We start from the raw sequence: 288358 nt of genomic DNA on the forward strand, positions 1-288358 counted from the left end.
TTGGGGTTGGAAAGTTCCTTCACGATGCAGAAGATTTCTTTGCAGTTGTGAGCGTTGTTATTGAGGCGTTCTGTGAAGTGGGAGCACTTGGCGAGTCGGATCAGTTGGTGGTGTCTGCGGTAGGCTTCCTTGAGGGTGGCAAGGTTGTCGGGTGTACGCTCGGGGATCCATTTTTTCTTGAGTTTCTGGCAGGTGCGTTTGGAGGTGGTCAATTCGTCTGTGAACCAGGCTGGTTTTGTCTTATCTTGGTTGGCGGTGGGTCTCTTGAGTGGAGCTAGGATGTTGGAGCAGTTGAGGATCCATTGATGGAGGTTGATGGCGGCGGAGTCCGGGTCGGTGGGGTCGGGTGGTGGGTTTTTGGCGAGGGTGCTGGCTAGTTGTTCTTCGATGACTTTTCCCCAGCGGCGGTGAGGCGGTAGAGGGGTGCGGTGGTGTTCGGTGTTTTTCTTGAAGGTGAAGTGTACGCAGTGATGGTCAGTCCAATGGAGTTCGGAGGTGTGGCTGAAAGAGATGTGGTTGCTTGAAGTGAAGAGTGGGTCAAGGGTGTGTCCTGCAATGTGGGTGGGGGTGTTGACCAGTTGACGGAGTCCGAGGTTGGAGAGGTTGGTGGTCAATGATGCGGTGTTGCAGTACAGGGGTCCCCCTGCCCAGCATCCTTAAAGTGTGTTTGTCTGCTGTGCAGATAGTACACATTTGAAGGGTACTGGTGCACTCTGCATGCAGCAGCATTGCTGCCAGCTCAACCTTGGTTTCTGCTGGTCAGCCCAGTGTGAAAGTTATAATAGGGCCGGTGGGGAGACCATCAGTAAGTGTCAGTCTCCACGTATGGAGACTAATGAATCTCAAATTCCTTAAATCCACAGGTATATACACAGCAGACAAAGGGAGTGATCCTGCCAACTCAAAATCTATGTGAAAAGTGACCAGGAGACAGACAAAGCACTGGTAGAAGCCTGCTGGACAGCAACAGGAGGTTGGAGTCTTGGGGCACTTCCTTCCTTTTGGAAAAAAAAAGTTTGAAAAAAAGGCTTCTTGCATTAAAAACAACTTAAACAGTCCTTTGGAGATGAAAATCCACTTAAAAACCTCTTTAGAGTAGATTTAGCTGCTTCTCAAGTAGAAAATATCCTCAAGGTTTATTCGCAAGAAGCACTGTATTGGTGTTATTGTAGCTGGAAGCTACGTGAGTGGGCTCGAAGTCTAGAGCGCACTCACTAGCGGCCTGAGAATATCAAGCAAGCGAGTGCCAAAAACAAATTCGGCCCATGCAAATAGAAAAAAAGCCTAATGTTGTAGCTGCATAGTGCAAAGTGCCCGAATTCTGAAAACTGAGCAAATGGAGCAGAGTTTTCCACCCAGGTCTACCAGGGAGCTGTGAGCAGAATTGCACCAGAAAGTCTGCTCTTGTGCACTGTTTTAAGACTGATTGCTAGAGTAAGATAGAATCCATGCTAACCGTATTGAGTAGGTGGCTAGGTATTATAAGGATCTGATGGTTCAGAAGCTACCAAGGTCTTCAGAACAAGACCCTGTTTTATTGTTTGTATGAGCGAAAATCAAGAACAACAATATCTATTGACCTGGATATTGTGTCAAAAATAGTATCCACAACAATGCTGTATTTTTGTAAATAAAAAAATATTGTCTTAAAATATCTTGGAAGAGAATATAGCCATAAAAATGTATTTTAAATATTTCATTAGAAATATTTATATAATTTAAAATAGTTTTTAAAAATAATATATTAAAATGTATGTATATATATCTATGTATATATATATATATATATATGTAAATATATATATGTAAATATATAAATGTATATATTCATTACAAAATAATTAAACAATTTTCAAATAAATGCAATTTTAAAATATGTAGTTTAATTTAAATGTAAAACAATAACATTAGTGTTATTTAATACTTTAAACAAGATATACATATAATACATATTTACATTTTCACATATTTGAAATTAAAAAAAATAATTAAAGAATGAAAACTACAGAATAATATTAACATTAGTAAAAAATAAATGACTACATGTATAACATTTAATTAAAATATTAAGACTATAAACATTTATTTCAAATAAAAAAAAAAAAATCTAAAAATGATTGAATGTGTAAGCATTTGATATCAACAAAACAGTAAGGCCAATATTTATACTTTTTTAGCGCCACATTTGTGTCATTTTTTGATGCAAAAGCAGCACAAGCTTTCAAAATACAGTTTTTTGTAAGTTTGCGCCAATTTTGTGTCAGAAAATGACGGAAAAGCAGCACTAAAGAAGTATAAATAATGGCCTAAGTAAGTAAAACACAGCACACAATAAAAATCCACCACAAAATAGGAAATAATGTTATCTTTAAAATGACACCAAAATAAAAACAATCCAATATAGGAACTGGAGATATGATTTTTTTTTAATTAAGGGCCTCATTATGACTTTGTCAGTCTATTCAATAGACTGCTCCTGTGGGGGCCACCAAAAGACCGCCATGTTGGCGGTAATCAGACTGCAGTATTAAGAGTCAAACACTGGAGACCACCACTAAACAGCCACAAATCCGACACCGTCAGCACCTACAGCCCGACAACTTTCGACCCACCAGATTACGAGCCACAAATCACCTCAGCGGTTCTACCTTGGCAGAAAACCATTGGCGGTGTGAACAGCCAAACACAAAAACTCACCACATTGGCCAGTTCGAAAACCCCACACATAACACACATAAACACAGTAGACATACCTACTCACTTCACTATAGAAAGCCCCAACACAACCCCCAATCCTTTGCAACTCAAACGACAATTGCATAAACCGAGAGCTGGCAAAAATTGGCAGATACCACCTTTACACTATAGGCACACCTACACATCTCACTCAGCATACACTATACAACTGTACGAACAGCACAATACACTCACAACACAACCAACCACCACATACAAATAAACACCCCCACCCCACCAAGCACCCAACACTGTATCGTTGCACACACAACACCCACCCCCACCCACAACACAGCCACCACCAAGTCCCGACAAAAGCACACAGGCTTCACAGAAGATGAGTTGTGGGTGATGGTCGATGAAATTGTAAGGGAAGAGCCACAACTGTTTGGAGCACAGGTCTAGCAAAAATCCATTGGCAGGAAAATGGCGTTATGGCAGAGAATTGTCATTAGGGTCAACTCAGTAGGCAACCATCCACGTACAATGGAGGACATCAAGAAGAGGTGGAACGACCTATGGTGGAAAGTGTGTTCCATGAGATCACACCACCAGATTGCTGTTCAGAAGACTGGCGGTGGGCCCGCACCTTCTCCTCCAGAGTTCACATCATGGGAGGAGAAGGTCTTGGACATCCTGTAACCAGAAGGCCTGACTGAAATACCCGGAGGACTGGACTCTGGCAAGTAACTACCACTCCCCTGGCATACATGTGTCCTGTCCAGCATTTTTCCACACCACCCAAACACTCTGCAATTCCCTCAATCTCCCACTACACCTCCCACATATTCAACTAGTGCCTCTCTCCTGCATACCACACTACTACCCAGTTCCAATGCCTACACAGTCCCTGGCAAGTGCACAGATAGCAGTGCCAATAACAATCACAACGACTCCCACAATGCACTAGCCTATCTACATTAAAACCTGCAATGCCCACTTCACAACACGTCTTGCATTTATGACTATAGCACTAGCAACACCAACTGGATGTTGTGAATGAGGACCACTACATGTCAATGATAGCAATGCAATGGCACAACACAATGGAAAACAAGGCCAAACACAGCCACACTACTGTCACCAAACATATTGGCCACGTATCTAGATCAACAACCCTGAAATGGACTGATCATGGGCTTGAAAGTAGGAAGGTAAACCCGATACACTAAATGCACGGACAGGGCAAGCTACCATGCATACACACATACTCTCCTCCCACTTGGACACCATTTTGCAATGTACAGCCATCCCCACGTCATATCTAGCAAGCTTGCTTCGCCATGAGCAAACAGGGCACACCTGTCCTGTGGACCCACCCACCCATCAAAAGTTACCTAGCCTGATTGACACCTCCCTCAATGGAGCATGGTACACATGTCACAATCTACTATCCACAAACAATGTTTGTAGTGCTGCATCTGTCATTGTCATTGTTAGGAATAATGTCAAGCCACTCTATGCATCATACGAAGAGACAGCCAATCACACGTCCACCATTTAACTCTCTCTCACTCCATCCACGGGTACCCCTGCCACTGCCACCATGGAGAGGATTCCAGAGACAGACAGCCCTCCTCAGGATGAAGGCCCCAGTGAGGACAACGCCTCTGGATGTCTGGACATTGATGACTTACTTGGCCCATCTGGGACACCTGGTCAGTCCACCACTCCCTGCCTCAACCTGCCCACATCACCCCCCTGTGGCATCTACATAACAGCCAACCCTTCATCCCCAAACATGTGTCTCAAGGACAGTTCAATCAATAGTGTGCCCCACACTACAGGGACCTGACACCCTCACGCCCAAGACAATGAAGGTCCTGGTGACACTGGGAGTGGGCACACCGTGCCAGGTGCACAGGCACAAGGGTGCAGGGGGCATGGTAGGGAACCTGTGGGCCAGATGACAGGGCACCTGGGGGAGTCAACTGACCAGCAAACCATCTCCCAAGTCCTGGGAGCATAGCAACAATCCTAGGACAGGATGGGCTGGATCATTACCATGTTGGAGGAAAACCAAAGGCTGCAGAGAGAATACCACCAGGAGGGCATGCAGCAGTGACATGCCCACAATGCCACCATAGCCTCCATTGCAGGGGTGCTCAGGGACATCAATACCACCCTGTGTGCTTCCTCCACCAGCAGGCCTCTTCCACTAGCCACATCACATCTGAGCCTTCCACATCTGCTGCAGGTAGTGGAATGGAGACCCTGAAAGGGGAACCACAGGCATCTGGCACCCTCCCTCTTTAGCTGATGAAAACCTCGCAAACGTAGACGTCCTTCCAAACATCTGGCTGGAGCATATGTCAAGGCCAAACCCATTTCCAAGAGCTGAAACTCTCCTAATTTCTTTCCCTTGTGTGCCACTGAGACACCCTGTTGACTGTTTAATGACATTACTCCATTTTCCCATGGCCATTGGACACTGGATCTGTGCTACCTACAGCTTTGCCACCTACTCTGATGATACCAACTACCATGACCCCACTCATCACCTGTTTGTCACTGTATGCACCACATGTTGTATTTCATATTTCCCCTGAATGCCCAATAAACACTATTGATCACAGCAACAACATATGTGTATTTATTTGAACATGTACAAATTTTGTCTGCAACATGTTATGTGGGTACGGCCCCCTAAACTATTAGGCAGTGTAATGGATAGCAGAGGGAGGCATTATCTGCAGGAGACACAGTACAACAGATATGTCCCAGGTCAGATGTAAAGTATTCACTATTCCAGGCACACATTAAAGTATGTTCTCTCATCCAACCTGCAAAAAAGACCATGACAGAGGGTTACATCAGGATAGAAGGCATGGTGCCACACAAAGCACTTATGCAGTACATAGTTGTGCAGCCCAGTGTAGATTGCCACCTTTGCAGGGCACTACAGATAACATTTCTACATCCCCAGTCACAGAAAATACATGATAGTCCATGATGGTCTGACGATTCAGACGATAGGTCTGGATGATGTACCTGGCCTCAAGGATTGCAAGGTCACCTAGTGGTCTGTACAGAGGTGCATGTCTCAATCTCCTCATGGCAGGGTATCTAGGATAGAGAGCAGAAAATGTACTAAGAGATAAGTATTTCACACATGTAAGCAGAATATGTCATCATCGCATACACTTAACACTGTAGACATGCTGACACATAGCATTATAGGCATGCTGAAGCTTCACTGTGACATGCATGTCACATGCATTAGCTAAAATATGATGGCACAATAAAGACCTTCTCCGCAGTTTGGACATTAATATGCATGACACACTTATTTAGGGACTGCAAGGCATAATATGTTTATAAAATGCTGCACAGGACAGTTGGAACTGACATAAGTCCCCCGGCATCTGTCGTCAAGGAGGTAGGTGGTCGCAGCCGCTGTGCAACTTTTCATTGGTTAACATTGCTGCCTATCTGGGAGTGAGGCCAATGGCGTCCACTGTTAGAAACTGAGTCCCTAGGTAACAGAGGTATGAACCCTTGTCCTAGTAGGGACTTCAAACCTAGGCAGGGTAAGTCACAACACAATGTAAATTATCCTGTGCTCACCCTCTGTTAGCCTGGCACAGAGCAGGCAGGCTTCACTTAGAAGGCAATGTATAAAGTATTTGTGCAATACCTCATACTGTAATACAGTAAAAAAAAACACACAAAGGGGGTCATTACAACCCTGGCGGACGGTGTTAAAGCAGCGGTAAGACCGCAAACAGGCCGGCGAAAAAAAAAGGGAATTATGACAGTGGCGGAATCCGCCAACAAAGACAGCCACTTTAACAGTCCGACGGCCACGGTGGTACAGACAAGCAGCGCGGCGGTCACCGCCAACAGACAGGCGGGAGACAAAGTACCACCCACAGTATCACAACCTACCAATCCGCCACCTTTTCCGGGGCGGATTCACTGTGGATAAATACACGTCGGAAACAGCCATTTCAAATGGAAAACGCTCACCTCTACACACTCCACGAGGAAGGAGGGCACCATGGAGCCGTAACTCCAAATACTCCCTGTGATAGTCTTCCTGCTCCTGTACGATCATCATCAACGCCGCCGCCGAAGACAACGGTGAGTACTGCACCTACGACATAGGGGAGGGGGGAGGCAAAAGTCAGGGACACACACACTCAACACCCCCACTCCCACCCCGACCCTCACCCACTACAATACACACACCAATGCATATCCAAACATCACAGTAACAACTCCCCCGGAAGAATGCAAAGACAAAAGGAAATGAGTGCAACCATTGTAATGTATCAAAATACAGTAAGCTAATATATACAGATGTATATACACATTCAACAAAATGTACATCACGATTAGAAGTGCAGGTATGCACCATTCAATGTCCGTGGACCACTGGGCCCAAAATGCATGGGCGAGGCCCACACACGATACCTGAGCAAAACGGAGAGAACACTGCAGGGGCATCAGATCGAAATACAACAGGCACCTCAGGGGGAAGGGAAGGTGGGGGGCACCTCAGCTGGATGACAGCACCATGCCAGATCCACGAGGGGCCTCCATGCCCACTGTACCATCCTAGGGAGTGCAAAGCCACAGTCTCACAAGTCTTTTCAGTGGGTGGTTTGCCCCCTGTACCATCCTGGGGAGTGCAAAGCCACAGTCTCTCAAGTCTCTACAGTGGGTGGTTTGCCCACTGTACCATCCTGGGGAGTGCAAAGCCACAGTCTCACAAGTCTTTTCAGTGGGTGGTTTGCCCACTGTACCATCCTGGGGAGTGCAATCCACAGTCTCACAAGTCTTTTCAGTGGGTGGTTTGCCCACTGTACCATCCTGGGGAGTGCAAAGCCACAGTCTCACAAGTCTTTTCAGTGAGTGGTTTACCCACTGCTTTATCCTGGGGAGTGCAAAGCCACAGTCTCACAAGTCTTTTCAGTGGGTGGTTTGCCTACTGCTTTATCCTGGGGAGTGCAAAGCCACAGTCTCACAAGTCTTTTCAGTGGGTGGTTTGCCCACTGTACCATTCTGGGGCGTTCAAAGCCACAGTCTCACAAGTCTTTCCAGTGGGCGGGTTGCCCACTGCTTTATCCTGGGGAGTGCAAAGCCACAGTCTCACAAGTCTTTTCAGTGAGTGGTTTGCCCACAGCTTTATCCTGGGGAGTGCAAAGCCACAGTCTCTCAAGTGGATGACAGTCTCCACTGGTTCTGGAGGGGGACTGGTACCCAGAGTGCTTCATCCTGTTAAGGACTGAGGTAGTGGATGCTGTTCTCCACTGGTTCTGGAGGGGGACTGGTGCCCAGAGTGCTTCATCCTGTTAAGGACTGAGGTAGTGGATGCTGTTCTCCATTGGTTCTGGAGGGGGACTGGTGCCCAGAGTGCTTCATCCTGTTAAGGACTGAGGTAGTGGATGTAGTTCTCCACTGGTTCTGGAGGGGGACTGGTGCCCAGAGTGCATCACTCTCCCCGTGACGGTCCCAGTTCCGTCACTGCCCCTGCCGCACATGGGCTACCGGTGCTTGAGTTGGCGGTGCTTGCCATGGCGGTCTTTGCCCTGTTCAGCGGTGCTTGACTTTGCAGTTTCTGACCTGTTCAGCGGTGCTTGCCATGGCGATCTTTGCCCTGTTCAGCGGTGCTTGACTTTGCAGTTTCTGACCTGTTCAGCGGTGCTTGCCATGGCGGTCCCTCATTGCCCAGCGGGGCTGTGGCTGCCGGGGCCCTCCTGGGCACTGACTCTGGCGGTGGTCTCCTGACCAGTGACGATGGGACTGCCCTTCTCGGCACTGACTCTGGCGGTGGCATCCTGGCCAGTGACGATCGGGCTGGCGGTGGCCTCCTGGGCAGCGGGGATGATGGCTGCCTTCTCCGCCGTGCTGCTCCTCCCAGACTTTGGCGCTTTCTTCTGCCCCTTCCCCACCTTGGGAGGCGTCACAGCTGAGTCAACACCCCCCCCGGGACCCTTGTGAGTGGCTTTGCCGGCTGGAGTCTTCCCCCTATCCCGTCGGGCACTGTCCAACTTCTGGTGCTTCACAGGGGGGGGACTGGCTGTGCTTTGGCTCTGTGTCACACTGGCTGCCCTGGTGGCCGGTCCACTCCACATACCTCTAACAGGCACCACTGGTACCAGAGACTTTTTGGCTGAGGTGCTAGTACGGGACCTATGAATTGGAGGAGGGGTGGGAAAGAGGTCAACGTTTCTCAGGAAAAGTTTCTGACAAACACTAGGACAGGTAGCTGGAGGGGGTCAGGGAGTTGAGGAAGAGGAGGTGGTTGTAGGAGGTGTAACTTTTGATGATTTGGGTGCAGGTGCAGGTGCATGTTCTGGAGGCTGTCGTGAGGTGGATGGATGTTGGGTGTGTGTGTGCCCACTGTGTACTTTGGGAGGGGGTGTCACAGACACCCTGGGAGAGGACACATGGGACGTGTAAATGGTAGTGGGGGTGGTGAGTGCAGGTGACCGGGGTGTGGTGGTGGGTGTGCTGGTGCGAGTCCTAGTGGCTGTAGTGGTAGTGCATGCAGGTGAGAGTGTAGATGACACTGGGAGGGAGGAGGGAGACAACGAGGAGGTGGACATAGTGGAGGCAGTGGATGTTGCTGTGTCTGTATGTGGGTGATGCTTGTGTGAGTGCCTGTGGGATGTGTGGTGCCTATGTTTGCCTGAGATTCCCTTGTGTGTTGACGTGTAGGCTGGTCTGATGGTGTGCTTGGGATAGGCAGAGGTACAGGGGATTGGGTCTGGGTGGAGGAAGTTGGAGGGGGAGACTAGAGACAGGGACAATGGCTGCCATCAGTGCTGAGGCCAGAGATTGCAGGGTTCGATGATGGGCAGCCTGACCAGAATGAATGCCCTCCAGGAATGCATTAGTGTGTTGCAACTCCCTTTCTACACCCTGGAATGCATTCACAATGGTAGACTGCCCAACAGTGAGTGACCTGAGGTAGTCAATGGCCTCCTCACTGGGGGCAGCAGAGGTGACAGGGGCAGGGGCTGAGGTGCCTGGGGTGAAGGTGATGCCCACCCTCCTGGGTGAGCGGGCACGGGGTGAAGGCTGAGGGGCTGCTGGGAGGGGGGTCTTGGTAGGGGGGGTGGTGGCTGTACCTGTAGAAGTGGGGGGCACAGATGTTGCCGCCACCACAAGGGAGCTCCCATCGGAGGATGAGTCCATGTCGCAGGTTGCTGATCCGGTGACCGCCGTGAAGCTCCCCTCGCCCTCCGTCCCACTGGTGTATTCTGAGTCCGTGGTGTGGCCCTCCATGGCCATGTGGGATGCAGCCCCCTCATGCTCCGGTGCCACTGTACCTCCGCCTGATGATGCTGATGCACAAAAGAACAGGGAGAGCACAAAAAGGGGGGGGGAACAGAAGAAAGACAGGTTGAGTGCATGGCTTACCGCTACCATTGGCGGACAATACAGACACAGCAGCCCCCTGCACTATGCCGCGCTGTTGGGCTCTACAGATGCAGTTCCTGGGATCTGTCATACATGGCTATGGTGGACATCTGCACACATAGATGACACAGGGGCATGTATACCTGTACTTGGCACTCTACAGAGGTGGGGTGGAGTGGCACATGGCCTGCATTATGGAGGGGCCTACCCTACGGAACTCGCCCTGGCCTAGGGAAACCAACAGCCCTCCTATGTGAAAAGAATGCCACTGAGGTGTGTTCATGGGACACAAAACCCTCACAAATCTATCCTCCTGCATGGACATATATGGAACATTGTTAAATGGCTGCGTAGTTATATCTGTTTCCGTATGTAGACACACATCTGAAGGTCATTTAAGTCTATCAATGATCATGCAATACAAACGCATTTTCTGTAGTGGTAATTTGACTTTTGTGCAGACTCCAATACACAATACCAGGCCTGTGCCATTGAAGTGGTACATGTGCTAAGAAATCAGACTTATGTGCGCAAGGAACAAACAAGGTACATACAATCGGCCACAACATGTTTGTTATGACTGTCACATACAATGGCATATAACTGTGTAGCAGGTTTGCAGTCAGGCAATGACAGCACCCTAGTTATCACTGCTACTGTGAGATTTTGTGTGCCCACACAGACCCATGGCTGTATGTTGTAACGCAGGTTGACAGTGCTCCACTCAGCTCAGTCCACTATGCACATGCATCAGGTCCCTCACTGTGTCAAGGATCAATGTAGCCTCTACATGGGAGTTAGGGGGTGTTGGGCGGGGATCTACCTTCATCATGATAGCTCTTCAGCCCAGCAATGAGCCATCCCCTATAGAAAGACACCTACACAAATGTGATCACATGGCCCAGGATTTTCTATTTCCTTTGGGGTACTTGATGTCAGACTTCCCTGTCATGTACAGGGGACTGGCTGCTTATGTTTTTCGACACAGGAGACAGATGATGTCATATGTCACTGCCTTCTGTCAGAATAGTATGCAATGGGCAACTACAACTTTGTTGTTGTACAAACATGAATGGATTATGTACTGACCTAGACATCCTCTGTGAACATATGTTGGGTGAGCACATGGTAACACGTGTTGCACAGTCTGAAATGGTCTATGTTGGTCATTACAACCCTGGTGGTCGGTGTAAAAGCGGCGGTAAGGCCGCCCACAGGCCGGCGGTAAAAATTTAGCAATTACGACCGTGGCGGAAACCGCCAACAAAGACAGCCACTTTAACACTCCGACCGCCACGGTGGTACAAACAAACAGCGCAGCGGTCACCGCCAACAGACAGGCGGAGGACAAAGTACCACCCACAGTATCACAACAGGCCAATCCGCCACCTTTTCCGGGGAGGATTCACCGCGGATAAAAACGCGGCGGAAACAGGATTCCGAAGGGAAAACGCTCACCTCTACACACCCCACGAGGAACTAGGACACCATGGACCCGGAACTCCGAATTCTCCCTGCAATAGTCTTCCTGCTCCTCTACCAGGAGCACGAACGCCGGCGGCGAAGACCACGGTGAGTACTGCACCTACGACACAGTGGAGGGGGGAGGGAAAAAACAGGGACACACACACGCAACACACCCACCCCCACCCTCACCCACCACAACACACACACTAATACATATTGAGACATCACAGTTACACCCCCCAACACGCCCCCGGAAGAATGCAATGACAATAGAAAATGAGTGTAACCATTGTGATATATTAAAATCAAGTAGGCAAAAATATATATATACACCATTTATAAAATATACACCAAGCATAGTAGTCCAGGTAGTGCTCCAATTAAGTCTGTGGAACACTGGGCCCACACAGTATGGGCGAGGCCCACACAAGATCCCTGACCATGACGGAGAGAACACTGCAGGGGCATCAGAGAGCAAGAAAACAGGGACCTCAGAGGGAGGGAAAGGGGAGGCACCTCAGCCGGTTGAGTGCACAACGCCAAATCAACGAGAGGGCCACATGTCCACTGTTCAATCCTGGGGAGTGCAAAGCCACAGTCTCTCAAGTCTCTACAGTGGTTGGGTTGCCCACTGCCATATCCTGGGGAGTGCAAAGCCACAGTCTCTCAAGCCTCTACAGTGGGTGGGTTGCCCACTGCCATATCCTGGGGAGTGCAAAGCCACAGTCTCTCAAGTCTCTACAGTGGGTGGGTTGCCCACTGCCATATCCTGGGGAGTGCAAAGCCACAGTCTCTCAAGTCTCTACAGTGGGTGGGTTGCCCACTACCATATCCTGTGCTGTATCCTGGGGAGTGCAAAGCCACAGTCTCACAAATCTCTCCAGTGGGTGGGTTGCCCACTGCCATATCCTGGAGAGTGCAAATCCACAGTCTCTCAAGTGGATAATAGTCTCCACTGGTTCTGGAGGGGGCATTGTGCCAATAGTGCTTCTTCCTGCTAAGGACAGAGGTAGTGGATGGATCTCTCCACTGGTTCTGGAGGGTGCATTGTGCCCAGAGTGCTTCATCCTGCTCAGGACTGAGGAAGTGGATGGATCTCTCCACTGGTTTTGGAGGGGGCATGGTGCCCAGATTGCTTCATTCTGCCCGTGACAGACTCAGTAGCGTCAGTCAAGCGGTGCTTGAGACGGCGGTGCCCTGTTCAGCGGTGCTTCAGATGGCAGTGCCCTGTTCAGCAGTGCTTGAGACGGCGGTGCCCTGTTCAGCATTGCTTGAGATGGCGGTGCCCTGTTCAGCAGGTGGGCTCCTTTGCAGTGACTCAGCTGCTGGCAGTCCTTCATGGCCAAGCGGGGCTTGTGCTGGTGGTCCTTCATGGCCCAGCGGGGCTTGTGCTGGCGGTCCTCTCTAGCCCAGCGGGGCTTTTGCTGGTGTCCTTCATGGCCCAGCGGGGCTTGTGCTGGCAGTCCTTCATGGCCCAGCAGGGCTTGTGCTGGCGGTCCTTCATGGCCCAGCGGAGCTTGTGCTGGCGGTCCTTCATGGCCCAGCGGGGCTTGTGCTGGCGGTCCTTCATGGCCCAGCGGGGCTTGTGCTGGCGGTACTCTCTGTCCCAGCGGGGATGACGGCTGTGGCCTCCTGGGCAGCAGAGCTTGTGGCGGTGGCCTCCTAGCCAGCTGGGCTGGTGCTGGTGGTGGCCTCCTGGGCAGCTGGGCTTGTGGCGGTGGCCTCCTGGGCAGCTGGGTTGGTGCTGGCGGTGGCCTCCTGGGCAGCGGGGATGATGGTGTTCTTCTCCGCCGTGCTGCTCTTCCCAGACTTGCTGAGTTTCTTGTGCCCCTTCCCCACCTTGGAAGGTGTTGCAGCTGACTCCACACTCCCAACGGGACCCCTGGGAGTGGCTTTGGTGGCTTGAGTCTTCCCCCTCTCCCGCTGGGCACTGGCCAACCTCTGATGCTTCACAGGTGGGGGACTGTCTGTGCTGTGGCTCTGTGCCACACTGGCTGCCCTGGTGGCCGGTGCACTCCAGATTCCAGTGACTACAGGCACCACTGGTCCCGGAGATGTTGTGGCTGAGGTGCTAGTTCGGGACCTAGGAGACGGACGGGGTGGGGGAGTTGTGGGAAAGAGGTCAAGGTTGGACAGGAAAAGTTTTTGGGAGACACTGGGACGGGTAGCTGGAGGGGGTTTGGGAGTGGAGGAAGAGGTTGTGGTTGTAGGAGGTATTCGTTTGCTGACTTTGGGTGAAGGTGCATGTCGTGAGGTGGATGGCTGTTGGGTGGGTGGGTGTGTGTCTGCATTTGTGTATCTTGGGAGGGGTCGTCACAGACACACTGGGAGAGGACACAGGGGACGTGTGAATGGTAGTGGGGTGGTGACTGCACGTGAGCGGGTTTGGTGGTGGGTGTGCTGGTGATGGTAGTAGTGGTTGTAGAGGTAATGCATGCAGGTGTGAGTGTAGACGAGACTGGGAGGGAGGAGGGAGACGAGGAAGAGGGAGACACAGTGGAGGAAATGGATGTTGGTTTGTCTGCATGTGTGTGATGCTTGGGTGAGTGCCTGTGGGATGTGTGGTGCTTATGTTTGCCTGAGCTTCCCTTGTGTGTTGACATGTGTGCATGCTGGTCTGAAGGTGTGCTTGGGAGAGGCTGGGGTACAGGGGATTGGGTCTGGGTGGAGAAAGTTGGAGGGGGGAGGATAGACACAGGGACAATTGCTGCCATCAGTGCTGAGACAAGAGTCTGAAAAGCTCGCTGAAGGGCCGCCTGACCAGAATGAATGCCCTCCAGGAATGCATTTGTTTGTTGCAACTGCCTTTCTACACCGTGGATGGCATCCAAAATGGTAGACTGCCCAACAGTGAGGGACCTGAGGAGGTCAATTGGCTCCTCACTGAGGGTGGCAGGGGTGACTGGGGCAGAAGGTGATGCCCACCCTCCCGGGTGAGCGGGCACAGGGCAAAGGCTAAGGGGCTGCTGGGAGGGCGGTGCTGGAAGGGGGGGTTGTGGCTGTACCTGTAGATGGGGGGGCACAGATGTTGCTGCCACCACAAGGGAGCTACCATCAGAGGACGAGTCCATGTCACTGGTCTCAGCTCCTGTCCCTGCCGTGGAGCTCCCCTCGCCCTCCGTCCCACTGGTGAACTCCGATTCCATAGTGTGGCCCTCCATGGCCATGTGGGATGCAGCCCCCTCGTGCTCCGGTGCCACTGCTCCTCCGCCTGATGATGCTAATGCACACAAGAACAGGGAGACCACAAAAAGGGGAGGGATGACAGAAGAAGGACATGTTGAGTGCATGCATTACGGCTACCATTGGCGGACACGACAGACACACAAGCCCCCTGCACTACGCCGCGCTCTTGGGCTCCACTGTTCAATTCCTGGGAAATGGCCTACTAGGCTATGGACGACATCTGCACACATGGATGACACAGGGGCATGACTAGGTGTAGTTGTCACTCTACAGAGGTGCTGTGGGGTGCCACATGGCCTGTCTTATGGAGGGACATTGCCTACAGAACTCGCCTTGGCCTAGGGACACCCACAGCCCACCTCCCCCACCCAGACCCCTCCACTGCACGCAAAATCAGCGGAATGAGAGTGTACTCACCCCCTTGTGGCTGCTGTGATGCCCTCAACCGCCCATCCAACTTCGGGTACGCCACCGCCAGGACCCAGAACATCAGGGCGGTCATGGTGCGACGGGCACCCCTCTCACGTTGAGCCTCCGCCGTCTTCTTGCTCCAGCGGCAAATGTCCTCCCATCTTTTCCGGCAGTGGGTGCTCCGTCTATGGTAGACCCCCAGGGTCCGGACATCCTTGGCGATGGCATGCCAAATGTATTTTTTCTGGTGGGTGCTGACCTACATGATTTGTACAGGGGGAAGAGAAACTTATTACCAACTGCACTGTCAAAGTGATTGGCCCTCATCCCTACCCTTGGCATGTGGCACATGCACTCACCGTCAATTCATGCACGCCGCACTCTCCCCCCTTCCTTCTTACATCCACCCCTCTCCACACAGGCATAGCCCATACAGCATGCTCCCAGTGTACTTACCTGTTGGTCTGGAGGACCGTAGAGTAGCGTGTACTGGGGGAGGACCCCATCCACGAGTTTCTCCAACTCCTCCGATGTGAAGGCAGGGGCAATTTCCGAGGACACAGCAGCACTTGCAGTGTAGGTCCTCTCCTGTCGAAGATCAGGTATCGAGTGATTGAAGTGATAGAAAATGGCAGTCACGTCCGCGGCGGTGCGTAATTCGTCATTGGCTCCTGGGACCCATAGGGTCCAATATTAACCAATGCAGCATTGCGTCGCCTACTGAAACGGTGTACAACGCCAGCGCAGTTACCTCACATCCCATTGTCCCACTTTAGAGGTCAGGCAGCCGCCATTTCATGGACTCAACACACATACAGGCCATTTCTTTGATTATGCTTGGTGTTCTGTGTAAGCTGTGGGTACGTACCTCAGAGTTGTTTGACTCTGTGCTCGCTGTTGTCCTTCATAGGCACCGTCCGCAGGGACATGTGAGGAGATGGCGGCATCCTCTGGTGTACTGATCGTTGGTGGACCTGTCGGCAATGGAGAAAAGACATGTGATAATCACATACAGGCTTGACCGTGCCACAATCCAGGAACTGTGTACCCAGTTGGAGCCAGACCTGATGTCAGCTATCCGCCATCCCACAGGAATCCCCCCTCAAGTGCAGGTGCTGTCAGTGCTCCAATTCCTTGCAAGAGGGTCATTTCAAACAACTGTGGCCATTGCATCTGGGATGTCCCAGCCCATGTTTTCCAACGTGTTGTCCAGAGTGTTGTCTGCCCTGCTGAAACACATGCGGAGCTACATTGTTTTCCCTCAGGTGGAGGATTTGCCTACAGTGAAAGGTGATTTATATGCCCTGGGACATATCCCCAACATGATAGGTGCCATTGATGGGACCCATGTGGCTTTGCCCCCCCCCCCCCCCACAGGAGTGAACAGGTGTATAGAAACTGGAAGAGTTATCATTCCATGAATGTGCAGATGGTGTGTTTGGCCGACCAGTACATCTCCCATGTGAATGCCAAGTTCCCTGGCTCAGTGCATGATGCCTACATCCTGCGGAATAGCAGCATCCCTTATGTGATGGGTCAACTCCAGAGGCACTGTGTGTGGCTATTAGGTGAGCACCTGGAAGCAAGACAGTGGGAATGGTTGTCGGGGTCTGGGGATATCCCTACAGGTTAGTGTGTGTGTGTGAGAAAACAGGGCTGATTGCAGAGGACCCCTAACTTTTTGCCCCCATTTTCCACTTTTTGCTGGTGTTTTCCTGACTCTGATGGTGCCCTGGGTACTCCTAACCAGTCCCAGGGCCTGTGCTCTGTGTAAAATGGATCTGCAAATTAGGCTAATTATAATTGGCTAAGTTAACCTACCTATAAGTCCCTAGTATATGGTAGGGCATGTAGCTTTAGGGACCACAGCATAGGTAGTGCACCTATAGGTGTACTGCTGAGGTGCCCAGTGTCATTTTAAAGGCAGGCCTGCCTTGCTGGCTGCTTTTAAATTAAAGTTATATGCAAATTCGACTTTGGAATTAAAAGTAGTTCCAAAGTTTCAAACTGCCTTATTTTTACTTATAGGTCACCCCTAAGATGTGCCCTATGTGCCCCTAGGGCTGGGTGCCATGTAACTATAAGCAGGGACTTTATAAAAATAGTTTTATAAGCCCTGGTGAGGTAAAAACAGCCAAATTTGTTTTTCCCTCATTGTAGTAAATGGCCTTCATAGGCTAGAATGGGGAGACTTCATTTTAATTTTTAAAGTCTCCTTAAATGATGCATACCAAGAATTTGGTATCAAATTAATTGTTGTAATAAATCCCACAACTTCCAGTTGTGGGATTTAATATAACTTGTTCAGGTAAAGAGTTTTAAACATTACCTGAAAAGTTGCCTATTTCAGCCCTGCCTTGTTTTTGCTGCTGTGCTCTGATTGGCCAGCCTCTAGTAGCTTGGCCAAGCTGCCTTGATGAGGTGTGAAGTGGCCTGGCTTCACACAAAGGAATGTGCCTGTGGGAGGGAATCTCCCCTCAGCAGATGGTGAGGCAAGAAGGGGGAGGGCTGGCAAACGGGTCTTCAAAGGCAGAGAAGGACATTTGGAGCAACCAGCAACACCCCCACATCCTGCAACCCCAGACAACTAGGTGCCCCCTTGATTAGATTAGGAGAGGGCAGGAGAGGGGTGTGTTTATGATTTTTAGCCACACCAGTGGGTGGGCTCAGCCAGATGTAGCCTCCAAAAATCAGATTCAGCTATGATGGATTTTTAGAGAATGTTGCCTCCTGGGATTGATTTTTGCCACACTTCCCAGGAAGTGGTCATCACAGGGGGAAGGACCCTGCACCTGACTGGATAACCAGGACCCCCCTGCTTTTCACCCAGGAGCAAGGATAAGACTGGAAGACCTGCACCCACACCTCAGTTCCCTACCATATCCAACAAGTAAGAACAACAGAAGAAGAAGGACTGCCCTGCTGGACCCCTGGCCTGCACCTGGAACCTGCACTCAGAAGGACTGCACCAGCTGCACACTTGAGCTTCACCACAAGAAGGACTTTGCCTGGCTTCAACTAGTTCAAGGAGGGACTCCCTGTTTGCTACAGGTGAAAAATTGCTATCCAGAGTCCCCTGCACCAACTACTGAAGAAAGCGACCAGCTGACCACTTTCCAGTGGCCAAAAAGGAGTTTGCGCCAGGTGCATTCTGAGAGTTGTAGTCCGCACCTCCCAAGGACCATCTCAGAACTTCTGGACCCTTGGGGTGAGCTGTGGACCCCAAAAGAACCTTAAAAGGACATCTGGTAGAAGCCCCAGAAGTTTGGAGAAGTTTGGACAACTTTTGTAAAAAAGCTCCATAGAGGGACTGGCAACTCTAGCCGGCTTGCCTCAACCGCGACACGGCCAGCTGGTTCGTCCCGGTAAAGAAAATCTCTGAAAAAGAGACTAAGTCCGAAGGTAAAAAGTTGACCGGGACCTCCCAGCCAGCTTATCCGAGGAGGGCTCCATGGACGTCGGATCAAGATCCAGGTTTACCCCGGTCGAAGGATTTTCACCTCGAAAAAATGACTAAGTCCGAAGGTAAAAATCTCCACCGAGGATTCCAGCATCGCGTATCCGGAGAAGGGCTCCAGGAGGTCGGATTGGACTGGCAGGTTCGTCCCGCTGAAGAAAATCTTCGAAAAAAAGACAAAGTGTGAAGGTAAACATTTAACCGAGGCCTCCCGCGGCCTGTAGCTGAGCAGGGCTCCATCGCAGTCGGCCTTAAACTTTGACTTTGCCCCGGTCGAGGTGCAACCAGATGACCCGATTGGGCGCTTTTTGTTTCTAGGCGCTAAAAAATAATAATTCTTTAAAAATTCATATCTCCGGTTCCCCTTATCCGATTTTATTTGTTTTGGTGTCCTTTTAAAGATAAAAATATAATCTATTTTTATAAATTGGTTTTGGATTTTTAAACTGTTTCCTGTGTTTTATTTAAATACTGTTTTGTGATATTTGAATGCTTTACACTCTGTCTCCTAAGTTAAGCCTTGACGCTCGTTGCCAAGCTACCAAGGGTTGAGCTGGGTTTAATTTACTGAGACCTAACTGGACCTTAGTGGAGGTTAGTGGCCTATTGCTAAGTGTAGGTACCTACCTGCCTTACCAATAACTCATTTTCCAACAGTGTTTTTTTACAGTTGTCCCTCGCCACTTGCAGGTGACTCTGGTTACCCCAACCTGTCATGTCTACTGACCCCAGTGAGGAATCCCAGGACAAGGGCAGAGGGATGCTACAATGAGGCCCATGGGTGAACTAGGAGGGTGATCGAGCAGACCTTCGGCCTCCTGAAAGCCAGGTTAAGTTGCCTCCATATGACAGGTTGATCCCTATTCTACTCACCAAAGAAGGTGTGCCAGATCATCGTGGCCTGCTGTATGCTTCACAACTTGGCTTTGCAACGACAGGTGCCTTTTCTGCAGGAGGATGGTCCAGATGGCGGTGTTGTTGCAACTGTGGAGCCTGTGGACAGTGAAGACTAGGAAGCAGAAGAAGAAGACTTGGACAATAGGGACTCAGTGATCGAGCAATATTTCCAGTGAAACACAGGTAAGAATACAAACCTGCCTACTACATGTACTTTAACACTACTACCTCTCTACTGTCTGTCGTTTTCACCCAGTGTATGGTCACTGAGTTGTCACTTTCCCTTACGATTTTACAGATCTGGGTCCCACAGTGTGACATCTGCTTTGATTCCTAATGGACTAAAGCTGTGTGAAATAGGTATGTTGACATTACAAATGAAAGAGCTTTTTGCCATAATAATTGCTAATACAGTATTCCAAAATCACAGGCTGACTACAGATTGTTTTGTGCTTTAAGGGTGTTTTTTTTTAGTGCTCAAAATTGGAGGGGGTAGCAAAATGGTGAGGGTTGATGGTGGAGGAATGTCCATGGCAGAGTCCAGTCTATTAGTCTCACAGGGGCATTGCCTAAATGGGCATAAGAAGTGGAGCTGGGGCAGTTTAAGGATGGACAAGGTGACAAAGTAGGACAGTAGGATGACAATCAGGGTGGTCTCATTTCTTGGTGGGGGTCTTGGCATCGTTCTCTGTCTTTGTCCTGGAACTCAGGGACCGTTTGCGAGGTGATTCTCCCTCTGCAGGGGGTGGGGTGCTGGTGTGGTGGTCCTGTGGCAGTGCCTCCTGTCCACTAGCACCGGCGGAGGTGGTGGGCAGTTCATCGTCCATGCTAGTGTCAGGGGCCCCTTGTAGTGCCACAGTGTCCCTCCTGGTGTTGAGTACTTCCTTCAGCACCCCTACGATGGTGCCCAGGGTGGAAATGATGGTTCTGATTTCCTCCCTGAAGCCCATATACTGTTCCTCCTGCAGGCGCTGGGACTCCTGAAACTTGGCCAGTACGGTTGCCATCGTCTCCTGGGAGTGGTGGTAGGCTCCCATGATGGAGGAGAGGGCCTCGTGGAGAGTGGGTACCCTGGGCCTGGGCCTGTCCGCCCCCTGTTGCACAGCAGCCCTCCCACTTCCCCTGTGTTCCTGGGCCTCCGTCCCCTGGACCGTGTGCCCACTACCACTGCCCCCAGGTCCCTGTTGTTGGGGTGGTGGGTTAGCCTGGGTTCCCTGTAGTGGTGGACACACTGCTGATTGACGTGTCCTGGGGACGTAGGTATGGGCCCGCTGGGTGGGTGCTGTGCTGGTGTTTCCAGAGGGGGGAAGCTCTGTGGTGGCCTGTGACTGGGTGTGGGGAACCGACTGTCTCGAGGTCCCTAATGGGCCGGGCTGGTCATCTAGATCCAGTTGAACAAAGGTGCTGTCATCACTGTGGGCCTCTTCTGTTGGTGGTGTGGACATGTTGGGTAGGGGTCCTGCAGGGGTATAAAAGGGTGTTTATTACATCTGTGTGTGCCATGGTGTGCAATGGGTGGATGACCGTGTACCCCAGTGCTTGCATTCCTGTGTGGGACCTTGTGTGATGATGGTTTAGGGGGGTGTATGGGTATGTGCAGTGGGCATGCTTTAGTGATGTGTGTCAATGCTTTGTTGTTGCATGCAGGGCTTGGGGTTAGGATGTGTGGTTTGTGATGTTAGGACATTTGTAAGGAGTTAGAGTGATGGGGGTGAGGGTGAGGGTGGGGGTTTGTGCTGGCATGCAGGTAGGGTGGGGGATGTAATAGTTAAGATTTGACTTACCAGAGTCCATTCCTCCACCTATTCCTGCGAGGCCCTCAGGATGCAGAATCGCCAAGACCTGCTCCTCCCAAGTTGTTAGTTGTGGGGGAGGAGGTGGGGGACCGCTGCCAGTCCGCTGACCCGCCAGGTGGTGTCTGGAGACCACAGAACGTACCTTCCCCCGTAGGTCGTTCCACCTCTTCCTGATGTCCTCCCGATTTCTTGGGTGCTGTCCCACTGCATTTACCCTGTCCACTATTCTTCGCCATAGCTCCATCTTCCTTGCAATTGAGGTTTGCTGCACCTGTGATCCGAATAGCTGTGGCTCTACCCGGACGATTTCCTCCACCATGACCCTGAGCTCCTCCTCCGAGAACCTGGGGTGTCTTTGCCGTGCCATGGGGTGGTGTTGGTGATGTGTGGGGTGGTGTGTGGGGTGATAAGTGTGCTGATATGTAGAGGTGTGTAGTGTGAGGTGCGTGGATGTTCTGTGGGTGATGGTGTTGTGTGCCTTTGGATGCTAGTATTGTTGATGGTGGTGTCTCTCTCTGGCCTTCGTTCATGATTTTTGGTTGTAGGTTTTTTTGGGTGATTTGGGTGTGTGTTTTATATTATATTGGGTGTGTGGGAGTGGTGTGTGTATGTGTATCAGGTGTGTGTATTTCGAATTGTCCAATGTGGTGGTGTTTTGTAGATGTGTGTGTATTTTGAGCGTGGCGGTGTGTAGCACCAATGGAATACCGCGGTTCAAAGACCGCCTCGTGGATTCGTGTGTCATGATAGTGTGGGCGTATTTCTGTTGGTGTGACGGTGGAGGATTTGTTTTCGCCAGTTTATCACTGACCTTTGGTGTGGCGGACTTGTGAGGTTTTCTGACTTTTGGCGGATTCCGTGCTGTGGGTCATAATAGCTGTGGCGGTTTTCCACGGCCGCGGCGGTGTGTTGACAGTCTTCTGCACGGCAGTAAGCGGCTTTTACCGCCAATGTTGTAATGACTGCCTATGTGTCTACCTTCTCAAACATTAACGACATATCTTGTTTGGAATAGATTTGGTCCTACATTTCTGGCATTATTTAGGCTGCTCACACTTTGTACACATCTTATACTGCAACATTGTGTAGTCATACATAGACATAATGCTACTTGTAACTTGTGTAATTTGAAGATGTACACATCTTCTACTGAGGGCAACTTGATAGTTTCCCTTCCATTTCCAGGCTTTGGGAGATTACATGTCTTCCACACACATGACAGTACACAAGCCACGTTACTTGTATAGTCTCCAAGTAACCCCTCCATGTTGTATCTCCAAGTGTCTGTGGGAGTCTCTCAGCTGTTCATCCACATCCTTTGGTGTCCATGAGGAAGCACTCTGTATTCCACAACCTATGTCTTTGTCACCATGAGTGTATCTTATTAGTGTGTACAATCATCTCAGCTCTGCATTTTTGATTTGCCACATGCAGCATATCTGTCTTCTTCTTCACGTATACAATTTAAGATTGGTCTGTGATTTATTTGGACATTGCTAGACTTACATACACATCCCAAACCATATTGGCATGTTGGAAACCTAGACATTTTGGGGATTTAGTCCCAGTAGGTGACATTCTCTCGGTCAGGCATGTGAGTGTCAATGGGAGGTATGTTTTCATATGTGGTGTGTGATGATATCATACAGACTATACTGGGTTACCTTGCTGACACATATCAACCATTGTAGGTAATTGCAAACCCTTTCCTACCTAGGCCATACACCAGCAAATCAGTCTTCACATGTATATCCAGATTAGCTGCAGACATGTGTCGAAAGCAGAATTAAAAGACATGTGTGTTAGAATGTACATAGGAAGTGCAACAGACTCTGCCTAGATTACAGACACATATTCATGTGGTGGTGCATTCTCCCAATTTATTGATAATTCCTGGCTATGGAGCATTTGTGTGAAGAGTGGATCAGTGCACATTGCTACATCAATTGTCTAGCAACCCTTAGCGCACTCCACATCCAATATGCGGGTGCTCTATTTTAGGTGCATCACATCATGTGGCAGGGTTGGGGCTAATAGCAGTGACGGTTTATAACATCATTGATAAACAGGGCAGGGTTAGGCACAAACTTTTGTTTCCAACCCTGAACAGTCCATGATGGTGCATTGATACCAATGGCGTTCTTCCTTGTCACAGATGCTCAGTGCTGATGTTACAGCTAACCACCTAAGATGTGACACAGTTTAGTCACTTATTTTCATTTACACCATTTGGAAACAGTCCCTACCGTATGTACGCCCCACTTGCATATCTCTTGCCTGGCATGGGCATAATGTGGGCATAGAGGTAAAACTCTGCACTATGTCTACTTAACGCCACTTAGTATTTTTTGGTGCATTGATCTAGGCCTTCAAGAGCAACATGAGCACGAGTTATGTGATGCAGATGTGTGGCATGGAGGCGCTAGACCCTCTTACATCACAAACTATGCTACAATTATATTTGGAACTGTTGTGTTTCTTTCCTGCTCTCTGATGTATGAGCAACATTCCAATGGTATATGTAGTGGAGAATGGGTATTCTGGTGCAAAGTGATTTATTGGCGATATTTAGAAGGTGATATTAGTTGTTCAGAGTCCAGGTGTGGAAGTTCTGTACAATTTGTTGTCTCCTGCGAACTCCAGCTGCAGTGTTTTGTTGTCCCCCTCCACCTGTGCTGCACCATTGTCAACCTCTTTTTCATTAGGGACATCTAACAGTTCATTACAGGGGTCATTAGTCAAAAAACATGTGTTATGCACAATTGCACATACAAGGATCATCTTGCATACCAGGGGTGGTGCATACAAAAGGCTTCTTCCTATCTGGCCAGGTACCTAAACCTTGACTTCACAAGCCCAAATGTCTTCGCCACCAAATTTTCATGTCCATAGTTACCCTTCACTGTATGCCAGATCTTCCACTGTTGTCGAGTTGCCAAAAGGAGTCACCACCCATGGATGGATGGCAAAACCTTGGTCAGCCACAAAGGAATGAGAGAACATGTGTCGGTCATGCATATTTGTGGTTTTGTATGTGCCATGGCAAATGTTAATTTTAGGTGGAGTAGTGACACAGACTTCCTTGAGGTATTGTGTGTGTGCCTGTTTTGTGGAATGGTTGCATTGGCGTGTGGTGATGGACATTACTATCATGGGTTGTGGCTCAGGGACTGGCAATTGTCAAATTAATTCTAGACTGACTGTTCAACCATGCCAAATTTGTGTTGTGTTGTCCATATTTGAGGCTGTGCCCTAATGTTAGTGGAACCTACCACCTCTTTGCACCACAATAGTGTAATTTGTATTGACACCATGGTAGCCCTACAAGGCCAAACTCAGGCCTCCATGTTACCATGCGGCACTAAGCATGCAGTGCAACACTTAGTGACACTTTGTGGCAGATTATGGGGGTCATTCTGACCTTGGCGGTCCATGACCGCCATGGCGGAGTGCGGCGGAAGCACCACCAACAGGCTGGTGGTGCTTCCTGGGCGATTCTGACCGCGGCGGTAAAGCCGCGGTCGGAAAAGGGGAGCCGGCGGTTTCCCGCTGGCCCAGGGAACCCACCACCTGCATGGGCAGTGCAGGGGCCCCCTAACAGGGCCCCACAAAGATTTTCACTGTCTGCTTAGCAGACAGTGAAAATCGCGACGGGTGCCACTGCACCCGTTGCACCCCTTCAACTCCGCCGGCTCCATTCCGAGCCGGCTTCATTGTTGACGGGGCTGTCCCGCTGAGCCGGCCGGCGGTCTTCTGGCGGTCGCCCACCGGCCCAGCGGGAAAGCCGGAATGACCGCCGCGGTCTTTTGACCGCTGTGAGGTCTTTCGGCGGGAACTGCTTGGCCTGCAGCGACCGCCGACCGCTGCGGTCAGAATGACCGCCTATGCCTGTGACAGCCATTGTGTGTACAAGGGTGAAACTCACACAATTTGTGGAGTTGCAAAATTAGTGCAGAGGAATCTCCAAGGATCCTTTAAATGATTTATCACAGACACTTTCAACACCTGCACTGAGCAGGTGTCTAAGAGGAGGCACACCATAGCTTAGAATGTGTCACTTTGTACTGTGCACGAACAATCAGGTTTGTTCTCAATACTCCTACAGAGTCCTACTATGGCATCCATTATCTTGACAGTATTGCACCTACTCTGCACCACGTTGTGCCGTTTCTTGTATCCGGTGCACACATGGTAGCTTTAGAGGAGCACTAGGGGATGCAAGTAAAGTGGTGCTGGTCTAAGTGCTGCTCCACTTTTCATTAATCTGCTCCATGGTCTTTCCTGGATGGTAATGTTGTATTCCTATGTCTGCAGCACAATGCACCATAAAGGTGACGGTGCACACAACAGGTACGTCTGGTATGATTAGGTGATATGTAGTTGGTAATGGCAACACTTGGATGGCATTTCATATTGGTGCCGCCAGAGGCTTTGACACCATGACACATGTGGGGCTGTACCTACGTGTGACTTTCTTTACATAGACATGGGCAATGCCATACACATAGCTGAGCTAATCGTTGTTAGATGTTATGTGTGTGGGATCTGTATTTTGTTGTCAGCCAGTGGACACTTGTAGTGGTTTGGGTCCAGCTTCTGTATGTTCCACCTGCCCTTTACATTGTGTGGCAGTTAGGTTGTGACTGTATAATGTACATATGGGTGTATGTGTGTGTGATGTGCAATGAATGCTGTGTAGTATGGCATGTGGCAAATGTGTTGTTATCTGTACATCTGTGTTACCCTTTCCATGTTGTTGAGGGCCACATGTACAAAGTTCCGGTTTTGCGACTCGCAAACTGCGAGTCTTAGGGACTCGCAATTTGCGAGTGCAAAACCGAATGTACAACAGTGTCAATGACACTGTCTGCGATTTGCAAGGGGTTTGCAAATGACCTACGTCATGAATATTCATGAGGTAGGTTGTAATTTGCGACCCCATTGGGAATGTCCACCCTCACAGGGATGGTGGCCTGCTGGAGACAGCAGACTACCATGTCTATGACTGCTTTTAAATAAAGCAGGTTTTTTTTGTAATGCAGTCCGTTTTCCTTAAAGGAAAACAAGATCCATTTAAAAATAAAAATGAAAAGATTTCTTTTCATTTTTTCAGAGCAGGCATTGGTCCGTGGGACCAATGCCTGCTCTGAAAAAATATTTTTGCTGCCATTCACAAAGGGGAAGGGGTCCTAGAGGGACCCCCTTTCCATTTGTGAATGAGTTAGCATCAGTTCGAAACTGGTGCTAACTGCGATTGTTTTCTGACCGCATTCACGGTCACAAAACAATGCTACATTGCGCTGCGACTTGGAATTAGGAAGGGAACACCCCTTCCTAACTGCAACTTCCAAACCTATTTTGCAATTTTGTAGATAGATTACCGAATCGCACAAGAGGGTATGTGCCCCTTAGTGTGATATATGTATTGTTTGTCCTACAAAATTGGTGTGTTTTCTTTGTACTGATTGGGATGGTGACTCACCTATGAGTAGCCCATTGCCATATTTTCCCGCCTGGAACCGCTCATTGATGGTGGAATGCCAGAACATGTAGCAATCATGGATGCTGCCGGGATATTTGGCTAGGATGTTTGTGAATAGCCCACGGTGGACCACAATGGCCTGCATACTTATTGAATGGATGTGTTTGCAGTTCCTGTAGAGGTGTTCCATTGCACCAGGTAGCACAAGGTGGACATGGGTGCAGTCCTTCGTACCCAGCACATGCATGAACCCAGCAATTTGGTCGAAAACTTGCTTGGTCTCCTGCTGCTGTTGCAGGGTTGTGGGGAAGCAGATATGGTGGGGTGTGAGATGGATGATTGCTGCCCATTCTCTATAAAACAATCATGTTCCTAAGGAATGGTCAGAGGTTTAACCCCACTAGGAAATTGCCAATGCAGCTGGTATGACCCAGTCTATTAAAAGTAACCCTGTACTCCTTATCAAAGAGTATCCTTCCATGCGCTGCTCTTAGATCATAGGTAGGAGTTAGTGCTAGTATATTTATATATAAAGAAGCTTTTCTTGTTTTGCTAATAACTTTGGCATCAGTTAATGCTGTGGTGCAGGCAGGGAAACAGATGAAAAATGTGCTCCTATATGCAGGGATCAGCATTTGTGACTGCTCCCTGTGTGCAGGAGCAATGCCGGCTCCTGCTGGAGGCGGGGAGCCAGCTGAGGCATTTGGGTACCCACCATCTAGTGGCAAGGCCCTGAGGAATGGGATCCTGGGTGCCAGTACTGGCCTGGGAGGGGGGCTGCAGGCCTCCTTCCCCTTAAATATGTTGCAAAGGCCCTGGGGGATGGAGGTCACAAGAGCCAATGTCCCAGGGAGGGCTGTTGCATGCCCCTTCCCCCTGTAGCCTGTGGCCAGGCCGCAGGGTAATGTGTTCCCTAGGGCCAATATTGGCCTGAGGATGTGGACTGTGTGCCCCTCCCCCTTTATTAACTGTCCAGTTCCCAGGGGACGGGTCCACCAGCCCACAATTAACCTGGTGAAAGAGGCTGCATGCTTCCTTCCCCTTTAGTTACTGGGTGGGCCCCGTGGGATAGGTACCCCAAGGCCAATTTTGTCCGAGGGAGGGAAACTGCATGCCCCCTCACTTTATAAAAAGGCCAAGGAGATGGGATCACAGGTCTGAAATTGGCCTGAGAGGGGGCTGCTTGCTCCTCGCCTGCATACTTTAAGGGATGGGCCCAGGGGTATTGTTTCCCAGGGCCAAATATGGTCTGGGTATGGGGGTCACATACTCCCTAATAAAAGATGGCAGGCCATCGTGGATGGGGTCCCTGGGGTCAATATCGGCCCGGGGAGGGGGACAAAGTGCTCCCCACCCATGGGGTTGTCTGCATGTTGTGAGTTGGCCGCAGAACAAGTGCGGTAGAGGTTGAATTAAAGTATGGTAATTAAATATTACTTTAAGTTGAATAAAAGAACATAGATATTCACTGAAAAGAGCAAAGGTTACAAGGGTGTTATAGCTAGGAAATAAAATTTTAAAAATCCTAGATATTTACCAAAATTCCAGAGGTTACAGGGATGTTGAAGTTAGTATCACATTTTGAATTCACAAAACAATAGAAATTCAGCAGTTATAGTTTTACTTATGAAACTATAACTTGTGCTGAGAGTCACTTAGAAAGTATGCCAGGCATTCATCCCATGTTCATATTTTATGGATATGTAAAGGTATGTCACATCCATAGTAGCAATGATATATGTTGGCTTCCATTGAATGTTATGGATCTTGCAGAGTAAATTATCACTGTCCTTTATTTAGGATGGCAAATTTACCACATATTCAAATAGAAGGAGAGCAAGGTATCTTGAAATGTTCCCCAATACAGATCCAATTGTACTGACAATGGGCCTACCAGGGGGATTTGTTCTATTCTTGTGACTCTTTAATACAAAGTAAATAATGGGACTACGTAGCTGATTCTCTTTAAGATACATGTATTCTTCATATTTCAAGAGCCCAGAGTAATGTGGTTCTTTAACATTTCATGATATTCTCTTTGATATTCAAAGGAAGGCCTGATTTTCAAATTCATATAATGGTCTTTCTTATTCAATTTTCTGAATGCTTCTATAACATATTTGTCAGTTCATTAATTTTCACTATCCTTTGGATGACAAATTGCCCCTACGGTGGTGTTTCGGTCTCTTCCTCAAATTCTGAATGTCATCTGCAACCAGTTCATAAAAAAAATCAATCATATTACCAATAGCCGGTTGAAGATAGAACTTACTAAGTGGTTTGCAGTCAATATTGATGCATGAGTCAATGGAGAATTTGATTATTTCTAGAGGGTCAATTTCTGGCTCACAGTTATCCATTACAGATAATTTATTATATATTTAGCTATACTGCTTAGCAATGACATTTATATGCATTTCTTGCATGATATTCTTCTAGAATTATGTAGTACGAGTTGTTTCTTTAGTTAGCCTTTGCACAACATGTAATCAGCACTTTCAGTTCAAGGCTAGGAACACTGTACATGACATCCTAATTCTTATGTGGCCTGTTCTGGAGACAGTTTCGAACATCTAGACACAGCATCGCATTAGAGCTGTGCTTCCAATACAGTATGGCTTTTTTATATAAATGGTGCACTGGCGTAGAAGGGACAGAGGGCATTCCAGCCATGACTGTCATGGGACGTGTGAGAAAACAGGGCTGATTGCAGAGGCCCCATAACTTTTTGCCCCCATTTTCCTCTTTTTGCTGGTGTTTTCCTGACTTTGATGGTGCCCTGGGTACTGCTAACCAGTCCCAGGGCCTGTGCTCTGTGTAAAATGGATATGCAAATTAGGCTAATTATAATTGGCTAAGTTAACCTACCTATAAGTCCCTAGTATATGGTAGGGCATGTAGGTTTAGGGACCACAGCATAGGTGGTGCACACCTAGGTGCACTGCTGAGGTGCCCAGTGTCATTTTAAAGGCAGGCCTGCTTTGCTAGCTGCTTTTAAATTAAAGTTATATGCAAATTCGACTTTGGAATTAAAGGTACTTCCAAAGTCTTAAACTACCTTATTTTTACATATAAGTCACCCCTAAGGTGTGCCCTATGTGCCCCTAGGGCTGGGTGCCATGTAACTATAAGCAGGGACTTTATAAAAATAGATTTATAAGCCCTGGTGAGGTAAAAACAGCCAAATTCGTTTTTCCCTCATTGAAGTAAATGGCCTTCATAGGCTAGAATGGGCAGACTTTATTTTAAATTTTAAAGTCTCCTTAAATGTTACATACCAAGAATTTGGTATCAAATTGATTGTTGTAATAAATCCCACAACTTCCAGTTGTTGGATTTAATATAACTTGTCCAGGTAAAAAGTTTAGACTTTACCTAAAAAGTTGCCAATTTCAGCTCTGCATTGTTTTTGCTGCTGTGCTCTGATTGGCCAGCCTGCAGCAGCTTTTGCCAGGCTGCCTTGATGAGGTGTGTAGTGGCCTAGCTTCACACAAAGGAATGTGCTTGGGGGAGAGAATCTCCCCTCAGCAGATGGTGAGGCAGGAAGGGGGAGGGCTGCCAAACTGGTCTTCAAAGGCAGAGAAGGACATTTGGAACACCCAGCAACACCCCCACATCCTGCAACCCCAGACAATTAGGTGCCCCCTTGATTAGATTAGGAGAGGGCAGGAGAGGGGTGTGTTTATGATTTTTAGCCACACCAGTGGGTGGGCTCATCCAGATGTAACCTCCAAAAATCAGATTCATCCATGTTGGATTTTTAGAGACTGTTGCCTTCTGGGATGGATTTTTGCCACACTTCCCAGGAAGTGGTCATCACAGGGGGACGACCCTGTCCCTGATTGGAGAACCAGGGCCCCCCTGCTTTTCACCCAGGAGCAAGGATAAAACTGGCAGACCTGCACCCACACCTCAGATCCCCACCAAATTTCAAGAAGAAAGAACTTAAGGAGAAGAAGGACTGCCCTGCTGGACCCCTGGCCTGCACCTGGAACCTGCACTCAGAAGGACTGCACCAGCTGCACACTTGGGCTTCACCACAAGAAGGACTTTGCCTGGCTTCAACTGGTTCAAGGAGGGACTCCCTGTTTGCTACAGGTGAAAAATTGCTAACCAGAGTCCCCTGCACCAACTCCTGAAGAAAGCGACCATCTGACCACTGTCCAGTGGCCAAAAAGGAGTTTGCGCCAGGTGCATTCTGGGAGTTGAAGTCCGCACCCCCCAAGGACCATCACAGAACTTCTGGACCCTTGGGGTGAGCTGTGGACCCCAAAAGAACCTTAAAAGAACATCTGGGTGAAGCCCCAGAAGTTTGGAAAAGATTTGAGAATTTTTGGAAAAAAGCTCCAGAGAGGGACCGACCCGCTGCGGAAATTCTAGCCGGCTTCCCTCAACCGCGACCCGGCCTGACTTCGTGGTTCGTACCGGTTAAGAAAAACATCCAAAAAAGAGACTAAGTCCGAACGTAAAAAGTTGACCGGGACCTCCCAGCCATCGTATCCGAGAAGGGCTCCATGGACGTCGGATCAAGATCCAGGTTTACCCCGGTCGAAGGATTTTCATCTCGAAAAAACGACTAAGTCCGAAGGTAAAAGTCTCCACCGAGGAAACCCACATCGCGTATCCGGACAAGGGCTCCAGGAGGTCGGATTCAACTGGCAGGTTCGTCCCGGTGAAGAAAAACTTCAAAATAAAGACTAAGTTAGAAGGTAACTTTTTAACCGAGGCCTCCCGCGACCTGTAGCCGAGCAGGGCTCCATTGCGGTCGGTCTGAAAGTTTGACTTTGCCCCGGTCGAGGTGCAACCAGATGACCCGATTGGCGCTTTTTGTTTCTAAGCTCTAGAAAAGTAATAATTCTTTAAAAATTCATATCTCTGGTTCCCCTGAACCGATTTTAATCGTTTTTGTGTCATTTTAAAGATAAAAATATAAACTATTTTTATAAATTGGTTTTGGATTTTTAAACTGTTTCCTGTGTTTTATTTAATTACTGTTGTGTGATATTTGAATGCTTTACACTTTGTCTCCTAAGTTAAGCCTTGACGCTCGTTGCCAAGCTACCAAGGGTTGAGCTGGGATTAATTTACTGAGACCTAACTGTACCTATGTGGAGGTTAGTGGCTTGTTGCTAGGTGTAGGTACCTACCTGCCCTACCAATAACCCATTTTCCAACATAATTGGAAGCAGCGACGGGATCCTGTACTTGTGTTCAATATCACGTTACAGTTTTGGGTAAAACAAATTAAAAATCCTTTAAATTGTCCTAGTGCAAAAATTGTTTTTAATTTTTAATTTAGATTAATTTCAATTATTGAATTTTTGTAATTTTTCTAAATTCTTGTTTCCAATTTTTGCAAAAAGTTTTTGTTGACACAAAACTAGGGAACCATGGAGCTTGATCTGGCTAGCCTACCCACACTGACAGTAGTCCAGCTTAGGGGGTTGTGTATTGAAAGAGGGTTGCCTGCAACCACTGATCTCAGGAAGCAAATCCTGATCACATCCCTGACAGCATGGGCTGAGGCCCAAGAGGTAGAGTCAGAAGAAGCTCCAGAGGAGGGAGAAAGAAGGGAGGATGCAAGCTCTAACCACTCAGGGGAGGGAAGGCATCTGAGCCTAAGTGAGGATGAGGAAGAACGGTCCTCAGTAAATACAGTCACTAGGGGCAGACCCAAAGCTAGTGGTGGGAAGGGGGTCCTTTCAGGAGGAGAGAACCCATCCATCAGAGAAAGAGAGCTGGAGGCCCAGCTAGCATACATAGCTTTGGAAGCAGAGATGCTGGCCCTAGAAAAGAAAAAGTGGGCATACAAAGAAAAAAGAGATGGAAGCAGCGATAAAGAAGCTGAGGTGTCCATGGGTGGGGGAGTCTGCCCCAGATTACCCAAGGGGGTAGTTCCTGCTTATGTAGAGGGGGATGACATAGATAAGTGGCTGGGGGCCTTTGAGAGGGCACTCCAAATGAGAAGGGTTAGGCCTCAATACTGGGGTTCCCTTTTGTGGGAGTTGGTCCCCAACTCAGGGAGGGATAGGCTTCTCACCTTAAGGGGGGAGGAGGCAGATTCATACCCTAGTATGAAGAGGTGCTTAGCCAAGAAGTTTGGTCTGACCCCAGAGCAATATAGAATGAAGTTCAGGGACACCCAGAAGGTCAGTACCCAGTCTTGGGTTGACTTTGTGGACATTTCACTAAAGGCACTAGAGGGCTGGATTATTGGTAACAAAGTAGATACTTATGAGGGGTTATACAATCTGATCATGAGAGAGCACATCTTGACCAATTGTATCCAAGAAAGGTTACGCCAGCATCTAGTGGACTCTAAGCAGACCAACCCTAGAGAGCTAGGGGAGGCAGCTGATGAGTGGTTGAGAACCAGGGTGGTTGTCAAATCCCAGGGGGGAGACTCCAAGAAGGGGGGGACAGGTCCCCAAAAACCTAAGGAGGGAGGTGGTAAGCCCACCACAGAGACTCCCTCTGTACCCCAGAACCCTAAGAAGGAGGAGAGTAAATCCCACTCTGACCAGCAGAGACAGTTAGACCCAGGGTTAAAAAAGCTCTTGGACAGTAGGGCTTGCTTTGACTGTCAGCAGACAGGTCACTTCAGAGGAGATGCAGCCTGTCCAAAGAAGGTGGTTAGCACTGGGCTGTCCAGTGTAGCCATAGAGGAGGATTCCTCAGATGATGAAGTCCTCCTAGCATTTAGCTGGGAGACAGGACCAGATGGTAAGCCGGTGATCCCTGAGGGTGGGAGTAGGCACTTCCACCACATTCAAGTGAATGGGATCCCTACCACTGGCCTGAGAGACACCTGTGCCAGTCACACTATAGTGAGTGACCGGTTAGTGACCCCAGACATGTATGTCCCAGGAAAGACAAAGAAAGTCAGGATAGCCACAGGGGAGGTCACCTCCAAACCTGTAGCCATAGTGCCCCTAGAGAGGGAGGGTATCCTTGACTGGATTAGGGTGGTAGTCAGTGCTGACCTTCCCCTAGATTGTATCCTGGGCAATGACCTCCCAGAGGTGGGTCTGGTCACAGATGGGGTGGTCGCCCAGGGCGCCCCCCCAACCCAAAGTCCTGGGGAGTCAGTCCCTACAGTTAGGAGACAGGGGTCCCCAAGAAAAGGAAAGAAGAAAAGGAAGGGTAGGCCACTCTTAAAGAGAGTTCCAGGGAGCCAAGGGCCCTCTGCCCCAGTAAGGGGGGAGCCCAGAGTTGGCACTGGTGAGGCCTCACCTGACCCCAAGGAAGTCCTGAGTAGTCAGGCAGCTGTCCAGATGCAAGGTGTTGCCCCTGCACTGACAGAAGGGAGAGTGGAAGGAGGGTGTCTGCCACAGGAGGTGGTAGCCCCCCACTCTAGACAGCAAGAGGGGTGCCAGGACCCCAAAGATGCCCCTAAAGCAGCTCAGCCACCTGTCAGTGGAGAGCTTAGGGTGTGGTTCTGGGTACTGACAGCTGTCAGTAGCCTCTGCTGGGTGCTAGCCTTCCTGGCAGCACTGTACTTGGCCTGGGAGGCAGACCCCAGGGCCAATAGCAAAGTAGGCCCCCTGACCCTATTGGTCATGGTGGGGTTGCTCAAGTGTTGGGTGACCTCTTTGGGTAAGCTAGGTGTTGCCCTAGCAAAGTTTGGAGTAGGGGAGATGGGCACCTCACTACACAAGTTGGCAGAGAGAAAGGAGGAAGAGCCCCCTAGAGGAAAGTTTCAGTTTGAGTTGGGTCCTTTTACTGTTGGGATGGCTTCACTACCCATAGGGAGTGACCCTGACAGGAAGATATAAGGCAGAGTAGGCCCTGCAAAGGGACAGCCAGTTTTCTTCACTGTCTTCCTCGCCTAACAAGCCAGGAAGACTCTCCCAGGGTTGGGCTGAGTCTCCTGGGCGTGTGGGCTGGGGGGGGGGGTTGTGTGAGAATACAGGGCTGATTGCAGAGGCCCCATAACTTTTTGCCCCCATTTTCCTCTTTTTGCTGGTGTTTTCCTGACTTTGATGGTGCCCTGGGTACTGCTAACCAGTCCCAGGGCCTGTGCTCTGTGTAAAATGGATATGCAAATTAGGCTAATTATAATTGGCTAAGTTAACCTACCTATAAGTCCCTAGTATATGGTAGGGCATGTAGGTTTAGGGACCACAGCATAGGTGCTGCACACCTAGGTGCACTGCTGAGGTGCCCAGTGTCATTTTAAAGGCAGGCCTGCTTTGCTGACTGCTTTTAAATTAAAGTTATATGCAAATTCGACTTTGGAATTAAAGGTACTTCCAAAGTCTTAAACTACCTTATTTTTACATATAAGTCACCCCTAAGGTGTGCCCTATGTGCCCCTAGGGCTGGGTGCCATGTAACTATAAGCAGGGACTTTATAAAAATAGATTTATAAGCCCTGGTGAGGTAGAAACAGCCAAATTCGTTTTTCCCTCATTGAAGTAAATGGCCTTCATAGGCTAGAATGGGCAGACTTTATTTTAAATTTTAAAGTCTCCTTAAATGTTACATACCAAGAATTTGGTATCAAATTGATTGTTGTAATAAATCCCACAACTTCCAGTTGTTGGATTTAATATAACTTGTCCAGGTAAAAAGTTTAGACTTTACCTAAAAAGTTGCCAATTTCAGCTCTGCATTGTTTTTGCTGCTGTGCTCTGATTGGCCAGCCTGCAGCAGCTTCTGCCAGGCTGCCTTGATGAGGTGTGAAGTGGCCTAGCTTCACACAAAGGAATGTGCTTGGGGGAGAGAATCTCCCCTCAGCAGATGGTGAGGCAGGAAGGGGGAGGGCTGCCAAACTGGTCTTCAAAGGCAGAGAAGGACATTTGGAACACCCAGCAACACCCCCACATCCTGCAACCCCAGACAATTAGGTGCCCCCTTGATCAGATTAGGAGAGGGCAGGAGAGGGGTGTGTTTATGATTTTTAGCCACACCAGTGGGTGGGCTCAGCCAGATGTAACCTCCAAAAATCAGATTCATCCATGTTGGATTTTTAGAGACTGTTGCCTTCTGGGATGGATTTTTGCCACACTTCCCAGGAAGTGGTCATCACAGGGGGACGACCCTGTCCCTGATTGGAGAACCAGGGCCCCCCTGCTTTTCACCCAGGAGCAAGGATAAAACTGGCAGACCTGCACCCACACCTCAGATCCCCACCAAATTTCAAGAAGAAAGAACTTAAGGAGAAGAAGAACTGCCCTGCTGGACCCCTGGCCTGCACCTGGAACCTGCACTCAGAAGGACTGCACCAGCTGCACACTTGGGCTTCACCACAAGAAGGACTTTGCCTGGCTTCAACTGGTTCAAGGAGGGACTCCCTGTTTGCTACAGGTGAAAAATTGCTAACCAGAGTCCCCTGCACCAACTCCTGAAGAAAGCGACCAGCTGACCACTGTCCAGTGGCCAAAAAGGAGTTTGCGCCAGGTGCATTCTGGGAGTTGAAGTCCGCACCCCCCAAGGACCATCACAGAACTTCTGGACCCTTGGGGTGAGCTGTGGACCCCAAAAGAACCTTAAAAGAACATCTGGGTGAAGCCCCAGAAGTTTGGAAAAGATTTGAGAATTTTTGGAAAAAAGCTCCAGAGAGGGACCGACCCGCCGCGGAAATTCTAGCCGGCTTGCCTCAACCGCCACCCGGCCTGACTTCGTGGTTCGTCTCGGTAAAGAAAAACATCCAAAAAAGAGACTAAGTCCGAACGAAAAAAGTTGACTGGGACCTCCCAGCCATCGTATCCGAGAAGGGCTCCATGGACGTCGGATCAAGATCCAGGTTTACCCCGGTCGAAGGATTTTCATCTCGAAAAAACGACTAAGTCCGAAGGTAAAAGTCTCCACCGAGGAAACCCACATCGCGTATCCGGACAAGGGCTCCAGGAGGTCGGATTCAACTGGCAGGTTCGTCCCGGTGAAGAAAAACTTCAAAATAAAGACTAAGTCAGAAGGTAACTTTTTAACCGAGGCCTCCCGCGACCTGTAGCCGAGCAGGGCTCCATCGCGGTCGGCCTGAAAGTTTGACTTTGCCCCGGTCGAGGTGCAACCAGATGACCCGATTGGCGCTTTTTGTTTCTAAGCGCTAGAAAAGTAATAATTCTTTAAAAATTCATATCTCCGGTTCCCCTGAACCGATTTTAATCGTTTTCGTGTCATTTTAAAGATAAAAATATAAACTATTTTTATAAATTGGTTTTGGATTTTTAAACTGTTTCCTGTGTTTTATTTAATTACTGTTTTGTGATATTTGAATGCTCTACACTTTGTCTCCTAAGTTAAGCCTTGACGCTCGTTGCCAAGCTACCAAGGGTTGAGCTGGGATTAATTTACTGAGACCTAACTGTACCTACGTGGAGGTTAGTGGCTTGTTGCTAGGTGTAGGTACCTACCTGCCCTACCAATAACCCATTTTCCAACAGGACGATTGCTATGTTCTACATGCTGCTCTGCTGGTGCTTATCTACCAGCTTTCTGAGAGGATTGCTGTCTATACCACAGGCCAACTCTTGACACTGTCTCCAGGTATTTGGCTAGGGCTGATCCCTTAGATCTAGCCAGACAGAAGGGTACACCCGTTATGCTCTTACTGTCATATTAGGGTTAGGTAGGAACCTCTAGGACATGGGTACTCAAAATATTTTCCTAGGGCACAAAATGTTTGGTCTGTGACGCGCCTGGGGGCCGCATTGATGCCAGGGCTGTGGCAGTGAAGTGGGGTGGCTGGGGGGGATTGGTGGCAAGGTAGGTGTAGGAGAAGCAAATGATATACATCTAGTGTCTGAAATAAACAATGGAAAACCAGAAAACCTGGAATGAACCCAGGCTTACCCACTTTTCCAAATTGTGTGACCCTTGGCAATTGTTTAGTCTCACTTCACTCCCTTTTCTGCATTATCACATATAAGATGACCTCGAAATACATGATTCATGGTGTGCACTGCACAAAACCTGCCTCTATGTTTCATTTAATAAACTATAATCTTGTTAATGTATGATAGAAACTCAGGCCACCCATGAAGTGCACATACCAAGTGACTGGCCTCTTCAATTTACTATTGGTTGTGTTCTCAAGATAAGAGAAATAATTAATGTTTCCAAGTTTATGTTTCCAAATGTATGTTTGAAAACTATCACTTTTCAAGGAATACATCTCAGTGCACTAAGGCAAAAAGGACCAGCACTTGCTCCGGTTCGTATTCACTGCGCTAGGTGCAATTTGTGCATTTACAAATGTTGACACACGCCGTGGTGTTCAGCCATTTCCTTTTGCTGAATTTCATACGCGCTGCTTAATTTTTTATTCGAGCACTACTGATCCCATTGACGGGTGGTTTAACATGTGGCAACCTTGGCGGTAATACTTTCTTTATCGTCCATTGCTTTTTAGCACTAAACTAGACTTGATATTTACATTCTTGGATCATCCTATGTATTGGCCATTTTTTTGTTTTGACGCCCGTTCTGACACACAGGCTTGCGATGTAATTTTGGTTTTATTACCTAGTTTATTCACTTCGTATATATCTGCCATCGATGTTTCCTTATGGCCAGCTTTACTATTCAAATGACAGTTTTGTATTCATGCCAATTCTACGAGGTCCGATTTTGCTTACCACTGTCTGCACAGCCTTACTTTGGCCCCACACGGTCATCTTTGTACTTTACCTTACTGGCCTGTTTAGACTATGGCCCGTTTGGAATTCCCCACCTTACCATTAGTACAATTGTTATATCCATTTATGCCTTAGTGGACGCTGTTCTTGTAAAAACTTTGGGCTGCATTTTTCTGCTATTTTTACTGTCTTTTCTTGTTTATTCTTCCCTTTCAGGCTTACCATGGCCTGCCATTGCCTTGATTTTTCTAGATTTCTTTGATCCTTTTGGAGACTGTAATTCAGGCACACTTTTCATGGAACTCCCGTTCTTTACACCTACATTTTTACATCTGCGCATTTCTGAAGGTATATGGGCCCATATTTATACTTTTTGACGCTAAACTGCGCTAACGCAGTTTAGCGTCAACAAATTTTGCGCCGTCTAACGCCATTCTGAAGCGCCATGCGGGCGCCGTATTTATGGAATGGCGTTAGACGGCGCAATCAGACCGGCGCTGCCTGGTGTGCGTGGAAAAAAACCACGTAGACCAGGCAGCGCCGGCGTTGGGAAAAAATGACGTTAGGGCGTCTTAAAATGGCGCAAGTCAGGTTGACGCTAAAAAATCGTCTTAACCCGATTTGCGCCATTTTTTCGACGCCCAGACGCCATTTCATGACTCCTGTCTTAGTAAAGACAGGAGTCATGCCCCCTTGCCCAATGGCCATGCCCAGGGGACTTGTGTCCCCTGGGCATGGTCATTGGGCATAGTGGCATGTAGGGGGGCACAAATAAGGCCCCCCTAAGCCACAAAAAAAATAAAAAAAATAAAAAATTATACTTACCTGAACTTACCTGTACTTCACTGGGATGGGTCCCTCCATCCTTGGGTGTCCTCCTGGGGTGGGCAGGGGTGGCAGGGGATGTCCCTGGGGGCAGGGGAGGGCACCTCTGGGCTCATTCTGAGCCCACAGATCCCTTAACGCCTACCCTGACCCAGGCGTTAAATTCAGGCGCAAATGCGGGTTTTTTTGACCCGCCACCTCCCGGGCGTGATTTTTGCCCGGGAGTATAAATACGACGCATTTGCGTCGCCGTCATTTTTTTAGACGGGAACGCCTTCCTTGCATCTCATTAACGCAAGGAAGGCGTTCACGCAAAAAAATGACGCTCTTTCTTCATACTTTGGCGCTAGACGCGTCTAACGCCAAAGTATAAATATGCGTTAGTTTTGCGCCGAATTTGCGTCGAAAAAAACGACGCAAATTCGGCGCAAACGGAGTATAAATACGGGCCATGATCTCTTGTTTATCTGGTTTTCTGTTATTCTTTACATTTGATGGCCTCCTGTGCTTTACTATCGCACACACATTTTTTGGTGTTTCCTACATGCATGGACTGCTTCCGGAATTGGTCACTTGCATGTTTACATATTAGTGCGTTCGTATTGCACGATATTAGGTTTTTGGCACTTTAATAATATTTGACTTTCTCCTGTTCTTGAACGCTGTACTTTTTCTTTTATGCCTTGATGAACACGCACAGTGCGCATCCCGTCACTTTTGCTCTACTTTACCAGTAGTAACACATGTTATACTAACATCACTTTCTCATGCCAGTTGTATAGTCACACTGGGTTACTTGGTTTAGTTTTTAATTTCAACAAACTGTGTGTAGCTATGGAAGAAGTGTCTGTTCCATGTTACCAATATATATATATTGTATATTTATCCCACAGCCTTGACAAAGTCTAGGAGACGAAAGACGTGTCGGCTGTTGGCTGTCGTTTGGATTATTTGTATCACATGTGGTCTTTGACCTGAATATTGACCACACCGGTTCATTCGCCAATAAATGTCCAGTTTCACTTATTCCTTGGACTTCGACTCTAATTGATTGACCACTTGGATCAACCACACAGAATTGTTTTTGGTGTGCCCTGGCCTGCTGTTCACATATTTGATGTAATTACTGACCATCCTCTAGTCAGTGATCTTGGACACCTGGGGTGGTAAGTGCCCGGCTGGTTTGGCACCCACCGGATTTCAATTTCTGTATGTGCTTTAAGACTGATACAAGGACGCTGCTCTGAAACCTGTGTTGATGTGCGAGCGCTGTGGCATCCTCCACCTTCTTCCTGTTTATAAGGCAAAAAGGTTCTGCATGTTAACTAAATACACTTTTTTTTAATTTTAAAGAGACTGTCTTAGTTTTACACTTGTGCTGCAAGATGTCTTTAAAAATGAAGGCGTTTCTAAAGTTAAGTGCAGGAGTCCCTAGTTACTTCCTCTCTTTGTCACCAATTAAGGTTGAAATAAATGATTGTTTGTGTATTTAATATTTTTATTGTTAGTGCAGAGTCGAGCAAACAGCTGCCAGTGCTCCTGTTGCCTAAGGAGCCGCATGTAAAGGTCAGAGGGGCCGCATGAGGCCCGCGGGCTGTACTATAAGTATCCATGCTCTAGAACCATTAGAACTACATTCATCATTGTTTGATTGTTTATATTCTTTACCATGTTTAAAATCCTGATTACTTTACAATGACACTCAGCTGCTATTCACCTATGGGAGGGAGGGGAGAGGAGATAGTGGTAGGTGCCCGGCCGGTTTGGCACCCACCGGATTTCGATTTCTGTATGTGCTTTAAGACTGATACAAGGATACTGCTCTGAAACCTGTGTTGATGTGCGAGCGCTGTGGCATCCTCCACCTTCTTCCTGTTTACTTGACTTGTGTAATGCCTGCTCTGCACTCACGTCTTGATTGAACTGTTTTGATTATTTGATATTACATTGTTACTGAGGTTTCTTTGTTTGATATTCACAATTCTTCTATGAATATGAATACATTTGATGATAATAGGGATGCACTATTAGAGGAAATATTCCAAGCTAGTACGAGCTTAACAGCCACACATTCACTGCCCTCCAAACAAGAAGGTCTAAGAATGAAATTTGTGAAACTAGAACGATTGGAAAAACAAGAATTATCTTGATGGTGGGATTACATCATTTTACAAAAATATATAGACAACAAACAAATCCCCAGGGGCCTACGTATCATTCTATTTCCCTCATTTGAAGACCTGAATCCTGAACTTCTTAAGGAGTGGGAACACCTTCTAATCACCTCCTCTTTTGGTATGATGGACATTTTAATGTGTTATGCACGGGCCAAAAGAGATAAACATTTAGAGGGCATCCTTACACTAGAAAAGGAAATCAAAGAAATCAATCTTCCAGAAGCCAAAGAAAAAAACTATAAGATACTTAAAGAAGTGTTACACAAACACCAGGAATATATTAAGGACAAAATAATATGTAAACTCAGAAGAGACGACAGTGATTATAAAAATGGGAGGGTCTTTTCCTATGCATGAAAATTTGACAATATGAAATTGGACAAACATGAGGTAGTTACACACATGCCAACTGGGGGTGCCACCTCCATTGCCTCTACGAGTGAGACAGATTTCTCGAGCTCATCGAGTATAAGTGATAGTGATACCAGTAACATTTCACACCAGTCCAATTACTCTACCAGTCACAAATCTCCTTTTTTATTGGAACTAGAAAGGTACAGGAAGGGACGAATATTGAATTGCAAAAGGGAAGAGGCTTACACAAACCCACCAGGAGAGGCAAGAGAAAAACGTACAGATACAACAAGAGAACAAGAAGGTATGGTTACGAGATCGACTGCCCGCAACCAGAACTAACTCATACTGATCAGGATACGAACGATGACATTGCAATTGTTAACCTAACAGATATCAAACTCAGTGAACAACAGATAAAAATCTTGAGCAGGGGTTTGGGTTTTGTGCCTGCATCATTACCCAATTTCACTGAATTACGCGTCAACCTGTTTAAATTTATTCGCAAATGCAAACTTTGTAAAAAAAATTAGGGCAAAAGGGTTCTGACTGATTCTCACACACCGTCTCAATGCCCAGTCAGTAACTTGGCCATCAGGGACGTAAAAGATATTCAGACTTTACTTTCTTTGGAGCACAAGTCTGGTTTCTCTCCGTCCCTAATGGAGATCTTATCTGACCTTGACATTGACCCGTATTCTAACATTGATATTGGTCTCAAAACCTCTTCCAAATTTACACCCAGTCTAGCAAGTGATGATGTGATTGATATTTTCTACAAACGTGTCACATCTGACCTATACAGGTTAGAAGATCAATATTGTGCGGATCGCAAAGACATCATACACAACATTACTGGTCCCAAAACAGAAGCCCTCCACGCCCTTACCAGCATGAAAAGCATAATCATTAAGGAAGCCGATAAGGGGGGCAATATTGTCCTTATAAACAAATTGGATTACATTGGTGAAATAGACCGTCAACTCAATGACGCCAATGCATACTTGACCTCATCACACAACCCACTGAGGGATGTCAATTTACGTATACAACAAAGACTAACCCTTTGGAGGGATAGATGTCTCATTACAGATTTGGAATTCAAATATTTGTTTAATCCCACTCCGACTGCCCCTTGCATCTATATCTTACCCAAAATACACAAATCAGGTCCTTTTCCTTCCGGCAGACCCATTATTTCAGGTATAGGCACACCTATGGAGAGAATTTCTGAGTACATTGACCTATTCCTACAACCCTTTGTTATCAACCTTCCGTCACATATAAGGGACACCGAAGACCTTCTCAGCAAATTCAGTGACTTTGAGTGGACTGAGGGTACATTATTTTGTTACTCTGGATGTCACCTCACTTTACACATGCATACCGAGAGACATTGGCCTGGTTGCCACTCAACATTTCTAAGATACTTGTGATGCTTCTTTTTTGGAACACTCTAACAGGCTCATTGACCTAATTAAATTGGTTTTGGACAATAATATTTTTGTCCATAACGGAACATGGTTCAGACAAATCCAAGGGGTTGCAATGGGGGCGAAATGTTCCCCATCATTTGGCAACCTATACATGGGCTTTTACGAATTGTCACACATTTGGAGGGAGTGCTCACCAGATTTGACCCAACACATTCTATATTGGGGTAGATATAGTGATGACTTCCTTTTGTTCTGGTCGGGGAGCCTTGACTTACTTGGGCGCTTTTTACTTCATCTTAACACAAATACTTTCAACATAACTCTTTCCGGGGAACACAGTATGTCTCAAGTTAACTTCCTAGATCTCACCTTATACATCAAGGGGGACAAAATCTGCTCCAAGTTATATAGGAAACCAACAGCATGCAACTCCATCCTACATGCCAAGAGTTCGCATCCCATCGCACAAATCAATGCAAAACCCTATGGGGAACTAACTAGGATTAGGAGGAACTGCAGTGAGGACACTGTTTTTCTGGAAGAATTGAAACAAATGAATGCACGTTTTACACATTGGGGCTACCCCCACAATATTCTGCTCCAAGCTAACAATAGAATCAACTGTGTCAAAAGATCTGATCTTTTGGTTCCATCCACCAAGAAAAAGTCATACAGACCCCTCTCCCTTATCACTCCTTACAATGAACTGAGCGCACACATATACAATATTCTCCAGAGACACTGGCCTTTCTTGCTAGCAGATGGGTATCTTAAGAAGAGTCTTCCTTTTAAACCTAGCATCACTTACAGTAGGGGACCTTCCCTACGCAAGTGCCTTTGTCACAGTTTTCTTCCACCGCACCCGAAAGACACCTGGTTACCCACACCACCGCGGGGCTCATGCAAATGTGGACATTGCAACATGTGCTGTTACATTAAAGATAAAATGGTGAATTTTCAGTACAACACACCAGTCATTTACAGGATAGACAGGTTTATTAACTGTAATACTAAATTTGTCGTTTACTGTTTGATTTGTATCTGCAAGTGCATTTATGTGGGAAGCACCATTTGACCACTTAAGGAGAGATCACAGGAACACATCAGAGCCATCTGCAACAATAATGTCAACTACCCCTTTGAGGTACATTAAAATTCCAACCATGGACAGCGGGAAGTCTTAGGCATTAACACACATGGTATTGATGTGGTAAATCCACTACCCAGAGGTGGCAACAGGACTCTCATGCTAAGATGTTTGGAAAGCAGTTGGATTATTAGACTTAGAGCAGTTGAGGAGGGCATTAACATTGACAAGGACCTGCACACGTTTCTATAATACACCCATCCCACTCTCTACACATATGATTTATATGGTGGCATAATCTACATTTGTATGTCTTTTCCTTGCGCTGTGACATGGAAAGTCCATTGTGCTCACAACATATGAAAAGTGTGCAATTTGTTGATAATTTAATTTTATTGTATGACTTAGCTTGAGATTTACATATTTGTATTTACTTATAAGACTTACAATGTGTAGTTGTGGTGTTTTTCTTTTTCTTCTGGGTGATAAGCTCTATCTCTATATCCTTTCCGCTTATGGTCTATACATGCTACCTGTTTACTTTCCTAAACATTTTGCGTGGTTATGGTTCTCCGGTGCACACTCATGCCTTTTCTTTTCTTTTTTAAAATTGCCCCCATGTTTATCTCCGTTTCTTCTTCTGTTTGCTAGACTGTTTTTTATTTCCATCCTCATGCACCTATTTTTAGTAAGCCTCAACGAGTGAGTGGTGTTCATTTGGCTTACCAACGCCTCAGACACGGCTTTGGGCTTCAATTTCAGGTAAGAACACATCCGTTTGCCTAACGACCAGCACTTGCTCCGGTTCGTATACACTGTGCTAGGTAAAATTTGGGCATTTACAAATGTTGACACACGCCGTGGTGTTTAGCAATTTCCTTTTGCTGAATTTCATACGTGCTGCTTAATTTTTTATTCGAGCACTACTGATCCCATTGACGGGTGGTTTAACATGTGGCAAACTTGGCGGTAATACTATCTTTATTGTCCAATGTTTTTTAGCACTAAACTAGACCTGATATTTACATTCTTAGGTCATCCTATTTATTGGCCATTTCTTTGTTTTGACCCCCGTCCTGACACACAGGCTTTCGCCGTAATTTTGTTTTTTATTACCTAGTTTATTCGTTTTGTATATATCTGCCATCGATGTTTCCTTATGGCCAGCTTTACTATTCAAATTACAGTTTTGTAGTCATGCCAATTCTACGTGGTCCGATTTTGCTTACCACTGTCTGCACTTCCTTAGTTTGGCCCCACACGGTAATCTTTGTACTTTACCTTACTGGCCCGTTTAGACTATGGCCCATTTGGAATTCCCCAACTTACCATTAGTACAATTGTTTTATCCATTTATGCCTTAGTGGACTCTGTTCTTGTAAAACTTTTAGGCTGCATTTTTCTGCTATTTTTACTGTCTTTTCTTGTTTATTCTTCCCTTTCAGGCTTATTATGGCCTGCCATTGCCTTCATTTTTCTAGATTTCATTAATCCTTTTGGAGACTGTAATTCAGGCACACTTTTCATGGAACTCCCGTTCTTTACACCTCCATTTTTACATCCTCGCATTTCTGAAGATATATGATCTCTTGTTTATCTGGTTTTCTGTTATTCTTTACATTTGATGGCCTCCTGTGTTTTACTGTCGCACACACATTTTTTGGTGTTTCCTACATGCATGGACTGCTTGCGGAATTGGTCACTTGCATGTTTACCTATTAGTGCGTTCGTATTGCACGATATTAGGTTTTTTGGCACTTTAATAATATTTGACTTTCTCCTGTTCTTGAAGGCTGCACTTTTTCTTTTATGCCTTGATGAACAAGCACGGTGCGCATCCCGTCACTTTTGCTCTACTTTACCAGTAGTAACACATGTTATACTAACATCACTTTCTCATGTCAGTTGTATAGTCACACTGGGTTACTTGGTTTAGTTTTTTCAACAAACAGTGTGTGTAGATATGGAAGAGTGTATGTTCCATGTTACCAATATGTATATATTGTATATTTATCCCACAGCCTTGACAAGGTATAGGAGACGAAATAAGTGTCGGTTGTTGGCTGTCGTTTGGATTATTTGTATCACATGTGGTCTTTGACCTGAATATTGACCACACTGGTTCATTCACCAATAAATGTCCAGTTTCACTTATTCCTTGGACTTCGACTCCAATTGATTGACCACTTGGATCAACCACACAGAATTTCTTTTGGTGTACCCTGGCCTGCTGTTCACATATTTGATGTAATTACTGACCATCCTCTAGTCAGTGATCTTGGACACCTGGGGTGGTAAGTGCCCGGCCGGTTTGGCACCCACCGGATTTCAATTTCTGTATGTGCTTTAAGACTGATACAAGGACACTGCTCTGAAACCTGTGTTGATGTGCGAGCGCTGTGGCATCCTCCACCTTCTTCCTGTTTATAAGGCAAAAAGGTTCTGCATGTTAACTAAATACACTTTTTTTTAATTTTAAAGAGACTGTCTTAGTTTTACACTTGTGCTGCAAGATGTCTTTAAAAATGAAGGCGTTTCTAAAGTTAAGTGCAGGAGTCCCTAGTTACTTCCTCTCTTTAACACCAATTAAGGTTGAAATAAATGATTGTTTGTGTATTTAATATTTTTATTGTTAGTGCAGAGTCGAGCAAACAGCTGCCAGTGCTCCTGTTGCCCAAGGAGCCGCATGTAAAGGTCAGAGGGGCCGCATGAGGCCCGCAGGCTGTACTATAAGTATCCATGCTCTAGAACCATTAGAACTACATTCATCATTGTTTGATTGTTTATATTCTTTACCATGTTTAAAATCCTGATTACTTTACAATGACACTCAGCTGCTATTCACCTATGGGAGGGAGGGGAGAGGAGATAGTGGGAGAGTTCATTAAAACATGCTTTCATCAGTCTTTTACTGGATGCCCACCCATCAGCTAAAATGTAACACAGACAATTCTGAAATACTACTCTTCGGTTCCAATGACCCAGAAACATGGCAGACCTCATGACCTAAATATACCCTACTCTCAGGCCCTCAGGAATGTAATACATCTCTCTCTATTCAATGACAAATACAGTTAGTGGTTGGCACATGTTTTGAGCTTCTGCATATACTAACAATAAAATCCTCTCTTTCTGTGCAAGAAAGGTGGTTGTCCAGGCACTCATAACTTCCAGGTTGAAATATGGAAATTCCTTTTATCTGGGCCTCCCAGACTATCTGCTCAACAAGCTTCAGGTGGTTGAGAATACAGCAGCCCATTTTTTCCTTAGACTGCCTCCATGGACATTTGTCTTTTTAAATGCGTTCCCTTCAGTGGTTTCTGATAAATAAGAGAATTATCTTGAAAACACCAGGGGGCATATTACAGGCCCCTTTCACCCTTTAGTGCCTCAGCAGCATAATTTCTTTATGCTACGGTGGCTAAAAACAGGCTCTCACCCTGTGCCGTATTTGCAAAGTGGTGCAATGCTAGCACATTATACCTGCACCTGGTATGATGTATGCAAGGGCGGTGTTCCCCACCAGGGAGGCCCCTAAATAAGGTACAGTGAAATTTACAAGATTTTGTTGTGCCATTCTAGTATCACGGAGAGGTGTTAAAGTGATGCTAGGTTATTTCCTATGCTCCTATGCCTCCCTGAGCTTTGCTGGACTAGCAACAACATTTATGGTGCTAGTCCAACAAAGTGCCGCAATAGTGTGAAAAATGTTGGCGTTATTGTACTAATGTGCACCATGGTGCATTGTATTGTAAATACAGTGCTACCATGGTGTCGATAGGGGAGACCAGGGTGATGCAAGGGAAATGGCGCATCGGAGCCGATGTGCCAGTTCCTTGTACATATGTCCCTAGGTCTGGTCCACAAAGCACTACACCACATTGGTGCAGGGTATCTTAGGGCCAGAATCCATTTCTAAGCCCCCTCTAAAAACGTGTGGTCAGCCAACAGCATTCTTGTGAGCATTCCTAAGATACACTACATGAGACCTGGTGGATGGACTTTCTCCTATCTTGGACCAATGATATAGAACAAACTCTCTCTTCAGCTACGCACAGTGGATGTCATCTCTTTTTTCATTAAAAGGCTGAAGCCCTGGCTTTTCCAACAAGAGTAGATGATCTGAATGCACTCTGTAGGTAACGTGAAAAGCACAGTCCTATCTCTCTTCATGGAGCAGCTTTGTGAGCGGCAAGTTGCTTTTCATTCATTCCATCATACTTCGCTTTGTTTCATGTTCTTAATGATCACCGCTCATCCTTTATATGCAAGATTATAATGGTTTCAATAAATATATTGAAATCTTAGAGGCATTTTTACAAAGGACTGGTGCAGTGCAGTGCAGTGCAGGGATGCGCCATATTTACAAAAATACAGTGCATCCTTGTGTTGTCCCCTGAGCTGGCTCTAAATTAGATGCCTGATGCCAAAGAAGCAATCCTTGCACCATGGTGCAAGGATGGCTGCATTGTGGGATATTGGTTTTGTGCAGGAAGGTGCACATTCCTGCACAAAGGAAACTTCAAATTAGAATTGCTCTTTCTATGTGTGCTGCACAATGCAGCACACAAAGAAATAGCAAAAAAAAACGAGGAGAAATGAAATAATTTCAGCATTAGATTTGCAAGTCACAAAACCTATTATACAACAGTGTCTCAGACACTGTTAATGATTCCCAAATAGGTCACAATGGACCTGTGTCATTAATATTCATGAGGCAGGCCCCAATTTGTGAACCATTTGGGAATAGCGACACTCACATGGATGGTAGCCTTCTGTAGTCAGCAGATACCCATGGCTGTGAGTGGCTTTTAAACAGAGCAGTTTTCTGTTTTGGAAATGCAGCCCATTTTCCTTAAAGGGAAAAAGGATGCATATAAAAAAAATTAAAAGCTTCCTTTTCATTTTTTCAGATCAGTTAGTGGTCTGTGGGACCAATACTTGCTGTGAAAAAATGTTACTTCTCCAATTCACAAAGGGGTAGGGGTCCCTTGGGGACCACTTCCTGTTTGTGAATGGGTTACCACCAATTTGAAATTGGTGCTAACTGTGAGTGTTTTGCATCCAGATTCACAGTCGCAAAATAATCATGCATACCACTGCGCCTTGCTATTAAAAAAGGACACCTCTGGCAAGGCCCTTACTGATATCGACAAGTAAACCCATTTTGTGATTCTATAAATAGATTACCAAATTGCAAAATTGGGTTTGTACCATGGATAATGCTTTTTTTGATTGCAGATGGCCCAATTCTGTGAATTGGGCTGCTTGAGACATAGAAAAATCTACTCACATCTGGCCCTTAGTCCCCACATCCTGAAGTTATGTTGTTCTAGTACATAGTCCTATAATCTTAGCAAAAACCATATGGCATGGTGCCACCAAAGTATTTAGGTCAGGTACTTATTTAATGGAACTCCTGAGTAGTTTTCTTTTTGTGTCAATGTGCCCTATTCACTGTCATACAGAGACGTCTGTGGCGTTATGGGAATATCCTCCTTAGCAGTATAGGTAGCACCTATATTATTCTGTAGGTTGATCAAGCTTGACCCTTTAAAAGGATACCCCACTTAGTATTTTAGTATTTGCTTCTTTGAATTTTGTTTTTTAAAATGGCAAATCTGTAAAAAAGTAAATTGTAGACCTGCTGTCACACACCATTTACTTTAAAATTGGCTACCTAAAAGGGGTGGAGAGGTTACTTTTGTGGTGGAGGTAAACAATGCATACAAAACTGAAACATTTTACTTATGAGTCACTTTTCCTGTAATTGATGCCAACTCAAATACTTTACCTACCTACACAGTGGATAATCCGCCAGCACAATATAGAGCATAAAACTATTTAGAAATATTTTTAACATATCAAGAATACAAAAACTGGTTCCAAGGCACCTTATCGCATGTTGTTGAACATGGTAGATTGGGTCCCCTCAGTAATAACGGTGCCATATGGCCAATTTTTGCTGCCTACACACCATATCCAAGTATACAAAATTTAGCAGCAGCCAATCTGCTCCCATTATATGATAGACTAGTTAGATTATATGGAATTTTAACAGAATTTGATATGCGAACGTTGAACACTGCCCCAGCAAGGGATGTTCGCTCTGTCTGACCACAATTGACTATGCATGGGATTCATCCAGTGACTATTAATGCTGTGGCCTCCAAAGCTTAGAGGGATGCCATGGGGACCCTGGGTGTAGTTGTGCATTATTCTTTTTCGTATCCTTCTCCCTATCCTCCCAAGAGATATTCAATAAAGAAATCCTTAAGAGCTAGACTACTAGGTTCAAGTTGCAGGTGGATTCACCACCTTAATGGAGTACAGCGAGCATTAAATAATCTGTCTAGAAGAGTTTTGGGTCGCTGTACCCCATATGAAGTTCTGTATGGCATCCAGATGTATACCCCAGATCTTGATTATCCTGGTGCAGTGGCGGCAGAAACTTCTTTTGACATAAATGAGCATATCTCTGTTTTATAGGAGCTCCAAGATTTCTGAGTTGAACATTCTACTATGCATGCTGCCACTGAGGGAATGATGAATATACCAGCACCCCGAAGCTGGTTTCCCAAATTTGGGGCTCTGGTTCAAGAAAAGATTCCAGTGAAAAAATTATTTTGCCCATCATACTGGGCATTGATGCCAGTACTTGAAATTCAAATAACTGGAACTTTGAAATTGCCACCTCCTACTGATTTTAATGACAAATTGTGGCTAATCCTATTCAGGAGGAAGCATTGAACAACACCAACACTGTTTCCCCTAGGTTGGGTGGGCAGAGAATGAACTTCTGTTGATTTTAGTTACTGCTACAAGCAAAAGTATCACATCAGAAGTAAGTCGACGATTCTCTACTACTTCCCAAAGCAACAGAGTTGTTTATGGTGAACCACCTTTAGAGTCTTTTACCAGTTCTACTGACACTTCCCTTTATGGCATACGTAAGTTTTTTCAGTGGCTTAAACGACCTTAACTAATCCATTCATGGTCCTATTTGTGAATAATACTGGCTTTGTTTGATTTTTTCTTGTGGATTGGATTTTTGGTGGTTTTCTTCTTGCTTATAAATGGTTATTATCTTCCTGAATACTGTGCTATTGAACTGGTAGATGACGTACTGAAGCCTCATTTGTCTTCCCACAAAGTGTGAAGAGACCTGTCCCTTGTGAACATTTCTATGGTTCCTGTTCCTGGTGGGATTGTTTCGGATAAGTTTCCATATGATATATTTGGTCCTACAGAAACTATTCAAGTTCCACATGTCTTTAAAGTTGGATGATGTAATCTCAGTCGGTGTTGTGGCTGATGATTACAATGTAAATACAGTTTATTAAATGCTTTTTGAGCTTGAATATTATACTGTATTTGAAAGTGAGGACATGTACTTGGAGTATGTAAATTATGATGACTTATTTTTAATATCACTATGCACACAATTAGAGACATAGGACTAGCACCCCATGTACTATTTTGAATTATACACAATGAGAACATTGCCCGACTCCAACAGTGGAGAGTTCTAAAACATATTTAGATAAATTCATATATTTTTTCTGGGCATCATTCACATGCCTTATCTATTATTATTTTAAATTACCATCAACAAAAGCAAAACAAATCATGCTGACCGCTACCAAAATAGTTAATTCAAATTAATTTGTCTTCCAGCTAGCCATTAAATGGTACAAATATTGGGAGGAATCAGTTGATTTAAATTCAGTTTGGGGAACACAACATTCGCAAATGCATGGCATGAATGCCTTATTTAAAGCAAGTCTGATTCTATTACAGATGTTTTTTCTGAATGACCCTGTTTGGCAGACAACCTGCGTAGGTCTAGCAAAAATTAGTGAAATGAAGGTGCTCAGCATCCCTTCAATTGCAAAATTTGACTACTGACAAAGTTTGGTAAATTACACAAAAGATCAGCTCAATGGTATAGTTAAGGTGGTACATTTACTTCAACAATTTCAAGTCCCTACGGGTGGTTAATGTGTCCAGTGGACACAAATTGTGGTCATGCACATTTCATAAACTCTTTGCAGGGTTTTAAAGCAAGCAGACGGAAACTCCTTACATTGAGTATATTGAGACACAGCACACAGGGATTGTCACTACTTACAGAGCAGGGAAGCTATGTCAGCAATGGTTTCAACCTTCTACTTTGTCAGCTGTAAAAGAGTACTTCTCTCTCCTCTCTGATGACATGGATTTGCAAGACTTCTTATTAGGTCCTAGATCGCTGCGCTCCAAAAGATTTGTGTATCTCATTTACAATGAAATATGGATGATTTCTAAAAAAGAAGCTGCTGCTCATTTAAGGAAAAAAGATAAGGCTAATGTGGAGAAAATACTGGCTGTTTGTGATCAAGAAATTAACACATTGTTTTTGCACACTAAACAACAATATGGCCATGATTGAGTCTGGTGGTAGGAAAACCCCTGGCAGTCTCCCCACCTGCCCTATTAGAAGGTTTCCACTGGGCTGACCGGCGGAAACCAATGTTTCCTCTGGTCAACCCAGTGGAAAATGTGTGGCCGCATTAGTCTTGGCTCCACAGGGCCAATGCCATCACAGACGGGACCCGCCTAGCACCCTCTGAATGAACACTGTCTGCTGAGCAGACAGTATGCATTCTGACTATGCTGGGGAGGGAAGCCCTGCACTGCCCACGGCAATGTCTTGGGCATCCTTTTCCTGGCAGTTCAACCTCCATGAAAAGGCTGGCCGAAAACATGGTTGTACTCAGCAGGGCGCGTGCTGACTTCAGCACCACCCTGGCTGATCTCATCTAAGACTGGAGTCAGCTCATCAGAGATCCTGGCAGAGACGGCGTTCCCCTGGTGGTCAACCATCAGGGTCGTAATGTGGCTGTCGGGTTGCCACGATGGTCCAACTACCACTGCAAGTCTGGCAGTCTTGAAACCGCCAGACTCATAATAGGACCATATGTCTTCTACAGTTGACATCATACAGAATGGCATCTCTTTTTACAGCATGAACAGATCACCTTAGATGACAATGCTGTTGAGTTGGACTTTACAGGTTCTGAAATCGAACCTTGTGCCCTGGAAACACTTGAACTCAAAAGAGTTGTCCTTGTCTTTTAATTTAACAAGCAAACAACAGATAATGACAAAGAAGAATGCAACATACACAATGCTTAACATAGAAAAGTTACAAAGGTTGTCTTTAACAGTGGCTGGAACACCATCAGCAGTGTGGTTAATACATGTGTTAGACCAGGCATCCTTTGTGTGATTTCCCCTGATGTTTTGCCTCTGCTTCTTTTTGGCTGTTTCCTGGATTTTATTTTTGCTGGTTTTGATACTCAGGGCACTTTACCACTGCTGCTCTCTATGTAAATTGAGATTATGGTTGGTTATCCCTGATTGGCATATTTGGTGTACTAGCAAGTCCCTAGCAAAGAGCACAAAAGGTTGCCAGGGCCTGTAAATCAAATGCTACTAGTGGGCATGTTGCACTGAGTGAGCCTCCCACATGAGTAGCCCTGTAAACATGTCTCAGACTTACCACTGCAGTGTCTGTGTGGGCTGTTCAGAACTGCCAGTTTGACCTGGAAAGTGCACCCACATGCCAGGTCTAAACCTTCCCTTTTATGATGTAAAAGTCACCCATAATGTAGGCCCAAGTCAGCCCTGTGTGCAGGATGCAGGGTATTTCAAAGGTAGGGCATGTACTGATGTGTTGTACATGTCCTGATAGTGAAATACTCCCTTAGGCTAACATAAGGATTGCCTTGACATATCTAACTGTAGTTTCCCACTGGTAGCAGATTGAGATATGGAGTTTGGTTTCTCTAAACTCTTAATTTAAAAACATATTTTTTGGTAATTTTGGTTTTTAGATTGTCTGCTTGAAAATGCCACTTTTTGAAGGTGGGCATTTTCTTGACTAACCAGTCTGTGCCTCTGCTTGGCTGGCTCAGACTGATAGTTGGGTAGTTTATGAATTCACTGTAGACAGTGACACAAAGGGAGCTGAGATGTGTCCTGCATATACTGATGGGTCTTCCTGGGCTAGAGAGGGACGGAGGAGCTGACACCTGCACTTGAAATGGCTGTGCTTGACCTCACCCAATACAGGGGGTTATTCTAACTTTGGAGGAGGTGTTAATCCGTCCCAAAAGTGACGGAAAAGTGACGGATTTACCACCAGCCGTATTACGAGTCCATTGTATCCTATGGAACTCGTAATACGGCTGGTGGTATATCCGTCACTTTACCGTCACTTTTGGGACGGATTAACACTCCTCCAAAGTTAGAATAACCCCCACAGTCTCCAAACCCCCAGGTTGTGGCCGAGACAGGGCAAGGAAGAGGCAGCGTTTTGTGCACTACAAAGACTTTCCTTTGAAATTTGCCTACTTCAAAGGCAGAAATGAGTTTTTGTATTGGACTGCTGACCCCACAACTTAAGAACACTTCTGGATCAAGAGAAACCTCTGCCAAGGAGAAGAGCTGAAGAGCTGTGAGGAGGAGTACTGACGCTTTGATATATATTCTTTGCTGGGTTGACCTACAGTTTCTGCTTCTGCCTTAGAGAGGACAATGACTAGACTTTGCTGTGTATCCAGCCTGTGAAGTTTCTCCAAGGGCGTGGACTGAGCTCACCTCCTGTTAAAAAGTTTCAGGGACATCAAAGACTTAATTTGCCAGCACCTGGGCTCTCTTGCTGAGACTCCTGACTTGCCAAGTGGTGCCACATCTAATCCCTGGTCCTTCGAAGGAGAAGTTGGTGAAGCCTGAGTGAAAATCCATGCACCAGAGCAGAGTGGCAGAAAAATGTATGCAGCGTCTGCGCTACAGCTGTAAAATCGACACAGCACTGGTGAGATTGGCGCACTGCCAGCTCAGTGTGGATTCATCGTTGCTATGTGTCTAGATTTTCCATAAATCGTTCCTGGATGTCAAATCTTCAATATCACCGGACGGACCAAGGTTGCTCATCTGTAAAATGATGCATCTCCTCCCTGTGAGGAAAGAATCAATGCACCCATTACCCGGCACAGAGGGAATCGATGCACGGCCTCACTTGTGAGTAAGAAGCCAATGCATTGCTTGCTTTTCTGATGCACCCTCACACCTGCGGCTTTATTTTTGACGCATACCAGATACTTTGTGCTAAAACAATGCATCCATTGATTCTTAAGGATTAAGACTCCTTTTACTTTGAAATGTAATATCTTTTCTTGTGTATGTCTAATTTTTGTTGTTTTGGTCTTCTTTGATTTAGATATATATTGGTTATTTTTCTAAACGGGTGGGGAGTACGTTTGTGGTGTTTTCACTGTGTAATTGTGTGTGTATGTACAAATACTTTACACATTGCCTCTAAGAAAGGCCTGACTGCTTGTGCCAACCTACAAACAGGGTGAGTAGGGGTTATCTTGGGTGTGTGACTCCCTTAACTTGACTCGAGTGAGGGTCGCTACTTGGACAGGTTGTAAACTGACTGGCAACTAGAGACCTCATTTCTAACAATGTGGAATTATCTCTCATTTCACTTTACATCATGTTTGAAACATTTTCCGGAAGGCAGATTTGAGGCTTTATTGGAGAATTTTATATATAAAATTTAGAAACTACCTTTTGGTAACAAATGTATGAGTGGGGAAAAAGGAGTCTTTCTCAATGGAAGTGATTGTAAACCTTCCTTAAGCCACTCAAACATTTGTAAACATTTGACATTGCAAGGTGTGTGTAATGCATCAGTGACCAATTTAGCATGTTACTTGAAGTGAGTTTCTGTCTGCCTGATTCACCCAGTGTTTCAGTTATTTTCAAATGGGAGTTACTTGATGTTGAGTGATCAAGGCTGTTGTGGGATCAGAGCAGGTGTCCCTTATGAGATTTCTGTTTCTCAAATAGTGACCTCTACTGGTAACATACTCTTCCCCCATGCATGAGATAAGGGTAGAAAGATTGTGGTCTTATAATCCTACTTTTAATGCTAAATTTGACAAGCTGAGCAGAGTAAAAGCACAATTGTTTCAGAAACACGTGGCACTTACAGCTGCCCGTGAAACATTTAAATTTGAAATGGCAAAGTCATCCGTGGAGATACAGTCGCTTTCGAATACCAACTTTCCAAGACACTTCAGTGAACTTGTGAGTCACATTTATATAGCTTCCAACATCGCAGATATTGTACACTTTTTTAAGGTGAGTGGGTCTGGTTTTGTCAGCGTTTTACAGACTATCTTAGGAGTAATCCTATCTTTTACACACTTTCTGTTTTTGAGTGTATTTAGAGGCCTACCACTTGTGTCATCTTTAATTGGTGGTCTTTTGCTTCAGCCCTTTCTGTTGCGCAATGGATGTCTCATTTCAAAGCCAAATGGTGATGGAACTACTGCACGTCAAGCTGTGTCATGAGCACATGATACCGTAGTTTGTCATACCCTAGTTGGAGGAACTAATGGGCATATTTACAAGCCCCTTTGCTCCAACAGAATGTCACTTTTAGTGACAGTCCGGCGGCGCACTCTGCAGGGCCATATTTACAAGGCCATGTAAAGCCACTGTGCATAGTTTTTCATGGTCATGTAAATATGGACTGAGTCAATGCAGTGCAAGTCACTGAATTGAGTCACCCTCACCAGGGAGGTGTGCAATGGGTATTACGGTGGGTGTTCCCATGTAACATCCATGGCGTTTGGCACGATTGACAAGATTTCGTAAACATGGAAATGCGTCCAAAGCCTACGCCTCCCCAGTGGAGGCATAAGGGTCTCACAATGAGGATGAATACCTTTGTTTCTCATTTTTCCTATTTCCATGTGTGTTGTATTTTGCAGCACACTTAGAAAGAGCAAAACATCTCACAGTTGTTTTTGTGTAGATAGGTGCCCCTTCCTGCACAGAAACAATCATACATGCAAAGCAGACACACTTGCACTATTGTGCAAGGGTGCCTGCAATGGTGCATGGCATCCCATTGTGCATCAGCACAGGGGAAAAGGACAGGAATGTGCTGAATCTTATTTTACATGGCTATGGATGCACCAGGTGTCTTTTCTTCTGACTCAACAACTGCAGGCTTTGCACAGGATACTACTTCCTTCGTGGAGTCTGAGGCTCTTGATCTTGCCTGTTCTTTTAACTTACTCACCAAGGCTTTAGTGATTATGTTGCCTGCGGATGCAGGACCCCTCTTGGATTCCATCTTCACTGATGTTTTGGATGACATGATGACTGCCTCCAATGAATTTTAAAATTCAAACTTTGTTTTTAGACAGGTTGTTGTTTTAATTGACTCATTTTTAATTATTTGTTCTGCCTGTTGGTGTGAACTTTTTAATGACTCCTGATATTTCATAGGGCCTTTCTTTTAGAATCTGCCTTTCTCACTGGCAAAGGGAGGTTGTTGTGAGGACCTCTTGGACCCAAGTTGGTTCCCCCAGTTTTTAGCTTGATTTTATATTCCATATTTTATTAATTTTAGCTACACTGTTTTTAGCAACAACATGGTATTCTTCTAGGAATATGTGATATGAGTTGGTTGTTTAGTTAACTTTTGCATGAGATGTAATCAGTACTTTCGGTTCAAAGCTAAGAACAGTGCACACTATATGCTAGTTCTTGTGTTGTCCGTTCATGAAACAGCAGCTTCTAACGTCTAGACACAGCATTGCATCAGAGCTATGTGTCAACACAGTATGGCTTTTTTAAAAATAAGTTGCAATGACCTGGAAGAATCAGAGGGCATTCCAGCCATGACTGTCATAGAATGATTGCACAGTTTGACATGCACCTCTCCTGGTACTAATCTACCAGCTTCCTGAACAGATTGCCTTCTGCACCGCAGGCTGACTCCTAACACTATCTCCAGGTCTGGGGCTAGGACTGTACCCTTAAATTTAGCCAGGCAGAAGGGTGCACCTGTTATGTTCTCAGCATAGTCTTAAGGTTAGGTAGGAACCTCTAGAATAACATTATTCATGGTTCAATTGTTTATTTTCTTTACCATGTTTATAATGCTGATTATTTTGCTTTCTTTCATCTGACTGTTCATCACAGTTCATTCTCTATATGCAATATTAAGATTGTTTCAATAAATATATAGAAAACTAAGGGTCATATTTATAAGTGGTGTGCGCTGCTTGTGAGTCACTTTTTGTGATGCACTGGCAGCACAGGCTAAGGGGCCATGTCTACAAGGCCACGCATAGCCACTCTGCATGTCTTTACAGGGCCTTGTAGATATGGAGTAAGGCAACTCACCGCTAGTCGCTGCATTGCCCTACCCTGTGTCATAGAGGTGTTGCATGGGTGTTGAATGGAGTGTTCCCACGCACCACCCATGGATTTTGATGCATTCCCAGATTTCCAAGGTTTTGTAAACTTGACAATGTGTTGAAAGCCTACGTCTCCCCAGGGGAGACGTAAGCTAGGCAAACAGGGAGAAATAATGTTTTTTCTTCCTGTTTTTTGAGATGTCATCAGTGATGTCACTGACCATGTCATAAGTGATGTAATATGTGAGGTCATAAGCAGTGCATTACGGGAGCACAAGTTATAGTTAGCTCAGGTAATTATAACTTCTGAATTTCTACAGTTTTATGCGAGTAAATTCAGAACCTAATTATAACATCCATGTGTCCTTTGTTTTTTCAGTGAATTTCAATTTTTTTGTTCTATTTCCTAACTATAATGACCATTGGTATTGAATTGAATTTCTAAGGTTTGTTAAGTGGATTTCATAGCTACAACATATGAAATGTTTTTTTTTTTTTTTTTAGGCTATTATAATATTTTTCCTCATATGAACTTAGATATTAACTCCAGAATTCTGGGGTAAATGGTATTGGGAAACATTTCATTAAGCTGTCTCCCACAATAAAATACTCCATCACTGTACACTGTTGCAAGTTGAATTGAAGAGGCCCAATATTTTTTTTAATAGTGGTGCTGATACTGTTTTACATTTTATACAGTATTTGCACACTTCTAAAGTAGTGGTGTCATGTTATTATGTTTATATTTTAATTAATTTTGGAACAGTGGCATCAACCACGGTTCCATACTGGCAGAGCAGACAAAGCCCTATGGTTTCCATTCCGATCACGTAACCAGAATAAATCCGTAGTTCGGATCTGCGGATTCGCTGTCAGTTTATTTTTTTTTTATTACAATATGCGCCCCCTTTTTTCCCACATAAATAGAAGGCTGGATATAGTTACAACTCACAAACATATTTTATTTATTTACAATATGAAACAGAACTTATATTACAATTTTCATGAACCACAACTCCAGTTAGAAACCACGGTGTCGCTTGATGTGTGAAGAGTAATCTGGCATTTTATTGGTTACTTTTGAAACATACCTAGTTTGGGGCAGGGCCACTCCCTGAACACTTATTTTACTACTAGCTTTTGAGGGGAAAGCATTTTAGCTGTAATCCTCCTGCTACAGAAGTTTCTAGAATGGCTGGAGGGAGTGCTCCACCACCACCTGCACAGTCCCAAAATATTCATGAAAAAGATGATGCTCAACAGGTGCCTTCTTCATCTAGAAAGGAGAGTGATGTATGACAATTTTTAACCATACCTAGTGGAAGGTATAATGTCAGTGCAAGAATTGTGAATTGCAACATCTGTGAATAAGAGTTGTCTCATGGTACATCAAAGAAATACAGCCACTTAACATCAGCGGACGGTGGTAAAATGGAGAAAAGTTCTACCAACAGGGTGGTGGGACTTTTCTCCATATTAACATTGGCAGTTTGGCTCAAGCCAATCCGCCAATGTACCACACCGTCCGCCACCGCGGTAACAACCGCCAGGCTGGATACTTCAGTCTCCAGCCAGGTGGCCGTTACTAGCCCGCCCGTGGGATTATGAACCCTATTCCACCATGGTTTTAGTGGCTTTCCTCCCGCCACTAAAACCATGGCGGTAGGCACTATCAGTGACAGGGAATTCTTTCCCTGTCACTGATAGGGGTCTTCCCAGTCCCCTCCCCCTCCCCAGGTTCCGCCAATCCCTCCAGACCCCCGACATATAAGCACCTTTACTCACCAAGAAACACATGCATACACGCACTCATACCCACATTCATCCATGCATGCATACATCCATTCACACACATATCAACAGACACTGATATACATACATGCACACATGCATGCACACAACACAACATACATTCACTCACACATCCATATACGCACACACAGACAACACGAATCACACACCATCATACACACATGCACAGACATACACACACCCCCCACACACACACACAACACCTCCCTCCCCTGTCAGAGCACCCAACTTACTGGGGGTACTCTGGCAGGAGATGGGACAGGGCGCTGCTGCCAGCAGCAGCGTTAGCCAGCAGAACACTGCCAGGCTCTATCATGGGTCAGGGTACGGTCTGCGGTGGTCTACTGGTGTGGTGCTGCTGCTGGCAACAGCGCCACCTTACCCCCATCCGCCGGCATGACCACAGCTGGATTTCCGTCATCCTTCTGGTGGAATTCTGGCTGTGGCCATAATCCGGCTGACGGCTGGTAGCCGCGGCAATGGTCTTTTGGCAGCTGTCACCACGGCGGTAGGTGGTATATACCGCCAATGGTATGATGAGGGCCCAAGTATGTGGAAGCGTCTGCGCACAATCCATGAACGGGTATAACTACGAATGATGAGGGAAAAAGAACTGACACGTTTCGTTGCTGAACCTGGTACATCATCATCTAGCCAAGCTACTGCTGAGAACATCAGTATGCCAGCCACATGCATCGAATTTGGTTGAATGGTAACATGCTGCAGAATCTGCCATAATCTTGTTGTTGCAAAAGTTAAAGATGTCAACAATATAAACGTTTTGCATTTAGATTTTTCCCAAGTTTCTTATACATTTTCTGAAGAAAAAAAACATCTTTTTTTTAAAAAACTACACAAAATCGGTTCTTATTAGAACCACCACTGGATCAAATAAAGAGCTGTGTTTGAGTCTTTATTATTCATCACTATTCCCATACCTGTATGAGTGCATGTACAACTTTTCATTTACATATATAAGTTTATTCATCAGTTTCCATCTAGGTGTATTAAACTATCCATAATTCCGTTCCTGGGTGTGTTAGTGTATGTGTAAGTCTAATCCTGGGTGTGTCAGTGTATACAATTGTGTGTACCTGGATGTTTGAATAAAAGCATTACTATATCACTGGCTTTGTTAAATTATACATTAGTGTCTCTCTGGGTCTCTCAGTGTATGGATCAGTGTGTATCTGAGTATGTTAGTGTATGTATTCATGTGTCTTTGGATGTATTATTCTTTACATCAGTGTGCATCTGAGTATGTCAGTGTATGCAATCATGTGGGCTTGGGTGTGTCGATGCATGCATGAATTTGCATTTGGGTGTGTCAGTGTATGCAGTAGTATGTGAAAGGGTGTATCAATGTGTGCATATATATATGTAAGAGTGTCCCTGGGTGTGTTGCTGTGTGCTACAAAGTGTACCTGGGTGTGTCACTGTATGTATAGGTGTCTGGCTGGGTGTCTTACTATATGCATAGGTGTGTACCTGGAAGTGTCCTGGGTGTGTCACTATATGAATGAAAGTGTACCTGGGTGTGTTAGTATATGCATAAGTGTGTGTCTGAGTGTGTCATTATATGAATAAGAGTGTACCTGGGTGTGTTAGTGTATGGAACATTGTGTACCGTTGTGTATTAGTGTATGTATAAGAGTGTCCCTGGGTGTGTCAATGTGTGTTGGGCAGTCTACGTGGGTGTGCTAATCGATACATATGTCTCTGGTTGGATGTGTTAGTGTATGCATCAGTATGTACCTGGGTGTGTGAGTGTACAAATGACAGTCTACTAGGTGTGTTAGTATTTGCATAAGTGTGTGGCTGAGTGTATCAATATCTGAATGAGAGTGTACCTGGGTGTGTCAGTTTATAGATTATTGTGTATCTTTCTGTATTAGTGTATGTACAAGAGTGTCCCTGGGTATGTTACTATATGCTAAGGAGTGTACCTGGGTGTGTCACTGTATACATATGTTTCTGGCTGGGTGGGTTAGTATATTCATCTGTGTGTACCTGGAAGTGTCAGTGTATGAATGAGAGTGTACCTGGGTGTGTTAGTATATGCATAAGTGTCTGCCTGGGTGTCCCTCTATCTATATGAGAGTATACCTGGGTGTGTTAGTGTACGGATCATTGTGTGCCTTTGTGCAATAGTGTATGTATAAGAGTGTCCCTTGGTGTGTCAATGTGTGTTGGGCTGTCTACATGGGTGTGTTAGTGTATAAATACGTCTCTGGCTGGATGTACTAGTGTATTCATCAAGATGTACCTGAGCTTGTCAGTGTACGAATGACAGTCTACCTAGGTGTTTTAATATATGCATACGTGTGTGCCTGGGTGTGACACTAGGTAGATGAGAGTGTACCCGGTATGTTACTGTATGCTACAGAGCCTACCTGGCTGTGACACTGTATATATAAGTGTCTGGCTGAGTGTGTTACTATATGCATCAGTGTGTACCTAGAAGTGTCAATGTATGAATGAGAGTGTACCAGGGCATTTTAGCATGTGCATAAGTGTCTACCTGGGTTTTCTCTCTAGCTGCATGAGAATGTACCCAAGTGTGTTAGTGTATGGATCATTACGTGCATTTTCGTATTAGTGTATGAATAAAGGTGTCCCTGGGTGTGTCAATGTCTGCTGGGCAGGCTACATGGGTGTGTTTGTGTATACAAAAGCCTCTGGCTGAATGTGTTAGTGTATGCCTCAGTATGTACCTGGGTGTGTCAGTGTACAAGCTGTGTTAGTATATGCATAAGTGTGTGTCTGAGTGTGTTATTATGTGAATGAGAGTGTACCTGGGTGTGTCAGTTTATTGTGTGCACTTATGTGCATTAGTGTATGTGTAAAAGTGTGCCGGGGTGTGTTACTGTATACAACTGAGTGCACCTGGGTGTGTCACTGTATACATAGGTGTCTGGGTGTGTTAGTATATGCATCAGTGTGTATCTGGAAGTGTCAGTGTATGAATGAGAGTGTACCTGGTGCGTTAGTATATGCATAAATATCTGCCTGAGGGTCTCTCTATCTGCATCAGAGTGTACTCGGGTGTATTACTGTCTGGATCAAAGCGTGCCTTTGTATATTAGTGTATGTATAAGAGTGTCCCTGGATGTGCCGGTGTGTGCTGGACAGTCTACATGGGTGTGTTAGTGTATACATAAGTCTCTGGCTGGATGTGTTAGTGCATGCATCGGTATGTATCTGGGTGTGTCAGTGTACAAATGGCAGTCTACCTAGGTGCGTTAGTGTATGAATCATTGTGCGCCTGTGTGTATCATTCTATGCATAAAAGTGTCCCAGGGTGTTTTAATGTATACATGACAGTGAACCTGTGTGTCTAAATGAATGCATCAGTGTGTGACCAGATATTTGAGAGTGTATTCCTGTATATGCTTCAATATATCATACTATGTGATAGTCTTTGTCAAAGTTTCTAAGGTTAAACATCTTTGTTTCGTGAGTGTGTTAATTTGTAGAGATATATTAAAAGACCTGTATTTACATTAATGTATTCCTCTATTACTATGATTACCTATCTGTAGCTGTGGATATGTATGGATAAAGAGAGATGTACTTACCTATATTACTGCAGTAAAATCACCGTTTTACATGTATAAAAGTACCTAAACATAAATATAAGTCACACTTTGATTCTAGTAAGTTATTGATTTAAACTATTTACCCTAAATACAAACTTACAAATATTATATAAACATGTTAAATTTCCTTATCCACTGTTCTGAGCTTCTATACTTTCGCCCTACACAATAAGTGCATGTAGATAGTCATCCTTGAACAGTGAGGGGAAATAGTCATAAACCCTTTAAAAAACCATAAGTTCATAACAAGTCATTTCAAATTAACATTAATTAGTGTGGTACTCACTTGCAATATTAACCAAAGTCTTTCACCTATAGTTGTCAAATTATATAAAGAAAATTACACATTTAAATGCAAATAATGTGTATGAATCACACTAGTAGTTTAAAAAGTGCCTGAAAAAATCACCGTTGGTAGGGCACATGATGTCAAAAACTCCACCCCTCCATTAAAGGTCTACAGTATGTCATCAGTTTTTTGTATCCTCAGTAGATGTATATTGCAGTGTACCGAATGCAATGTCCATTTTCAGTTTGGTAGAATGTGTTCCATTTCCATCCAATACGACGAATATTTCTACATTCAAAATCCCTTAGAAAAACATCACCCTTGTTAAGTCGTATGATGCCTTATATTCTACTCTTAAAACTCCCATACATTTACTGTTCCGTTCCTCCAATACTAATTTTCCTTAGAACTTAGGTTCAAGAAACAGAAGGTAAGAATTTGGTAATATATACAATAATCTCTGCTTAAACTTAAGCTTACTATCATTGCACTCTGTCCACCCAGTTGTATTCTTTACGTAAATGGTGTAATGTCCAGATGTAACGCTTACTCCCTTATGGAAAAAAATAGCTGTGCGGATATATGTTTTACCAGAAATTGAGATTTGTCCTACTTTAAAATTTATGATTTGAGTTTCAAATTTAGTTCCATCTGCTTTGCATCATTGTAGCATCAAGATGCTATACCTCCAGTTTTTCTTATGCTGAAACTTGAAAGGAGGCCTGAGTTGCACTTCCTGCATGTATTGTTTTGTGAAGCATATTTAAACAACTTTTAAAAACTGACAGTTTTTGAACCTGATAGAGTTAGGTAGATAAATTGTTCTGAATCTATTTCTGTTGGAACAATTTTTACAGTCATGCTGACATGAGTAATTTAGTCCAAACAGATCATCAATAGGTACAACCTCTTCTTCAAAAATACTTAATAGGACCATCAAAAAATCTTGTGCATCTTCTTGAGCATTTTGTCTAAAATGTACAGATCCAGAGCACATATCTGCAATATCTCTAATATAAGATGCAGAGTGTGTTTTGTTCTATCACTCAACAACTGTTCTAACACAGTTAACAGTGGAGAGCATGTTTGTTTGTCCCTTTTCGCTTTAAGTTTATGGACCAGAGTAGATATGGAGAACAGTGATTTAACATCTATGTTAGCATAGCAGTTGACTCCAGATAAATTTGATAACTGGTAAACAACAATTTCACCATCACTTTTATTCTTGCTTTTTCTCTGCTATTTTTTTCTTTTCTTTTATTCTTCTTCTTCTCTGAAACATCAGTCTTTTGAAATGTTTCAATTTGCTAGGACAGTAAGCTTTTTGTAAACTGCATACTGCTCTAAATGGAGAGCATATGGGGTTCTCAAACTGATATACTCCTATACAACTCGAATGAGCATGTACTTTACGGTCATCAAAGTCTTTTAGATAGAAACCAGACAAACTTCTTATATGTGATAATGCTACATAAGACATACCTTCCTTAAATACAGTGCTACCAATATTAACAAAAGCTGCATCTACACTTAAAACTTGAGACCTATGTATTTGCTAGAGATATTGGAAACTACTTTTTACGTACATACAGGTCTTTCACAAGTAAGAAACGCGCAAGAGATCTTGCTATCTGTTTTACATATTCAAGATCATCAAATTTATTTGCTAGATACTGAACCTTATTACTGTTTGGATGCAGAAAAAAAAGATTTCATTTTTCCAATACTTATTTAACTAATCCTTCTTCAACATTTATATTGCGCTGCAAAATGGCTCTACAATTCTTACAAACATGCAGATACTTTTCCAGTCCTGCAGTTTTGGAAACAGATTTTTCCAGAGAATCTAGTTTCCACTGTAGTTTATCTTTCAATAGTATTCTTACTCCTGGATGTTCAATTTTATCAATAGATATCAACTTTGCTCGTTCTGTAGTTGTAGTAATTGTTTATAAAAATTTGTGCATTCTTGAATGGTAGGCATTAAGCAAATAATTTTCTATTTTTCTTGAATATATTCAAATGTTAGTTGTGCTACACTTTTTATCTGAAGGAAATATGTTCTTTACAAGTTGTGTTTTCAGACAACATTTTCCTACTTTTTACTGGTTTCCAACTCTAATATCCTTGATGCATATTTGTAATCAGTTCCCTGTGTTGCAAATTTAACCAAATATTTAGATTTCCAATGCTTCATAAAGGATTATGATGGAGTCAGTCAGTCAGTCAAACACTTTATTCAATTGTTTATCAACAACCATAAAAGCACATAAAAAATTAATACAGATTTCACAAAATAGTCCGATTAGCATACATTTTTGTTAAAAAGCTAGGATTTATATAATAAAATTCAGTATAAAAACTGACATCAGTTGTTCATAAAGGAAGCATGGAATACATATTCTCAGGTCTTTTGTTGGAGAAGGAATCTTCATGACATCACAAAAGTCATTTATAAAAGCATCTCCAAATTTATCTAAAAGCCCTTTCTTGCCTTCAAGACTGCACACAAAAAAAGTGCAAGGATGTTACAGATTTTAATTGATGGCAGAGTTAACAGATACAAAAAGGCCGCATGGCACTGATGTATTTGTAAAGTTTTTAAAAATGGTATCACAAATTCTTTTCTCTGTTCGGTATATAATTTGCAAAACAAAACTGTGTGCATTGTACTTTGTATCGACACTGAGTCGCATGGACAGTTCTCCAATACTGGGGTCCAATCATTGATTACAGGAAAACTGGCTATTCGATGGAATGTCTCTAGTCTTAAGTGGGTGAGAAGATCCCTGCTCCAAGATGGCGACGTGAGAGGACGCTCGGCCGAGAGCTCCGCTCACAGCCCACTAAAAAGATCCTGAAAGCGACTGCATCCCTGACTCTATGTCTCAAACCAGGTAGAGTCGGTGGCGCTGTGCACTCCTGCACACCACAGAACCACCAGCAGGGACGCGCATTGCCTTGAGCACGACCCGGATGGGACCTGTATCGGCCGCGGAGTGCCGCCCGTCACCGGGCCTAGCTGAGGCCTAAGGCTGCCCGGCTGCTGATGCCGGGGCCAAAGCAGCCGAGAGCGGAGGACGCCAGGACCGGGGATTCGACGTGTGTGCCCGTTTCCCGCTTCGGACTGACGGCGCCGACATCCTGCAAGATACCAAGACGGGCCACCGGGCCGGTAAGAAGAACTACCCATGATCCGCAATCGTATGGACGTCGCAAGCGAGCAGTGAATCGGAATCGGTCCAGCGGCGCAAAAGACGGCGAAAGCAAAATGGAGCCCGGTTGAAGCCAGAGGAGCTGAAGGGCCCTAAGCTGCGCAAGAACGACAGAGGGCACCCCCAGGATTGAGACATAAGGTTTGGGCGCGGGGGAAAGGAAAATTAAAATAAAAAAAATAAAAAAGGCGAAAATCAAAATAAGAAACAAACAAAAGAACTCACCTGCTGCCTGTCGGGCCGGTAAAGAAAAACTACCCATGATCAGCGATTGTACGGACGTTGCAAGCGGTAAACCGGAATCGGCCCAGCGGCGCGAGTAACGGCGAAAGCAAAACGGAGACCGGTTGAAATCAGAGGAGTTGAAGGGCCCTAAGCTGCGCAAGAACGATGGTGGGCACCTCCAGGAACGAGACATACGGTTTGGGCGCAGGGGAAAGGAAAATTAAATTGAAAAAAAAAAGGCGAAAACAAAATAAAAAACAAACAGAAGAACTCACCTGCTGCCCAGCGAGGCCCGGGCGGACCGAAGGACGCGGTACACCTGGCTCTGGGGCGCGAGCTGGAGGAACGTAAATCGGGACGCGCAGAGCCGCGTGCGGAGACCCAACCCGGGGGCATCGGAGCAAAGCTTCTGGAAGACACGGGTGAAGGCCCGAGTAGAGACAGTAGCCTGATCTGATCTGGCGTGGTAGTGCCACTGAAGGGATCTTTTCCGCACGCACTGCGGCGATCAATTGGAGTGCACAGAGAGTTCACTGAAGGCATCTGAGCAAAGTCCACAGCACATAAAAGAACATATATCCAGAGCTACTATGATTGTTCACTCGTCGCTGTGCGTTTGATCTGGGGGGCGCACAAAATACTAAACGAGATACAAAACTAAAGCCCACAATCAATGCACAGCGCGTCCAAAGCAGGCACGATCATGGTGAAACCGAAATCCCCAAAGGGCCAACTTGAACCCAGACCAACAACCCATCACTAGAAGAAAGACACAGAGCTTAGCTCCAGCGCTCTACGCAAAATGTCAGAAACACTGACTGCCCACTCTACACAAATTGAGAAAGTGCCGCAAGCTGTACTCAACACTAGAACTTCACTAGAAGGCAAAATAGACACAGTGGTGGCAGAAGTTAACATCCTTTGTACAGAGCATCAGAAACTAGCAGACAGGGTTACTACAACTGAAACAACTCTCAAAACGGCGCAACCAGACATCGAAGAAATGAAACTCCATCTCCAACAACAAGAGTCTGAGATACAATGACTGCACAAGCGCGCAGACGAAGCAGAAGGCCGATCACGTCTCAATAATGTGAGATTCCTAGGGTTCCCCCAAAAAATCGAACAGCCAAACGCAGAATCATTCCTAGAACGCTGGCTTAAAGAAACCATACTAACACAAGACACCCCACAATTTCTAGTAGTGGAACGCGCACATCGAGTACCGGGGCACCCCCCCACCCAGGGGCCCCACCACGCCCACTAATTATGAGATTTTTAAACTACCGAGACAGAGATCAGGTACTAAAGAGTTTCCACACGTCAGGCCCAATAGACATTGAAAATGCAAAAATCACGGCATACCCGGACTATACAACTGACGTACAGCGTAAGTGCACCACTTTCCACACAGCAAAACAAGTACTGCACAATAAAAACTACTCATACTCCCTAATGTACCCAGCCAGGCTACGTGTTGTGGATGGCGACAGATCTCACATATTTCCAACCTCGGAAGATGCATGGACCTGGATACACGCGAAGGGACTCGCAGACCCTACAACAGAACCTCAAGAACAAAAAGAGTGGTTGTCCCGACAACCACGTAGAAAGAAACGACCAAAGTCAAGAACTGAAGCTTGCCCAACTAAGTCACAAGCAGCAGACGAACAAGCTCAAGTCTTAAAAATAGCGAACAGATTTTCATGCATACGCCCACAACCCAATCGGGACACCAACGACTCGGACTCGGCGGGCAGTCGGCGCGGCCCAATGTAGTCACCACTGATCTCTGGTCCAATATTTACCCAACGTTCAGCAGATGACCTCTAAAACAACACACGGGGACTGCAACCGTATAAATCCAAGTGTCTGCACTAAGGTAAAAGCATAACAAGAGCCACACAAGACCAGTTGTCTTAAGTAACAATGGCGACAAGCTAAACTTGCCCACAACCACTTAGGGAACACAATTAATAGACACAACAAAATACACCCTGCTGCAACACGAGAGTAAGGTCCCCAATAACGCCCAACATAAGGACAGAGTCGGGAAATGACAACATCCGCATGGGCCGCAACGCAGAAGCCATCTCAGACTATTTACCAACTCCCCCCAACCCTGCTGGGTTACCGAATGGACCTAGAAAGAACCAATGTATACAGTTGAACCAGTTGTGCCTGGCAGTTCACAGTTAGATTAATAACTGTAAGTTGTATCTTTTCTTCTTCTTTCCCCTCTCTCCCAACATGCTCAACACTTATACACCGGTGAGGGGCAAGGGGGCTTGGGGCAGGACAATGGGGACTCAAGGCCGAGACAAGACTACTCCTGAGGCGGGCAACACTCTAGACTATGACTCTAAACACTATGATGTCATACAACATAATAACCTGGAATGTTTGGGGCCTAGCCAATACAACTAAAAGACGCAGAATAAATGCTTACCGTAAACGTCACAAGATACATATCGCTATACTACAAGAGACACACGCAACAGCACACAAACTGAGCAAAATTGGCAAAAACTGGTTGGGCACGGTATATGGAACTAAAACATCAACATACACGAAAGGCATATTAATTTGGATCGCCCCTGGTGTTCCTCATGCAGCCCAAGAAGTACATGTAGACAGCAGCGGCAGATACGTCTGTCTGGTCGGTGATTTAGATGGTAGATAGCTAACAATAATAGGGATATACGCACCAAACACGGGACAAGGAGAGTTCTTTCGGACCACAACTACACAAATCCCGCACGACCCGACCACACTTACTATTCGGGGGGAGACTTCAACAGCGTGGTAGAGGTGTCAATGGATAGGTCCCATCCACCACTAATGGGTGCCCAGAGCAGGAGCTTGTCTCGTGCGCTCGGTTTCTGGATACGGGAGAGGGAACTACAAGACGTGTGGTGATGTCTACACCCCATAGATAAAGAATACTCCTTTTATTCACCAGAGCACCAGCTAGACACGAGAATAGATCTGCTGTTATGCTCAACCAGGTTAACACATATGATACATAGCGCATCATACATGGCAAAAACCCTATCAGACCACAACCCCTTGATTGCAATGCTAAAATGGGGCATGCGACCCACGCGCATCCCCACATGGTGCCTACAACCCACTCCACTACGCGACCCCCCTTCCGAGACAATCTGGCGGAAGAAATAAAATCATACTTCACAACAAACACAAATTTGATGACATCACGCGCGACGGAGTGGGATGGACACAAGGTAGTCATTAGGGGCATGTGCATGACAATGACAGAAGGGGTATGCCGTGAGTTAACCACAGAGCTACACAACATAGGAGGGGCGATACGTGATAAGGAATGCGACCTGGCTTTGGGCAAGAGTAGTAGCGACAAATTAAATAATCTAAAAAAACAATGGAGCACAACCGAGTCCCGTCTGCGTAAATTCGACTAAAGACATTATACAGCGCGCTTACAGGCCGAAGGCGACCATTCTAGTAGAATGCTAGCATGGCTGGCAAGGGGGACACAGAGAACCACCCCTATAAACGCCATAAGACTAGACACAGGCACAATAGTAAATACGCAACTAGCAATTAATGATGCCTTTAAACAATATTACAGCACACTATACAGAGCTGAACCCTCTCCCCACCCATCACAACTGTCAGAGATTCTCAGCAATGCCCCACTGATGCAGCTACAAGCAGCACAAATAACAGAGCTAGATAAGCCCGTAGAAAAGGAGGAGATCCTACAGGCAATACAGCAACTAGCCCACAATAAAACACCAGGGACAGACGGACTACCCATTGAATACTACCAGACTTACACGTTACAGACAATCCCACCATTCCAAACTATGTTACAAGAAACATACGAAATCGAACAACTCACAACGTGAAGCAACCATCGTAGTCCTACACAAAAAAAGGCTGTGACCCCTTAGATGTACGCTCCTACCGACCCCTATCGCTATTAGGAAAGTACTAGCGAACCGTCTCCTGCCATTGATGACCACCCTGATACACCCAGACCAATCCGACTTTATACCTGGGCGCAAAGCTTTTTTTAACATTAGGAACTTAGGGCCAGATGTAGGTAGCCTTTTGCGCCTCACAAACGGCGAAAAACGCAGTTTGCGAGGCGCAAAAGGCCTCACGCGATGCAGAAACACATTTTGCTAGTCGGTACCGACTCGCAAAATGTGTTTCCGACTCGCAAATAGGAAGGGGTGTTCCCTTCCTATTTGCGATTCGCACCGCGATGTAGAGTTGATTTGTGACCGCGAAAGAGGTCGCAAATCAACTCGCAGTTACCATCCACTTGAAGTGGATGGTAACTCATTCGCAAAGGGGAAGGGGTCCCCATGGGACCCCTTCCCCTTTGTGAGTGCTCACAAAATTATTTTTTCAGAGCAGGCAGTGGTCCTATGGACCACTGCCTACTCGGAAAAAAACCGAAACAAAAAGGTTTCGGTATATTTTCTATTTGCAGCTCGTTATCCTTTAAGGAAAACAGGCTGCAAAGAGAAAAAAAAAACTGCTTTATTTAAAATCAGTCACGGATATGGTGGTCTGCTGTCTTCAGCAGGCCACCATCCCCGTGAGTGCCTAGACTCGCTATGGGGTCGCAAACTGCGACCCACCTCATAAATATTTATGAGTTGGGTCTTTGCGACCCCATAGCGAGTCGCAGAAGGTTTCTGAGACACCTTTCTGCATCGCGAATTGCGAGTTGCAATTTGCGAGTCGCTATGACTCCCAAATTGCAAGTCGCAATTTGTGACTTGCATACATCTGGCCCTTAATACGCATAATGGCCAAGACCCCTCAAGCAGAACACTCTAGTGCAGAGGTGTCGCTAGACATCGAGAAAGCCTTCGATACGCTGGGTTGGCCCTTCTTGATGGCAACCTTACAAAAAATGGGATTTGGCGCTGGGATCATGTGCTGGATATCCATATTATACACTTGTGCCAAAGCAAGGGTTAAAAAAGGTGCCATCATCTCAGAGAAATTTGACGTAAACAGAGGCACACGTCAGGGCTGTCCACTGTCACCTCTGTTGTTCGCAATAGCAATAGAACCTCTAGCAGCAAGATTACACAAGGAGGCAGCGAGATGGGGTATCCCAGACGGCGAGGAATTTCGCATTGTATCCCTACACGCAGACAATGCTTTAATATACCTACGCAATACCACTGAATCTCTACCACATATACTACAACTGCTTAATCACTATGGGACCTTGTCTGGCCTAGGTGTCAACTGGGCCAAATCATGTATATTCCCTATGCAGCCACTCACAGAAATACACAATAATACTGCAGCCGATAATGACTTAAAATGGGAATACATGACTTTCAAATATCTGGGTGTCCACATATATCATAGTGCCTCCGATTTAAAAGAAGGCAACTTAGACAGAGCAATCAGATCAATAAAAGGATCTGTACCCTTTTGGTGCTCCTTGCCCCTCTCACCCATAGGTAGAGTGGCTCTGATTAAAATGATTGTACTCCCTTGATTACTGTACTATTTCGCTGCATTGCCTCTTATACTACCCCTAAAAATTATTCGCACAATTAACATAGCTACTGACTGAGCTGATTTGGGCCAAAAGATGCAGAAGAGTAGCCATGACCAAGATCTGCCTGCCAATAGAAAAAGGGGGAATGGGTGCACCACAATTCGAACTCTATTATGCGGCAGCACAGCTGCACTGGATCATGGTCTGGCTACAGGACCCCTTAAACCCAGAGGGTCGCAAAGTGAGATCACACCTAGGGCGTGTTGACGTGCTGGGATGGCTCGCAGGCTGCAAGCCCACCTCACCCCATAACAATGTTCTGATAACAGTGGCTGATCGAATATGGAATCGCTATGTCATAAGAGGCGCCCACACACCATTATATTCACCTAAGATTCCACTATTAGCCATACCAGGGATAGACAAACTACAAGGCAGATTAGGCCCCATCCCATGGATCACAAGGGGGATACAATTGGTCGTCGACCTGTTTGTGGACGATCATTTTATCTCATACATGGAGTTAGCAAAATCATACACATTAGGACTGGGCGGATTCATTATACTCGGGGCACTAAAGCATTTAATATGCAAAACATGGGGTAGCGGCGTATCAGAGGCATCAACATCATCTACCCTGCACAAGCTATTGATAGGAGCCGGTACGCAAACAAATATCTCCTGGATATATCACACACTACAGGCCTACCCGGAAGAAACACAAATGCAAGCTAAGTCCAGATGGGACAGATCCCTGCAAACACCCCTCACAGCAGAAGAATGGTCTATGGCCCTTTCAACCACTTGAGAAATATCACGTAACACCCGCTTCAGATATACTCAAATCAATTATTTACACCAGACATATTTAACCCCGATCCGCATAAAAAGCATGTTCCCACAAACTACACCTGAATGCCCAAGATGTGGAAATACAGAGGCAGACTTTTAACACATGATCTGGAATTGCCCCCCACTACTCCGTGTGTGGCAGGACACAACACAACAGATTGCCAAGTGGTCCGGTTTACCTCTGACTCCCACACCCGAATCCTGCATATTAGGAATACGCCACAGGCACAATAAAGACAAACAAAAACATAGATGTGCAGACCTAGCGTTCATCATACTTAAGCATCTCATCGCAACACAATGGAAGTCTCCTGGCCCCCCAGAGATACGCAAATGGACCAAAGACCTGACTCACTGGGTCAAAGCAGAGATACAAGTACTACATACACTTCACGACATTGGAATCGAAGTTAAGAATGCGGATATATGGGACATTTTTCTAGACCAGGTACAGGAAAAAGATGACACACGTCCACCTTAGACTGTGGACATAACACCCACGCAAAAAAAAAATTAAAGATACAAGACACCACATCTGGCAGACCCCTTTCTCCTTACACACCACCCCCCTCCAAGATTAGGACACATATCTTCTCCACCTCTCCACCAACGCCCCCGTACCCACCCACTTCCTTAATCCTTAAAAAACGTAAATCCAAAGCCCTCACAGAGCATCTCCCTCGACCACTTCACGCCCCTCTCTGTTAACCTCTTGAGGGACCTCCCCCTAATTTCCCTCCTCTCTATTATAATCTCCTTGTTCTTCAATACTAAACTACGATGAGTGATGTAAATTATAGTAAACACCAAGGGGCATATTTATACTCTGTTTGCGCCGGAATTGCGTCTTTTTTTTTACGCAATTCCGACGCAAAACTAACTCCATACTTATACTTTGGCGTTAGACGCGTCTAGCGCCAAAGTCCATGGAGTTTGCGTCATTTTTTAGCGTGGACCCCTACCTTGCGTTAATTATATGCAAGGTAGGCGTTCCCGTCTAAAAAAGTGACTCCGAGGCATGTGCGCCGTATTTACACTCCCGGGCAAAATTCACGCCCAGGAGTGGGCGGGTCAAAAAAAATGACGTACGCCCGCTTTTATGCTGTTTTTTAGCGCCTGGTCAGGGCAGGCGTTAAGGGACCTGTGGGCTCGGAAGGAGCCCAGAGGTGCCCTCCCATGCCCCCAGGGACCCCCCCTGTCACCCTTGCCCACCCCAGGAGGACACCCAAGGCTGGAGGGACCCATCCCAGGGACATTAAGGTAAGTTCAGGTAAGTGTTTTTTTTGTTTTTTTTGTGTGGCATAGGGGGGCCTGATTTGTGCCTCCCTACATGCCACTATGCCCAATGACCATGCCCAGGGGACAGGAGTCCCCTGGGCATGGCGATTGGGCAAGGAGGCATGACTCCTGTCTTTGCTAAGACAGGAGTCATTTCTATGGGGGTTGGGAGTCGAAAAAAATGGCGCAAATCGGGTTGAGGCGAAAAATTTGCCTCAGCCTGACTTGCCCCATTTTGTGGCACCCAAGCTCCATATCCCCCTACGCCGGCGCTGCCTGGTGTACGTCGTTTTTTTTCACGCACACCAGGCAGCGCCGGCGGCTAACGCCGGCTAACGTCATTGAATAAATACGGCGCCCGCATGGTGCTTCAGAATGGCGTCAGCCGGCGCAAATTTTTTTGACGCAAAACTTCGTTAGCGCAGTTTTGCGTCAAAAAGTATAAACATGGCCCCAAATGTATAAAATATTAAACAGTACAACATAAGAATTGGAACTTTCAGGTGGTGTAACCTGGAATACAGCTTGACAAAATGATGTGATCACTGGATAAAAATTAAAAACTTTAATAAACAGAAAACAGTGGGTGAGAACAAAACGGTGCCTTGGGTTCAGAACATACTGCAGATATGTTCCATGCCATCCGTTAGCTGCAGAAAATGATTCCTCATCACACTAGGTTTTTTCACTTCAGTAGCCCACCTCAAGTCAGCCAGGTGAGTAAGGCAAACCTTTTTGAGATCTTTTCTAGAAAGTATTTCCATTTTTCCTGGAGTAAAATAATAGTCCGACTAACCCAGGTCCGTAAAACAATTCTTTACATACTCCATCCATGGATTTTGGAACGAGTAGCTTAATGATTGAGAGTCTTCTACAATCGCCCTGTTCAAACTCGCAAATTCTGAAGCCCAGACCTTATGCCAAAGTATTGCTGGTTGTATTCTGATTAAATCTGTAATGTGTGTGGCGCCCATATCTGAATGACACGCAAATGTTGATGTAGATTTTGGAACACTTAGGAGTGTCTTCAAAAAAGCATTTTCCGCTGTCTGCAAAGCATTACATTTTTTGTACCCCCATAGGCCTGCCCCATACATTGCAACAGAAACACATTTCACGCTATAAACTGTCATCATATATTTTGGGGTAATCCTCCCCACTCTTTTGGAAAACATTTTTATAGCCATAATAGTTTTTATAAAATATAGTTTCCTGGAGCTAATTGCTTGCGACCAAGTACCTTTGTTGTCAAACAGTATTCCTTGGTACGAAAAAGTTTTCGTCACTTCTATTTTCCCTCCCTTTGTTGTGACAGGGCATTTCCTTAACCCCTTCGCTGCCAGGCCTTTTCCCCCTCCTGTGCCGAGCCTTTTTTTGGCTATTTGGAGCAGTTCGCGCTTAGGCCCTCATAACTTTTTGTTCACATAAGCTACCCATGCCAAATTTGCGTCCTTTTTTTCCAACATCCTAGGGATTCTAGAGGTACCCAGACTTTGTGGGTTCCCCAGAAGGAGGCCAAGAAATTAGCCAAAAAACAGTGAAAATTTCATTTTTTTTAAAAAAATTGGAAAAATGGGCTGCAGAAGAAGGCTTGTGGTTTTTTCCCTGAAAAGGGCATCAACAAAGGGTTTGCGGTGATAAAATCACCAGCTTCCAGCTTTCAGGAACAGGCAGACTTGAATCAGAAAACCCAATTTTTCAACCCAATTTTGGCATTTTACTGGGACATACCCCATTTTTACGATTTTTTGTGCTTTCAGCCTCCTTCCAGTCAGTGACAGAAATGGGCATGAAACCAACGCTGGATCCCATAAACCGCAACATTTCTGAAAAGTAGACAAAATTCTGAATTCAGCAAGGGGTAATTTGTGTAGATCCTACAAGGGTTTCCTACAGAAAATAGCAACTGAAAAAGAAAAATATTGAAATTGAGGTGAAAAAAACATCAATTTTTCTCTAAGTTTTACTCTGTAACTTTTTCCTGCAATGTCAGATTTTCGAAAGCAATATACCGTTACGTCTGGTGGACTCTTCTGGTTGCGGGGATATATAGGGCTTGTAGGTTCATCAAGAACTCTAGGTACCCAGAGCCAATAAATGACCTGCACCCTGCAGTGGGTTTTCATTCTATGCCGGGTATACAGCAATTCATTTGCTGAAATATAAAGAGTAAAAAATAGCTATCAAGAAAACCTTTGTATTTCCAAAATGGGCACAAGATAAGGTGTTGAGAAGCAGTGGTTATTTGCACATCTCTGAATTCCGGGCTGCCCATACTAGCATGTGAATTACAGGGCATTTCTCAAATAGACGTCTTTTTTACACACTGTCTTACATTTGGAAGGGAAAAATGTAGAGAAAGACAAGGGGCAATAACACTTGTTTTGCTATTCTATGTTCCCCCAAGTCTCCCGATAAAAATGATACCTCACTTGTGTGGGTAGGCCTAGCGCCCGCGACAGGAAACGCACCAAAGCGCAACGTGGACACATCACAGAAAACAGACCTGTTTTTAGCAAAGTGCCTACCTGTAGATTTTGGCCTCTAGCTCAGCCGCCACCTAGGGAAACCTACCAAACCTGTGCATTTCTGAAAACTAGAGACCTAGGGGAATCCAAGATGGGGTGATTTGTGTGGCTCGGACCAGGTTCTGTTACCCAGAATCCTTTGCAAAGCTCAAAAATTGGCTAAAAAAACACATGTTCCTCACATTTCTGTGGCAGAAAGTGCTGGAATCTGAGAGGAGCCACAAATGTCCTTCCACCCAGCGTTCCCCCACGTCTCCCGATAAAAATGATACCTCACTTGTGTGGGTAGGCCTAGCGCCCGCGACAGGAAACGCCCCAAAGCGCAACGTGGACACATCACAGAAAACAGACCTGTTTTTAGCAAAGAGCCTACCTGTAGATTTTGGCCTCTAGCTCAGCCGCCACCTAGGGAAACCTACCAAACCTGTGCATTTCTGAAAACTAGAGACCTAGGGGAATCCAAGGAGGGGTGACTGGCGGGGCTCGGACCAGGTTCTGTTACCCAGAATCCTTTGCAAACCTCATATTTTGGCTAAAAAAACGCATTTTCCTCACATTTGAGTGACAGAATGTTCTGGAATCTGAGAGGAGCCACAAATTTCCTTCCACCCAGCGTTCCCCCAAGTCTCCCGATAAAAATGATACCTCACTTGCGTGGGTAGGCCTAGCGCCCGCGACAGGAAACGCCCCAAAGCGCAACGTGGACACCACCAAAATTTTGGAAGAAAACAGAGGTGTTTTTTGCGAAGTGACTACCTGTAGATTTTGGCCTTTAGCTCAGCCGGCACCTAGGGAAACCTACCAAACCTGTACATTTCTGAAAACTAGAGACCTAGGGGAATCCAAGGAGGGGTGACTGGCGGGGCTCGGACCAGGTTCTGTTACCCAGAATCCTTAGCAAAGCTCAAAAATTGGCTAAAAAAACACATGTTCCTCACATTTCTGTGGCAGAAAGTTCTGGAATCTGAGAGGAGCCACAAATTTCCTTCCACCCAGCGTTCCCCCACGTCTCCCGATAAAAATGATACCTCACTTGTGTGGGTAGGCCTAGCGCCCGCGACAGGAAACGCCCCAAAGCGCAACGTGGACACATCACAGAAAACAGACCTGTTTTTAGCAAAGTGCCTACCTGTAGATTTTGGCCTCTAGCTCAGCCGCCACCTAGGGAAACCTACCAAACCTGTGCATTTCTGAAAACTAGAGACCTAGGGGAATCCAAGGAGGGGTGACTGGCGGGGCTCGGACCAGGTTCTGTTACCCAGAATCCTTTGCAAAGCTCAAAAATTGGCTAAAAAAACACATGTTCCTCACATTTCTGTGGCAGAAAGTTCTGGAATCTGGGAGGAGCCACAAATTTCCTTCCACCCAGCGTTCCCCCAAGTCTCCCGATAAAAATGATACCTCACTTGCGTGGGTAGGCCTAGCGCCCGCGACAGGAAACGCCCCAAAGCGCAACGTGGACACCACCAAAATTTTGGAAGAAAACAGACCTGTTTTTAGCGAAGTGCCTACCTGTAGATTTTGGCCTGTAGCTCAGCCGCCACCTAGGGAAACCTACCAAACCTGTGCATTTCTGAAAACTAGAGACCTAGGGGAATCCAAGGAGGGGTGACTGGCGGGGCTCGGACCAGGTTCTGTTACCCAGAATCCTTTGCAAAGCTCAAAAATTGGCTAAAAAAAACACATGTTCCTCACATTTCTGTGGCAGAAAGTTCTGGAATCTGAGAGGAGCCACAAATTTCCTTCCACCCAGCGTTCCCCCAAGTCTCCCGATAAAAATGATACCTCACTTGCGTGGGTAGGCCTAGCGCCCGCGACAGGAAACGCCCCAAAGCGCAACGTGGACACCACCAAAATTTTGGAAGAAAACAGACCTGTTTTTAGCGAAGTGCCTACCTGTAGATTTTGGCCTGTAGCTCAGCCGCCACCTAGGGAAACCTACCAAACCTGTGCATTTCTGAAAACTAGAGACCTAGGGGAATCCAAGGAGGGGTGACTGGCGGGGCTCGGACCAGGTTCTGTTACCCAGAATCCTTTGCAAAGCTCAAAAATTGGCTAAAAAAACACATGTTCCTCACATTTCTGTGGCAGAAAGTTCTGGAATCTGAGAGGAGCCACAAATTTCCTTCCACCCAGCGTTCCCCCACGTCTCCCGATAAAAATGATACCTCACTTGTGTGGGTAGGCCTAGCGCCCGCGACAGGAAACGCCCCAAAGCGCAACGTGGACACATCACAGAAAACAGACCTGTTTTTAGCAAAGTGCCTACCTGTAGATTTTGGCCTGTAGCTCAGCCGCCACCTAGGGAAACCTACCAAACCTGTGCATTTCTGAAAACTAGAGACCTAGGGGAATCCAAGGAGGGGTGACTGGCGGGGCTCGGACCAGGTTCTGTTACCCAGAATCCTTTGCAAAGCTCAAAAATTCGCTAAAAAAACACATGTTCCTCACATTTCTGTGGCAGAAAGTTCTGGAATCTGGGAGGAGCCACAAATTTCCTTCCACCCAGCGTTCCCCCAAGTCTCCCGATAAAAATGATACCTCACTTGCGTGGGTAGGCCTAGCGCCCGCGACAGGAAACGCCCCAAAGCGCAACGTGGACACCACCAAAATTTTGGAAGAAAACAGAGGTGTTTTTTGCGAAGTGACTACCTGTAGATTTTGGCCTCTAGCTCAGCCGGCACCTAGGGAAACCTACCAAACCTGTACATTTCTGAAAACTAGAGACCTAGGGAAATCCAAGGAGGGGTGACTGGCGGGGCTCGGACCAGGTTCTGTTACCCAGAATCCTTTGCAAAGCTCAAAAATTGGCAAAAAAAACACATGTTCCTCACATTTCTGTGGCAGAAAGTTCTGGAATCTGAGAGGAGCCACAAATTTCCTTCCACCCAGCGTTCCCCCACGTCTCCCGATAAAAATGATACCTCACTTGTGTGGGTAGGCCTAGCGCCCGCGACAGGAAACGCCCCAAAGCGCAACGTGGACACATCACAGAAAACAGACCTGTTTTTAGCAAAGTGCCTACCTGTAGATTTTGGCCTGTAGCTCAGCCGCCACCTAGGGAAACCTACCAAACCTGTGCATTTCTGAAAACTAGAGACCTAGGGGAATCCAAGGAGGGGTGACTGGCGGGGCTCGGACCAGGTTCTGTTACCCAGAATCCTTTGCAAAGCTCAAAATTTGGCTAAAAAAACACATGTTCCTCACATTTCTGTGGCAGAAAGTTCTGGAATCTGAGAGGGGCCACAAATTTCCTTCCACCCAGCGTTCCCCCACGTCTCCCGATAAAAATGATACCTCACTTGTGTGGGTAGGCCTAGCGCCCGCGACAGGAAACGCCCCAAAGCGCAGCGTGGACACATCAAATTTTTTCATTGAAAACAGTGCCTACCTGTAGTTTTTGGCCTGTAGCTCAGCCAGCACCTAGGGAAACCTACCAAACCTGTGCATTTCTGAAAACTAGAGACCTAGGGGAATCCAAGATGGGGTGACTTGAGGGGCTCTGACCTGGTTCTGTTACCCAGAATCCTTTCCAAACCTCAAATATTGGCTAAAAAAACGCATTTTTCACACATTTCGGTGACAGAAAGTTCTGGAATCTGAGTGGAGCCACAAATTTCCTTCCACCCAGCGTTCCCCCATGTCTCCCGATAAAAATGATACCTCAGTTGTGTGGGTGGGCCAGGTGCCTCCAACAGAATAAGGCCCAAAACTTGTAGAGATACAGGGGATAGTACTGCGAGTTTATAAGGACATATTCTTTTATACATCTTTAGACTGACTCTGCTTTGGAGACCCACATACGTGAGGTGTCATTTTATTTGGGAGACTGAGGGGAACACTGGGGAGTAGGAATTTTGTGCTGGAGTGGTGATCGTACGAAGAAAAGTCAGGAAAATATGCTTTTTTTAAGCACATTTTGAGGTTTACAGAGGAGTCTGGGTAAGAAAATGTTGGGGGATCCACGCAAGCCACTCCTCCCTAGACTCCTTGGGGTGTCTAGTTTTAAAAAATGTCTGGGTTTGGTAGGTTTCCCTAGATGAAGGCCGCACACAGGACCAAAAACATAGGTGCCCTCTCCCCCCCCAAACACAGGTAGTTTTGTAATATATCGTTTTGATGTGCCCACATACGTCCGTGATGTGCCAAACACTAAAATTTTGAAAAGAAACACACTTAGGTTATGTGAAAAAGACCCCTCACCCACCAACCAAGTTGGTGGCATGCTTCATCATCGGGGTCCCACCTGAGGCACCTAGCGTGTCATAGGTGTGCTGCGACGCCTGATTACAGCGGAGCAGGTTTGGTCATTTTTACCACACATACTGGTTGGATTTGGCACGAGGGTGAGTGATGGTTCAGTGGATCAAATTTTACTAACAAGAGCTTTCACAAAAATGAAAAGCACTGTTAGTAACTGAAAGGCAAAAAACTGAACCAATGACTCACAGCTCGTGAGCTGTAAAGCCGCGACAAGGCACCAACCGCTTTACAGTCCATTCACACAACTTTCATACATGACACACACAAGGCCATTCACACCGCCAGCCACGGGCCCAGCACATTACAACACTCACATCGACAGACAGCGCCACTCAAGGGCCCATCACTTACATACGCCCACATGCCTGATACAACAATCACACCAGCTGATGGGAGTGTGTGGACTGGTGTTTGGCTTGCAGTGCGTTGCAGTAGCCAACATCAAGTCAATATGTACAGTCTCAGCCAAGCCCCACTCCACACACAATGGCATCATATTTTTTTTTTTTTTAACAGAGGAACCCCTAACTAAGTAGAAAGAATTACAAAACAACAAACACAAAAGCTCTAACTAACAACATGACAGAAATGCTAACCATGAAACTAAACACATGAAAATACAAAACAGACATGAGTTTACACTCATGGTTGTTCCCAGAAATTCTTCTGGGTGTGGTAATTCTTAAAACAAGCACCAACACACAGCCCAGGCTTTGAAGGACAATCTGGGCAGTACATTCGAGTCTCCCTCCGGATACCTCTTCGAAAACACACTCTACATTTCTTAGCTGGAAAGTCTTTTTTGGGTGTGGGAGGAATGTGCTCAGCAAAGTGGCGATCTTTCAATCTAGCCACATCCTCCACCACTGCTTCTCTAGGAACTCTGGCCTGTTCCACCACAATAAGGCTCTCTATCACTGACTCCTGAAATTTCACAAATGTCATCTTTGAGTCTGGAGACCTATCCCTAAACACAATAAAAGCATTGAAGGTTGCTAAGTGGAAGAGGTGAAGTGCTAACTTCTTATACCAAACATAAGACTTACGAATAGCAGTATAAGGTTCCAACCTCTGGTCAACTCTATCTACACCTCCCATGTGCTTATTATAATCTAAAATGCACACAGGTTTGCGCACTTCAGCAACCTGGCCCCAAACAGTCACAGGGGAAGTACTCTCATCATGGATGGTACTTAGCATGTAGACATCCCTCTTGTCTGAAAATTTCAAAGCTAGCAGCTCCTCGTTCCGCAAGGCACAGCACTGTCCCCTCTCAAGTTTTTTACAGACAAGCTCCCTTGGATAGCCTTTCCGGTTAGAACGGATTGTGCCACAAGCAACTGTGTCCACTCTAAACAATTCCTTGAACAACTGCACACCAGTGTAGAAGTTATCTACATACAAATGGTGACCTTTGTTGAACAGTCGTCTACCAAGATCCCACACTATTTTCTCAGTAACTCCAAAAGTGGGAGGACAACCAGGGGGGTCAATATTGGAATCCCTACCAGTGTACACACGGAAACTATACACATATCCTGTCCTACTTTCAGACAGCATATACAATTTAATTCCATATCGTGCCCTTTTGCTAGGAATGTACTGCCTAAAAACCAAACGACCCTTGAAGAGGACCAAAGACTCGTCCACACTTATCTCTTTGCCTGGAACATAGACCTCCGAAAACCGATCTACAAAATGATCAAGGACAGGCCTAATCTTAAAAAGACGGTCAGAATCTGGGTGATCTCGTGGCAAGGCTAATGCATTGTCAACAAAATGCAGCATCCTAAGAAGAAGCAAATACCGATTACGACTCATGGTAGCTGGAAATATAGCTGTTGCCATCAAGGGACTAGTAGACCAATAAGAAGCCAGTGACGGCTTCCTTATCAACCCCATCAAAAAAGTAAAACCCAAAAACTTTTTTAGCTCCTCCAAATTTGTGGGAATCCACTGGGCAGCTCTAGAGTGTGGCCTAAGTCTAGCAGCGTTGTCCCTCAAATGCTGCTCCGCATACAAATTAGTCTGCTCAACAATCTCTTCCAAAAACACATCATCCATGAATAACTCAAAGAAATTGATAGGCATAAAGTTCTCTGTATTGGCGTTACACCCCGGGAGACCAGTAAAGGCAGGCAACTCTGGCTGCTCCATGTTTGGGGCAACCCAGACATCAGGTCTTATAACGGGAAACCTTTCAGCCCCAGGTTGCTGCACTATTGGCACATCAATGTCCTCCTCTAAAACAGAACCTTCATCTGCACTGAGTGTGGCTTCATCATCAGAAGATTCCCCTCCAACAGAAACATCACTGCCAGAATCTCTGACTTCCTCCTCTGCCTCAGATGCAGAGTCCGTCTCATAGTCATGATCAGACTGTGACTCAAAAAGCATACCAACCACCTGCTGAGCGGTCATCCTGCGGCTAGCCATGATCTCTCCTGCTAAAATTAACTGGACAAATTCACCACCAACAACCAGCACTGTGTAAGACAAGTAACAAAGTGTAGCTTTGTTAGTAAGAGTTACAAACTCAAAAACTATACCGCTCACTTGCCTGAAAAAGCTTGATTCACCAGCAACTACACAGCAATCACCAATGATATCCCACTAAAAAGAAAGAAAGAAAGGCAAATTAGAAATAAGACACAACAAATATCATTGTGCACAAACCTAAGGACAATTTCACACACAATCCTGCATTTAGTACACCCCCTACAAACATGTCATTCATGCATGGCAACAATACTCCTTTGGAGTAAATTGTTTTTACTTACCTAAAACATGCAACTGTGCAAACTGCAGGTCAACCACCGCCAAAACCGCAAGGAGCCACAGCAAATAAAGCAAAAGCTTTGAACTAGAACAAAAAGGAGGAAATTTTTTTTTATCACAAATGCAAAGACTTCTTCAGTTGACAAACACCCCACCATCAAACATTTTAGAAATTGGTGCCTAAGTGGATTCTGTCATAGGGGCAGATGGGCCTACTAAAAAAATAGGCCTGTCTGCCCCAAGGAAGCCAGAAAATACCTTTAGTACTGTGTCCCCATGGAGAGCGACCCTTGCCAAAGGGGACAGCCCTCAAACAAAAAAAAACAAAAAAAACACACACAACACTATCCCTGGTGCCTAAGTGGCTTCTGCCCCCTTGGGGGCAGGTGGGCCTAAGAAAATAGGCCCATCTGCCCCCAGGGGGTGTAGAAATGGCCAACAGGTCAATGCCCCCCTTGGGGGGGCGCCCCGTGACCAAGGGGACGCCCCCCCACAAAAATAAACACATAAAAAAAAATCCCTGGCGTTCTAGTGGTTTCTGCCCCCCTTGGGGGCAGATCAGCCTAAAAATAATAGGCTGATCTGTCTCCAAGGGGTGCAGAAATGGCCTGGGTACATGTGCCCCCAAAGTGGGGGGCGACCCTTGCCCAAGCCCCCCCCCATCCACTAACACACACACACACACTATCCCTGGTGTCTACGTGGCTTCTGCCCCCCTTGGGGGCAGGTGGGTCTAGAAAAATAGGCCCATCTGCCCCCAGGGGGGGCAGAAATGGCCAACAGGTCAATGCCCCCCTTGGGGGGGCGCCCCGTGCCCGAGGGGACGCCCCCCCACAAAAATAAACACATAAAAAAAAATCCCTGGCGTTCTAGTGGTTTCTGCCCCCCTTGGGGGCAGATCAGCCTAAAAATAATAGGCTGATCTGTCTCCAAGGGGTGCAGAAATGGCCTGGGTACATGTGCCCCCAAAGTGGGGGGCGACCCTTGCCCAAACCCCCCCCCATCCACTAACACACACACACACACACACTATCCCTGGTGTCTACGTGGCTTCTGCCCCCCTTGGGGGCAGGTGGGTCTAGAAAAATAGGCCCATCTGCCCCCAGGGGGGGCAGAAATGGCCAACAGGTCAATGCCCCCCTTGGGGGGGCGCCCCGTGCCCGAGGGGACGCCCCCCCACAAAAATAAACACATAAAAAAAAATCCCTGGCGTTCTAGTGGTTTCTGCCCCCCTTGGGGGCAGATCAGCCTAAAAATAATAGGCTGATCTGTCTCCAAGGGGTGCAGAAATGGCCTGGGTACATGTGCCCCCAAAGTGGGGGGCGACCCTTGCCCAAGCCACCCCCCATCCACTAACACACACACACACACACACTATCCCTGGTGTCTACGTGGCTTCTGCCCCCCTTGGGGGCAGGTGGGTCTAGAAAAATAGGCCCATCTGCCCCCAGGGGGGGCAGAAATGGCCAACAGGTCAATGACCCCCTTGGGGGGGCGCCCCGTGCCCAAGGGGACACCCCCCCACAAAAATAAACACATACAAAAAAATCCCTGGCGTTCTAGTGGTTTCTGCCCCCCTTGGGGGCAGATCAGCCTAAAAATAATAGGCTGATCTGTCTCCAAGGGGTGCAGAAATGGCCTGGGTACATGTGCCCCCAAAGTGGGGGGCGACCCTTGCCCAAGCCCCCCCCCATCCACTAACACACACACACACACACACTATCCCTGGTGTCTACGTGGCTTCTGCCCCCCTTGGGGGCAGGTGGGTCTAGAAAAATAGGCCCATCTGACCCCAGGGGGGGCAGAAATGGCCAACAGGTCAATGCCCCCCTTGGGGGGGCGCCCCGTGCCCAAGGGGACGCCCCCCCACAAAAATAAACACATAAAAAAACATCCCTGGCGTTCTAGTGGTTTCTGCCCCCCTTGGGGCAGATCAACCTAAAAATAATAGGCTGATCTGCCCTCAAGGGGGGCAGAAATGGCCCTAAAAGACATGCCCCCCAAAGGGGAGCGACCCTTGCCCAAGGGGGCGCCCCCCCATCCACTACACACACAATCCCTGGTGCCTAAGTGGCTTCTGCCCCCCTTGGGGGCAGATGGACCTAAAAAAAATAGGCCGATCTGCCCCCAAGGGGGGCAGAAATGGCCAACAGTTCTCTGCCCCCTTGGGGGGGGCGCCCCTTGCCCAAGGGGGCACCCCCTCCCAACATACCTGCACAGAAAATATAATTCCCTGGTGATCCAGTGGTTTCTGCCCCCCTTGGGGGCAGATCCGCCTAAAAAGTAGGCCAATCTGCCCCCAAGGGGGGCAGAAATGGCCGTAACTAATTGCCCCCACAAGGGGAGCGACCCTTGCCCAAGGGGCCGCTCCCCGCCAGCAAGAAACACGAGCAAACAACAAAAAAAACAAATCCCTGGTGTCTAGTGGGCATTCCTGCTGCCCGATCGCAATGCGATCGGGCAGCAGGAATGCTCAAAGAGACACCGGGGGAAAGGAAAAGCCTTTCCTTTCCCCCGGTGCCTCTTTAGCCCAAACCCCCCACCCACCGGGAAGAGGAACTCACCTCTTTCCTCGTCTCCGCACAGGAAGCAAATGGCTTCCTGTGCGGCGAAATCCCCATAATTAAGTGAGCGCGCTATCACGCGCTGACGTCATTATGGGGGGGTGGGGGGGTCGGGGGTGGAAGGGGAAGGGCTTCCCCTTCCATCCCTGACTTTGGGGGGGTGGGGACAAGCACACAGAGGGAGCGAGAGCGCTCCCTCTGGGCTGTGTGCCGAGGACGTAGTGGTTACGTCCTCGGCACAGCAGCACTGTGCCGCGGGACGTAACCACTACGTCCGCGGCACAGAAGGGGTTAAAGACTTTGTGCCACATTTCATTGTGTATGTTTTAGAACGGTTGATTTTAAGACCTAATTCTTCCATGTAATTAGCAAAAGTTGCCAGAAGGCGCTGCAAGGCTACTGGGGTTTGTGCCATAAGAACAGCATCATCGGCATACATGAGAACTGGGATCAGTCGACAGCCGAATTGTGGTAGGTCTCTACATTCTGTGGATAGTACAGACTCCAGTCTATTTATGTATAATGAAAAAAGAAAAGGGGCTAGAACACAGCCTTGTCGTACCCCATGGTTTATGGCAAAAGGAGTAGTACAGTCCCCCAAATTGTACCCTTGCACTACTTCTGGAGTATAGTTCCCTGATGAAGTGAGCTATAGTTTCATCTACCCCCAATTGCAACAGGATATGCCATAGTTTACTATGAATTACACAATCGAACGCCGAGGTCAAGTCTACAAAAACAAGATATTGTTTCCTACAAGTTTTCTTTCTTGGCATTCGTATATTTGCCAATCAGGATGTCTAGATTCAGGGCCTGTTCCACCGTCCCTATCCCTGACCGAAAACCATATTACAGGTCCGTTAAGATGTTATTGGCTTCAGCCCACTCTTGTAATCTGTTCAATATGATATGCCCTGCAATCTTTGCAAGGGTGTCAAGAAGCAAGATTGGTCTATAGCATGCAGGGTTTTGGTGATCACCTTTTTTGAATATTGGGACTAAAATGGACTCCGCCCAGGTTGAAATAAAACCTGTGGCGCAGCACACTCCCAGAACCTGTGTCAGTAAGGGGCCCCACAGGGCAGTGTTAGAGTTATAGATATCAACTGGGACTCCGTCTGGGCCTGGTGCTTTCCCACTCTTGCTGGGATTTATAGCATCAATAACCTCATTTAAACGAAATGATGGAACAATAGGCAGTAGATTGCCTCTATGATCTTCCTTGTCTGAGATTACCTTTTTTCGAACAGTATATTTCAGAGAAATGTGCAATCCATTCCTCTTCCGGAATGGCTATTTCAATGCTAGGTGATATTCTTTCTCCCAGCACTGGAGAATTTATGACCTTCCAAAATGTTGCGTTATTATTTTGGAGACTTGCTTCATACAAAATATTCCAGGCCTCCTCTTTTAAGAATTTTTTCCTATTTTTTACAGCCTTCTTATACTCATATCTAAGTATAGAGATCTCATTCTTGCTTGTGTTTTGCTTTTGTGGGGTCTTTTTAAGTTTTTTATGGGCCCGTGTACATTCATTATCAAACCACCCTTTTTTTTTCCGAGGTCCAGACACTTCCGCATTTACAGTGAGTGACTTTTTGATTCCCGTTGTAATTATGGTAAAAGCTCTAATGCATTCCTGTGAGCTTATATTGTCAGTGAGACAGATCTTAACCTCTTTAGCATGATCACTCAGCAGCTGTTTCGTAAAACCTATTGGTTCGATCTGAGACCACCATAGGAAATATCCATTTCTTGCGCCCAATTCTATGTTGATAATATTATCCATATTTCCCTTATTTTTCTTTTTGTCTAAAGGCAGTGCGAGATGTATACTATGGGGATAATGATCGCTCAGTGCAATATCGTAAGTTTGGTACTCAGATACACTATAGACAAAATTATTAGATGTTAAAATAAAGTCTATTGTTGTGTTTGCGCCTCTGCCATTAAAGGTGAGTTTGATCTGTGATTTACTATCATGTAGTCCATTTGAGAGTAATAGGTCAAATTTGAACATTGTTTCGTATTGCTCCCATATGGATTATGGCTAACATGAGGCTGGTCATAATTTCCTCCTACATATAGACCGCAAGCTTTCTCAGCTAATTGTGTACATAAATGTATATTAAAATTGCCTCCACATGCAATCAAACTCTCTTTCCGCATAGAATTAAATACAAATTCTAGTTCATCCTGTAGTTGTCTAATAATGTGTAGAATTTTGTGTGGAGAAGCATTATTGTAAAAATTAACAATGACTAACTGCAGTGTATTTTTTAGTTCGCGTAAAATCAGCTGATAGAAGACATTTGTGGTTAGGGTGGTTACTTTTATCAGATCAAGCTTGTTAGAAATGTAGGTACATAGCCCCCCCTTTGGCCTGCCATGTGCAGAGGTAATCGCGGGAGTATGAATCGTCCTATATCCATTTATATGTATGGGATCTATACACCAGGTCTCTTGAAGGCACACGCAAAGGAATGATCCAATAAAACCTAGCCTGTCATCATTTTCAGTTTTACTGCGAAGGCCTGCCAAGTTCAAAACAGAAATTTTACAACTGATGTAACTGTCCATGGTCCCTGAACATCTGAGACAGCGAGCCTGTCTTTCTTAATCACTATGTTTGAGAAGTCCCTACCTCCGTACATGGAATGGATGTTTGGGTGGGCAGATGGACAAAGTCTCCTCCTTCTAGCACTCCATTTATGAAATCTTGCTGTTCTTTTTTTACTTCCATGAGTACATCCCGCCACTTCCCATTTGGCCATTTTTATTGTTTGATGAATCAAATACAGATTTCACAATGGTAGATCTCCTCCTATCATCAACATGATCAGCCAGCAGTCAATCCACTTCCTCCAGAGGCGGGAGGACTTGGAATCTATTATTGGTAGGGACGATATAGTTGCTCTCAATTTTACTCTGTGAATTTTACTCTAAAGGAAGTAGTGAAATGCCATGATTGGATGCCTGTCGGAAACTTATGGTTCTCAGAATATCTTCAACCAGTTTTGGAGTTTTATAAGAGAGTACCACACAATCTCCCATTAGTGTTTTCTGACTTCTGCTCACCCATTTGACTCTCCTAACCATTTTTATATCTTCAAATAGTATACTGGTCATGCCAGGTTTCAGGCGGGATCCTATCCAGTTTAAGGATTCATTTCTCAATGCTGTCCATGTTTCCCAGTTTTCACTAGAAATGGTAGGGACATTTGCAAGGACCACTACATAAAAGGTCACTGCAAAAGCTACCTATAAGTCCCTAGTATATGGTAGGGCATGTAGGTTTAGTGACCCCGGCCTTGCTGGCTGCTTTTAAATTAAAGTGATATGCAAATTCGACTTTGGAATTAAAAGTAGTTCCAAAGTCTTAATCTACCTTATTTTTACATATAAGTCACCCCTAAGGTGTGCCCTATGTGCCCCTAGGGCTGGGTGCCATGTAACTATAAGCAGGGACCTTATAAAAATAGTTTTATAAGCCCTGGTGAGGTAAAAACAGCCAAATTCGTTTTCCCTCATTGTAGTGAATGGCCTCCATAGGCTAGAATGGGGAGACCTTATTTTAATTTTAAAAGTCCCCTTAAGTAACAGATACAAAGAGTGTGGTATCAAATTAATTGGTATAATAAATCCCACAACTTCCAGTTGTTGGATTTAATATAACTTGTTCAGGTAAAGAGTTTTAAACTTTACCTGAAAAGTTGCCAAGTTCAGCCCTGCAGTGTTTTTGCTGCTGTGCTCTGATTGGACAGCCTCTGGCACCCTGGCCACGCTGCCTTGATGAGGTGTGAAGTGGCCTGGCTTCACACAAAGAGATGTGCCAGTGGGAGGAGATCTCCCCTCAGATGGTGAGGCAGGAAGGGGGAGGGATGCCAAACTGGTCTTCAAAGGCAGAGAAGCACATTTGGAGCAACCCAGCAACAACCCCACATCCTGCAAACCCAGACAATTAGGTGCCCCCTTGATTAGATTGGGAGAGGGCAGGAGAGGGGTGTGTTTAGGATTTATAGCCACACCAGTGGATGGGTTCAGCCAGATGTAACCTCCAAAAATCACTTTCAGCCATGATGGATTTTGAGGAATGTTGCTCCCTGGGATTGATTTTTGCCACACTTCCCAGGAAGTGGTCATCACAGGGGGAAGGACCCTGCACCCGATTGGAGAACCAGCGACCCCCCTGTTTTTCACCGAGGAGCAGGGATAGAACTGACGGACTTGTACCAACACCTCAGTTCCCTACCAGATCCCTACCGGGAAGAACTACAGAAGAAGAAGAAGGACTGCCCTGCTGAACCCCTGGCCTGCACCTGGACCCTGCACTCTGAAGGACTGCACAATCTGCACACTTGGGCTTCACCACAAGAAGGACTTTGCCTGGCTTTAACTGGTTCAAGGAGGGACTCCGTGTTTGCTACAGGTGAAAAACTGCTAACCGGAGTCCCCTGCACCAACTCCTGAAGAAACCAACCAGCTGACCACTGTCCAGTGGTCAAAAAGGAGTTTGTGCCAGGTGCATTCTAGGAGTTGTAGTCCACACCCCCAAGGATCATCTCAGAGCTTCTGGAACCTTGGGGTGAGCTGTGGACCCCAAAAGAACCTTAAAGGAACATCTGGAAGAAGATCCAGAAGTTTGGAGAACTTTTGGGAAAAAGCTCCATAGAGGGACTGACCCACCACAGCAACTCTAGCCAGCATGCCTCAACCGCGACCCGGCCTGACTTGCGAGTTCGTCCCGATGAAGAAAATCTCCCAAAAAGAGACTAAGTCCGAACGTAGGAAGTTGACCGGGACCTCCCAGCCATCGTATCCGAGGAGGGCTCTAAGGACGTCGGATCAAGATCCAGGTTTACCGTGGTCAAAGGATTTTCACCTCAAAAAAACGACCAAGTCCGAAGGTAAAAATCTCCACCAACCGCTCCCGCGACACGTATCCGGAGAAGAGTTCCAGGAGGTCGGATTGGACTGGCAGGTTCCTCCCACTGAAGAAAATCTTCAGAAAAACGACTAAGTCCGAAGGTAAACTTTTGACCGGGGCCTGCCACGGGCTGTAGCCGAGCCGGGCTCCCTCACGGTCGGCCTTAAACTTTGACTTTGCCCCGGTCGAGGTGCGACCAGATGACTAGATTGGCGCTTTTTGTTTCTAGGCGCTAGAAAACAATAATTCTTTAAAAATTCATATCTCCGGTTCCCCTTATCCGATTTGATTTGTTTTTGTGTCATTTTAAAGATAAAAATATAATCTATTTTAACAATTGGTTGTGGATTTTTAAACTCTTTCCTGTGTTTTATTTAATTACTGTTTTGTGATATTTGAATGCTTTACACTCTGTCTCCTAAGTTAAGCCTTGTCGCTTGTTGCCAAGCTACCAAGGGTTGAGCTGGGTTTAATTTACTGAGACCTTACCGGACTTAAGTGGAGGTTAGTGGCCTATTGCTAAGTGTAGGTACTTACCTGCCGTTACCAATAACCTATTTTCCAACAGTGTGGCACTGATTAGCTAATGATGTGGTTGGCAATGCATGTCGCTCTGTAACTGAGCGTAAGTTTAAGTCGATTGCACCACTAGATTGAGAAGTTATAATAATTGGATCTGGTGTTCGTGCCTTTGCCAAATTAAGAATAGACTCCACATTATTCTCCACTTGAATTAAGTGCTGAAGCAGTATATAAAAATAAGTTTTAACTATATGTTCCAAAGCTCTAATGGTGTCTAGAATATTTGCTTGTGGCTTTACTGTAATTCCAGTTGTCTTCTGATGGGATTTCATAGTGACAGTTTTAATTTGAGGCTGTCTAGAAAATTGAGTAGCTATGTTACCCTGGTTACAGGTTTCGGATATCTGTGAGGTTAAAACACCTCCCCTTTGAGATATCCTGGGTTTCCTTATGCGTTTGGGCAGTGGTGAAGAGTCTTCAACCTCTAGTAAAGACTCGTTTATATATTGAATGCACCCATTTGGACCCTTTTCCTGATCCCTACTTTCTATTACCTTTGGCTGTTGTGGGGGAGATAGTTCTGTAGGAGGGAAATTTGTATGAGAGGGTAAGGCTTCAAAAGGGCCCCTCTGTGTTATTATCCTCTCCTCAACATTTGTAATCTGTTTTTCAATAACCCCCATTGCTCCTGAGCTGTATTTTAATATTGATGTATGATCTTGATAGAGAGATGTATCTTTTGTGCTTAGTTGCTTCCTCTTATCCATGTCTGGCTTTCAATCCTACACTCAAGTGCTATGTTAATGTAACTTAAAACACTTCTTGCCAATTAGGATGCCTATTCACACACAATACAAAAAGCTCAAACTATGCAAAATGGAACTTAATGTACAAACTGTAAAACCTGTTAAGTTGTATGAAATTATATAAATATAAATGTTTTAAAACTTTAATGAAAAAATCAGGGACAAGCAGACAGCGAAGTCACTCTGGTATGTCCCACCAGGTTTCAATACTTAGGGGGTCATTACGACCCTGGCGGTCTCCGACCGCCAGGGGTAATGTAGAGTAATGTAGAGTAATGTAGAGTCCGTACCGCCAACAGGCTGGCGGTACGGAGGTCCTTATTACGACCGCGGCGGGGATAAGCAGCGCTGCCCTGGGGATTATGACACCCCTACCGCCAGCCTGTTTCTGGCGGTTTGCACCGCCAGGAAGAGGCTGGTGGTAAGGGGTGTCCTGGGACCCCTGGGGTCCCCTGCACTGCCCATGCCATTGGCATGGGCAGTGCAGGGGCCCCCTAACAGGGCCCTGGCCAGCTTTTCACTGTCTGCATAGCAGACAGTGAAAAGCGCAACGGGTGCAACTGCACCCGTCTCACGGCCGCAACACCGCCGGCTCCATTAGGAGCCGGCTCCTATGTTGCGGCCTCATCCCCGCTGGGCCGGCGGGCGCAAACTTGGTTTGCGCCCACCGGCCCAGCTGTAATGTCGTAATGGGGGCCGCGGGAGTGCGGCCGCATTGGCGGCCGCACGCCGGTTACACCGCCGCCCACCAATGTCGTAATGACCCCCTTAGAGTTATACCTGTAAGCTAGAACTAGCCCATACTACAAAATATCTGTCCATGCGACCCCAAAAGAACAGATGTACCAACTGGGGCTACTGCCAGAATTGCCGAACACACACCTGATCCTGCTCTCTTCTTCCCAGCGATCAAGAATTTAGAGGGGTGGCCCAGCCCAGCCTCATCCAGGCGATGATGGGCGAAAGACGGGTCCGCCCTTGGCCCATGCGCGTCATGCGCTGTGGGGTGCTCTAGCGCGTTTATAGCGCTCGTTGTATGGCTCCGCCCCTCCAACCTCCGACCTCACGGGCGCTTGGGACAGGGAGTCCCTCCTGGTCTCTGCTTCATTCGTGTCCCACGCTGCGGGGTGCTCTAGCGCGTTTACAGCGCTTGTTGCGTGGCTCCACCCCCTCTGACCTCCGACCTCATCAGACGCTTGGGGAAGGGTGTCCCTCCTGGTCTCTGCTTCGTTCGCGTCCCGCGCTGTGGGGTGCTCTAGCGCGTTTATAGCGCTCGTTGCGTGGCTCAGCCCCCTCCTACCTCACGGGGCGCTTGGGACAGGGAGTCCCTCCTGGTCTCTGCTTCGTTCGCGTCCCGCGCTGCTGGGTGCTCTAGAGCATTTATAGTGCTTGTTGCATGTCTCCGCCCCCTCCGACCTCACGGGGCGCTTGGGACTTGGAGGCCCTCCTGGTCTCTGCTTTGTTCACGCCTCACGCTATGGGGTGCTCTAGCGAGTTTATAGTGCTCGTTGCATGACTCCGCCCCCTATGACCTCCGACCTCACGGTGCGCTTTGGGCAGGGAGTCCCTCCTGGTCTCTGCTTTATTCGCGTCCATATGATGGAGTCTTAAATATAGGTTGTCCTTTCAAAGGGGTAAGATGTAGTAAATCATCAAAAACAATCAAATTCATTCCTCCAAAGAGCACATCATAGTCAGTCTTAGATATCTGCTGCATTCTCAAATGCACAAAGGCAAGCATTAAGGTTGAGACATGCTCACCTTGTCAAAAATTGAAAGCTTAAGGGACAGATTTAGAACGCCCTATTGCCACTGGAGTATCACTTTTAGTGACGCTCCAATGGCGCTATGCATTACATCCTATTTACAAGGTGGCGTTGAGCCATATTTTGTGGCCTAACACCACCTTGTAAATACGGCCCCTTCACACACAGCACTTTGCGTGGAAGTGGCGTGCAGTGGGTGTTGCTGTGAAGCGTGCCATAGCAAAACCCACTGCATTATGCTTCTGCCCCAGATTTACAAATTTTTGTAAACCTGAGGCAGCACCAAAGTATAAAACCACCCCAGGGGTGGAGTTAGCATGGTGCAGCGAGGAGAAATGCTTTCATTTCTCCTCATTTTTTGTTCTTTCTATGTGTGCTGCATTCTGCAGCACGCATATAAAGTGCAAATTGCCATTGAAGATTGTTTTTGTGCAGGAAGGTGTTCCTTCCTGCACAAAAGCAAATCTTTCCCACAGCGCAGCCATCCTTGCATGGTGCAAGGGTGGCTTCATTGGTGCTCAACAGCAAATGTTATGCGAGTGAAGGGGGCAACACAGGGGTGCACTGTATTCGATGAAATATGGTGCATCACTGTGATTTGAAAATGACAGAGCGCAGCACTGCCAAATGTGGCGCAGCATCGTGCTCCATCATTTTCTTTCAAATCTGGACCTTAGTTTCCTTAAAACTCTGGAAACTTCATGGCAAGCTTCACCAGATATCTTTTGGTATTCAATTGTATTGTTGTGTTCTACATGGAGCATTAGCAGACAATGCAATGTAATTCCTTTGATATTGTGTGCAGCTAATCCAGTAGGAGCTGTGACTTCACACAATAAAATAGAGTCTGTAGTTTTCTGCAGATATGTTGTTAGAACTTGTATTAGAAAGCTTTTTCCAGCTACTCTTTTTCCACTGTAATATAAACAAATTGGTTTAAAACTTGACCATTTACATTGATTGTTTTCATTCTGTAATCCTTAGTTTATTTTTTCTTTGACTTCCATGATATTTCTTTCTGCTCATTATTGAGTTGGTCTACTAAATCTTCCAACGTACATTTTTCTTCTCTTACTTCTTGCATTACTGTCTCCACTTCATTCATTGCTATTGCAGCTTAATTTTCTATGTTTGACTGTCCAAAAGTATCTTGACTAAGAGGTGCAGAACTTTGGCTGCTTTGTAAACTTTCCTTTGCAATCTCAGTCGCAATTGTTTCTTCTTGTTTCATTTCTTCATTTAACATTTTCACATAGCTTGGAAATATTACACTTAAAGAGTGTCTTTCAAAGCATAGAAAGAGTCTCCATCACAGTCAAATTGTGCAAGTAACTCTGTTTCAGATTGTCAAGGTTTGAATAGCTAGAGAAGTGCCAAGTAGAAAACAACCTCTTTTTTTCAGCAGTTTGAAAAGGAAGTTTTCTTTGGTTAATTAAGTTACCCTTTGCTTGCCAAACTTAACAATCATCACAACCAGCTACACTATATTTGCCTTTATCAATAGTTTCTGAAACATGACTGCTACACCTATAGTTTTGTAGAATTTCATAAAGGTACATATTTTCAAGGTGTACACTCCTTTTTGGATAGCATGTGACTAACATATTTGTTTTTACAATATCTGTTCTCTCTGGATCAAATTCTGCTAAGGACTGAATTTCTGGAAAAGATTTCAAAGCTCTGTTTCAAGTGTTTCCAAGGCCTAGGTTAACCCAAACAATTCCTCCGGACTTTGTGAACAAGCTAGCAGTGGGCATGAGAACTCAACCTATCACAACACTCATATGAACGTATCTCTCTGTTTGACAGCAGTTTCAGCCTGAAACTGTACAATTTAATTGCTAGATACTTTGCTGCAGAAATGTCCTCCCATGTTTCCTTCATCTCTGTTGTTTCTGACTTAGGCCCTCATTACGACCCCAGCAGTGAGTGATAAAGTGGCGGTAACACCGCCAACAGGCTGGCGGTAAGTGCTGCCAAATTATGACAATGGCGCTGATAACTCCCATAGACAGCCAATGTACCACACCAACCGCCAGGATGGAAACAACACTCACCATGGCGGTAGTCGGCAACAGCCAGGCAGAAGACAAAATACCGCCCACCATATTAAGACACTCGAATCCTCCACCTTTTCCGGGGTGGTACAAATGTCCTCAAAAGTCTGTGGAAACAGAGCTCAGAAGTGAAAGGACTCACCAGTGTAGACACAAGGAAGAACTACACCACCATGTAAACCGAACTACAAGTCTTCCCGATGATCTTCTACGTTATGCTCCACTTGGAACACCAATGCCGACGAAGACGACAACGGTGAGTACAGACGCCTAGCACACAAGGGAGAGCGGGAGGAAAATGACAGTGACACACAAATGCACAACACACACACAGCTGCACACTTAAACAAATGGTACACGACACACAATAAAACAAGGACCAGATTTCGGAAGTACTGACAATGTATTAGCATAGCAGAACCACCACACAACCCAAATATATACCCAGTCCAAAGTCATAAGGGCACAAAAGGCCACAGGGCATAGTCCAAGGCCCAACTTGTATTCTGACACATCTGGGCAAGAACACTACAGGGGCATTAGTTTGCAAGTGGGCAGACACCCCAGGGGGATGGGGGCACCTCAGCTGAATACGGGAACTTCCACACTGGTTCTGGAGGAGGGTCCATGCCCATTTTCCTTTGCTGGGGAGTACAAGGTCACAGTCTCTCAGGTGGGGAACATGCCAACTGATTCTGGAGGGGGCTCCATGCCCATTTCTCAGTGCTGAGAAGTGCAAGATCACAGTCTCTGAGCTGGGGAACATGCCCACTGCTTCTGGGGGGGGCTTCATGCCCATTATTCTTTGCTGGGGAGTACAAGGTCACAGTCTCTGAGCTGGGGAACATGCCCACTGCTTCTGGAGGGGGCTCCATGCCTATTATCCTTTGCTGAGTAGTGCAAGGTCACAGTCTCTCAGGTGGGGAACATGCCCACTGATTCTGGAGGGGGCTCAATGCCCATTTCTTGGTGCTGGGGAGTGCAAGGTCACAGTCTCTGAGCTGGGGAACATGTCCACTGCTTTTGGAGGGGGTTCCATGCCCATTATCCTGTGCTTGGGAGTGCAAGGTCACAGTCTCTCAGGCGAGGAACATGCCCACTGCTTCTGGAGGGGGCCTCTTGTGCAACAGTCCCTGGTGCGTGGCCTACATGTCCTCTGCTGGCGGTGATAGCTGCACTGCCTCAGCTGGTGGGGAGGGCTGCTCTGTGGAAACATGTGATGGTGCCTCCTGGCCTGCCTCTGCTGGCGGTGATAGCTGCACTGCCTCATCTGGTGGGGAGTGCTGCTCTGTGCAACAGGTGATGGTGCCTCCTTGGCTGCCTCTGCTGGTGGTGATAGCTGCACTGCCTCAGCTGGTGAGGAGTGCTACTCTGTGGCAACAGGTGATGGTGCCTCCTGGGCTGCCTCTGCTGGCAGTGAGGGCTCTGTGACCACAGGTGGTGGCGGAGGTGGTTTCACCCTCCCAGCCTCCGATGGAGTTGAAGGCTTCATTCCATCCATGGCAGGAGGTGTGGGCTTCTTCCCCTTCTTGGCTGTAGTTGTTGTGGGCTCCTTCCCCTTCCTGGCTGTAGTTATTGTGGGATCCTTCCCCGTCCTGGCTGTAGTTGTTGTGGACTCCTTCCACTTCCTGGCTGTAGTTGTTGTGGACTCCTTCCCCTTCCTGGCTGTAGTTGTTGAGGACTCCTTCCTCTTCCTGGCTATAGGTGTTGTGGGCTCCTTTCCCTTCCTGGCTGTAGGTGTTGTGGGCTCCTTCCTCTTCCTGGCTGTAGGTGTTGTGGGCTACTTCCCCTTTCTGGGTGTTGGAGTAGAATCCCTCACAGTCCTGCCTCCACTGTCCTCCTGGACTGTTTGGCTGAGGTGCTGGGCTGGCTGGTTGGCACTCTGGTTCTATGGGCAGGACGGGGGAGAGGGAGGGAAGAGGTAAAATTGGGCAAGTAAAAGCTTTTTAAGGAAGGTGGGGCGGGAGGAGGGAGGAGGAATGGGAGAGGAGGTTGAGGGAATGGTTGTGGGAGGTGTACGTCTGCTGGACTTGGGTGCAGGTGCATGGCCAGTGTGCGTGTGTGAGGTGGGTGGGTGTTGGGTGTCTGAGTGCTTGCGTTTGTGTCTTTTAGGAGGGGGGACAGGCACGGTGGGAGAGGACACAGGGGACAAGTGGATGATTGTTGTGGAGGTGTCTGCTAGTGAGTTGTGTGTGCTTCTTGGTGTGGTGATGCTGGTGGTGGGTGTTGAGACAGTGCATGCAGGTGTGAGTGTGGTTGTGACTGGGAGGGAGGTGGAGGAGGAGGAGGTGGGGAGACAATGGAGGCAGTGGAAGTGGTTGTGTCTGCAACTGTATGGTGTTTGTGTGAGTGCTTGTGGGATGAAGTGTGGTACTTGTGTCTTCCTGTGACACTCTTGGGTGTTGTCTTGTGTGCATGCTCGTCTATATGTGTGCCTGGGATGGGTTGGATTTGAGGAGAATGGGACTGGGAAATGGAAGTTGGAGGGGGGACAGTAGAAACAGGGACAATGGCTGCCATCAGTGAGGAGGCCAGAGCCTGAATCGATCTCTCTTGGGACGCCAATCCAGCGTGAATACCATCCAGGAATACATTGCATTGCTGCATCTGAGATGCCAGCCCCTGGATGGCATTCACAATGGTTGATTGCCCCACAGAGATGGATCTCAGGAGGTCAATAGCCTCCTCACTCAGGGCAGCAGGGCTCACTGGGAGGCGCCAGAGGAGCCTGGAGGGAAGGAGATGCCCACCCTCCTGAGTGAGTGGGTATGGGCATCTCGGTGAGGGACTACTGGGGTCAGTGCTGGTACGGGGGTGGTGGGTGTACCTGCAGCTGGGGAGGTCACAGAGGTGTCCGCCACCACCAGGGAACTCCCATTGGAGAAGGTATCTGAGTCTGTGTTGTCTCCTCCAGTCTCAGCCGTGGTGCTCCCCTCGCCCTCCATCCCATTGGTTCCCACAGCGTCGCCTCCAGGGTCCTATGGGATGAAGCTCCCTTTATCACCAGAGCCCCTGTTCCTCTGCCAGATGATGCTAATGTTTGCAAGGACAGGATGACAAAACAAGAACGGAGAGGAGAGACAAAGGATACACTTAGTCAGTGACTGAACCAACACCACTATTGGCATGCACATCACTGTCACACACAGGGACCAGACTTAAGCACTATACATTGCACCACCGGTGTTATGGCTAGTCACTAAGGCAAGATAAGGACCACACACCGCCAACTGCAGCACACCTGGGACCCACAATGCCATACCTGAAATGGACTGCTGACAAGCAAGGTTACCTGCATTTGCCATGCACCCTTTACCCTTCAGTTGACCCACGCTGCAATATCTGGCCCGGCCTTAGGGGCACCGACTAACCGGATACCGCCCGACCAACCAAAATATGTAATGATACCCACTGTACTCACCCTTTTGTGGCTGCTGTGATTCCCTCAAGCATCCATCCAGCTCAGGGTAGGCCACCGCCAGTATGTGGGCCATCAGGGAGGTCAGGGTCCGATGGGTACCCCTTACTCGCTGGGAGGCCATCCCCAGCTGGGCCTCCACGGTCTTCTGTGCCCAGCGTCTCAGGTCCTTCCACCGTTTCCGACAGTGGGTGCTCCGCCTACCATAGACCACCAGGGACCCACCGTCCTTGGTGATGGCACACCACAATCCCTTCTTTTGATGGGTGCTGACCTGCAGAGGCAATACAGACAGGAGAACACTAATAAACAAGCAGTCTAGCCTGTCACACAAATGGCCTACCTTACCCGTTTCCATCACCATTGGCACACACATAGCCTAGCGCACAACATGTACACCGCCAACATACAATCCCCCCAACCCCCACCCACCCTTACACGATGCTTTCACACACATCTCCATGCATCCTTGCCACATGCATAGTGGCCAAAGTGTTCTCACCTGTCAGTCTGGAGGCCCATACAGCTGTCACACAGGCCATGGTAGGTTCCAGACACAGGTCACAGCAGCACACGCACAGTAGGTGTTCGCCTGTTGAAGGTCAGGAAACAAGTGAGGAATCAGATAGAAAATGGTGGTCATGTCCACTGTGGTGTACACTGTCACCGCCGGCGTAGATCTCCATTGGTCACTGTACTCCATAGAGCCCCATATTATCCAATGAGGAATTGCTTGGTGGTGTAAGACCACCTTCCGCCACGACTTCCAACATCAGTGGAATTACCTCACTTCCACCTGCCACTCCTTATAGGACAGGTGGTCGAATTTTCAGGGGGAGGGGAACAGGCCTATCGACAATTACTGCTGTCCAGATTAGATTGGCACAAACTTCACCATTTTACACTGTCCTAACACATAAGTGCACCATGTGGACTGCAGTTGTGGTTTTGTTGTTCCAATTGTGACAGCCTACTCACTCTTGTGTCCTTTAGATACCTACTGCTGCGGATGAATACGAGGTGGAGACATAACCCCATGTACAGACCTCAGGTGGAGTTGGCTACACTAGAGGAGACCTATAAACTGGATAGGGCCACAATCATAGAGCTGTCTTCCCAGTTGGAGCCTGACCTGATATCAGCTATCCGTCATCCCACTGGGATCCCCCCTCTTGTGCAAGTTCTATCAGTGCTCCATTTCCTAGAAACTGGGTCTTTCGAAGTGACAATGGGATTGGCAGCAGGCATGTCACAGCCAATGTTTTCAATCGTGCTGGCAAGAGTTTTGTCTGCCCTGGTGAAACACATGTGCAGCTACATTTCTTTCCCCCAGGTGGAAGATTTGGCCACAGTGAAGGCTGGATTCTATGCAATGAGACATATCCCCAATATTATTGGTGCGATTGACGGGACACATATTGCGTTTGTTCTCAGAATGAACAGGTGTTCTGGAATCGTAAGAGTTTCCACTCAATGGTTATGCAAATGGTGTGCCTAGCAGACCAGTAAATTTCCCACGTCAATGCTAAGTATTCTGGATTGGTGCATGATGCCTTTGTTCTGAGGAATAGCAGCATCCCAAATGTGTTGGCCCCACTACAGAGGCACATGGTGTGGCTAATAGGTGGCTTTGGTCCCCACACACTCTATGTGAGAGTATGCATCTGGTGTCAACCCCATAGGACTGTGTGTAGTTAAATGTTGTCCCTCAAGACTTTCAGGTGACTCTGGCTCCTCAAACCTATCATGACTGCTGACCCCTGTGAGGAATGCCAGGACAAGGGCTGAAGAATGTTAAAATGAGGCACAATGGGTGAACCAGATGGACCATCGAGAGAACCTTAATCCTCCTGAAGGCCAGGTTCAGGTGCCTCATTCTGACAGGTGGGTCCCTGTGCAACTCACCCGAGAAGGTCTGCCAGATAGTAGTGGCATGCTGCATGTTGCACAACCTAGCCCTCAAATGCCATGTACCTTTTCTGCAGGAGGAGGAGACTGGAGATGCCCCTGTGGCAGCTGTGGACCCCGAGGACAGTGAGGATGAAGATGCTGAAGATGAGGACAACAGAACATCAGTAATTTGTCAGTACTTCCAATGACACACAGGTGAGACAGTGTAGATTAACATTTCCATGACTACTGGTGTATTCTGTCTGGCTGCGTTAAGCTGGCATTCACTTCCTTTTACCTCTACTTACTGTCACCTATGGTTTGTTATTTTGCAGATATTGGTGATATAACAACTGTGTACTGATGTGCTGATTACAGCCAGCTACAGGTCATTATTTCCATGCTGTCACAATGTACAGTACATTTGCAATGGATGTGTCTGGTTCCATGAATACACATTTTCAACACATGACATACAAGCAGTCGAGTTATGTCCCAGGGTGTTTATTGTAGTGCTGAAAAATTGAGGGGAAAGTGCAATGGAATGGGGTGATGATGGAGGAAAGACCAGGGTACTGTTCCAGTCTGTTTTTAACACAGGTGCAGTGTCCAAGGGGCCATTGGAAGGGGAGCAAAGGCAGTTCAAAGTGGACAAGGTGAGAGTGTGGGACACAAGGGGGACAATCAGGAGAGTCTAATTTTCTGGCAGAAGTCTTGGCAAGTGTCTCTGGCTTCTGTCTGGGTTGCAGGGAACATTTGCAGGGTGGTTCACCTTCTTCATGGGGAGGGATGCCTGTGGCCTGTGGGTCCTGTGGTGGGGCCTCCTGCCCACTAGCAGCAGGAATAGTGGAGGGCTTGCTGATGGACTGGCTCATGGTAGGTGCCCGCTGGTGTGCTGTTGCTTCCCTCATGATGTTGGCCATGTCTTCCAGCACCCCTGCTACGGAGCTCAGGGTGGTTTTGATGGCCTGCAAGTCCTCCCGGATCCCCTGATACATTTGTTCCTGCAGCCTCCTGTTCTCCTGCACTTTTTCTAGGATCTGGCCCATCGTGTCCTGGGAATGTCAGTAGGCTCCAAGGATCTCGGAGAGTGCCTCCTGGAGAGTCAGTTCTCTGGTCCTGTCCTTCCCCTGGTGTACTGCAGTCCTCTCAATGTCCTTGTTGGCCTGTGCCTCTGTCCCCTGAATGGTGTGCCCACTGCCACTAACTCCAGGTCCCTGATTGTCTTGGGTGCAAGGTGTGTCCTGGGGTCCCTTTACAGGTGGGCACACTGCTGATTGATGTGTCCTGGGGACAGAGGTGTGGGTATGCTATGTGGGTGCTGTTGTGTTGGATCATGTTGGGGGAGGCTCTGTGGTGGTCTGTGAGTAGGCATGGGTGACCAGCTGTCCAGTGGTCCCTGATGGGCCAGGTAGGTCATCCAGATCCAGAATTCCAGTCATCACTGGGTTCATCTTCTGTTGGGAGACTGGATAGTCGTGGCACCTCCTCTCCACTAACATTGGCAGGGGTACCTGTGGGGATGTAAGTGAAGTATTATGCTTCATGTGTATGACATATTGTACATCCCTGGCTTCCCCTCTATGGTTGCTTTTGCCCTGCCATCTTTTACTTGTGTATGGTGATGTATTGTGGGATTGTTAGTTTCCCTATGCTGTGCATGCTTTGGTGATGGGTGTTCATGTAAGGCTGGGCGGGGTGTCCATGCACTGGTATAGCATGCAGGGGTTGGCATTGGGGTGAGTCATATGTGTAGGTGCAGTGCATGGGATGTAGTGGCGGGATGGGGGTGAGGGTGTGAGATGGCATGCAGTTATGGGGGTGGTGAGAAGTAGTAAATGTTGACTTACTAGTGTCCAGTCCTCTGGCTACTCCAGGGAGTCCCTTAGGATACAGTAATGCCAGTACTTGCTCCTCCCATGCTGTGAGCTGCAGGGGAGGAGGTGGGGGTCCACTGCCAGTCCTCTGTATGGTGAGCTGGTGTCTTGCTGCTATGGAACGTACCTTCCCCCGTAGGTTGTTCCACCTCTTACTGATGTTGTCCGTTGTTCTTGGGTGCTGTCTCACGGTGTTCACCCTGTCCACCATTCTCTGCCATAGCTCCATCGTCCGGGCAATGGAAATCTGCTGTACCTGTGCTCCAAACAGATGTGGCTCTACCCTGACAATTTACTCCACCATGACCCTTAACACTCCTCAGTGAAATGGGGGTGCCTTTGTGGTGCCAGGAGTGCTTTATGTTGTGTGTTGGTGAGTGTGTTTGGGTGATGTTGTGGAGTATGTGGTGTGGGGTGAGTGAGGGATGTATGGGTGTCAGTGGTGTGTTTGTAGTTGTCTCTGTGATGTTGGTGGCTAGCTCTTGCAGTCTTTTGGTGTTGGCAAAGGGTTGTGGGTACTGTCGGTTTTTGTTTTATGGTGCTGAGGGTGTGTGGGTGTGGTGTGTGTATGGATGTCAGGTGTGTGTGTTTAGTATTGGCCAATGTGGTGTTGTTTTTTATGTGGGTGTCCATTCTGAGTGCGGCTGTATGTACCCTCAATGGTTTAGCGCCATTGAATGTCCACCATGGTGATTCGTGTGTCATAATGTGGTGGGAGTTGTTTTGTTGGCGTAACGGTATGGGTGTTGGGACCGCCACTTTAGCACTTACCTTTGGGCTGGGGGATTTGTTTGTGTGGCAGTATTCTGTCAGATTGGTGTGTGTGTGTGTGTGTCAGAATATGCATAATGGATATCCGACACCGCAGTGGCATGTTGGCAGCCGTCAGCGTGGCGGTAAGCGGGATTTGCCACCAGTGTCATAATGAGGGCCTAAGTGATATATGAAGTGATATATCGAGCAACAGCATTCGAATTGTCACCATCAAACTGTATGTCCATATTTGCATTCCATAATTTCAGAATTATAATCGTTAATATATTTGGAAGCCTCTGCTCTTCTTAGATTGTATGTATTTTTGGGTGATTTTCTGGTAAGGGTGTGCCTTACTGAAGACAGAAAGCTGTTTACTCTTCCCGTAGAGAAGATATGCCTTGGAAATCTAAAACAACATCTAGTATAAAACCTTTCTTTCTATCTATATCTTTAGCGAAAATGTTGCTACACTTATTTGATTGGAAACATAGAACTTGCTGTCTTAAATGTTTGTTGTGATTGTCATCTGGTATGGCACATGTAACAAACTGCTCTATAAAAAAGAAAAGACAGTTACCAGGCTCAGTTCCAAAATTAGGGGCACCTTTTATCCATAACAGAATGTGTAATTTTCTACCCAAAAATATGCAACATCTGCATTTGAAAGCCAGCATAATTTGAAACATGCGATTGAAATATCTACAAACATTAGCAGGATCCAAAGAGCAAAGTTCTCCAGCTGTCTTCAAATGTATATCCTTTATGTTAGAGTTTGCTACTCTTAGAAATATTAGTAAATCCTCCCATGCATACTCTGCACAACTAAGGCCCGTATTTATACTTTTTTTAGCGCCGCATTTGCACCGCTTTTTGACGCAAAACGACGCAAACCTACAAAATACAATGGTATTTTGCAAGTTTGCGCCGTTTTTGCGTCAAAAAACGACGCAAATGTGGCGCAAAAAAAGTATAAATACGGGCCTAAGTGTTACAAATCAAGTGGGACGACCTACATTCTTTAGCATACATTTAACTTCTCCACAACAATGGTACCAGTATTCTTTAGTGCCACTTTGACAAGCTATCAAATTGTTTAAGTTGTGCTCTAGATTTTCTTCTTTTCCTTGTAGTTTATCCACAAAATGTCCTGGAGAAAGATTTTGGAAATTAACTCCTGTAGTAAGAATATGGGTATCAGCATTTGGGAGTGCAAACAGATCACTTTGAAATAACAGAGAGAGGATATCTAAACAATACATTGTCGAAACCTAGGATCCTCTGAATATAGGCGGTCATTCTGACTTTGGCGGACGGCGGAGGCCTCCCACCAAAGTCCCGCCGTCAGAATACCGCTGCGCGGTCAAAAGACCGCCGCAGTAATTCTGAGTTTCCCGCTGGGCTGGCGGGCGACCGCCAGAAGGCCGCCCGCCAGCCCAGCGGGAAACCCCCTTCCATGAGGATGCCGGCTCCGAATGGAGCACCCGTCGCGATTTTTAGTGTCTAGTGTTTAGTGTGAAAATCTTGGTGGGGCCCTGTTAGGGGGCCCCTGCAGTGCCCATGCTATTGGCATGGGCACTGCAGGGGCCCCCAGGGGCCTCACGACACCCGTTCCCGTCAGCCAGGTTCTGGCGGTGAAAACCGCCAGAACCAGGCTGGCGGGAAGGGGGTCAGAATCCCCATGGCGGCGCTGCTTGCAGCGCCGCCATGGAGGATTCCCTGGGGCAGTGAGAAGCCAGCGGGAAGCCAGCGGGAAGCCAGCGGGAAGCCGGCGGGAAACCGCCGGCTTCCCTTTTCTGACCGCGGCTTTACCGCCGCGGTCAGAATGCCCCCGGAAGCACCGCCAGCCTGTTGTTGGTGCTTCCGCGGTCGTTGGCCCTGGCGGTCCATGACCGCCAGGGTCAGAATGACCCCCATAATTCATTAAGTTCATCTGACATAGGTACCAACTCCAATTTGTTATGAATTGGTCTACCTGGCATTTTATTCTCTTGTAATTCATCATAACAATACTTACATATTATTTGCTTTGCGGCTAAATCAAAGTCTTCTTCTACAAATAGATATGAACCAAATTCCTTCCACTTATCATTATCGTCTGCTTCAGTTTTCGAAAATACATCTACATAATGAGTTTGGTTTTTGTAGTGAGTACATCGACAAGAGACAGAAATATACCCTGGTTTCTCAGAACAGACTGAGTTGAATTTCCTTTCCAAACTTTTCAATAATAATTTCTGTGTCCATTTCCTCTACAGTTTCAATTAGTACCTGGTCATTTTCCCTATTCTCTTCTTCAGAGTAAAAGAAACAGAACTGAATGTCTTCGGGAACTTTCTCAACCTCTGCTATAATACAGTGTAGGAGAGCCCTATTCAAATCTCCTAAACATAAAGCTGGAGTCTTCTCATAATATAGTCTCCTTTCCAGATTTTGCATTCTTGAATGATGCACACTTAGCATTCTAACGTGATGAAAATTACTTTGACACACTTTCTTTGAAAGGCATGACAATGAATGCTCTTCTTAGTATATTTCCTAACTCTGCAAGGCTCTAATTCTTAAAGTATTTTATTTTTTTATTTTAGACTCCTCCATGAAAATTCTCTTCAGAATTTTTCAATTTATTAATTGACTCCTGACGGATACTACAAATACTGCTACTATTCCACTTGTACACAGGAGCCTGTTTATGTCTTCCTTGTAATTCTTCAGCTATCATTTCTTCTACATCCCTAGCAACTAGCTCTTCTTTTTCTACAGGATTGCCATTGTTCACTTCATAACAACTGCATGTACTAGTGCCTTCTGGAAGTAACTCTCTTCATTAGAAAATGGTTCTGTACTAGATGTGTGCATCCATTAATCTTTAGAAATTTTGCAAAAATTATTTTTGGTAATAATTCTCTTTCTTAAATTTCTCTTCCTTGTGGACATGACTCTTTTATCTACTGACTTCATTCGATTCAATATTAAAATAAAACATTTCCCCTTCACAACAAATACTTTGTCATTTACATTCTCAATCTGAAGCTTTTGTTTTATAATAGCATCTCTTGAAATACTTGGGGGCATATTTATACTACGTTTGCGCCGGATTTGCGTTGTTTTTTTTTACGCAAATCCGACGCAAAACTAACTCCATATTTATACTTTGGCGTTAGACCCGTCTAGCGCCAAAGATCTTGGAGTTTGCGTCATTTTTTAGCGTGGACACCTTCCTTGCGTTAATGATATGCAAGGTAGGCGTTCCCGTCTAAAAAATGACTCAGAGGCATGTGCGCCGTATTTACACTCCCGGGCAAAAATGACACCCGGGAGTGGGCGGGTCAAAAAAAATGACGTCCAGCCGCTTTAGCGTCATTTTTTAACGCCTGGTCAGGGCAGGCGTTAAGGAACCTGTGGGCTCAGAAGGAGCCCAGAGGTGCCCTCCCATGCCCCCAGGGACACCCCCTGCCACCCTTGCCCACCCCAGGAGGACGCCCAAGGATGAAGGGACCCATCCCAGGGAACTTAAGGTAAGTTCAGGTAATTTTTTTTTTTTTTTTTGTGGCATAGGGGGGCCTGATTTGTGCCCCCCTACATGCCACTATGCCCAATGACCATGCCCAGGGGACATAAGTCCCCTGGGCATGGCCTTTGGGCAAGGGGGCATGACTCCTGTCTTTGCTAAGACAGGAGTCATTTCAATTGGGGGTTGGGAGTAAAAAAAAATGGCGCTAATCGGGTTGAGGCGAAAATTTTGCCTCAGCCTGACTTGCCCCATTTTTTGGCACCCAAGCTCCATTTTCCCCTACGCCGGCGCTGCCTGGTGTAAGTCATTTTTTTTTACGCACACCAGGCAGCTCCGCCGGCTAACGTCATTCCATAAATAAGGCGCCCGCATGGCTCTTTGGAATGGCGTTAGCCGGCGTTACATTTTTTGACGCACAACTGCGTTGGCGCAGTTGTGCGCCAAAAAGTATAAATACGGCCCTTGGTTTCAAAACATTTCTACTCTTCACTTACATTGTTGCTGTCTAAAGGTCTGTGGCTTCTTATTAGATGTTCTAATTCTTACAACATCCATTTGTTGCAGTTCATTACTACCTTCCAAACTTTCACTTTTAATTAATGTCTTCAAATCATTCTGCCTTTTAGGATATTTTTTTAAAAAGTCTTTAGTACTCTTACTAGTATATTTTCTGCATCTGAACATTTTCCACCTTATTTTAGTTTTTTACTATCAGATTTGAGCAGATAGTACAGCTGTTGTTTTTTTTTGCTTGTTTCTCTTTTGTTGGGCATTCATCTTCTTACTTAAGGATAAATTAATACCTGGAAACCAAATAAAGATTACATTTACGCATTTGGAAAAAAAGTTATCAACAACAATTTCGTATACAAAGAATACTTCACACTAAGGGGGTTATTACAATGTTATTATATCCTATGGAACTCGTAATACGGCTGGTGGTATATCCGTCACTTTACCGTCACTTTTGGGACGGATTAACACCTCCTCCAAAGTTGTAACAACCCCCTAAATGTACAAACATACACTACATCACTGTTTCCTGTATCTGTGAGACTATGGGCCTCGTTATGAATTTGGCAGTCTTTTGGGAAGACCACTGCGGTGGTGGCTGCCAAAAGACCACCATGTTGCCGATAATCTGACTGACGTATTAGAAGTCACACAGTGAAGACTGCCAAAATTCAGCCAAAAATCAGAAACCGCCAGGACACTGGAAGGCGGGAAAGAGGCGGTCCCACCATTAGCCTGACAAAAATCTACCCACCAGATTACGAGCCACAAATCACCACAGTGGTCCTTCCGTGGCTGAAAACCTTTGGTGGTGCAAACCATTGTGGTCAGAACTCACATCAGTCAGAACAGCACAACACATTCAATGGTATGAATACCCCACACCTGACACACATCCACACACCAGGCACACCTACTTACAATACTATATAATATACCCGCACACAACCCACAATCCTTTGCAACAAAAACGACATTCAGATACCCAGAGAATAGGCAATATTATAGATATAGCACCTTTACACAATAGGCACACATACACATCACACTCAGCATACACCCCGAATCAGTACAACTAACAAAATGCACATCACATGCACACATAATCCATGACAACTGTCTCACCCTCATAACGCACCACCCATACTTCACCAATTACCCAACACTGCACCCTTACACTCACAACACCCCCAAACACCACCTACATGCCTCCACAAAAACACTCATGTTTCACTGTCGACGAGTTGGGGGTTATGGTGGATGAAATTGTCAGGGTGGAGCCACAACTGTTTGGAGCACAGGTCCAACAAACATCGATTGCCAGGAAATGGAATTGTCACAAAGGATAGTTGATATGGTCGATTCAGTAAGCAGCCAACCAGGCACAAGGGAGGACATCAGGAAGAGGTAGAACGATCTACGGGGAAGGTGCGTTCCATGGCATCACGCCACCAGATAGCCATGCAGAAGACTGGCAGGGGCCACAACAGTCATGTCACACATTTTTCTTGTCCTGCATGCTTCCTCACCACCCAAATACTCACTAATTAAGTAAATGTCTCACTATACATCTCAACTGATCACCTAATGCCCTTCTCCTGCGTGCCACCACTCCACTCAGCCCAACTGACCTCACAGCCCTCGCAATGGCATGTTAACTGTGGCTATTCATATCACTACAACTCTGAGAATGCACTAACTCATCATTGTGAAAACCAGTAATGGGCACAATACATCACATGAAATGCATGTACAATTAAAGTACTAGCTACATAATCTAGATTGTTCTAGTGAGGACAAGTAAATGGCAATGACAGACATGCAATGGCACGTTCACAATAGCAAACAAAGCAAAACACAGCTACAGCTGAGTGACCATTCCTAATGGCCACAGATCAATTATCTCACGACAGAAATAGACTGATCTGGGTTGGAAAGTAAGATGGCTGAGTAGATGCACATGCACAATATCTAGATACAGGACTATGGAGGTCATTACAACATTGGCGGTATAAGGCGCTTACCGCTGTGCAGAAGACCGCCAATACACCGCCTCGCGGCCGCAGTAGACCACCACAGCAATTATGACACACATCACGGAATCCGCCGAAATTCAGACACCCACACAACACCGCCACACCAAAGGTCAGCGATAAACATGCGGAAACAAATCCTCCACCTCCACGCCAACAGAAACACGCCCATGCTATTACGACCCACGAATCCACGCGGCGGTCATTCAACCGCGGTATTCCATTGGCGGTACACACCGCTGCGCTCAAAATACACACACAGCTCCAAAACACCGCCACATTGGACAATTACAAATACACATACCTGATACACATACACACACCACTCCCACACACCCAACACAATATAAAATACACACCCACATCACCCACAAACCCCTACAACCAGAAATTCTGAGAGAAGGTGAGAGAGAGAGCACAGCTATTGACAACCCCATCACACAAAGGCACACAACACCATAACCCACACAACATCCACGCACAAAAGACCACATACCACTACACTCACCACACTCATCACCACATACAGCACCCCACACTCACACACACCACCCCATGTCACGCCAAAGACACCCCCGCTTCTCCGAGGAGGAGCTCAGGGTCATGGTGGAGGAAATCGTCCGGGTAGAGCCACAGCTATTTGGCTCACAGGTACAGCACACATCAATAGCCAGGAAGATGGAGTTATGGTGCAGAATAGTGGACAGGGTGAACGCCGTGGGACAGCACCCAAGAAATAGGGAGGACATCAGGAAGAGGTGGAACGAACTACGGGGGAAGGTGCGTTCCACGGTCTCCAGGCACAACATCGCGGTGCAGCGGACTGGCGGCGGACCCCCACCTCCTCCCCCACAACTAACAACATGGGAGGAGCAAGTGTTGCCCATCTTGCATCCTGAGGGCCTCGGAGGAGTCGGTGGAGGATGGGACACTGGTAAGTCAAATCTTAACTCACATCCCCCACCCTACCTGCATGCTATCACACACACCCACCCTCACACCCTCCCCTATCACCCAAAATCCTCACTAATCTACCCATAACACTAACCACCCATCCCAACACCAAGCCCTGCATGACACAACTAAGCATGGTCACCCCTCACTAAAGCATGCTCACTGCACATACCCAGAACACCCCCCCCCAAGCATCATCACACCAGCCCCCACACAGGAATGCCTGAACTGGGGTTAACACAAACCCACCCATTGCACACCATGAAACACACACATGCAATAATCATGTACTTATACCCCTGCAGGAACCTGAAGGTCCGTCACCACACCAGAGGGTCCAGACAACACCACTCCACCCCCAGAAGAGGCCCACAGTGACGACTGCAGCTCTGCCCCACTGGATCTTGATGACCAGCCCGGACCATCGTGGGCCTCAGGACAGTCGGTTCCCCTTGCCCAGCCACAGCCCAACACCGAGCTTCCACCCTCTGGTAACACCAGCACAGCACCCACCCTGCGAGCCCAAACCTCCCTACCCAGGACAGGTCTATCAGCGGTGTGTCCACCACTACAGGGCACCCAGGCTAACCCACCACCCCAACAACAACAGGGACCTGGGGGCAGTGGTAGTGGGCACACGGTCCAGGGGACAGAGGCACAGGAACACCGGGGAACTGGGAGGGCTGCTGTGCGACAGAGGGAGGACAGGCCAAGGGAACCAACTCTCCACGAGGCCCTCTCCTCCATCATGGGAGCCTACCACCACTCCCAGGAGATGATGGCGACGGTCCTGGACAAGTTGCAGAAGACCCTGCGTCTGCAGGAGGAGCAGTATTTGGGGTTCAGGGAGGAGCTCAGGACCATCGGCTCCGCCCTGGGCACCATCGTAGGGGTGCTGACGGACATTCAAAAGACCTTGAGGGACACCGTGGCACTCCAAGGGGCCCCTGACACTAGCCAGGACGATGAACTACCAACCACCTCCGCCGGCGCTAGAGGACAGGAGGCACCGCCACAGGACCAGCACAGCAGCACCCCACCCCCTGCAGACAGACAACCACCACGCAAGCTGTCCCTGAGATCCAGGAACAGGACAGAGCAAGATGGCAAGACCCCGGCCAGGAAATAAGACCACCCTGATTGTCCCCCCACTGTCCCACTTTGTTACCCTGTCCATATTCAAACTGCCCCAGCTCCACTTCCAAAGCCCAGATGGCCAGTGCACCTGTGAGACTAATAGACTGGACTCTGCCATGGACATTCCTCCACCATCACCCATCACTATTTTACAACCCCCCAACATTTTATGAGCACTTAAATAAACACCCTTGAAACACCCAAAAATCTGGAGTCAGTCTACGATTTGGTACTTTGTATTATCAATCACAGTGTCATAATGGGTTACCCATTGGAAGGCTAACATACCTATGTCACACATCACAAGCCCTTGAAGGATGCAAGCAGTTTACACGTAGGTTACCACACTTGTGAAACTGAAATGGAAGGGTACAACTCAATTAACAAATAGTGAGTGAAATGTAGGTACAGGATAGAGGTAGACGTGTGAAAGTTAATGTAATGTCAAACCAGAAAATGTTCTCACCTGTGTGTCACTGGAAATATTGCTGTATGACTGACTCCCCGTTGTCGTTTTCTTCTTCCTCAGCTTCATCCTCATCACTGTCCACAGGCTCCACAGGCTCCTCAGCTGCTACACCACCATCATCTGGATCATCCTTCTGCAGAAAAGGCACCTGGCGTCGCAATGCCAAATTATGGAGCATGGAGCAGGTGACGATAATGTCGCACACCTTCTTCGGTGAGTAGGATAGGGATCCACCTGTCATATGGAGGCACCTGAACCTGGCCTTAAGGAGGCCGAAGGTGCATTCGATAACCCTCCTAGTCCGCCCATGGGCATCATTGTACCGTTCCTCTGCCCTTGTCCTGGGATTCCTCACTGCGGTCAATAGCCAGGAAAGGTTGGGGTAACCAGAGTCCCCCAATAGCCATACACGGTGCCTCTGGAGTTGACCCATCATATCAGGGATGCTGCTATTCCGCAGGATGTAGGCATCATGCACCGAGCCAGGGAACATAGCATTTACCTGCGAGATGTACTAGTCTGCCAAACAGACCATCTGTACATTCATGGAATGATAACTCTTCCTGTTCCTGTACACCTGTTCACTCCTGCGGGGGGACCAGAGCTACATGGGTCCCATCAATGGCACCTATGACGTTGGGGGTATGTCCAAGGGCATAGAAGTCACCTTTCACTGTAGGTAAATCCTCCACCTTTGGGAATATGATGAATCTCCTTACGTGTTTCAGCAGGGCAGACAACACTCTGGACAAGACGTTGGAAAACATAGGCTGGGACATCCCTGATGCCATGGCCACTGTTGTCTGAAATGACCCACTTGCAAGGAAATGGAGCACTGACAGCACCTGCACATCAGGGGGGATTCCAGTCGGATGGCCGATCGGTGACATCAGTTCTGGCTCCAACTGGGTACATAGTTCCTGGATAGTGGCACAGTCAAACCTGTAGGTGACGATGACATGTCTTTCTTCCATTGTCAACAGGTCCACCAGCGGTCAGTACACCGGAGGATTCCGCCATCTTCTCATATGTCCCAGCTGACGGTGCCTACGAAGGACAACAGCGAAGAACCAGTCACTATTCCTCCAGGTATGTACCCACAGTTACACACAAGACTCCACCAGACACAAAACCCTTCCTGTATGTGTGTTGAGTGTAGGCCTAGCTATGTGTGACGCAGTAGTAAATGAAGCCATGTGGGCCCCTGAAATGGCGGCTGCCTGACTTCTAAACTGGGACAATGGGATTGTGGGGTAACTGCGCTGGCGTTGCACACCGTCGCAGTAGGTGGTCGTAGACCGCGGCGCAATGCTGCATTGGTTAACATTGGACCCTATGGGTCCCAGGAGCCAATGAACAGGTGTGCCGGCGGTGATGATTCGCACCGCCGCGGACGTCACCGCCGCGGACGTCACCGCCATTTTCTATCTCTTCAATCACTAGATACCTGACCTTCGACAGGAGAGGACCTACACTGCTGAGGAGAGTGACTTCGGTCTGGAAGCGACGATGGCTGCTGCGTCTGGGGAAAGGGCCCCTGCCTTTACTGCACAGGAGTTGGAGAAACTTGTGGATGGGGTCCTCCCCCAGTACACTCTACTCTACGGTCCTCCAGACCAACAGGTTAATACACAGGGAGCACGTTGTATGGGCTAGGCCTGGGTGGAGAGGGCTGGGTGGAAGAGGGAAGGGTGCAGAGAACAGAGAACATTAATGCATGTGAATGAATGGGGCACATGGCCAGAGTAGGGAGGGGGCCACTCACATTGACGGTGCAGTTGGTAATGACTGTTCCTTTTCCCTTGTGCATGTCATGTAGGTCAGCGCCCACCAGAAGAGGGACATTTGGTGTGCCATCGCCAAGGAGGTCTGGACCCTGGGGGCCCACCAGAGACGGGGCACCCACTGCCGGAAGAGATGGGAGGACATTCGCCGCTGCAGCAAGAAGACGGCGGAGGCTCAGCTGGGGATGGCCTCCCAACGTGGGAGGGGTGCCCATCGCACCATGACCCCTCTGATGTTCCGGATCCAGTCGGTGGCTTACCCGGAGTTGGATGGGCGCTTGAGGACATCACAGCAGACACAAGGGGGTGAGTACAACCTCATTCTGCGGACTTTGCATGCAGTGGAGGTGTCTGGGTGGGGGAGGTGGGCTGTGGGTGTCCCTAGGCCAGGGGTAATTCGGTAGGCAAGGCCCCTCCATAATGTAGGCCATGTGGCACTCAACCCCACCTCAGCAGAGTGGCAAGTTGAGGTATAGTTGCCCCTGTGGCATCCATGTGCGCAGATGTCCACCATTGCCATGTAGGCCATATCCCAGAAATTGCATGTGCAGAGGGCAGGAGCACGGCGTTATGCAGGGGGCTGCTGCGTCTGTCTTGTCCGCCAACGGTAGCGGAATGCCATGCACTAAAACTCTCTTTCTTCTGTCTCCCCCCTTTTCCTGCTCTCCCTGTCCTCTTGTACATCAGCATCATCAGGCAGAGGTACACTGGCACCGGAGCACGAGGGAGCTGCATTCCACATGGCCATGGAGGGCCACACCACAGACACTGAATGGACCAGTGGGACGGAGGGCGAGGGGAGCTTCACGTCGGCCACCGGATCACCAACCAGCGACACGGACTCGTCCGCCGATGGGAGCTCCCCTGTGGTGGTGGCACCATCTGTGCAACCCCACTTCTACAGGTACAGCCGCCACCTCCCCTACCAGCACTGCCCTCCCAGCAGCCCCTCAGCGTTCACCATTGACCTCCTCAGGTCACTCACTGTTGGCCAGTCTACCATTGTGAATGCCATCCAGGGTGTAGAACGAGAGTTGCAACATGGTAATGCATTCCTGGAGGGTATTCATTCTGGTCAGGCTATCCTTCAGCGAACCCTGCAATCTCTGGCCTCAGCACTGATGGCAGCCATTGTCCCTGTGTCCAGCCTCCCCCCTCCAACTTCCTCCACCCAGACCCAATCCCCTGTACCCCAGCCCATCCCAAGCACACCTACAGACCAGCATGCACACAAGTCAACACACACAAGTAGCTCAAACAAACATAGGCACCACACACACCACAGGCACTCACGCAAGCCTCACCCACATACAGACATAGCAACATCCACTGTCTCCACTGTGTCCCCCTCCTCCCTCCTAGTCTCGTCTACACACACACATGCATGCACCACATCTACAGGCACTAGGACTCGCACCAGGACACCCAGCACCACAAGCCGCTCACCTGCACTCACCACCTCCACTTCCATTTACACATCCCCTTTGTCCTCTCCCAGTGTGGCTGTGACGCCCCCTCCCAAAGTACACAAACGCCGGCAATCACTCACCCAACATCCATCCACCTCACGACAGCCTCCAGTACCTGCAACTGCACCCAAAACACCTAAAGTGACACCTCCTACAACCACCTCCTCTTCCTCCACTCCCAGACCCCCTCCAGCTACCCATCCCAGTGTCCGTCAGAAACTGTCCCTATGTCAAATTGACCTTTTTGCCCCCAGCCCCTCCCTCCAATTCATCAGTCCCGTCGTATCGCCTCAGCCAAAAAGCCTCCAATACCAGTGGTGCGTGTTCAAGGTTTGTGGAGTGCACCGGCCACCAGGGCAGGCAGTAGGACCCGGAGCCAAGGCACTGGCAGCCCACCCCCTGTAAAGGCTCTAAAATTGGAGAGTGGCCGATGGGACCGTGTGAAGACTCCTGGTGGGACAACAAGTGACATGGGTTTGAAGGGGATTGGTGAGTCAGCTGTAACTCCAACAAAGGTGGGGAAGGTCCAGAGGAAGTCTGCCCAGCCAGTTGTGAGTGTCACGGCGGAGAAGTGCACCATCATTTCCGGCGGTCCAGACACAACCGCAAGCACCGTCGTCACTGGTCCAGAGACCACCGCCGGAGTCACAGCCCAGGAGGGCCCAAGTATCATCACTGGTCCAGAAACCACCACCGGAGTCACAGACCAGGAGGGCCCAAGTATCGTCACTGGTCCAGAAACCACCGACCGCCGCCGGAGTCACAGCCCAGGAGGGCCCAAGTATCGTCAGTGGTCAGGAGACCACCACCGGAGTCACAGCCCAGGAGGGCCCAAATATCGTTACTGGTCATGAGACCACCGCCGGAGTCACAGCCCAGGAGGGGCCCGGATGCCACAGCCCCGCTGGGCAATGATGGAACGTCATGCCACCCACCAATGCCCATTGTAGAGAACGTCATGCCACACACCAATGTCCGTATCAGCACTGCCATGTCAAAGCACCGCTGAACAGTCCAGAACCGCCATGTCAAAGCACCCCTGAACAGGGCAAAGACCGCCATGGCAAAGCACCGCTGAACAGTCCAGAACCGCCATGTCAAAGCACCGCTGAACAGTCCAGAACCGCCATGGCAAAGCACCGCTGAACAGGGCAAAGACCGCTATGGCAAAGCACCGCTGAACAGTCCAGAACCGCCATGTGAAAGCACTGCTGAACAGTCCTGAACCGCCATGGCAAAACACCGCTGAACAGGGGTAAGACCGCCATGGCAAAGCACCGCTGAACAGGGCAAAGACCACCATGGCAAAGCACCGCTGAACAGTCCAGAACCGCCATGTCAAAGCACCGCTGAACAGGGCAAAGACCGCCATGGCAAAGAACCGCTGAACAGGGCATGCACCGTGTTGGAATGACGAGGCCGCCACATCAGGCATCCTTCTCCCATGTGCAGCTGGGACAGTGACAGGACATGAACTTTCACGGGGAGACTCATCCAGTCTGGGCACCAGTCCCACCCAGTACCAGTAGAGAACTGCATCTACTTGAGAGACTGTGGCTTTGCACTCCCCAGGATGGCACAGTGGGCAAGCCACCCACTGTAGAGACTTGAGAGACTGTGGCTTTGCACTCCCCAGGATGGAACAGTGGGCAACCCACCCACTGTAGAGACTTGAGAGACTGTGGCTTTGCACTCCCCAGGATGGAATAGTGGGCAACCCACCCACTGTAGAGACTTGAGAGACTGTGGTTTTGCACTCCCCAGGATGGCACAGTGGGCAAGCCACCCACTGTAGAGACTTGAGAGACTGTGGCTTTACACTCCCCAGGATGGCACAGTGGGCAGGCCACCCACTGTAGAGACTTGAGAGACTGTGTCTTTGCACTCCCCAGGATGGCACAGTGGGCAACCCACCCACTGTAGAGACTTGAGAGACTGTGGCTTTGCACTCCCCAGGATACATCAATGGGCATGGGGCCCCGTCGTGGATCTGGCTTCGCATTCATGTGGCTGAGGTGCCCTCCCTTCTCTTCCCCCTGAGGTGCCTGTAGTGTTTCTATATGATGCCCCGGCAGTGTTCTCTCCGATTGGGTCAGGTATAGTTTGTGGGCCTCGCCCATGCATTTTTGGACTGTTGGTGCACGGACATTGTTGTGTACATATCTGCACTACTTCTCGGATTGTATGTGTAAATAAGAGTGATTTTGAAATATATATATCTGTATATTTTTGTATGACATGTATATTGCCACATTACAATGTTTGCCCGAAATTCGCTTTGTGTTTTCATTCTTCCGGGGGGATTGTGGGTTGTTACTGTGATTTTTGTAACTGCATTGGTGTGTATGTTGTAATATGCGAGGGTGGGGGAGGGGGTGTTTGTTGGGTGTCCCCCTAACTTTTGCCTCCCCCCTCCCCCGTGTCGTAGGTGCAGTACTCACCGGTGTCTTCGGCGCCTACGTAGCTGTTGGTCGTAGAGGAGCAGAAAGACAAGGGCAGGTAGGATTTGTAATTCGGGCTCCATGGTGTCCTCCTTCCTCGTGGGATGTGTTCAGGTGAGCGTTTTCCCATAGCAAAAGCTTTTTCCGCTGTGTTTTTATCCACGGTGAATCCGCCCCGGAAAAGGTGGCAGATTGGCAGGTTGTAATTGTGTGGGCGGTACATTGTCTCCCGCCTGTCTGTTGGCGGTAACCGCCGCGCTGCTTGTCTGTACCGCCGTGGCGGGAGGTGTGTTAAAGTGGCTGTCTTTGTTGGCGGTTACCGCCAGGGTCATATTTCCCTTTTTTTGTCCGCCGGCCTGTTTGCGGTATTTACGCAGCTTTAACACCGTCCGCCAGGGTTGTAATGACCCCCTATTACTCTTGCATACTCACATACTGTGTTCCCACTAGGACACCATTGTGCATTGTGTAGCTTCATTGTGTGATATCTAGCAAGCCTGACTATTCACTTGATAGCAGAGGTGAACAGTCATGTCAATTATCAGACAAAACCAGAAGCCATCTGGAGTGCAAGCAGCATTAAACTTGTATGACAGCTCCCAACATGAGGTATGGAAATCAAGTCACAAAGTTGTAGGTACAACAAAGGTTTGCTGTGCAGCATCTGTCAATGTCATTGAAGGGAATTATGTAAAACCACTGTCTGCATCTCACAAAGAGGCACCCAAACACACATTCTAACCTGAACTTTGTGTCTCACTCCCTCCACATGTAACCTTGCCATTGCCACCCTGAGATGATACCTGAGACTGCCAGTACCCCTCAGGATGAAGGCCCCAGTGTGGACAACACGATTGGATGTCTGGATGTTGACCAACATCCCGGCCCATCTAGGACACCTGGTCTGTTAATGACTCCCTGCCTGACCGTGCCAAAATCAACCCCCCACACCTGGGGCATCCACATCACAGGCAACCATTAGCCCCCAAACCTGTATTCCAAGGACTGTTCAATCAATTGTGTGCCCTGCAGTACAGGGACCTGAGTTAAAACTTAATATCCCTGACAATAAGGACCGTCTACCAATGTGAGTGGGCACATCATGCTTGGGGCACTGGCACAAGGGAGTAGGGTGCATGGGAGGGATGCTGTGGGCCAGAGGATGGGGCCTCAAAGGGGCCCCACTGACCAGTAAACCATCTTCCAAGTCTTGGGAGGATACCAAATTTCCCAGGACAGGATAGGCCAAATAATTACTATGTTGGGGGAAATCAAAGACTGCAGAGGGAATACCACCAGGAAGTCATGCAGCAGTGGCAGGCACAAAATGCGCACATGGCTTCCATTGCAGGGGTACTGAGGGACATCAATACCACCCTCATTGGGTTCTCAACATACCATCAGGCCCCTTCCGAAAGCCACACAACATCTACCCCAAATACACCTTCAACAGCTAGTAGAATGGAGGCCCTGCCAGGGGATCCACATGCCTGAGACACCCCTCCCTCTGTAGCTGAAGTACCCGCCAACAAACGTGGACATACATCCAGACATCCGACTGGAACAGATTCTAAGACCAAACACACTGCCAGGAAGTGAAACTCTCCTGATCTGTCACCCTTGTGTACCACTGAAACACCCTGTATGCTGTTCTGAGACATAACTCCATTTTCCTGTGGAACAAGGACACTGGACCTGTGTAACCAATTGGTGTAGCAGGTACTCTGATGAATCCATCTACCATGACCTCACTCATCACCTTATTTTTTATTTGTGCACTTTTATTTTGACTTTTTAGTATTCTGATATGCACAATAAATCACAATTGAGCACAGCTACTGTATATGTGTCTTTTATAATACATCAACTATCTGCCAACTGGTGCCTGGTCTTGCCCTCCTGCATCAAACAGCCAGTACAATGGTCATCAGATGGAGGATCCCTCAGCAGGAGATACATGACAACAAAAATGTCACAGGACAAATGTCAGAGAGGTTGAAATCTAAGGCTACACAATATTATAGTCAGTATACCAATCTGCAAATAGAGCATGAGAAAGAGTACCATCAGGATGGAAGGCATGGTGGCATACAATACACATATACAGGTAATAAAAGTCATGCCCAGGGTAAACTACCTACAAAGCAGGGGCACCTAGAATGGACTTATATATCACCGGATACATACCCTACATGATCAAGTACCCCATGGAACACACAAAGAACATCCCTGAGGGACCCAGTACTTTAACCATACACTAACATAAGCCCCATACCTTTTGGATTGTTAGTTACCTTTGTCATTATACAGTTACCGGCAACTTTGTCAGCAATGTCAGAATACAAACACAGCTAGGTCCCAAGGTCATTACAAAGTACCCCACCAATTGTGAAGCCAGAGGCCATGATCCAATCATCATACATGGGCCACAAACTTCAACTGACACGTAATACACCATTTCAAAACCCACCAACCCCACTGGTAATAAAAAAGGTCTAAGCAGTCACAACCCCACTTGTTTGAAGGAAGTACTAACAAGGTACTATCCCACTGTTACTATATCCATTTTACCAGCTATCTGTCAGGGACACCTCTCATTCCTGTCAGCAATTACCATTGGCTGACAATGAATACCTAAGGACTACGCTGCAGAGTTAAACACAAAATAGCAATTTCAGTGAGTGGATGGAAAAGAGGATAGGACAATGCAAGACACATACCTCAATACTGAGTATTCCATTACAGAAGTGTATGTTATGATCAGATATAAAAAAACATGATATAGCAGACCATATTGTACAGTACAATCTATCAGTCTGCGTCCACAACTCACACATAGGCATTCGAGCTCATGACACCCCTATTGATGAATCAAGTCAGGAGGTGTAATGGCAGCCATCTTCTTCAACACATCAAAAGGTCCAATTCACATACCTGCATGTCACTGGAAGTACTGATTGATGAGATCTGCCCTAGAGTCATCTGTTCCTTCTTCCTCTGGCTCTTCATCACTTGCCATATCAGCATGTCCAGCGACTGGTCCAGGTGCCTCTCCCTCATCTGCTATCAATGGTTTCTAACATCTCAGGGCTACATTGTGTAGCATGCAGCAGGCAACGATTATTTGACATACCTTGTGGGGCATGTAGAGGAGTGCTCCTCCAGCTCGGTCCAGTCACCTGAATCTTGCCTTCAGGAGCGCAAATGTTCACTCCATTACACACCTTCTCCTCCCGTGGGCCTCACTGTAATGGAGTTCCCCTGGCGTGGTTGGGTACCTCACTGGTGTCAACAGCCAAGATTGGTTTCGATTGCCTGAGTCACCTGTGAACAAAATGGTAGAACAACTCATAAATAGTTCCTGCGAGTGGCTAAATTGTGATGACAGGAGACAGAACTCAAAAACACACTCTACAATGCAAACTTAGCAAGCAGCCACACCCTCTCTATTTGGAGTTATGGCATCATATGTGGGACATTGCTGTTCCTCATGATGGAGGAATCATGCACAGATCCTGGAAACATGGCTGTGACTTGTGAGATGTACTGGTCTGGAAGACACACCGCCTGTACGTTGACTGAGTGGTAGTTCTTCCTGTTCCTATACACCTGTTCATTGGCACTGGGAGGAACCAAGGGTACATGGGTGCCATCAATGGCTCCTACCGCATGAGGAATGTGTCCCATCTCATAAAAGTCTGCCTTCTATAGGCTAAATCCACTAATTTATGAAACCTGATGTAGCTGTCCAGGTAGTTCAGCAATGCACACAGTACATCCTTCAACACCAGACTGATCATGGGCGGAGACATCCCTGCTGTTAAGGTGGCAGTATTCAGAAAGGACACTGCGGCCAGAAACTATAGCATTGACAAGACTTGAATGATGGGAGCTATACCATAGGGATTCCGAATGGCAGGTATCAGATCTTGCTCCACCTGAGTACAAAGATCCAGAATGCTATGACAATTCAGAAGATATGTCTGGATGACATGGCTTTCCTCCATGGTTTCTGGGTCTACTAGTGGACGGTACATTGGTGGTTGTTTCATTCTCCTCATGTCAAGATAACTATGTTGAGAGAAGACAATATATTATGAGTTATGCAGTATGCACACATAATAAACACATTGTCTATTACCTGACACCTGGCATCTGTAGAGGATGCATAGCACTTCTGACATATACAGTAAAGACCCTAGATATGAGCTTAATTCCCTCCTCATTGCTGCACATTGGCCAACATGTCAATGGGATTATACATATAAAACTAATGTTAGTGTATATCCATCAGTGACCTCTGCACCTCAGAGTAGCTTTCCATAGTTCCCACCATATATACTCCCTCATCTCATAATTTTGATACATTTGCAACAATGGGGGTCATTACAACATTGGCGGTAAAAGCCGCTTACCGCCGTGCAGAAGACCGCCAACACACCGCTGCGGCCACGGAATTCCGCCACAGCTATTATGACCCACAGCTCGGAATCTGACAAAATCCAGACACCCACACAAGACCGCCACACCAAAGGTCAGTGATAAACTGGCGAAATCAAAACCTCCACCGTCACGCCAACAGAAATACGCCCACACTATCACGACCCACGAATCCACGCGGCGGTCTTTCAACCGCGGTATTCCATTGGCGGTACACACCGCTGCGCTCAAAATACACACACATTTACAAAACACAGCCACATTGGACAATTCGAAATACACACACCTGATACACATACACACACCACTCCCACACACCCATTACAATATAAAACACACACCCACATCACCCACAAACCCCTACGACCACCATTACTGAGAGAAGGCCAGAGAGAGACACCACCATCCACAAACTAGCAGCCACAGGCACTCAATACCATCACCCACACTACTTCCACGCACAAAACACCACACACCACCACACATCACCACACTTATCACTACATACACCACCCCACACATCACCTACACCACTCCATGGCACGGCAAAGACACCCCAGGTTCTTGGAGGAGGAGCTCAGGGTCATGGTGGAGGAAATCGTCTGGGTAGAGCCACAGCTATTTGGAGCACAGGTGCAGCACACCTCGATTGCAAGGAAGATGGAGCTATGGAGAAGAATAGTCGACAGGGTCAACACAGTGGGACAGCACCGAAGAAATCGGGACGACATCAGGAAGAGGTGGAACGACCTACGGGGGAAGGTGCGTTCCGTGGTCTCAAGACACCACATCGCGGTACAGCGGACTAGCGGCGGACCCCCACCACCTCCCCCACAACTAACAACATGGGAGGAGCAGGTCTTGCAGATTCTGCATCCTGAGGTCCTCGCAGGAGTCGGTGGAGGAATGGACTTTGGTAAGTCAAATCTTAACTTTCATATCCCCCAACCTACCTGCATGCTATCACAGACCTCCACACTCGCCCCCTCCCCTATCACTCCAACTCCTCACAAATGTCCCAACATCACAAACCACACATCCCAACACCAAGCCCTGCATGCAGCAACAAAGCATGAACACCCATCACTAAAGCGTGCCCACTGCACATACCCATAACACCATCCTTAACCATCATTACACAAGCCCCCACACAGGAATGCTAGCACTGGGGTACACGGTCACACACCCATTGCACACCATGACACACACAGATGCAATAACCATGCATTTACACCCCTGCAGGACCACTACCCAACGTCACCAGACAGGAGGGTCCAGACATCTCCACCCCACCCACTGAAGAGGCCCACAGTGATGACAGCAGCTCTGTCCAACTGGATCCGGATGACCAGGCCGGACCATCGTAGGCCTCGCGACAGTCGGTTACCCACACCCAGTCACAGGCCACCACAGACCTTCCACCCTCTGGTAACACCAGCACAGCACATACCCAGCGGGCCCATACCTCCGTCCCCAGGACACGTCAATCAGCTGTGTGTCCACCACTACAGGGAACCCAGGATAACCCACCACCCCGACAACAACAGGGACCTGGGGGCAGTGGTAGTGGGCACACGGTCCAGGGGACGGAGGCCCAGGAACACAGGGGAACTGGGAGGGCTGCTGTGCGACAGGGGGCGGACAGGCCAAAGGAACCCACTCTCCACAAGGCCCTCTCCTCCATCATGGGAGCATACCACCACTCCCAGGAGACGATGGCAACGGTCCTGGGCAAGTTTCAGGAGACCCAGCACATGCAGGAGGAACAGTATTTGGGGTTCAGGGAGGAACTCAGAACCATCAGCTCTGCCCTGGGCACCATCGTAGGGGTGCTGAAGGAAATACTTAACACCAGGAGGGACACTGTGGCACTACAAGGGGCCCCTGACACTAGCATGGACGATGAACTGCCCACCACTTCCGCCGGTGCTAGTGGACAGGCGGCACCACCACAGGACCACCACACTAGCACCCCAGCCCCTGCAGACGGAGAACCACCCCGCAAACGGTCCCTGAGATCCAGGAACAGGACAGAGCACAATGCCAAGACCCCCGCGAAGAAATGAGACCACCCTGATTGTCATCCCACTGTCCCACTTTGTAACCCTGTCCATATTTAAACTGCCCCAGCTCCACTTCCTATGCCCACATGGGCAATGCACCTGTGAGACTAATAGACTGGACTCTGCCATGGACATTCCTCCACCGTCACCCCTCACCATTTAACTTCCCCCTCCAATATTTTGTATTTAAATAAACACCCTTGAATCACAAAACAATCTGGAGTCAGTCTGTGATTTCGAAAATGTGTATTAGCAATTACAGTGGCAAAATGCTCTTTCAAATGTAATGTCAACATACCTATGTCACACATCTCAAGTCCTTGAGGAATGTAAGCAGATGACACACGTTGGAAACTACACCTGTGGAACCGTAAGGGAAATGTACAACTCAGTTACCATATACTGGTAGAAATCGACAGACAGAATAGAGGTAGAAGAGTGAAAGTACTTGTAGCAGGCAGGAATGTGTTCTCACCTGTGTGTCACTGGAAATATTGCTGGATAACTGAGTCCCTGTTGTCAATGTCTTCTTCCTCTGCTTCCTCCTCATCACTGTCCACAGGCTCCACAGCTGCTACAACACCACCATCTGGTCCATCCTCCTGCAGAAAAAGCACATGTCGTCGCAAAGCCAAGTTGTGAAGCATACAGCAGGCCACGATGATCTGGCACACCTTCTGCCCTTGTCCTGGGATTCCTCACTGGGGTCAGTAGCCATGACAGGTTGAGGTAACCAGAGTCCCCTAATAGCCACACCCGGTGCCTCTGGAGTTGACCCATCACATAAGGGATGCTGCTATTCCACAGGATGTAGGCGTCATGCACTGAACCAGGCAACATAGCATTTACCTGGGAGATGTACTGGTCTGCCAAACATACCATCTGTACATTCATAGAATGATAACTCTTCCGGTTCCTGTACACCTGTTCACTCCTGTGGGGGGGAGCAGAGCTACATGGGTCCCATCAATGGCACCGATGATGTTGGGGATATGTCCAAGGGCATAGAAGTCACCTTTAACTGTAGCCAAAGCATCCACCTGAGGGAAAACGATGTAGCTCCGCATGTGTTTCAGAAGGGCAGACATCACTCTGGACAGCACGTTGGAAAACATCGGCTGGGACATCCCTGATGCCATGGCCACTGTTGTTTGAAATGACCTACTTGCAAGAAAATGGAGCATTGATAGCACCTGCACTTGAGGGGGGGATCCCTTTGGGATGGCGGATTGCTGACATCAGGTCAGGCTCCAACTGGGCACACAGTTATTGGATAGTGGCAGGGTCAAACCTGTAGGTGATGATCAAATGTCTTTCCTCCATTGTCGACAGGTCCACCAGCGTTCGGTACACCGGAGGATTCCACCATCTCCTCACATGTCCCAGCAGACGGTGCCTAGGAATGACAACAGCGACCACAGAGTCAAACAACTCAGAGGTATGTACCCACAGTCTACACAGAACACCATTCATACACAAAATCTGGCCTGTATTTGTGTTGTGCGACAAGGCCTAGGTATGTGTGATGCAGTTGGTAATTAGGGCATGTGGGCCCCTGAAATGGCGGCTGCCTGACCTGTAAAGTGGGACAATGGGATGTGAGGTAACTGCGATGGCGTTGCACACCATTGCGGTAGGCGGTCGAAGACCGCGGCACAATGCTGCTTGGTTAACATTGGACCCTATGGGTCCCAGGAGCCAATGACGAAGTACGCCGGCGGGGATGTTCCGCTCCGCCGCGGACGTGACCGCTGCAGACATGACCGCCATTTTCTATCTGTTCAATCACTCAATACCTGATCTTCAACAGGAGAGGACCTACACTGCAAGTGCTGCTGTGACCTCGGTCTGGAAGAGACAATGGCTCGTGCGTCTGGGGAAAGGGCCCCTGCCTTCACTGCAGAGGAGTTGGAGAAGCTCGTGGACGGGGTCCTACCTCAGTACACGCTACTCTACGGTCCTCCAGACCAATAGATAAGTACACAGGGAGCATGTTGTATGGGCTATGCCTGTGTGGAGAGGGCTAGTTGTAAGAAGGAAGGGGGCACAGTTATGCATACATGATGGAATGTGAATGCATGTGCCACATGACAAGGGTAGGGATGTGGGCCACTCACTTAGACGGTGCAGTTGTTAATGACTTCTCTTCTTCCCCTGTACATTTCATGTAGGTCAGCGCCCACCAGAAGAAGGATATTTGGTGTGCCATCGCCAAGGACGTCCAGACCCTGGGGGTCCACCACAGACGGAGCACCCACTGCCGGAAGAGATGGGAGGACATTCGCCGGTGGAGCAAGAAGACGGTGGAGGCTCAGCTGGGGATGGCATCCCAATGTGGGAGGGGTGCCCGTCGAACCATGACCCCCCTGATGTTCTGGATCCTGGCGGTGGCCTACCCTGAGTTGGATGGGCACTTGAGGGCATCACAGCAGACACAAGGGGGTGAGTACAACATCATTCAGCGGACTTTGCGCACAGTGAAGGTGGGTGGGGGAGGAGGGCTGTGGGTTTCCCTAGGCCAGGGCGAGTTCCGTAGGCTAGGCCCCTCCGTAATGCAGGCCATGTGGTACCCCAGCCCACCTCTGTAGAGTGCCAAGTACAGGTATTCATGCCCCTGTGTCATCAGGGGCATGACCAACCCTCTCCTCAAGGAAATGAGGGCCACACCACAGACTCAGAATACACCAGTGGGACGGAGGGCGAGGGGAGCACCACAGCGGTCACAGGATCTGCAACCAGCGACACAGACTCGTCCTCTGATGGGAGCTCCCTTGTGGTGGCGGCAACATCTGTGCCCCCCACTTCTACAGGTACAGCCGTCACCCCCCCTACCAGCACCGCCCTCCCAGCAGCCCCTCAGGCTGCCCTTCATCGAACCCTGCAAACTCTGGCCTCAGCACTGATGGCAGCCATTGTCCCTGTCTCTAGCCTCCCCCCTCCAACTTCCTCCACCCCGACCGAATCCCCTGTACCTCTGCCTATCCCAAGCACACCATCAGACCAGCCTGCACACACCTCACCACACAAGGAAAGCTCAGGCAAACATAAGCACCACACATCCCACAGGCACTCACGCAAGCATCACACACATACAGACACACCAACATCCACTGCCTCCACTGTGTCCCCCTTGTCGTCGTCTCCCTCCTCCCTCCCAGTCTCGTCTACACTCACACCTGCATGCACTACCACTACAGCCACTACGTCCCGCACCAGCACAACCACCAGCACACCCCGCTCACGTTCACTCACCACCCCACTACCATTTTCACGTCCCCTGTGTCCTCTCCCAGTGTGTCTGTGACGCCCACTCCAAAGATACACAAACACAGGCACACACCCACCCAACGGCCATCCACCTCACGACAGCCTCCAGCCCATGCACCTGCACCCAAATCCACAAAGCTTACACCTCCTACAACCACCACCTCTTCCTCCAGACCCAAACCCCCTCCATCTACCAGTCCCAGTGTCTCCAAAAAACCTTTCCTGGCCCCCCTTAACCTATTTCCCACCACCACGCCCCCCTCCAACTCATAGGTCCCGTACTAGCACCTCAGCCAAGAAATCTCCGGGACCAGTGGTGCCTGTTGTTACAGGTATGTGGAGTGCACCAGCTACCAGGCCAGCCAGTGTGGCACGGAGCCAGAGCACAGCCAGTCCCTCCCCTGTGAAGCACCAGAAGTTGGATAGTGCCCGGCGGGAGAGGGGGAAGACTCCAGCCAGCAAAGCCACTCACAATGGTCCCGGGGGGAGTGTGGACTCAGCAGTGACTCCTCCCAAGGTGAGGAAGGGGCAGAAGAAATCTCCAAAGTCTGGGAGGAGCAACACGGCGGAGAGGACCGCCATCATCCCCGCTGCCCAGGAGGCCACCGCCAGCCCCATCGTCACTGGCCAGGAGGCCACCGCCAGAGTCACTGCCCAAGAGGCCAACCCCATTGTCACTGTCCAGGAGGCCACCGCCAGAGTCACTGCCCAAGAGGCCAGCCCCATCGTCACTGGCCAGGAGGCCACCGCCAGAGTCACTGCCCAAGAGGCCAGCCCCATCGTCACTGGCCAGGAGGCCACCACCAGCCACAGCCCAGCTGGCCAGCAGGGCCCGCAAGCCACAGCCCAGCTGACCCATGAAGGACCGCCAGACACACCCCTGCTGGGCAATGAAGGACCGCCTTGGCAAGCACCGCTGAACAGGCCAGGGACCGCTGAACAGTCAAAGACCGCCATGGAATGCACCGCTGAACAGGTCTGACACTGGCAACGCAAGCACCGCTGAACAGGCCAGGGACTGCTGAACAGGGCAAAGACCTACATGGAATTCACCGCTGAACAGGTCTGACACTGGCAACGCAAGCACCGCTGAACAGGCCAGGGACCGCTGAACAGGGCAAAGATCGCCATGGAATGCACTGCTAGCCCATTTGCGGCAGGGGCAGTGACGCAATTGGGACCGTCACAGGGTGTGTGCTGCACTCTGGGCACCAGTCCCCCTCCAGCACCAGTGGAGACTGTTATCCACTTGAGAGACTGTGGCTTTGCACTCCCCAGGATTGAACAGTGGGCAACCCACCCACTGTAGAGACTTGAGAGACTGTGGCTTTGCACTCCCCAGGATGGAACAGTGGGCAACCCACCCACTGTAGAGACTTGAGAGACTGTGGCTTTGCACTCCCCAGGATGGAATAGTGGGCAACCCACCCACTGTAGAGACTTGAGAGACTGTGGCTTTGCACTCCCCAGGATGGAACAGTGGGCAACCCACCCACTGTAGAGACTTGAGAGACTGTGGCTTTGCACTCCCCAGGATGTAACAGTGGGCAACCCACCCACTGTAGAGACTTGAGAGACTGTGGATTTGCACTCCCCAGGATACATCAATGGGCATGGAGCCCCCTCGTGGATCTGGCGTGGTGCACTCATCCGGCTGAGGTGCCGCCTCTTCCCTTCCCCCTGAGGTGCCTGTTGTATTTCTATCTGATGCCCCAGCAGTGTTCTCTCAGTTTTGATCAGTTATCTTGTGTGGGCCTCGCCCATGCATTTTGGGCCCAGTGGTCCACGGACAATGAATGGTGCATTACCTGCACTACTAATCATGGTGTATATTTTGTTTAATGTGTATATATATCTGTATATATTTGCTGACTGTATTTTGATATATTACAATGGTTCCACTAATTTCCTTTTGTCTTTGCATTCTTCTGGGGGGTTAGGGGGTGTTACTGTAATGTATAGATAAGAATTGGTGTGTGTGTTGTAGTGAGTGAGGGTCGGGGTGGGGGTTGGGATGTTGGTTGTGTGTGTCCCTGTGTTTTTGCCTCCCCCCTCCCCTATGTCAGAGGTGCAGTACTCACCGTGCTCTTCGCCGCCGGCGTTGATGATCCTCGTATAGGAGCAGGAAGCCTATCGCTGGTAGAATATGGAGTTCCGGCTCCATGGTGTCCTGATTCCTCGTGGGATGTGTAGAGGTGAGCGTTTTCCCTTTGAAATGGCTGTTTCCGCTGTGTTTTCATCCGCGGTGAATCCGCCCCGGAAAAGGTGGCGGATTGGTAGGTTGTGATACCGTGGGCGGTACAGTGTCCTCCGCCTGTCTGTTGGCGGTGACCGCTGCGCTGTTTGTACCGCCGTGGCGGTCAGAGTGTTAAAGTGGCTGTCTTTTTTGGTGGTTTCCGCCACGGTCATAATTCCAAAAAATTTACCGCTGGCCTGTTGGCGGTGTTACCGCCGCTTTTACACCATCCGCCAGGGTTGAAATGACCACCAATGTGATGGACAACCATGATGGCAGTACATACGGATACACAGCATTTTGGGGGACTAAGTGATTGACAAAAATAAGTAAGCACATCCATCTATGACATGTGCCCAAAATGTCAGGCGCCTGACCTACTGTAGTGGCAGTTGGAAGTGACCTAAGTCAGATGGCAGTAGTCATCATGGCAGTAGGCGGTCACAACTGCCGTGCATCTTGCCATTGGTTAACATTGCTTTGGTGCACTGGGGCCAATGGCCATGACTGTCGGCGGTGACAGTTCTGTAAGTGCAGCCGTGACCACCATTTTCTGCAGTATTGCTCACTTGACTCCTGACACTGTTGTCAGCAAGACCTCCATGATGTGAGCTGCGGTGTACTGCCTCTGGGAGCCATCATGCCACTGTAGGGAAGTAGCCTCTTTCTAGCATGGTTACCCCCACTTTTGGCCTGTTTGTGAGTGTGTGTGTAAGTGTGTTTTTACTGCATCACTCGGATCCTGCTAGCCAGGACCCCAGTGCTCATATTTGTGGCCTAATGTGTGTGCCTGTGTAGTGCCTAACTGTGTCACTGAGGCTCTGCTAATCAGAACCTCAGTGCTTATGCTCTCTCTGCTTTTAAATCTGTCACTGTAGGCCAGTGACTCCATTAATCAATTTCAATTGGCACACTGGACCCCCTTTATAAGTCCCTAGAATATGGTACCTAGGTACCCAGGGCATTGGGGTTCCAGGAGAGCAATATTGGCTGCAGCATTTCTTTTGCCACCCATAAGGAGCTCACACAAACCCTTACACAGGACTGCCATGGCAGCATGCATGAAATAGTGCACACACTATTTCACAGCCATTTTCACTGCACTTAAGTAACTTATATGTCACCCATATGTCTAACCTTCACTTGCTGAAGGTTAGGTGTGAAGTTACTAAGTGTGAGGGCACACTTGCACTAGCAAAGGTGCCCCCACATAGTTCAGGGCCATTTCCCCGGACTTTGTGAGTGTGGGGACGCCATTACATGCGTGCACTACATATAGGTCAATACCTATGTGTAGCTTCACATTGGTAACTCCGAATATGGCCATGTAACATGTCTAATTTCATGAAATTGTCCCCCGTTCCAAATCTGGTATTGGGGAGCCAAGTCCATGCATCCTGGGGCCTCCACCATGGACCCCCAGTACTGCCAAATCAGCTCTCTGAGGCTTCTACTGCAGCTACAGCTGCTGCCGCCTCACAGACAGGGTTCTGCCCTCATGGGGTCTGGGCAGCCCAGTCCCAGGAAGGCAGACCAAAACATTTCCTCTGGGGGCAGGGTGTTACACCCTCTCCCTTTGGAAATAGGAGTTACAGGATGGGGAGGGGTAGCCTCCCCAGCCTCTGGAAATGCTTTGAAGGGCACAGAAGGTGCCCTCCCTGCATAAACCAGTCTACACCGGTTCAGGGACCCCTTCTCCCTTGCTCTGGTGGGAAACTGGACAAAGGAAAGGGGAGTGACCACTCCCCTGTCCATCACCACCACAGGGGTGGTGCCCAGAGCTCCTCCAGTGTGTCCCAGACTTTAGTCATCGTGCTTTGCAAGATGTGGGGGCACTCTGGAGGCCTCTGAGTGGACAGTGATAGCAGGTGATGTCAGAGACCCCTCCTGATAGGTCCATACCTGATAAGGAAGCCAATCCCCCTCTCAGGGCTATTTAGGATCTCTCCTGTGGGTTCTCTTCAAATTCTGCTTGCAAGTTTCCTTCAAGAATCCTCTGCAACTACTACTTCATCCTCTGACCTCGGAACAACCGCAGCCTGCTCCAAGAAACGCTGTAACTGCAACAAAGTGTCTACAATTGACATTTTAATTCAGCAACCTCAGCTCCAAGTCAGCAACTGCAACAGTTTCCACAGTGTGCACGCTCTGGGGACTCCTTGTCTTCATCCTGCACCAGAAGAACCGAAGAAATCTCCAGTGGAGTGATGGAATCACTCCCCTGCTCCAAGCTGGCACCTTCCAAGGTGATGACCGGTACCCTGGGAATCCTCTCACAGCAACGAGCATGCTCCTAAGGACACCGAGGGTGGACATCATCGACATAGACTGTCCTGAGGTCCTGCTGATGCAATTTGGAGGAGGTAAGACCTTGCCTTCCCTGAGAACGATGGTATCCCTGGTATTGTGTATTCTTTTCCTCCTGAGGCCTCTGCAATCTTTGCAAAATTCCTTCATGCACAGCCTGGCCCATATCCCCAGTACTCCACCCTGTGATGCTCAACTCGCTACGTTGTTCTCTGGCGGTATGGGACCTTCTTTTGTTGTGCTGCATTGATTGTGTTTTGCACCTTCTTTGAACCCGGATCCTGTGGCTTCTGGGGGTGCTGGCCGGCATCTAAAGTGCTGAGAGCCCCCTCTTTCTCCTCACACAGAGTTGAGGCCCCCAGGTCCCTCCTGTGCCCATCCAGTGCCATTTTTATGAAAAATGCACTTTTGCCGTAGCCAAGGCTTGTTGGCGCCTTCCAACATGAAATCTCATCTGCAACGATCTTCAGGCCCTGGGACATCTCTTTCATCATGCAGGAACCCACTGGCATCTTCCTAGGGTGCATTTCTGCAATCTTCTACCAACTGGGGACTCTGCTTTTGCACCCTCACCTGGGTAGGCACGGTCCCCTGTCCTTCCTGGAACTTCTTTCGACTTCTGGACTTGGTCCCCTTCCTTTGCAGGTCTTCAGTTCCAATAATCCAACAGTTGCTCTTTGCAGACTTGGTTGGCTGCTGCAAAATCCCCAAAATGAGGTGTAGTGTGTCCTAAGGAATCTTACAGTACTTTACTCCTGCTTTTCTGGGCTCTGAGGTGGGGTAATTTACTTACCTTTATTGTATTCTTACTCTCCCACGGATTTTGGACACACTACACTCACTTGGCTAGGGGGAAATTTGTGATTCATGTTCCACTTTTATAGTAAATGGTTTGTGTTGCCCCTATTTTCTCCCATTGCATTCTGTAGGATTTCCTACTGTTTGCATTGTTCTATGATTATTTACTTGTCTAATTTTGGTGTCTAGTGTATATATTGTGTATAATACTTACCTCCAGAAGGAGTATTGTCTCTAAGATATTTTTGGTACTGTGTCACCCAAATAAATACCTTTCTTTTTGGTAACACTGATGTCCATATTTATACTTTTTTAGCGCCACATTTGCGCCACTTTTTGACACAAAAGTGACGCAAACTTACAAAATACAATTGTATTTTGTAAGTTTCGCTGCTTTTGCATCTAAAAACGACACAAATGCAGTGATAAAAAAAGTATAAATATGGGCCTGAGTATTGTCTTTACTTGTGTATAAGTGCTTTGTAACTATAAGCGGTATTGCATGAGCTTTGCATGTCTACTAGTTCAGCCTAAGCTGCTCTTCTATAGCTTTCCCCTATCAGCCTAAGCTGCTAGAACACTACTACATTCACTAAAAAGGGATAACTGGACCTGGTGTAAGGTGTAAGTCCCCAAGGTACCCACTACAAACCAGGCCAGCCTCATACAGCCACGTTCTGCAGGTGATAGGGCCCCTGCTTTCATCCCGGAAGAGCTTGAAAGGGTAGTGGAGGAGGTCCTACCTATGTATGGACAGCTATATCACTCTATCCTTGTACTTGGCTCTGGTACCTCTGGTAGTATGGTGTGTGCTGTCAGACTTTAGCAGTTTTGACAATGTAATAGGTGCTACATGTATGTAGACTAGTGGGAATACATAGTACTCACATTGCCTGACTTATACACCCACAAAACAATACATGGAACAGGACTGCTTTTTTATCAGAAACAAAATAACCAAATACTTCCAACAAAGAAACCTCCGCTCAAGATTGGCACACCACCATTCAAGAAAAAGACTATAGGTGGTACATCCTTCTCCGTTCAAGCAGCCAAACTATGGAATTCATTACCCCCAACTATATAAGAGCCACAGATAACTTACTAGTCCCCAGAAAACTACTCAAGAGTTAGCTATTTCATTCATAACCACCATGTTCAAACAACTATGAATTGCATATGCCTATGCTGATAAATATTTTTTTCAGATTATGTGTATATTTCTAGTTATGTATAGTTTCTATAGAAAATATGTGTGTGTGTATGTATATATATATTTATATATATATATATATGTATGTGTCAATCAAGGATTAGCAGTGCACTCCATTAGGGGTGATAAATCTTGCATTTATTTCATTTCAAGCTGGAAACAAGGAACGAACAATGCGTTTCGACCGTCTGGTCTTTTTCGAGTTCAAAAAATCTTGTTACTATTACAACCTCTATTTATAGTGACAAACAATGCTGATTGCAATGCATGTTGGGACTCGTGGTTCCAAAACACTACATCTTACGTCACAACAAAAAACAGGCAGAAATAATAATAATTATATGAATGTTATTGCGTTTCAAAAGAGGGCATAAGTCAATTCTATTCAAACAACATTATTCTAACCTCAATGACTGTATACAAAAAAAGGACAACTTATTATTAAATGCATGTATCAATGTGCATACTACTATTAATGAAAATTATATTGAATTAAATTTAAATTTAAATTTCAATTGAAATTTTAGATTTTAAACTAACCATTATTATCGCTCTACCAAAAATAGCGCTAAATTTCTTCATAAGCATTAGTTTCTTAATGTATCAAAAATTGTAAATATATGTAACCACATCAGTGTACAAGTAAATCAATTCAGCCATTGATTGTAAAACAGATACAAATGAGCCACGCTCAATGGTTTCAAAAGAATATATGTGTCCCCTTAGATAGAAATTAGCTCTTATTACTCACTGCAAAGGCGGTAAAACCAAATGTTAGTGTACTAGGATCTATAATTCCACATTAACGCTAGGTATTAAAAAATAAGGCTGGATCTACAAATGGACATAAAGTTCTTCATCATTGTTCATCCCAAAGGGGGCCCTCGTTTTCATCTGTATTATAAATCAAATTGTGCTACCAATATACTTGGAACCACAATGACATTCAATGACATACACCACAAATTTTGTGTCACATGTGATCTTATGCGTGATTACCAGTTCTTGTCCATTTGAAAATATGACCTTTTTCAGAGATTGTCCTATTTTACAGGTTTTACAATGATTACATTTGAAAAAACCCTTTTGTCTTTCCCCTAGCCAATTGTGGTCTTTCTCCAGGACAAAATGACTTTTAATTATCATATCCTTTATGCTAGGTGCCTTCCTGTATGAGTATAGAGGCATAGGGCCAACTAGGGATCCTAAATCTGGGTCCCTTCTTACAATCTGCCAATGTTTACACAATATGTTCTTGATAAGAGTGCTTTCATTGGTATATTGCATTATCATTTCGATTGATTCCTTTGAATCTTTTTCCTTATTTTGAAGCAGAAAATCCTCTCGTTTTTTAGACTGAATCAAATTGAGATTTTGCTTGAGAATATTCTCGTTATATCCTCGAGTTTTAAATCTTTCATAAGTTTGATAGCATTTTGATAATGAATCTTTTTCACTAGAGCAGTTTCTCCTCATTCTTATAAATTCACCCAAGGAGATGCTGTTGATCAGAGATTTGGGATGAAAACTTTTCCCATGTAGTATACTATTACATGCAGTTTTTTTTCGAAAAACTGTGGTTTCTATTTTGTCATTCTCAATATAAATCGTAATGTCTAAGAAATTAATCGAGGTTTGGCTTGTATCACAAGTGAATTTGAGACCCTCTTCATTATTATTGAGAATGTCAAAATATTGCATGAATTCCTGCCTTGATCCATTCAGATGATAAAAAGATCATCTATGTAGCGAACCCAAAGTAATGCTTTTTCAACATAATTCTCATTGTTTTTACTCCACGCTATCTCTCTTTCCCACCAACCCATTACCAGGTTGGCATAGTTTGGGGAAAATTAAATCCCCATAGAAGTACCACATAATTGGTGATAAATCTCATGGTTAAAAATAAAAATATTATTTTTGAGACACATGTCAATTATGTCTAGTAACATTTTTGAGTGCTCTAACTCTGAGATATTACGCTGTTTTAGAAAATATTCACAAGCATTTAACCCGATTTCGTGTTTTATCGATGTGTAAAGAGAGACTGCGTCTATTGTAACCAATAAGTAGCTACTGTGCCAATTTAAATCTAATAGAATTTTGAGAAGATCTCCAGAATCCTTAATGTATGAGCTCAAAGTTTTTACTATGGGAGCTAGATAAATGTCTCCATAATTCGAAATTCTTTAATTCTTTCAAATAATGAATCACATGCGGAGACTATTGGCCTCCCCGGTGGTAATGTCAATGATTTATGAATCTTCGGCAGAAAATAAATCGTAGTTAAAGTAGGATTCTCTTTTCTTAAAAAGGTATATTCCTCACGATCAAGTAACAGTTGTTGATGCCAAATCTCCAATTTGGTGTGCAAAAGAAATGTCAGCTTTTTAATAGGATTTTTTTCAACTTTTTATATTCGATTGGATTATTTAATTGTCTATAAGCTTCCGTCATATAATCGGATATATTTTGGATGACAATATTTCCTCCTTTATCTGCTGGCTTAAGGTTTTTCAATGCCAGGTGTTCATTTTTCGTCAAGTTCTCCATGTTCTTTCCCTGTCTTTTATTTTGTAAGCGCTCCAAGTCTTCTAAGACTAATTCGGAATATAAATCTATTTTATTGCATGGAGATAGAACTGGACAAAACTTTGATTTCTCTTTTAAACCAGATGGCATATGGCATTTGGTGTTCACATTTAATTGTTGTAAAACTTCCATTTCCGTGTATTCATCATCCTGTAAATTATGGATTAAATAAAACAATGTTTTCAAATCAGTTGCTTGGTCAACTGTTAATTGAGTCTCCTCTGATTCCACTGTAGTATTACCATCTAAATTAGACAAAGTCTTTTTCTTTTGCTGTGCATGAAATTTTAGCAATTTTAACTTTCTTATGGATTTATAAATATCTATCTGGGTGTCTACATGGTTATGATGAATTTCAGGGCAAAATGATAAGCCTTTATTAAGAATTTTTAATTCCAATTCCGTTAGTTCATAGTCAGAGAGATTAACTACTAAGTTCAGGGATTGGCTTATTTCCTTAAACTCCTGAGAGAGTATTGTCTTTTGCCTGTTTCTTTTTGCTCTCCTTGATTTTCTTTTGTTGATCCTGCCTGATTTACTTTTCTTCCAAAGCCACGGCCTGCTGTTCTGCCTCTTCCTCTTGATAATTTTTGATCCATGCAGAGTACTTGCATTTCTTCTAAAAAAGTGTTTTCGTTATCAACGCTATCTCCTTCACTTAATTCTACTTCTGATTCTATGGATGTCTCATCTCCACTCTGGGCCGGTTGTGCTCTTATAAACTTGGAATTGCGTTTTAATTGATCAAATCTCTTGGCAAATGTGTATACTTTCCCAAATTTGTAGTCTTTTTCATCCCTCAAAAAAGTACTCTTTTTTCTTTCCTGAATTTCGTCTTCATAAGTATTTAGTCGTTTTTCCATAGCTTGGCGTAATGAAGCATGATCACTTTTATAGTTGTGATTGTTTAACTTCTCTTCCAAATCTCTGATTTTAACATATATTTCTTCCAATTCTAATTTAGCATGTTTAATCAAGATTTTCTTCATGTTTAAGGAACATTTTGGGGGTCATTACGACCCTGGCGGCCGGTGGTATGTTTGTGGTAACACCGCCAACAGGCTGGCGGTGTTCCGCCAGCAATTATGACCGTGGTGGAATTGCCACGGCCATACCGCCGGCCCCTCCACTTTCCCGCCAGGATTCCGCCTGGCGGTCATAATCCCCAGGGCATCGGTGCAAGCACCGCTGTTCTGGGGATTATGAGTCCCCGACCGCCGGCCTGTCCATGGCGGTACACACCGTCATGGAAAGGCTGGCGGTAAGGGGACTTGGGGTGCCCCTGGGGGCCCATGCACTGCCCATGCACTTGGCATGGGTAGTGCAGGGGCCCCCAGGCATAGCCCAGTCGCGCATTTCACTGCCCGAATTTCGGGCAGTGAAATGCGCGACGGGTGCTACTGCACCCGCTGCACATCAGCATTGTCGCCGGCTCTATTACGAGCCGGCAGCAATGTTGATGTGACATTTCCGCTGGGCCAGCGGACGGTAACACTATTACCGTCCGCTGGCCCAGCGCCCAATGTCATAATAGGGAGACAGAAATACCGCCGGCAATGGCAGTATTATGTCCCCGCGGCCTCTGCGGTCTTTTGAAAAGACCGCCGAGGTCGTAATGACCCCCATTGTGTGTTATTTTCAGCCCATTCGGTGAAAAAATTTGATTTAATGCCGGTGTATGTTGGCATTAAAAATATCCGCAAACCCCTTGGGATCCTTTTAACTTCAATATATTTTTCCAATTCTAAAATTTCCCAACTCTTGTTAATTTCCCTTTTATAACACTTTTCAAGTTCAAAAAACTTCTGTTGTGTAGAAAGTTCTTTCCTTGAGTTAGGGTCTGTTGATGTCAATTTCTCCTCCATAATTATGTTACTTGTATCAAAAACCTTTGCAGCTGTCATGGCTCATATGTATGTATGTATGTGTATATGTTGTTTCTGTGCTTGGCATGTTCGTGGGTCATTGCATGGCTCCTGGGTGGGTTGTTATACTAGATATCTATGAATTCCTGCTCTCATCTTATCACACTTATCTACCCATCATCATATGTCATGTCTCTATCAAACTATCCTCCATTCTCACTCCTACTCATCCCAAATCCTTTCTACTACTTTCATCTCCTAAATAACTCTGCCTAAGCTCTTCCCTCCGCTTCCACATCTAACTCACCAAACCTCACTCTACTACCGTGACCTCCCACACAACCCTACTAAAATCACACACATTTATCTCACTCTGCTACTATGCTCTCCCTAACCCTTCCACATACTCTTCCCTCCTCCATTCCCCTTTACTCATCCCAAGTCTTTGGGTTGAGTTAATTAAGGAAATACTCCCAATGAACACTTCTGGATTTCTTTCCTCCTCCACCCCTCCATTACTCCAGTCAATTTAACTAACAAACTCTCATATCCGCGGCTCAAATTAACTTATGATAATACTAAAACTGTACTCATTATTTCCCGATACTAATCCATCACTAATTCTTGTTGGATTCCAGAGTACCGTGCTACTCACCGAAAAGCGCTTCAACGCCTCATCAGGGGTAGTAAGCGCTATATAAATACGATTACAATACAATACAATACAATAGATGGAGATCTAGCACTAGGGTTGGCCATGTGTGTGCATAGATCACCTGTGTCAAAGTATATCTATAACTGTATGTGAAGATGCACAGTTGACATTACCACATGTGTGACTCCACCCACACACATATATATGTATATATATATATATATATATAGATATATATATATATATCTATATATATATATATATGGTGATACAGTGTATATATATTTGTAAAAGCTGCTGTCTCATCCTACCCATCTGTTTTTTCCAGGTCAATAAATCTGAATATGTGATTATGTAGCTCTAAGGTGTTAGATCACTCCCATCTGTTTAGAGATCACCTGTATTTGTAGTGTGTGCCTGACATATTTGGTACAGGGTCTAGTTACCTTTAGTCCTGGTACAGGTTTTGACTCCATTTGAGGGTGGCATCTCAGTTGGTCAACAGATATGGCCACTTTATAACTGTACATATGGGTTTGTGGTGGTGTCCCCATTGTCCCATCATATTCATGCAAAGGAGAATATTAAGGTTCTAAAGGAAGGACACACACCTACGACTGTCTGATTGGTAATATTTGGTCTTACCATGCATTTCCATGCCATTGAACTGTAGGTGATTTACTTTTACCCCAAATCCCTTGATTAGGCTGTCCTTCCCACTGACAATGTGCAATGTTCATGCTATACGTACCAATAACCTACTAATACTCAGGGAACATATGGGATTAGCCGCGTACATCTTGTCACAATGATTACTTGGGGGCAAATGTTGTTGAGTAAGGCAATCATTGCTACCCTTAGCCTAGCTATTGACAATTATAGCTTTTGTGTCTCTTCTTACTTCGAGATATTATGATTTGGATGAGCTACCTTTTGTCATACAGATGTTGTTGCAAATGTTATAAGTGCAGTGGTAGTCGTATAGGACTATGGCCCTCATTATGACAACTGCCGCCAACACACCGTGACCGCAATGGTATACCGCGACCCATGTTATGACCCACACATAGAAATCCGTCACTCCACCCCACCCCCTGCAGAAGGAGAACCACCATGCAAACGGTCCCTGCAATCCAGGCAGAAGCCAGCGAACATTGCCAAGACCCCACCAGGAAATAAGACCCTCCTGATTGTCACCCTTGTGTCCCACTCTGTTACCCTGTCCACCTTGAACTGCCAATGCTCCACTTCCTATGCTCCCTTGGACAATGCACCTGTGATACAAATAGACTGAACTATATCCTGGACTTTCCTCCATCATCACCCCAGCCCATTGCACATTCCCATTTACTTCTCAGCACTGAAGTAAACCCTCTCTTAAAAAATACAAGTATGGAGTTTAACAAATGATTTAAGGATGTATTTCTTTAACAATCTGTAGACATTACAATTAGACTGTACAGTTATGTATACATAGGTGTGACCTGTAATGTGCTGCAGTCAATACACCAAGAGCCAGAGTAGGGCAAAAAGATCTGTCAATAGACATGTCAAGGGGCATAGTAGGTGTCCAGAGTAGTGGGAACAGCATCCTGACTAGAGAAAATTAACTACACAATACTGCAATGGAAGGTGAAGTTAGTATCTTACCTGTGTGTCACTGGAAGTACTGCCGTATGATAGTTGTTCTGTTGTCCACATCCTCATCCTCTACCTCCTCTTCATCACTGTCCACAGCCTCCACAGCTGCCACACGCCTATCTCCAGCCCCAACCTCCTGCAGAAAAGGCACCTGGCGTCTCAAGGCTAGGCTGTGCAACATGCAACATACCATGATGATCTGGCACACCTTCTTGGGTGGGCAGCACAGGGATCCACCTGTCAGATGGAGGCACCTGAACCTGGCCTTCAGGAAGCCAAAGGTGCGCTCAATATTTCTTCTTGTACTCCCATGTGCCTCATTGTAACGTTCCTCTGCCCTTGTCCTAGCATTCCTCAATGGGGTTAGTAGCCATGAGGGGTTGGGGTAACCAGAGTCACCTGCAAATATCGAGGGATACCTGTTAGCTAGACACTCACCCTTAGGGCCAACCCCACACCCATATACCAACAGACACTGGTTGGGGACATGGGCTCACCTATTAGCCATACCCTGTCCCTCTGGAGTTGAGCCATCACATATGGGATGCTGCTATTCCTCAGGATAAAGGCATCAAGCATAGACCCAGGATACTTTGCATTCACATGGGAGATGTACTGGTCCATCAGAAACACTATCTGTACATTCATAGAATTAAATCTCTTTTGATTTCTAAACACCTGTTCATTTCTCCGGGGGGGCACAAGGGCAATATGTGTGCCATCAATTACCCCAATGATGTTGGGGATATGTCCCATTGCATAGAAGTCAGTGTGGCCAAATCCTCCACCTGGAGGAAAAACATGTAGCTGTGCATGTGTTTCATCAGGGCAGACAACACTCTGGTCAGCACGTTTGAGAACATTGGCTGAGACATCCCTGCTGCCATGGCCACTGTCGCTTGGAAGGAGCCACTTGCCAAGAAATGTAGCACTGAAAGGACTTGCACAAGAGGGAGGATCCCAGGGGGTTGACGGATAGCTGAGGTCAGGTCTGGCTCCAATTGGGCACACAGCTCTTGGATTGTGGCCCTATGAAGTCTATAGGTGAGGATAATGTGCCTGTCCTCTATTGGTGCCAAGTCCACCAAGGTCCTGTGCACGGAGGTGTCTCCATCTCCTATTCATCCTCATTGGTTGTACTCTAGGTGTAAAAACGATGAGCATCTGGTCACTTTTCAACACTTCCTCATTGTACAAAGCATTGCATGTTGTGACAGAAAAAGTATGTTCATGTTTATTCCCAAAATGTGCTTATGCCAGTTGTGACGCAGTTAGGTGCCATGGCCTGGCCCCCCCTGAAATGACAGACGCCTGTCCTGTCTGGAGGGATAGGTGGAAATTGGGTAATTCTGCTGACGTGCGCTATTGCGGGTGGCAGTCGAGAACCGCCGTGCAACTCCTGATTGGTTATCATTGGGCACTATGGGTTCCAGTAGCCAATTGTGATGTACGCCGGTGGTGACGGTACGCACCGCAGCAGACGTGACTGCCATTTTCTATCTGCTCACTCACTTGCTACCTGACCTTCAACAGGAGAGGACCTACACTGCAAGTGCTGCTGTAACCTGTCGCTGGAAGCGACTATGGCTCAAGTCTTTGGGGAAAGGGCCCCAGCCTTCACTTCGGGGGAGATGAAGAGACTGGTGGATGGAGTCCTACCCCAGTACCAATTGCTATATGGGCCTCCAGATCAACAGGTGAGTACACTGTGCACGATGCATGGGGCATGAATGCATGGAGTGTTGTGGGCGAAGGCTTCGGGTAAGGGGGAGGCTGGTTCAGGGGTCCTGGGCAGAGTGCTTCATGTATGGTGGGCAATGTATGTGCGTAAGGGGATGGGAGAGATATGGTAGTCCATGAGTGTAACAGGCTGGATGCTATGACTGTTAGCATTATTCTATGTTTATTTCCCTGCAGGTCGGCGCCAATCAGAAAAAGGGTATATAGCGTGTTATCACCAAGGATATGCAGACCCTGGGTGTCTACGACAGGTGGAGCACCCACTGTCGCAAACGGTGGAAGGACTTGAGATGCTGGGCAAGGAAGACGGCAGAGGCCACGCTGGGATGGCCTACCAACGAGGAAGGGGTGGCTGTCGAACCCTGACCCCCCTGATGTTCCGCATACTGGTGGTGGCCTATCCTGAGTTGGATGGGCACTTGAGGGCATCACAATAGCCACAAGGGGGTGAGTACAGTTTCCAATTCTGAAAATTGCGCGAGGTAGGGTGTTATCTGACTGGGGGATGTGGACCCGTGGGTGCCACTAGGCTAGGTCGAACATTGCAGGGTAGGTTCCATGACAAGACAAGCTTTATTCGGTCAAATCAAAGCATCACAGTACATTTTGAAATCAAAAATTTAAATTTTAAAAACCTATACAATTATAAAGATAAAACTAATAAATACGTAGAATCTTAAACTTCTCAGGTCTAAATACTTCCACCTAATGTTCCATAATGTTTTATACCTGGGATCTATCATAAAACTCGATTGAAATTACATCTTAGATTGACCCTGAAGGACACCACTGCTTGGTGTTACGGATATCCGCACGTATAACCGATAGACAATTTCTTTGGTGTCGTAGCCAATGGATAACTTTATAAACCCTAGACTCATGGTCCTCGCTGAGTCCTGGTGGCAATTTCGGGACTTGTTTTAAAAAAAGAGTATTTGTTCCAGGTTTGAGGCATTGAGGTTTTAACAATGAAACTGGATCGTGAGGAGACCCCTGGTAGGAAGGGGCACTAAAACAACCAGAAGAGGATTTGGGAGCGAGTAGGTCGCTGGCATTAGGTATGTGATAAGACCTCCTGAATGGGAGATTATCGATCTGTTTACAGCTCTTTAATGGCAGATAGCTTGAGGGCCCTGGGGGGAGTGTGTTAATAGCACTATGATTTCTCATAGTATCCCCCTCATCTAGTGGTCTTTTACTATGCTGATTTGCCTGTGTAATGTTGGGTTCAGAACGTATTACGTTCCCATCTGAGCAAGCCCGATTTATCTTCTCCTTTTGATGGTCAGTAGCCTGGCCCCCCTGTGCAAGCCGGATTGATAGTGTTGGGTCAGGCATTGTGTGGCCTATATTCGCCCCTTCATCCCTAAAGTTGCACTTGCATCCATGGTCTAGGTTCTCCCGGAAGCATTTGGCCAGTTGTAAGACCAAGGACCTAACTTCTTCTATTCTCTGAAGTATAAGGGAATTACTAGGCTCAGTGGCGGGATGTGTTGAGAGGGAGACGGGTACTGTTTTTGGGGTACAAGGAATTGCCTCTTTGTTAATGTCATCTGTAGTTGTATCAAGAACTCTGGGAATATCATCATCCTCAGCTAAGGCCTCAAACCGATTTCTACAAGGTATATTCGAGATCAGTTTGACCACAGGACTTGGTGATATAACAGGATTGAGGATGTTACCCTCTGTTTCCGCATGGGGAGATCCGCACCTGTGCACCAATACCTTTGTCGTATTTATTATGTCATTTGAGGGAGGGGTAGGTAGCAGGTGCGTTGTTGGTAAAGTTGTTCCATTATTGGTCAAACCTTGGTCCAAACCTTGATTCTTTGCCCTTTTCTTAAAATAGTCTTGTATCTTCCCAGGTGGGACTAGGGCAGTTTTTCCCAGGGAGGTGCCATTGTGATTGGGTGAACAGTTTAATATCGCCTCAACCTCTTCAAACAGCAGATCTATCTCCTCGAAGGGTTTTTTAGGCTTAGTGACCAGTTTAACAGTATGCTTCCTCTGCTTCTTACGGTCTGACAGAGGGTCTAGAGAATCGTCAGCTTTCCTTTTCCCCATGGAGACTGTAAAGTTGTGGGATGCCGGTAAGTTATATAAATCAGGACTTACTTGGCATGTTTAGACAGTAGATGAAAGAGAGTAGGCCCAGCCCAGCCTCATCCGGACGAAGACGGGAGCGCGTTTGGTGTATTTAAATGGCTCCTGCCCTTATTGGCTGGCTGCTGCCGCGGTCCCCCGGATGTTCGCGCTTCCCGCTGGGCTGGAGCGCGTTTGCTGTATTTAAAGGGCTCCTGCCCTTGTTGGCTGGCTGCTGCTGCGGTCCCCCGGATGTTCGCGCTTCCTAATTAGGTTAAATTTTCAATTGTACAAAACCATAGAAATCGAGCTGTTATAGATATAGGCATTTTATTTCAAGTAATCATAACTTGTGCCCTTGCCATGCACTGCTAATTACCCTGGATATTTTATCACTCATGACATCTTCTTTGACATCATTGATGTCATATGAGATGTCATCAGTGATGTCACTGACCATGTCATGAGTGATGACATATGTGAGTTCAGAAGCAGTGCATTGCAGGTCCATAAGTTATAGTTAGCTCAGGTAACTATAACTGCTAAATTTCAATGGTTTTGTGCAATTGAAATATGTGCCTAACTATAACGTTCCTGTAACCTTTTTTTTCAGTGAGTTTCTAAGGCTTTTTGTAATGTTGTTTCCTAAGTATAATGTCCCTAAACCTTTGCTTTTTAAGTACATTTCAAAAGTTTTTCTAATTTTATTTCCTAACTGTAACCACTAACCTTTGGCAGTGAGTATGTGAGTGAATGCAGAAGTGTCTCAGTAGGTCTGTGAGTGGGTGTGAGAGTTTCTGAGTGGATCTGTCAGTGGGTGTGTGAGTATGTCTGTGAGTGGTTGCGTGAGTCTCTGAGTGGGTCTGTGAGTGGGTGTGTGAGTGTCTAAGTGGGTATATGAGTGGGTGTGTGAGTCTGAGTAGGTCAGTGAGTGGGTACAACAATCTGTGAGTGCATCTGTGAGTGTATGAGTCGGTCTGTGAGTAGGTGCATGAGCCTGAGTGGGTCTGTGAGTGGGTGCATGGATGTCTGGAGGGTCTATGAGTTGGTGGGTGAATGTCTGGGTGGGTCTGTGAGTAGGTGCATGAGTGTCTAAGTTGGGCTGTAAGTGGGTGTGTGAGTATCTGAGTGGGTCTGTGTGTGAGTACATGAGTCTCCAAGTAGGTCTGTGAGTGAGTCCATGAGTATTTCCATGAGTGTCTGAGTATGTCTGTGAGTGGCAGGGTGTCAGTGTGGGTGTGTCAGTAGCTACATGAGTGACTCTGCCAAAAAGGAACTGCACTTTTCCATTTATCCAACAAGAGTTTGGAGTTTTTCACAAAATGTCTACCCAGCTGAAGTACTTTTTACTGGTTAGTTAGTAAGTGCTAACTCGTTGGGTAAATGTCCACTGTGTTTTATACACTATAGATGAGCAATGGACCATAAGGAAATGTCCCCAGAGCCCTTGTGTGCATTTGCATTGTGATTGTTCCTCGTGCGCCTTTCTCCAGAATTCTCTGATGAAATGAATCCTCCTATAGAGAGGCAAACACTACTACAAATACTTAAAACTCCACCAAACCAGGGTCCTTCCTCTTAGCTATATGATGTAAGTTCTTCTTTGTTTTGTGGCGATGTCCTCATATTCCTCAGCATCAAGAAAGCACTACCAAAATTGGCAGGAAACCCACTTGGCGGCCCTTTGATAAACTGTCCATCATCCTGCCAAAAGGCGGGAAGACCATTGTATACTACTAAGGTGGACAGGACGGGGCACGGCCAAGCAGGTGAAGCTTCCATGGGGTTTAGTACATTTGCATACTCATAGCAATTTACAGGATAACCATGGACTCTGCTCTCACCATTAGAGGACAAGAAGGAACTCATTTGTCACAGTCACATCATACAGATTGCGCTCCAATAAGTCAAAGATGTATTCACCTTCACAAAGGATTTCTGATTGCTTTTCAATATGAAATCACTAAGTAAACACACTTGCTTTACCTTTGCCAAGCCCAGGAGTTAGGATAATTCGTCCCTTCCATAAGTGGAGCTTCAACTGGGACACTTAGGCCCTCATTCTAACTCTGGCGGGCGGCAGGCGGGAAGCGCCATTTGGCCGCCACGCGGCCAAAATACCGCTTCCCGCATTCTGACAGTCCCGCTGGGCCGGCGGGCGCTAAGCAAGTTAGCGCCCGCCGGCCCAGCGGGAATGAGGGCCGCAACACAAGAGCAGGCTCCGAATGGAGCCGGCGGTGTTGCAGCGGTGCGACGGGTGCAACTCACTGTCTGCTAAGCAGACAGTGAAAAGCCGCCCTGGGCCCTGTTAGGGGACCCCTGCACTGCCCATGCCAGTGGCATGGGCAGTGCAGGGGCACCCAGGGGCCCCAGGACACCCGTTCCCGCCAGCCTCTTCCTGGCAGTGAAAACCGCCAGAAACAGGCTGGCGGGAAGGGGGTCAGAATCCCCAAGGAAGCGCAGCTTGCAGCGCTGCCCTGGCGGATTCGTCCAGCCGGGGGTAAACCGGCGGGAAACCGCCGGCCCCGGTTTTCTGAACGCGGCTTTACCGTCGCGGTCAGAATGGGCTAGGAAGCACCGCAAGCCTGTTGGCGGTGCTTCCCTCATTCGTGCTTAGTGAGAAAGTCATCCTTTTGGTCTTGATTACCTCTAAACCTTTTGACTGATACTGATGGTTACTGACTCTGACTGTACCCTGGGCACTGCTAGCTACTCCCAGGGCCAGTGCTCTGTGTAAAATGATATAAGCAAATTAGGCATAGTTAAAATTTGCTCTGACAGCCTACCTATAATTCCCTAGTACATGGTAGGCTATGTCGCTTTAGGGACCCCAGTGTAGTTAGGGCATCCCTCGGTGCCTTGGTGTGGTCTTTGGTGCCACTATAAAAGCAGACCTGCCTTGCTGGCTGTTTTAAATGAAAGTTAACCCCAAATTCAACTTTAGAATTAAAAGTACTTCCAAAGACTCAAACTACCTTATTTGTACATATGTCACTCCTAAAGTCTGCCCTAGGAGCCCCAAGGGTTGGGTGCAGTGAAACTATAAGCAGGGACTTTATAAAACATCTTTTAATATCCTTGGTGAGGAAAAAACAGTTACATTGTTTTCCCCAGTGTAGTGCATTGGCTCCATAAGCTAACATTGGGAGACTTTATTTAAAAATAATAAACTCTAATTTCCACTATAAAAGAAATAAATATGTCAAGTTTGAAAACAAATTAAAAATTTAAATAAATCCAACAACTTGTCAAGGTTGGATTTCTTATAACTAGTACAGAAAAAGAGTTTTAGAACTCTCTGAAAGTAACCCAAAATCATCCCAGTAGTGCCCTTTCCTGATTGGTCAGTCTCTTAAATCCTGAGCCAAGATACCATGATGAGGTATGAAGTGGCCTGGGCTGAAACAAAGGAAGCATCTGGTGAGAGGAGAACATTTGTAGCAGAGCATGATGGGGATAGAGGGGCCAAACTGTTTTGTAAAGGAGGGAAAGCCACCTGGGTCAGAAACTAGACATCACCTATTTCATGTTTCCACAGCCAGGTTCCTTCTTCCTAGCTATCTGATGTAAGTGCTTCTTTGTTTGGTGGGATGTCCTCATGTTCCTCACCATTAAGAATGTAGCATCAAAATCAGCTGGAAACTAACTGGGTGTCCTTTGGTAAGCTGTCCGTTATCCTGGCAAAAGGTAGGAAGACCTTTGCATACTATTAAGGTGAACAGTGTAGGGCCAAGCGGGCGCTGCTTCCAGTTGATTTGCACATTTGCATACTCATAGCAATTTAAAAGGTGAACCATGTACTGTAGGGGAGGGAAGCTGTGTGCCCCCCTTCCCCAGCCAATTTTGGCCCCTGGAACCCAATCCCCAGGGCCCACTACTATTCAATGGGGGTAGGGGGCTTGGATGGTTATCGGAGTTGGCCGCAGGGGCTGGCTGCAGGCCAGGCCTTAAGGCCAAACCCTGCCACGCATGGCCAAAGGCCATGCATTGTGCTGGTTCGATTAACATATAGTAATGAAAATGACTTTATGTTAACAAAAACATAGAAATTCACTGAAAAAAACTAAGGATATATGGACGTTATACTTAGGTTCTGGATTTACTTGCACAAAACCAGAGAAATTCAGCAGTTAGAGTTAGAGTTATTTCAAGTAATTATTACCTAAGGTAACTATAACTCATACCCTTGCATTGCACTGCTAATTACTCCAGATATTACAGCACTCATGATAACATCTATAACATCATTAAAAATATAAATAAAACATTATCAGTCAAATTATTGGTAAAAAAGATGCTTGGCGGGGCCACATGTTATAGTTACCTTAGGGTGTGAGTTATCGTATCTTTAAATAACTCTAACCAAAAACTGCTGAATTTGTATGGCTTTGTGCAGGTACATTCAGAACCTAACTATAAAATCTTTTAACCTTTGTTTTTTTTATCAAATATAGATCTCTCTATATATATGTTATATATGATAAATGCACAAAAAAGAGAAGAGAGAACTCTGGGTACTTCCCAATTGTACATGGAGAGCAGCGCCAGTAAAGAGAACCCTACTTTAGATTTGCTCACCTCAAATGTCCGTTTATCCGTAAGCATAGGATTAGCACAGTGCTATCCATGCCGAGCTAAACAGGGAAAAAGTATTTTTCCATTGGAAAAGCAGAGTCTTTAAGCATAGAATTGACACAGTGCCATTCTTGCTGAGCAGTAAAATTATAAAAGCCCCTCACCACTCCAGGCACGATATTACAGTTTTGGACTGGTAAAATGCTGTCCAAGCCAACCTGGAATGAAACCCAGAGTTCTCTGTTCTTATTTTGCATAATGTATGTGTCACTCTAACCCTGAAAGGGGTTTGTTTTGATTTATACTGGGTGCTCCCATGTGTCTGAACAAAGCTAAACGTCTCTGATGAGCTGTAACAAAAGTGAAACATGTGTCAAGGGTTACTTTCACTCATTCCATTACACCATCAGGTAGTTATACTTAGGACCATGTTTCCATAGAAAAATCGTTTTTGACTTGCCCATTTCTGTGGCACCGTATGACAAATCTTCAAGAAATTTTCCTAAAAGATATGCTGTGATTCTTGTTGCACATGGAAAGTTTGGGGGTGGTCTGTCAAGCAGGGGCCAAGAAAAAGTGGTGGGGGGGGTAAAAAAGTTTTGACTGTTAAGGGTTCCTAATGATGAAACATTCACTTTTCTTCCCAATCACATGTGTGGGTTGACTGTCATAGGTATGCCTTGAAGCATAGTAAGGAGTCGCCTATGGCCTAAAAGTTAAGGCCACAGACCCTCACACTGAAAGTTGAGGGTTCTTCTCCAGGTGTGTCCCACTTTGTTTTCCTTCCCTACTTTCTTTTAAACTTCAAAAGTTTAAAAAGTTCATACTGAAAGATGGTCATACTTTTTTTAATGACAAATACACTTTTTTTTAATTTGTCCAGAAATATCTAATTTAAGTATAACATGCATCAAAGCCTAACAACTCTCTATCTTTCACCCTCTCACACACCTACTCAGACCCTTACCTACTCATCCACAAACCCACTCAGACACTGAAGCACCAACTCACAGACCCACTCAGACCCTCATGCACCCACTCACAGACCCAGACAGACACTCATGCACCCACTCACAGATCCACTTAAACTCTTACACACCAATTCACAGACCCACACAGACTCTGACTCACCCACTAAGAAACTTATGCACCCACTCTCACATTCAGACAGACACTCTCACAGCCACTCTCACCCCCAGAGACACCCTCTCACACTTATTCTCACACCCAGAGACACAGGCTGTGTCCAACTCCTGCTGCACGTGACCATAGCACACAGATTAGGATTGGGTGGTTGGCAGGGTTGGCTGCAGGGTCTGGCTGCAGCCCTGGGCTTGCAGCCAACCCCTGCCATGTACTGTGCAAATTTGGGTGCTAATAGGGGGTTTGCCGAAGGCCATGTGGACAACTGCCACTGCACATGGCCGAAGGTCGTGTATAGCATTGGTTGGATCAGTGTATAGTAATAAAACATTACTATACATTAAAATTATACGTTTCATATGGGTAAGATGTCAACCTAACTATAATATCCCTGTAACCTTTGTTTTGTTTCAGCAAATATATATATATACATATAAATGCATACATATATGTATAAACACACACACACACACATATATATATATATTTATACATATATACTATATGTACGCCAACTGGGAGTGAAAATCAAGCGGCTATGTGCTCCATGTGAAGTTCACCAGCTGGGAGGCTGTGATAGAGTGCTGGTGAAGGAAAACACTAGCTGAGAGTGCAACTCGAGCAGAGCTTCTCCTGTGGGTACGTGGTCCATGAGGTGTTTGCTTGTGACCTGGGAATGAGGAAGAGTACCTGAAATCCCAGTCGAACACGATGAGTGGGGAATCTAGAAACAGGTGGTTTAAACAGGGGTCCTTTTCTGCAATGCCTTGGAAGAGATGTGGTGCAAGGGTATACCTGCCGCTCCTCCTTCCCTCGGAAAATACAATAACTGAAAGGCATTGCCAGGATTTAACATAATCATCAATGTACACAAGCACGGATTGAGTATTATACGGTGACCCAAAGTCAACTATGAAGGAGGAAATTTGAAATTTCCTCCTTCATATTAGGCTGTAATATTAGACTGGAAAATACTCAATCCTTGTTTTTGTACATCTCATATCTTAAGATAAATCATCCAATTACCCCTACAATATATTTCTACTGAAAGTACACAAAGGGGACATCAATCCACCTGGATGACTGATGGTGAGCTCAATACAGTCTTTGTTAGAGAACACCTCCAGATTTGTGGACATATTTTTGTTTTCTTATGTTCCAAAGTTGCCATCCTACCTCAATAATTCAATGGATTTTTTCAACAGAATTGATATCACAAAGGAAGAAGAGCTATCTAATGGCCGCACTAGATGTTGTGTCACTTTGTACTTCTGTTGAGCATGAGTTAAAAGGTTGTAGATACTTTCTGAGGTCCAGGTCCATTCGTTTATTAAAACATACTGAGTTGTTATTAGAAATGCTACTTCTCCCTAATGCACAATGGGGCATATTTACAAGCCCCTAGCCCCACCGGAGTGTCACTTTTTGTGACGCTCCAGTGGCACTGTCACTGGGCAAAATTTACAAGGCAGCACTAAACTGCTTTTTGTGGCTTAACGCCACCTTGTAAATATAGGCCCATCCCACACAGTTTTCTGCTGCAGAGGGGAATGCAATGAGTGTTGCTGTGGGAGTCCAAAGCAACACCCATTGCTTTTGGCTCTGCCCCAGAATAAGAAGGAATCGTAAATCTGAGGCAGTGGCAAAAGCTAATGCCACCCTAGTCACATCAAGGAGAAATATTTGTATTTCTCCTTAATTTAGCTTTTTCCATGTGTGCTGCATTCTTCGGGCACGCATGGAAAGAGCAAAATGCCATGAATGATTGTTTATGTGCAGGAAGGGACAGCTTCCTGTAAATAAACAATCATTCCTTTCAACACAGACACCCTTTCACTTTGGTGCAAGGATGCATGTTTTGGCACTAGGCAGCCACATTTTGTGGGGGCAACACAGGGTTGCACAGTGTTTTTGTAAATACAATGCATCCCTGCTTTCTAGAACAGGTGCAGCACGATGCTGTGAATTATTGGTGCTGCGCCCCACCAGTTTCTTGTAATTCTGGTGACATTTTTCTCTGTTTGATAAGAATTACTCTCTACAAAAGAGAAAAACCGTGATGGGCATGTCCTTTGGGTCGACATATGCAAATGTGAAAGAGGGGGCGGTAGGAGGCAAAGACTGTTTGGATAGAGGATAATCCAAACACTATGGAATGCGTGGTTCCACTGGCATGTTATATCTAAGATTTATTCTTAACTGGGAAGGTGAAAAAAAAATTGGAAGAATGTATTGTCTCATTTAACAACAATCCCCAACTTTTGAAATTCCCCTATAGGATAAATGCAACAAACATCAACTATCTAGATATTGGGATCTATATAAAAGATCGTAAGATATGCACATGAAGCTGACAAGCTGTAACAGTGTCTTACATGCTAACAGAGGACACCCTCAGGCTCTCACGTGGAGTGTATCATATGGTGAATTCTTGAGATCTAGATGCGACTTTTTAGAGAATGGGAAATTCAAAGTACAAGTCATCAATATGTGCACAATATTCAACCATAGCAGATATCCCAAATCAGTTCTTGTAGATACTATGAAAAAAGCTAGGAGATGTACACAAGAGGAATTCCTGATACTGAAATCAAGCTTGCCAATGATACAGCATGTGACAATGAGATCAGATACGTTATGTGTTTTGCTGTTGGAAGTCATAAAATGACAGAACTGTTGAAAAAGAACTGGAACTTGCTGTTGATGGACAAGACACTGAGAGGGACATTGCCGGACTACCCACAGATCACCTATAAAAAAGCAACCTCATTGGGTGAATATTTGACAAATGTTATATGGCACCACAAAACAAGGATGCCTCAACCTGATTAAAACAAAAACTACTGGGCTTCTTGAAATGCATATTCATTTGGAAAAAAACATGAGAACTTTTGAACTAAATGATGGAAAGCTGATGAAGATCAAGGAACGGATAAGCAGTGAGACCTTGCATGTGATTTATGTTTTGGATTGTGGTTGTGGTATGAAGTACGTGGACAGCACAACTGTGAGAATACAGGACTGATTGCAGAGGCCCCTTGACTTTTTTGCCCCTATTTGTCACTTTTTGTTGGGGTTTTCCTGACTCTGATGGTGCCCTGGGTACTGCTAACCAGTCCCAGGGCCAGTGCTCTGTGTAAAATCAGTATGCAAATTAGGCTAATTATAATTGGTTATGTCAACCTACCTATAAGTCCCTAGTATATGGTAGTGCATGTAGGTTTGCGGGCCCCAGCATAGGTAGTGCACCCATACATGCACTGCTGAGGTGCCCAGTTTCATTTTACAGTCAGGCCTGCCTTGCTAGCTGCTTTTAAATTAAAGTTACATGCAAATTCGGCTTTGGAATTAAATGTACGTCCAAAGTCTGAAACTACCTTATTTGTACATATAAGTCACCCCTAAACTGTGCCCTGTGTGCTCCTAGTGCTGGGTGACACATAACTGTAAACAGGGACGTTATAAAAATAGTTTTATAAGCCCTGGTGATGTAAAATAACCAGATTTGCTTTTTCCTCACTGTAGTGAATGGCCTTCATAGGCTAGAATGGAGAGACTTTATTTTAATTTATAAAGTCCCTTTAAGTGATAGATACCTCAAGTTTTGTATCGAATTAATTGTTATAATAAATCCCGCAACTTAAAATTGTCAGATTTAATATAACTTGTTCAGGTAAAGAGTTTTAAATTTTACCTAAAAAGTTCTCAACTTCAGCCCTGTGGTATTTTGCTGCTTTGCTCTGTTTGGCCAGCCTCTGGCAGCCTGGCCAGGCTGCCTTGATGAGGTGTGAAGTGGCCTGGGCTCAACACAAAGAGATGTGCCTGGGGGAGGATCTCTTCCCTCAGCAGATGGGGAAGTAGGAAGAGGGAGGACTAACAAACTGGTCTTCAAAGGCAAGGAAGGACATGTGGAGCAACCCATCAACTCCTCACACCCTGCAAACCCAGACAATTAGGTGCCCCCTTCATTAGATTAGGAGAGGGCAAGAGGAATGTTGCTCTCTGGGATAAATTCTTGCCACACTTCCCAGGAAGTGGTCATCACAAGGGGAAGGACCCTGCACCTGATTAGAGACCCAGGACCCCCCTGTTTTTCACCCAGGAGCAAGGATAAAACTGGCAGACCTGCACCCACACCACGGATACATACCAGAATCCAACAAGGAAAAACTACAGAAGAAGAAGGACTGCCCTGCTGTACCCCTGATTCCACCTGGACATTGCACTGTAGATGACTGCACCAGCTGCATACTTGGGCTTCACCACAAGAAGGACTTTGCCTGGCTTCAACTGGTTCAAGGAGGGACTCCTTGTTTGCTACAGGTGAACAATTGCTAACCAGAGTCCCCTGCACCAACTCCTGAAGAAACTGACCAGCTGACCACTGTCCAGTGGCAAATTTGGGAGTTTGGGCCAGGTGCATTCTGGAAGTAGTAGTCTGCACCCCTCAAAGTGCTTCTCAGAGCTTCTGGAACCTTGGGGTGAGCTGTGGACCACAAAAGAACCTTAAAAGAACATCGGGGAGAAGATCCATAAGTTTGGAGAACATCTGAAAAAAAAGCTCCATAAAGGGACCAACCTGCCGCAGCAACTCTAGTCAGCTTGCCTCAACCACAACCCAGACTGACTTGCAGGTTTGTCCTGGTGAAGAAAATCTCAAAAAAAGTGACTGTGTCCGAACGTAGGAAGTTGACCGTGACCTCCCAGGCAGTGTATGTGAAGAGGGCTCCAGGGACGTTGGATAAATTCAGGTTTGCCTTGGTCGAAGGATTTTCACCTAAAAAAAACAACTAAGTCCAAAGGTAAAATTCTTGACCTTGGGCTCCTGAGACGCATATCCGAGGAAGAGTTCAAGGTCGAATTGAACTGGCGACTTGGTCCCGCTAAAGAAAATCTCCAGAAAAATGACTAAGTCCTAAGGTAAACTTTTGACCAAGGCCTCCTGCAGGCTGTAGCCGAGCAGGGCTCCATCCCGATTGGCTTTAAACTTTGACTTTGCCCTGGTCGAGGTGCGACCAGATGACCAGATTCGCTCTATTCATTTCTAAGTGCTAAAAAGCATGAATTCTTAAAAAAATCATATCTCTGGTTCCGCTTATCTGATTTTAATTATTTTGGTGTCATTTTAAAGATAAATAAATAATCTATCTTTATGAGTTGGTGTTGGATTTGTATTGTGTTTTGTATTTAACTTTTTTACTGTTTTGTGATTTTTAAAGGCTTTACCCTTTGTATCCTAAATTAAGCCTTGTCGCTCATTGCCAAGCTACCAAGGATTGAGCAGGGTTTAATTTATTGGGACCTAACTGGACCTAAGTGGAGGTTAGTGGCCTATTGCTAAGTGTAGGTACTTACCTACCCTTACCAATAACCCATTTTCCAACAACAACAATTTGATATTTCCCATACTGCAGAACTTCAGAGCCATCAGTAACAAAGATACAACCTATTGAATTGCTAAGCACATTTGGAACAGTGTCACGTTGACAGGTCTGGATTAGGATATTATGGTATTCCACATATCACACCAATTGCCAGAGGAGGTGATCGAGAGTTACTGATACGTAAATCAGAATCTAAGTGGATCATCTGTATGGGGACAGAGATACCATGGGGACTTAATGCAGATGCAGAACTACATGTACATTGAAAACGGCATGGGAGAAAGTGATGATATTAAGATGTAATGGTAGCAAAACTCCCTCGTAACTGCTGTCTAGGCACCAACCGTTACAATAGCCTGGACATTTCAACGTGGGTTTAGTTTGGATGGTTGTATGATATTTTGAGGTATTGTTGATAATATATATACTCCTCTTGGGAACTTTGGATCAGGACATGGGAGCAATCTTTAGTCGTTTAGACTAGGATAGTTACACCAGTTCAGGGACAGATGTGAAAATTACCATTCAATTCAGACAGCATATGCTGATTTTCCGAAAGGGGCTAAAGGTATCGATATCTTCATGGTGGGTACGTGGTGCATTTGGAACTTTGGATAAATACAATTGTTACTTCAGATATGAACAGTGAAGTGTCATGTGAGCATGTTGGGTCATCAGATAATTGGATAATTAGAAATGCACAATGTGAAGAGGTGAATGTGATCACAATTGGAGATAAATATTGTTGTAATGAACCAGTGGGTCATAAAGAAAAAATAATGTATCATGATGAAATTTGGTATCTTATCACTAATTATCTTTTATGCAGTTATAAAAATGAGGCCAACAGGATTGACATATGAGCAGGTTAAATGTTACACAAGTATTTCAAATTAGTAATATCAACCACAAATGCCGAAATAGAACAAAGGATTATGCACATAGAGACATTCAAAGGTATTCATGTTGCTGTAGTAAATAAATTGGACTATCACAAAGAAAATGGTAATGGTGAGTTGGTTACTTTACCAATAATCAGCCTCTTTTGCAGTTTCCTTTATTGAATAATGTCATTGTGAAAATATTGATATAGGAAACGAGTAGAGTCTAGAATCATTCATGTTGATTGGGTACATTACCTTGATTTTGTTTGTAATTTCTCTTTAATTTCCTTTTAATAATCAGTATGTTGGCGGGGGCGTGGCCGGCAAGATGACCGATCGGAAGCACTAAACGATCCCGGCTTGTAATCCTCCCTGATCCTGTGGCCCTCGGACTCCTGCAGACCCGGTAGCCGAGTCCTGGAGCTGAGAAGTGTAGGGGGATAGCGGTGGGGGAGACCATTTGTGGCTCCGGGCGCCGAAATCGAACAGCAGGGGGGCGAGCAAGTGGAGCGCCTGACCCTCAGATGGCGGTCGCGATCGTGAGCGCGATCTAAACGCGGCGAAAATCGGCCGCTGGAGACACTGCAGCGGCATGAATCCAGGGAAGAAGTTTTCTGCAGGTGAGCCACTCAGAGTGAGGGGTTGAGTTGACTTTGACTCTGCGCCTCCCTCGCTCCCCCTCCCCCAGTGAGTGGGTACAGTGTTGGAGTTGGGCCTCCCAGTTGGATTGGAAGCCTGCCGTGGTGATTGAGGCAGCGGTGGAGATCAGTGCTTGCCCCCTGCAGGGTGTACACAGGCCCTGGACGCTTGGGGCTCACATAGCTGCATGGGGCACACAGTGGCAGCTGGAGACGTCGCTGGACTAGTTCTTGAGGAGTGACTCCTTTGTGTTGGAGAACTGCCAGAATTCTTGGGTTGCCCGGCTCTGGATTGTGGAACTATCAAGCTGTGCATTGGCTCCGTCGACTCGGGTACCACACCTGCGCTGCTTCTGCATCTTCTGGCACCCCAACAGGGGGTGGAAGGTTAAGAGACTGAGAAGTGTTGGGCAGCAGGAATACGGAGTTTGACTGCCTGCCTCGCGCCTGGAGGGCTTGAGCCTGGCATTTGGTGTGTTCCTTCTCGACTGCCGCTCCAGCAGGTGGATACCATGGGAAAAGAGAGAACGCAAAAGAGTATGCAGCAAACGCTGATGGACCAATACACGGCACAGAGTTCAGGTGCGAGTCTACAAAAAGATCCCCCAGGCCTCTTGAAGAAAGGTGCAGAACCCACTGGCGCGCAAATCCTGGCAGCTATTGAGTCCTCGCGGCAGGCAATGCAAACTCGGATCGCGGCCATAGCGGTGGATGTCAATCTGCTTTGAGCGGACCTAAGGGAAGTGGCGGAACGCACGGTGGCCACTGAGAAACAAGCGACGGGCCTGCAGTCGGAGATGTATACGCTGAAGTCCTCGGTGGCCATCCTTGAAGCTAAAACTCACAAGCTGGAGGCGAAGGTCGAGGATGCGGAAGGTAGGGCAAGACGGTGTAACCGCCGCATAGTGGGCTTTCCCGAAGGTGTGGAGGGAGCAAATGTGGAGGCTTTCTTGGAAGACTGGATCCATAAAACATTACCTGAGGCACCCTTATCAGCTGTATTTGTGGTGGAGCGTGCACACAGAGCCTTAACAGTGCTGCTGCCGCCGGGAGCCCCCCACGAACATTGCAGGAGGTGCGCAAACATGGAGATCCTACCATTGAAAATCATACCATATTTTTTTCCCTGACTATACCAGGATGGTGCAGCTCCAGAGGCAGTCCTTTGCAGGTGTTTAGCGCAAGCTTAAAGAACTGGGCAATACCTATATGCTGTTGTTCCCAGCTAAGTTGAAAGTTCTCCATGCAGGTCACTCGCACTTTTTTCCATCTCCTGAAGCTGCTTGGAAATGGTTGGAGCGGAACGGTGTGGTGGGAACGCCGGACTTCCTGGTTGGAGAGAGCAGCAGAAGGCCCCCAGGGACAGAGGAGGTGCAAACTGCGGCCCGCGGGAGCACGAGTGATTGTTCATTCGAACGGCACCCTGAATCTTGAATGGCGGAGACAGGAGCGAGAGGAGGCCAAACTGTTGGTTCAAACTGTCACGTCGGAGGCATCATCCCGCTCAGGGTCCCCCTGTGTTGCGGGCAGACTAGCTCCAGATTTGAGCCCTGAGGACACCTAAATGCTTCATTGGCTCTCCAGTCGGGGCTGGAGCCACGTACTTTGTTTTTGGGAGATTCTTTGAGTTCTTCACCCTGTTGTGCCCTCCTTCTCTCTCTGACCCCTCCCCCTCTCTTTCTGTTGCTGACTATGTATGGGAGGTAGTGGGGGTCCGGGTCAATGATAGTGCCGGGAGCTGCTGCGGAGTGGTGAAGCTGAGCTAACACCCCCTATAGTTGTTGTTGTTGTTAGTTCTACTTATGGGTACAGTGTGTGTGAGGGCTGGACGATTGGCATGAGCGGAGTGTCGGAGTGCTGTCTGGACCTGAATCAAGCTATTGAGTGGGAGCGGCGATCGCCTCCCACTTCTGGACTATAGAAGTGATAGCGGGGTACACACTCAATTGGGCAGACACTAGTTGTGGGAGGTGTTTACCCGGGGTGGGATGGGGAACTTATCTGTGCGTTCTTGTTTGAGTTGGAGTTCTGTATTTGACACTGTACGCGCTGTGAGTGTCCCTCTGACATCGACTTGCCTAGTTGCGCGAGCGTGAACCGGGGAATTATATGGTGGGTGCTGTGGGCAGTTGGGGTGGGGGGACGACCCGGAGGGGTGGTGAGGTATGTGGAACAGATTAGACTATGGTGGGTACCTTGACACGCATAGTTACATGGAATGTTAGGGGGTTAAACTCCTTTGTGAAGCACTATAGAGTGCATACGTACCTTCGGCGGCATGGCATAAATATTCCTCTCCTGCAGGAGACTCATTTGGTTGAGAATGAAGCACAAAAAGTGCAGAAAAAGTGGAAGGGAAACTATATTTCGCGACCTATTACTCCTACGTTAGAGGGGTTTCATTATGGGTGGCCCCTGGGACTCCCTTTGTACTACAAAGTCTAAAAGCAGATGTGCAAGGACGTTAAATATTTCTTCATGGCTTACTTGACGGCCGTGAGAGCTGTCTTTTTAATATCTACGCCCCTAACACGGATAATGTGGGATTCTATCATCAGATACAACAGGAATTAATATCATTTACAGGGATACCCATTCTGTGGGTGGGCGACTTTAATTGCGTCCTCGATGGAGAGCTAGATAGAGGCCCCCCGAAGTTGAATACAAAAGCGCATATGACTGCCAAACTGAGAAACGTTATGAGGAATCTCCACTTTGTGGATGTGTGGAGAGAATTGCACCCCTCAGCTAGAGTGTTTTCGTGTTACATGCCCACCCATGGGGCTTACAGCCATCTAGCCAATGATGGATCCCTAGATGTTTGCCGAGTTTATATCAGGCCCGATATTTGTCAGACCATGCCCCCCTCCTTCTAGAGTGTGAGACACACATGCCCAGACCAGCGATCCCCCTGTGGCGGTTGCGCCCAGACCTACTAAGTGATCTGGAACATAAAAAAGATCTCCAGGATGTGCTGGTTGGATACTTTCATACGAACTGGGGTATGGCAGGGACCCGAGGGTTAGAGTGGGAGGCACTGAAAGGGGAAAGCCTTAGTAAAACATATGCAATTAGGCAGCATCTGGAGCGGGAGCTTACGAGGCAGGAGGAGGAGTTGGCTACTCTACAGCGTCAAGTTGATAATGTTGACACTTCGGAGGTGGATTGCTTTGAGGTGAGAGGTAGAATTGTGGACCTCTGGGATAGGCTAGAGAATTATGCCCGCCGGAACTATAGGCAGCGACTATTCCGGGAGGGAGATCATTCTGGGCGTATGCTGGCTTGGCTCCTCTGGCGAGAGAGTCCAGTCCTATTATTCAGTTGCTCTGCGGCTCCTCTGGGGAAAGGATTTTAGGGCAGCTAAGGGTGAATGCGCACATGCGTGAGCACTTGCGAGTTATTTATGCCACACCTTGGAGTGCGGGCTAGACCCAGATCCAGGCGGAGGAATTGGAGGGAGAGGTTTCATTGGACAACCTGGGAGAGGCGTTGAGTGGTATGGCGACTGGGAAAGCACCTGGTCCGGATGGGCTGCCAGTCGAATTTTATCGTACATACTCTGCTGTGCTTCTTCCTCGACTGTTTGAAATACTCCATGAGGCACGAGGGGAGGGTCTGCTACCGGTGCATATGTGAGAAGCTCTGATGGCTATGCTACCAAAGCCAGGAAAGGAGGTTGACGACCCCAGCTCATATAGGCCGTTATCCATGCTGAATATTGATGTTAAACTACTCACTAAAGTGTTGGCCTCTCGGCTGAGTAGAGTGGTGACGCATTTAGTGCAGGGGGATCAATGCGGTTTTGTGCCGGGGAGGGGAACTCATATGAACATACGGCGCTTATCCCATGTGCTTCATGAGGCTCGAGGTTCTGCGTTCCCCGCAGCACTAGTGGCGTTAGATATGGAAGAACCGTTTGACACCCTGTCATGGGACTACCTATGGGAGGTGTTGAGCAGGATGGGCATTGGTCCTGTCTTCTTATCCCCGGTGTGTCTTTTGTACTCAGCGCCCCGGGCAAGAGTGTGTACAGGGGCAATTGTGTCAGACTCCTTTATGATTGAACACGGCACACGCAGGGTTGCCCCCTGTCGCCGCTGCTGTTCGTGTTGGAGACACTAGCTATTCAACTATGGACTGGCTTGGATGGTTGGGGTATCCAGGTGGGGGCGAGAACGCACATAATCTCATTGTACGCAGATGATGCTCTAGTGTACGTATCGGAGCCTAAACATGCGGTCCTCCTCTTGTTGGGAATGATGGATGATTTCGGGCAGGTGTCAGGTTTACGCGTTAACAGACACAAAACGGTGTTGTTCACGATAGCAGGTCTGTCTGTGATAAGTGCTTCAGAGTTGCCCCAATTAGGCTTAACCTGGAAGACTGAGTCCTTTTCATATTTAGACATCTGAGTTGCTTATTCACCGCAATTGCAATTCAATTTAAATCTGGGTAGAGTACTGGAGGGCCTCCGTGCATCTGTTCAGTTTTGGACCTCTCCCCTACTATCGGTTATGGGCAGAGTAACGCTCAGTAAAATGATCTTGCTTCCTCGCTGCTGTTATGCAGAATTAACTCTGTGAGCTCCCTCTTTCGATATTTCGGCAACTAGATAAACTGCTCTTATCCTTAGTCTGGGCAGGCAAACAATGCTGTGCTTGCATGGGAATCCTGAAATTGGACCTGGCTGATGGCGGCTTGGGACTGCCAGACTTAAATTTACATTACTTGACTGGATTGCTACAGTATGCAGTCCGATGGTGTGAGGATGCGCCCAATTGCGAAAAGGATTTGTTAGCCGGCTCGGTCTGTGTGGAGCACCTCCCGCATATACTAATGGGCGGCTCTAGGGTTCCGCAGGGCACCCCCTACCTTGTGGAGGAGGTGTTGAGGGCTTGGGAGAGTGTGGTGGTGCGGGTCCTACGTAAAGCCCCATATGCTCGCCTGCTCCCCCTGTGGTGGATCCGGCCTTTTACTAAAGCTGCTGACGTAATGGATTTTGCACAGAGGTGTGCAGGGGGTTGTAACAATGCTGGTGACTTATATCATAATGGCACGTTCATTATGAGGGAGGAGGCAGACTCCATGTTTGGTATAGGTCCAAGACAGTTCTTACAATAAGCAAACATTTTGCGGACGGCCAGCGGCATTTGGACGTCCTTTCCGGAGGAGCCCGTTGAATCTCTCCTCCTGGCGTCTTTGCTTGATCCTGGAGGTGATCGGGGCCTACTATCTTGAACTTAGACAGCTCTCAAGGGTGACAGATTGACTGACCTTCAGGGGATTAGGGGCCAATGGGACACTAGTCTCGGAATGGTGTTCACAGATATGGAATGGAAAAGGACCCGTTCTTTGGTGTGGGATGCGACCAGTAACGCTAGGTTTAAGTTGACACACTTTTATTACTTACATAGAGCATACCTCACACCTCAACGGTTAAATAGGATATTTCCTTCAAAGTCTGATAGTTGTAACCGTTGCGGAGAGCTGTCGGCTACGTTTGATCATATGGCATGGCTCTGTCCAACCTTATTGGCATCAAGTAGTGAAGACGCTAAGGGAGGTTACGGCTGTGAGAGTGGAGGTGACAATGAAGCACTGCCTGCTGGGCCTGATCCCGGTCCCCAAAAAGGGTCGGAAAATGGCATATAGATTTGTACAGCTGGGGCTTTTATTGGCGAAAAGGCGCATTGCGATGCGTTGGCCAGCCCGCACCCCCACTACATGTTACTTGGTAAATTATTTAGTTGAAAGGGCTACTGCAGAAGAATGCCGGTTGCGGTGGGTTCGATGAGATGAGTATGCTGATCGAGATTTAGAACTCTGGCGTTCCATGATTGATGAGCTGACTGGTGTGCAGGAGAGCGAGGATTAGAGTCCCTCAACTGATGCATCTGCCCATTGAGCTCTGGTTGTGGTTGAGCCTTGTGATACTGGACCAGGGGATTCCTGTGGCACGAATGTGTGTCTTGGTGTGCCCAGGTGGGCATGCTTCCAGTCTTGCTGCTTGAGGGGGGTCACCGTGGGTGGCTCCACCCTCGCTCCCTATATCTGGCTACTGTATCACCCAGGGATGCTGCTGTGTTTTCTTGCTTGGTCTCCCCCTTCATAAACCCCCCCGAACATGCCTGTTATACTAGATAAAGGACGATTATTTTTAGCACTGTCAGCTGGTCTGTTGATGCTTACTATACTTACATTGTACTGTTGTTGGGGTAATATGTTAAAGTGTTCTGCATTGTTCTGAAGGGATGGGCTCTGCTCTGTCGGGCCACTGTGGAAGTCATGTTGGTTGGGTTCCCTAATCTAACAACACAGATGTCTTACCTCCCTATGCTCGCTGACTCAGAGCAGTTAAGTGGATCTGAACTCTTCAAAATGTTATGAACATAAAAGGTGCGATTGGTCTGATCTTCCCCCCACTGAAAGCACTATGTAATAATGTAGTACACAGTTGTATGTGTTTATCTTCTGCATAAATAAACAAGTTAAAAAAAAAAATCAGTATGTTAACATTTAGATAGTCTAAAGGCATCAGTGTCGCTGTAGCAAACAAATTGGGTGATCATGGAAAAATGGTAATGATGAAATGTGTATTTTACCTTGACCAGCCTATTATGTGGTTCATTTTATGAGTGATGCCATTGTAAAACAATGAGTAGAATCTATAGATACACATGAAAGGTTAGTGGTCTAGTTTTAGCAGCTCCACAAAGGCTCCACTACAGAGCCAAAAGGCTCAGCTTACTCATTTTACAAGGAGACATTTTGCATGCTCTATTATTAACATGATGAATATGAAGGACTAAAGCTTAAACGCGCGCCAGTTATGAAGAGGACAGAAATGTGCCCAGAACCATCAGGGTATTTAAATCTACTAACGAGAAACTTTAACTGGGGTTCACAGAACATCTGATAATACAAGCTACTATGGCGGTGCTGTTAGCTATGTGATTAATGGAAATACTCAAGTCCCTTTTTACTTACGAGCATTTTGGAAATAAAAAGCAAAGAAGGAAAACTAGTTAAAGCATTTGCGAGTGAATGTCTTTTTACTTACCTGCATTTGAAAAAGCCAAGCAACCAAAAAGCATCATGCTGGATGTAATAATTGTAGCTGTGAAGTCACGAGTGCTCCTTTTAGCTCTGTAGTGGAGCCTTTGTGGTTGTTATATTTAATTTGAAGGCCATTTGCACGTGGGAGGCACCCATCCCTAGGTGTTCGGCAATAAGAATGGCATTTGTGGAAGTATAGATATATATATATATATATATATATATATATATATACCTACTATCGGTCACTAGTACGTAGTTACAGTTAGGACCAAGCTTCCGTAGGAAAAGGGTTTTTTGACTAACCTATATATTTGGCACTGTTGTTTGATGAATCTTCACTTTTTTTAAAAAAAAGTTTTGTGGTGATTCTTGTTGTGCATGAAAAGTTTTGTGGTGATCTGTCAAGCGGGGGCTGAGAAAAAGAGGGATCAAAAAAGGTTGTGTTTCCCATGTTAATTTCAATAGGATTCTTTGGACACTCTACAGGCTGAACCACTGGATGGAATTACATTAAATTTGGCAGAAAGCTAGCTGTCAGTCTACAGATGGTGCTTTTGCTTATTTGGAGAAAATGTGCTCAGTAGTTTTTGAGAAATGTAGGGAAATTCAAATTTGTATATCTCTGGCCGCAAAGTGTTTACCCATAAAGGTGAGCTTGTGAAGGGAAATGCACAGCTCTGATTAACTGTCAACACTTTAAACGAGGAAGTTTTAGCATCCATATTGAGACTCGGCTTGAGCCGAGTGCCAGAAGAAAAGTAAAAAAAAAAAAAAAGATACCAGGGTAGGGACCCCTTGACCCTTTAGCACTGGTGGGGATGGGGGTCCTAGAGGGACCACCCAGAGCTAAAAAAAAATTTTTTAAAGAAAAATATTTTTTTGCCACAAGTTGCAATATTCATAGAAATTGCGGCAAATGGGCCATATTCCTGGGGCATTACAAATTTTGTTAGGGGGCCCTCCTGTACCCCATAGCTCCAGGGACCACCACTTCCCAGGATTTTTTATGTTTTTATATAAGGGGGACCACAGCCCCTCCACTGCCCTGGGGACGGCCTTCTCACCAGGACTTTCAATTTAATATATGTGGGGAGGCCTGTTGCCCCCACACCCTGGGGACCACCACCTCCCTGGGGCATCCATTTAAAAATTGGCAGGGGGCTCGTGGGGCAAAGTGTTAAAAAAAGAAAAGGGGGCCCTATGGAACCCCTGCACCCTGGGGACCATCAACCCACCAGCTAAGCCACTGCAAACAACATTGGCACTGTGGGGAAAGCCTTAAGGCATTCCCCGCAGTGTCAGGTAGCCTGTAAAGGGTGTTTGATTTATAAAAAATATTTATTTTCAAAAAGAAAAATGTAATTAAAAACAAATATATATATATATATATATATATATATATATATATATATATATATATGTATATAGGGGCTGCGGGGTGCCCTTAAGGCTTACCCCTCAGTGCTAGGTAGCCCGTAAAGGACTTTTGATATTTTTTTTTATTTAAAACAAAATATATGAAAGCCCATAAAGTGCTTTAATTTCTTTTTTTAAAGTAACCCCCATAGCTCAGTATGAAGGTCGCGGGGGTTCAATCTAGCTTGACCAATTATCAGTAAAAAAAAATATATATATGATATTTTTTTTAAAACAAATCTTTTTTATTTTAAATTGGAGACAATTAACTCATTCTAAGTATATCAGACATCAAAGCCTAAAAACCCATCACTCCCTCTCAGTTTCATTCTCTCTTTTGGTCTCTTTTTCAATCAATTCAATCAATTCTCCCACTCACACACCTACTCAGACACTTATGCACCTACTCACAGACCCACTCAGACACTCGGACACTCACTCACAGACCCAGACATTCACGTAGCCACTCACACACCAACTCAGTCCCTCATGCACTCATGTGCAGCCCGTCAGACCCTCATGCTCCTTCTCTGACCCACTCAGACAGTTACACACTCATTCACACACCCACTCAGGCCATCTCAAACCCACTCACATACCCATTGACACCCTGATGCACCCACTTACAGACTCGCGCCCATACTGATGCACCCACTAAAAAACTGATGGATCCACTGTCACACTGAGACAGTCACTCTGACAGCCACTCTTTCCCCCAGATGCAGCCTCTCACACCTATTTTCACACCCAGAGAGGCTGTGGCTAATTTCCACATTGCATATGCAAAGGGCCATGTATATCATGGGGTTGTGTAGTTAGAGGGGGTGGCTGCATGGACTGGTTGCAGGCCACCCCTTGCAGGAAACCCCTACTTGCACAAGTGCAGGGTGCAAGGTTGGGTGCTTCTAGTGGTTTGACCTCAGGGCCAGACTGTAGGTCGCAGGTCAGGCCCTGTGGCCAACCGTCACCACACACGGCCAAAGGCAGTGGTTGGATTCACATATAGCAATTACAATTACTATACGTTAAAAAAAAAAAAGAAAATTCACAGAAAAAAACAAAGGTCACAGGGGCGTTATAGTTAGGTATATATAACCATAGAAATTTAGCAGTTATAGTTAGAGTTCTTTCAAGTAACTAAAACCTGCGCCTTAATGTAACTATAACTAGCGCCTTCACCATGCACAGCTCATTGCTCCTCATAATATGTAATTGATGAAATATTCTATGCCATCTTTCATACTCTAACTGCAACTTTTGTAATAAACTTATTGATGAGACAACTGTGCATGGCGAGGGTGTAAGTTAGAGTTACCTTAAGGCGCAGGTTTTAGTTACTGCTGAATTTCTATGGTTTTGTACGAGTAAATTCAGAACCTAACTATAACGCCCCTGTAACCTTTGTTTTTTTCAGTGAATATATATATATATATAAAACCTATGCCCTATGCTGCTGAAATCTCCACTTGAAAAGGTAAAAAAAAGAGATGTCTGCACATACCTTGATGAACAGCATAAAGTAGTATGTGAGTTCTTCTATTGTGATACTACTAAACATACTAGAAAGTGCAGTTTGAGAATACATCACATTGTAAGTAGGTATGACTCAGTGTGTGACTTTAAAGAGAGCAGAAGTAAGGGAGAAGAGAGTTGGACTGCTATGTAAGCAAGACCTTCAGGCAAGCAGCCTCTTGAGGTCAGGTGCTAACGATATTATGAATTTGATAGCCCCCACCCCTCAATTGCTGTACATATTGGTCAGTAAGCTAGTTCAATACACAAAAGACCTTTAATAATGTAAGAACTGTTAAGAAACATTAAAACCTATACATCCCAGCACATCACATTTTAAGATGTTTAATGTTGGACCTGGCATCTTTGGTGTGGCATTCCCCCAAACCTTTTGCCTTCACCCCTCCTCTTTGCTGAATTTGGTTTTGTTGGCTTTAGGAGTCAGTGTACGTTACCACTGCTAAACAGAGCTAACATGCTTATGCACTCTCCTTCAAACACAGTAAAATTGTCCAACACTTAATCAGCACATATAATTTACTTGTAAGTCCCTAGTAAGTGGTACTACATGTGCCAATGGCCTGTGGATTAAATGGTTCTAGTGGGCCTGCAGCAGTCATTGTGCCACCCACAAAAGTAGCACTTTAAAAATATGTCTCAGGTTTGCTACTGCAGCCTGTGGTGCAGGTTTAAACTGCCATTTTGTATCTGACAAATAAACCTTTTGCACGATCCAGCTTGTCCTCTTTAGTAAATATAAATTACTCCTAAGGTAGCCTCTAAAGCCGAATAGGGCAGGGTGCATGGTATTTAAAAAGTAGGGCATGTGTATTTCAGTTTTAAATGTAGTGAAAGTGAAAAACTCCTAAAGTCATTTTTGACTACAGTAAGGCCTATATCTTCTTCTGTTGACTAACATTTGGTCACCTTAGTACGATTAGCTAAATGACGATTGGGGCAGATAGAGATATGATGTTTACTCTCAAATGAATTTTGATTTAAAATCCTCTTTGTTGACAAAGTCAGACTTTAAGCTATAATTTTCAGTATGTCACTTTTAGAAAATTTGCATTTTCTGTCCCAACCAACTGTGCCTTCTGTGTCTTGGGTCACATGACAGAGAAGGACTCTGCTCTTGGAGTTTGTGTACTACTTCCAGACAGTGGCACAAAGGGGGTTTAGGTGTGGACGTAATAGGCAGACCTGGCAGGATGACTGTGGAAGAGCTCTACCTAGACACTCTTGCACTTCGAGTGGCCTTGTCTGCAACACAAAGAAAGGAACTTGACATCACGCTTGCCCTGCCTTTTTTCAAACCCAGTTTAGAGCCTTGACCAGGGTACAAGTGAGAACTTTCCAGACCTAGTTGTGGGAGTAGAACAGGGAGTACCCTCATAGAAAGGCTGGCACCAGGTATAAATATTAACCCTTCAGAGCCACTCATCGGAACCCTGTGAGATCTGTGAAAGATTCAGAAGGACTGTCCTGCTGTCATTGGACTACCATGCTGCTTGAAAGACTGCTTTTCTGTCAGAAGAAGAAAGTTTAGACCTTATTGTCTTGATCCCAGGCCACCCAGGGTGACTCCAAGGGTCCGGTGAATGACCTCCTTGTGAGCTACAGGGACACAACAAGCTTCAAAGTCCTCCCTGTAACAGCCCAACTGACCAGCTTCAACTGGACCTGCCTTGACCTGCCTGAGCCCTGCTGCTGGTCTTTCCTGGAGCGAGTCCTGATCCCCAAGAGGTGTTCCTAAATTCTGGACCGTCGGCTGGCATCAGGAGAAGCTTTTCTAGGAAAAAAGGTAAAAATCTTGAAGTATGGAGTCCACTCAACTGAAAAAAAGCCCATTCATGCTGAAACTCTGCTGTCTTCTATAACTTTCAACATGGAGCTTCTGTGAGATCTGCCCTTCTTGCAGACTATGACCATCCATGACAATGGTAACATGAGACCTGCACTTTGCTCTACAGTAAACACAGCCTGCGATGATCGCTAAGGCAAAGCTGCAGTGATGGCTATGTCTTTAAACTACAGCAGCAATCGTCCACTATGCTCGACCTACTGTTTGTGCTGAAAGCCTCCTTCTTGCAGCCTCCTCCACTGCAAATTTGGCCTTGAGAGGTAAATTTTCAGCAGAACTAACCTGGATCCTGTATCTGACCCTTGCTCCATTGCGGTCAGTCTGACTAATGACTTTCCCCCTGTCTAGGGTGAACAAATGATCATTTGTGGCACTTTAGGTGTTTAGGGGCTATTTCCACTAAAAATGTTAGCATTGAATATCCCCAGTTCTACTAATTAGATTTTGTGACACTCCAGTTTCATTTTATTTATTAAAACATACTCTATATTTTAATTTGATTTATTAGTGTTGTGCTTCTACTTTTTTGCTGTTTAGTGACTTTTTGTAATTCACTCTCAAAAGGATTGTGGTTGTTGCCTGAGTGAGGCTTTCACCCCACTCAACCAATAACCAAGGGCCAGATGTAGCAAACGGTTATTTGGCCGCGGCGGTCATTCTGTCTTTCCCGCTGGGCTGGTGGACGACCGCCAAAAGGCCACCCGCCCGCCCAGTGGGAAAGCACCAGCAACGAGGAAGCCGAATGGAGCCGGCGGAGTTGCTGGTGTGCGACAGGTGCAGTTGCACCCGTCGCGATTTTCAGTGTCTGCCAAGCAGACACTGAAAATCAATGTTGGGCCCTGTTAGGGGGCCCCTGCAGTGCCCATGCCAGTGGCATGGGCACTGCAGGGGCCCCCAGGGGCCCCACGACACCCGTTCCCGCCAGCCAGGTTCTGGCGGTGAAAACCGCCAGAACCAGGCTGGCGGGAAGGGGGTCGGAATCCCCATGGCGGCGCTGCATGCAGCGCCGCCGTGGAGGATTCACAGGGGCAGCGGGAAGCCGGTGGGAAACCGCCGGCTTCCCTTTTCTGACCGCGGCTTTACCGCCGCAGTCAGAATAGCCCCAGAAGCACCACCAGCCTGTTGGCGGTGCTTCCTCTGTCCCCTACCCTGGCGGTCTCGGACCGCCAGGGTAGGAATGACCCCCTATGTCCCTTTAGGGTGGTTCATAAACGCCTGACTTGGAATAGTTTTTGAAACAAAAATCCTACATAGAGTACATCATAAAAATGGACAGAAAATCTCACCCACATAATCGTGGCTTGCTTTATCCTAGGCAACATATCTTTTTGGTTGAAAACTACAGCTATGATGGTCTCAACACCTTCAGAGAGGGAGATCATACAAAAAAGGTGGAATCCAGATACACCTTGGTGTTAATCCCAATGTCTTAATTGAAGGAAACAACAGACAGTATTAAAATAGTATAATCGGGTGACCTGGGTTTTAGATATTGGGTTACTGATTGACTGAGGTGTGAGCACTGATCAAGCATCAACCACAATTTTAGTCAGGGTAATGTACAAATAAACCCCAAAGTAACCTGTGCTCTGCCCCCTGGTAGCTTTGCACTGAGCATTCAGGCTTAAGTTACAGACAATGTATAAGGTATTTGTGTAACATTTAAAACAGCAAAACAGTGAAAATGACACACAAAAAGACCACACAAAAGAGCTTAATTTAATAACTAAAGCAAGATCAAAATAAAAAAATCCAATTAGTAGAAGTGGAGATATTGAAAGCTTTTAGAGTAAATAGTGCCAAAAGGCTTGCCAGCGCGCCTGATCCTTACAAAGTAAACTTACAAGAGGACGTGTACAGGCGGATGAACCTTTTGGATCGCATGGAATATCCTAATTATGTGGTGACCAATGGCATCAATAATCAGCATAACCAAAAACCATTATAATGAAACAACTATAACCGTCAATTTATTAATAACCACAACTCTGTGAAGCGTTTAACACTTTTTATTTCCCTATTAGTTACAATACTAAGTCATCAAATTAGATCAAACTTTATTCAATCAACTCAGAATTATTTCATTAATGAACATGAATAACATAATCTAACCAGAACTTGAGAAAACATATGCTCAAATGCTTCCGCATAAGCCAACAAGGATAAATATAGCAGCATTAATAACAGAGTTCAAAAATCACCCAAAGATCTCTTACCTAACCCAGATTAGCATTTAGCATGTTGGACTTCATGCAAAAACAGTTTAGAAAACATGAATTTGGAAAACATCTAGCTAAGAGAAAAAGAATCAAACAGTGCAGTTGGTACCTAGAATAAAAGGCACAGTTTAATCAGTCACATTGTCATAGCTACCTATCCACGGAATGGATCAGCAACAAAGCCAGTCTTTGTCTTCAGGTCATCAATAGACCAGCAACGCATCAGACTCTCAGGAGTATGAGCCCAACGAAAGAATGGTGAACCGCTTCTCCTGACATCATCAACTCTCCCCTCGCATCTCTAATTTTTGCCCCTTGTCATGACTTTTCATTAGGGTCTTCCAGTCCATTCCCCCTAATTCCCAATTGGTCAGACAGTCAGCAGATACGACTCTAACCTATAATATTAATTTTTCAAATCTATAAATTTTAATATTAGTCCTTTCTCAGCACACAGATTGTTCTGCTATACGATGTCCTCCTCATCCGGCTCCTCAGGTATCGAAAATGTTGCATGTTCCTCTTCAGTCAGTGGTTCCATTGTTCAAGTCCTGGGAAAGTACATTTAGCCTACTCTACACATAATTGTATCAAACTGTCTTCATCATCTCTTGTCCGTTGGTACAATGCAGAAAATTATATCTAAGCAACTTTATCATCAGGTGGCTCAAGGTCGGGTCATGCACCAGTTTCTCTGCAGTGCGTTAGTATTTCAGCTCCTCCTGTGAGGCCTGGAAAGGACCAGGCCTTAGCCTCAGGTAAGTTAACTTCTATAAATTAATGCAAAACATAGGTTAGACTTTTTAATATGACATATTTCTACATTATTCTTTCATATTTTTATTATTTCACACATCTTTAATTATTTTAGCATAACTTCGTACAAATAGCTGCCAATCCCCGTGGTCACAATTTCAAGCATCCACTTTATTTTCCTACAATTAATTTCCCTATGAACTTTTCATTAATCAATACACATGAACATTCATTAATAATTTCTAATTAGCATATCACATCATCAGTCCCTCTGCTGATGACTAAGGGGGTCATTCTGACCCTGGCGGTCCATGACCGCCATGGCGGAGGGCGGCGGAAGCACCGCCAACAGGCTGGCGGTGCTTCCTGGGCGATTCTGACCGCGGCGGTAAAGCCGCGGTCAGAAAAGGGGAGCTGGCGGTTTCCCGCCGGTTTCCCGCTGGCCCAGGGTATCCGCCATGGCGGCGTTGCTTGCAGCACCGCCATGGGGATTCCGACCGCCTTCCCGCCAGCCTGTTTCTGGCGGTGTCCACCGCCAGAACCAGGATGGCGGGAACGGGTGCCGTGGGGCCCCTGGGGGCCCCTGCACTGCCCATGCCACTGGCATGGGCAGTGCAGGGGCCCCCTAACAGGGCCCCACAAAGATTTTCACTGTCTGCTGTGCAGACAGTGAAAATCGCGACGGGTGCCACTGCACCCGTCGCACCACTGCAACTCCGCCGGCTCCATTCCGAGCCGGCTTCATTGTTGAAGGGGCTTTCCCGCTGGGCCGGCCGGCGGTCTTCTGGCGGTCGCCCGCCGGCCCAGCGGGAAAGCCAGAATGGCCTCCGCCGTCTTTCGGTGGGAACCGCTTGGCGGGCGGCGACTGCCGACCGCCGCGGTCAGAATGACCGCCTAAATGTGTCATCACACCCTTCCTTACCCACATTTCATAATTCTGTCTCAGCTGTATTTTACCTTCTTCTCAAATTTCCCCTATAAATTGTTACCCTATTCTGTACTTCCCTCCCCTGGAAAAACATTTTGGGCATGGGGACCCCTTCCCTTTTGCGAATGGGTTACCACCAGTGTGACACTGGTGGTAACTGTGAATTGCTTTGCGACCGCATTCGCGGTCACAAATCAATTTAGCATTGCAATGCGAGTCGCAAATAGGAAGGGGACACCCCTTCCTATTTGCAAGTCGCATTCACAATTTGCGAGTCGGTACCGACTCGCAAATTGTGAATGAGCATCGCGATGAGCATTTTGCATGGCGCAAACTGCGATTTTCACAGTTTGCACCATGCAAAATGCTTCCTACATCTGGCCCTAAGTCTCTTCTCTCTTTATCGTTATTTGGTATAAATGAACAACAATGCCTAGCATTAATCATCCTACAGACTCGCCGTCTTTCGCTAAAAAGTATGTCTAAAGCATGCCTATTTTGAAGCGTCATAGCTCTATCTGCAGCTAATTCAGTATCCAACAGGAGTATTGCCCCTGTAAAATTTGTCAGCATTTTGTCCACAATAGTAGACAACTTTCGTATCTTGATTACATTTAAAATAACTCCCACTAAGTCCTTTTCTCTAATGATTTTTCTAACTTCTCCTTCAATGCCATTCTTCTGTCATCAGCGTGCCCTATAAAGCTATTTTCTAAAGGTGTAAGTAAGCATGTCAAATCGTCTCTGTGGGCGTATGCTGTCCCAAAAGTTAGTGTTGGTTCAAAGAATCCTATAACTAGTACTATATCATGCTCTTTAGCCACTTTAGTCAGGTATCTATTAAAAGGAACAAATGGAAACACTAAGGGAGTCATTACAACCCTGTTGTGGCGATTGCACCGCCAACAGGCTGGAGGTGCAATCCAGGGAATTATGACCACTGCGGAAGCGCCGCGGTCGCACCGCTGGGGCCAGCGTTTTCCCGCCACAATTGCCCCGGCGGTGTTAATCTGCCAGGGCAGCGCTGGCCAGGGGATTACGGGTCACGGACCGCCAGCCTTTTCCTGGCGGTTTGAACCACCAGGAAAAGGCTGGCGGTACAGAGAGTCGCGGGCCCCCTGACAGGGTCCCGTGCAGCTTTTCACTGTCTGCTATGCAGACAGTGAAAAGCGCGATGGGTGAAACTGCACCCGTCGCACAGCCGCAACACTGCCGGCTCCATTTGGATCCGGCTCCTGCGTTGCGGCCGAGATCCCCGCTGGGCTGGCAGGTGGAAACCAGTTTTCCACCCGCCGGCCCAGCGGGGATCTCATAATGACCGCTGCAGGAGTGCGGCCGCATTGGCGGCCGCCCGGCGGTCAGATAATGAGGGCTTAAGTCATAGTTCGAGTAAAAATATTGCAAGTATTCTTGGTTATAGAATCTTGTTAGTAGCAAACTACAGCTTATGCCATATGTTAAAGGCAGTAGGAATTTGTGTACACACAAGACAATTCCTTGCATCCATTGTCTCAACATACTCACTCAATAAGCGATAGAAAACATTGGAAGAAAGCTCTCCTTGAGCATTAGTATAGTCATGTAAATATTTCTCATCTAACCTAAACCTCTCTAATGCTGTTAGTGTAGTAGTTTCAGGAGCAGAAATAATAGTAGCCTTTTTCATATCATGAATAGACATTCCCACAATCATTATTATAAACATTATTCCACACATAACCGCCAATCCACCACTCATGTATCTACAGCGCCTGACATTTCTCTCTTGGTTATTTAGGTCAGCCATGATCTGTAAGGGATCAGAAAGCAGAAGTAACTCTTAGATAAAGTCCAACGAAAAACAAAAAAAAGAAAAACATGAGGAAAAATTCTCTTCTCGCAGTTCAGTTTCACATCCAGGAACCCTGGTAGCTTCATATGCCCACTCAGGACCTGCGTAATGTCGACTTGCTTCTCTCTTTCTTTTCAACCTTCGTTCATCACCTAATTCTCTTCACTTAACTCTTCCTTTCTCGTAGTATCCACTTCTTCCTCTATTGATTCAATTATGATTAATTCCTTTTTCTTCCCAATCTGCGATTCAGGCTTTTATCTCCTTTCTTGTTCCTTCTGTCAATATCCTTCTCAAGATTGGACTCTTCTCCTTTTCTTTCTCTATGGTGTTTTCTGTTTGATGGACTTACAACGGGCTCAGGAGGAGTTGAATCACCTTGAGTTTGATCCGTCTCAACTCTTTCACCCTCTTGGTCTGGCACTTGCTCTGTCTGCTTCTCAGCACTGTCTGCTTCTGGGAGAACCTCTGCTGCGCTAGGCTCTCCTGCTGTGTCCATTGAGATAGGGTCTTGCACACCCTCCTGTAATTCTTCACTTTCGTCTCTTACAGAGGGTGATAGACCCATCTTCCACAAGCTCTGGTTCAACTGTAGGCTCTATTGGATCATTTTCTGTCTCCGGTGCGGCAACCTGTTTTCCTATTGTTGGTGCTCTCAATAACACATCTTCATGTTCCGGTGGACTTACCACTCACTTTGAATGGCTTGCGTGTATCCAGATTGGGAGTCCTGCACACTTTACAGCTGTCGTAGGTGTTAGCACCACGTGGTAAGGACCCCTCCAATGTGGTTCCAAACAAGTCTTGCTAGCGTGTTTCTTGACAACGACCCAGTCTCCGGCTCTCAGATTGTGACCTGGATCGTGGATGGGTGGCAGGGTGGTGGCCTGCAGCTGCTGAGAGAAAGAGAGAACCACATCAACCAGACCTTTGCAGTAGTCCAACACCATATCATCTGTAATATTGACAAGTGCATTGGCTGGAACTGCTGGTAATCTCATTGCTCTGTCCATGAGGATTTCATGGGGCAACAGCCCTGTCTTTCTGTCAGGTATGTTTCTCATTGACGTCAACACCAAAGGCAATGTATCAGGCCAATTTCAGATTTGTAGCAGCACACATCTTGACAATTCTTGATTTCAAGGTAACCTTCATCTGTTCCACTAGTCCTGAGGCTTCAGGGCGATAGCTACAATGCAACTTTTGCTTGATGTTTAGTGCTGCACATAAGAGTTTAATCACCTTATTATTGAAGTGATTTCCCCTATCTGATTCTAAAGAAATCAGAAACCTGAAACGTGGAATCAACTCCCTAAGCAACAGTTTTGCTATTGTGAGACTGTCATTTCTTCTTGGGGGGTATGCTTTAATTCAGTGACTAAAGGCACATACAATCACCAACACATACTTCAAACCTCCGCATGCAGGCATTTCAATTAAATCCAATTGCATTCTGCTGAAAGGACCTCCTGTTCTTCCAATGCGGCTGAAATTCACCTCTGTCCCTTTTCCCACATTCAGTTCCTGACAAACTATTCAGCAATGCCAAACTGCCTCAGCTGCTTGCCTGAATTTAGGGTTAAACCAGTCAATCTTGAACAATCTGACCATGGCATCCCTTCCAATATGTGCCTGACCATGGTAATAACGGACCATTTGCGAAAACAAAATATTGGGCAGGACCATCTGACCCTCTTCAGAGATCCAAATTTCATCAGGTCTTTGGACACATTTGAACTTAACCCAGAGTCGTTTCTCTTCTTTGTCAACTTTATCCTGCAATGTTTTCATCTCTTCCACAGTATCAATCACCCTTAATGCAAAAACTTGTGCAGGTACTGTCTTCTTCGGGCATTAATTCCCACTTGTCCTTGAACGATACACAGTTCAATGCGCAAAACATTGCAACTTGATCCGCATAGCCATTTCCAAATGAGATGTAATCCTGTGCCTTTAGATGTGCACTACATTTTACCACAGAAATTTCTTCAAGTAACTGAATTGTATATAACAACTCTTTTATCTTGTCGCCATTTCTCACTGGTGTAACAGTAGAGGTCAAAAAACCTCTTTGTGACCACAATTGACCAAAATCATGAACAATTCTGAATCCATACTGGCTGTCAGTATAGATTGTGACTCTCAGTCTGGAGGAAACATGGCATGCCCTAGTAAGAGCTACCAATTCTGCCACTTGTGCAGAAAATACACCTTGAAGCCAGGAAGTTTCTAATGTACCTGTGATCGTGCATACAGCATATCCTGCTCTCAGTGTCCCTGTACCATCTCTCAGACATGAGCCATCAACAAAGACAATTTGGTTGTTTTCTTCCAATCGTGTATCTTTGATATCAGGCCTTGGTTTTGTACACAGCTCAGTTACCTCAAGACAATCATGCTCAATGTCTTCCACCTTTTCAACTTCGACAATATCACTTGGAAGTAACGTTGCTGGATTCAACACTGTACATCTTTTCAGTGTTACAATTGGAGCACTTAATATGCTCATCTCATACCTTGTCAGTCTTGCACCAGTCAAATGTGAGTGTGGTACCATTACCGTCAAAGGGTATCCCAAAACTACCCCCTCACATTGTGAAAGGCTTTGACCAACTGCGGTAACTGCACGCAGACAACCTGGTGAAGCTGCTGCAACTGGGTCCAAGGTAGCTGAAAAATAGGCTACTGGGCGATAAGCACCTCCATGGACCTGTGTCAAAACAGACAAAGGACATGCATCACATTCATGACAAAACAATTTGAATGGCTTTGTGTAATCAGGCCATCCCAATGCTGGAGCTCTGCACAAACTCTCTCTCAACTCAGTGATGGCTTTCATCTGATCCTCATCTACTGCTGCAACGTTTTAGCAATTTCGGCAAAATTTGGAATCCACTGTCGACAATAACCTACCATTCCCAAAAATATTCTGACATCTCTTTGTGAAGTCGGAGGACGTCTCTGCAAAATCATGGTAATCCTCTCCCTGGAGATTCTCCTTGACCCTTTCTCAATCTGGTGTCCCAGGTATTTCACTGATTTCTGACAATAGTGCAGTCTCAAAGGTGACACCTTATGTCCGAATTTTCCCAAATGATTCAATAGGGCAATCAAGTCATACTTATACTCGTCCCTTGTCCTGGCTACAATCAGCAAATCATCAATGTACTGCACTAGAGTCGATTGGTATGGTAGTTCCAATGACTCCAGATTCTTTTTCAGGATCTGATTAAACAGAGACGGTGACTCCGTATACCCTTGTGGAAGCCTGCACCAGCTGTAGGCTCTGTCTAGAAATGTGAAACTAAAAAGAAACTGACTATCCTCATGAAGAGGCACAGAAAAGAAAGCTTGTCACAAGTCACCCACTTGCGAACCACTCTGTATCACAAGGAATCTGAAACAGTATCACTGCTGGATTTGGCACTACTGGACAACAATTGACCACCATCTCATTCACTTTTTCCACACGGCGTCTTTAAGCCCATTATTGATGAATTACATGGACTGCTCAATACTTCTTTCAAAACTCCTTGTTTCAGAAAATCTCCAATTATCTGCGCCACTTTCATCAGGACATCCTGTGCCATGTTATACTGTGGAAGCTGTGGGAATACTAAGGCCCTCATTCTGACCCTGGCGGTTCCCTACCGCCAGGGCCAACGGGGGCGGGAGCACCGCCGACAGGCCGGCGGTGCTCCCTTGGTCAATCTGACCGCGGCGCTTTGGCCGCGGTCAGAACGGGAAAACCGGCGGTCTCCCGCCGGTTTTCCACTGACCCTTAGAATCCTCCAAGGCGGCGCAGCTCGCTGCGCCGCCGAGGGGATTCTGACCCCCCCCACCGCCGGGAAAGCCGCCATGAACAGGATGGCGGTAGGGGGGGTCGCGGGGCCCCTGGGGGCCCCTGCCGTGCCCATGCCCATGGCATGGGCACGGCAGGGGCCCCCTAACAGGGCCCAACTAGGCTTTTCAGTGTCTGCGATGCAGACACTGAAAAGCGCGACGGGTGCTGCTGCACCCGTCGCACGCCTTCCACTCCGCCGGCTCGATTCCGAGCCGGCTTCCTTGTGGAAGGCGCTTTCCCGCTGGGCCGGCGGGCGATCTGAATCAGATCGCCCGCCGGCCCAGCGGGAAAGTCAGAATACCCCTCGCGGTCAATTGACCGCGGGGCGGTATTCAGGCGGATTCCGACGGGCGGGCGGCAACCGCCGCCCGCCTAGGTCGGAATGACCACCTAAGTTTGGCTTCAAAGTGATTTTAATCGGTTCCACTCCTTTCATCAAACCCACTTGTTAACCTGTCAGATCCACCACATTTTCCTTTACTGTTCACTGTAAATCTGCATGCAATTCTTTCACAGTAAACATCAGGAAAACCTTGATCAATGGGTATTCCTCATTAACGTTGTTATTTATGGTCTCTGATGTCTGTTCTTCCTCATCATCACCATTAGTTTGTACCTCTATTCCAGTTTGATTCTGATTACAACTTTGGAGGAGGTGTTAATCCGTCCCAAATGTGACGGATATACCACCAGCCGTATTACGAGTCCATTATATCCTATGGAACTCGTAATACGACTGGTGGTATATCCGTCACATTTGGGACGGACTAACACCTCCTCCAAAGTTGTAATCAGGCCCTTAGGGGCATATTTATACTCCGTTTGCGCCGAATTTGCATCGTTTTTTTCGACGCAAATTCGACACAAAACTAACTCCATATTTATACTTTGGCGTTAGACGCGTCTAGCGCCAAAGTTCATGGAGTTAGCGTCATTTTTTTGCGTGAACACCTTCCTTGCGTTAAGGAGATGCAAGGTAGGCGTTCCCGTCTTAAAAAATGACTCCCAGGCATGTGCGTGGTATTTATACTCCCGGGCAAAAATCACGCCCGGGAGTGGGCGGGGCAAAAAACCCCGCATTTGCGCCTCTTTTTAACGCCTGGGTCAGGGCAGGCGTTAAGGGACCTGTGGGCTCAGAATGAGCCCAGAGGTGCCCTCCCCTGCCCCCAGGGACACCCCCTGCCACCCTTGCCCACCCCAGGAGGACACCCAAGGATGGAGGGACCCATCCCAGGGAAGAAAAGGTAAGTTGTAGTAAGTATTTTTTTTTGTTTTTGGTGGCATAGGGGGGCCTGATTTATGCCCCCCTACATGCCACTATGCCCAATGACCATGCCCAGGGGACAGAAGTCACCTGGGCATGGCCATTGGGCAAGGGGGCATGACTCCTGTCTTTGCTAAGACAGGAGTCATGTTAATGGCGTCTGGGCGCCCAAAAGAAATTGCGCAAATCGGGTTTGAAGACCAGTTTGGCTGCTCTTCCGCCATCCTGTTTTACTATCTACTGTGGCAGATCTCCTCCCCAAGCACTTTCTTTGTGTTCAACCCAGGCCACTTCACACCTCATCAAGGCAGCCAGGCCAGACTCCCAGAGGCTGGCCAATCAGAGAAGGCCACTACAGAGCTGAAGTTGGCAACTTTCAGGCAGAGTTATGAAACTCTTTCCCTGAATTAGTTATATTAAATCCAACAATAGCAAGTTGTTGCATCTATTATAACAATCAGTTTGAGACCAAACTTGACAAATCCAGCTCCTTTGGAGACTTTATTAATTGAAATAAATTCTCCCCATGTTAGTTTTTGAAGACTATTCATACAATGAGGGAATAATGAATTTGGCTATTTTTCCTCACCAGGGCTTATAAAACGTATAAGGGCCCTGATTATGGTTACATGGCACCCAACCATAGGGGCACCTAGGGCACACCTTAGGGGTGACATAAGTAAAAATGAGGTTGTTTAGGACTTTGGAAGTACTTTTAATTCCATGTAATTTTAATTGCATGTTACTTTAATATAAAAGCAGCCAGCAAGGCTGGTCTGCCTTTAAAGTGACGCAGGGCACATCAGCAGTACTTATACTAGGGACCCTACATCTACATGCCCTGCTATATACTAGGGACTTATAGGTAGGTTTCCATAGCCAATGATAATTAGCCTATTTTGCATACTCATTTTACATAGACCACGGGCCCTGGGACTGGTTAGCAGTATGCAGGGTACCATCAGAGTCAGGAAAACATCAGCAAAAAGTCATAAATGGGGGCAGAAAGTTAGAGGGCTTCTGTAATCAGCCTAGTTTTCTCACAAGATTACTTTCTAGTGAGAAACACGCACAGTTTAAATGAACATTTTGTGCTCATTTTGGGCACTTTCTGAGGGAAAACCTACAGTGTTTGCACTGGCATAACATTATCCCAACTAGCCCCTGTGGTGCGAGGGGGTTGGGCCCAAGCTCCAGGACGCGCCCTCAGCACAGTACCTTGTGCATGGGCATCGGGCCCCTGGCCTGGAAGCTCCTGACTGGGTTTGGGAAATGGCCCTACATGAACTTTGCAGGGGGGGCCCTCAAGTTTCATTACACCACTAAGGTGGTCATTCCAACCCTGGCGGTCCATGACCGCCGGGTTGGAGGACCGCGGGAGCACCGCCGACAGGCCGGCGGTGCTCCAATGGGCATTCCGACCGCGGCGGTAAAGCCGCGGTCGGACCGGCAACACTGGCGGTCACCCGCCAGTGTACCGCCGCCCATTGGAATCCTCCAAGGGGATTCCGACCCCCCCTACCGCCATCCAGTTCCCGGCGGTCCGCCCGCCGGGAACCGGATGGCGGTAGGGGGGGTCGCGGGGCCCCTGGGGGCCCCTGCAGTGCCCATGCCACTGGCATGGGCACTGCAGGGGCCCCCGTAAGAGGGCCCCTAAATGTATTTCACTGTCTGCTGCGCAGACAGTGAAATACGCGACGGGTGCAACTGCACCCGTCGCACAGCTTTCACTCCGCCGGCTCGATTCCGAGCCGGCTTCATCGTGGAAGCCTCTTTCCCGCTGGGCTGGCGGGCGGCCTGAAGGCGGCCGCCCGCCAGCCCAGCGGGAATGTCAGAATTACCGCTGCGGTCTTTCGACCGCGGAACGGTAACCTGACGGCGGGACTTTGGCGGGCGGCCTCCGCCGCCCGCCAAGGTCAGAATGAGGGCCTAAGTGTTTGTGAATAAAACCCCAGAGCCCTGAGATCAATTTAATGGTAGACTTCTATCTGGTTTGGGCTCAGAGCCTTCTAAATATCCTTTACATTAAAAATATGTTCATATTGCTAGCTGAAAAGAAATTCTTTAAAGTCCCTTCATCCTAGCATGGAAGGACTGAAATCTCGCTTTACAAAGAAGTATCCTTTAACTTTTTTTGGAAGGACTGCAAATTGACAATTACAGCAAACAGAATAAATTACAGTGTGTGAATAATGGCCCTTTCTGCACATTTGGACTGCCCATTATCTTAACTTGATTGACACATTTACACATCTCTTTGAGCTTGTGATATGCCCGCCATGTTCCTCATTCCACAGACCTTAACACTCTTTACTGGATTTCTTTTTACATTTTTACAGATTTGTTCTAGGATTCATTGAAGATGCTTACTATTGATAACTTTGAGAAAAAAATGTGTTTCTACTAATGCATCTATATTACTTCAAAAAGTGGTTCTCAGAGAGATTTCACCCAAAATGTATCTAAATCTTTATTATGATTTCTTTACTGATTTTAGTCAAAATACAAGAATGAAAGATATCTGTTAAAAAAAATGTGTCTCCTAAGCAGTTATTTTGCAGCATGACTGGTGGAAAATTAACCCATAAAAATGAATTAAATAAGCCCATAGTAACAGACACCTGTTGAAGCATATCTTGTTATTATTCAATATCTGAAAAGACAATGTTTACAGGAACATCCACATGAGATAGACACAGCATGCCGCCAAAGTTCATCTATATTTTTATTGGATTGATTGGTTGTTTGTAAGGAAAGGCTTTTGTAGCATTTAAAACTGATATTCTCAATAGAATGAAAACATGGCATTCTAAATTATCGTGACCTCACATGGTGCTCCTCCACACATTATATTTTTGTTTTTCTGGATTTTTGCCTCTGCTGAGAAATGAGTAATACTGAACAGGCCACGATTTCTAATACACCTTCTTTTAAAATAAAGGTTCTGACAGTTTTTAGGTTACTACCTTATCATTAATAGTTCACATCTGTTTAACTATAGGTGCACCTGTACTACACAGTTTCATATGTGCTTAATTATTTTTATACACCCTAACATTGCCTCCTTGTGACTCTTAACAGGTGCAATGAAGTGCGGTTGGCCAATCCCCAGCTGAACTGTTTCTAAAGTAGCAACCCTAATAAAGTTTAACTTTGGAAAGCTAGTAGCTAAAGACTTAGGGGCTTATTTACAAGGAATGAGCATCTCTGCACTAAGGGAGTGATGCATAAAAATTCCTTGGGGTGCGGCAAGACAGGTGGTGACACCATGGATGCATCATCTTTACAATATGGCAAACTGTGCTATAAAATCCCAATGATGCAGCAGAAATTCTGATGCATTAGTGGGAAAAATGCCACACTGCATCCGGGCCAAAAGTGGTGCATTGCTCACTTCAGCAATGTGCCAAAAAACATAGGTGATGCATCCGTTCTGACTGTCGCAAGTAGCCTAAGGTGGGGTGACCAATGTACTAGACTGTAAAATGGTTGAGAAGTTACCCTGTACTCTATTATATTAGCCCTGGATGCTGAAAAGTATTTAGTATGGCTATGTGTCATATTACAGTTGGCATAGTCTATGTGTGCATAAAGACCTATGTTTGTGTGACATATTGAGTGACACTTTAATGTAAGTGGATACCAGTATATGTTGCAATGTAAAGTGACAATTCATGTGTTACATGCCTTATGTGTGTACTCACCTGTTATGTTTGGAGTATGCTTGGCTGGACTTGGGGACCCATTACTCCATGAACAACTGTGACCTGTCCCTTACATGGAGTACAGAGCATCATATTGCATTGCTGCAGTGAATGTTAATATCTCTAATGCCATGGTCCCAGATTTGTTGAGGGGCACTACAACATGATTTTTATGTGTTTAGGTCTACTACTAGTTGAGGGGCTGTAACTTTAGAAGTTATTACAGTATGTGAGGTGACTTAAGCTGGTCAGATTCCCATTACATAGCCACTGTGTAATTTCCTATTCCTGGGTTACAGAGGTGTAGGACGTTTGACTCATTACAGGCAGAAAGTGATGCATCTTAAAGACGCATCACTCATTGCAAAACTCGTAACTGTCACTGTGTCAGTTGTGAGTGACAATTTTAGAGGGAACGGCTACCCTACATACGTTGTAAACTGCGTGGCACAGCTTGTTCTGATGCATTTATTTTTTGACACAGGAGCAGAGAAAATGTTCCTTTGGGCCTAACAAATTGCTTTGTAAATATGGAGCAAAGAATGCGCTGACAGAGCATAATAAAATGATGCAATGGCAGCGCAAGTTCCTTGTAATTATGCCCCTTAACTTGGATAGCAATATGTATGTAGAAAGAAACGTGAAACCAGAGCAAAAATAGCAAACTGAATGTAAAGTTTTGAAGGCCTACAGAGTTTTACACCTTATCAAGTCATTAAAATACATGAAAGGCAATCCAGTATCTCAAGCAAAAATAACAATGCAAGAAAGTATTAAATATTTTGAGAGCACCTTCCTTGGTACTCATGTGGCCGTGCTAGATTTACAAGCATCCTATTCTTTGAGGGAGCCCTTCTTGGTTAACTTCTGTGAGAGCCCTTCTTGGTTAACTTCTGTGAGGCTATGCCAAGAATTTGATATAGGTGGGGAACTGAAAATAAGGAGACCTCAAGTTCAAGGAAATATTGAAGAAGAGATGATGTAGACAGATAGATACCCCTTACTTGAGATAAACCCACAAAGTAATTTGCTTGCATCTCATTACAGAGGGAGTGGGAAACAATATGGCCTGGAATGGTTTGGTTTGGTTCAGGAAAATAAACAAATCTATTTCTGAGACCATAAGAAGAAGGGAAGGCTCATGTGAGTCCAATACACAAGTGTTTGCAGTAGGAAAGAGCTAGGTAGAAGGGATGGTTAGAACATTTACATATTAACAATGTGGAGCTAAATCTGTTTGGAAGAACAAAAAAAAGGTCTTTGAACAGAATGGCATATCTCTGGTTACACTAAGTGGGAGCACTTGGAGGAGAAAGAATTAAAGATTTGAGTTCTATACCTACAAGCTTTTGCTGATAAAGTATTTGGTCAAGGGGGTGTTGATGGCCTCAGAAGAAGATATGTGCCTTCTGATCGAACAATCGCTTGACCATCAAATATGTTTAGCTTGGCCTGTTCATTCCATAAAAGTATGGTTGTTCATCTTTCCAATTTGGAAGACATAAAAAGATGTTTCCATATTTCTTCATGTACATGTAAAGCATAATATATGCCAACAGGGCTAGAGAGGCCAGCCTTCTGAATTGAATATTTCACACAGGGGAGGACTTTGTCTGCTATATTTCTTACTTACTGTTTTCAGCAAATATGTATTGATCATTGAAGTGCCTTTTAAGCAGCTCTGCAGTTTTGGAGGCAAGGTGATGCTTGGCTCATGCCAATGTATGGCTGGGATGAATGAGGCACCATTTCCACCATCCCATTTACAGCTAGTCTACAACCTCTACACTTCTCTGAATATAGGCTTGACACTTTTCTCAGACTATCTTCTGCCTTCATACATGCGCTGTTTGGTGGGTAGGGAGGTGTAGCCGGGTGGCAGATTTCCCGGCTACATTCGGCACCAGTTTTCGACCGGCAGAGTTCCCCGTGGGTCCCACAGGGAACAAAGCTACTAATTCGCGGAGAAGACAGAGTCGGGAAGCAACGTAGAGGACAAGGAAAACCCTGATTCAGAGCTTGGGAAGGGAGGCACACTTACCTACAGAGGCAACATCCCGGAGGGACAGGAAGGTCCCAAGAAGCCCGAACTCCGCCACGTCCCTGGAGGGGCATGGCTAAAGCAGGTACGGTCCTGCCTGAGGGACAAATTGCTGTCTATTGTGGGAAGGGAGGAGGATGGAGGAGACGAGGGGAGGGAGGCAGGGAGGGGAGTTTGAGAAGGGAAAGACAAGAGCACAAGTGAAGCACCAACCACGGAGAACAGGAATAGAGTGGTTCTAGGGTCACAAAAAAAGGAGCTTGGGTCCACAGAGGGGGAGGGACGGGACCCTTTTTCCCCCTAAACATTAATTCCTACTTTCTTTCCTTTTTCCTTTGGGAGTGGAGTCTTATCCCCCAAACCACCCCATTCACACTCTCTCTCTCTCTCTCTCGCACTCTATTCACCCTCCCCACACGACAAATAATACAAACCAGTTCACGGATACACTACTTACCTACATTTCGTTCCTCTTTTTCCGGTCTTCCTGACAATACCACCGCCGGAGAACCATCCTCAGCCACCGGGAACCCTGAGGAAGAAGAAAATAGAGAAGATCACCAAACACAACGACCACAGATACTGATTGTTAGAAAGACATCAGTGAACCACAATAAAATCACGTATATTCAACCACCCACTTGAGTGTCGTTTTACTCCCTATCACTATACCCACTGCCACAGTGGTGTCAGAAGTGGGATTGTAATTAGCGATAGAGGACAGGTCACGGAGGACAACATGGAAGTGAAGCCCACACTAGAAGACATGATACAGCAATTAGCCGAAGGCCAACGCCATCTTCAAATGGTATGGGAGGCCCAGCAAAGGGAAGCAAAGGAAGATAGCATTAAAAAGCCAGGCCACTATTATGGCAAATAATCAGTTGGTGCACAAGACGGCTCTACAAAAGCTAACAGACACCATTGCTGCCAGTAAGGTCCACCCTAATGTACCGAGTTTGGATCTCCAAAAGTACCAAGAGGGGGAAGACCCCAATGTGTTCTTTACTAACTTTGAAAGAGTGGAATTCCTCCACCCAGTGGCCCGAAGAGCGTTGGGGTCAGTATGTGACTCCCTTATTAACGGATTTCCTACAAACTGCATATCAGGCAGCCAATCCGGATGGGACCACCCCATATAAAGACATCAAGAAGAGTATCCTGGAACGGGTAGGACACTACGCAGAATATTACCGCCTACGATTTCGTAAAATAAAATGGGGCCCTACTGAAGACCCCAGGACATTGTATTATAAGGTGAATGATCTAGGACTAAAATGGCTAGGCCCCACAGGAACAGAAAGGGAAGATGTTATAAAAGCGGTCATCCTGGAACAATATTTGGAAACTCTTCCCCCGCCCACACGTAGTTGGATTCAACAGCACCCTAAAGTTGATACAACTATGGCAGTTGACCTGGCTTGTGCCTACCACCGGTCGACTGAGTTTAAGAGCGGGACCTCTAAGATGCCAAGTCCTTCGACCCGACTTCAATCAGTACCTGCTCGGTCCTTTCCCCGCAAAACAGTCGAGGACATTACTTTGCCTAGAGCAGGTGAAAAACCTCCTATGCAGCAACCTCAGTGCTACAGTTGTGGCGAATGGGGACACATAGCATGGTTATGCCCTCGCAAGGAGGACAAAACAGAACCCATGGAAATCAGGATAGCTCGGGGAAGGGTCCTATGCACAGGGAAAGGTAACCCCCGGTATATGCAGGGGATAAGAGTCAACGTCAAACCCGTTAAAGCCCTAGTAGATTCGGGATGTAGTCAGTCCGTCCTTAGAAGTGGTTTGGTAGACCTGACAGAAAATCAGTCACAACAACAGGTTTCCATCTGCTGTATCCACGGGGACAAAAGAGAATATCCTCTGACCTCAGTTCATCTCGAGTGGGAAGGGAAATAGGGTGAGGTCCCAATGGGGGTTATGGACCATTTGGTCAAGGAGTGTATCTTAGGGACAGAATATATACACTTTCCTGAGCTACTACAAAGAGTAAAAACCAGAATCCAATCAGGCTCTTGGTGGGCAGAGGCTCCCTTTTCGGGCATCCCAATAGAGAGTGAACCTCTCCATTACAGACCTACTAAATGAGAGAAGAGGCGCGTGAAACAACTCTATTGGATACAAGAGAAGAAGGAGAACCCAAGGAAGGTTTTGGCCACTATCCAAACCCCTTACCCACCTTTTGTAGCAGTCAATGGGAAGATCCGTCCCTTCAAAATGCATGGAAAGCCGCCAAAACAGAAAGCACAGGAGAGGTGGGTCCATATTTCCTTACATACAAAAACCTGTACCGTATCATCAAACATGACAATAGGGAAAAAAGACAATTAGTTGTACCCGAACCCTACCGTAAACAGGTGCTCTATCTAGCTCACAATCAGCCAGGAGGGGGACACTATGGTAGAGAGAAAACAGAGGAATATTCTTTACGGTGGTTTTATTGGCTGGGAGTGCATGCACATATCCGGCGGTACTGTACCCAATGTCCCAAATGCCAACTAGTAGACCCAGGAAACCAGAGAAAAGCACCCTTACCAATAATAGATATTCCCTTTTCCAGAGTTGGAATGGACTTGATAGGCCCCCAATTCCCATTCACAAAAGGGCACACATACATTTTAGTTCTCGTCGACTACGCCACCAGGTATCCAGAAGCCATACCTCTCACTAGCATGATGACCAGAAATGTAGCCCAGGCCATGATTGGTTTCTTTTCCAGAGTAGGGTTCCCCAACGAAATCTTGACTGATCAAGGTACCCCATTCATGTCTGCCTTGATGGCACTCATCTGTAAGACTTTGGGAGTCAAACAACTCAAAACCTTGGTATATCATCTACAAACCGATGGCCTAGTCAAACGGTATAACCGTACAATAAAAGCATTGTTGAAGAAAACTGTCTCAGAATAAGGGTGAGACTAGGATCGGAAGCTCCCATTGGTCCTCTACGCCATAAGGTCCCATGAACAAGCCTCTACGGGACATAGGGTGTCATTACAACCCTGGCGGACGGTGTTAAAGCGGCGGTAAGACCACCAACAGGCTGGCGGTAAAAAAATGGGAATTATGACCGTGGCGGAAACCGCCAACAAAGACAGCCACTTTAACACTCCGACCGCCACGGCGGTACAGACAAACAGCACGGCGGTCACCTCCAAAAGACAGGCGGGAGACAAAGTACCGCCCACAGTATCACAACCTACCAATCCGCCACCTTTTCCGGGGCGGATTCACCGCGGATAAAAACACGGCGGAAACAGGCATTTCAAAGGGAAAATGCTCACATCTACACACTCCACGAGGAAGGAGGGCAGCATGGAGCCTGAACTCCATATTCTTCCTGCACTAGTCTTCCTGCTCCTATACGACGATCATCAACGCCGGCGGCGAAGACAACGGTGAGTACTACACCTACCACATAGGGGAGGGGGAGGCAAAAGACAGGGACACACACACGCAACACCCCCACTCCGACCCTCACCCACTACAACACACACACCAATGCATATCCAAACATTACAGTAACAACCCCAACCCCCCCGGAAGAATGCAAAGACCAAAGGAAATGAGTGGAACCATTTTAATATATCAAAATACAGTAACCAAATATCTACATATCTATATATATATATACACATTAAACAAAATATACACCACAATTAGTAGTGCAGGTTATGCACAAGTCATTGTCCGTGGACCACTTGGCCCAAAATGCATGGGCGAGGCCCACATTAGATACCTGATCAAAACGGAGAGAACACTGCTGGGGCATCAGATACAAATACAACAGGCACCTCAGGGGGAAGGGAAGGAGGGGCACCTCAGCCGGATGAGTGCACCAAGCCAGATCCACGAGGGGGCTCCATGCCCATTGATGTATCCTGGGGAGTGCAAAGCCACAGTCTCTCAAGTCTCTACAGTGGGTGGTTTGCCCACTGTACCATCCTGGGGAGTGCAAAGTCACAGTCTCTCAAGTCTCTACAGTGGGTGGGTTGCCCACTGTACCATCCTGGGGAGTGCAAAGCCACAGTCTCTCAAGTCTCTACAGTGGGTGGTTTGCCCACTGTACCATCCTGGGGAGTGCAAAGCCACAGTCTCTCAAGTCTCTACAGTGGGTGGTTTGCCCACTGTACCATCCTGGGGAGTGCAAAGCCACAGTCTCTCAAGTGGATAACAGCCTCCACTGGTTCTGGAGGGGGACTGGTGCCCAGAGTGCTTCATCCTGCCAAAGACAGACGGAGTGGATGCATGTCTCCACTGGTTCTGGAGGGGGACTGGTGCCCAGAGTGCTTCATCCTGTGCAGGACGGAGGTAGTGGATGCATGTCTCCACTGGTTCCTGAGGGGGAATGGTGCCCAGAGTGCATCACTCACCCCGTGACGGCCTCAGTTGCCTCACTGCCCCTGCCGCTCATGGGCTAGCAGTGCTTGAGTTGGCGGTCCTTGCCCTGTTCGGCAGTGCTTGCCCTGTTCAGCGGTGCTTGAGTTGGCGGTGCTTGCCCTGTTCAGCGGTGCTTGCCCTGTTCAGCGGAGCTTGCCATGGCGGTCTTTGCCCTGTTCAGCGGTGCTTGAGTTTGCAGTTTCTGACCTGTTCAGCTGTGCTTGCCCTGTTCAGCGGTGCTTGCCATGGTGGTTCTTCATTGCCCAGCTGGGCTGGGGCTGGCTGTCCTTCATTGGGCAGCTGGTCTGTGGCTGCTGGGGCCCTCCTGGGCTCTGGGCTGTGGCTGGCGGTGGCCTCCTGGGCACTGAATCTGGCGGTGGCCTCCTGGTCAGTGACGATCGGGCTGCCCTCCTGGGCACTGACTCTGGCGGTGGCCCCATGGCCAGTGACAATCGGGCTGCCCTCCTGGGCACTGACTCTGGCGGTGGCCTCCTGGCCACTGACGATTGGGCTGGCGGTGGCCTCCTGGGCAGCGGGGATGATGGCGGTCTTCTCCGCCGTGCTGCTCCTCCAAGACTTTGGCGATTTCTTCTGCCCCTTCCCCACCTTGGGAGGAGTCACAGCTGAGTCGACACCCTTGTGAGCGGCTTTGCTGGCTGGAGTCTTCCCCCTCTCCCGCCGGGCACTGTCCAAGTTCTGGTGCTTCAGAGGGGGGGATTGGCTGTGCTGTGGCTCTGTGTCACACTGGCTGCCCTGGTGCCTGGTGTACTCCACATACCTGTAACAACAGGCACCACTTGTCCCGGAGATTTTTTGGCTGGGGTGCTAGTACGGGACCTATGAATTGGAGGGGGGTGGGAAAGAGGTCAAGCTTGGTCAGGAAAAGTTTCTTAGGAACACTGGGACGGGTAGCTGGAGGGGGTTTGGGAGTGGAGGAAGAGGAGGTGGTTGTAGGAGGTGTAACTTTTGTGGCTTTGGGTGCAGGTGCATGCGCTGGAGGCTGTCGTGAGGTGGATGTATGTTGGGTGGGTGTGTGCCTGCGTTTGTGTACTTTGGGAGGGGGTGTCACAGACACACTGGGAGAGGACACAGGGGACATGTAAATGGTAGTGGGGGTGGTGGGTGCACGTGAGTGGGGTGTGGTGGTGCGGGACCTAGTGGCTGCAGTGGTAGTGCATGCAGGTGAGAGTGTAGACGAGACTGGGAGGGAAGAGGGAGACGACGAGGAGGGGGACACAGTGGAGGCAGTAGATGTTGGTGTGTCTGTGTGTGTGTGATGCTTGCATGAGTGCCTGTGGGATGTGTGGTGCTTATGTTTGCCTGAGCTTCCCTTGTGTGGTGAGGTGTGTGCATGCTGGTCTGATGGTGTGCTTGGGAGCAGCCTGACCAGAATGAATGCCCTCCAGGAATGCATTTGTGTGTTGCAATTCCCTTTCTACACCCTGGATGGCATTCAAAGTGGTAGACTGCCCAACAGTGAGGGACCTGAGGAGGTCAATGGCCTCCTCACTGAGGGCAGCAGAGGTGACAGGGGCCGGGGCTGAGGTGCCTGGGGCGAAGGTGATGCCCACCCTCCTGGGTAAGCGGGCACGGGGCGAAGGCTGAGGGGCTGCTGGTAGAGCGGTGCTGGTAGGGGGGGGGTGGCAGCTGTACCTGTAGAAGTGGGGGGCACAGATTTTGCTGCCACCACAAGGGAGCTCCCATTGGAGGACGAGTCTGTGTCGCTGGTTGCTGATCGTGTGACCGCCGTGAAGCTCCCCTCGCCTTCCGTCCCACTGGTGTATTCAGAGTCCTTGGTGTGGCCCTCCATGGCCATGTGGGATGCAGCTCTCTCATGCTCCGGTGCCACTGTACCTCCGCCTGATGATGCTGATGCACACAAGAACAGGGAGACCACAAAAAGGGGGGGACGACAGAAGAAAGACATGTTGAGTGCATGGCTTACCGCTACCGTTGGCGGACAATACAGACACAGCAGCCCCCTACACTACGCCGCGCTGTTGGGCTCTACAGATGCAGTGCCTGGGATATGGCCTACATGGCTATGGTCGACATCTGCACACATAGATGACACAGCGGCATGTATACCTGTACTTGGCACTCTACAGAGTGCATTACGGAGGGGCCTAGCCTACGGAAATCGCCCTGGCCTAGGGAAACCCACAGTCCTCCTCCCCCTGCACCTTCACTACACGCAAAGTCTGCAGAATGATGTTGTACTCACCCCCTTGTGTCTTCTGTGATGCCCTCAAGCGCCCATCCAACTCAGGGTTGGCCACCGCCAGTATCTGGAACATCAGGGGGGTCATGGTGCGACGGGCACCCCTCCCACATTGGAAGGCCATCCCCAGCTGAGCCTCCGCCGTCTTCTTGCTCCAGCGGCGAATGTCCTCCCATCTTTTACGGCAGTGGGTGCTCCGTCCGTGGGGGACCCCCAGGGTCCGGACGTCCTTGGTGATGGCACGCCAAATATCCTTCTTCTGGTGGGCGCTGACCTAAATGAAATGTACAGGGGAATAAGAGAAGTCATTAGCAACTGCACCGTCGAAGTCAGTGGTTCACATCCCTACCCTTGCCATGTGGCACATGCATTCACAGTCCTTCATGCACGCAGAACTGTGCCCCCTTCATTCTTACAACCAGCCCTCTCCACTCCGGCATAACCCATACAATGTGCTCCCTGTGTACTTACCTGTTGGTCTGGAGGACCGTAGAGTAGCGTGTTCTGGGGGAGGATCCCATCCACGAGCTTCTCCAACTCCTCTGCAGTGAAGGCAGGGGTCCTTTCCCCAGACGCACGAGCCATTGTCTCTTCCAGACCGAGGTCACAGCAGCACTTGCAGTGTAGGTCCTCTCCTGTCGAAGATCAGGTTTCGAGTGATTGAACAGATAGAAAATGGCGGTCACGTCCGCGGCGGTGACGACCGCGGAGGTGCGTACCATCACCGCCGGCGCACTTCGTCATTGGCTCCTGGGACCCATAGGGTCCAATGTTAACCAATGCAGCATTGCGCTGCGGTCTTTGACCGCCTACCACAACGGTGTACAACGCCAGCGCAGTTACCTCACATCCCATTGTCCCAGTTTAGAGGTCAGGCAGCCGCCATTTCAGGGGCCCACATGGGTTCATTTTTAAGTGTGTCACACATACCTATGCCTAGACTCAACACACATACAGGCAATGTTTTGGATTATGATTTGTGTTCTGTGTAGACTGTGGGTACATACCTCTGAGTTGTTTGACTCTGTGGTCACTGTTGTCCTTCCTAGGCACCGTCCGCTGGGACATGTGAGGAGATGGCGGAATCCTCCGGTGTACCGACCGCTGGTGGACCTGTTGACAATGGAGGAGCGACATTTAATCATCACCTACAGGTTTGACCGTGCCACAATCCAGGAACTGTGTGCCCAGTTGGAGCCTGACCTGATGTCAGCAATCCCCCATCCCACAGGAATCCCCCCTCAAGTGCAGGTGCTATCAGTGCTCCATTTCCTTGCAAGTGGGTCATTTCAAACAACAGTGGCCATGGCATCAGGGATGTCCCAGCCTATGTTTTCAAACGTGTTGTCCAGAGTGTTGTCTGCCCTGCTGAAACACATGCGGAGCTACATTGTTTTCCCTCAGGTGGAGGATTTGCCTACAGTGAAAGGTGACTTCTATGCCCTTGGACATATCCCCAACATCATAGGTGCCATTGATGGGACCCATGTAGCTCTGGTCCCCCCCACAGGAGTGAACAGGTGTACAAGAACCGGAAGAGTTATCATTCCATGAATGTACAGATGGTATGTTTTGCAGACCACTACATCTCGCAGGTAAATGCTATGTTCCCTGGCTCTGTGCATGACGCCTACATCCTGCGGAATAGCAGCAACCCTTATGTGATGGGTCAACTCCAGAGGCACCGGGTGTGGCTATTAGGGGACTCTGGTTACCCCAACCTGTCATGGCTACTGACCCCAGTGAGGAATCCCAGGACCAGGGCAGAGGAACGCTACAATGAGGCCCATGGGCGACTAGGAGGGTGATTGAACGCACCTTCGGCCTCCTGAAGGCCAGGTTCAGGTGCCTCCATATGACAGGTGGTTCCCTATTCTACTCACCAAGGAAGGTGTGCCAAATCATCATGGCCTGCTGTATGTTTCACAATTTGGCTTGGCGACGACAGGTGCGTTTTCTGCAGGAGGATGGTCCAGATGACGGTGTTGTGACAGCTGTGGAGCCTGTGGACAGTGATGAGGAGGAAGCAGAGGAAGAAGACATTGACAACAGGGACTCAGTTATCCAGCAATATTTCCAGTGAAACACAGGTGAGAATACATTCCTGCCTACTACAAGTACTTTCACACTTCTACCTCTATCCTGTCTGTCGATTTCAACCAGTATATGGTAACTGAGTTGTACATTTCCATTACAGTTTCACAGGTGTGGTTTCCAACGTGTGTCATCTGCTTACATTCCTCATGGACTTGAGATGTGTGACATAGGTATGTTGACATTACATTTGAGAACGCATTTTGTCACTGTCATTGCTAATACACATTTTCAAAATCACAGACTGACTCCAGGTTGTTTTGTGCTTCAAGGGTGTTTCTTGCAGTGCTAAATATTGGAGGGGGGTTGTAAAATGGTGAGGGGTGATGGTTGAGGAATGTCCATGGCAGAGTCCAGTCTATTAGTCTCACAGGTGCATTGCCCATATGGGCATAGGAAGTGGAGCAGGGGCGGTTCCAATATGGACAGGGTTACAAAGTGGGACAGTAGGATGACTATCAGGGTGGTCTTATTTCTTGGTGGGGGTCTTGGCATCGTGCTCTGTCTTGTTCCTGTTTCTCAGGGACCGCTTGCGGGGTGGTCCTCCGTCTGCAGGGGGTGGGGTGCTGGTGTGGTGGTCCTGTGGCGGTGCCTCCTGTCCACTAGCACCGGCGGAGGTGGTGGGCAGTTCATCGTCCATGCTAGTATCAGGGGCCCCTTGGAGTGCAACAGTGTCCCTCCTGGTGTTCAGTATCTCCTTCAGCACCCCTACGATGGTGCCCAGGACGGTGCTGATGGTTCTGAGTTCCTCCCTGAACCCCAAATACTGTTCCTCCTGCAGGCGCTGGGTCTCCTGAAACTTGGCCAGTACTGTTGCCATCGTCTCCTGGGAGTGGTGGTATGCTCCCATGATGGAGGAGAGGGCCTCATGGAGAGTGGATTCCCTAGGCCTGTCTGCCCCCTGTCGCACAGCAGCCCTCCCAGTTCCCCTGTGTTCCTGTGCCTCCGTCCCCTGGACCGTGTGCCCACTACCACTGCCCCAGGTCCCTGTTGTTGTTGGGGTGGTGGGTTATCCTGGGTTCCCTGTAGTGGTGGACACACCGCTGATTGACGTGTCCTGAGGACGGAGGTATGGGCCCGCTGGGTGGGTGCTGTGCTGGTGTTACCAGAGGGTGGAAGGTCTGTGGTAGGCTGTGCCTGTGTGAGGGGAACCGACTGTCCCGAGGCCCACGATGGTCCGGGCTGGTCATCTAGATCCAGGTGGACAGAGCTGCTGTCATCACTGTGGGCCTCTTCTGTGGGTGGGGTGGAGATGTCTGGACCCTCCGGTCTGGTGACGTTGGGTAGTGGTCCTGCAGGGGTGGAAAGGCATGATTATTGCGTCTGTGTGTTTCATGGTGTGCAATGGGTGGGTGACCGTGTACCCCAGTGCTATCATTCCTGTGTGTGGGCTTGTGTGATGATGGTTGAGGGGGGTGTTATGGGTATGTGCAGTGGGCATGCTTTAGTGATGGGTGTCCATGCTTTGTTTTTGCTTTCAGGGCTTGGTGTTGGTATGGGTGGTTTGTGATATTGGTACATTTGTGAGGAGTTGGAGTGATAGGGGTGGGGGCGAGGGTGGGGGTATGTGATAGCATGCAGGTAGGGTGGGGGATATGATAGTTGAGATTTGACTTACCAGAGTCCATTCCTCCACCGACTCCTGCGAGGCCCTCAGGATGCAGAATAGTCAAGACCTGCTCCTCCCATGTTGTTAGTTGTGGGGTTGGAGGTGGGGGTCCGCCGCCAGTCAGCTGTACTGCGATGTTGTGTCTGGAGACCACGGAACGCACCTTCCCCCGTAGGTCGTTCCACCTTTTCCTGATGTCGTCCCGATTTCTTGGGTGCTTTCCCACTGCGTTGACCCTGTCGACTATTCTTTGCCATAGCTCCATCTTCCTAGGTACGGAGGTGTGCTGCACCTGTGAGCCAAATAGCTGTGGCTCTACCGTACGATTTCCTCCACCATGACCCTGAGCTCCTCCTCTGAGAACCTGTGGTGTCTTTGCCGTGCCATGGGGTGGTGTAGGTGATGTGTGGGGTGGTGTATGTGGTGATAAGTGTGGTGATATGTAGTGGTGTGTGGTGTTTTGTGCGTGAAAGTAGTGTGGGTGATGGTGTTGAGTGTCTGTGGATGGTGGTTTCTCTCTCTGTGCTTCGTTCTCAATTGTTGTCATAGCGGTTTGTGGGTGATCTGGGTGTGTGTTTTATATAGTATTGAGTGTGTGGGAGTGGTGTGTGTATGTGTCTCAGGTGTGTGTCTTTCGAATTGTCCAATGTGGTGGTGTTTTTGAGATGTGTGTGTATTTTGAGCGCGGCGGTGTGTACCGCCAATGGAATACCGCGGTTGAAAGACCGCCGCGTGGATTCGTGATAGCATGGGCTATTTCTGTTGACGTGACGTGTCGGTTTTGTTTTCGCCAGTTTATCACTGACCTTTGGTGTGGCGGACTTGTGTGGGTGTCTGAATTTTGTCGGATTTCCGGATGTGGGTCATAATAGCTGTGGCAGATTTCCGCGGCCACGGCGGTGTGTTGGCGGTCTTCTGCACGGCGGTAAGCGGCTTTTACTGCCAATGTTGTAATGACCCCCATATTCCTTTCGAACTCGTCTTTGGGCGACAACCCCGTAGTTTACTAGATATGGCGGCCGAGACATGGGAAGAAGAAGAAGCAGGCGAAAAACCCTCATTAGATTAGAACTCAAGTCCCAACTACAAACAGTATGGGAAGACGTTCACAGCCATATAGAGAGAGCCCAGAGCAAACAAAAGAATTATTATGACCAGGGTACGAAAGCAAGACAACTCCAGCCCAACGATAAAGTCCTCATATTACGTCCCAGTTCCGACAACAAACTATTACCCAAATGGCAGGGTCCCTATACGGTGTTTAAACCGGTCTCCCCTGTTATCTACCTCATAGAACTATCAAAGAACCCAAAACGAGTACAAATCTATCATATCAACTTGCTGAAGAAGTGGGAGGAACCCACTATGTCCGTAACCCCTACAGCTACTTGTTTTCTGATAACACCTGAAAAATCCTTAGATATTGAGCTGGGCCCCACCAACCCAGAGACATCCCCGGAACGACCCCAGATCAATCCTGAGATACCAGCACCCCAACAAAGACAGCTGAATCGCCTTCTGGCTCAGCATAACAAACAACTTCTTCTCAGGAAAACCCGGGAAAACAACTTTAATACAACATCATATTAGAACCCCAGAGGGCCAAACAGTACGTCTACGACCCTACAGTATCCCAGTGGCCCGACAACATCTAATTGAGCAAGAAATAAAATCCATGCTACAGATGAAAGTGATAAAACCATCTGTCAGCCCTTGGTGTTCACCCATCGTATTATTGCCGAAACCAGATGGTTCTATCCGTTTCTGTATCGACTTTCGCTGGTTGAATGCCATATCCCTTTTTGACAAATACCCCATTCCCTGAGTCGACGATCTACTTGAAAAATTAGGCAAGGCCCGATATATGTCAACTCTCGATCTAACAAAAGGGTATTGGCAACTACCCCTGGCTCCGGCGGACCGGGAAAAGACGGCTTTCTCAACACCCTCAGGGCTTTACCAGTTCACAGTACTTCCGTTTGGCCTGCATGGTGCTACGGCTATCTTTCAAAGGTTAATGGACCACCTCTTAAGACCCCTTCAAGATTGCGCAGCCGCCTATCTAGATGATATAGTGGTCTTTAGCGAAACATGGGAAGACCATCTCGAATATCTAAACCATGTTTTTCATGTCCTCAGTGCAGCAGGTCTTACAGCTAATCCAAAGAAGTGTCACTTGGCCCATGATCACATCGCATACCTCGGGTATTTTATAGGGAAGGGACAACTACGGTCTCAGAAAAACAAAGTAGAGGCCATCCAACAGGTACCTATTCCAACAACAAAGAAGGAGCTCTGTTCCATTTTGGGTTTAATAGGCTATTACAGACGGTTCATACCCAGATATTCCACATTAGCAGCACCCCTTACAGACCTGTTACAGAAAAGTCAACCATCCAAAATATCAGCCTTGACAGCAGATCAACTATCTAGTTTTCAACATCTAAAATACTGCCTTACGACTGTCCCTACTTTTCAAAAACCTTTCACCTCCAAACCGATGCCTCAGACGTTGGATTAGGGGCAGTCTTATCTCAAACGGACGAAAACAGTCATAACCATCCCATAGTATTCATTAGTAGGAAGTTATTGCCTAGAGAACAACATTATCCTATAAACGAGCGGGAATGTCTAGCCATTAAGTGGGCTATTCAGAATCTACCATACTACCTTTTGGGACATCCCTTTGTTTTGTATACAGACCATGCAGCTCTCACTTGCTTGGCCTCCCATAAGAACACAAACTCGCGCATCCTCAGATGGTTTATGGAACTCCAACCCTTTTCATTTCAGGTTCATCACATTCAAGGGAATCTCCAGTGTGCTGCGGACTATTTATCACACTATCCTGGGAACACGGAACTCCATCAGTCCCGTCCTTGGGAAAGGAGATGTAGCCGGGTGGGGGATTTCCCGGCTACATTTGGAGCCGGTTTTCGACCGGCAGAAATCCCCGGGGGTCCCACAGGGAACGAAGCTACCGATGTCAGGAATCCAGACATCCGGATTCCCGGACACATAGGGGGTCATTCCAACCTTGGCGGGCGGCTACCGCCACCCGCCAGGCGGGAACCGCCATTCGGCCACATAACGTGGCCCCTAATGGAGCCGGCGGTGTTGCGGCCGTGCGAGGGGTGCAGTTGCACCCGTCGCGCTATTCACTGTCTGCCATGCAGACAGTGAAAAGCAGGCCGGGGCCCTGTTAGGGGGCCCCTGCACTACCCATGCCAGTGGCATGGGCAGTGCAGGGGCCCCCAGGGGCCCCAGGACACCCCTTACCGCCAGCCTCTTCCTGGCGGTGTAAACCGCCAGAAACAGGCTGGCGGTAAGGGGGTCATAATCCCCAGGGCAGCGCTGCTTGCAGCGCTGCCCTGGCGGATTATCACTGCCAGGGGAAAATCGGCGGGACACCGCCGACCCCGGCGGTGCGACCGCGGCTTTACCGCCGCGGTCAGAATGGAACATGAAGCACCGCCAGCCTGTTGGCGGTGCTTCCGTCATTCTTGCCCTGGCGGTCTTGGACCGCCAGGGTCAGAATGACCCCCATAGTCATCAAAAAAGGACAAAGAGGGCGGAGTGGAGAGGAGGAGGAAGACACCGGAGCTGGGAACCAGGATATCCGGTTCCCGAGATCATCAAAAGAGAGGAAGGACTGCACGCGCAGCGCACAGAGGAGGAGAAGGACGCAGGAGGGAGAGACGCGGAGAAGACAGTGACGGGAAGCAACGTAGAGGACGAGGAAAACCCTGATTCAGAGCCTGGGAAGGGAGGCAAACTTGCCTACAGAGGCAACATCCCAGAGGGACAGGAAGGTTCCAAGAAGCCCAAACTCCGCCACGTCCCTGAAGGGGCATGGCTAAAGCAGGTACGGTCCTGCCTGAGGGACAAATTGCTGTCTATTGTGGGAAGGGAGGAGGGTGGAGGAGACGAGGGGAGGGAGACAGGGAGGGGAGTTTAAGAAGGGAAATACAAGAGCACATGTGAAGCACCAACCACGGAGCACAGGAATAGAGTGGTTCTAGGGGCACAAAAAAAGGAGCTTGGGCCCACAGAGGTGGAGGGACGGGACCCTTTTTCCCCCTAAACATTCATTCCTACTTTCTTTCCTTTTTCCTTTGGGAGTGGAGCTTTATTCCCCAAACCACCCCATTCACTCTCTCTCTGTTTCTCTCTCTCTCTCTCTCTCTCTCTCTCTCTCTCTCTCTCTCTCACTCTATTCACCCTCCCCACGACAAATAATACAAACCAGTTCACGGATACACTACTTACCTACCTTTCGTTCCTCTTTTTCCGGTCTTCCTGACAATACCACCGCCGGGGAACCATCCTCTGCCACCGGGAACCCTGAGGAAGAAGAAAATAGAGGAGATCACCAAACACACCGACCACAGATACTGACTGTTAGAAAGACATCAGTGAACCACAATAAAATCACGTATATTCAACCACCCACTTGAGTGTCGTTTTACTCCCTATCGCTATACCTGCTGCCACAGGAGGGTTTAAAGTCAGATCCTCAGGTGCCTCAGTGTCTCTGTGTCATGGTATTCATGACAGCACTTATTTTTTTCTAAAGAGAATAAGTGACTCTGCCTTTAGAAAAAAAATTAATTATACCTTCTAAATGGTATGGACCCTCGCTCTCTCTGGGAACTTCATGTTCTAAATGTCATGCATCATGGCTTTTCACAGGTGCTTACACCAGGCCCATTTCCTCTAGTGCTAGGCATTATTGGCTGCCCCTTTCATACTTAGTTCACTACCACTCAGGATTTTGCCCTCACTGATTGAAAGTTGTTACGTCAATTCAATTCAATTTATTTATTTCATGATTTGGAGCTCTGCAGAGGTCCACATGTTCACCCAACTTTGAAACAGAAAATGTAAGAAGATATAACAATAATAATCTGATTCATAACAAATAATTACACGCCCATCATTAATACTATTTAAAAGACAAAGACATAAAACAAAAGGTATTTTGGTACGAAGTAATCAGGCCACAACACAACATTTATAAGTTAAACATCATACAGTATTTACATAAAACAATATTTGATAAATAACCATTTTCGTTTTAAAATAGAGAATAAAATACCAATTAACAAGAGAGTTGATGCCTGAAGCCATACCAAAAGGCCTATCATACATCTCTAACATATGAATACCAAAACATTCAAAATTGTGAGTGTAAGTTATAACTACCAAGCGGGTGCTAAAGTCAGTAAAAAAATTTAATAAGCCTTAAAAAATGTAAACATCCTAAAACAGAATATTTCATTTGGAGGATTATACATAAATTTCAATACCCCATCATAAGAACATATGTTGAATTTCACAGATAATGGTTCCAACCATTTTTTCCATAACTCATCTAAGGATGGGCAAACAAAGAGCACATGCATAACATTTTGAATCCGTAGCTGACAAAGGTCACAAATATTCGAGGAACCATCCCACTTAGAAGTTACATCTCTTAGAGGTAATTGGTTAAATCTCAACAAGATGAATAAACGTTACTCCGTGGGGTAAGTTCCACTGTAAGTAGGGTTGTGGATAATTAAACATCACCAAATTTGTTAGTGCCCTTAACCTCCATTTTTTAGTGCAAAACTCCATGTCTAATAAGAAACTTTTTTCCTTGTAGCTTTTTTTAGACTCTTTTTAAATAACAAGGGTTTTTGAGATAACTGCAAGTGAACATCTAACTGAAGAATTTGCGTTGCATGGCTAATATTTCTATAAAAGTGAGAATTATCTGTTAGTGAGCCAAATATTTTTTTATAGGCTAAGGACCTCAAAGATTGTGCTGTATTCTGGGCTAAACAATAAGCTCTCTGAATTACTGCAGCTAGGCCCTGTATGTAGATACTCTCCAAACCAAATTCTACCCTTAAAGCTGCCATAGAATCTGAATTATTACAGGCAGCCAGGCTTTTTAGAATCCGGCCTTCAATTTTATTCAGAAACTCCCATTTCGAGATATTGATTCCCTCGATGGACTACAGGATAGAGGATGGAATTTTAGCTTGAGAGACCAAGAGTAGGCACGAGAAATGCCTCTGGCCACTGCTTTATGAAAGGCTAATATCCCCTGAGATTGAGACAAACCCTTACTACTATTCTTACAAATGTGGTCTCAGTCACTAAGGGAACAGGTCAAGATTTTTCCCAAAAAACAATAAGATTTCACCCTCTCCAGACTCTGCTGCCCCACTGTCCATATAAAATTTATTTTTTTACGGGATTTATTCCTCTGAAAGCATACTCCTTGGGATTTTGATACATTTATTTTTAAATAGTGCTGATACGAAAAATCATGTAAGGCTGCGAATCGCCTGTTGAGACCTTTCGGGATGAGATCAAGAACTATATCGTCGGCATACAGAAGGCAGGAAATGGGAGTGCCTCCAACTGTGGGCGCAAACCCTTGGGTGTTCCCTAATCAGATGGCAAGTCATAAATATATAAGAAAAAGAGAAGAGGAGCCAACAGGCAAACCCGTTTTAAAACATTTTTTGTCACAAATTTAGAAGAATGTCCTTGCGCTCTGCCTAGCAGCATTTTACACAATGTTGAAGTATGCAAGGATATAATTAGGTGGAGCAAGTTTAAATGAACGCCCAATTTTGATAGTTTCTTCCATAATAACTTACGGTCTACCTTGTCTAAAGCTGTAGAAAAGTCAATAAAAGCGGCGTATACAACCCGCCCCAAGAAGAACATGTTTTTCATTTATGACCTGCATTAAAAGGATATTATCTAGGGTGTTTTGCTCCTTTCTGAAGCCGGCCTGCTCAATAGGGAGGATTGAGTTTTCTTCTACCCTGGAGGTTAGCTGAATTAGTATACTTTTAGCGAAGATCTTACCAACACCGTCCAACAGTGCTATTTGCCGCTAATTTATCGTTAAAGGTTTATCGACCTTTTTATACAAAGGGACGATGATACTCTCTGTCCAAGACATCGGGATAGTTGTTATGTCACCTAAGATTGCGGCTGTCACATTTGTAATGTTCAGTTGTTATGCCCCAATCACCAGCACAGACATTCCTACACAGGCACCCCAAAATCAGTGACCTTGTGCAGGATACAGTAGAAACAGAGGACCTACTGCAATATACAAGGATCTGCCATAGGATTTGAAGATCATGAGATTCGAGAAGCTACTGCAGGATTCAACAACCCTGGGATTTGAGTCTCTACTGCAGAATTTGAGAATCCTGTAGTCTATAAACACCTAACCCAGTTCACGGGCAAGTTCCTGGCTTTCCTCCTTGTTGGTGAGAGGAAGCCTCTGCTCTTGGCTCTCCTCTTCACCTGTGTTCCTTAAGGTGGACTCAGCTCTTCACCTGTGCTCTTCACTCTCCATTCAAGATTATCTTCAAAGCAGACTTTTATTACATTTTCCTGGATAATTTCTGTTTTCAATGTTTTCAGGTTAGTGATGCGGAGAGGTAGATATTACTTATTTGGTTTATGGGACTTTTTGGGGCCCATCGACTGTTTCCTGCACCTACATACTCCGCTTATATCACACTCTCAAAGTTGTGCTGTAACAATGGTCTCTTTAACCTCTAAATGTTATATGCAGATCCTGTGTGTATCTTTCTTTCTGATCGGAGTCCCATGTTGTGGAGAATTAATAGTGACTGTAGGACATTAGAAGAAGACAAATCACATGACATCATTGTTTTGTAGTTGCAAAAATATAAATTATTACTTAGGATGGGTGGCTGCCCACATCAAGAAATAATCACTGTTCTTGCTATAGTAAATCATCAAAGTAAGTAAGTTAACCAGAGCTCAGTCTCCTGGTTTGTATGTGTAGGAGGCTGTACTGGCTTGTAGTGGGTACCAAGGGGTACTTACACCTTGCAACAGGCCCAGGTATCCCTTATTAGTGTAGAGGGGTGTCTAGCAGCTTAGGCTGATAGAAAAGGTAGCTTAGCAGAGCAGCTTAGGCTGAACTAGGAGACGAGTGAAGCTCCTACAGTACCACTAGTGTCATATGCACAATATCATAAGAAAACACAATACACAGACATACTAAAAATAAAGGTACTTTATTTTTATGACAATATGCCAAAGTATCTCAGTGAGTACCCTCAGTATGAGGATAGCAAATATACACAAGATATATGTACACAATACCAAAATATGCAGTAATAGCAATAGAAAATAGTGCAAACAATGTATAGTCACAATAGAATGCAATGGGGGCACATAGGGATAGGGGCAACACAAACCATATACTCTAGAAGTGGAATGCGAACCACGAATGGACCCCAAACCTATGTGACCTTGTAGAGGGTCGCTGGGACTGTAAGAAAACAGTGAGGGTTAGAAAAATAGCCCACCCCAAGACCCTGAAAAGTGGGTGCAAAGTGCACCTAAGTTCCCCAAAGAGCACAGAAGTCGTGATAGGGGAATTCTACAAGGAAGACCAACACCAGCAATGCAACAAAGATGAATTTCCTGACGAGAGTACCTGTGGAACAAGGGGAGCAAGTCCAAAAGTCACGATCAAGTCGGGAGTGGGCAGATGCCCAGGAAATGCCAGCTGTGGGTGCAAAGAAGCTGCCACCGGATGGTAGAAGCTGTGGATTCTGCAAGAACGGCAAGGGCTAGAAACTTCACCTTTGGAGGATGGATGTTGCACGTCGTGAAGAGTCGTGCAGAGGTGTTTCCGTGCAGAAAGACTGCAAACAATCCTTGCTAGCTGCAAGGGTCGCAGATAGGGTTTTTGGATGCTGCTGTGGGCCAGGAGGGACCAGGATGTCAGCAATTGCGTGAGGGGACAGAGGTGGCGCCCAGCAAGAAAAGTAGCCCTCTCAGAAGCAAGCAGCACCCGCAGAAGTGCCAGAACAGGCACTATGAAGTGGAGTGAACCTGAGCTCACCCGAAGTCACAAAAGAGGGTCCCACGATGCCGGAGGACAACTCAGGAGGTCGTGCACTGCAGGTTAGAGTGCCGGGGACCCAGGCTTGGCTGTGCAAAAAGGAAATCCTGGAAGAGTGCACAGGAGCCGGAGTAGCTGCAAAACACGCGATTCCCAGCAATGCAGTCTAGCGTGGGGATGAAAGGACCTACCTCCACCAAACTTGGACTGAAGAGTCACTGGACTGTGGGAGTCACTTGGACAGAGTTGCTGAGTTCCAGGGACCTCGCTCATTGTGCTGAGAGGAGACCCAGAGGACTGGTGATGCAGTTCTTTGGTGCCTGCGGTTGCAGGGGGAAGATTCCGTCGACCCACGGGAGATTTCTTCGGAGATTCTAGTGCAGAGAGGAGGCAGACTACCCCCACAGCATGCACCACCAGGAAAACAGTCGAGAAGGCGGCAGGATCAGCATTACAAGGTCGCAGTAGTTGTCTTTGTTACTTTGTTGCAGTTTTGCAGGCTTCCAGCGCGGTCAGCAGTCGATTCCTTGGCAGAAGGTGAAGAGAGAGATGCAGAGGAACTCTGATGAGCTCTCGCATTCGTTATCTAAGGAATTCCCCAAAGCAGAGACCCTAAATAGCCAGAAAAGGAGGTTTGGCTACCTAGGAGAGAGGATAGGCTAGCAACACCTGAAGGAGCCTATCAGAAGGAGTCTCTGACATCACCTGCTGGCACTGGCCACTCAGAGCAGTCCAGTGTGCCAGCAGCACCTCTGTTTCCAAGATGGCAGAGGTCTGGAGCACACTGGAGGAGCTCTGGGCACCTCCCAGGGGAGGTGCAGGTCAGGGGAGTGGTCACTCCCCTTTCCTTTGTCCAGTTTAACACCAGAGCAGGGCTGAGGGATCCCTGAACTGGTGCAGACTGGCTTATGCAGAGATGGGCACCATCTGTGCCCATCAAAGCATTTCCAGAGGCTGGGGGAGGCTACTCCTCCCCAGCCCTGACACCTTTTTCCAAAGGGAGAGGGTGTAACACTCTCTCTCTGAGGAAGTCCTTTGTTCTGCCTTCCGGGGCCAAGCCTGGCTGGACCCCAGGAGGGCAGAAACCTGTCTGAGGGGTTGGCAGCAGCAGCAGCTGCAGTGAAACCCCGGGAAAGGTAGTTTGGCAGTACCCGGGTCTGAGCTAGAGACTCAGGGGATCATGGAATTGTCTCCCCAATGCCAGAATGGAATTGGGGTGACAATTCCATGATCCTAGACATGTTACATGGCCATGTTCGGAGTTACCATTGTGACGCTATACATATGTCGTGACATATGTATAGTGCACACGTGTAATGGTGTCCCCGCACTCACAAAGTCCGGGGAATTTGCCCTGAACAATGTGGGAGCACCTTGGCTAGTGCCAGGGTGCCCACACACTAAGTAACTTAGCACCCAACGTTTACCAGGTAAAGGTTAGACATATAGGTGACTTATAAGTTACTTAAGTGCAGTGGTAAATGGCTGTGAAATAACGTGGACGTTATTTCACTCAGGCTGCACTGGCAGGCCTGTGTAAGAATTGTCAGATCTCCCTATGGGTGGCACAAGAAATGCTGCAGCCCATAGTGATCTCCTGGAAACCCAATACCCTGGGTACCTCAGTACCATATACTAGGGAATTATAAGGGTCTTCCAGTATGCCAATGTAAATTGGTGAAATTGGTCATTAACCTGTTAGTGACAATTTGGAAAGAAATGAGAGAGCATAACCACTGAGGTTCTGGATAGCAGAGCCTCAGTGAGACAGTTAGTCATAACACAGGTAACACATACAGGGCACGCTTATGAGCACTGGGGCCCTGGCTGGCAGGCTCCCAGTGACACATACAACTAAAACAACATATATACAGTGAAATATGGGGGTAAATTGTCAGGCAAGATGGTACTTTCCTACAGTATGCCACACAACAGTCTGACTTATCTTAGGGCAATATGTTAAGTATTTCTGCTGTATTGCGAGAAATTGGTTTATTAGTTGGAGTGAATGGTAGTCCTCCACAAGTAATGGTGGCACTATTCTGGTTAGGTCTAGTAATGGTTTCATTAATTTAAATGTGAGTTCACCCTTTGGTATCTTAGCACAGAGCAGACAGGCTTAGCTTCAGAAAATGTGTAAAGCATTCAGATGGACCACAACAGTTAAAAAATCAAAAAAAAAACACAATACCAATCCCAATTTATAAGACTAGAGAGACTTTAATGAACAGAAATATAAAAATCAAAAAGGGAAATTGGGGATATGATTTTTACATTTTAGATAACAATAGCGGCAAACATCACAAAGAGCCAACTGTGGGAATCAGTTCATGCTACACCAGGTCAAAGTCAAAGATTAAAGCAGACCACAATGCATCACTGGTCAGAGACACGGACCAGGTTCATCCTGGTGGAAAGTTTACCTGCTGACTTTGAAACGTTTATGGAGAAAAAGGAGTCACTGTTGAGTCGTTTGCGATGTAGGATTCAAACTCGATCTGAAGTGGGGCTTAATGACAATGGGTCACTGAAGAGCAGGGTCTTGGTGCATTCATCGATGGACATGGGAAAGCTCCAAGCAGTAGACATCCAAAGACCATGATCAGTAAGGCCTCAATGTTAAACTGTTGCTGATTGGGGGCAGTCCAGTTGCAGTACTATAGGTTTGGACTTAGAAGCTTTTCTGGAAGTTCTATCTCCTTCAGCAGGGCAAACTGGAAAGCTGAGGAGGGCCAGTGATCAGACGGCTGCAGCTTCAATGGTGACTCAGGTCTCCATCTGTTCTCCTGGCAGAAAATTGACAAAAAGTTTATAACTCCCACTTCTTGTAGTTTGGGGATAGGAGAGTACACTCTAATACAAGTGAAGGGTCAAGAACCCGGGAGTAACCTGCCAGGTAAGGACTCATTCCAACAGAAGCCACGAGCATGGTGAGGCACTCGCCTTCTGTACTGAACGATGGATTTAGCCAGAAATTATTATATAGGAGATTGGTATTTACCTCCCATTAACTATTCCTGAAAATTCTTGTTCTAAGAGACATTACACTTTCTGTGGCAGCAACAAGGAAAAAGTGAGTGTTACAAATATAATTGAAGCTGAACATTATAAAATCAAAATGCACATGGCTTTTCTTTTACTTAGGATGTTATGCACTGAAACTGATGTGAATTTTGAAACAATCTGTGATAATTGGACACGATATCAGCATTATCAGAATATATATATATTACAGTTTAAGGATTTTGTATTTGTATTTACATATATTTATAAAGTGCGTACCGGCCGTAGCATCGAAGCGCTGAGCAGAGAGAGACACATGAGAGAGTGGAGAGAGAACAAGAAACCGCAGAGCAGCCATACAGGTGCCAGTTACAGGGCAAAGAGATACGTTTTAAGCTGTTTTTAGAATGGCATGAAAGCTTCCAGTTTCCTGATATGTAGCAGGAGAGTGTTCCATAACTTGCAGCCACAACAGAAAAAGCTTTGCTACCCCATTTAAATTTTATGCAGTGGGGGACCGTAGCCAGGTAAGAACTGGCTGACCTTAGGAGGCAGCTAGGCGGCTTTTAAGGTAGAACAGAGATATTTGGAACCCTGGGAATGTAAAGCCTTGTGAGTAAAACAGAGGGCTTTAAAACTAATTTGCTTCCCTGTGGGCAGTCAGTGCAGCTGCCTAAGGCTCTCACTGGCAGATACCACTCAAGAAAGTTCCAGCACTAGGCGAGCTGCGGTGTTCTGTATAAGTTGAAGCTTATGCAGAGGTCCTTGATTAATATTCAGCAGTAAGGCATTGCAGTAATCAAGTTTAGACATCACCACAGAGAGTATCACAGAGGTCCTGAGATCTTGCAGGAGAAAGGGTAAAATGTTCTGAATGGTTTTGATCAACCAGAAACAGGTTTCGACACTTTGGCTAACCTGTGAGTCAAAGGATAAAGTGCTGTCAAACAAAATTCCTAAATTTCTTGCTACCGGTAATGGAGCAGGCAGGTCACTGCAAGGTTGTGGCCACCAGCACATTCTCCATAATGAGTTGTTAGAGCCGAAGAAAAATATCTCAATTTTCTCTCCATTCCTTTTTAGACAGTTATGGCTCATCCACTTGTTGATCTCATTCATACAGTTTTAGAACCTATCCGCTACCTCTTCCCAGTTCCTGTTGACCGGGATGATAAGCTGAGTATCATCTGCATATGCGGAGACTAGAAACCCAAACAAGTGGACCAGTTTTGCCAGCAGTGCCACATACAGGTTAAATTGAGTGGGGCTGAGCAGGGATCCCTGAGGGACACCGCAGGGAAGTCTAAACGGGGTGGCTCTGCAGTCCCCACAGCTCACAACGTTGGATCTCTCATGCAGAAAAGAGTGCAGAATGCCACACTGTAGGGTTAGAGGCCCAGTTTGGGGAATTTCTGTGGAAAATATACGTATATATATATATATATAGATAGATAGATAGATAGATAGATAGATAGATAGATAGATAGATAGATAGATAGATAGATAGATAGATAGATAGGAGTTAGGTTGCACCAATCTATAATAAGCCAATTTTGACATGTTTAAAAAGGAAACACAGGCACTTTACTCCGGTTCAGCACTGGTGAAGTACACAGAGTTTTAATGCCAGAAAACCAGCAAGTCAGAAATTGCGGGGACTAATACAAAAGTCAGGTGGCTCTCTCATTAGATGGTGGTTAGCTCAGATATTTTGCAGTCTTTTATGTGTGACAGCTTGTTCAACTAAAAAGAATAGTAGATTACTGTACTCTCTGCTTACATCATCTTAGCACATGCATAAACTCTGAGATATATTTGAGTTAATGTATGCACTAAAGTGACAGAAAAGTAGGGGTGGGCAGAACATGCAGAGGTTAACTCAATGGAGTTCTGCAGAGTTTGATGAAAACTCTGCAAGATTCTGTGGCATTTCGCCAATACCCAGAAATATGCATGCTGCGCTGCAATTTAGTGCCAGCAGCGTGAACACTGCTAAAAGGTCAGCATGAATGGCAACATGCAGTGTGCATGAGCGTTTAGCCTTTCAGGTTGATTTTGCTGCATTTTGAAACATTCCACCCACCTCTTAAAAAAGCCGACCACGGTTCTGTTTTACAATGGTGAAATGCCGAAAATCGCATTATGGTACGACCCCTGCACACATGTTTGCCCAAAAATGATGGCTATTTTAAAATGCACAAGGCTCAGCTCACTTAAAATGAGTAGTTGAAACACACAATATACATACCAAACTTCAAAAAGTAACTAAAAGGTAACCAAGTATACCAAACCAAAACAGTACTCCTACAACTAGAACTAAGATAGTTAAAAAAATTATGTTTAAGTGGTTTACTCCATTCTGGGACTGATCACTTTTCAAAGTTTGATTTAACATCTGCAGATCACTTAATTTTCGACATAAAGTGCTAACACCTTGACAAATAACATTTATGATCTATAAAATATATTTTCAAACATTATGAACACCATAATAACCATACAGAACTATTACATGGAAAAATGATTACATAATGCATTTAGTGTAGAGGGGAGTTAAACTGTTACATGAAAAGAACAGCACTTTCATATAAATTGAAAGAGAAAACAATAGGCCGTGCACACCACCAAACCAGTAAATCAGCTTTTATACATCATTTGGATTGTCCTTTATATTGCTTTGAATTATTGACCATTTAATCATGTGTCATACAGTTCATCTTTCACAAGCTCATCATATCCAGTCTTTTGGCTCACTAGAACATGCCATTGTATTATGGTCATAGTAGTAATCACAATATTTTGAGTGTAACTCCTGATACAACTTACTCTCTATTCTGGGAATTCTCAAATAAGTGTAGCACAGCTGATCTGAAAGTAGTTTTAATTTACAATTTTCATGAAATAGTGTACTACCTGTGTAGCATGTGCGTTTTTAAGTTGGATCAGCTTCCCAAAGAATACTGGCATTGTTTCCTCATAGGAAGCAACAACAGGAAATCCAAGAATAACAAAATGGCGTGCACCCCACATCAGAGCAGTTAATGGCATTAATGGCCCTTTCCTTGTTTCTCATCTTGCTTTGGATTATTTTCATCTTGATATGTACTATACAATTCACATTCCGACTCAGTTGTCTATGACAAAACGATATGGACATCTTAGTACAATAAAATATCTTGAGCCAGATACACACGGGAAAACATACTTCCAGACATCTCCATACATGCAGATGTTCAACTACCTTGAGATGGAGTTCTCCATATGGATGGTTTTCACCATTTCTAGGAAGAAAACTCTAACTAGTGGAAGAATTTATGAGTCTTCACCCCCTCACATGAAGGGGTGCAGCTTCCTGTGAAAGGAATATGGCTGAAAAGGTAGGACTAATAACATTATGCCCAGATGTGTACAATATATGCTTGTTGAGAGAGTTCTCCACTGGGGTAAAAAAGTAAGTGTGGAAGGGAAACACCATACACAGCACAAATCTCACACACCTGGCGTATGTTAACCCTGCATTTACTTAAATAATGCCCTCTTCCAGTTTAATGGCCTCATTAGCAAGACAGCACAGAACAGCTACAGTTTTGAAAATAAATCGCACCACACTCAAGAGGTAGAAAAACTTCTCGGAGGAGGAGACAAACATTGTATTTACCATTGTAGGAGTACATTACAAGGAACTACATGATCTGCCTCCATACAACTCACTTTACATTTCTGACATACAATCCCAATATCTAGTGCTTTGTTAAAAACAGCCAAAGCAGGAGTACTTCAGACTGTGGCAGAGCGATAAACTTGGATACTCAATAAATGATGTATCTCAGATCACGGTGTTTCCACTAACTCTCTAGAAAGATGTAGTAGCCAAAAATGGGAGTGCAGTCATTATCTTACCATGCAATTGTGGTATGGGAGAGTAGGTTTGGTAACTGAGCCTCAACTCCCAGTCTACAACAGTCACAAGACTGCCGGCGGCATCACGACCCGGCTGACTGGCATGGATTTCATGGGGTTGGGAACCGCCATGAAATCCATGGCGGTAAGCACTATCAGTGCCAGGGAATTCCTTCCCTGGCACTGATAGGGGTCTCCAACACCCCCCACCCCGAGCCCTCTCCCCACACCCCACACACCCCTGCTACCCCCCAAAGGTGGCAGGACCCCCCTCCCCATCCCTACCCCCAACATCGCAACCCAGACACACACCGTATACGAATGCAGACACCACCAACACACATACCCGCACACATATCAACAAACATGCCAACAGCCACACACACAGACATACACGCACACATCCATTCAGACATTCATACAGACACGCACACATTTCCAAACACAACACACCCCGCATGCATACACGCACTCACACCCCCCCTCTACATACTCACACGCACACCTCCATGCACGCACACAACACACAACACCCCCCTCCCCTAATGGTCGATCAACTTACCTGGTCTGTTGATCCTCCGGGAGGGGACGGGATCCATGGGGGCTGCTCCGCCGCCAGCACCCCGTCAACAGAACACCGCCATGCTGAATCACTGAACGTGATTCGGTGGGCGGTGTTCTGTTGACGGCGCGGTGGAGGTGGAGCAACCTCCACTTCCCTGCCGACCGCCAGTATGGCTGCTGGCGGCTCTCCGTCCGGAAAAGGACGGAGGGCTGCCAGCAGTCATAATTTGCCGAGAGGAAAACCACATGCACTGGCGGTCTTCAGCACGGCGGTCTTGCAAAAAGACCGCCGAGGTTGTAATGACCACCATAATGTCCCGGTATACTTTGATATATATATATATATATATATATCCACTTAAAAAATTAAAGATTGCAGTTGCAGGGACAATATTGTTAGGCTCACATTTTAAATGTACAAAACACGAGAAATTCACCCGTTATAGTTAGAGTCATCTCAAGTAACTATGACATGTACCCTAAGGTAACCACAACTCGCGCCCCTCCCTTGCACAATTTTTTTGTCAAAAATGTTACTGCAAATATTACATTGATGTTATCAATGATGTTATCAAAGATATCACGAGTGCCATAATTTGTGGGGTCATTATCAGTGCATGGTGAGGGCATGAGTTATAGTTACCTTAGAGCAGTGTTGTCCAACCTTTTTATCGGCGCGGACCGGTAAATGTTTGATAATTTTTCCGTGGCCTGCTTGTCCCATTGTGTGACAAGCAGGCCACGGAAAAATTATCAAACATTTACCGCCCACCACAGTGGGGCGGCCCGGTGCCGATTGATCCACGGACCGGCACCGGTCCGCGGCCCGGGGGTTGGGGAACACTGCCTTAGAGTACGAGTTAAAGTTATTTGATATAACTCTAACTATAACAGGTGAATTTCTATGGTTTTGAGCATTTAAAATGTGAGCCTAACTATAACATTTCAGTGAATTTCTATGTTTTTTTTAACACAAAGTAATTTTCAATACTGTACATTAATCCAATTTCCACTGAGCATGGCCAAAGGCGTGAGGGGTGGTGGCTGACCACAGGGTCTGGCCTGTGGCCAGGTCCCATGGCCAACCTCCTTTAATCACCCACCCTTGTGCCACACATGGCCAAAGGCCATGAGCTGTGGGGTTGGCCTCAGGGCTTAGCCTGCAGCCAGTCCCAGTGGCCAAACTCCTAACCACACAACTATGAGAGAGAGAGAGAGAGAGAGAGAGAGAGAGAGAGAGAGAGAGAGAGAGAGAGAGAGAGATAGAGAAAGTGAAAGATTGAGAAAGATAATTATTTATGCTTTGATGAATGATATACTTAGAATTAGATATTTCCAGACAAAGTGAAAAGAAAAATGTTTTTGTCAGTTAAAAAGAGGGAGATCACCTTTCAGTATGTAACTTAAAAAATTATAGTTGAAAAGAAACTTAAATATGAAATGGCAACAGACTCACCTAGACTAGAACCCTGAATCTTCATGTCTGAGACCTTAATCACTAAGCCAGAGATGACTCCCTAATATACAGTGTCCAGAATTGGCTATGACATTCACCCCACTTATTTTGAGGGGAAAAAGACTTCAATGTTCCATCGCTAGGAATGTTTAACATTGACGACTAACACACTATCAAGTAATACTAGAATTTGAACCTTCAGCCTCCTGAGTGGCAGCACAAAAGCTTGAATTGTAGGCCAGAAGTTATTATTTTAAACTCTTAGTCCAAACGTAACTATAATATTATTATCAAGCATCTTGCTAGCCTGACTTCTTGAAGTCATTGGATGGAGAGATCATTGCAATAACAATCTCTCTCTCGCTCTCTCTTTCATCCCTTTATAGGATGGAAGAGAGAGAGATAGTGACAGGACCACAGGGGGAGCCTCAAGACCCTGTGGTCCTAGCCAGTTTCCCTCATCCTACTAGAGCTGGCATTGCACCCACAAGCACAGAGCTGCTTAAGTGGCAGGTCCCTGCTTCAAGAGCAATTATTTCATCTCTTCCATTCCATTATGGGATGGAAGAGAGAGAGAGAGAGACAGAATGTGAGAAAAAGGAGATGGAGAGAGAAATTAAGAGAAAGAGATTGACAGAGAGAACTTGAAGGGGGGAGCGAGAGGGAGAGAGAGCGAGAACGAGAGCAGTTTTTTAGGCTTTGATAAATGATATACATAGAATGAGATATTATAGGACAAATTGAAATGAAAAATGTATTTGTCAATTAAAAAGAGTGAGATCACCTTTCAGTATGAACCTTAAACTTTTAAAGTTTAAAAGAAATTAAAGAAGGAAAATGACGTTGGACACACCTAGAGTACGAGCCTTAACTTGAAGTGTGAGGGTCTATGACCTTAACCTTTAGGCCATAGGTGACTTCTTACTGCAATGCTTTGAGATATTCCAATTGCAGTCAACCCATGTATGCGATTAGAAAGAAATGTGAATGTTCCATCACTAAGAAGGTTTAACATTCAAAACACTAGTAAACAAACAAACACATGCCAAACATACTAAGATTTGAACATTCAGCATACTGAGTGACAGCAGAAGACCATGACCACTAGACCAGAACTCACTCGGTTCCTGTAACCAGGTCAGGGGGAAGAGCGGCATACTGTCATTTTCCACACCTGGAGGCACACTTAAGGAATGCTGCAATCCCATTGCACAGGGCTCCTGTGACCCGGCCGAGGGTCGCGCACTACAGTACCCACTAGCCTGAGTGGCAGGAGAGCCACATACTGCCATTTTCAACACCCAAAGGCATACTTAAACAATGCTGCAATCCTGCTGTGTGGGGCTTTTGTAACCAGGCCTGAGAATGGGCACTGCAGTACTCACCAGCCCAAGTTGCAGGAGAGCCACATACCACCTTTTTCCTTGCCCAAGGTGCACTTAAGGAACTTTGCAATCCTGCTGTTCGGGACGCGCCTGGATGTATTCCTGGGTGAAGACAGGGTGAAGAGCTGGCACGTCTTTGCCCGTTCACGTCTGTGCGAGGCCGGGCCGGGCCTGCTATCTTGGTTTGTGGATCTGGGTGCTGCTACCTGTATGGTACGATTTTTGGTGTAGAGTATCTGTTACCATGCGGAAAATAAAGCAGACTCAAATTGGAATTGGCACTGACATCTGTCGGGAATCACCAAGTTGCCTCCTGCATTATCTGTCAGCATCCCCAGGGATTAGGGTCAAATCACATCTCTGTTCTTGGTTAAACCTTCATGTTTCTAAGTAAACATAATGTGCTGTGTTACACAATTGGTTTTATCAATGCTTGTTTTACCAATGCTTGTTTGCCTATGTGAGCAGGTGTAGACATGTGCTTCTAATTGGGAGTGGTGACTCATCTCAATTGCTTTCCTGATTGGCTATAAATAGCAGAGTGAAGCATGCCTCCCTGCTTGGCTTTGTTTTGCTTCCTGATCTCAGCATCTGACTTGGTAGTCCAGCCCCTGCTGTCATCCTCGTATTCAGGACTTTTGAGGCCATTCTTTTCTTCGTTCCTGTACCAGCTGACACCAGGCATTCCTTCAGCACACCAGAAAAGACTGCAGCTAAGTGACTAGTATTGTTGTTTGAGCGCCGCGCTTTCCTAGAACAGAGACAAATGCGTTTCTGAACATTCTACAATATTATTGTAGTTATTTGCCTAAATGTGCTTCAGGAAATCTGCTTGAGCTCAAGTACTACAAAACGTGACAGTGCAATTTTAAAAGAGCATTTACATGACTTTTCTTTCTCTAATAGCATAACTCTTGGATTCAAATTGTGTCATTCATGCCTGTGTTTCAGATTGAGGAATTTGCTTTTTGAAGGGTTTTTCACACACAGAGTGAAACCAAACCAAACTGTGCCACCCTAACTGTTTGAACCCAGAGTGGACATTTGTATTTCTTGGATTGTTTTTCTTCCTTTTAGTTTAACCATATGCATGCAGGAAAGTTATATGTGATATAATGAATGCCCTTGTTTGTCTTTCTTGTGCATGATAAGTGCAACCACAGTTCTAATTGTAGTGTGCAACAGTGAATCTCTGGGAAGCCAACCCTAGTGTCACAGTACTTATTGTTATGGTGCTCAGTTTGGGTTTTTGGTAATGCAGTGTTAGTAATTGTGCCAACAGTTATTATTATCCAAGAAAAGTGCCGGAGCATCCTTGTGTTCTTCTACCACTCCTGTGCCCATATCAGAAAGAGAGATTCTGTTTTAAGGAATTTGAGTACACTAACTCTACTATCACTCTCTCAACAACGACCTGCCCCTCCCGAAGATACAGGGTATCTGGCTGGACCGGCAACACGTGGGAGTGTTTTGTCTCTTTCTCTTTCTCTTCCACTCCCCCTTTCTTTTTGGAACATCTGCCGGGATTTCTGTGTCCACCAGGAAGTGCTGAGAGGTTTTCCAGGAGGTCGGGGGCATACCATCGTCTCTGCAGACATCCTGCTTTTCAAGTGAGTGGCCCTGTCTTGACAATATCAAACTCTCCAGTACTGCTAATGTGATCACAAACTATCTTACTGATGCAATGGGTGTCCTAAATGAGGAGCTTGTCAGTGCTAAAGAAAGACTTGTGGCCACAAAAAGTGCTTTGCGAGAGCCTATTGAAGAAACAAGTGTAGAGGCCGTCAGTCTGATTAATGAACCAGAACTGTCAGACGATGGCACTTCTGGCACAGATTTGATATTAATTTTACAATTGACCGCATTAATAAACACAATGGGGAGAATGGAATCCTCTCCTAGTGGAGATGATTTAACTTCTCCTCCCCCTAAGAAAAAGAGAAGTAGGCAAACAGTGAAACCCAATCCAGATAATTCACCAACACCCTCCAATCTAAGAAAAGAGAAGTAAGCAACAGGGGGAAATGGAGTCAAGTCATTGACTTCATCAACTACCCATGATTCTCTAGTCCAGAAAAGAATGGAGCTTTTGCTCAAGTGGTTACACAATAAACTACACTACATAAAAAAATAATTTTTACAGAAATTAAAGAAATAAAAGAAAGTGTGAATAAGTTCGAGGAATCTGTCAATATGGTGATTGGTATAAAGAGCTCTGGCTCTAAGTAAGAACCTAACAGGCATTGATGTTATTTTATACCTCAACGGTCTGGAATATAGACTCTAAAGCAAGGGAAACTATTAAAACAGACAATGGAAATGTTTGGAGTCTGCATAGGAAACCATTTCAATTGACTGCATCAACAAGAAATGAAGAGATACAAATTGATACAAACAATAGATGGGAGAGTGTGAATAGAGGGACACCCCCAAAAGGGTGCATCCAGTTGTAACTCCATATGTCATTGTGCTAACAAATGTATCTAAATTAAGACCAAATACAGTGGATCCCTGATTAGACCTACGTAATAAAGTTGAAGATTGACTGTTGATGAAAATAAGTGCACCAAACATCTCTGTATCAGGAGATTTTATTTGTGAGACAAGTTCAAAAGGAGGACTTTTCCAGGAAAGAAGAAGAGGGGGACTGCATTGTGGTCAATTTTCGTCATCCTCTATTTGTAAAAAATCTCCTCACAGATTTACATAAAAGGCAAGAAACCATTCTAGATGTGAAGAGACAGTTTATGGCTGTTTCCTTGGTTTTTTTTGACAAACCAATGAGCAGAGCTAATATGGACAAGGTGGTGACATAGGTGAATAAGTTAGTAACCAAGATGGTTTTCATAACCTAGAATGTTTAACCGATATGCCCCCTCTTAGTGGTAGAGAGGAATTGGATTGACAGACGGGCGTATAAAGGGGAAGGGAGCACCTCCTTTAAATGAAACCTCCACCATGACAAAAGAACTGATAATCAACAATCTTGTTCATTGTAGTCTTGCTGATAACCTTCCGAGGGCCCCAATAAGTGATCAAATTTCTTTTATGTCATGGAATGTAGCTGGGGTAAAACATCAATTAGTTAGCAAAGTATAGCATACAAATTTAGCCTCCTCACATATAATTTGTCTACAAGAGACATGGTACATGGGACCTTTTTATGTCAAAGGATATGCCACAATGTCTACACTTGCCTCTCCATCTCCTAGTGGGATAGTCAAAAGGGGGCTAGCTGTATTGATTTTAACTCTCATACTGTTCATTTTGATAAAATCATCTACTAGTTTTCCTTACTTCCAGCTTTTATACTTCCGGATAAAGGACAAGACAGGAATAGTATTAATTAATTATTATATTAACAGGTTTGACAGTACTAAAAATGTGGTGGTATGTACCCTTCAGGAAGGGTTACATGTGTTTCATGTTATATTGAACCACTGTGTATTTTGTCATGGGTAGGAGATTTTAATATTGATAAATGTCAGATATCTATCGAGAAAGCTTGTGGATATATGTACCATTGGGGGAATAACTGACCTAATTTCCAACATGATAGTTATGGAGCTGCCTTGAAAGAAATGATGTTCAGACATGAGCTGGTGTGGATGGAACAGGAGGGGGTTTTGGAAATGGAGAAGATTCCAACTTTCACGGGGGAGACACTCATTATTTATTGACCATATATTAATCTCTAAGAATAGTGGGCCAGATGTAGGAAGGATTTTGCGCCTCGCAAACAGCGAAAAACGCCGTTTGCGAGGCACAAAAGCCCTTACGCGATGCAGAGTCACATTTTGCGAGTCGATACCGACTTGCAAAATGTGATTCCGACTCGCAAATAGGAAGGGGTGTTCCCTTCCTATTTGCAACGGCATCGCGATGTAGAGTTGATTTGTGACCGCGAAAGCGGTCGCAAATCAACTTGCAGTTACCATCCACTTCAAGTGGATGGTAACTCATTTGCAAACCGGAAGGGGTCCCCATGGGACCCCTTTCCCTTTGTGAATGCAAACAAATATTTATTTTTTCAGAGCCTACTCTGAAAAAAACGAAACAAATGGTTTCGGTATTTTTTCTGTTTGCAGCTAGTTTTCCTTTAAGGAAAACGGGCTGCAAAAAGAAAAAAAAAAACTGCTTTATTAAGAAAGCAGTCATGGACATGGTGGTCTGCTGTCCCCAGCAGGCCACCATCCCTGTGAAGGCCTAGACTCGCTATGGGGTCGCAAACTGCAACCCACCTCATAAATATTCATGAGGTGCGTCTTTGCGACCCCATAGCGAGTCGCAGAAGGTGTCTGAGACACCTTTCTGCATAACATTTTGCGAGGTGCAAACTGCGAGTCACTAGTACTCGCAATTTGCACCCCGCAAAATGTTTTCTTCCTACATCTGGCCCAGTATTCCCATATTTGATTCACTCAGGATTGTGCCTACTATTTTTAGTGACCATCGCCCTTTGCTAATTCCATTCAAATTTGGATTATCATATAAACCAGGTAAATGGCTAGCAACAAACTAAGAAATTGAAAGAAGAAAAGGAAGTAGTTTGAAGTGGGTGAGTATAAATGAAGAGGATTTGCTACATAAAACTGTTATAGGGAATAAAAAAGAAATCCTAGTATGCACCGAATTAAACCAATGCCCACAAGAAATTCTACTGTCCTTTCATAATCTTAGTAAGGCCATCTCAGGAAGTTTAAAATTGCGATCTGAAAATGTAGGGGAAAAAAAACAGCGCTGGTTTGATCATAATGGCTCGCAAGTCAGTCAAGAACTTAAGCAAGCCTTACAGACCCACCCCAGAAATAAAGAGGAAGTTATCATTAAGTGTTCTAATTGTAAACTTGCATTGGAGAACAGGAAGGCCCAATTGAGGGTAAAAGCATGGGAAAATCTTGTGCAAGCAACTGTATTGAGGAATAATATTTTTTTCTTGATAACTATTAACCAGCCATTTTTGAAAGACATAGATAATCCTGAAATTGTTACACACATTCAATCATCTGATCCGCTTTCTCATTTTGGAATGATTTTTAATCCAGAAAATTTGATTATGTACTCTTTAAATGTGGAAATAATTGAGATTAGGCCACCCTTCTTAAATGCTATTACTCTAGACGAATTAAGAGCTCCCCTTGAGACATGTACAAAATGGAAGGCTCCCGGTCCAGACGGTGTCCCAGTAGATGCCCATGTATAATATATTGATTTATTGTGCCCCATTATGACCCATGTACATATTAACCTCTTGGACTGAAATAATAATTTTTCCCATTTTTAAAAAGGGAAATAGGGGAGACTCTAAATATACATAGAATTAGATATTTTAGGACAAATTAAAATGAAAAATGTATTTGTCAATTAAAAAGAGTGAGATCACCTTTCAGTATGAACCGTAACCTTTTAAAGTTCAAAAGAAATTAAAGAAGGAAAATGACCATGGACACACCTGGAGTAGAAGCCTCAACTTTCAGTGCGCGGGTCTGTGACCTTAACCTTTAAGCCGTAGGTAACTTCTTACTGTGATGCTTCCAGATATATCTATGACTTTCAACCCATGCATGTGATTGGAAAGAAATGTGAGTGTTTCATCACTAGGAAGGTTTAACATTCAAAACACTACTTAATAAACAAACACACTGCCAAACCATACTAGGATTTGAACCTTCAGCCTACTGAGTGACAGCACAAGATCATGATCATTAGGTCAGAAGTGACTCTGTCCCTGTAACCAGGCCGGGGGGTGGCCATGCACTTCAGTGCCCACTACCCCGAGTGGCAGGAGAGCCACATACCACCATTTTCCACACTTGGAGATGCACATAAAGAACACATAGATCCTGCTGCATGGGGATCCTGTAACCAGGTCTGGGGGGCACGCACTACAGTACCCACCAGCACAAATGGCAGGAGAGCCACACGCTCCCATTTTCCGTGACTGGAGAAGCACTTACGGAAAGCTGCAATCCTGCCACCTGGGAATCCTGTAACCATGCTGGGGGGGGGGGGCACGCATTACAGTACCCACCAGCCCGAGCGGCAGGAGAGCTGCATACTGCCATTTTCCATTCCCAGAGGTGCGCTTAAGAAACACTGTGATCCAGCTGCACAGGGCTCCTGTAACCAGGCCGGGGGGCACTACAGTACCAACAAGCCCAAGTGGAAGGAGAACCACCTGCCACCACAATTGGGATTCAGGTCCAAGGTTGGCACTCTAGAACAATGTATCAACCTTCATCTGATAGTGATAGTGAGTAAATACACCATAGCGAAAAAATGGCAATGTATTCCTATGTTTTTCAGATCTCAGTAGTGCTTTTGATATAGTTTTTTTATTTTTTTTAAACACAGCAATATAGCCATCTAACTGCATGGGTACGGTATGGGACAAACAGAGAGTGTACCCCTGGCTTTAGGTTTGGAAGAGGAATTCACCAGAGGTGCATACTAGCCCCACTCCTATTTTCTCATTATATCAACAGAGTGGATGCCCATTTATGACAACTGGCAGCTGATGTACCAAAAAAAAGGTAACCGCCCGGTCCCAATCCTCTTGTACACAGACAATGCGGATTTATCATCACAGACCGCTAATGGCCTCCAGCGATTGATTGAGGGTTTTGAATTTGGATCAAACCATTGGAATGTCCTGCGGATCAGAGAAGGTTAGCAAAAAATCGACACAATAAAAGGTAAAAAATGTGTGAAGGTGAATAGTTTTACATATTTGGGTGTACATTTCTCCAATCTGGGCCTTTTGAATCGGCGTTTAGAAATATTGAAAAGGAAATACGTAAGCATATTGGAGCCTATATTTAGGTCCTTGAAAAAAATAAGTAATAAGCCGATTAGGGAATTTTTACGAATTTATACAAGTTAAGCTATCAGTAGTGTCATGTACGTCTCTGCATTTTGGGGCTCATCAGTGTTGGAGAATACATTTCTTTGTATATTGCTTGTTATACGTCATCGCACATGGTACACAAGGAACTAGGATGTTACTTCTTAGAAGATTCTATTAATTTAAGTGCAATACTAACATGGAATAGAATTTGGTCCAAACCAGTGACAAAGTTTACAAAAAAGGATATCAGAGATTGTCTAGCCTTAGAGCATCAAGATAAAATTCCATGGTTTGCACACTTGAAGAATCTGTTGATAAGTATAGATCTGAAATCCGAGCTGGACGACCCATTCGGTATTATCTATTATAGTAAAAAAGAGTTGAAAAAAGTATTAATGGGACAGAGAGAGACCGAAAGGGACACTAGAGAAGGTAGGAAATCTAAAGTTATACGATAGATGAGTGGATCTATAGGAAGCACTGTTGAAAGCTATATGCCAATAGTACCAAATACACAAGATAGGTTTTATTTAAATCGATTTAGTTTTATATATATGTACAAATATATTTATATATATATATGTGTGTCTATATATATACATATATATATATATATATATATATATATATATATATATATATATATATATATGTGTCTAGTGATGGTCGGCACTAGATAGTTATAGCTAGGACCTACTTTCTATAGAAAAAGCATGTCTTTAAATGCCTATATTTTTGGCGCTGGTTGACAAATCTTCAAGAAATTTTCCCAATTTGCCGCTCATGTGAACTGCTGTCTGGAAAGTTTGGGATGATCTGTCAAGGGGGGGCCAGGAAAACAGGAGTTCCCAAAACGTTCTTTCTCCACATTAATTTCCATATGGGTTTTGAACAGGAATGGCGACCGATCCACTGGACGGATTTGCACCAAATTTGGCAAAAGGCTAGCTGTTGGTCCAGAAAGTAAACTTTTGTATTTTGATGTAAATCTGTTTAGCAGTTTTCTGATTATTAATTAAATGAAAACGAAATTTGTATTTTTAGGGTCTTGGATCCTCCTCAGATCCTCTGCAGATTCAGAGAAAACGCATGGCCCTGATTGGCTGGCTGAAACCCGAAAGAAAAGTTGCAGATGCCATTTTATTTCTCACATTGCTTAGGGGGTGAGAAAAAATTTGTATAAAACATATAAGAGGTAAGGACACAGATATCCTGACCCCATTGGAAACAATGGAAAAAATTGTCCCTTTTTCAGCCTATCCATGGAATTGAAGTTCCTCCTTCGTTCCTTCTCCGATCCTGGGGAAAAGCAAGGTCCTGAATGGCTTGCCACAAATACAAAACCATAGAAGTTCAACAATTATAGATATACTTATAGTTATACTTATCGGAAGAAACTATAACTCATGCCAGAAAGTAACTTTAGGCAATGAGTTATAGCTTCTTAACATAAGTATAGCTATAGGTATAACTATAACTGTTAAATTTCTATGGATTTGTATGGGTAAAACACCAACCTAATTATAACGTCCCTGTAACCTTTGTTTTTTTTTAGTGAATATATACTTATATCTGTATATATATATATATATATGAGAAAACAGGGCTGATTGCAGAGGCCCCCTAACTTTTTGCCCCATTTTTCACTTTTTGCTGGTGTTTTCCTGACTCTGATGGTGCCCTGGGTACAGCTAACAAGTCCCATGGCCTGTGCTCTGTGTAAAATCAGTTTGCAAATTAGGCTAATTATAATTGGCTATGTCTACCTTAATTAGTGAGGAAGATGAATTATGGGGCATCCCTCAATCCAAGGAAAGGGTTCCCTCTCCTGCATCATGTGTATCCATGCAGTTGGCCTCACTCTCTTTAAAATATGGTGTGAGAGAATGTAACGGTCGCACTAGATCCGATCCAAATCGTGCTCTTACGTTTAAGCGAGGGTTTTTCTTTTAGCACTATTGATTACATTGTGGTGGATATTAGGCTTTGGTCAAGTACATTAGATATGGAAATTATTTCTCGCCACAACAGCGATCACAATCCCTTGTGTCTTGTACTAACCAACCAAGTTTTTCTAAAAGCGCGATACACAGAGATAACTATTGTCCCAATCCCTCAACTCAATCATAGAAGAACTCATGTTAGCTGGCAAAATGTGGCAGCAAATCCATATCAGATCAGGGATATTTATTTATCATTCCTAAATCTCTTTTCGGTTTTTAGGGAACAAGAGGTTGCTACTATTCCTATTCTGACAATTCATACAGAATTGGTGGATACCCTATGGGGTATTTTCTACAAAGAAACTCGCCGAAGGCGGTCACCTGATATTATCTCTTCTAATGAATGGTATAACAAGGACTGTGCTCAAGCAAGATCGAATTTAAAAGAAGCATTAAAAAACCTCACTCTAGAGGATATTGTGGATGCTAGATCTAAATATGCTAAGGCCCTGAAGCAAGCAAAAAAAAGCTGGGAAGTAGAAATCTGGCAGAGGTTATTAGTTGCAGTTAAAAATCAGGATGATGGTTCTTTTTGGAGACTGCTGGCTTGCAGATTGAGAGGGGGAAATTACTCCATCAGTTCATGTATTCAACCTGATAGATGGGTGACCCATTTTTGTGAAATGTATGCCTATCCTGTAATGCATGACCCTAAGGCTGTCAGATATGATGATGATGTAGCTTCCACAAATAGCTCCTCTGAGAGCATTGTCTTCTCAATAGCTGAAACAGCAGATGCTATTAAATCTCTGAGGCCAGCTAAAGCCCCTGGCCCTGATAAGATACCTGGGGATTTGACAAACCTGAGCCCACTATATGGGCATGGTATATCAATTTATTGTCCAATGCTATAGCAGCAGGTGGTCCCATTCCTGATTCATGGCATGGTGCAGAAATAATTCCTGTTTATAAGAAAGGCGATGTAGGTTTGCCAGTGAACTATCGACCGATTAGCCTTATTGACTTTCTTCAAAAGATCTTTGCAAAACAAATTTTGGCCAGACTTACGGAATGGGTCCTGAAGAACCAGATTTTATCCCCCCTACAGGCTGGATTTTGTTTAAAAACTAATACTATGGACCAAGGGGGTGATTCTGATACTGGCGGGCGGCGGAGGCCGCCCGCCAGAATTCCGCCCTCCATTATACCGCTCTGCGGTCAGAAGACCGCGGAGGGTATTATGAGTTTTTCCCTGGGCTGGCGGGCGGTCTCCAAAAGACCGCCCGCCAGCCCAGGGAAAAACTCCCTTCCCACGAGGATGCCGGCTCGTAATCGAGCCGGCGGAGTGGGAAGGTGCGACGGGTGCAGTGGCACCCGTCGCGTATTTCAGTGTCTGCAAGGCAGACACTGAAATACTTTGCGGGGCCCTCTTACGGGGGCCCCTGCCGTGCCCATGCCATTGGCATGGGCACGGCAGGGGCCCCCAGGGGCCCCGCGACCCCCCCTACCGCCATCCTGTTCATGGCGGCTTTCCCGCCATGAACAGGATGGCGGTAGGGGGGGTCAGAATCCCCTCGGCGGCGCAGCGAGCTGCGCCGCCTTGGAGGATTCTTAGGGGCAGCGGAAAACCGGCAGGAGACCGCCGGTTTTCCTGCACTGACCGCGGCCAAAGCGCCGCGGTCAGAATGCCCTGTGGGGCACCGCCGGCCTGTCGGCGGTGCTCCCGCCGACCCTGGCCCCGGCGGTCTAAGACCGCCGGGGTCAGAATCACCCCCCAAGTCTTTAGGTTGTCACTATTATTCTGGAAGTATGTCACCTTAGCCAGACAGAAATTATAGGTGGCCTTTGTAGACCTGAGATCTGCTTTCGATTTTGTGCCAAGAGAGAACCTGTGGGGAGTTCTGAACAAAATTGGTACCCCAGAGAACCTAGTACATTTAATTCAAAGATTGCATGAGAACACTTATGCACAAGTAAGATGGGGTAACCAGGGGGAACTCAGTGATAGAATAGATATTAGGAGAGGGGTACGCCAGGGTTGTGTCCTTGCTCCGACTCTCTTCATCCTGTTCATCAATGAGGTAGTGCAAGTTATCACTGACTGCCAAAATGATGCGCCCTCTTTGAATAACACAAAAATCCCTATCCTGCTATTCGCTGATGATTCCCTTCTGATCTCCCGAACAACGATGGGCCTACTGGTATTAATGCACAGGTTTAGCTCGTTGTGTGATGATTTTGGGTTGGAGCTTAATCACACTAAAACCAAAGTTATGTCCTTGGGACGTGGTCCCACTAAAGGATGTACCACCCTTCACAAAGGGAACCCATTGAGTAAGGTATGCTTCATTGATTACCTGGGGGTCAGAATTAGTAAGTATATGCAGTGGGAGGCCCAGATTAATAAAAACTCAGCCCTCCTGGCACATAGATCTGGGGCAATTCTGAGCTTCTACAAGTCGACTATCGAGAGAGTGTCACTCCAGCAGTAAAAATGTATCGGGCAAAGGCTCAGGGTGCTGTGGTTTACGGGGCAGAAGTCTGGGGATACTCAAATGTTGGTAAACTTTCAATAGGAGAAAATAATTTTGTAAGATCACTCTTGGCCTGTCCACGTAATACTCCTTTGTTACCAATGTTCTGGGACCTCGGACTTGCACGTATCTCAGACATTATAGCTTTAAAACCGCTGCTTTTCTGGGTACGTGTTTGGACTACTCCTGAGCTACTCGCATATAAGGAATCCATCCAAGATATTTTAGACAGACCCAACGTGCTTACTATTCCTTGATTTAAACACATATCAAAATGGTTCCACATTCTGGGTCTTAGTAACTACTGGAGCCATCCTTACAACTTAAGGAAAGAGCAGAAGAATCATTTAACCACTTCGCTGCCAGGCCTTTTCCCCTTCACGTGCCAAGCCTTTTTTTTGGCTATTTGGGGCAGTTCGCGCTTAGGCCCTCATAACTTTTTGTTGACATAAGCTACCCACGCCAAATTTGTGTCCTTTTTTTCCAACATCCTAGGGATTCTAGAGGTACCCAGACTTTGTGGGTACCCCAAAAGTGGGCCAAGATATTAGCCAAAATACAGTGAAAATTTTGTTTTTTTAAAAAAAATTGGAAAAAAGGGGCTGCAGAAGAAGGCTTGTGGTTTTTTCCCTGAAAATGGCATCAACAAAGAGTTTGCGGTGCTAAAATCACCAGCTTCCTAGCTTTCAGGAACAGGCAGACTTGAATCAGAAAACCCAACACTGGGACATACCCCATTTTAACGATTTTTTGTGCGTTCAGCCTCCTTCCAGTCAGTGACAGAAATGGGCATGAAACCAATGCTGGATCCCAGAAACCGCAAAATTTCTGAAAAGTAGACAAAGTTCTGAATTCAGCAAGTGGCAATTTGTGTAGATCCTACAAGGGTTTCGTACAGAAAATAACAACTGAAAAAACAAAATATTTAAATTGAGGTGAAAAAATCTGCAATTTTTCTCTACGTTTTACTCTGTAACTTTTTCCTGCGATGTCAGATTTTTGAAAGCAATATACAGTTACGTCTGCTGGACTCTTCTGGTTGCAGTGATACATAGGGCTTGTAGGTTCATCAAGAACCCTAGGTACCCTGAGCCAATAAATGAGCTGCACCCTGCAGTGCGTTTTCATTCTATACAGGGTATCCAGCAATTCATATGCTGAAATATAAAGAGTGAAAAATAGCTATCAAGAAAACCTTTGTATTTCCAAAAAGGGCACAAGATACGGTGTTGAGGAGCAGTGGTTATCTGCACATCTCAGAATTCCGCGGTGACCATACTAGCATGTGAATTACAGGGCATTTCTCAAATAGATGCCCCAAAACACAATGTGGACACATCACATTATTTTGAAAGAAAACAGAGGTGTTTTTTGCAAAGTGCCTACCTGTAGATTTTGGCCTCTAGCTCAGCCGGCACCTAGGGAAACCATTCCAAACCTGTGCATTTTTGAAAACTAGAGATCTAGGGGAATCCAAGATGGGGTGACTTGTGGGGCTCTGACCAGATTCTGTTACCCAGAATCCTTTGCAAACCTCAAAATTTGGCTAAAAAAACACTTTTTCCTCACATTTCGGTGACAGAAAGTTCTGGAATCTGAGAGGAGCAACAAATGACCTTCCACCCAGCGTTCCCCTAAGTCTCCTGATAAAAATTATACCTCACTTGTGTGGGTAGGACTAGCGCCCGCGACAGGAAACGCCCCAAGACGCAACGTGGACACATCACATTTTTTTAAAGAAAACAGAGGTGTTTTTTGCAAAGCGCCTACCTGTAGATTTTGGCCTCTAGCTCAGCCGGCACCTAGGGAAACCTACCAAACCTGTGCATTTTTGAAAACTAGAGACCTAGGGGAATCCAAGATGGGGTGATTTGTGGGGCTCTGACAAGGTTCTGTTACCCAGAATCCTTTGCAAACCTCAGAATTTGGCTAAAAAAACACGTTTTCCTCACATTTTGGTGACAGAAAGTTCTGGAATCTGAGAAGAGCCACAAATGTACTTCCACCCAGCGTTCCCCCATGTCTCCTGATAAAAATGATACCTCACTTGAGTGGTTAGGCCTAGCGCCCGTGACAGGAAACGCCCCAAAACACAACGTGGACACATCACATTTTTTTAAAGAAAACAGAGGTGTTTTTTGCAAAGTGCCTACCTGTAGATTTTGGCCTCTAGCTCAGCCGGCACCTATGGAACCCTACCAAACCTGTGCATTTTTTAAAACTAGAGACCTAGGGAAATCTAAGATGGGGTGACTTGTGGGGCTCTGACCAGGTTCTGTTAAACAGAATCCTTTGCAAACCTCAAAATTTAGCTAAAAGAACACATTTTCCTCACATTTCGGTGACAGAAAGTTCTGGAATCTGAGAGGAGCCACACATTTCCTTCCACCCAGCGTTCCCCCAAGTCTCCCGATAAAAATGATACCTCACTTGTGTGGGTAGGCCTAGCGCCCGTGACAGGAAATGCCCCAAAACACAACGTGGACACATCACATTTTTTTAAAGAAAACAGAGGTGTTTTTTGCAAAGTGCCTGCCTGTAGATTTTAGCCTCTAGCTCAGCCGGCACCTAGGGAAACCTACCACACCTGTGCATTTGTGAAAACGAGAGACTTAGGGGAAACCAAGATGGGGTGACTTGTGGGGCTCTGACCAGGTTCTGTTACCCAGAATCCTTTGCAAACCTCAGAATTTGGCTAAAAAAACACGTTTTCCTCACATTTCGGTGACAGAAAGTTCTGGAATCTGAGAGGAGCCACAAATGTCCTTCCACCCAGCGTTCCCCCAAGTCTCCTGATAAAAATGATACTTCACTTGTGTGGGTAGGCCTAGCGCCCGTGACAGGAAATGCCCCAAAACACAACGTGGACATATCACATTTTTTGAAAGAAAACAGAGGTTTTTTTTGCAAAGTGCCTACCTGTAGATTTTGGCCTCTAGCTCAGCCGGCACCTAGGGAAACCTACCACACCTGTGCATTTGTGAAAACGAGAGACTTAGGGGAATCAAGATGGGGTGACTTGTGGGGCTCTAGCCAGGTTCTGTTACCCCGAATCCTTTGCTAACCTCAAAATTTAGCTAAAAAAACACGTTTTCCTCACATTTCGGTGACAGAAAGTTCTGGAATCTGAGAGGAGCCACAAATTTCTTTCCACCCAGCGTTTCCCCATGTCTCCAGATAAAAATGACACCTCACTTGTGTGGGTAGGCCTAGGGCCCGTGACAGGAAACGCCCCAAAACACAACTTGGACACATCACATTTTTTTAAAGAAAACAGAGGTGTTTTTTGCAAAGTGCCTACCTGTAGATTTTGGCCTCTAGCTCAGCCGGCACCTAGGGAACCCTACCAAACCTGTGCATTTTTTAAAACTAGAGACCTAGGGAAATCTAAGATGGGGTGACTTGTGGGGCTCTGACCAGGTTCTGTTACCCAGAATCCTTTGCAAACCTCAAAATTTAGCTAAAAAAACACATTTTCCTCACATTTCGGTGACAGAAAGTTCTGGACTCTGAGAGGAGCCACACATTTCCTTCCACCCAGCATTCCCCCAAGTCTCCCGATAAAAATGATACCTCACTTATGTGGGTAGGCCTAGCGCCCGTGACAAGAAATGCCCCAAAACACAACGTGGACACATCACATTTTTTGAAAGAAAACAGAGGTGTTTTTTACAAAGTGCCTACCTGTAGATTTTGGCCTCTAGCTCAGCCGTCACCTAGGGAGACCTACCACACCTGTGCATTTGTGAAACCTAGAAACCTAGGGGAATCCAAGATGGGGTGACTTGTGGGGCTCTGACCAGGTTCTGCTACCCAGAATCTTTTGCAAACCTCAGAATTTGGCTAAAAAAACATGTTTTCCTCACATTTCGGTGACAGAAAGTTCTGGAATCTGAGAGGAGCCACAAATGTCCTTCCACCCAGAGTTCCCCCAAGTCTCCCGATAAAAATGATACTTCACTTGTGTGGGTAGGCCTAGCGCCCGTGACAGGAAACGCCCCAAAACGCAACGTGGACACATCACATTTTTTTTATGAAAACAAAGGTGTTTTTTGCAAAGTGCCTACCTGTAGATTTTGGCCTCTACCTCAGCCGGCACCTAGGGAAAACTTCCAAACCTGTGCATTTTTGAAAACTAGAGACCTAGGGGAATCTAAGATGGGGTGCCTTGTGGGGCTCTGACCAGGTTCTGTTACCCAGAATCCTTTGCAAACCTCAAAATTAACTAAAAAAACATGTTTTCCTCACATTTCGGTGACAGAAAGTTCTGGAATCTGAGAGGAGCCACAAATGTCCTTCCACCCAGCGTTCCCCCATGTCTCCTGATAAAAATGATACCTCACTTGAGTGGTTAGGCCTAGCGCCCGTGACAGGAAACGCCCCAAAACACAACGTGGACACATCACATTTTTTTAAAGAAAACAGAGGTGTTTTTTGCAAAGTGCCTACCTGTAGATTTTGGCCTCTAGCTCAGCCGGCACCTATGGAACCCTACCAAACCTGTGAATTTTTTAAAACTAGAGACCTAGGGAAATCTAAGATGGGGTGACTTGTGGGGCTCTGACCAGGTTCTGTTAAACAGAATCCTTTGCAAACCTCAAAATTTAGCTAAAAGAACACATTTTCCTCACATTTCGGTGACAGAAAGTTCTGGAATCTGAGAGGAGCCACACATTTCCTTCCACCCAGCGTTCCCCCAAGTCTCCCGATAAAAATGATACCTCACTTGTGTGGGTAGGCCTAGCGCCCGTGACAGGAAATGCCCCAAAACACAACGTGGACACATCACATTTTTTGAAAGAAAACAGAGGTGTTTTTTGCAAAGTGCCTGCCTGTAGATTTTAGCCTCTAGCTCAGCCGGCACCTAGGGAAACCTACCACACCTGTGCATTTGTGAAAACGAGAGACTTAGGGGAAACCAAGATGGGGTGACTTGTGGGGCTCTGACCAGGTTCTGTTACCAAGAATCCTTTGCAAACCTCAGAATTTGGCTAAAAAAACACGTTTTCCTCACATTTCGGTGACAGAAAGTTCTGGAATCTGAGAGGAGCCACAAATGTCCTTCCACCCAGCGTTCCCCCAAGTCTCCTGATAAAAATGATACTTCACTTGTGTGGGTAGGCCTAGCGCCCGTGACAGGAAATGCCCCAAAACACAACGTGGACACATCACATTTTTTGAAAGAAAACAGAGGTTTTTTTTGCAAAGTGCCTACCTGTAGATTTTGGCCTCTAGCTCAGCCGGCACCTAGGGAAACCTACCACACCTGTGCATTTGTGAAAACGAGAGACTTAGGGGAATCCAAGATGGGGTGACTTGTGGGGCTCTAACCAGGTTCTGTTACCCCGAATCCTTTGCTAACCTCAAAATTTAGCTAAAAAAACACGTTTTCCTCACATTTCGGTGACAGAAAGTTCTGGAATCTGAGAGGAGCCACAAATTTCTTTCCACCCAGCGTTTCCCCATGTCTCCCGATAAAAATGACACCTCACTTGTGTGGGTAGGCCTAGGGCCCGTGACAGGAAACGCCCCAAAACACAACTTGGACACATCACATTTTTTTAAAGAAAACAGAGGTGTTTTTTGCAAAGTGCCTACCTGTAGATTTTGGCCTCTAGCTCAGCCGGCACCTAGGGAACCCTACCAAACCTGTGCATTTTTTAAAACTAGAGACCTAGGGAAATCTAAGATGGGGTGACTTGTGGGGCTCTGACCAGGTTCTGTTACCCAGAATCCTTTGCAAACCTAAAAATTTAGCTAAAAAAACACATTTTCCTCACATTTCGGTGACAGAAAGTTCTGGACTCTGAGAGGAGCCACACATTTCCTTCCACCCAGCATTCCCCCAAGTCTCCCGATAAAAATGATACCTCACTTATGTGGGTAGGCCTAGCGCCCGTGACAGGAAATGCCCCAAAACACAACGTGGACACATCACATTTTTTGAAAGAAAACAGAGGTGTTTTTTACAAAGTGCCTACCTGTAGATTTTGGCCTCTAGCTCAGCCGTCACCTAGGGAGACCTACCACACCTGTGCATTTGTGAAACCTAGAGACCTAGGGGAATCCAAGATGGGGTGACTTGTGGGGCTCTGACCAGGTTCTGCTACCCAGAATCTTTTGCAAACCTCAGAATTTGGCTAAAAAAACATGTTTTCCTCACATTTCGGTGACAGAAAGTTCTGGAATCTGAGAGGAGCCACAAATGTCCTTCCACCCAGAGTTCCCCCAAGTCTCCCGATAAAAATGATACTTCACTTGTGTGGGTAGGCCTAGCGCCCGTGACAGGAAACGCCCCAAAACGCAACGTGGACACATCACATTTTTTTTATGAAAACAAAGGTGTTTTTTGCAAAGTGCCTACCTGTAGATTTTGGCCTCTACCTCAGCCGGCACCTAGGGAAAACTTCCAAACCTGTGCATTTTGGAAAACTAGAGACCTAGGGGAATCTAAGATGGGGTGCCTTGTGGGGCTCTGACCAGGTTCTGTTACCCAGAATCCTTTGCAAACCTCAAAATTAAATAAAAAAACATGTTTTCCTCACATTTCGGTGACAGAAAGTTCTGGAATCTGAGAGGAGCCACAAATGTCCTTCCACCCAGCGTTCCCCCATGTCTCCCGATAAAAATGATACCTCACTTGTTTGGGTAGGCCTAGCGCCCGTGACAGGAAACGCCCCAAAACACATGTGGACACATCACATTTTTTGAAGGAAAACAGAGGTGTTTTTTGCAAAGTGCCTACCTGTAGATGTTGGCCTCTAGCTCAGCCGGCACCTAGGGAAAACTAACAAACCTGTGCATTTGTGAAAACTAGAGACCTAGGGGAATCCAAGATGGGGTGACTTGTGGGGCTCTGACTAGGTTCTGTTACCCAGAATCCTTTGCAAACCTCAGAATTTGGCTAAAAAAACACGTTTTCCTCACATTTCGGTGACAGAAAGTTCTGGAATCTGAGAGGAGCCACAAACGTCCTTCCACCCAGCGTTCCCCCATGTCTCCCGATAAAAATGGTACCTCACTTGTGTGGGTAGGCCTAGCGCCCGTGACAGGAAACGCCCCAAAACACATCGTGGACACATCACATTTTTTGAAACAACACAGAGGTGTTTTTTGCAAAGTGCCTTCCTGTAGATTTTGGCCTCTAACTCAGCCGGCACCTAGGGAAACCTACCAAACCTGTGCATTTTTTAAAACTAGAGACCTAGGGGAATCCAAGATGGGGTGACTTGTGGGGCTCTGACCATGTTCTGTTACCCAGAATCCCTTGCAAACCTCAAAATTTGGCTAAAAATACATGTTTTCCTCACATTTCGGTGACAGAAAGTTCTGGAATCTGAGAGGAGTCACAAATTTCCTTCCACCCAGTGTTCCCCCATGTCTCCTGATAAATATTATACCTCACTTGAGTGGTTAGGCCTAGCGCCCGTGACAGGAAACGCCCCAAAACACAACGTGGACACATCACATTTTTTGAAAGAAAACAGAGGTGTTTTTTGCAAAGTGCCTACCTGTAGATTTTGGCCTCTAGCTCAGCCGGCACCTAGGGAACCCTACCAAACCTGTGCATTTTTTAAAACTAGAGACCTAGGGAAATCTAAGATGGGGTGACTTGTGGGGCTCTGACAAGGTTCTCTTACCCAGAATCCTTTGCAAACCTTAAAATTTAGCTAAAAAAACACATTTTCCTCACTTTTCGGTGACAGAAAGTTCTGGACCCTGAGAGGAGCCACACATTTCCTTCCACCCAGCGTTCCCCCAAGTCTCCCGATAAAAATGATACCTCACTTGTGTGGGTAGGCCTAGCACCCGTGACAGGAAATGCCCCAAAACACAACGTGGACACATCACATTTTTTTAAAGAAAACAAAGGTGTTTTTTGCAAAGTGCCTACCTGTAGATTTTGGCCTCTAGCTCAGCCGTCACCTAGGGAAACCTACCACACCTGTGCATTTGTGAAAACTAGAGACCTAGGGGAATCCAAGATGGGGTGACTTGTGGGGCTCTGACCAGGTTCTGTTACCAAGAATCCTTTGCAAACATCAGAATTTGGCTAAAAAAACATGTTTTCCTCACATTTCGGTGACAGAAAGTTCTGGAATCTGAGAGGAGCCACAAATGTCCTTCCACCCAGCGTTCCCCCAAGTCTCCCGATAAAAATGATACTTCACTTGTGTGGGTTGGCCTAGCGCCCGTGACAGGAAACGCCCCAAAACACAACGTGGACACATCACATTTTTTTAATGAAAACAGAGGTGTTTTTTGCAAAGTGCCTACCTGTAGATTTTGGCCTCTAGCTCAGCCGGCACCTAGGGAAAACTTCCAAACCTGTGCATTTTTGAAAACTAGAGACCTAGGGGAATCTAAGATGGGGTGCCTTGTGGGGCTCTGACCAGGTTCTGTTACCCAGAATCCTTTGCAAACCTCAAAATTAACTAAAAAAACATGTTTTCCTCACATTTCGGTGACAGAAAGTTCTGGAATCTGAGAGGAGCCACAAATGTCCTTCCACCCAGCGTTCCCCCATGTCTCCAGATAAAAATGGTACCTCACTTGTGTGGGTAGGCCTAGCGCCCGTGACAGGAAACGCCCCAAAACACAACGTGGACACATCACATTTTTTGAAAGAAAACAGAGGTGTTTTTTGCAAAGTGCCTTCCTGTAGATTTTGGCCCCTAACTCAGCCGGCACCTAGGGAAACCTACCAAACCTGTGCATTTTTTAAAACTAGAGACCTAGGGGAATCCAAGATGGGGTGACTTGTGGGGCTCTGACCATGTTCTGTTACCCAGAATCCCTTGCAAACCTCAAAATTTGGCTAAAAATACATGTTTTCCTCACATTTCGGTGACAGAAAGTTCTGGAATCTGAGAGGAGTCACAAATTTCCTTCCACCCAGTGTTCCCCCATGTCTCCTGCTAAAAATGATACCTCACTTGAGTGGTTAGGCCTAGCGCCCGTGACAGGAAACGCCCCAAAACACAACGTGGACACATCACATTTTTTGAAAGAAAACAGAGGTGTTTTTTGCAAAGTGCCTACCTGTAGATTTTGGCCTCTAGCTCAGCCGGCACCTAGGGAACCCTACCAAACCTGTGCATTTTTTAAAACTAGAGACCTAGGGAAATCTAAGATGGGGTGACTTGTGGGGCTCTGACCAGGTTCTGTTACCCAGAATCCTTTGCAAACCTCAAAATTTAGCTAAAAAAACACATTTTCCTCACATTTCGGTGACAGAAAGTTCTGGACTCTGAGAGGAGCCACACATTTCCTTCCACCCAGCGTTCCCCCAAGTCTCCCGATAAAAATGATACCTCACTTGTGTGGGTAGGCCTAGCACCGTGACAGGAAATGCCCCAAAACACAACGTGGACACATCACATTTTTTGAAAGAAAACAAAGGTGTTTTTTGCAAAGTGCCTACCTGTAGATTTTGGCCTCTAGCTCAGCCGTCACCTAGGGAAACCTACCACACCTGTGCATTTGTGAAAACTAGAGACCTAGGGGAATCCAAGATGGGGTGACTTGTGGGGCTCTGACCAGGTTCAGTTACCAAGAATCCTTTGCAAACCTCAGAATTTGGCTAAAAAAACATGTTTTCCTCACATTTCGGTGACAGAAAGTTCTGGAATCTGAGAGAAGCCACAAATGTCCTTCCACCCAGCGTTCCCCCAAGTCTCCCGATAAAAATGATACTTCACTTGTGTGGGTAGGCCTAGCGCCCGTAACAGGAAACGCCCCAAAACGCAACATGGACACATCAAATTTTTTTTATGAAAACAGAGGTGTTTTTTGCAAAGTGCCTACCTGTAGATTTTGGCCTCTAGCTCAGCCGGCACCTAGGGAACCCTACCAAACCTGTGTATTTTTGAAAACTAGAGACCTAGGGGAATCTAAGATGGGGTGCCTTGTGGGGCTCTGACCAGGTTCTGTTACCCAGAATCCTTTGCAAACCTCAAAATTAACTAAAAAAACACGTTTTCCTCACATTTCGGTGACAGAAAGTTCTGGAATCTGAGAGGAGCCACAAATGTCTTTCCACACAGCGTTCCCCCATGTCTCCCGATAAAAATGATACCTCACTTGTGTGGGTAGGCCTAGCGCCCGTGACAAGAAACGCCCCAAAACACAACGTGGACACATCACATTTTTTGAAAGAAAACAGAGGTGTTTTTTGCAAAGTGCCTACCTGTAGATTTTGGCCTCTTGCTCAGCCGGCACCTAGGGAAACCTACCAAACCTGTGCATTTTTCAAAACTAGAGACCTAGGGGAATCCAAGATGGGGTGACTTGTGGGGCTCTGACCAGGTTCTGTTACCCAGATTCCTTTGCAAACCTCAAAATTTGGCTAAAAAAACAAGTTTTCCTCACATTTCGGTGACAGAAAGTTCTGGAATCTGAGAGGAGCCACAAATGTCCTTCCACCCAGCGTTCCCCCATGTCTCCCGATAAAAATGATACCTCACTTGTGTGGGTAGGCCTAGCGCCCGTGACAGGAAACGCCCCAAAAATAACGTGAACACATCACATTTTTTGAAAGAAAACAGAGGTGTTTTTTGCAAAGTGCCTACCTGTAGATGTTGGCCTCTATCTCAGCCGGCACCTAGGGAAAACTACCAAACCTGTGCATTTTTGAAAACTAGAGACCTAGGGGAATCCAAGATGGGGTGACTTGTGGGGCTCTGACCAGGTTCTGTTACCCAGAATCCTTTGCAAACCTCAAAATTTGGCTAAAAAAACACATTTTCCTCACATTTCGGTGACAGAAAGTTCTGGAATCTGAGAGGAGCCACAAATGTCAATCCACCCAGCGTTCCCCCAAGTCTCCCGATAAAAATGGTACCTCACTTGTGTGGGAAAGCCTAGCGCCCGTGACAGGAAACGCCCTAAAACACAACGTGGACACATCACATTTCTTTAAAGAAAACAGAGGTGTTTTTTGCAAAGTGCCTTCCTGTAGATTTTGGCCTCTAACTCAGCCGGCACCTAGGGAAACCTACCAAACCTGTGCATTTTTGAAAACTAGAGACCTAGGGGAATCCAGGATGGGGTGACTTGTGGGGCTCTGACCAGGTTCTGTTACCCAGAATCCTTTGCAAACCTCAAAATTTGGCTACAAAAACACATTTTCCTCACATTTCGGTGACAGAAAGTTCTGGAATCTGAGAGGAGCCACAAATGTCCTTCCACCCAGTGTTCCCCCATGTCTCCCGATAAAAATGGTACCTCACTTGTGTGGGTAGGCCTAGCGCCCGTGACAGGAAACGCCCCTAAACACAACATGGACACATCACATTTTTTTAAAGAAAACAGAGGTGTTTTTTGCAAAGTGCCTTCCTGTAGATTTTGGCTTCTAACTCAGCCAGCACCTAGGGAAACCTACCAAACCTGTGCACTTTTGAAAACTAGAGACCTAGGGGAATCCAAGATGGGGTGACTTGTGGGGCTCTGACCAGGTTCTGTTACCCAGAATCCCTTGCAAACCTCAAAATTTGGCTAAAAATACATGTTTTCCTCACATTTCGGTGACAGAAAGTTCTGGAATCTGAGAGGAGCCACAAATTTCCTTCCACCCAGCGTTCCCCCAAGTCTCCCGATAAAAATGATACCTCACTTGTGTGGGTAGGCCTAGCGCCCGTGACAGGAAGTGCCCCAAAACACAACGTGGACACATCACATCTTTTGAAAGAAAACAGAGGTGTTTTTTGCAAAGTGCCTACCTGTAGGTTTTGGCCTCTAGCTCAGCCGGCACCTAGGGAAACCTACCAAACCTGTGCATTTTTGAAAACTAGAGACCTAGGGGAATCCAAGATGGGGTGACTTGTGGGGCTCTGACCAGGTTCTGTTACCAAGAATCCTTTTCAAACCTCAAAATTTGGCTAACAAAACACGTTTTCCTCACATTTCGGTGACAGAAAGTTCTGGAATCTGAAAGGAGCCACAAATGTCCTACCACCCAGCATTCCCCCATGTCTCCCGATAAAAATGATACCTCACTTGTGTGGGTAGGCCTAGCGCCCATGACCGGAAACGTCCCAAAACACAACGTGGACACATCACATTTTTTTTAAGAAAACAGGTGTTTTTTGCAAGCGTGCCTACCTGTAGATTTTGGCCTCTAGCTCAGCCGGCACCTAGGGAAACCTACCAAACCTGTGCATTTTTTAAAACTAGAGACCTAGGGGAATCCAGGATGGGTTGACTTATGGGGCTCTGACCACGTTCTGTTACCCAGAATCCTTTGCAAACCTCAAATTGTGGCTAAAAAAACAAGTTTTCCTCACATTTCGGTAACAGAAAGTTCTGGAATCTGAGACGAGCAACAAATATCCTTCCACCCAGCATTCCCCCATGTCTCCCGATAAAAATGATACCTCACTTGTGTGGGTAGGCCTAGCGCCCGTGACAGGAAACGCCCCAAAACACAACGTGGACACATCACATGTTTTGAAAGAAATCACAGGTGTTTTTTGCAAAGTGCCTACCTGTAGATTTTGGCTTCTAGCTCAGCCGGCACCTAGGGAAACCTACCAAACCTGTGCATTTTTTAAAACTAGGGGCCTAGGGGAATCCAAGATGGGTTGACTTGTGGGGCTCTGACCAGGTTCTGTTACCCAGAATCCTTTGCAAACCTCAAAATTTGGCTAAAAAAACACGTTTTCCTCACATTTCGGTGACAGAAAGTTCTGGAATCTGAGAGGAGCCACAAATTTCCTTCCACCCAGCGTTTCCCCAAGTCTCCCGATAAAAATGATACCTCACTTGTGTGGGTAGGCCTAGCGCCCATGACAGGAAATGCCCCAAAAAACAACGTGGACACATCACATTTTTTGAAAGAAAACAGAGATGTTTTTTGCAAAGTGCCTACCTGTAGATTTTGGCCTCTAGCTCAGCCGGCACCTAGGGAAACCTACCAAACCTGTACATTTTTTAAAACTAGAGACCTAGGGGAATCCAAGATGGGGTGACTTGTGGGGCTCTGACCAGGTTCTGTTACCCAGAATCCTTTGCAAACCTCAAAATATGGCTAAAAAAACACATTTTCCTCACATTTCGGTGACAGAAAGTTCTGGAATCTGAGAGGAGCCACAAATTTCCTTCCACCCAGCGTTCCCCCAAGTTTCCAGATAAAAATGATACCTCACTTGTGTGGGTAGGCCTAGCGCCCATGACCGGAAACGTCCCAAAACACAACGTGGACACATCACATTTTTTTAAAGAAAACAGGTGTTTTTTGCAAGCTTGCCTACCTGTAGATTTTGGCCTCTAGCTCAGCCGGCACCTAGGGAAACCTACCAAACCTGTGCATTTTTTAAAACTAGAGACCTAGGGGATTCCAGGATGGGTTGACTTGTGGGGCTCTGACCACGTTCTGTTACCCAGAATCCTTTGCAAACCTCAAATTGTGGCTAAAAAAACAAGTTTTCCTCACATTTCGGTAACAGAAAGTTCTGGAATCTGAGACGAGCAACAAATATCCTTCCACCCAGCATTCCCCCATGTCTCCCGATAAAAATGATACCTCACTTGTGTGGGTAGGCCTAGCGCCCGTGACAGGAAACGCCCCAAAACACAACGTGGACACATCACATGTTTTGAAAGAAATCACAGGTGTTTTTTGCAAAGTGCCTACCTGTAGATTTTGGCTTCTAGCTCAGCCGGCACCTAGGGAAACCTACCAAAACTGTGCATTTTTTAAAACTAGAGGCCTAGGGGAATCCAAGATGGGTTGACTTGTGGGGCTCTGACCAGGTTCTGTTACCCAGAATCCTTTGCAAACCTCAAAATTTGGCTAAAAAAACACGTTTTCCTCACATTTCGGTGACAGAAAGTTCTGGAATCTGAGAGGAGCCACAAATTTCCTTCCACCCAGCGTTTCCCCAAGTCTCCCGATAAAAATGATACCTCACTTGTGTGGGTAGGCCTAGCGCCCATGACAGGAAATGCCCCAAAAAACAACGTGGACACATCACATTTTTTGAAAGAAAACAGAGATGTTTTTTGCAAAGTGCCTACCTGTAGATTTTGGCCTCTAGCTCAGCCGGCACCTAGGGAAACCTACCAAACCTGTACATTTTTTAAAACTAGAGACCTAGGGGAATCCAAGATGGGGTGACTTGTGGGGCTCTGACCAGGTTCTGTTACCCAGAATCCTTTGCAAACCTCAAAATATGGCTAAAAAAACACATTTTGCTCACATTTCGGTGACAGAAAGTTCTGGAATCTGTGAGGAGCCACAAATTTCCTTCCACCCAGCGTTCCCCCAAGTTTCCAGATAAAAATGATACCTCACTTGTGTGGGTAGGCCTAGCGCCCATGACAGGAAATGGCCCAAAACACAACGTGGACACATCACATTTTTTCATAGAAAACAGTGCCTACTTATGGATTTTGGCCGCTAGCTTAGCCGGCACCTGGGGAAACCTAGCAAAACAGCGTGTTTTTGAAAACTAGAAACCCAGGGGAATCCAAGATGGGGTGACTTGTGGGGCTCTGACCAGGTTCTGTTAACCAGAATCCTTTGCAAACTTCAAAATTTGGCTAAAGAAACACGGTTTCCTCACATTTCGGTGACAGAAAGTTCTGGAATCTGAGAGGGGCCACAAATTTCCTTCCACCCAGCGTTTCCCTAAGTCTCCCGATAAAAATTATACCTCACTTGTGTGGGTAGGCCTAGCGCTCACAACAGGAAATGGCCCAAAACACAACGTGGATACATAACATTTTTTCATAGAGAACAGTGCCTACCTGTGGATTTTGGCCTCTAGCTCAGCCGGCCCCAGGGGGGGCAGAAATGGCCTAAAATAAATTTGTCCCCCCCCAACTTCCCTCCGGTAGCGACCCTTGCCTACGGGGTCGCTCCCCCTGCGTGACATTGGCACCAAAAAAAACAAACCCCGGTGCCTAGTGGTTTCTGCCCCCTTGGGGCAGATTGACCTAAAATCAGCCAATCTGCCCCCATGGGGACAGAAATGGTCTAACTACAATTTTCCCCCCAGGGTAGCGACCCTTGCCTAATGGGTCGCTCCCCATCTCTAAAAAAACAAACAAACAAACAAACAAAAAATACAAAAAAAAATTTGCCTGGCTCCTAGAGGTTTCTGCCCCCCCGGGGGCAGATCGGCCTAATAACAATAGGCCGATCTGCCCTCAGGGGGGGCAGAAATGGCCTAAAATAAATTTGCCACCACCCCCCCGGGAAGCGACCCTTGCCTACAAGGTCGCTCCCCTTGCGTGATGGCGCAGAAAAAGATCCCTGGTGCCTAGTGGTTTCTGCCCCATTGACCTAAAATCGGCCGATCTACACCCAAAGTGGGCAGAAATGGCCTCAATACAATTTACCCCTCCAGGGGAGCGACCCTTGCCTAAGGGGTCGCTCCCCATCTCTAAAAAAACAAACAAACAAAAAATACAAAAAATTAAAAAAAATTCCTTGGCGCCTAGAGGTTTCTGCCCCCCCCTGGGGGCAGATCGGCCTAATAACAATAGGCCGTTCTGCCCACAGGGGGGGCAGAAATGGCCTAAAATAAATTTGCCCCCCCATCCCTCCCCAGGGAGCGACCCTTGCCTAGTGGTTTCTGCCCCCCTTGGTGGCAGATTGACCTATAATCGGCCGATCTGCCCCCAAAGCGGGCAGAAATGGCCTAATTACAATTTGCCCCTCCAGGGGAGCGACCCTTGCCTAAGGGGACGCTCCCCATCTGTAAAACAACAACAACAACAAAAATCCCCGGTGCCTAGTGGTTTCTGCCCCCCTTCGGGGGCAGATCGGCCTAATTACAATAGACTGATCTGCCCCCATGGGGGGCAGAAATGGCCTCAAATAAATGTGTCCCCCCACCCCCCCCAGCCCCCCCCCCCGGGAGCGACCATTGCCTACGGGGTCGCTCCCCCTGCGTGACATTGGCGCCAAAAAAACAAATCCCCGGTGCCTAGTGATTTCTGCCCCCTTGGGGGCAGATTGACATATAATCGGCCGATCTGCCCCCAAAGCGGGCAGAAATGGCCTAATTACAATTTGCCCCTCCAGGGGAGCGACCCTTGCCTAAGGGGACGCTCCCCATCTGTAAAACAACAACAACAACAAAAATCCCCGGTGCCTAGTGGTTTCTGCCCCCCTTCGGGGGCAGATTGGCCTAATTACAATAGGCTGATCTGCCCCCATGGGGGGCAGAAATGGCCTCAAATAAATGTGTCCCCCCACCCCCCCCCGGGAGCGACCATTGCCTACGGGGTCGCTCCCCCTGCGTGACATTGGCGCCAAAAAAACAAATCCCCAGTGCCTAGTGGTTTCTGCCCCCTTGGGGGTAGATTGACCTATAATTGGCCGATCTGCCCCCAAAGCGGGCAGAAATGGCCTAAATACTATTTGCCCCTCCAGGGGAGCGACCCTTGCCTAAGGGGACGCTCCCCATCTGTAAAACAACAACAATAACAAAAAAATCCCTGGTGCCTAGTGGTTTCTGCCCCCCTTGGGAGCAGATCGGCCTAATTACAATAGGCTAATCTGCCCCCATGGGGGGCAGAAATGGCCTAAAATAAATTTGCCCCCCAGGGGAACGACCCTTGCCTAAGGGGTCGCTCCCCTTACGTGAAAAACTAAAACAAAAAAAAAAAAAACTCCCTTGTGTCTAGTGGTTTCTACCCCCCTTGGGGGCAGATTGCCTCATAAAAATAGGCCAATCTGCCCCCAACGGGGGCAGAAATGCCCTAAATATAATTTGCCCCCTATGGGAGCGACCCTTGCCTAAGGGGTTGCTCCCCACACCTAAAACACAAAAAAAACAAAAAAAAAAAAAAAAAAAAAGTATCCCTTGTGTCTAGAGGTTTCTGCCCTCCCTGGGGGCAGAAAAGGCCTTAAAAAAAATGCCCCCCTGGGAGCGACCCTTGCCCAAGGGGTCGCTCCCTTATGTCACTTTAAAAAAAATATATATATCCCTGGTGTCTAGTGGGGTTTCAAAAGCCGGATTCCTTCCCTTTGAAGCCTCTCCGGGCCTCCCCCACGTGATCGAAAGAGAAATGCTGAGCATTTCTCTTTCGATCTGTGATTGTCAGCGCGCGCTGACGTCACAGGGGTGGTGGGGGGGTCGGGGGTTGAAGGGGAAGGGACTCCCCTTTCAGCCTTGGCCTGGGGGGTGGGGGGGCGGCCCTCGAGGGGAGCGCTGGCGCTTCCCCCGAGGGCCGGTAGCAGGACGTAATGGTTACATCAATGGCACCACACGGGCGCTGCCATGGACGTAACCATTACGTCCATGGCGGGGAAGAGGTTAAAAACAGCTTATTGGGCGTATGTCAGGGGAAACTATTTGCTACATTTGTCTCATGGCAGATTGACTTCTCAATTTCTTGACACTAAGTGGCATCCATGTTTCGAACTGTTTATGGATCTTATTACTGATCCATTAAGTAAAAGTTTGTATTATCAGTTCAGATACGGATGCCTACCTCTCAAATCTTTTGGCAATAGTCGGGATGCTGCTCCAAGAATTGATTTATGCCCGAGCTATAAAAATTCTCCGGAAACCATTGTGCATTTTATGTTCATATGCCCAGGGAATAGGATTGCCCGTCAGAGGTGGCTACGTCCAGTTTGTAAGAACATGGGGATCAGGTGTTGTATAGATGCCTTAAGGATTATGATGAGGGATACATCCTTTCCCCTGTTCTGTGCAATTAGCAAGTTTCTTGCGGCTGCATGGCACACACGAATTTTCCACTTAAATAATTCTTCTTGATTATTATGAGGCCCTATGATTACGGTGTTATCTTGCAGGATGATATTTTGGCTAACTTGAGGAACAAGGTTTTGTCACGGTTTTGGGCGGGTCTGATCAGGACTCTGGTTGGGACACCCCTTGAGGTCACCGAATATCCTAAAGAGGTAGTATACTGGAGAAGAAGAGCAGCTAAAGGCATACACGGAAAGGACAGCTATGGATAGGCACAGGAAAGTAAAAGCAAAGCAACCCTTGTGTGAACAAACAGGAAGCAGATTACTAAGGGACAAACATGCTGGGGTTGTACACAGAGTAAGGCGCAGAACCTCCCACAGTGACAGGGAATCTCAATGCCTCTGTGAAGTTTGCTCTTACAGATAGTCACCCTGCCAGCCCCATAGAAAGGAGGCAGCAGAAGGGATTCTGTCTCTGGACCCTAGAGCACAAACAAGGATAGTACTTACATACACAGGACACGCTCTTGTGGGTCCAGCTGGAAACACAGTGGCGATTCCTGAGAAAACAGCAATAGCACACTGTCACTGTTAGGCACGAAATACAACGTATAACACTGGACAAGGATGGGGGCTGGAATTGCCTCCTGGAAACCAGGAGCCGACCCCAGTACACAGGAGGACACGTATACACTGGTGAAGACTGATAGAACACTTACCAGACACAAAGAACCAAGAAGAAACAGAAACAGAAGGGAACAAACAAAGAGGCAGAGGCAAGAACTAGGAACAGGCTCAGACTGAAGCAAAGGCGGGACTAGGACTTGAAAACAGGGCGCAAACTTCTGTCTGGGACAAACAGAGACAGGACTGGGAAACTGAGAACAGGCTCTGGCTGGAACAAGCAAGGACAGGACTGGAATACAGGGAGTAGGAAATGAGCAGTAAACAGGACTGGGAAACAGAGAGAAGGTTCAGGCTGAAACAAGGCAGGAGCAGGGCAGAGAAACAGAGAGCAGGCTTTGGAAGAAACAAACAGATACAAGGCTAAGAGATAGGGAGCAGACTCTGGCTGGAACAATCAGGAGCAGGGCAGAGAAACAGGAAACAGGATCAGGCTGGAACAGAACAGGAACAAAACTGGAACACCATCCGATGAGGGGTCTGTAACACAAAGGAATTGAAGTCCAATGCACGACGGGGAGCTTGAGGAAATGGCTGCTTATAAGCAGTTCCAAGCTGGGCTGCACAGGAGAGGTCACAGGTGTGTGTAGTTTCGGACACTTGCAAGTCCTGGAGGAGAGGATCCAGTGAAAAGGAGCAACTGGACTTCTCCCATAGAAGACAATGGGAAACAGAATCCTGGATTTCCTGACTACCAAGCTGTGCATTATGGGATTTGCAGTCCAAAGAAGCAAATGTAGTACTATACAAGTGTACCATAGAGAAAAGAGAAACAAACAGGGGTCAGCAAGGGACTCTAGATAGGTGTTCAAGGTGATTCCCAGGCTTCTGACAGTCCCCTTACAGCGCCCCCTGGAAATGGGACGACAGAGTCGTAACAGGTTTAGGTAGTTGTACATTGTGTGAAAAGAAATATCACTTTGATTTTAGTATTTATGTTTTTATATTTCTTATGTATTTTTGAATGTAAGATATTTATGATTTTAAATTTTAATCTTTGTATTGTGTGATTTATGCTTTGATGGTTTAAATTAACCAAATAAAGCGATGTATTGATGAATTGGCTATTTCAACCTACCTTTAGGTCCCTAGTATATGGTAGAGCATGTAGGTTTAGGGACCCCAGCATAGGTAGGGCACCCATGGGTGCACTGCTGAGGAGCCCAGGGTCATTTTAAAGGCAGGTCTGCCTTGCTGGGTGCTTTTAAATTAAAGGTACATGCAAATTCACTTTGGAATTAAAAGTACTTCCAAAGTCTTAAACTACCTTATTTTTACATACACGTCACCCCTAAGGTGTGCCCTATTTGCCCCTAGGGTTGGGTGCCATGTACCTATAAGCAGGGACCCTATAAAAATAGTTTTATAAGCCCTGGTAAGGTAAAACAGCCAAATTTGTTTTTACCTCATTGCAGTGAATGGCCTCCATAGGCTAAAATTGGGAAACTTTATTTTAATTAACAAAGTCCCCTGAAGCGTCAGATACCTCAGGTTTGGTATCAAATTAATTCTTATAATAAATCCCACAATTTACAATTGTTGGATTTAATATAACTTGTTCAGGTAAAGTGTTTCAAACTTTACCTAAAAAGTTGCCAACTTTAGCCCTGTAGTGCCCTTCTCTGATTGTTCAGCCTCTGGTAGCCTGGCCAGGATACCTTGATGAGGTGTGAAGTTGCCTGGGCTGAACACAAAGAGATGTGCCTGTCGGAGGAGGACGTCCCTCAGCAGATGGAGAAGCAGGAACGGGAAGGGCTGCCAAACTGGCCTTCAAAGACAGGGAAGGACATTTGGAGCAACCCAGCATCTCCATCACATCTTGTAACCCAGGCAATTAGGTACCCCTTGACTAGATTAGGAGAGGGCAGGAGAGGGGTGTGTTTAGGATTTTTAGCCACACCAGGGGGTGGGCTCAGCCATATGTAACCTCCAAAAGCCAGTTTCAGCCATGACAAATTTTTGATGAATGTTGCTCCCTGGGATTAATTTTTGCCACACTTCCCAGGTAGTGGTCATCACAGGGGGAAGGACCCTGCACCTGATTGGTGAACCAGGACCCCCTATCTTTCACCCAGGAGCAAGGATTAAACTGGCAGAGCTGCACACACACGTCAGATCCCTACTAGATTCCTACAAGGAAGAACCTCAGAAGAAGAAGGACTGCCCTGGTAGACCACTTACCTGCACCTGGACACTGCATTCTGAAGGACTACACCAGCTGCACACTTGGGCTCCACCACAAGAAGGACTTTGTCTGGCTTCAACTGGTTAAAAGAGGGACTCCCTGTTTGCTACAGGTGAAAAATTGCTAATCAGAGTCCCCTGCCTCAGATCCTGAAGAAACTGACCAGCTAACCACTGTCCAGTGGCCGTTTTGGAGTTTGAGCCAGGTGCATTCTGGGAGTTGAAATCTGCACCCTCAAGGAGCAACTCAGAGCTTCTGGAACCTTGGGTTGAGCAGTGGACACCAACATAACATTAAACTAACATCTGGAAGAAAATCCAGAAGTTTGGAGAACTTTCGAGAACCTTTGGAGAAAAGCTCCATGAAGGGACCGACCCGCCGCAGCAACTCTAGCTGGCTTGCCTCAACTGTGACCCGGTCTGACTTGCAGGTTCGTCCTGGTGAAGAAAATCTCCAAAAGAGTGACAAAATTCTAACGTAGAAAGTTGACTGGGACCACCCAGGCAGTGTATCCGAAGAGGGCTCCAAGGATGTCAGATCAAGATTCAGGTTTGTCCGAGTCGAATGATTTTCATCTCGAAAAATCATCTAAGTCCGAACGTAGAAATCTTCACCAAGGGCTCCCATGACGCGTATCCGAGGAAGAGTTCCAGGGGATCGGATTGGACTGCGATTTGGTCCTGCTGAAGAAAATCTTCAAGAAAACGACTAAGGCCCATATTTATACTTTTTTAGCGCTGCATTTGCGTCGCTTTTTGATGAAAAAACGGCGCAAACTCACAAAATACAATTGCGCTAAAAAAGTATAAATAAGGGTCTAAGTCCTAAGGTAAACTTTTGACTGAGACCTCCCGTGGGCTGTAGCCTAGCAGGGCTCCATTGCGGTTGGCCTTAAACTTTGACTTTGCCCCGGTCCAGGTGTGAACAGATGATCAGATTTGCACTATTCGTTTCTAAACGCTAAAAAGCATTAATTCTTTAAAAATGTATATCTCTGGTCCCCTTATTCAATTTTATTTGTTTTGGTGTCATTTTAAAGATAAAAATATAATCTATTTTTATAAATTGGTGTTGGATTTTTATTATGTTTTGAGTTTTACTTATTTACTGTTTTGTGATTTTTTAAAATGCTTTTACACACTATTCTCCCAAGGTAAGCCTTGTCGCTCATTGCCAAGCTACCAGTGTTTGAGCTGGGTTTAATTTATTGAGACCTAACTGGACCTACATTTTCCCAATATATATCTATATATATATATATATATATATATACATATATATATATATACACACACACACATACACACACACTTTAAGCGTGCAAAGGAGTTTTTAAGCCCATGAGGAGAAATGCCTTCTTTTCCACAATACCTATCTTATTACTTCTATAATACATCAATAAACTTAAGATGTACCAGTGCCTCTGAAAGTACCTAGATAGCAATAGTTAAAATCCAGCGGCGGTTTCTAAGGGTGGACAGAGGAAAAAAACAATTGCCATCCTATTTAAATTAAGCTAAAAGCAGTCACTGCTTTAGCCTGCTTAGTCCGTTCTGCAAAACGGATGTCTGGCAGTTTTAATAAGACACATGCGTCTATTGGCAGCAGTGGAAATTTAAGGAGTAAGGGCTGGCAAGCTGTCACCGTTGCAGTCTGAAACAGCACCGGGCGTGTAAAAAATCAGCCCTGACTCCTAGGGCTGCTATCACAAGCAGCCTTTTCCAATGACCCCTCCCTTTCCCAAGTCATCACAGGGTAATGACATGGAAAGGGAGGGCTTGCAGCATTTGGACGAGGGTCATGTGCTCTAAACAGTTACACTACGCATGTTTCTGCACCTCCTGTATTCTGTTTAGAGCTTCCAAGTAGAGGCAATTTCACAAGCTGCAGTGGGGCCTTCTTGAAAGCTCCATGGACTGTTCAGACAACACCTGAAAGCTACTGAGGTGAGTGTTCTTATCTCTTCTCGCTGTCAGGCTTCACGTTACTTCCCTTCATCCCGTTCCTCTCTTCCCTCTTATTTTTCCCCACTCTCCTTTGCCTGTCGATCTCTCCTTTTCTTTCTATTTTCTCTCCTGTGTCCCTCCCTGTAGTAGTAGAAGCAGCAGAGACAATCTGCATCCCAATTCTAATTGTTTTAATTAAATACTTCAATTTTAAAGTACTCTACATTCAGTGAGTCTCCTGAGCTGTGAAGCGGAAGCTGGGCAAAAGCTAATCACACCTTCTTGCCAGGGTGTCTGCGTGAAAGAAATGTAAATATGCACTAAGAGTTCATTTGCAAATGTTAAGGGCAATTTACAATGTAAAGGATTCTATAGAGACCCTTTCATTGATGGAATTACTCGAAGGTTTGTGCTATCAAAGATTTATTCTTTTTGAGCTGTAGTTCAGAGTTAACAATGGAGTTGTGAAGTGCATGCATTTAATTGTAATTGTAGTTATATGGTGCTGCTTACTACTCCTGATGGGGTGTTGAAGGTACAGTTATGTAAAAAAATTGCATTAAGCACAGTCTCAGTACTACTAAAAACTATATTTTGTAACCAACATTTTATCTTAAAACCTTTTGCGTAGCACTCTATCTTTTACTGTGTAAATGAAAGTTAATTTCCATATTCACAGTGACCTCGTAGAACTAAGAATACAATAAAAATGTTCTGCTCTCACCAGGAGACAACAAGAAGGGACCCACTCTCACACTCACTACAGAATAGATTGAGCTCCAGTTGAGGAATCAGAGCCACATTGCATCGGAAATGTGCAGAGTGGTCATTTTGGTAAGCTGGTCCCAGGGGCTCAAAAGAGCTCCAGGGGTGGGTCCCATGTGCCCACTTTCTGTTTGTATATGCCCACATGCCCCCGGGACCTTGCACACCTGGGAGCTATACCATAAACAATTGCAGGAGACCCTGACCTGGGCCAACCTGTGCAGCATGTGTTGCGGAGTTGAGTGCCCATAGGGCCACAGGTACCGGGCGCAGGCCAGGCCCTGTGGCCGACCCTTGCCATTCACTGCCAAAGGCTGTGTGTGGCCTAGGGTTAGGAGCTTATAGGTGATAGGCTGCAGAGCCTGAACTCAGGCCAGGCCCTGTGGCCTACCTCTTGCCACGCACAGGCAAAGACCATGTGTGGCACGGGGATGGGTGTTCATAGGGGGTAGGCTGTAGGGTGGCCATGCACAGCAGTGGCTGGATTAATGTAAAGTTATTAAAATGACTTAACGTTAAAAAAAAAACATAAATATTCACTGAAAAGACAAAGGTTTCAGGGACAGTATGGCTAGGAAATAGAATTAAGAAAGCCATTGAAATTCATTTAACGAAACAAAGGTAACAGTGGCTTATAGTTAGGTTCACATTTTACTTGCATAAAACAATAGAAATTCAGCAGTTGTACTTATCCCAACTAAAACTTGTGCCGTAAGGTAACTGCAACTCTCCCTCTCACCATGCCATAAGTGTGTGTGTATAATTAGGTCAAAGTTTCTATAGAAAGAAGATTTTTTTTGTTTTTGCTGATAACTTTAGTGTTATGTTACTCATCTTCACAAAACGTTCCAAAAACTTTTGTTCCACCTCAGTTCCTTCCTGGAAAGGTTTTGGGTGATCTGTCTAGCGGGGGCTGGGAAAAAAGGGGATTCCAAAGCACGCTTTCCCCACTCATTTTTTCCATAGGAAAAGTAGACAAAGCTACAGCCAAAACGGCTATCAGAATTGCACCAAATTTGGCAGAAATCAAGATCTTGATGCAGAAAGCATGCTTTTTGTGATGTATTGTAAATTGTTCAGTCGTTTTTTATGAAATTAAGGCTCAAAAACTTTGACTATTTCATGCCTCGGAGGATTCGCATAGCCAACAGGTCTCGAGAAGATATCCAATTATCTGCCACCACATCAACAACAATGTGATGACAGCTATTTCATAACTCAGGCGTATTACCTTATCCTGTAAAAAATGTTAATAAAAGATATAAGGGGGCAGGTTATGAATACCCTTGTCCCTTAGGCCTGCTGGGTTCCAAAATCATATATTTAAAAAAATGTTACAGCAAATTTGCAGTGAATCTGCAAATTTGCAGTATATCAGTAAAATGTATATTAGGTTTAGGCTGATATTATGTTATATGCTAACTGACGTTTTCATCTAACTATAACGTCACTTTAAACTTTGATTTTCTCAGTGAATTTCTAAAGTTTATTTTAAAGTAAACTTACGATATTATTACAATTCTTAGCATAAACATCACTTTAACCCGTGACATGGGGAATGGCAGTAGGGGCTGGCCTTCAGCCCTTCACTTTGGCTCCTTGCTCCCTGTATCACGTAATAATGTAAAGGGTGTAATTTTAATAAGCCATACCTACTGGCTTTGTCAACAGTTCAAAATACCAAAATATCACAAACATTGGCAAAGCCGATTGGTCCGGCTTTACTGTGTGAACACCTGTACACAAGTATACATGAAAGCTGTTTGCATGTGTTAGCACTTTTATGTCAGAACTATTGACTTGCTGAAACAGATGTAACATTGCACAATAATGGTACTCCATTTGCCAAATTCCTTAGAAGGAGGAGAGCTGAAGTCTATCCTGCCAGGGTTTTAACTTGTAATTCGATATCATTGAAGTCCTGCATAAACTCACTTAGCTATTTTGACAGATTTAACCTCTTTAATGAAGAAATAATCTTATATAAAAGTATTCCAAAGACGTTACTTCTTCCCAGTTTAGCATTTTAAAGCGCGTTGCTCAATTGTTTCTGGTCTCCGCCCTGCTTCACTGAAGTTGTTTGAAAGAGATGACATGTATTTCCGGCTCACATAGTTGTTGTTAAACCGAAGTTTTGCTCTTTTTCATTTAACAACTAAGGGGGTCATTCTGACCCTCGCAGTAATTACCGCCATGGCGGAGGTTGGCGGTAGCACCGCCAGCAGGCTGGCGGTGCTCCGCCGGGCATTCTGACCGCGGCGGTACAGCCGCGGCCAGAAGCGGAAAGCCGGCGGTGTACCGGCGACTTTCCGCTGCCCATGGGAATCCGCCATGGCGGCGCAGCTTGCTGCGCCGCCATGGGGATTCTGACACCCCATACCGCCATCCTGTTCCTGGCGGTTCGCCCGCCAGGAACAGGATGGCGGTATGGGGTGTCGTGGGGCCCCTGGGGGCCCCTGCAGTGCCCATGCCAACGGCATGGGCACTGCAGGGGCCCCCGTAAGAGGGCCCCACAAAGAATTTCAGTGTCTGCTTTGCAGACACTGAAATTCGCGACGGGTGCAACTGCACCCGTCGCACCTTCACACTCCGCCGGCTCCATTCTGAGCCGGCTTCCTCGTGGGAAGGGTGTTTCCCGCTGGGCTGGCGGGCGGACTTTCGGCGGTCGCCAGCCATCCCAGTGGGAAAGGCAGAATGACCGCCGTGGTCTTTTGACCGCGGAGCGGTCTTTCGGCGGGAACCGCTTGGCGGGCGGCGACCGCCGACCGCCGCGGTCAGAATCACCCCCTAAGTGATGATGTGCTTCATTGGTTTGGGTCTGTCATGTTATTTGGAGGGCACATATTGCTAATAGCGCAGTGCGGTGTGGAGGTACACACAGCAGAAACAGACAGCGCTGAGGGATGTGGAACGGTGAAGTAACAGAAAAGACATCTATGTCCCCCTGGGAATTAGATGTTTCTTTTAGTCATAGGCATACGTTTGAATTAGCCGTAGCCTGACTTGTGTTTGAAAAGTTTAATTGCACGGGAAAAAGAAACTGTACTAAAATACCCATAAACTAAATCTAATTAATTAATTTTTAAAATGTTAAATTGATTGCAGAACACAAGCCAGATAATGTCCTGGAGCTGCAGCACTAATGTGCAATAGGTATGACCATTTTCTGTCGGAAGGATACAAAACCAGCCCGAAACGCACAAAACTGGTACTTTTCCTATTGCAAAATCTTTCTGGGTGTGACAAACTGGCTTTTTAGCCTTTTAATACTTGTGATACTTTATTTGCAAACGTTCATATTAAAGACATTTTAACTCAGTCGAACAAGAACATACATTAACACCTGCCTGGAGCTGCAGTAAATCTCAGAAGTAGCTAACTTTCTTTTACCGTGACAGGCATCTGTATAATGCAACTGGCACAAAGGGGAGAGAGTATAGGGAAGTTTAGCAGCTTAGTTGAACACAATGCATGTCAGTCATGTGAGGTAAGCAGGGATAACAGAAAAAATGACCCACCTCAATCATGTGTCGCAAAGAAAAAAAAGCAATTAAAACTAAATAGAGGGAGGAAACTTGCCAAGACACAACTTGGTAGCAGGGGGAGATGGCGAGCTTTGAAAAAAGTATTAGCCAGAGAGTAGGATTGTGAGAAGGAGAGACAGGTGTGGTCCAGATTTAGCATATGAAACATTAGTCACTTTAATCCGAGCCTTTCTGCAGAAAACTTGATTTCAATTTTATAACGAAGTTCACTCATCATGGAAGATGCAAAATGATAACAATTAGAGGGAGCAAGCGAAATAATAGTTAAAATAGTCACTTGTTGAACGTGTGGAATGTAGGCGAAGGCATTGCAGACTGCTCAGTGCACTTAAAAAACTCTTATGAGGGGCGTGGCAGCCTCACTCCCCAAGCCACTTTATGGTCCTAGAAACCCTATCCCCAGTGCAATCAGTATTTTGAAAGTGAGGTGGGCATGTGCCCCCTTCCCTGTGTCTTCTACAGTTCCAAGGAATCCCATCCCCTGGGGTCGATCACTTTTTTTTATAGGCGGTCAGTGTGGTTCCCCTCTCTGAGCCTTCTTAAAGTCCCTGGAGCCCTGTCCCCTCAGGCCAATAACTTTTAATAACTTTTTTGTTGTGGGATGTTTGTCCCCCCTCCCTCAGCCTTCTAAAGGCCCCGGGGACTCGATCCCCTAGTTCTGACCATTTTATATTTGTGGGGGCTGTGGGCCCTCCATCCCAGAGACATCCATTGGCCCTGGGGACTCAGTCCCCCAGAGGCCGATGGCAGCAGTATACCTGAGACTCAGTCTGCTGCTACACTGTTGTTCCCTGCATACAAGGGTGGGAGCGTGGAGAAATTCAGTCTCCCTACTGGTGTTCTTGCTGGCAGGATACAAAGGATTGCTCCAGTCCGGTGGGAGCAGAAACCAAAGCTCCTCCTGTTAGGTGGGGACAAACCAATGATGAAGGCTCTCACCGCATCCGGGATGGGTGAGGGCAATGAAGCCAGCAGGGCCGCAGGGGGCTCTGGGGCACCCCCCACAGCTCCATGCCTTATATTGCTGTGCGTGTCCCAGCTGGTACTGGAGCACTCGTGGCAAATTAATGTCAACCCTGGATGATGGGGTCCTCAAGGCCATGTTTTGGCTCTGGGAGAAGGCTGCATGTGCCTCTCCCCATATAAAGTAAATCAACAGCAGGGAACAGAGTCCTGAGACCATAACATGGGTTATCTTTGCATGTGTTGAAACCATGATCCTCCACGCTGTGATACATACAGAAATTGTGAAACAAGCTTTCAGCAAAGATCTAGCTTTCTGCCAGATTTGGTGGAAAGCCGTTCAACCATTTTTGTTGTACCACTGTTCAATTTTTCTATGGAAAAGTACATGAAATAAACATGCTTTGGGACCCCTATTTTCCTGGGTGCCTGTCAGACGAATCACCTAAAAGATTTTCATGAAGGAGCCGATTTGGATGAGACATTTTTTTGATAGCTTTGTGAATATTCCTCTAAGAGCACCACATTTATTTGCAAACCAAAAATTCCACTTCCTAACTTTAATAACCCAGTGGAACCCCGAAGAATGCAGAAGATGTTCATGCACGGAGAGGAGTTGGCCTTACATATAGTAATAAGATATTACATCACATAAAAAAACCTCAAAAATGTATTGAAAAAAAAGGTTAAAGTGATGTTGTCATCATCATCATCAGAAAACTTTATTTAGGTTCACATGACCATACAAGTACAAATATAAAAAGCATAAAACATTAAAACATAGTCTGCTCATAAGGCACACTAAACACATCTAACACCAGTCAACAAAAGCCTCAAATGGGTCTGCAATCCTCAAAGGGAAACATTTAGAGAGCTCACTGATATAAATGACAAAATATACTTTCCTGTAAACCAGCAATCCATCTCTCTCTTGTAAAATCATGTTATTAAAAAACTTTAAAAAGGAGCCTATTTGTTGAAAAAAGAAAGGCTCCTTCTATAACCAAATTCACTGCTAGTAAAACTGACCAAAATTCATTCACATGGTGAAGGAAAGTACATTCTTCCTTGGCATGTCACCCCCATTTTTACACGTTTCCAAGGTGTGGGGGCACTCTGGAGGGCTCTGAGTGACCAGCACCAGCAGGTGACATCAGAGACCCCTCCTGACAGGCCCTTACCTGATAAGGTAGCCAATCTCCCTCTCAGGGCTATTCTGCTTACACTTTTCTTTCAGGAATCCTCTGCAACTACTACTTCATCCTCTGACCGCGGATCAACCGCAGCCTGCTCCAGGAACCACTGTAACAGCAACAAAGTATCCACAAGGGTTACTTTTCCTCTGCAACTTCAGCTCCAGCCAGCAACTGCAACAGTTGCCATGGTGTGCATGCTCTGAGGACTTCCTGTCTTCATCCTATACCAGAAGGACCAAAGAAATCTCCCGTAGGGTGGCAGAGTCACTCTCCTGCTCCAGCAGGCACCGTCAAAGGTGACGACCAGTACCCTTGGACTCCTCTCACAGTGACACGGCTACTCCTAAGGACACAGAGGGTGGACATCATCAACAAAGACTGTCCTGAGGTCCTGCTGATGCAATTTGGAGGAGGTAAGACCTTGCCTTCCCAGAAAGCAACGGTACCCCTGTGTACTGCATCTTCTTCACTTCCTGAGACCTCTGTGCACTATTTGCAAAATTCCTTCATGCACAGCCTGGCCCGGGTCCCCAGCACTCGATCCTGTGGTGGTCAACCACTGAGGTGTTCTCCGGCGGTGTGGAACCTTCCTTTGTTGTGCTGCACCAACCGCACTTTGCACCTCCTTTGTCCTCGTGTCCTGAGACCCGTGGGTGCTGTCTGGCATCATTAGAGCTCTCTGAAGTGCTGAGATCCCCTTCTTCTTCCTCACACAGAGTTGAGGCCCCATCCAGTGCCATTTTGACGCAAAACGCACTTATGTCGTAACCAAGGCTTGTTGGCAACTTCCAACACAAAATCACGTCTGCATCCACCTTCACATCGTGGGACATCCTTTGCATAATGCAGGATCCCGCTGGCATCGTCCTAGGGTGCATTCCTGCAGTCTTCGGCTAATAGGGGACTCTTCTTATGCACCCTATTCTGGGTTGGCAGGGCCTCCTGCCCTTCATGGAACTTCTTTCGACTTCTGGTCTTGGTCCCCTTCTTTTGCAGGTCTTCAGCTCCAGGAATCCAGCAGTTGTTCTTTGCAGACTTGGTTGGCTACTGCAAAACCCTAATCACGAGGTCTAGTGTGTCCTAAGGAAACTTTCAGTACTTTACTCCCGCTTTTCTGGGCTCTGGGGTGGGGTGATTTACTTACCTTTACTGTATTCTTACTCTCCCAGCGATACTGCACACACTACACTTGTCCAGGGGGATTCATGATTCGCATTCCACTTTCTTAGTGTATGGTTTTTGTTGCCCCTAGACCCATTTTCTCCCATTGCATTCTATAACATTTCCTATTGTTTGCATTGTTCTATGACCATTTACTTGTCTAATTTTGGTGTCTAGTGTATATATTGTGTATAATTTGTCTCTAAGATATTTTTGGTACTGTGTCACCCAAATAAATACCTTTATTTTTGGTAACACTGAGTATTGTCTTTACTTGTGTATAAGTACTGTGTAAATATAAGTGGTATTGCATGAGCTTTGCATGTCTCCTAGTTCAGCCAAAGCTGCTATGCTATAGTTACCTCTATCAGCCTAAGTTGCTAGAACACTACTACGTTTCACTAACAAGGGATAACTGGACCTGGTATAAGATGTAAGTACCCAAGGTACCCACTACAAACTAGGCCAGCCTCCCACACATGGTTCAATTTAAAGTACTTTGGCCCATATTCATACTTTTTTAGCGTTGCATTTGCATCGTTTTTTAATGCAAACCCGGAGCAAACTTACAAAATACAATTGTATTTTGTAAGTTTGCGCAGCGCTTGTGTAAAAAATGACGCAAATGCGGCGCTAAAAAGTATAAATATGGACCTTTGTGCTTTTAAAACGAACATAAATCACAAAGTAAAATATTTTTTGATGTTATATGCCAAATCGATTCCAAATATGTTTAAAAACTATTATTAGCAGTCTTACATATTTTTAGTGCATTGTGATGACCTGTAATTCACAGAATATAACACAGAGAGATAATCCGAGCATATTGTTTGACATACGTGCTGTAGAAACAGAGCAAGTACTCCTCTTTTCCCTCCGTTGGACAAACCATTGGAAATAACTTTGGCCCTCATTATGGCTTCGGTGGTCTTTTTGAAAGACTGCTGAAGACACTGCAGCCAACAGACTGCCAGTGCTGGCGGTCTGCTGACTGCCATACTAGGAGTAGTTGGAGGAACTCCACCTATTTATGGGCGGAAGTCTGACTCCGAAGAGGAGGATGCATCGTCAGCACCTCCATGCCACACCACGCCAGCAAGACTCCACCAGCCATATTACGAGCCAAAATACGGCTTGGCAGAGTCTTGCTGGTGTGGTAGTGTTGGCGGTGCAAAACTGCCAGGACCCATCCCCTTCCGGATGACCATTTTGCTGGATATGGTAAGGTGATCATCTGAAAGGGGAGGTGGGGAATGTTGGGTGTATGTGTGTGGTGTGTGGTGTGTGTGTGTCTGTGTGCAAATGGGGGTGCATGAATGAGTGTTTGTGAGCGAGTGAGTGGGGGTGCATGTGTGCACATGCGGAGGGGGAGTGTGTTACTGTATGCATGCGTGAAGGGGTGTGCATGAATGCAGACGGGGTGAGGTGTGAATGATTGTGGATGGGGTGTGTGTGTGTGAGTGATTGTGGATGGGGGTGAGTGAGTGTTGTTTGTAGATAGGGGAGGTGGGGTGCATGTCTTTGTATAAGTGGACGGGGAAGGGGGGGTGTTTGTGTGAGTGAACAGGGAGAATGGGTGAGTGTATGTATGCAGTGCAGGAGTGCAGGGGAGAGTGAATGTATGTATGCGGTACACAGGGGAAAGGAGAGTCAGTGTATGTATGCGGTGCAGGTTGGAGGGAGGGTGGGGGTGTTCCAGTTGATGTGTACAGTGGAAGATGTATTTAAGTGTGTGGACGGGTGGGGGGTACATGGAGCTGTGGTGACATGTGTGCATGTGTGTGCCGGTGACAGGAATTACGATTCCTGTCACTGGGTGCCTTACAGCCAGGGTTTTCGTAATGGCGTGAATGAAGAAACAGGATCAACATTATTGTTTACGCATAGCAATTCTGAGTTTAGGGATGAAAAATGCTCAACCCACTCTCCGGAAGGTATCTGAGCTTCAGGCAGAGTGTAATTCTTGTTCACTCCATGCGTAAGTAAACAACAGAACCTCCTGCCATCTTGTATCTTAGATGTTTCAAGTAGGTCCTCCCAAATTGTGTTTTCCCATGTGGACTTGCATGTTTAACCAATATTGATATACCACTGCCTCCATTCAATCATAGTAGCCCTATCCTTACTTTTTATAGCCTTGACAAGAGCAGTTTTTGCCTCTCAACAGTCATGTTCAAATCATTAATGTGTTTTAGGAAGGTATTTGCACTTTTCAATATCTTTCTGAAAATATTTTTTCTGCCTATGAATAATTTATCATGAACAGCCAAGGTCTCAAATATTGTACAATCTTGATTCACAAGTACAGTTAATGCTGCAGTTAGCGAACATGCACTATTGTGTATGTCAACCCATCTCACATTTCGCCTGTTGTTGGTTAGTACTATTGAATCAGGGGTGATGCATCTGAGCATTCCAAATCTGTAACGCAAGACCCTTTTAATTTTAGGAAGGGGCATCATGGTCACTTTCTGTTTGTTCGTTGACCATCATATAGACCATTTTGTGCCAGATTCTAACATCGATCAGTATGTAGTCAATGTTGCTTTTATATTCCCCTCTCCGAAAGGTCAGTTTAGCACATAAATCTGATGGAGAGCGACCATTAGAAGCTCTTAGGACGTAGGATGTTACTAATCCACTATTTATAAAGCAGCTACATTCATCCTCACACTTTCCCTCACATATATTAAGGGAGGAATTCCCCAGTTCTCTTTCTCATCTTTGGTCAGTTCTAGCATAGGGTCATAGGGTTCAAAACAAGTATTAAAATCACCCATCATAACCACATATTGTCTTTACCAGTGAACATTTATGATTTTATTCAAAGATTTAAAGGTAAAAGATTCCTTGTTTGTGGGGTCATTCTATTTGTAAATGTTTATTAGAAGATAAAAAAATCCCTTGATGTGGTATCAGTCTAAGTCACGGTTCTCCAACCTTTTTAGTAGACAAGAGTACATTAATGGCAATGGGTCAGCTACAAGAGCCAAGTTACAAGGACTGATGCAAGATTACCAGCAGTGATCACCTTAGTATGGAATTTCCAGCAGTAATGAAAAAAAAGATCTACAAGGCTAATACATAACAATCATGGCTGCAATGGCCCCTAGCACAAAGGGAAAAAGGCTAGTAATGAGTCTCCCAATGCAGCATAATTTATTATTCGAACATCAGCTTTAAATATATTTTTGATATTGTGGGGTCTAAAAATACACGTTTGCCTTAAATACATACTTTTCCATTTTAATATTTTGGTTTACACAGATTAATTAAACCAAGCAAAAGTTTCTAATCTGGTATGCTGGGCTGCGCACAGGAGAGCTACTCACAGGTAGCTGGAGAGCTACCAGTAGCTCACGAGCTACTGGTTGGAGAAGCTTGGTTTAAGTCCTAGTAAATCTCGAGAGGCTGTTTCAGTTTTCTTAAATCAAGTTTTTACCCAAATGGTCAACCCGCAGGATGATCTACCCATCTTAGATACTTGGGCCTCAATGTTTTATGCATAAGTTAGGTGAATAATTCAAGTAACTATAACTCATGCCCTCACCAGGCACTGCTTATGACCTCACATGTTCACCTTAATATAATGTCACCCTAACCTTTATCTTTGCGGTGAATATATAGCCAGTACGTAGTTATAGTTAGGACCTAGTGTCGATAGGAAAAGCATGTTTCGTTTTGCTAATAGCTTTGGCACAGTTTGACAATGAATCTTCATGAAATATTCAAAACTATATGCCACTCACTTCAGCTGCTGTCTGGAAAGTTTTGGAGTGATTGATCAAGTGAGGGTTTAGAAAAGGGGGGGGGGGCCCAAACTGTGGTTTTCCCAGGCAATTTCTCAAAGGTATTTTATACATGACATAAGGCCAAACCGCTAGAGGAAATTAAACCAAATTTGGCAGAAAGCTAGATGTTTGTCCAAAAAGATCTAATTTTGTAAATTGATGTAAACCTGTCAGTAGTTTTTGAGTTCTTGTAGAAAAAAGATTTATGTATACCTTAGAGACTCTGATCCCTCACAGACCCACCGCAGTGGATCCACTGATCCACTGATCGACACACCAATAGAAATGGTTTCCGGGAGGGGAAAAAATGTGTAAACAGGATATAAGGGGTCAGGATAGATGTATCCTGCCCCCCCGTGGGACTGATGGAGGAGTCTGAGAGGGACCCCTCATTGGCAAGAAATTTCCCAAAATGCTTTTTTGGAGTGCGTGAGGATCTGCAGATCCACTTCAACACTCAGTTTGGCCCCCTGTGTAAATCCACAGTGGATCCCCAGATCCAGACCCCTATTAAAGAAAACATACACCCACTTACAAATCCATTTCCGCATACACCTACACTTCTTCTCACTCTCCTACTCACACAGCTATACAGTCACTCCCACTCCTACTCACACAGCCATTAACAAACTCACACACCCTCTCACAGACCCAAAATACCACTACCACACCCATTGACAGACCTACACAGCCACTTACACACCCACTCACACACCCATTCCCACAGTCACACACCCACTCAGAGACTCAGTCACACATTCACACAACCACAGAGCCACTGATACATCCACTCAGAGATCCAAAGGACCAATCACATACTACTGACAGACCCACACAGGAACTCACACACCCACTCACACCCATCCACGCCCACTCACAAACTCACACAGCCACATACACACCCAGACAGCCACTGACATATTTCTCAGAGACCCAAACAGCCAGTCAAGTTAGTCAAACAAAACTTTATTCGTCCGAGGCCGTAAAAGCACAACAAAATAACATACAATACATTGCCATTTCAGCATTTCACAAACCAACTGTCAATAAAAGCAATTACATTCATTATGCAAATAAGTTATGCAGAGTTCCACCTATTACAAAATAATAAAACTTTCTATAAAAGACCATAATACAAGCCAATGTAACATAAAATATATGACTAAGATTCATACTTTTTTTTCCTGATAGGAAAGGATGATCTAATATAATTTAAAATGGCATAACAAATTTTAGGGGTTCCTAAGCATTGCAAATAAATCAACCCCTCATTGTGGCAGCTCAAACTTGTGTTGCGCAAAATAGGGACCAGGCAATAAAGTCTAGTTTCAGACTACAGAGTACAATACCACATAGAGGGGCATATTTATACTCTGCGCCGAATTTGCATCGAAATTTTTGCTGCAAATTCAGCACAAACACCATATTTATACTTTAGCGCCCGACCCTGCGAACGCCAAAATTCCGCTGTGTGTCATTTTTTGGATGTGTGAAACTGCATTGCGTTAATGACCTGGAAGGTAGGCTTTCCAGTCCAAAAAATGACTTTAACACCCTTGCACCATATTTATCCAACCGTGCAAAAATGGCGCACAGCTGGGAAGCGGAGGCGGAAAATGGCGCACAGGGCGATTTGCTTCAAATATTAACGCCTGGGTCAGGGCAGGCATTGAAATAGGGCAAACACACCAATACTTAAGGAAAATACACAGAAGCAACATCAGAGCTCCAAAAAGAAGACATGGAGTTGCTATTCATCCAGCATGCACAAAGGTGCAGAGCACAGGACCAACAGCAGCAGCTTCTACCACACCAACAAGGACCCCAAAGGCAATGCAGAAGGCAGGAGACGATATTTCGGACCAGGACAACCCCGCTGGGCCTCAGGGAACATTGCATCATCCAGAGGTACAGACTAAACTGGCAAGCCATACAGCAGCTGCTGCGCAACATTAAGCTACAGTTGGCACCCAGCTTGCAGACACCCCGCACCATTCCACCAGAGACCAAGCTGCTAGCTGCCTCCACATGTTGGCAAGTGGCTCTTTTCAAACCACTGGTGCCCTGGATGCCGGGATCTCACAGCCCTCATTCTCGGCTTTCCTACCCAAGGTACTGGATGCCAGCATCTCCCTCACACCCCGCCACATCAGCTTCCCCAACACACAGCAGAAGCAGCAGGAGACCAAACAGGGCTTCTATGAAATCAATGGCTTCCCACAAGTGCTTGGTGCCATTGACTGCACACATATATGGATTGTGCCACCTGCTGCAACCGAGCATCTATACCGCAACAGGAAGCACACACTCCATCAATGTGCAGGCCATTGTGGATCACCGGGGATTGATCACCAACATCATGGCAAAGTATCCTGGGAGTGTACATGATTCATTCATCTTCCGCCACTGCACCATCAATCAACACTTCTAGGATGGACGATATGGAAATGGCCTACTTGTTGGTAAGTACAGAAACCCAGTTATATACACACTGCACAGCAACCCTGTAAGACACACAACACATACATCACTGCATTAACACATGGCCACGAAGACACTGAGGTTGTGACACTGCTAGTCATGTTTGATATCCTGACCCAATGGGATACACACCTATGGACAAATGGCAGATGCAAATAACAACAGATGCCACGCCGGAGCCACAAGGGACCATTGTAAAACCACACAGTGACAATGACATGGCCTTAACTGGCAGTACAACTTGGAAGATGCATCTTACAATATCACATCAATAACACACAATCACACACCCTTCCAAGCAATACGTACTGTGTAAGGGGTGGGTAATGTGTTTCACTGCAGGTCAAACACCATGAGACACATAGCATGATGATGATGATGTTGATGACTGAAATGAAGGGGACATGGACGCATGAGGCAGTACCAACATCTCACATTACTCCTGGGGTGACATTGCCTGCTACCAATAAGCAAGTGGACTGCACTAAGAACTCATTTTGATGTGACACTAATGCAAAATGCACACTGCTACACATACGGATTGAGACAATGACACATATACATAACAGATGTACAGGCACAATGGACCTTCTTACACTAAAACCTTCACCCCCACAACCAAGTTAGCCAGCTCATCTGGCCCAGGTTCAGTAGTGTACATACACATTTACACATGAGCCAACTCGGTGAGGGAACAAAAATAGGTTTGCCTAGCACTTATCACACATGGAATGTTTGTGTTTTTTCAATTGTCAACACTTCAGTGCTGCCAACTTATGGAGATGTGTTGTACATTGTCACCTAGCCAAATCAAAGGGCCTCACTGTTGTTTTTCACATGCTATTAAATATGTTGAACTGGATGGGCTGTTCAGGCCATATAGTACAACTATGTTACCACCAGAGTGGAATGAGTTCTTTGTGTGGAAGTATCATGTCACCCCCAGTGAAGACATATGGTCACTTCTTTCACATGACAAAATGGGAGTACACAATGTACTGCAAGTGTACAAAAATACCACTGATATCCGGTCAATCAGCCAAACACCAGTTTAGATAATTAAACAACCGAATGCTGATAGTACATCCTAGAAGCCTAGGATTCCACACAATAACACAAACACAGATGAGTCACAGACAACACAAGGTAACAACTGCAATGCAAAGTGATAATCAAGGTGCAAGCTACATCAAAATATTTTTCACTCATTTTCTCTTTCAACTGATCAGGGGTGTGGGATCCAGCCATGGATCATGACCCCATTTGCCAACCCAAGCACAGCAGCAGAGCGTGCCTACAATGAGGCACATCGGAGGACACGCACCATAGTATAGAGGACTTTTGGCATCCTGAAGTCATGATTCAGGTGCCTCGACATCACCGGAGGCAGCCTCTTATATTCACCTGAAATGGTCTGCAAGATCATTTTGACCTGTGCCATCCTGCACAACATACGTGTAAGAGGAACATTCCCCCTCTATGATCCAGAGACACAAATGCCCGAAGAGGAGGAATAGGAGGATGTTGTCCATCAACATGAGTGGGACCATACAAACACTGCAGCAGGATTGCGTCGGAGACAACACATTGTTCAAAACTTCTTTTAACTCTACTCACCATCACCACTATCTCACCATATGTCATTAAGCACCTCACTTCATCACTAAATCATGATCTCGGTTAATATTTAGGCATCACATGATCCCTAGGAATCATAATCATAGTTTAGCCTCATGGAGCATTGCAGATATACAGTTTAGGATCCTGAAAAAGCCACATCACATTTGATGGGTATGAATGTACACCCAAATTCACACACAGTGGAAATGACCTATATCCTGTCCATTTCACACTTGTTGGCCAAATGTTTCATTGCAGCATCTGGCACACAACTAAGACACCATCAATCATAAGTTAAAAAGGAAGTGGATGTGCTATTGCATTGGTAACCAGAATGTATGACCAGACCCTTGACAGCAGTAAGCATGACATCATCTATCTCTGCAAGAAGCATGTGTGACAAGAAGTCCATCTAAGCTGAAAATGGATAGCATGAGTGCCCCAGGTAGGGCAAGCATTGCTCACAAGATATGCCCTGCACATGCCATCCCAGGTTATACATCCTGCCACTGGCATGTTTTCAGTCTCTCCCCACCCTTCTCTTGTGGGCCCTGTAAATGGACTATTTGTACCCTGATAATCCTTCATCTACACACACCCAGACTCACATTTTGACTCCAGTGTACTTCCCTCTTTAGTGTGGCATGTCATAGTCCTAGTTCATCTGTCTGCATGGACTTCAAGTCCAATATTGCACTGCCTGGTAGTCTGTAGGACCTGTAATCACCTGTCTATTGCTTCCCATGTGAAAGGTACTGTTGGCCCTTTGAACTGGATTCTCACCTACAGGACTTGTGAGAAACTGAAGCTGCACACACCTGTGAGCACTTCCATGCAGACCAGTCATTTTAACCTGCACTGCCATTACTGCTGCCTGGACCGGCTTAGAAGCTGCCATTTTATGGATATCCTTGTTGTGCATTGCCGTATAAATTACTTGTCCAACACAGGCCTTGGGTCATTGTGTAACGTTGCAGCCCACAGCATAAATACAGTTTTTAGTTTCCACAGTGTTGTTCCGGCTTTTCCCATTCAGAGTCTGCTCATTGTGCATTTGCCTTGTTCATGTTAGTTCCTGACAAAGCCTGCATCCTGTTAGCCTGATAGGTTCCTGTCTTTGTGTTACCGTAGAGGTTCTGTACGGCTACATTTGTCTCATAGTTACTTTCCATGCCCTCTCTTTCCTCATGGGGTATTGTGTCTGATAGGTCTACGATGGATCCTCAAATAGATTGTATAGTGTAATCAGTTTACTTATCGTATCATGGTCTGGAACATATATTCTAATAGCCTAATCCCAGCCCTATCCCTTGCCTGGGTTTCATGTATGCATGAGTGACAAACACATAGAGTGTACCATGGCTGTATCCATGGATTGGGTATGGTGCCTCCTGCATAACAAACAATGTTTGCTAATGTACATGAAAGGACAAAACATGTTTGTGCCCTGATGGTCCACACACATTTACACATTGGCTGCAAACCAATGATGGTGCTTGCGTGGTGACTAGCTGTGAGATTAATCAGCACAGAGGCACTGATGTTCCCTGTTGCAGTGGGAATTTCAGAGGCCGCCCTGTGTACAAATGTTGTGATGAAACCTGCCAGTTTGTGAGCACACCAAGGTTGCCCTGTTTTCAGCCTCATAAAACTTCTGCAGTGCCATACCTGGACTATCCCCATGTGTGTTGTCAATTCCTCTTTGGCGTTCGGTCAGTTCTGCTTTGAAGTATACTCTATTAATGCAGGTAATGGCTCCACAGACTCATGACTAGACCTGCACGTAACTGTGACAATATGGAGAACAATACTGAAACAGGGTACACATGGCCACACACTTGAACTGGACACCTTTGTGCAATTAACCACTGGAAATATTTGAACACATGCAGCTTGGTCTTCTGTTCCTCCACTGCCACAAGAGAAATATAGGTCATTTATATGACTCAAACTGTGGAGTGACATTACATTTTTGGATTGGTATTGGGACTCTGTGTCACAAACACTGTACCTACATAGCATTTTCAAATGCCTAGCTCATGGGTAGTATACAAACGAAGTGACCAGGAAGTGGTATTTAACATTCCAGTACATGTGATGGATTACTCTTGTATCATTGCCATTATCAACCGTCTTCTAACTATCCTGTGCATAGTTTGTCATGGGAGATGTTTTGTCCCAAAAGTCAGGGAAGTTCACACAGCATTAGATGCTATGTGTATGACAAACACATATCCTGACTCTTTTCCACACTGAATAGCATCTGAGGGTTGTCTACATTTACAACACATGCCTACAAGCACATTCATGAAAGCACGTCTTGTGATGTTCACACAGAGGCCCACCAACAATTGAAATAACCAATTCACACACATAAACATACAGGCCATGAGTGGATGTATTAAGTTGCATATCCTTGATAACCTCTATTGACGCACTACCTGCTCAAACTCGGTAATACCAATTTTCATCCAAAATGTTTGGGTAGCTGTTGCGTCAGTTAAGACTGCTCATCTGGTACAACAACATGAGTATTATGGTCCACAGTAGGGTCTTCTGCCACATGTGGCCAAACACTGGAACACACAATGCAGGCGCAGACAGCCTGTCTCTGTACAGTTACAGCTTTCATGTACGTAAAAAATGATAGAAATGACACAAACACAGTTAAAGACAGATATTTTGACGCAAACGCATTAAAAAAATGCATATGCATCAAAATTTGCCGCATATGCGTTTAAAAATGATGTTCACAGCCATTTTACATCCATTGTGCCTGAGCTGTAATTCCTACACTGTACCCCATGAAATTGGTTACCAATGAAAAATATATGGAAGTATGAATGCAGGTGAATTTTGAAGCATATGTGTCAAAACATATTGACGCACGGCCTGCAAGCGTCATAAAAGTTTCACGCATCATAATAAAAACGCACCGCATTTGAGACAGGAAGTGATGTAAAAGGATATCCTGTTTACAGAAATGATACAGTGGGTGTACTTTCACTTTCACTTTGCAGTCTGTGATTTTTCTAGATTGTGTGGCTGTGCTGAGAGTTTTGTCTGTCCGAATTGTGCTTTTGTCCCCTGTGTGCCATTCCATCTGTTATTTTAGGAATTGTCTCAGTTGTTCAGTGTAAGTGCCTTTTGGTCATATTTGGTGTATAATTTTGTCTTTGTACTATTGGGAGTGTGTAGTGGGTATTGTTAGTTTGGGGATAGTTGGGCTGTTTGTGGCTTACTTTACTATCATTTTCCCCACTCCTTTCCCTGTATTTTCCTCTGTACCCTTTCCTATTAATATTATATCAGTCATGTTGGGTAGGCCACGTCTGGGGAGAATGGGTGAGGAGGAGCTGGGGGGCATTCATTTGGCTGGTGTGCCACTTCCTCCCCCTGATGATTGAGGCTGGGGGCAGGGTGATACCGGGGTATCACACGGAGGCGAGGAGGCTCAGGTGATCCAAGGTGCTGCACCATCTGAGGGGAATTTTCAACACACCGCGCAACGACCACCAACTCAAGCACCGCTGGGCTGACCTTGTTGCCAGAGAGCAAGGCCTGCTGGACCACCTGCGTATGGTGATTGGCGGCCCCGTTGGTGAGTACGATTCATAGTAATGTGCACATTTAAATGCTCTGTAGTGACATTAGTAGATTTGTTGATATGCTGCATGCAATGTTTTTGGACATGTGGAATGCAAGTTAAACATACAGTGGTCCTGAGCTATACAATATTTACTACACATTACTGTCATTTGTTGACGCAACAGCAGCACAAACTTACAAAACACAACTTGATCTTGTAAATTAGTGCTTCTTTGATGTCAGTAGATGATGGTAATGCGGCTCAGACATATGTTTCATCAATGGTCTGTGAGTGTACCAAGAAGGAGATGTATTTCACAAGCTAAAATAAGGAATTAATGTTGTCCCTAATTATTTGGAATACATGGTTGAACTGTATTACTGGCCATCCATACAAAGTTCTTCCTAACCTACTTTGACTTGGTTTGTGCTGCAATTATATTAGAAATGGATGCCAAAGTAATGTACACGGGTTCATATCTAAATGTTTGGTGCTACTTTCCATAGCTGTAGCGTAAAACATGAAGCTAATGCTACAAATTGAGGATTTAAAATTATATCTGGCCCTCTGTTCATTGTTCCTGTGTGTTTTAAATTTCCTTGGGCACAATAGCTGGAACAGAGCTGATGCATTTGCCATCTGTGTAACTTTATAGCCATGCAATTATCATAAGTGATTGGGTCATCATGGGATATCTGAAGTTGGTGATTGCATGGTCACAAATTATTACTTGCATTATGTTGTCCAAGGGACCCCTGACCGATTTCATCATACATATAAAGTCCCCAAATACTTTGCAACTTTACGTTTGGTACACCCCTGCTGATCTAGTGCAGCATAGGTACAATAGCTAACTTCCCAGTATGAAGGCTATCACAGACATGGGTGTATGCTAATATCATATCAGATTCCTGTGACTGCTGCCATTTCCTAGGTACATACAAATTGAAACCTACATCATCAAGATTGACACAGTAAGACATTTGCTAAACCATGTTTCAATAATGGGACAGTGTTAATTTGCTGTATACCCGCAGATCACCCAACGTGACTGATGTAAGATGATGAATGTGGCTAACTGTGAATTCCAATACCCAATATGGGTACACAGGGCAATGAGTGACACATTTCAGGTGCAATGACTACATCTGTGCCCATGTATTCTGTCACGGATGACCAAATTATACACTTGCAGCATATATTTCTTTGTTCTAATAATTTCAATAAATGGCCAATTCATGTTTAACATCAGATTGACATCAAGTAACACACAGGATCCCTGCCATTATGGTGTCATAGGGGGCATATGTGGCTCAGGATACACTGTCAATGTAGTATATGTAACCTACACACAACACAGGCCCACATGTAATGGACCATAGAAAGCACAATAATTCATTAGCTAAACTCAACCCACATGAGCATCACCCAGTAACTGATTGTCCCTTGATACAAAAGCCACAATACCTGTGTGGCTGGTATTGCAGTGGACCAGGAATGTGGCTTTGCATGTCTCTCATAACAACAAAAGAATAAATGGAAGAAAACTCTATAAATAAGTCTGCAACCAACTGAGGAATCATGTTTGTCACCACATGATAGTTAGGGCCACTGCATGTGTGCATATGTGTGTGTGTCACTCACTGGAGTGACAGGGTCTATACATGTTTGCAGTTGTATCTCTATTGGAGTGTCATCATGCCTGAGGGGCTGGGCTTTCAGATATAATGTCACACAAAGCAATTTTACTTCAAAGTGTTGTACAGTGCACAGACATTGAGCACATTTCACCCTTCCATGCTTTACAGATGGACTTGCCCCCTACACAATTGGAGAAGTGGCTTGATTTGCAGACCCAGACATATCCAGTAAGTGTTGATATTTCAGTTCTGTGTTGTGTTTGCAGCTGTTGTGTGATTGACTCCTGTGTGTTGGACACAAAGCAAGGTATGATGTACTGGCACATGATCTGATATGTGACTTGACTGGGGTTTGACTTGTTTTTCCATATTTGAGTTGGACAATCAGTGACATAGAGTCATATTTTGGGATTGTAGTGCACCCCTGCAGGCATGGCCATGTGAATAGGGTGACATTTGTTGTTACATTTCTGGTAATGAAAAATTTGGAGAGAGACATTTTCATGATTCAGTCAGCAAGTCATACCCTGAATCGCACAGAGTAGGGATTCCGAAGTATTATCCACAGACTTGAGCCTCCCTGTTCACTAATGAACGTTAGACTGTATGTTTGATATCCTAGCAGCATCTAGCTCCACATGTTGTGCTACGTTCATGTGGCACTTGAGTACAATGTCAAAGGTGCGCATGCACCTCATGCCCAGATGGGTGCTTGCATCTATGTGCTTGTTGTAGGGCAGGTAATGGTGGTATCAAATGATGTTGACAATTGTCCCCAATTAGGAACATAAATGTGGATGTGATTGTACAATGTTTGTGTCTATCCTAGTTGGACACCCTCCTTACCTGTGGTGGACTGATTAAACCCATGGACAGCTGTCCAAAGCTTCCTGGCTGTCCTTGAGGTTTAAACGTATGGTTTCTTGTCCATCCCCCCTGAGGCACAGACTTAGGGTTATGAAATATGTGTACCTAGATATGAGGATCCAAGTGTAGTATACAGACATGTAATTCTGAAATTAATTTGTTCCAACCTAGGATACCCACTCATGATTAGCAACTGCATACCATCCTGGCAATTCCATTTACAAATTACAGATCTTGTGGCCCTTGATTGTCATCCAGAAGATAGTCATTAGTTGGCCTGTCACATGTGGAGGACTTGAAGCATTTGTTATATGACTAATGGAAGAACAATGATACTTAGAGCATTTAAGTAGGTACACATCTTTTTGAGCATCGCTGTGCTGTTAGATAGGACATGTGTAGGCTGCGTTGGCACGTACTTCGTCAGGGAGAATCTGTGATCTGTACTGTGATTTGGCCTGTGAACTTCGATGAATTGTTTGATTATCATCAGTAGCTGTATCACACAATGATGTAGCTAATGTTTGGCTTTATCTTTTTGAAGAGCAGCCAATATGGATGCCAACCAGATCCGCGAATTCCAGAGGAGGGAGATGCGTTACCGCCACATTCTGGATATTGAGTCTGGGTTCCGCCACATGGCACAGTGTTATCTCCATGAGAGAGCCACAGGGGTGTGGAGGGCATTTGCCCAAGGGGGGCCATCTGTGTCTACAACAGCCGCCACCACCAGCACCACCACTCCGACCCAAGTGGCAGTAAGGATGACAGCTACCACTGCAGGTCCGAGAACATCATCCGCTCCTAGACCAGTGACAGCAGCCCATGCACCTCCCCCTCCAAACATGGCATTGGCAACTGCACAACCCTCCATAACTGGCACACAGACCACCCCTGCTGCAGTCATTGACAATTTCAAATTTCGTAACATGCAAAGTGACATGCAACGGATATTGGGCAGACTGGACAGGCTGCAGCAGGAGGTGTCCAAGATCAACAGGAGAGTGCGTGGGATAAAGAAGACAAGTGCGGAGGGCAAACTTGTGACATTGTGACCCTCACCCATGATTCCCTCCCCTCCCTCCTCTTTCCTGGTTCTTATATTGATTGGTTTAGGGGGCTTAGCGATAGGTTAGAATAAGCTGTTAGTTTAGTTAGTATAAGTGAGTTGGGGGTGGAGGGTATGATATTTTTACATGTGTTTTTTTGTGTTTGATGATGTTGGGGTTTTTGTGTATTAAAAAATACAAATACATAACAAAATATATATATGTTTAGGATAAGATAGTATTGGGGTCATTATAACATTGGCGGTAAATGCCGCTTACCGCCGTGCAGAAGACCACCAACACACCGCCGCAGCCGCAGGAATTCCGCCACAGCTATTTCAAAATTTAGACACCCACACAAGTCTGCCACACCAAAGGTCAGTGATAAACTGGCGATAACAAAACCTTCACCGTCACGCCAACAGGAATACGCCCACACTATCATGACCCACGAATCCATGCGGCGGTCTTTCAACCGCGGTATTCCATTGGCGGTACACACCGCCACACTCAAAATACACACACATTTACAAAACACTACCACATTGGACAAATTGAAATACACACACCTGATACACATACACACACCACTCCCACATGTCCAATACAATATAAAACACACACCCACATCACCCACAAACCCTTACGACCACAATTGCGACTGAAGGCCAGAGAGAGACACCACCATCTACAAACTAGCATTCACAGGCACTCGACACCATCACTCACACAACATCCACGCACAAAACGCCACACACCCCTAAACATCACCCCACACATCACAACACCCACCACCCCACACATCACCCACACCACCCCATGGCACCGCAAAGATACCCCAGGTTCTCTGAGGAGGAGCTCAGGGTCATGGTGGAGGAAATCATCCGGGTAGAGCCACAGCTATTCGGATCACAGGTGCAGCACACCACCATAGCTAGGAAGATGGAGCTATGGGCAGAATCGTGGACAGGGTCAACGCAGTGGGACAGCAACCAAGAACACGGGATGACATCAGGAAGAGGTGGAACGACCTACCAGGGGAAGGTACATTCCGTGGTATCCAGACACCACATTGCGGTTCAGATGACTGGCGGCAGACCCCCACCTCCTCCCCCACAACTAACAACAAGGGAGGACCAGTCTTGGCTATACTGCATCCTGAGGGCCTCGCAGGAGTAGCTGGAGGAATGGACTCTGGTAAGTCAAATCTTAACTATTACATCCCCCACCATACCTGCATGCTATCACATACCCCCACCCTTGCCCTCACCCCATCACTCCAACTCCTCACAGATGTCCCACTATCACAAACCACACATCCCAACACCAAGCCCTGCATGCAACACCAAAGCATCGACACCCATCACCAATGCATGGCCACAATTAAACAATTAGCACACAAGGTCCTACACAGGAATGCAAGCACTGGGGTACAGGGTCACCCACCCATTGCACACCATGCCACACACAGATGCAATAATCATGCCTTTACACCCCTGCAGGACCCCTACTCAACATCACCAGACAGGAGGGTCCAGACATGTCCATTCCATCCACAGAAGAGGCCCACAGTGATGACAGCAGCTCTGTCCAACTGGATCTAGATTACCAGCCCGGCCCATCTGGGACCTCTGAACAGTCGGTTCCCCTCACACTGGCACAGGCCACCACAGAGCCTCCCCCCTCAGGAAACACCAGCACAGCACCCACCCAGCGGGCCCATAACTATGTCCCCAGGACACGTCAAGCAGCAGTGTGTCCACCACTACAGGGAACCCAGGCTAACCCACCACCCCAACAACAACAGGGACCTGGGGGCAGTGGTAGTGGGCACACGGTTCAGGGGACAGAGGCCCAGGAACACAGGGGAACTGGGAGGGCTGCTGTGGGCAGCGGGAGGACAGGCCCAGGGAACCCACTCTCCACGAGGCACTCTTCTACATCATGGGAGCCTACCACCATTCCCAGGAGACAATGGCAACGGTACTGGCCAAGATTCAAGAGACCCAGCGGCTGCAGGAGGAACAGTATTTGGAGTTCAGGGAAGAACTCAAAACCATCAACACCACCCTGGGCACCATTGTAGGGGTGCTGAAGGAACTCGTCAACATCAGGAGGGACACTGTGGCACAACAAGTGGCCCCTGACACTAGCCTGGACGATTAACTGCCCACCACGTCTGCCAGCGCTAGTGGACAGGAGGCACCGCCACAGGCCCACAACACCAGTACCCCACCCCCTGCAGATGGATAACTACCCCACAAGCAGTCCCTGAGATCCAGGACAAAGACAGAGAACAATGCCAAGACCCCCGCCAACAAATGAGACCACCCTGATTGTCATCCTTCTGTCCCACTTTGTCATCCAGTCCATCCTTAAACTGCCCTAGCTCCACTTCCTATGCCCCTTTAAACAATGCACCTGTGATACTAATAAACTAGACTCTGCCATGGACATTCCTCCACCATCACCCCTGACCATTTTACAACCCCCTCTAATATTTAGCACTTAAATAAACACCCTTAAGGCACAAAACAATCTGGAGTCAGTCTGTGCTTTCACAAATGTGTATTTGCAATAACTGTGTAACAATGCTATATCCATTGTATTGTCAACATACCTATGTCACACAGCTCTAGTCCATGAGGAAACAAAGCAGATGTCACACAGTGGGACCAACATCTGTGAAATTGAAAGGGAAAGTGACAACTTAGGGTCCATACACTGGGTGAAGGTGACAGACAGATGAGAGGTTGAACAATTATATCAGATGTAGCAGGCAGTGATGTCTTCTTACCTGTGTCTCACTGGAAGTATTGTTGGATCACAGTGTTTCTGTTGTTGATGTCCTCTTCTTCTGTGTCCTCTTCTTCACTGTCCACAGGCTCCACAGCTGCCACAACACCTCATCTGGACCATCCGCCTGCAGAAAAGGCACCTGTCGTTGCAAAGCCAAGTTGTTAAGCATACAGCAGGCCACGATGATCTGGCACACCTTCTTTGGTGAGAAGAATAGGGAACCACCTGTCAGATGGAGGCACCTGAACCTGGCCTTCAGGAGGCCGAAGGTCCTCTCTATAACCCTCCTAGTTCGCCCATGGGCCTCATTGTAGCGTTCCTCTGCTCTTGTCCTGAGATTCCTCACTGCGGTCAGTAGCCATGACAGGTTGGGGTAGCCAGAGTCACCTGCAAATGTCGAGGGAAATCTGTTAGACACACACTAGCTCTTAGGGACATCCCCAGACCCAGACACCTATTCACACTGTATAGGCTCCATGTCCTCACCTAATAGCCACACACAGTGCCTCTGGAGTTGCCCCATCACATAAGGGATGTTGCTATTCCTCAAAATGTAAGCATCATACACTGAGCCAGGAAACTTGGCATTCACATGGGAGATATACTAGTAGGCCAAACACACCATCTGCACATTCATTGAATGGTAACTCTTCCGGTTTCTGTACACCTGTTCACTCCTGCTGGGGGACCAAGGCCACATGTGTCCCATCAATGGCACCTATGATGTTGGGGATGTGTCCCAGGGCATAAAAGTCACCTTTCACTGTAGGCAAATCCTCCACCTGAGGGAAAACGATGTAGCTGCGCATGTGTTTCAGCAGGGCAGACAACACTCTGGACAATATATTGGAAAACATAGGCTGGGACATCCCTGATGCTATGGCCACTGTCGTTTGAAAATACCCACTTGCCAGGAAATGGAGTACTGACAGGACCTGCACTAGAGGGGGGATTCTTGTGGGATGGCGGATAGCTGACATCAGGTCTGGCTCCAACTGGGCACACAGTTCCAGGATTGTGGCACGATCAAGTCTGTAGGTGACAATTACATGTAGCTCCTCCATTGTCAACAGGTCCACCAGTGGTCTGTACACCGAAGGATGCCACCACCTCCTCATCTGCCCCAGCGGACGTGCTCTATGCAGGAGAACAGCGAGCAGAGAGTCAACCAACACTGAGGTACGTTAACACAACTTTATTCCTCAATTTTTTAAAATCGCTATGTGCCTGTATTAGTGTGTATGCAAGGCCTAGATATGTGTGACGCATTAAAAAATAATGCCATGTGGCCCCCTGAAATGGCGGCTGCCTGACCTGTAATGTTGGACAAGGGTATATGAGGTAACTTTGCTGCCGTTGTATACCGTCACGGTAGGCGGTCGTAGACCGTGGTGCAATCCTGCATTGGTTAACAATGGACCCTATGGGTCAGAGGAGGGAATGACGATGTACGCCGGCGGTGTCGGTACGCACCGCCGCGGACGTGACCGCCATTTTCTCTCTGTTCAATCACTTGATACCTGATCTTTGACAGGAGAGGACCTACACTGCAAGTGCTGCTGTGACCTCAGTCTGGAAGAGACAATGGCTCATGTGTGGGGGGAAAGGGCCCCTGCCTTCATCACGGAGGAGTTGGAGAAACTAGTGGATGGGGTCCTCCCCCAGTATACACTACTCTACGGTCCTCCAGACAAACAGGTAAGTACACTGTGAGCATGTCGAATGGGCAATGGCTCTGTGGAGTGGTGTGGATTGAAGAAAGGGGGGGGAATGAGGCGTGCATGAAACGACGGTGAGTGCATTTGCGTCATGGCAAGGGTAGGGATGCAGGCCAATGACTGTGACGGTGCGGACGGTTATATCTTCTCCTTTTCCCCTGTACTATTCCTTTAGGTCAGCGCCCACCAGGAGTAAGAAGATAGCGGAGGCCCAGCTGGGGATGGCCTCCCAACGTGGGAGGGGTGCCCGTCGCACCATGACCCCCTGATGTTCCGGATCCTGGTGGTGGCGTATCCGGAGTTGGATGGGCGCTTGAGGGCACACAAGGGGGTGCGTACAGTCACATTCAGCTGATTCTGCGCGCAGTGGAGGTGTCTGGGTGGGGGAGGTGGGCTGTGAGTTCCCCTAAGCCAGGGCGAGTTTAGTAGGCAAGGTCCCGTCGTAAGGCAGGCCATGTGGCACCCCACCTGTGTTCAGAGCCAACTACACCTAGTCAGGCTCCTGTGACTTCCATGTGTGCAGCAATAGGGAATAGGCCTTGTACTCCATGTCTCTGTGATTAATTAGGGAACTCAAAGTGCACGGCGTAGTGCAGGGGGCTTCTGTGTCTGTAGTGTCTGCCAACGGTAGCAGTATTGCATGCACTCAACATGTCTTTCTTCTGTCTCCCCCCTCTTTTTGCGGTCTCCCTGTTCTTGTGTGCATTATCATCATCAGGCAGAGGAGCAGTGGCACCGGAGCAGGAGGGAGCTGCATCCAACATGGCCCTGGAGGGTGAGACAAAGGAGGCTGAAGCCACCAGTGGGACGGAGGACGAGGGGAGCTCCACGGTGGGGACAGGAGCTGAGACCAGCGACATGGACTCCTCCTCTGATGGGAGCTCACTTGCTGTGGCAGGCCCCTCTGTGCCCACCGCATCTACAGGTGCAGCCGCCACCCCCCTACCAGCACAGCCCTCCCAGCAGCCCCTCATTGTGTGCTCCGTGGCCGCTCACCCAAGAGGATGGGCATCTCCTTCACCCCAGGCACCTCAGCCCCTGCCCCTGTCAGCCCTGCTGCCCTCAGTGGGGAGGCCATTGACCTCCTCAGCTCCCTCACTGTTGGGCAGTCTACCATTTTGAATGCCATCCAGGGTGTAGAGAGGCAGTTGCAACAGACCAATGCATACCTAGAGGGCATTAATTCTAGTCAGGCAGCCCAACAGAGAGCTTTTCAGACTCTGGCCTCAGCACTGATGACAGCCATTGTCTCTGTGTCCAGCCTCCCCCATCCAATTTCCTCTACCTAGACCCAAACCCCTGTACCTCAGCCTATCCCAAACACACCATCAGACCAGCATGCACACACCTCAACACACAAGGGAAGCTCTGGCAAACATAAGCACCACACATCCCACAGGCACTCACACAAGCATCATACCCATGCACACATACCAACATCCACTGCCTCCACTCTGTCCCCCTCCTCCACGTCTCCCTCCTCCCTCCCAGTCTCGTCTCCACTCACACCTGCATGCACTACATCTTCATCCACTACATCCATCACCAGCACACCCATCACCACACCCCGCTCACTTGCACTCACCACCCCCACTACCATTCACACATCCCCTGTGTCCTCTCCCAGTGTGTCTGTGAGCCCACCTCCCAAGGTACACAAATGCAGCCACACACCCACCCAACAGCCATCCACCTCACGACAGCCTCCAGCCCATGCACCTTTACCCAAAGTCAGCAAACGTACACCTCCTACAACCACTACCTCTTCCTCCACTTCCAAACCCCCTCCATCTACCCGTCCTAGTGTGTCTAAAAAACTTTTCCTGTCCAACCTTGACCTCTTCCCCTCACCTCCTCCACCCCTTCAGTCCTCTAGGTCCTGCCTTTCCAGGTCCCAACCCAGCACCTCAGCCACCACATCACCGGGCACAGTGGTGCCAGCAGTAACCGGCTTCTGGAGTGCGCCAAGCAGCAGGGCAGCCAGTGTGCCAAGGAGCCAGACCACGGACATTCCCCCACCTCAAAAGCATAAAAAGTTGGCCAGTGCCTAGTGGGAGAAAGGCAAAACATCTACCACCGAAGGCTCTCCCAGGAGTACAGTTGGGAGTGGGAAGATAGCTGCGCCACCATCCAAGGTGGGGAAGGGGCACAGAAAGACAGGCAAGTCACAGAAAACCTGCACGGAGGATAAGACCGCCACCAGCAACGCTTTACAGGACACCGCCGCCACAAGCACCGCTACACAGGACACCGCCGCCACAAGCACTGCTGCCAAGGACACTGCCGCCACAAGCAACACTTCAGAGGACACCGCCGCCACAAGCACCGCTGCCAAGGACAGCACCGTCACAAGCACCGTAGGCCAATGAGCGCCAAAAGCTCCGGCGCTACAGGGGCAGCCACGAGCTGGATGAAGCACTCTGGGCACAAAGCCCCCTCCAGAACCATTGGAGAAAGACACCCACTACCTCAGTCCTTGGTAGGATGAAGCACTCTGGTCACAAAGCCCCCTCCAGAACCAGTGGAGAAAGACACCCACTACCTCAGTCCTTGGTAGGATGAAGCACTCTGGGCACAAAGCCCCCTCCAGAACCAGTGGAGAAAGACATCCACTACCTCCGTCCATGGCAGGATAAAGCACTCTGGGCACAAAGCACCCTCCAGAACCAGTGGAGTATCACATCCACTACCTTAGTCCTTGGCAGGATGAAGCACTCTGGGCACAAAGCCCCCTCTAGAACCAGTGGAGAAAGACATCCACTACCTCAGTCCTTGGCAGGATGAAGCACTCTGGGCACAAAGGCCCATATTTATACTTTTTGACGCTAAACTGCGCTAACGCAGTTTAGCGTCAAAAAATTTTGCGCCGTCTAACGCCATTCTGAAGCGCCATGCGGGCGCCGTATTTATGGAATGGCGTTAGACGGCGCAATCAGACCGGCGCTGCCTGGTGTGCATGGAAAAAAACCACGTAGACCAGGCAGCTCCGGCGTTGGGAAAAAATGACGTTAGGGCGTCTTAAAATGGCGCAAGTCAGGTTGACGCTAAAAAATCGTCTTAACCCGATTTGCGCCATTTTTTCGACGCCCAGACGCCATTTCATGACTCCTGTCTTAGTAAAGACAGGAGTCATGCCCCCTTGCCCAATGGCCATGCCCAGGGGACTTGTGTCCCCTGGGCATGGTCATTGGGCATAGTGGCATGTAGGGGGGCACAAATAAGGCCCCCCTATGCCACAAAAAAAAATAAAAATATAAAAAAAATTATACTTACCTGAACTTACCTGTACTTCACTGGGATGGGTCCCTCCATCCTTGGGTGTCCTCCTGGGGTGGGCAGGGGTGGCAGGGGGGGTCCCTGGGGGCAGGGGAGGGCACCTGTGGGCTCATTCTGAGCCCACAGGTCCCTTAACGCCTACCCTGACCCAGGCGTTAAATTCAGACGCAAATGCGGTTTTTTTTGACCCGCCACCTCCCGGGCGTGATTTTTGCCCGGGAGTATAAATACGACGCATTTGCGTCGCCGTCATTTTTTTAGACGGGAACGCCTTCCTTGCATCTCATTAACGCAAGGAAGGCGTTCACGCTAAAAAATGACGCTCTTTCTTCATACTTTGGCGCTAGACGCGTCTAACGCCAAAGTATAAATATGGCGTTAGTTTTGCGCCGAATTTGCGTCGAAAAAAATGACGCTAATTCGGCGCAAACGGAGTATAAATACGGGCCAAAGTCCCCTCCAGAACCAGTGGAGACTGTTATCCACTTGAGAGACTGTGGCTTTGCACTCCCCAGGATAAAGCAGTGGGCAAACCACCCACTGGAGAGACTTGAGAGACTGTGGCTTTGCACTCCCCAGGATAAAGCAGTGGGCAAACCACCCAAAGGAGAGACTTGAGAGACTGTGGCTTTGCACTCCCCAGGATAAAGCATTGGGCAAACCACCCACTGGAGAGACTGTGGCTTTGCACTCCCCAGGATAAAGCAGTGGGGAACCCACCCACTAGAGAGACTTGAGAGACTGTGGCTTTGCACTCCCCAGGATACATCAATGGGCATGGAGCCCCCCTTGTGGATCTGGGCTTGTGCACTCATCTTGCTGAGGTGCCCCCTCTTCCCTTCCCCCTGAGGTGCCTGTTGTATTTCGAACTGATGCCCCAGCAGTGTTCTCTCCGTTTTGATCAGGTATATTGTATGGGCCTTGCCCATGCATTTTGGGCCAAGTGGTCCACGGACTTTAATGGTGGAATACCTTGGACTTGTATTATTGGTGTATATATTTGTTAATAGTGTATTTATATTTTTTGAATACTGAATTTTAATAGATTACAAATGTTCAAATAATTTCCTTTTGTCTTTGCATTCTTCCGGGGGGGATGTGGGGTGTAACTGTAATGTATCATGATGTATTAGTGTGTGTGTTGTCGTGGGTGAGGGTGGGGGTGGGGGTGGGGGTGTTGTGTGTGTGTGTCACTCTCTTTTCCCTCCCCCCTCCCCTGTGTCATAGGTGCAGTACTCACCGTGGTCTTCGCCAACGGCGTTCCTGCTCCTGGTAGAGGAGCAGGAAGAGAAAGGCAGGGAGTATGTGGAGTTCCAGTTCCATGGCGTCCTGGTTCCTCGTGGGGTGTATAGAGGTGAGCGTTTTCCCTTCCAAATCCTGTTTCCGCTGTGTTTTTGTTCATGGTGAATTTGCCCCGGAAAGGTGGCGGATTGGACTGTTGTAATACTGTGGGCGGTACTTTGTCCTCTGCCTGTCTGTTGGCAGTTACCGCTGCGATGTTTGTTTGTACCGCCGTGGCAGTCGGAGTGTTAAAGTGGCTGTCTATGTTGGCAGTTTCCGCCACGGTCGTGATACCATTTTTTTTCCACCGGCCTGTTGGCGGTTTTACTGCCGCTTTAACACCGACCGCCAGGGTTGTAATGACCACCTATGTGTTTCGGTTAGTATATGTTGTCCTCCATGTGTCCCGTCATATAAGGGGGTGGGAGGTTGATGTTTAGAGTGTTTAGTTAAATGTGCTAAGTAAGTTTAGCTTAAGGTAGTTAGGGACAGTTGGGGGTGATGTGTAGTTAGGATAGGTTAAGTTAGTTAGGGTGTTTCCCCTAGTTTTAGCATCCTTTTTTTACAGTTAAATAAATACTTAGGTACTCCTTTACAGTATGTGCCATATGCTTGGGGATCAGAGCCTTGGCATGGGTGAACAGTGTCAATTTAGTATTTGCATTTGTGTTCCATCCTGCATCAAAATCCCAATTGAGCTGTCACATTGGCAGCTACACTAAAGCTACTTCACTAGGAATCTGCTATCCATTGCACCCACCACTCAAGGTTACTATGGTTCCCCATGTGTAGTTAAGTTTGGATGTATGTTTTCAATCTGTCATACTTTGAGTCCAGATTTGTATTGAGGACACTGTGGTACGTCCGCCTGCAGCCTGATGTTCATGTGAACTCTGATAAGGTGAGTGATGTTATAATTTCATGTGGTATAGTATACATAACTCACACCTATCATTTCTTACATTGTACTGCCATGTTACTTATTTGTCCGTACACTTGTACACATCCATTCCTGCTGTATGGTGTGTGTGATGAAATTTTTGACTCAAATGTCACATGCCAAAAGATTGTCTGGAAGAACATTTTGAAGACATTGATTTTCTGCTTAGATATCCCTTGAATCAGACTTTTTCTGTCCAACACAGCATTATACTGTAATTTTTCTACTTATTTCAGAATTAACCCTCAGGAAGGGCAGAAGATGGTACAATCCAGGCCCCGGTGCATAGTTATCAGCCCACAATCTTTCAAGGCAGTGGTATTGACATTCTATGGGCATTGACATGAGGCAAACATCACTAATCTTCCTCACGTTTGATGTGTCACATCACACAGAGACAAAGTGGTTGTGTAAGTGCTATTTAATTTAAAGTGCTGTAGTGCTATATTTACATAGTCCAGGATTGTGAGTCCATTAGTGTGACGCCGTCTATTGTGATACTACACAAGTGCAAAATGACATGTCATTGGACATGCTGGGGTGAAGTGTCATACAGTGCAGAGGGACATGAATTGTCAATTAGGTAGTGAGAGACAATCACAGGGCATAGTGTCAAGGTAAACAGTGGGCTGGAGAACAGTGCTTGTGAGCAGCTGTTGTAAGACTGGCATGTTACAAAGCACAGGACCTTGGTTGTAAGTGCCCATTTGGCATGGACTAGTGCTACTGTGTACTCTTACAGGTGAAGGTGATCTGTTCCACGTCTTCACCTTCTGATGTGTGTGTCGTCTCCTCTGCCCTTGGTTGTGGTGGGCTTGAAGGGGCAACACACACTTCAGTGTTTGAAGACGTGAAGTCAGAAATCCCGGGGTCTGCCAACTGTGGGGCTATTAAAGGCATTACTGCAGCAAGGAGGAGCTGCTGGTTCTTAAGTATAGCAGCTACATCACTGTGGTAGGCAGCCAGGTCAGCCCTGAGGGGGTTAATATTGCATTTGTGCATGCGTTGAAAGGTTTGGTGTGTGAGATGTTGTGTCAACTCCTTTACTGCTGTGCTGATTTCCTTCACACTTTGTTGAAGTTCTTGCAAGATAGATGTTCGCGCTTGCATGGCTGCTGCCTGTTCTGCAGATGACATCATGCTCGAACACACGCCCCTCTAGGCTGGCTGCCATATTTTGCATCCCTGCCCGCACCTCCTTGGCAAACTCCCGCTGTACTCCAACTACAGTCCTCTCAAAGCTGGTGCCAGTGTTGTCAGAGTCCTCGGTTGGGTTGGAGCTTGCAGGTCGTACTATTGGGGTGGTGGGGGGGTGCCTCTGTGATGGCTGCTACTTCCGTGCTCCTCCTTGCAACTGAAGGTGGGGTCTGGAGGGTTCCAAGGACATCTTGGAGGGTCTGCTGGCCGATGTTTGTCAGCTCATCATCCATGTCATCAGGGAAGTCTAGGACAGGCATATCCCCAGGAGAGCCTTCGTCCTCTGCAATGAGATATTATACAATTAGTGTTTCTGTGTTGTGGCATTTGTAATGTGATGTGCCTGACTTCCTGTTAGTTGCACATTGTGATCTTGGTTCCTGTTCATTGTTCCTGTCATTAAGATGCCCCACCCGCATGTCACATGTAGTGTGGGCAGTTTAGGGAATTGTCTGCGTCACATTCTCTCAGTGTAGGTTCTGCCCAAATTGTATGTTGCCACCTTATTGTACAACTCAACCCTCTGCCTACTTCCATTCTCATGTTGTGGCCTTGCACTGTATGTGGGTGTTCTGATGGCACTTGCACCACACTTAACAATCTGGACTGCCCCAGTGTCAGATATTTCACATCCACCTATATGTTGCTGAGACCTAGCATTTACTATGCATAGCATTGGCATGGCACAATACAGGTGTCAGTATTGGTAGTGTGTAATGTTGATGTTGGGGAATGTGTGCTACATAGGATTGCACTGATGGTCCTAGCAGTGTTCCATTTCCTCTTCTGACTGTGCAGGTGTGTTTCACTAGCCGGAAACCTATGTCCTCCCCCACAATGCTGTTGTCTTAGCAGTATGACAGTTGGGATGTTGCATGGTGACTTTGCAGCTATTGTGACCCAACCACAGGGTGGACCCTTACATGTACAGCATGGGTATGACATTACTGCTTTGTACCTCATAATGTTTATGACAATGGCTGATGTTTGTAGCGACTATGGACATTAGCATTTGACAGGATTTGCATTTTGTGTTTTTACAGGGGATTGATAACGTTGTTATCCTGAATCCTCTAATTTGGGTGTGTTTGATCCATGGGCATGTAACTGCTATTAGATACTTGACCTGCACACACAGCAGAGGTGGTATTGGCAACTGCTGTCAATGTTAAATTCCACTTCCAGATATGACCTGGGACTGTTAATTGAGCCCTAGTTCATGTAGTGAGAATACCAGCTGTCGTGTGACAGCATGCCAGTTTTACATTGTACTCTACCCTCCTGGACTGGCTTTGCTTTTCCAACATCCTTGGCATGGCAGCAAACCCCAATGCAAAGGTTGTTGGTGTAGTGTTGTGCTGTCCCCCAGGTTTGCCCTGCACAGCCCATGCCCCCGTGCCATGCCTCTTTGCCCTTTCCACTCCCTGAGTATCATGACTTACATGCATTGTGTAATAGGTATGCCCCCCCGTTTGCAGTTAACAATTAGGCATTTTAGTTCCTCATGCCACTTACCCTGCATCTGTGTTGTCTCCTGGAAGTCTGCGCTGTCCTGTCCTTGAATCCCTGTGACAATCTCCTCAAGGATGACGCCTGCCACCATCTCCTCCACGTGGTCCAAGGCCTCCTGCGGTGCTGGACTTCCACCTCCAGTCTGCAGTGCTGCCTTCCTGTTCCTGCCCATCTTTTCCTTGGTCCTGCGCTTGCAGTCATGCCAGCGTTTCTTGCACTAGATGACTGTTCTCTTTACTTCTGCCACACTGTTTATCTTGTCAAAATTTGTTGCCAAATTGCCTCTCTCCTACTAATTGGCAATTTAGAGGTGACAAAAAGTTGGTGCTGGTGTTCCGTCACATCTTTCACTAGTATTTCCTGCTACTCTGCACTGAACCAACACTTCCTTTTCTTCTTCTCCCTCTCCTGGGTCTTGTGTGGGTCCCCCTGGCTGGTTCCTGGTCGGTTATCATCTTCCTGGGGTCTCTCATAGCTTCTGGGATCCATTTTGGCGCTCCTTTGCACATTTTGCTGTTTTTGCACTGCTTTTTGACTCAATTGCGGCAAAAAGAGGCGCATATCTGGTTTGCAACGTCGTAAACCAGATAAAAGTCATTTTCGCCATGTTAACGTAGTTTTTCTTTACGATGTGGCGCATTGGTTTGAGTAAAAAAAAATGACTCTAACCAGTGGTTTACTCAGCCGAGCATCAAAGTATAAATTTGACGCCCGAGAGGCGCAAAGAAATGGTGTTAGCCAGCTTTAAAATGTTTTACTCAAAAATGCGTTGGCGCAGTTTTGCGTCAGAAAGTATAAATATGGCCCAAAGTGAATTGTGCACTGAGTGGTGAAATTGTCACACTCTCAGGGTGGAAAAACCTGGTTCCATGACTTTGATAAGGGAAAAACAAACTTGAGATGCAACGTACCCATTCTCATAATGGGTTAGCCAATGGGGATGAGTGGGGCTGACAATCCAGTTTGACAACTGAATACTTTGCCTGGTCCACTTCAATGCCAATGTCCTATGGTATGCCAAATAGCATTCTTTGAAGCATGACTTATGCTTAGACCCAATAGTGTGGGAGTTTTCAAATAACTCTAGTTTTTGGAATGAATCTTGCAAAAATGAGAGCCACAATATGCAATCTGATTTATCTAATGCCAAGCAGTCAGTAATCCATGTTCCAAGTAAACAGGCTTCCGGTAAGCTCCAGATTTTGATTCAAAGAAATAACAGGGCCAGGCCGGTCAGATCCTCCAAAAATTTTAACCCTAGTCCTTCATTGTATATTAGGATGGTGGATCCTCCTGGTACTGACAGCAGTATAAGAGTAAAGCGATTTTCTACTCCTTGGACGATTTTTACTTTTTTGTAATCCCACAAGCCAATTCCATATGTTCCCACTGCTATACATCTACTCCTTTAAAGACTCAGCATCTTGGCTCAATGTTCCTGTTCAGGGACTGAAGTCTAGATGGTAAAAGTGAAGACCGACTAAGGGTTTGAGTAAAAAGACTCCCTAAATAATTGAAGCTCTTCACCATTGCTAAATTGCACTCCCCCATGTTAAAACACTTTGGCTGTGTACAAGGATGACTACATGTCAGAATGTATGATTTTGCATAATTTACATGAAGATCTAAATCATTCATAAATACTAAACACAAGTCCAAAAGAGTCTGGAAGCCTTTTGCTGTGTGGGCAGTTAGGACCATATCATCTGCATACAATAGGATGGGGATGAGCCTATCCTACATATAGGGGACATCCTTCTCATTTTCGGTTAAGTAGTTGTTTATCCTATTTATATACAGCAGAAAGAGGAATGGAGACAAAATACACCCATGACTGACTCCCCTTGTGGAACAGATTTGGGATGAATATTCTCCAGAAGGGCCATACCA

Source organism: Pleurodeles waltl, chromosome 6 (assembly GCF_031143425.1).
Source record: "Pleurodeles waltl isolate 20211129_DDA chromosome 6, aPleWal1.hap1.20221129, whole genome shotgun sequence".
Taxonomy (NCBI): domain Eukaryota; kingdom Metazoa; phylum Chordata; class Amphibia; order Caudata; family Salamandridae; genus Pleurodeles; species Pleurodeles waltl.